This window comes from Phacochoerus africanus, chromosome 8 (genome assembly GCF_016906955.1).
Source record: "Phacochoerus africanus isolate WHEZ1 chromosome 8, ROS_Pafr_v1, whole genome shotgun sequence".
Lineage (NCBI taxonomy): Eukaryota > Metazoa > Chordata > Mammalia > Artiodactyla > Suidae > Phacochoerus > Phacochoerus africanus.
Genome location: NC_062551.1, coordinates 69841304 through 70120226, shown reverse-complemented (window position 1 = coordinate 70120226; position 278923 = coordinate 69841304). Strand labels below are relative to the sequence as shown.

General features: G+C 47.6%; 5 protein-coding genes across 15 annotated transcripts; 2 read left to right on the top strand and 3 right to left on the bottom strand.

The window, feature by feature from the left end:
* Positions 1-1983: 1983 nt before the first annotated feature.
* UBE4B (ubiquitination factor E4B) lies at positions 1984-116822 on the bottom strand. Of its 3 annotated transcripts, XM_047791707.1 has the most exons (29): positions 116087-116817; positions 79916-80102; positions 65641-65776; positions 59981-60068; positions 58648-58792; positions 55883-56111; positions 55024-55419; positions 54037-54189; positions 46927-47068; positions 45813-45913; positions 44718-44832; positions 41017-41100; positions 37991-38047; positions 36222-36338; positions 36025-36123; positions 35083-35196; positions 33564-33762; positions 31493-31631; positions 30394-30493; positions 29026-29153; positions 27657-27755; positions 26431-26666; positions 20126-20252; positions 17392-17536; positions 13726-13860; positions 10558-10749; positions 4437-4611; positions 3701-3847; positions 1984-3373 (listed from the first exon to the last, which is right to left on the bottom strand). In XM_047791707.1, the coding sequence occupies exons 1-29, from the start codon at positions 116108-116110 to the stop codon at positions 3312-3314; spliced, it is 4071 nt and encodes a 1356-aa protein (XP_047647663.1). In that variant the 5' UTR covers positions 116111-116817; the 3' UTR covers positions 1984-3311. The 3 variants fall into 3 exon arrangements, with proteins under 3 accessions (XP_047647663.1, XP_047647664.1, XP_047647665.1); XM_047791708.1 differs by lacking the exon at positions 54037-54189; XM_047791709.1 differs by lacking the exons at positions 54037-54189; positions 55024-55419 and having other exon boundaries at positions 116087-116822.
* A 19160-nt stretch (positions 116823-135982) lies between these two features.
* On the bottom strand, positions 135983-149713 carry RBP7 (retinol binding protein 7). The gene is made up of 4 exons (XM_047793399.1): positions 149451-149713; positions 140692-140870; positions 139525-139626; positions 135983-136258 (listed from the first exon to the last, which is right to left on the bottom strand). The coding sequence occupies exons 1-4, from the start codon at positions 149521-149523 to the stop codon at positions 136208-136210; spliced, it is 405 nt and encodes a 134-aa protein (XP_047649355.1). The 5' UTR covers positions 149524-149713; the 3' UTR covers positions 135983-136207.
* Positions 149714-155358: 5645 nt separating this feature from the next.
* NMNAT1 (nicotinamide nucleotide adenylyltransferase 1) lies at positions 155359-189627 on the bottom strand. Of its 6 annotated transcripts, none has more exons than XM_047791684.1 (8): positions 189546-189625; positions 189055-189212; positions 188659-188786; positions 164473-164643; positions 162346-162529; positions 158765-158910; positions 157261-157677; positions 155359-157035 (listed from the first exon to the last, which is right to left on the bottom strand). In XM_047791684.1, the coding sequence occupies exons 4-7, from the start codon at positions 164585-164587 to the stop codon at positions 157277-157279; spliced, it is 846 nt and encodes a 281-aa protein (XP_047647640.1). In that variant the 5' UTR covers positions 164588-164643; positions 188659-188786; positions 189055-189212; positions 189546-189625; the 3' UTR covers positions 155359-157035; positions 157261-157276. The 6 variants fall into 6 exon arrangements, with proteins under 6 accessions (XP_047647640.1, XP_047647638.1, XP_047647641.1 ...); XM_047791682.1 differs by having other exon boundaries at positions 157273-157677; XM_047791685.1 differs by lacking the exon at positions 189055-189212 and having other exon boundaries at positions 157273-157677; positions 189546-189627.
* Positions 189628-189641: 14 nt separating this feature from the next.
* Positions 189642-202687, top strand: LZIC (leucine zipper and CTNNBIP1 domain containing). 3 transcript variants are annotated; one of them, XM_047791687.1, is made up of 8 exons: positions 189642-189704; positions 190322-190479; positions 196172-196280; positions 197411-197546; positions 197876-197974; positions 200041-200136; positions 200303-200384; positions 201355-202687. In XM_047791687.1, the coding sequence occupies exons 3-8, from the start codon at positions 196180-196182 to the stop codon at positions 201411-201413; spliced, it is 573 nt and encodes a 190-aa protein (XP_047647643.1). In that variant the 5' UTR covers positions 189642-189704; positions 190322-190479; positions 196172-196179; the 3' UTR covers positions 201414-202687. The 3 variants fall into 3 exon arrangements, with proteins under 3 accessions (XP_047647643.1, XP_047647644.1, XP_047647645.1); XM_047791688.1 differs by lacking the exon at positions 200303-200384; XM_047791689.1 differs by lacking the exon at positions 189642-189704 and having other exon boundaries at positions 190323-190421.
* Positions 202688-222531: 19844 nt separating this feature from the next.
* Positions 222532-277663, top strand: CTNNBIP1 (catenin beta interacting protein 1). 2 transcript variants are annotated; one of them, XM_047791676.1, is made up of 6 exons: positions 222633-222748; positions 251884-251964; positions 255467-255630; positions 256256-256374; positions 257147-257237; positions 276990-277663. In XM_047791676.1, exons 4-6 carry the CDS (start codon positions 256279-256281, stop codon positions 277046-277048), a joined length of 246 nt encoding a protein of 81 aa, XP_047647632.1. In that variant the 5' UTR covers positions 222633-222748; positions 251884-251964; positions 255467-255630; positions 256256-256278; the 3' UTR covers positions 277049-277663. The 2 variants fall into 2 exon arrangements, with proteins under 2 accessions (XP_047647634.1, XP_047647632.1); XM_047791678.1 differs by lacking the exon at positions 255467-255630 and having other exon boundaries at positions 222532-222748.
* The last annotated feature ends 1260 nt before the right edge of the window (positions 277664-278923 follow it).

Here is a 278923-nt window from a genome sequence, read left to right as displayed (position 1 = left end):
TGGCCTTGCTCAGTGCATTATGGATCTGGCATTGCTGTGAGCTGTGGTATAGGTCACAGATGCAGCTTGATCCCGAGGTGCCATGGCTGTGGTATAGCCCAGCAGCTGCAGCTCTGATTTGACCCCTGGCCTGGGAACTTCCATATGCCGTGGGTGCAGCCCTAAAAAGCCAAAAAAAAAAAAAGCACAGAAGAGTGAGTCACAAGATGAGAAGCTATTTTAACCACCATTCTCTTCAGGACCATTTCTCTTCTGCTGATCTGATCCTCAAACCCTCCTCCCTATATGACCATCTTCCTTGTATCCAAGACCTGATTTTAAAATATTTTGGAATTTATTTTAGGATCCACAGTTAACCGAAAGAAAGCAAACATAAGTTTCTCTAAAACAACAAACTTTAGCCTCTAAAAACAGAAATCCATAGGAGTTCCTGTCATGGCTCAGTGGTTATGAACTCAACTAGTATCTACGAGGATGCAGCTTCCATCCCTGGGCTCACTCAGTGGGTTAAGGATCTGGTGTTGCCATGAGCTGTGGTATAAGTCTCAGATGTGGCTCGGATCTGGGGTTGTTGTAGCTGTGGTGTAGACCAGCAGCCGTAGCTACAATTTGATCCCTAGCCTGGGAACTTCTATATGGCACAAGTGCGGCCCCAAAAAGGCAATCAATCAATCAATCAATCAATAGAAATCCCAAACATATCCCCCCTAGAGGGAGTAGAGGCAGGCAACATGCCCTAACCTGCAGAAAGAATTCTGAATTTTCAAAACAATGACTACAGGAGTTCCTGTCGTGGCTGCAGTGGAAACAAATCTGACTAGGAACCATGAGGTTGTGGGTTCCATACCTGGCCTCGCTCAGTGGCTTAAGGCTCTGGCATTGCCATGAGCTATGGTGTAGGTTGAAGATGTGGCTTGGATTTGGTGTTGCTGTGGCTGTGGTGTAGGCCAGCAGCTGTAGCTCCGATTCAACCCCTAGCCTGGGAATCTCCATATGCCGCAGGTGCGGTCCTACAAGGCAAAAAAACCCCAAAACCAAAACCAAAACCAAAAAAAACCCCCAATGACTACATCTAAAGGGATAAAGCAGCATCCTATTATATTCATGGGGAATGAATAGGGCATGTAAATAATGACAGAACCTGTTCCTGTGAAGAGTTTATACTGTGGATGGAGAGGAGACCAACAATACACATTCATGAGACAGATGAGCAAAATTAGGCACAGAAGCAAATAAACATGAGAATTGTACATGCATAAATGTGTATCAACCTGGTAAAGAGTAAATTAACAGCAATTATCTGGGATTACAGGTGATTTGGGTTTTCTTTTATGTATATTGTCTAACACTTTGGTCAACAGGAATACACTATATTTTGGGGGGGGTGATTTAGTCCAAATGTGTTCAAGGGAAATAGCAGCTAAGGGCATGGACTCTGGAGTTTAGACACCTGCTCTTCCAATACCTGGCCAGGTGACCTTGGGCAAGTTACCTGACGTCACATCCCACTCCCTGACCTGTTGAAAAAAACCCAAAGATGGTGGTATTGACTTTTTAGAGAATGAAACCATACCTGCAAAGGTCTCTGCATAGCCCGGCACATGGCAAACGCCGTACAAGCGCTCGCTGGTATTACCAGAGCTGGTAGGTAAGGTTCCGTCAACTGTGGTGCCTAAGAGAGTGTTAACGAGACGAGGTGAACTTGAGTAAAAACTTTAAAGGTCAGGGAAAAGATATTTGTGATAGGGTAACAACTTGAGAAGCAGAGACTGAACAGGACAAAGCTCAACCCCCTCCAACAAGCAAATGGTGACACGAGAACCAAACAGAGCATCAACACTGACACAAATAGGAAAGGTGCGTGTTAAAAACAGCCACTCCTAAGTGGCTCCAGAAAAGATAAAGTACTGCATGCAAATGCATTTGGCTCTTGCTCTTTGCCCACTCCCCGGCTTTCCACAAAAAGAAGAGACTCAAAGAAGATTCCTTCTGAATGTGTATCACCATTTATTGTAGTTTGCGTTAGGAATTGAACAGAGGACATTGTCTGTGGAGGGGGGGAAAAAAGGAAAAGAAAAGGAAAGTATATTTTCGTTGACTTATTCTCTTCAAAACACTTCATGGTTTCAAATCCTTTTTTACCCCAAAGGGAATTCAAGAATTCAAGTATGTTAAGTAGGGAGCAGTAATACAAAAAGTCTTGTGTTGATGTGCGTGTGTGTGGGTGTCTGTGTGTCTTTACAAGCAGACGTGCTTCCACATTTCTTGCACCCTGTTTTTGCTTTGGTAAGGCCATGCCCCAAAGGACACAGCATACGAATGACCCCTGCCTCAAACTCACAGACTCAAGAGTTGAGGAATTTATTCACCCTCATAGGATAACTGTAAAGGTTTCAAACTGTCACATAGCATTAAAAAACAAAACAAAACAAAACAAAAAACCCACCCCCCCCGAAACTGTAAGTCATGAAATGCTGATGTACTTAAACCCTTCCCTTGCTGCAGCTGTTCCTTAGATTCCTAAGAGTGGGCTTATTACAAGGACCAGAGCAACAGGATTCTCCTCATTTCGTTTAGAATAAAAAAATTTTAAGGGACATTGCAAAAGAAAAAAAAATAACTGAAATTCAAATTCTGAAAATATCTTGCCTTTTTTATTAATCATGTCATCTAACACCAATTAAAAAAACAAATATGTGAATATGATATAAAAATACGATCCCAGGATTAACACTTTGTTGCAGGCACAGTTATCTCACAGAATATATGTTTGGAGGGCCAGGGAAAGGAATTTATTTTTGTTTTTGCTTCTCTTAAAAAAATCCACAGCAGTGCAAGTAGGACCAGGAAGGGGGCGGGGGGCCGGCGGGGGGGGGTAGATTCTTTAGCAGCAAAATGTCCAAGTTCTCTAATCACAATCAAAATCAACGGATACTGGATTTAGGGGGGGAAAAAAAAAAAATGAAGGGGATGCTGCCCAGACCCATTTGTCATCGATCACTAAGATACTTCCGTTGCAAAAGCCCCAAACTGTGACATACGAAGGACGTGCTCTATTACACAAGCAATCATAAATTGTGTCCCTCAAGCTTTTGACCACGTTTTTCACTTAAATATATGTACAGGAATTGGGTTCCTCTTCTCATTCATGTCCTCTCGGGTCTCCACTGTTTGGTCACTCTGGGTGGGCTCTTGATATATTTGACCACTTGTGGCCTCCAACATTTGAACAGCATTTGCAGCACCGATGCTGCTTCTGCTGCCCTGCCGGTCTTGGCTGTTTCTAGCAGAGGGTGGGCAAAGGGGATGGTTTAATGATCACTGTTCTGTTTCTCTCTCATCCAGGCGTGAATCTGTTCTTTCAGTTCTGGCACTGAGAAAAGAAAAGGAAAGGATTAATGCCCCAGATGAGAGGGCTCTTCCTGAGAGATGATGCAGTTCTGTATAAATGTAAAGAAAAGGCCATTCATTCCCTCATTGAGCTGAAGATTGAAGAAGAAATAGGACATGAAAAGTAAGGACTAGAATTCTTAGTGAAAAAGAACAAAGAATGTTTTGTGTCTTTTCCATTACATGTCATAAACTATGCAGTGTCTGGATTTGACACATTTCCCCCTTTTGATCACCCCCGATATGTGATTTTGGCTCCACTGCCTGGTACAGGTGTAGACACTGCAGTTTGAGCTATGCCCTCCTCTACCTGGTTCCAGCATGCTCTCTGTCAGTGTCTGTCGGTTGAAGGGGTCTGTGGGGGAGTTCAGCAAGTGCCGCAAAATGATGGATCGGTCCATGATAGTGCCAGAGGGCAGCCGCACAGGGTCGGTCATTAGGGTGTCCATCAGAGGGTCTAAAGAGACAAAACAAAGCAAACTCTAATTCCAGTAATAGAGCCTAAAACTGAAAAATAAAATAAAACAAAGCCCCTATCAGCGAAAAATATAACCATGGGAATCGTAACCAAACGGCCCTACCAAGTTTCCTTCTAAACGGCCCAAGTTTAGAAGGAAATCAGCATTAGATAGAGGCCTATACTTTGCCTTTTGTAGAGGGGAAAGTACCCTTTTGTCAGTTATTGCTAGGAGGAAAGAATAGTCAAAAAAAGACAGTGGGGCAGACACAGTGGCAGGCCCTCCCTGCCCCTGCCTGGCTGTGCAGTGAGGATGGCAGGCTAGCATCAATCCTTCCTCTTCGAGAATTCTTTAAAAACACAAATCCCTACCTGTAAAGGCAGGGCTGACCTTAGAATCTTCAGGGTTATTATCTAGTTTGAAATTGGGCTAAGGCCTTTTTTCCCCTGTAATTGATAGTATGAACTAAAAGTAGGCAAATGTAATTTCAACTTCAGACCAAGTGTTTCAAAAGACAACTTCTAATGTTACATGTTTTAAGTTAACTCAAAACAAAGAATTCAGCCTGAAAAAAGTGGGCCCACTCACCTCTGAACTCATCTGGGGCGTCACTGTAGTCGATCTCTGCGCGTGCGTTCTTGGCCACTATCTCTTCTACCTTCTCAGCCAGAAGTTTAAACTTCTCTATCGCTATGGTGGATTTGATCCCTGCCTTCCGCATCTTTGAAATAACTTCTTCGAACAATTCTTTGCTGTAGGATCTCTGCAAAAGAGGAAAGACAATGTGAGATGTAAATGTATTTTAAATGGAAAAAACTAAGCTGCCGAAAACACCCAAAGTATGATCTGTTTTCTAAAAAGGCCCTGAAAGCATTATACATATACACACGTGTAATTGTTGTTGTTGTTGCTGTCAGGGTCACATCTGCGGCACGTGGAGGTTCCCAGGCTAGGGGTCACATTGGAGCTACAGCTGCCGGCCTGCACCACAGCCATAGCAACACCAGATCCGAGCCGTGTCTGTGACCTACACCATAGCTCACGGCAACATCGGATCCATAACCCACTGAGTGGGGCCAGGGATCAAACCCGTATTCTCATGGATACTAGTGGAATTGTTACTGTTGCGCCACAACGGGGACGCCTACATGTATATATATAATTTTTGACACTGTTATAAATCTGTGAAGAGTGGGAAAAGACACACCAATCTGTACAATGTTATTCCCTCTGGGAAGGGCTTCAGGACTGAGGCAAATGAGGGACATTTTTAATTTTTGAATTACTTATGCAGCAAACATGCATTTCTCTTAAGAACTGGGACTTCAATTCTGGCTTTACCATCCACCTGCGGGATGGTCTCAGGCAAATCTTTAACCCTCCTGAGCCCCGGTTTCCTGGAGTGTAAAATGGGGTAGGAACACCTACGCCACCAGTGCCTATCTCATAGAAACCACTGCCACTTCAAAATATCAAAGTGTATTGCATTGTGCATTTAGGGCAGAAACCCCGACACTTGGCAATTTAGTGACAATGATGCAAACAGATGAGGGGAATGATTAAACCTCGGCTGATGAGAGGACCACACTCTGTGTGACCTGTTATCTCTAATTGAGGAGTCACACCAACACCCACGGGCTGATTTCCTCTCTCATGGTTCTCTTAGGACATGGGATTGAAAATCCTGCCTTTCTTCTGTCCCTTTTTAACTTCAGTTACTAAATAAGCTCACCTGCTCCCCCCCTCTCTCCACATACCCATGCCCCTTATTCCATCCATGCAACTCAGGGGGAAGAGAGGAAAGGACAAAGTGCCAGCAGGGCGCCCGGGCCCGGCAATGACTCTTGAAAATAATCTGAAACGTCCAGAGCCTTGGTTACAGTTGTCTGCAGCTAAAGTACTACATTAGCTCAACAAAATGCTTTCTTTGGTGTCTACTTATTATGAGCCAGGTAAGCCGCAGTCCCTGTCCCTTTGGGAAGAGGCGCGGGGACCACTGGCCGGAAGATGACAGGAGGATGTTGGAAGGGCAAAAACGCACAAGGAATTACTGAAAGCTTGGGGTGGGTGGTGCCAGTCACCCTCTGAGATGATTCCCCTTGAACTTCTCTTGGTCACAAGTGATCGTCCTTAGCCCACTGGCTTTTCTTGAAAACATCACCCACTCTATTTTTCAAAAGATGATTAAGTTTTTAACCAACTGACTTGTGCCTATTGTTAAGTCAACCTCTAAGAGCAGTGGAGGGAGCGCTTTCAGAAATCGAAGGTACTTATGATAAGGGGACATGGCCCTCAGTTTCAAAGAGCAGTGGCATCAGGGAATCACCCAAATAGATTCCTGAGCTGCTGCTTCAAGTTTCGTGTACATGGGGTCAGAAAGGAAGCAAAGATGTTGTTCTTGACCTAAAGATCGTACAGAATGGTTACAAAATTAAACAAAAAAATACCAGCAAATCTTATGTCTGATAAAAGTCTAGCATCCAGAATACAAAGAACTCAGACAAAAGAGAAAGAATCCAATTTTTAAAAAGGCATGAAGGACTTGAATAGACATTTATTCAAAAAAGATACACAAAGGGCCAATAAGAACACATTTGTCATCAGGGAAACACAAATCAAAACTACAGTGAAATACCACTTCACTCCCACTGGTGTGGCTATTTAAAAATTGAAAAAAAGAACAGAAAATCGGACGTGTTGACGAGGATGTGGAGAAATAAGAACCCTCGTACAGTGCTGGGGGGAATGTTAAACATGGAATTACCATCTGACTCAGAAACTCTACTCCAAGTACATCCTAAAGAACTGAAAACGGGTATTCAAACAAACGCTTTCACGTGACCGTTTACAGGGTACTGTTCACAACAGCCAAAGGCTGGAAACACTCCAGATGTCCATCAGTGGATGAAGAAACATCTCATGGTCTATCCATGGAGTGAAATATCCAGCCAGAAGAAGGAGTTAGGTACCAATACGTGTTGTAACACGGATGCACCTCGAAAACATGCTACGGAACGAAGCCAGACACAAAAGGTTATCTACATTGTATGATTCCATTGATATGAAATAGCCAGAAGAGGCAAACAGATAAAGGTAAGAATAGGTCAAATAAAGACGGAGAGCAGCTCCGTGGTTGCCGGGGCTGGGGTGAGGGGGCAGGACAGTGACGGCTGAACGGGGGCGGGATTCCCTTTCGGGGGTGATAATACAATGTTTTGGAAACAGAGGCGATGATCGTACAGCACTGTGAATGGACGAGATGCCACCGAATGGCATTCAGTCAACGTGGTCAATTTTATGCTACGTGAATTCACCTCAACTAAAAAAATAATAATAAAGGAAGACTGCATGGGAGAAGTAGTTTCCGTTGGGCTATGTATTTATTTATTTTTGGCTGTGCCTGTGGCAGATGGAAGTTCCTGGGCCAGGGATCAAACCTGAGTCACAGCAGCAACCTGAGCCACTACTGTGACAAAACCAGATACTTAACCCAATGCACAAGGGAACTCAGATTATTATTGTTTTTTAGTGCTCCACGCACGTCAGGTCTGCCGTCCATCAGCAGAGCTGGAGCCTGCCCTCCCTGCGAAAGCACAGACTTGGCCATCAACTGGGTCACTAGGTCACGCTAAGACCTCCCTCCTGGGACCTCAGCCCCAGGGACAACTATTCTGTTCCAGCCCTTCTCTGATGGGGGGCTCCCTCCTCAGTGTAAAGCTCAGGGCTCTTCGTGCCGGGGCCTCTGTTGTCCCCCCAGGTACTGGGTACCAGTCTTCGGCTCACTTTCGGTGCCCAGGAAGAGAAGGCTCTCAGCTTCTTCCTCCTCTGTCTTCCCAGGAAACCCACACACACCAGACCAAAGCTGACCAAGAGCACTGCTCCCAAAGGAGACAGTGAAATCCTTTTTTGCTTCTTTTAGGGCTGCACCTGCAGCATATGCACGTTCCCAGGCCAGGAGTCGAACTGGAGCTGCCGCTGCCAGCCTACACCACAGCCACAACAATTAGGGATCTGAGCCACGTCTGAGACCTACACCACAGCTCATGGCAACGCCGGACCCTTAACCCCCTGAGCGAGTCCAGGGATCAAACCCATGTCCTCATGGATCCCAGTCGGGTTTGTTACTGCAGATTCACAATGGGAACTCCGTGACAGTGAAATTCTACTACCACTCCTCTGGCGCTTTCTAGTCTCCCACCCTTCCTTCTGCCCCCAGCAGCCTCCCAGCAGCTTACAGCCCATATACATGGAAAATGTCCAGCAATCAAGACAACCACGCTGTAAAAGGAAGCAAAAAATCACTTCAAAAGTGTTTCTCCCTCCACTGTGTCTCTGGTACTTGTGTGTCTGCTTCAAGAGTCTGGAAGGACAGGGCTCTTGAGCCATTCGAGAAGACCCAGGTGTCACAGTGCTGAGCACAGGCAATGTGGACGTTTTGTTGGTCACCAAGGAAAAAGGCAGCTAGGAGCACTGGAGGCACTCTTTTGTCACCCACTTGGTGTGCTGCGCTCACTCAGGCTGCAAACCTCATGTTATGTTAACTGTGTCTGATGTGGCAGCCACAGCAAGACCCACCAGGAGAAGCGGGGGCGCTAAGCGACTCCTCCAAGTCTCTGACAGTCAAATGGAGGACTCCCTGGGGAATTTTCACACCTGACCTATGGCTGGGCTGGGCCTGCAACTCCAGGCAAGTGACCAGACCCTGCCCCTCCTAAGACGACCGCCCATCTCCCATTTCTCAATATGTGCAGTATTACACAGTCGTAGGCGAGAAAGACATCTTAGCATCTCCTCAAAATAACTGCAAACACCTAACCTGCTCTTTTACCATGACTTTTTTTTCCTTTTTATGGCTGCACCTGCGGCATATGGACATTCCTGGGCTATGGGTCGAATTGGAGCTGCAGCTGCAGCCTACAGCACAGCAACACTGGAGCTGAGCCACATACGCATTGGTGACCTACACTGCAGCTTGTGGCAACACCAGATGCATAATCCACTGAGTGAGGCCAGGGATCAAACTCACATCCTTGTGGACACTATGTTGGGTTCCTAACCTATTGAGCCCCAATGGGAACTCCTCACCACTACTTTTTATGGAAAAACTTGCTTTAGACGTGTTTTTTTTCCACTGCGGGCAATGTGTCAAGGCTACATCTCTTGCTTACAGCCAAAGCTACCTCCGAATGCGAATTATGTGTCAATAAGCTTTTACTGAAAAAAATAAAGTACACACAACTTTGAGCTTTGGATGAATTATAAGTAAAGAACTTTCTGGAATGTCTACTGATGGTTAACCTGAGATGTGAGTAATATTTGGATAAACAGTGTGAATGAAGACGGTGGAGATACTGAAGTGAACACGGAACTTTGGGGGCATTTGAGGTGGAGAGGAGAGAAGCTGAGAACATGGTAACACACACATCCTACTGTATAAAATAGATAATTAACAAGAACCTACTGTACCACACAGGGGAATCTACTCAGTATTTATAACCTATATGGGGAAAAAGAATGGATGTATGGATACGTGCAACGGCCTCACTGCACGGCACACTTGAAACGAATACAGCCCTGTACGCTGACATGCCAGTAACGTTTTAAAAATAAAATAAAACAAAACTTGGAGTTATGTTGGAGCCTGCTGTGGCTGTCTCTGGAGTTGCATCCCCGGCCCAGCACAGTGGAGTAAGGATCTGGCCTTGCCTAAACTGTGGCTCAGATCTGATCCCTGGCCCGGGCGCCCATGCACCACAGCGCAGCCTGAAAAACAGAGAGTGAGAATAAGGGCTCAGGGCCAGACTGTCCAGACAGGAATCCTGCCTCTCCCCCATGCTAACTCTGTGAGCTGTTTAACCTCTGCGTGCCTCATGCATTGTGAAGTGAGGAGTCTAACCGAACTCAAATCATGGGATTTTGTGGGGACTGTGGGTGAAAACATGGCAAGTGATTAAAACTTGATATGCAGTTAATTAAACACGAGCTATTAGGATGCTGAAGATGATGCAGGACAGAGAAATGTGGAGGGAGGGGAAGCCCTTTATGAGACACTGGAAAATATAAAGTCGAGGCCGGGCCCGGGTAGCTTGGACTAAGTGGGTAGTTGTGGAAATGAAAACCACAAAATGGATAGGATCACAGGGCACGCAAGGACTAAATGAAGAAGCAAGTACAGATAACATCCAAGGTTTGATTCCTGGACCCACAGAAAACACGGCAGCACTGAAGCCATGGGAAGAAGATTTGGATTCTTTGAGAAAACCGGGCTCTCTCCAGGAATGTAAATGGGTGAAGAACTCCCCCGGAGCTGGATCTGAGAGCCAAATGGGCTCCTTAAGCCCAAGGACAACACCCAATTCATCTTCATTTATGCCAGACAAGCTCTCCTTGCCACCGGGCTGTTATTTCTATTTACACACTGAAAACTTCTCAAATCACCCACGGCATGCCTTGGTTCCCAGGCCAGGGATCAATCCGAGCCACAGCAGTGACAACACTGGACCCTTAACCCACCAGGCCACCAGGGAAGTCCTCAAACCACATTTCAAAAAGTGTCACCTTCCTTGATTTCAAGTGTGAAAACCCAGGAAGAGATGGCTGTGCGATTGCATAGGGTCTGCCAGGAAATCCACAGAGAAGCAAACTCAGGTTGCCCAGTGGCGGAGCCTGGACCCCAATTCCCACTGAGCAGCAAGCTCCCTGGACTGACCTGGTCGTCGGCAATGGCCTTAGCGAACCGGGCACAGTCCAGCTGCAAGTAAATATCCGTCAGTTGGTCCAACAGCTTCTTTGGTTCAAAGCCGTATTTCTCAGGGTTTTCAACTTTCAGGTCACGGCACTTAGGGCCACAGAGTTGTTGAAGATTGAAGTTCAGCATCGCAGCCAATCGGGGTCCAAGTTCCTACAAAATCACAGGGGAAGAGGACAATTCATGCCATTGAGACACACAAGAAGGACCCCAAACTCCCATATCAGTGGAGGAAAAGGAGTGGGCAGGATGGATCTTCAGAGACTCCCTCATGTGCGTTGTACCACAAGTTGAAGAAGGACATTCCCTTCCACATTCTTTTTACTCTCTCATTTCTAATACGTCCTCGACTGCTGCAGGCTGATGGAATATTAACAAATGCCAAAAAGCAGCCTTTGCTTTAAATTCATGTGTTTCATTATAAACACAAGGATCACTTCACATTTGTTGAGAAACAAGTCGAAGAGGGAAATTATTCATAATCACATCATTAGAATACAAGGTATGGAGTTCCCGTCGTGGCGCAGCAGCAATGAATCCGACTAGGAACCATGAGGTTGCGGGTTCCATCCCTGGCCTCACTCAGTCGGTTGAGGATCCAGCATCACTGTGAGCTGTGGTATAGACTGCGGACGCGGCTTGGATTTGGCATTGCTGTGGCTGTGGCGTAGGCCGGCAGCAATAGTTCCGATTAGACCCCTAGGCCTGGGAACCTCCATATGCCACGGGTGTGACCCAAAAAAGCAAAAAAAGAACACAAGTCACAAAAGTTTTTGAGCATTAGCCATCATTTGACGCACTATTGTTCTATAAATTTCAAAAGTCCCTGACAGTTCGGGCAATATGCACCATTCTTATTTATCATCCACAAAGAATGGAGAAACACAAAAGAGGTAGAGAATAAAATTTATGTCTTGAATAGTCTTAAATCTAGCTAGTGAGACAAAACAAATGACACACCTAGAAAATTATGCAAGAATATAGCAAAACCCAACAAGATGCCATAGCACCTACTACAGGTGTACCGACACGGCTCTAAGCAAAACCTGAAATAGGAAAATCTGGCTTAGATTAGAGAATATTAGAGTAAACACTGGCCATTTCATGGGATGTATGACAGCTTCTCTTTAAGTAACAAGGTCTTCATGAAATTTAATGATTGGATTTATACAAATTCAACTCAAACTCAGCTTTTCAAGACCCTGCTTTTGCAATTAATATTCTGGTGTTTAATTGTTAGAAAACTGTGAAATGAAAGAGTCACAAGAATAAGACAGAATTTAGTTCCCTGGTGGCATAGCAGCTTAAGGATCAGTATTGTCGCTGCTGTGGCTCGGGATTGAGAAAAAAAATTAGTCGTTTTTCTTTCTTCTTTTTTTTTTGCAGTGGGAGAGTTTTGTGTTAACTGGCAAAGGGGGTAAAACCATGCAGCAAAGGAAAAGTTGGGATCAGAGCAGACACAGGCCAAGCCTGGGGGCTGAAGACTATGCACAAGGTGTCCCGAGGACTCAGATCAGGGAGTAGGTCTGGAAAAAGATTCACTTTTTTGGCTACGCCCAAGGCATGCAGAAGTTCCTGGGCCCGGGATCAAACTTGAGCCCAGAGTGATAACCCTGAATCCTTAACTGTTAAGCCACCAGGGAACCCCAGAAAAATTAATCGATATGAAAATATTAGACTTAGCTTTCAATAATCTCCTTGAAAAAAAAAAAAAAAGAAGAATTTAGAACTAAAAATAGGCTTTATGAGAATTCAGTCTTGAATAGTTTTTATAGTTTCCTACCTTCTAAAAACCAAAAAGCACTGCCCCAGCAGTAGCTGAACATGAAATAAAATGCAACTTGGGGCAGGGATTGGCAAATGACTAGCTGCAAAACAAATCCGGCCTGATGCCTCACTTCGTGGAGTCTTAGTAGAACACAGCAATGGCAAAATTAGCAGCTGCAGCAGAGACTGTGGGGCCCACAGCGCCTCAACTGTTCCCTGACCTACTGTCTGGCCTTTACAGAGAGTGTCAAGAAATTCCTCTGGCGAACCTTTAAGGGAAGCAAGTGTTTGAAATACCATCTCTAAATCAGTTGCGGTGTTTTTTGCCTTTTTTTTTTAGCCACGGCTGCGGCATGTGGGAGTTCCCAGGCCAGGGACTGAACCCTCGCCACGGCAGCGACCCAAGCCACAGCAGTGACAATGCTGGACCTTTATAACCTGCTCAGCCACCAGGGAACTCCAGCTGCAGAGTCCTTCTGCTTTCAGTGACGCACTGTTTTGTTTTGTGTTTTGCTGCTCTGGCCCTGAAATCCATCGGTGAGGAGACGTGAAATGGCAAAGGGACGGAGAATGGGACTCATTTCTTGAGCTGCACATAGGCCAGAGTGTGGTGACAACATTGGAGGTAAGAATAAGCAGGGAAATTGGAGCAAGTGTGTAGTAAAATTATATTCCACTGTAAACCTGTCTCTACATAGGCAATTATCGACCAAATCTCAGGCCCCTTCTTGCCCTCCTCCCTACCCTTGTCCTGGCCACACCATCAGGCTTCTAAACTGGGTGTGTGTTTTGGGGGGGGCGGGTGTTGAAGCAGAGCAGAGATCTTCATTTACGCTAGTCAGTTTCCATTTCAGAAACAGAATCCAGGTTTCACCAAGTCGAGGCCAAACACCGTGACTACCGCTGATCTATCAGAAACCCTAATTAGGATCCAGGGTAGCTCTGTTATACTCAGGAAACCAAAGGTTCTAAGTATAAAAAGCTACCCTGGAGAGAAGCAAAGATCTTACGTTCGATCAATTATTTCTACTCAGCATACTCTAATTTCCAATCGATATTACCTTATACTTTCCCTATAAATAAAACACAGGAGGTTAGGAATGATAAAAATATGTTACAGTTTCAATATTAATGTGCTGTCTCAGCAGAATGTGCATGAAATTATCTTGGAAGTGACCTTTTGCAGGCTTTGCTCTATCAACAGAGTGTTGTGTGAATCAATGAGAAATGGGAACAAAATCAGTAACAGAAATTCATCAGTGACTGTGATGCTGAAACACCCAGGATTTCAACAATTATATTTGGTTCCGAGTGATAGGATCTGAATGCGGAATCCAATGGGCAAAACAAACCCCTACTCACGGGTCTGAGGAACGGCTTCTGGACCTGCTTGGTGAGGATATGGAACATGTCCACCGTTTCCGTTGCCAGGGCGAGATAGGAGCGAGAGACGCGCTCATCCTGAGCAAGCTGGGACTGGCGGGCCTGCTGCTGATCCTGGGAAAGGGAACAGACGCCAGACATGTCTCAGTACCAGTCAGCAGCGCACCCAGGCCAAGTGTGAAGGAAAAACACAGTCAGCGCCTCACTGGGAAAGGGCATACAACACAGCCAGCACACTTAGGGAGCGAGAGGACACGGAGTTGGCCCACGTTCCCGGTGACCGAGGCTTAGGCCTTCTGGCATCAGATGGCTTAGGTTTGGATAAGGTGACCTTGACACAGGATTGAACTTACAGGAGACTTGTAAGTCTCCAATGATGGGACGCTGCCATAGACTTCTACACGGGATGAAATACAGTGCATGTTACGTTGTGCCTGGTGCCAACACAGGGCATACTTGTCATCCTGAACGACACCGTGCACGGAGTCACCATCGTTTTAAAACACGTCACGTGTCACGCGATCACCCTGAGGTCTACGGGTGCTGCCGCAACACCCGGTGCCCGCACAAGGTGAGGTTTTGTCTTTCCACACCAGTTAGGTGGTCAACCCGCGCCTCGGGCACCATCTTCCTCCCTCAGCTCTGCCCGAGGCTGAGACACAGGATCAGACAGTGAATTGGACTCAGGGGGAACATAAGGCGGCGCCCTGCAGGCTCTGAGATGATAAATCACAGGAGTATGAGCAAGGGCCTCACTTCTCACCTCTGCTCAGACGCCAGTTTACTTCACGCGGGGGAGGGAAAGTGCTGGAAGAGCGGGCGTTCTGCCAGTACCCCCCGGGTGGGTGCCCCCCGGGTGAGTGCCCGGGGGGTGGGGGAGCCTGCACCAGTGCTGGCAACCTGCCCACCACCCTTCAGTCGGGAACAAAAGACTGAACCAGGGAAGATGGAAGACGCGGGTTGAGAACCACCTCCGTGTGTGTCTGGGTGTCAGTTTATTCATCCATAAAGCTGATCCGGCTCCTTCCATGGGCCAGGCCTCCCTTAGGTCCTGGAGATGGAGCCCAGAGCATGACTGAGAAGGTTCCCTACCTCACGGAGCTTAGAGACCAGCTAGGGAGGCGATCAATGAACACACATCCACCCAGACAGAGACAAGACGAGCCTGATGAGGGCGAGGAAGGAACAAGCTGGGGGCGGGGAGTGCCGGGGTCAGGCGCTAAGTGGAGAGGCTGTCAGGGAAGGCCTCTCGGAGGAGCGGGGTGGACACCTGAGGCAGGGAAGGAAGCACGATAGCAAAAACTTGGGGCGGGGGAGGTGCTGCAGGGAGAGGGAACAGCAGGGGGCGAAGCCCTGGGGGCCAGTGGAAGAGCAAGGCTGGGCAGGGAGTGCGGGGAGGCCAGGGCCTGCTGTGCCGCCCTCCAGGTCACTCTCTGACTCGAGTGAGAACTGCACGGGTCTGAGCAGAGTGGTGCTGCCGGGCGAGGGGTTTTTTAACACTATCCTTCTAGAATGGTCAGGAGCAAGGGTGGAGGCTGAGAAAGCAAAGAGGGGGCTACTGCCATGATCCAGGTAAGAGGCGGTTGATATCTTAGGATAGAGCCTAAGGGCACTTGCTGAGAGGGAGGAATCACGGGAAGACCCCACACAGCGTGGTGCCAGCGCAAGGGGCAGAATGCAGCTGTCTTCTTCTGAGACGGGCAGACTCGGAGAGGAGACGTGGAGGACGGCATCAAGGCTCCTGGGCCAGACAGGTTCAGTCTGAGATCCCATCAGACCGCCCGGCAGAGGCAGGTCAACAGCTGGTTACATTCATCTGGAATTGGGAGAGGGCTGAGCTGGGGAGGCACACGGGGTGGAATCCTGAGACTTGAGCACGTGGATAGTTAAGGCTTTGGCAGAAGCGAGACCAGCTGGCAATGATTTTCCACTGGGGGCATCAGGCCCCCATGTGCGAGCATCTCCGGCTGCCTGAGGACTTGGGGGTAGCAAGAAAACCTCACTGGCATTAAATGGGCCTGAGCCAGAGACGCTGAGGGTCCTGCAGTGCCCGGGACTGTCTCTCGTAATACAGAATTATTCTTATATCAAAACTCCAAACAGCATGGTCACTGAGAAACAAATGACCTAGGGAGCAAGTGTGGGACGAGGAGAGACGCTGGGGGCTGAGCGCCCGGGAGGAGCAGGCAGGGGGTGGGAGGCAGCAGCCAGGAAGGGACTGCTTCAAAGTCAGGTAGAGTTGATTTCTGAAACAGCATCCGTTAGGGCTTAGTTCTGCCCTTTGAATCCATTAGCACAGAAAAATCAATGGCATCTGCTCAGTCTCCTCATAAACAAATGCTCTTATGAGCACGGACTCTGGGCGAGGGAACGCGCTACAGACTCAGACCCTGGCCCCCAACATCGACAATCTGAGCTGGTCCAACATCAATGTCACGACACTGAGTGGGCGTCACAGCAGTGGAGAGAAAGGCCAGACCTTGCAGCCACACCGATGAGGGAAGGTCAACCATGGGGGATGTTTGGACAGGACCTTATGCAAAGCATGGGTAAGATTTTAATACGTGAGAGTGGAGAGCAGAGCGTCCCAGACAGGACTGTCTCAAGGCCGATGAAATAGTAGGAGCCCCACATCCCGAAACCTTCCCGGCCCAGTCCTCAACTACCTCTCTGCCATTCACCGTCTCTCCTCATGGCTCTCCCCCAAGGCAAGGGTTATCTCTGAGTTGTGGGTGAGCAAACAGCGATGAAGGAACTTTGCATGCGTGGCAGTGCCAGTTCTCAAAGTCGGGGCCGCTGGACCCCATAGCTGGGGCTCTTTCAACCAGAGCTTATCTATTTTTCCAGCACATTCTGCAGGGCCTGGGGACTGGTCCAGACTGGAGCTGACAGCCTGAGACAAAGGGTACGCCTGGAAGGATGCCTGATAGCGACCCTGGGGTGGCGTGGAGCCTCAGGGGAAACGGAAAGCTGCGGGAGGAGAGGGTGCTGGAGGCGCAGCAGTGAAGCCGTGTCAGGGGTGCACATGAAAGCAGCTCCGATTCTAACAAAACCAGGAGCAGAACTGGCCAGGGGCTCTCAGAGGCCTAGAAACCAACCGCGGAACCATCCACGCGGCTGCAATAAGCTCAGGAGAGGGCGGTATGCTGTCCCTGGCCCAGCCTGAATTTCTCATGGAACCTGGCACAGCAGGCCTCCTTTCTATTAATAACTGAATATGAAAGCCACGTTCGACTGAAAGGAAAAAAAAACGCCATCAGCGTCCTCCTGAGTTATTCACACAGTTGTCTAAAGAAGATCACAGAACAAATCAAATTCTTGTCTAGCAGACAGAATTGTAGATACGTATCTCCTAGCTACCTTCCTAAATCTTAACCAACATACTCAAACAAAAAAAGCTCTTCACTAAAAAAGCCCTTTAAAATTAAAAAGGCAGGGCAAGTTTTCAGGACAGCTTCTCAAAGACGTCTCAACCCGTCTCTCAGCTTCAAGTCAAGTGTGTAAGGCTCCTCCTGCCCCAAACCTGCCCTCTAACTTCAGGGAAGCCCACAGGTGGGGGGTCTCGGGCACTGACAGGTCCGTCGGAGCTACAGACCCACAGGTGCAGCCCCACGAAGCCGTCCCCGCCCTGGGCCATGTCCTCACCCGGGGGAGCTGGTCCCACTGTTCTTTGTTCTTCATCTCTTCTTGCACTTCGTGGATCCGCTTCAGAGACTCCAGACTTTCATCCAGCAAAAACGTCGTGTCATTTATCAGCATGTTTATATAGCGGACGAACTGCTTCCCAGAACTAAAAAGGCAATTACACGTTACGTGGTCACACATTTCCCTGAGGCCAATGCGGCGGCAGATCCCAGAGCCAAAGGGCTGCCACCCCAAGCGCCTCCCGCCTGGCCCTTCAGGACTGCCTGCCTTGGCGCAATCAAGCACTGCGACCCTCGCGTCTCTCCTTAGATTCGGGGTTATTCTATTCACTGTAGGCACGGTCCAGCTTACACTGTGCTGGAGCCACCCTGCGCGGCTCAGGAGAGCCAACTGCTCACATTCTAGAATTCTGTGAGCAGATTCCCTTGGCAGCTTAAATCTGGCAACAGTGGGAAGTATTTATACCCTGGAAAACCAGCAAATGCTGATTTTTTTTTTTTTCTTCTCTAGAGTGGGTTTACCAGCACGCCCTTGGCTTGCTCCCTCCATGATTTTAAGTAGAGAAAACATTCTTCCAGAACAGAAAAGAAAACCTGCTTTAACTCGCCAAGATAAAAGGGAAGCACAAATACCCAGAGACAAGAGATAAGAGAACTACTGGTACGGTTATTATCCCTTATTGTAAAGAAAGACACACTGAAGAAAAATTGGAAGCTGTAATACTGATAAAGCAGGATATTAACATACTTTATGGAAACAGAATCTTCCAATCTCAAGGACTGTCCTGCATATCCTAGTCTCTAAGGGAACTGCTGGTGAGCTGAGATGCAATGGCCCACCTGTTACTCTGGACCTGCCAGATTATTAGAGAAAAGAGAAGCTGCTTTCAGGATCTGCTACTGGGTCATCCGAGGGCAGTGAGCCCTGGCCTGGGGAAGAGAAGGGGCAGTGAGCACAGGCCTTGTCCTCTGGACACGGAGGAGGCCTGGACTTCAGGCACATGGAAAGTTCAGGATGAGGATTCCTCATCAGCACCACGCAGATCAAGCTGTGAGTCTGTTGGGTGTCCTCAACTCAAGCCGAGCTTTTGTCGGAATGTAATTCTGAGGACAAGAGCAGTTCGTGGAAGTAAAGAATTAAAGAGTTTACTTTGCAGAAAGCTATCTAGCAAATGGCTATGCCACTGGTTAATACGTACACTGCTGACTAGTAACTCAGTTAACAAGTGACAACTGGGCTTGGTCAAAGACTGAATCCAGGCTGCGAGAGATCTACGTAGATGGGATAAGATGTCTTCAGAAAGAACTCTTTCTTCAAGAGTTCTACATCTTTCATCTGCCTTTTCTTTTCAACTTTCATTGGATTTTAGTGGATGGACAATGCTGTGTTAGTTTTGGGGGTAGAGCAAAGTGATTCAGTTATACATATACATGTTACCTATTCTTTTCCAGATTCTTTCCCCATATAGGTTATCACAGAATATTGAAGAGTTCCCTATGTTATACAGCGGGTCCTTGTTGGTTTACCTTTCTTTCTTAAGCACTCTTCTCTTTAAAGTAACAGATGGGGACTACCTGTCATGGCGCAGGGGAAATGAATCCGACTAGGTACCATGAGGTTGTGGGTTTGATCCCTGGCCTTGCTCAGTGGATTAAGGATCTGGCATTGCCGTGAGCTGTGGTGTAGGTCACAGACGTGGCTCAGATCTGGCGTTGCTGTGGCTGTGGTGTAGCTGGCAGCTGGAGCTCCAATGAGACCCGTAGCCTGGGAATCTCCATGTGCCGAGGGTGTGGCCCTAAAAATGAAAGACAAAAAAATAAATAAAGTAACTTAGATGGAACTACTAATGTCCAAGTTTAAATAGTCACTGAAATTTCTGGTTGGTACTGAAAAGCCCTTGATCAAGGTCTAGGGCCTCATTACAAAGACTGTCACTTCAAACGACAGCTTTCCCCTAACTGCTTCTGAATCTGAAGTCCTCCTCACACTTCTAACTCCAAAGCTTGCTATCATATTCAAGAGCACTTATAAGATAGGATTTCAGTCATTCTGCAAATTTATATAATACCGTAATCAAGAAACACTAAAAAACACAACATAGCATCTCAGAATATTTACAGATTCTGGCTTTTTGGGCCATGTGGAAATTCTTGGGCCAGGGATCAAATCCATGCCACTGCAGTACTGCAGTGACAACACTGGATCCTTAACCCACTGAGCCACAGGAGAACTCCTACAGATTCTTTCCTTTTTGGGGGGGATGGGGGCTGCACCCTTGGCATATGTCAGTTCCCAGGCTAGTGGTGGAATCAGAGATACAGCTGCCAGCCACGGCCACAGCAAAGCAGGATCTGAGCCTCGTTTGCCACCTACACCACAGCTCTCGGGAACGCCAGGCCCTTAAGCCACTGAGTGAGGCCAGGGATGGAACCTGCGTCCTCATGGATACTAGTCAGATGCGTTTCCCGCTGCACCACAATGGGAACTCCTAGATTCTTTCTTTATGTATATACCGTGCCCAACCTACCTTGATAAATCTAAAGTTCAGCAGGATCTGGCAAGCACAGAGATTGCGATAACGCTGTTCACGTCTAGCAGCACCGTCTGGGAAACTTAAAGGGAGGCCCGGACAGAGCAAACACTCAACAAGAACCCAGCTGTGCAAACTTTTCAGCAGACACTCTACCTGCAACTTGCAAGAAAGCAAGCTGGGACACAGGGGCCCAATACTCACTTGAACTCGTCCATAAAGGTGCCATGATGAGCTAGGTTTTGCCAAAGGCTTTTAAAAATGGTGCTAATATGATAGCGAATGGTGAACTTGTCATAGAACTCGCTGGTGGCTCCCGTATGCTCCACATCTGAGGAAGAAGGACAAGAGACTGTACTTTTCGGATCTTTCTAAGAGCAGTGACTGCGTGACGGTGTTACTGCGTGAAAAAGACAAATCTGCAAAATCAAAGGTGAATGTCTCTGGGCAGGGAAAAAAGTGGGTTAAAGTTTATTAGGGACCACATACCCATTAAGCATGACTATTATTTTAGCTACTTTTGTATAACTGGCTTTTTCAAACACATACCCAAGTAGAGAAAAGGACAGTAAATTTCCATGTATCCGTCACTCATTTACCAAGTACCAGTACCCAGGTATCTAGGGAAACGGGACAAGGACCACACGTGGTTATCCAAAAGACAAACATCGGAGGCATGAGAGATGCCTGGATTCACAAGAAGCGGGGAAACTGTCAGGTAAAGGCAGGAAGACATGGGCAGAGATAAAAGGGTCAACTAAAGTACGGTGCCATCCTTTCATCTGTCGACGTTGCAGACGTCATAACAATGACACCACCGAGTGTAGGACCGGGGGATCCGGCGCACTGGAAATGCTGGCAGGAATCAACAACGAGGCAACCTGACAAAAGGCATCACAAGCCATCAATAAGCCCGTCCCTCGGAACTACCAACTCCAGAAAACACGCGTCCAAGGGATACTCATTAAAGTACTATTTATGTTAAAGAAAAATATAAATCATCCAAATACCCAACAGAGAACACACAAAAAACGTGTGATATGTTAAGTGAAAACCACAGGCTAGCAAACAAAACATATAGTTTGGGTCTAATCACGTTTTTAAAAATTTTTTAAAAAATATGCACACATAGGAGTTCCTGTCGTGGCGCAGTGGTTAACGAATCCAACTAGGAACCATGAGGTTGCGGGTTCCATCCCTGGCCTTGTTGGGTGGGTTAACGATCCGGCGTTGCCGTGAGCTGTGGTGTAGGTTGCAGACGCAGCTCCTGCATTGCTGTGGCTCTGGCGTAGGCTGGCAGCTACAGCTCTGATTAGACCCCTATCCTGGAAACCTCCATATGCTGCGGGAGTGGCCCAAGAAAAGGCAAAAAGACAAAAACAAACAAACAAACAAACAAAAAAACGCACACATATACACAGGTGATTTACAAGTTGACTGGAAAGACACGGAGCAAAATGTCAACAGAGATTCTCTCTGAGTGCAGAGATTATCAATGATTTTTCCTTTCTTCTTGGTGTTTTTCTATATTTCCCAACGAACGCTTTTTTGGGGCGAAAAAGAAAATCGTTATTTAAAGATAAAAGGAATGAGCTAAGACTTATGGTACGAAGAGGCGAAAGCACTTACGTCTATTCATTAGGCCAACCTTTCTCTACGCTGAGCTGCGCGTCACTTTACCAGCTGTATACATGCGTGGAGCTGGCTTAGCAGAGTCTGCAGGAGGCACGGGGGCTGACACGGAGCCTCGTCCGTGCTCTCAACTGTGCATAAAACCTGTCCTGGATCCTGAACGAGGCAGAGGCCGAGTAATGACCGCTATGACGCATCCCAACACTACATAAAATAAAAAAATCCGTTTCTCAAGTTCCCTCAAAATTGCCCAAGTCCTGACCCCCCAAGACTGAGTTCTAAGGGGCCGGCCGTGAACTAGATTCCCGCTGGTCGCTTGCCCTTTGCTTCTCTGGCACAAGGCCTGATAAGCCGTGCGGGCCGCAGGGCCTTTAAACTCGCTGTCCTCGCTGCCTGCTGCTCTGGGGCCAGGATCTTCTTATGGTTCCTTCCTGTGGTCTCAGCTTCAGCCTTTCTCCAAGGCCAGCTCCTCAGAGACTTCCCTGGCCAGGCTTCTGAAATGCACACGGTGCCCCCTCCCAGACTCACTGTCTGGAACTATCTTATTCACCAGTTCAGTGTCTGCCTCCCAGCTAGGAGGCCTCAACCGACGACAGCAGGGAGTCTGACAGCAGCACCACGGCCCTGCAGGGGCACCAGCGCTGACACCCCGGAGGTGCTCCGTCCGTATTTGCTGAATTAGTGATCGAAGCTACGCTGGCTTGCTGACTCGGATCAGCTTGGGGAAGGGAACAGTCTGGAAGGAAGTCTTGGTTATCAGTGTTCTTCCAGGTTCCGAGAGGCCAAGTTTTGAGAGCTGGCCCTTACAGCACTCACCGCTGTGGTACAAATAAAATACTCGTATTTTGAAACTCAGTTTTATTTTTGGAGCAACAATTTGACCCGAAGCATTGTCCAAGCTAGAATACTCTCTCTGGGGTGTCAAGGACGAGCCTGTCACAGAGAGCAACCTCTGGGTCATGTCTGAGAGTACGACCCGCTTGGGAGCCAGGACCTAGGTCAGCAGACCTAGGTCAGCAGGACTTAGCATGGACTTGACAGACACGTGGGGCAGTGTCTGGGATGCCCGCTGCAGGGCTCTGCTGGCGCCAGCCCGCAGTGACACAGGAGGAACAGCGCAGCAGTCAGGAGCACCTGTGCCAAAGCCCAGCTGCTGGCTGCCGACCTTCAGCAAGCTTCTTGACCTTTCTAAGCTGCAGTTTCCTCATTTGTACCATGGAGATATTTATAGCGCCCCTCTTGAGGACTGCTGTGAGGATTAAGTGGAGGATTAGTAAATATTCAATACGCAGTGGCTATTATTAGCAGGGTATCATTTGTCCACGAGGGGAGAGGTGGTGCAGGGCCAGAGGGCACACAGCTTCATGGCAAGGGGGGGGCGGGGGAGGAGAAACACCCTCACCCACAAGCTCCTGGTATCTTCCTGGCAGCGCCCCCCAGGCCCAGCACTGGTCTCACAGGCAAGAGGCCCAGCCCCGTCCTTTATTCTGAAGCACAGTGATAGGCCCTGGGCACTGAGTTCAAAATGCTTTGCTTTTTTTTTTCTTTCTTTGCCAGGTCCACAGCATGAGGAAGTTTTCAGGCCAGGGATTAAACCCATGTCACAATGGCAACAACGCTGGATCCCTTCACCACCAGGCCACCAGGGAATTCCTCAGAATGCACTTAACTTAATTTTCTGTGCTTAACACTAACCATACATGTTTACTGTACAAGGAAGATGTTGCGATCATTTTTTTTTTTTTGTCTTTTGTCTTTTTAGGGCCGCACCTGCAGCAGATGGAAGTTCCCAGGCTAGGGGTTGAATCGGAACTGTTGCTGCTGGCCTGCACCAGAGCCACACCAGTGCCAGATCTGAGCTGTGATGGCGACCTACATACACCACAGCTCACGACGATGCCGGATCCTTAACCCACTGAGCGAGGCCAGGGATCGAACCTGCAACCTCATGGTTCCTCGTAGGATTCGTTTCCGCTGCACCACGATCAGAACTCCCAGATCACTTTTAGAAAAGAAAAAACCACCCACAATTCTACCAACTCAAAAATAACCAACGCGCTGTTAATATTTCGGTGTATATTCTCCCGTAGTTTTACACACTCATGTATGTCTGTACCAAACTGTGGTCACATGTTACGTGCTGTTTCATTACATGGCACTTTCTCCACTTTCTATTACTTAACCGCTTAAACGCTGAACTGTTTCTCATGGGCTCATACAGATCCACTGAATGGATAAACTATAATTCACTTAACTGATCCACAACCGGCATGAATTTAGGGCTTTTAAAATATCGTCACTCCACCACATGTTAAATGCAAACACAGTGAACGCTGTTATAAACATTTACAGTTATAATTACTTCCACAGAACAGAGTCCTAGAAATGACGTTTACATGTAAGAGTGTGTGCTGGCTACTTAGCTGCTGGCCGTTAGTCCCAATCCACCCTTTACACTCCGCTCTATGTGTGGGGCTGGGACCCACTCTTGGGCGTCCCTTTGCTGGCGGGCCTCTGCTGGGACTGCCGACAGGGGGCGCTGCAGGGGAACAGGAAAACCGAAGGAGCAGTTGGCTCCAGTTTCCAGCCTCGTTCCACACTCGCAGGACCCACAACCTTGGTCGCCCCGAGAGACACCAGCAGCACAAGTGTCCTCCCTCAGGCCTGGGTCCAAGTTCTGTCCGAACCCTCATTTGCGCTACCAGATTCCAGTAACCCCAGCTTTTTCCTTTGGTTCCCCGAGCCCTTGGGACAGATGAAGGCTGCTTTCTGCACCGACCATCTGGGTTACCCAATGTTCCTTATTTGCCTTTTCACCTGCTGTGGTGCAGGAACAAATGTGGCTAGAATCCATGAGGATGAGCTGGGGATCCGGCATTGCCGTGAGCTGTGCTGCAGGTTGCAGACGCAGCTTGGATCCCACCTTGCTGTGGTGTAGGCCAGCAGCTATAGCTGTGATTCGACCCCTAGTCTGGGAGCGTCCATGTGCCTCGGGTGCGACCTTAAAAAGAAAAACAAACAAAACGCCCCCCAAAACTCTCTTTTGTTTCTGGGAGTTCCCGTCGTGGCGCAGTGGTTAACGAATCTGACGAGGAACCATGAGGTTGTGGGTTCGATCCCTGCCTTGCTCGGTGGGTTAAGGATCTGGCATTGCCGTGAGCTGTGTGGTGTAGGTCGCAGATGCGGCTTGGATCCTGCATTGCTGTGGCTCTGGCGTAGGCCGGCGGTTACAGCTTCGATTCAACCCCTGGCCTGGGAATCTCCACATGCCGTGGGAGTGGCCCAAGAAATGGCAAAAAGACAAAAAAATAAAATAAAATAACTGGGTATGTTTCTGTTTTCCTGACTGGACCTTGACTGGTATGCAAGAGATAAACATATTTAAGGTTTCTGGGCGGGCTTTCCAGAAAGGCTTCACCAACTTCCATTCTCAGAGTCTGATAGCTCTAACTCTGCATACTAACCACGGAGGAGGTAAAATAGGCTTTTGAAGGTTACTTTATTTCCCTGGAACCGTCAGCACTAGGTATGCCCATCTTAAAGATAAATCTGATAGGTGAGTGAAAAGAGGTACCTCACTGTTATTTTAAGAACTACAGAACTGCCTCCCATTCAGCTAAACCTGACAGGTACATGGCACCACACAAGGTCCTGCCCCGTACACGGGTGATGTACCACTTACACCTGAGTGGCCTGTGGTCCCCTCCTACCAGGGCAAGGAGGTAAGAGGAGGATGGAGAGCCACGCAGGGCCTTTTTACCCAGCAGTGTTCGCTGCTGCTGCCCAGGTTGAGTATGTTCACAGCTGCTGCTGTGAACAGCAGGGGACTGTGCTCGGGAGGCCAGTGTTTCTTCCAAGAGCCTGGCGAACTCATTCCACTAGCTAAATGCCAAAGACTCTGCGTGCCCAGAAGGTGCTAGGTTAGATGGAAGAGAAGACAGGTGACACACTTCCTGAGAAATAGACAAACTGGACAGAGGAAAAATGTTCCACTGGTACAACCCTGTGCCTTTGGCAGAGGACAGGTGAACAGGTCTCATAGGTCGTCGGCTTTATGAGAACAGATACGCAGTTCAAAAGCCAAATTAAAAATGAAAATTTGGAATACGATTCGACTAGAAGAGGGAGACCTCTTTCCAGAGTGTCTCATGCTCAGTCTTGCTCACAGTGTCACCCGGCACCTAGAACAATGTCTGGCAAATACCAGGCATTTGACAAATATGTGGAATTAGTGAACAAGGGAAGACTCTCAGAGATCCTGATTCCATCAGGTTGGGGGGGGGGGCAAAAGGCTCTTTTTCCCCCTTACAAATAAATAATACTATTTATTGCTTGTAGGACAAATGAAAGGAGGGGAGTTGGCACAATGACTCAGCCTCAGGGTCTCCTAGTTCTGATCCCAGGGGAAACAGCAACATTATGTCTGTATAATATGCATGATACCAGCTGGGAGGTGATTTTCCATGACTATTTTCATGTTTCCACAAGGCCCGGGTTTCAGGAATAAGCATTCTTAACAGAATGGGCCAAATTCTGTGGTTAGAGCAGCTTTGAAACTCTAGGTTATAGGACAGTATTACAAACCTAATGCCGGAAGTTAAAAGTGAAAATGAACCAGGAAATCTCAGGTTAAAAACGCCAACTTATCTCTGGGTTCCCCATCTGACTTCCCATGGATCATGAGGGAGTAGTATATAAGCGGTCAGTGCAGTATTCCCACAACTCAAAGGAAAAAGACCAACAGTGTATGCGCCGCTGGCAGTGGATCGGTAGGTTAGACTCCTAAGTGGGGGTCAGGACATCGGGGAACGGGTTTAGAGTGACGCCATCCACCGCCATCAGAGGACCTCGCCCACCTATAGCGAGCAGGAACCCACCTGTGTAGAACTTCATCAGCGAGGGGACCAACAACTTGGTGGAGAGAGGATGGTTCTCAATCATTTCAAAAAACTTCTGGGTTCGTGGCTGAACAGCCGGGTTGGTCATAAACATGACTTCCACGAGTTTGGCCACGAGATACGGGTTCCGGATATAGTTCTGGTTGCACAGCATCACGACGAGGAACATCACAATGTCCTGAGTGCAGGGCTCGTAGAGCACCTGGGGAGAGTATCTGAGGACAGGTGGGAAGAGCTGGGGTGAGGCGCAAGGCGGGTGACGAAGGGGGCCGCCAGGAGCCAGGGCGCGGAATTCCCTTCAACGGGCTGAGGTGAGAGTGACGATTTACGCGATGATGAGATACATTTAAAACCCACTGCAGGAGCCCCCGTCATGGCTCAGTGGAAATGAATCTGACTAGCCTCCATGAGGTCGCAGGTTCGATTCCCGGCCTCGCTCAGTGGGGTAAGGATCCGGCGTTGCCCTGAGCTGTGGTGTAGGTCACAGACACGGCTCGGATCTGGTGTGGCTGTGGCTGTGGCGTAGACGGGCAGCTACAGCTCTGATTGGACCCCTAGCCTGGGAACCTCCATATGCTGTGGGTGCGGCCCTCAAAAAAATAAAATAAATAAATAAATAAATAAATGAATAAACCCCACTGCATCTACTGGCCACCGCATGATCTATTAACTGATTATGTTTTAGAAAATAAACCAAAGCTATGATTAAATCATAAGCTGTGAATTTCACAAAAGATGTTCACGACTAAAAAGACGTAAAAACATGTTTTGAGGGAACCGTTTTTCATTTTTAAAAATCTCAAACTACTGGTTAGAAACTCAACCTGTTTCTTCTGTGAGCTTCCTCAAATTTTACAACTGAGAAATCTCTTGGTACAAAATAGAGATGTGGCTATTTTTGGCTTTTGCACGTTCACTCGGATATTTATAAACTTTCTCCGTTTCTCAGAAACACATGCTCAATTATTAAAAATTCAACGCAGTCTTCACAGAGTACATTATTACCAGCATTGTTAATCCGCTTCTGTTTTGAGATATTATTGGAACTGGCGTGGTGCCATAGCTGAATTTACTTTTTCAGTCTCCAGGCAGCGTTCAGTTAAAACACTGGCATAAAATGGAGGTTCTCAATATGGCTCACGATACAATGTATGCGAGAAATAGAAAAACATATTAGAACCACGTAATAAATGAACGGGACTTACTGTACAATAAAAAATAAAAATTCAGCAACATCTTCTACATAAAACTCAGGCAATGCTGCAAATACCTTGGGGACATCGGAATTTAAAGGCAGTGTTACACTGTCGAAGAGAAGAAAAGCACAGGTTACAAAATGAAACAACACATCAAACGACAAAGGATATTATACTATCATTACAATTCAGTGTTTCATCTGGAACAAAGGTAAGTATACAGGCAAAGAAACCAACAAGCAGAAATAAACAGGGGATAATGAAGATGGGGATATGCGGGGGGTATATGTGTGTGTGTGTGTGTGTGTGAAGTATGCTTTCTTTTCTTGATTTCCTGTTAAGGTTAATGTGATAAATAAAATACGAAGAAACTAAAAGGTTCCTGTTTGGTTATTCTACGCAACTCAATCTGTGAGACACGGGGCCGTACACGTGTTCTAGCAAAGGGTCTTGGTCTGGGTCAACGTCACCAACATCAGTGATCCAAAGACTTTACCATAACCATAAAATAATCATAAATAAAATTAAAACGGCTGCCTGGAGGTGCTGTCCAGGGGATGATAAAGACATCAACACCATTCACAGCGCATTCTCTCAACTGTCTAGGGATCTGCCTAGACCCAGTGCTTAGAGGGACCTAATATCCCGTTAACGCCAGCTTTTAGCTTCCAATGTATAGACTTCCTTTTTCTATCAATCAAAGCTTTTATAGCCTGGGGTCCCCTTGCGGCACAATGTTAAAGGGTCTGGCTCTATTGTCACTGCAACGGCTTGGGTTGCTGCTGTGGTGTGGGTTCAGCAGTTCCTGGCCTGGGAACGTTCATGTGCTGCAGGCGTGGCCAAAAAAGCAAAAAAAAAAAAAAAGACTTCATACACAATTTTGAAAAAGCATTGTCCAAACTAATACATTAGGGAGTTCCCACCATGGCACAGTGGTTAACGAATCCGACCAGGAACCATAAGGTTGCGGGTCCGATCCCTGGCCTTGCTCAGTGGGTTAAGGACCTAGTGTTGCCGTGAGCTGTGGTGTAAGTCACAGACACGGCTCAGATCCTGTGTGGCTCTGGCTGTGGTGTAGGCCGGCGGCTACAGCTCCGATTCGACTCCTAGCCTGGCAACCTCCATATGCTGCAGGAGCAGCCCTAGAAATGGCAAAAAAACAAAAAACAAACAAACTAACACATGAGGTGTGGACAGTCCTTATTACTGTCACTAATTTTACAAGAGAAATAGTTATTATCATTCCCACTTCCACAGTCTACAGAAGTACAATCTGAAAGGGATTCTTGATAACATTTGGTTCTAGCTACTGGCTTCGAAGAACAATACAGACAACACGGCCGGGATGGCTGGGCGGGAAGGAGGGAGCCACACTCACTCGGGGTAGGCGGGGTCCAGGATGCGGAGCAGCAGCTGAATGAGAAGCCCGTAAAAATTCAGACATCTTCTCAGGAAGCTCTCGTCAAGTAAGCCGGCGTCGGCACAGGCCTTGCATCGTACCAGTTTCTGTGGAGGCAGGGGCGTCCCCGCCCAGAGGTTAGGTGGTGGCTCCGAAACTGCAGTGTGACGGGGCAGCGGGGCAGCGGCCAGGAGGTGGGAAATCTAGGCTTTGAGCGCTTCATCGCTCACTGGCGATAAGACGCCGGTCGTGTCTTAAGAGGTTTCTCTGTTCTAAGAAAGAGAACAGGGGTGCCCTGCGAACCAGGGGGCACAGAGCCCAGCACCAACTTTGTGCTGACAGGGGTAGGTCATCACTGTCATAGTGAAATCCCTTGACAGGGTGGCCCTTGGGAAGGCAGGGGTGGTGACTGGGCAGGAACGGGACGCATGGGCATCTAAACGTCAGCACGAAAGAGCTGCCCTTGGGCAAAATGCCTGTGCCCAAGTGTAACACCCCTCTCAGACGATGGCTGCGAGCTTAAACACACGCGTGTGCACACACCGACAGACGCGTGCTAACAGTCTGTAGACTTTCCGAAACGTATCACTGGAGTGCTGAAGGGGTCCATGTCCCCAGAAAAGAGCCCCTGGTTGCGTCTGCATCTCAAAGAGCTCTATTTATTAGTAAATAGAACTGAACGCTGGGACTCAGAGCGGAAGTCTAAGTCTCTAAAATTTCCACCTATCATCCTACTCAACAGAAAACATGACCAGCTACCATTCGGCTTTAAAATTTTGAACATAAACATAAGAAAGATGCAGGCATTTGCTAGCATCTGACAACTCTGGCTAGCGTGCGTTTTTAGCTCTGCCTCATAAGCAGACACCTTCCCATCTGCAGTTAGGTTCTCCGTGACGGATTATTCTCAATCACATAAGGAACGAGGAGCAAAGGAAAGCGATGTTTCTAGCACCCCACTTCCGCTCTGCCGAACATCATGGAAACACGTGGCAGGACACAGCAGAGTGGGCGTGTTTGGGGACGCGGGGTCCGGGGTTAGCAGATGGGGAGGCCCTCACACACTGCAAGGAAGGGGAGGTGACACTCGACTGAGGATGATAAAATCCAGCGACAATTCATAGTGTCATTGGCACAGCATGTGCATTTTCTGTTCTGAGATTTAAATATTATATAGAGACATAGAAAGCGTCGACATTTTTTAAAATGTACCATGTTGTCTTTGAGGGGGGAACAATAATGAAGGAAAAATAAGGACATTAATCTGCTCACTCAAGGCGCAATATTTTGGTGGGAAAATTACTATTATGAGGCTGGTCTGTAATGATCTCAATTCACTATACACACCTTAAGCTGAGTCTTGCAGCGTTTCAGCATTTCACGGTGTCTAGTTGCCAGTGGGGAATCTTTCCACTGGCTTTCATTATTTTTCAAATCTTCCACAGTTCTGAAATTAGATGCGAGCCATCAAATGAAAAAAGACACACGATCCATCATCCATTTTATTTATTTTCACCATTTCATTGACTCTCAGACACACATTTTCCTCCCCCTCCATGGTGGCATCCCACAAACCAATGGAAAGTTATGGTTAAACTGGCACCTGTTTCCTTTCCTATGGCTTCCTGACATAATGCTACCTTAAACTGGATGGTCTCTTAGATTTTTGTGAGAAAAAGAATGTATATATGTATGTGTGACTGGGTCACTTTGCTGTACAGTAGAAAATTGACAGAACACTGTAAACCAACTATAATGGAAAAAATAGAAATCATTTCCAAAAAAAAGTCATTGAATTGTACCCTTTAAGTGGTAAATTGTATGGGATGTGAATTATGTCTCAATAAAATATTTGCTTAAAAAAAAAGTGCCTCCTGGGAGTTCCCGTCATGGCTCAGTTGTTAACAAATCCGACTAGGAACCATGAGGTTGAGGGTTCGGTCCCTGCCCTTGCTCAGTGGGTTAAGGATCTGGCGTTGCCGTGAGCTGTGGTGTAGGTTGCAGATGCGGCTCGGATCCCGCGTTGCTGTGGCTCTGGCGTAGGCTGGTGGCTACAGCTCTGATTCGACCCCTAGCCTGGGAACCTCCATGTGCTGCAGGAGCGGCCCTAGGAAAGGCAGAAAGACAAAAAAAACCAAACAAACAAACAAAAAAAAACAGTGCCTCCTGATAATGTGGTGCGCCGTGGCAAAAGTTAATGGGAAGTTCATGAGAAGCCCATGCCAAGGACTGAGAATTCCAGGAGAGCAAAGTGTGGGCCACTTCCACACGTGAAGAACTCTGACCAACCAAGGAACATGGATGTGGCAGCAGAGGCAGATGGTGTAACATACAAGCCTCCCCCCCGCACCCGGCTCCATTTGAATCTACCGGTCATGGTGAACTGCTTGCTTGTGAGAACAAGCGCAGACTCAGGAAATCGCAGAACACAGCATCCTGCACGTACCTATTGAGCTCCCGGATGGCCCGGAGTCTGCGGATATAGCGACGGCAGCTCGGCAGAATAGAGAGGTGGTGGGCGTGCAGGGTGAGAAAGAAGCATTCTGTAGGGAATTTCGGCTCAGAATATGGAGGCTGATCTCCATCTAGGAAAAAGAACAAAACCCCTAACGAACATCTATTACATGACAAAATCAGAGAAAAAGCGCAATTAAGAAGACAAAATTACACTTGAATTTTCAAGAAGTTACATGACACTTTAGAAAAAAAACTAGACTTACGTAATATTATTAAGAAAAACAAAATTCCGGAGTTCCCGTCCTGGCACAGTGGAAACGAATCTGACTAGGAACCATGAGGTTGTGGGTTTGATCCCTGGCATCCCTCAGTGGGTTAAGGATCTGGCATTGCCATGAGCTGCGGTGTAGGCCAGCAGCTACAGCTTCGATTAGACCCCCAGCCTGGGAACCTCCATATGCTGTGGGTGTAGTCCTAAAAAGACACACACAGAAAAAAGACAAAAGAAAAACAAAATTCCTATGCGCTCCATTTAAAGACCAGGTATTCTGCTTAATTAAATGTTTACACAATGTAACCATCAATCTTGTGTGATGTGTCTTCCCAATATAGTTTACAGAAAAATTTCTATTATTCAAACATCACTGTTAAACCCCAAAAATGGTATTAGATACTGTAAATAAGATATAGGTTCCATAGCCACTTTCCTGCTGTTGGATGTTATTTGTTGTTCCTAATTTTCTCTATTAGAAATATTGCTGGGAGTTCCCGTCGTGGCGCAGTGGTTAACGAATCCGACTAGGAACCATAAGGTTGCGGGTTCGGTCCCTGCCCTTGCTCAGTGGGTTAACGATCCGGCGTTGCCGTGAGCTGTGGTGTAGGTTGCAGACTCGGCTCGGATCCTGCGTTGCTGTGGCTCTGGCGTAGGCCGGTGGCTACAGCTCTGATTCGACCCCTAGCCTGGGAACCTCCATATGCCACGGAAGCAGCCCAAAGAAATAGCAAAAAGACAAAAAAAAAAAAAAGAAAAGAAAAAAAGAAATATTGCTGAGAGGGGAGTTCTCATTTGGCTCAGTGGTAACGAACCTGACTAGTAACCATGAGGATGTGGGTTAGATCCCTGGCCTTGCTCAGTGGGTTAAGGATCCAGCCACAATAAAATCTTTAGGTTATGTTGCTGCGTATGTTTTGTTTAAAATGTACCATGGCTCAGAAACAGCTTTGTGCACTGGGAAGTAAAATCTAGCTGTAAAAATGTTAAGACTTGTAACTAGCAGTAATGCTGACTTCCTGAGCAAGACAAGCAATCACGTCCTTAGACACATGCCCTCCACCACCACACCCCTCGCAGGGGCTCTTCGTGATTAAAGAAACCCAAGTCTGACATGGCAGCTTGAGATGGAGAGGTGTCAGGGAACACTGGTGCTGATGACAGAGAACAAGAGCAAGGGGGCAGGGGGTCTGGGGGGTGCCGGACAGGGATGCTGCAGCTGGTGCCAACTCCAAACTGTGGGTGATGCTCTGAGTCCAGCTGGATCCTTCTGATGTAGGACGTCTGCCTATACTTCTTTTTAAATTAAAAATGGAGTACCCTGGTGGTACAGTGGGTTACGGGTGCAGTATTGTCACTACTGCGGATAGAGTTTGATCCCTGGCCAGGGAACTTCCATATGCCATGGGTGTGGCCCCCCTAAAGTTTAAAAATTAAAATAAAATAGAAGGGCAGCAGTTTAATGTTCTAATAAAATATCATTTGGGAGTTCCCACTGTGGCTCAGCAGTAAAGAATCTGACCAGTATCCACGAGGACATAGGTTCGATACCTGGCCTTGCTCAGTGGGTTAAGGATCTGGCGTTGCTGTGAGCTGTGCTGTAGGCTGCAGACGCAGCTTGGATCTGGCATTGCTGTGACGTGGGCTGGCAGCTGTAGCTCCGATTTCACCTCTAACCTGGGAATTTCCATATGCCTTAGGTATGGCCCTAAAAAGACACACACACACACACACACACACACACACACACACACACACACAAACCCAGCAAAAACCCCACATCACTCACAAAGTTCAGTCAGCCAGTCATTCACATCCTCCATCGTCGCGTTTACTCTCGTCTCATCGTTGGGAAGAGTAATCCGACACCTTGGGTGGAATATATAAGTGGGGTCGACTGTCTCTAGCTTGATCTTGGTACTTAGCTGCTGCAGCACCCAAAGGAAATTCAGCATAAATCCATCTGTAGATACCAGTCTATCATCTGTCTGTGAAACATAAAAGTTGTTAAAATCATGATTTGACAAGACATTTTGGTACAACTTTACAAGAAAGGACAGCACGCTGAAGTCAGTCACTGCCACCACTCTATTAGCAGGTGAGATGTGTTGGGTGCTAGCCGCGAGCGAAGCATTTCCCTCCATCTTCGCAAGAGCCCTGAGAAGGCAGGGATACTGTTAGGCACATTATACAGAGGAAACTAAGGCTCAGGGAATTCAAGGGATGGGCCTAAGATCCTCAAAAAACAGAAGGAGAAACACATTGCTTCCTGTCTCTTTATTTCCCCTGAAAAGCATCAGAACAACTAGTTTCAGCTGTTTTCCAACAGCTTCTCCAGCTGACAGTATGCCGTGAGAATATACCAACGACAGTGAAGACATTAACGTGGGCTGAGTTCACTACGACCTGGGCCCTGTTCCAGCAGCTTCCTATACGGCTGCTGGGTACCAGCATCACCCCAACTTAGCAATGAGGAGATGGAGGCACAGAGAAGCAAGGAGCTAAGCCCCCACCACTGGTGAACAGTGGGACCACGGCTGGAAACCTGGGCAGCCTAATCCCAGGTCCAGCGTCTTCGGTGAGGTTTCTCCTGAGCAGCGCTGTCACATCACTCGTTACCGCGTGGGTGGGGTGCCCTGTTAGCTTTTTCACTCTGGCAAAGCGGTCCAAGCCTGCCGCCTCCCTCATCAGGAACCTTGTAACTGGTCCCCTTGGGTGGGTTCCCGCACCCCTTCCCATTTCGGCCCATCCTCTGAACGGCAGATTCGGTGATTTCCTTCCTGAAAACTCTGCAGTGATGCCTGGCTACCCTTCTGACCATCTCGGGCCAACCTGATGGAGCTTCTGTCCCGCCCATGACACGCCAGTTTCTTTGCTGTTCACAGTCATAGCTCCAACCACAGAAGCCTGCACGTGGGGCTTGTCCCAAAGCCAGTTTAGCCCCACCTCCGTGCCTTACACGGATCTGGAAAGCTCTTTGCTCAGGCCTGCCGTGCTGGCTCCTTCCTATCAAGTCAGGACTCTGATGCAAAGTCTCTTCCTTGGGCAGCCCTATGCCGTCCCTCTGGGGCCTTCGCGGTTACTCTCCGGCCCTCTCCTTTCCCTTACTGGCTTCAGAGAGTCTATGACTGTCTGAAATAATATATTTACCTCTCTACTCATCTGCCCTATAGAACATAAGCGCCACAAAAGCAGGAGGAGGCTTGAGTGTATCTCTTTCCTAGAACAATGCCTGGCAGGGACTGAATAAACAGGAGTCAGATGAGAGCACTGAACAAATAACTAAAAGCAGTCTGTAGGAATCCTACCTGCATCTGTGCTTTCTTCATATTGGCATTGACGACAGCCGCCATGTAACCAAGAGCAGCCTCGCGGGTTTCACCATTTAACAAAATACTATGCAGAATCTTGAACAACTCTTGCTGAAATTGATTTTGTAAGGGAAGAAAAAATGTGAAACTGTGTTTAAAATATTATTTCTTGTGGGATGGACTGGGAGTTTGGGGTTAGCAGATGCAAACTATTACACTCAGAATGGAGAAACCGCAAGGTCCTAGACCGTCCAGTCTCCTGGGACAGAGCATGACGGAAAAGAATATAAAAAAACAAAGTGTGTGCCTGTATGACTGAGTCACTTTGCTGTACAGCTGAAACTGGCACAACACTGTGAATCAACTAGATTTTAATTTTAAATATTTATTTATTTATTTTTAGGGCCGCAGGTGCAACACATGGAAGTTCCCAGGCTGGGGTCAAATCATCAGAGCTACAGCTATGCCACAGCCACAACCACAACTGCAACCTACATACACGGCAGCTCACGGTCATGCCAGATCCTTAACCCACTGAGCGAGGCCATGGACTGAACCCGCGTCCTCGTGGACACTAGCCGGGTTCGTTTCCACTGAGCCACAATGGGAACTCTAATTAAAAAAAAAATTTTTTTTTAAATAAACAGTTGAAACAATAAAAAGAAATGGTTCCTTTTTGCTTCAAGAAAAGCTAAACTCCTTCCCCCTTTCTCTCCCTTCCCACGTCCACTCACTTTAGAAGAACCTGCCTATAAGAAGAGAAGTCCATATTCAACTGCGTCAAGATAATTAGCATGAGGAGGTAAATAGTCTTAGTTTCAATAATATAGTCAGGATAGGACCAAATGACCCTCACTGCCCTCTAATTAGCCTGGGCTGCTTTTAACGTTCCGAACTGCAGACAGATCCATCCCTTGCATCCGTTTTCTCAACACCTACCCTTCCCAGCTCCAAGTAATGCTGTAGCGACTGGCTCACCACACGCGTGTTTTCCAGGGTAATGGCAGGCCCTGAGAAATATTTTTCAACCACTTTAGCCTAGAAAGAGAAATCAAAAATTCAATCAACACAGAAGGCACACTGGGGAAGGAATCTGAACCTAAGAGCAACCAGGAGAAAAGGGCCTCTGTACTTACGTCATCTTCGGCAAAGACGGAGAAGCTAAAGAAAGCCCCCAAATAGGAGAGTCTCTGCAGCTCCCGCCCAGAGCCAGGGCTCAAGGATTTAGGCAACCACAGGGGAAGGGAAGCAACCTGGGCAAAAAGACACAAGAGGCAAATCAGCAAGCGAGGTAAAGATGAGAAGAGCCCTCAGCGGCCAGCACAATGGCTGACAGTTGACATCCAAAGCACGAGGGATCTAAATATATTAGGATCCCTGTCCATTTCTTTCTTTCTTCCTTCCTTTCTTTCTTTTGAATCTTTTTAGGGCCGCATCTGTGTGGCATATGGAAGTTCCCAGGCTAGGGGTAGAATCAGAGCTACACCTGGAGCCTACAACACAGCCACAGCAACGTGGGATCTGAGCTGCGCCTGCGACCTACACCACAGCTCATGGCAATGCTGGATCCTTAAGCCACTGAGCAGGGCCAGGGGTCGAACTCATATCCTCATGGATATGTGTTGGGTTCTTAACCCACTAAGCCTCAGTGGAAACTCCCATTTTTTTTCTCATTTCAAATGGAGGAAAACCCTCCAACTCCTCTACATTTTTCACAAGATACCCCCCCCCTTTTTTTTTTTTTTGTCCTTTGAGAGCTGCACCAGCAGCATATGGAGGTTCCCAGGCAGGGTATGGGTCTGATTGGAGCTGTGGAGCCATAGCAACGCCAGATCCGAGCCATGTCTGCGACCTACACCACAGCTCACAGCAACACCAGATCCTTAACCCACTGAGTGAGGCCAGGGATCGAACCTGCAACCTCATGGTTCCTAGTCAGATTCATTTCCGCTGCGCCACAACGGGAACTCCAAGATACCCTTGTTTTATTGGCAGTGCTGCGGCATGCACAAGTTCCTGGGCCAGGGATCAAACCCGCACCGCGGCAGGGACAATGTCAGATCCTAAACCTGCTGCGTCACCAGGGAATTCCACAAGAGAGCCTTTTAATGTTTAGTTTTCAGACACACTTTGACAGAATCCAAATGAACTATCCCTGTGCCACCAAAGGACTCAAGGAAATGTTGCGTGGAGGACCTGTTATTCTAGCCGCACAAAAACACTATCACGCTATATACATTATTTTATGAGCTGCTTTTTCTCCCTACTCATATAGACCATCATGACACCTGTCCTCATCAGTGCATATAAGTCTGCCTTAATTCTCAACGCAGGCTGCATAGCATTCTCTGCTTTGGATGTGCATACATATGCAATCAATCCCCCCCAGGTGGACACCAGTCATTTCCATTTCTTATTGCTCAGTCTCTGCCCACAAGCCCCCCTATCTCCTTGGGCTCATTCCTAGAGGTGAGGTGGCTGGCTCAAAGGGTCTGCATGTGTTTGAGGCTCCGCCTTCCAGAAAGGCAATACAGGCAGCTGGCCCTCCCCACGGCTGGGGTGGTGGGGAGAGTGAGCTGGGGGAGGTGCCCCAGTCAGGGCCTGGGCTGTACCCGGCTCTCATTCTCTGTCCTTCTCTTTCTCTCTAGAGCCGAGCCCATCAGAGCCACTGTTTCCAGTCCCCCTTGGGCTGGCCACCTGTCCAGAGTCCCAGAAGAACGTGAATAATAATGTCATCCCAGGAAACAACATATGTGACAACAACATACAATGAGAGCCCCTCACATGGATGACACCTGTATCTCGACATCCTCCCAGAGGTACTTCTGAGAGAACGTTACTTAAGGAACACCTTCTGCACTCTGGGTTCATGGAAAACGTGCAAACCCATCAGGACGTCACTTACCAAGTTGCACACAGGGTGTGTCTTTCCAAACTTGGTTTCACAGAGCTCACCTAAAGCCTACAGACGAGACCAGAAAGAGACGGGGTCAGTGTGCTGCATCCTAACCTGACCGCCACACAGAGTATCAAGACATGGCTTTCCCGCTGCTCTAAACATGTATCCATCCCCAGCAAGACGCGAATGGCTTCACTGCTTTTCTGATGAGTAAACCAACACATGTGCACTGTAAAAAACTTCAGATGGAACAGAAATAGGAAATGAAACTAAAAAATCACAGAAAATCACCTAACCTTTACCCTCAGAGATTACCGCTGCTGGTATTTTGGTTAACGGCTTTCTAGGCATGTTTTTTTGCGCATATTCACATAGCGGTAAATGAGTGTGTGCACTTTTACAATGATTGACTTTCTTCAATGAACATTCTTCTATATCAAATAGATACGCTTCATAAACTTTAGATGGCTAGTTTGGCCGGTATTAAGCAACACTACCTATAATTAAAATTTCATAAGCTACCAAATGCAGAATATATTTAAAAGTATAAACCTTGGCTTTTTTGAGAACTCCCACATTTTCCCTGGAGCTCCACTGGAGGATCAGGAAAAAAACAGTTCTCACATTAGAGGATCAGGAAAAACAGTTTTAGGCACATAAACACAGTTCAACACAGACGGAGTAATGCAATCAAACATTATTTTAGCAGCGAATTTCATGTTCTCTGTGATTCAGTAATAGCTATGAAAAGTGGCTCAACCAGCTGAAGGAAGCTTTTGAGTCAATGCTGTTAGACACTGACACACCTGTGAAAAGCTGCTGAGCCTCAGAGAACCACTGGGACTGAAGCTCCCCGTCTGGTGCTGGGGATCCCAAACCTGGCTGCACACTGGGAGCACCTGGGAAGCCTAGGAGAAGCCCAAGGCCGGGCCACGCCCTCCCCACACCCCAAAGAAAGAAATCGTGACATCTCAGAGCCCCCATAGGTATTTATTAAAGATCCCCAGGGGATCCCGAGGTACAGGGATCCGCTGATGTAGCTACAACTCCAAATTTAAATTTAAATCACAGCTCTGATTTTAGCTCCAGCGGTGTTCCTCTTCCTGCCTCAAATTTCTATTGTCCTTTCCCTCAGTGCACTCTCACTGCAGCACAAGCATCAATAGTGGTGCAAAACAGAACCATTGTCTATGACAACGCAGCTCTTTGTCTTCTGACAGAGGAACATTTTGTTGATATGTGACACTAAAAGCTCCTTACTGAAACATCAAGCTGATTCCAACCACAGGAGAAACACCAACGATTCTATGAGGGAATATTTATACGATACAGGGATAATTAATGCGCATGCAAAGATTTCATCGCTGAACTCAAATCATCAGATTATTCCACTTCCTTTTATGCGCAGACAGAACAATGCAGAAGGACGAACAGAACTTCATTAGTTCTGAATAATACTTGCCACAGGAAGAGCCCTGATATACATCCATCCCAACCTATTTTTAAAAATAAGACTTCCCGCTTCACCTTCTAGTTTCTCAGCACTGTCTTTAACCTTTAGCCTTTTAGCTGGCTTTTGATTTTTCTGAAATGGATAAATACACGTCTGTGTTCGTATCCATCCTGGTGTAATGATCTGATTGTGGCACCGTGGTCTTGATTCTTGCAGCAGTTTATCAGTGCCTTGCAGAAAGGCACCTTCTCATGAGCTCCCCCCCCCCCGCTCCATGGAGGCCCTCAGAAGGCAGTGACTTAATGGTAGGATGTTACCATTAAGTTGAGGTGGTACAAAGGGTAAAAGAAACAAGGGCAGCAAAATGTATCAATTTCACCAAGGTCTCCCCGGTGACTCATGGGTGTATTCAGACACAGTTAAAACTGAGTTCATGTTTTGATACTGTCCCCTTCATAGGTCTCCCAGAATTTTATTTATTTATTTTGCTTTTTAGGGCCACACACGTGGCACATGGAAGTTGTCAGGCTAGGAGTCAAATCAGAGCTGTGGCTGCCAGCCTGTGCCACAGCCACAGCAACATGGGCTCTGAGCTGTGTCTGTGACCTACACCACAGCTCACGGCAATGCCAGATCCTTAACCCACCGAGCGAGGCCAGGTTTGGAACCCATAACCTCATGGTTCTTAGTCGGATTTGTTTCCGCTGTGCCATGATGGGAACTCCACATCTCCCAAAAGTTTAAAGAAACAAATTCTGCCCACAGTTTCCGCTGGCTCTATGTGCAGGAAGTTGCTAAGGAGACTTGTGTTTCCCGAGTAAAGGCTGAAGTGTGAGTCTCAGGAAACTGGGAAGAGGCACAAGACAGCCGCTCTGTGATTTTCTGAAGAAAGTCACTATGTTAAGATAAAACTGCATTCCTCTTCTTACCATACCCCTGCCTTTTTATTTGCATTTGTAATAGTTTTGTTTGTTTTTTGTTTTTAGGGCAGCACCTATAGCATGTGAAGGTTCCCAGGCTAGGGGTCCAATTGGAGCTGCAGGTGCCGGCCTAGGCCACAGCCACAACAGATCAGAGCTGTGCCTGCAACCTTCACCACAGCTCACGGCAAGGCCGGATCCTTAACCCACTGAGCAAGGCCAGGGATCGAACCCGAGTCCTCATGGATACTAGTTGGGCTTGTTACCGCTGAGCCAATGCAGGAACGCCAATAGTTTTTTTTTTTTTTTAAATCACAAAATTTCATCCCAAATATGACATGCTTGTTGCTAGGAGAATCAGGAGGCTATCACCAATAATTATCACTTTCATAAGCTGCAGAGGAAGGCGAAGGGCATCTCAGTGCCTGCATCACTGACTCCTGTCCAGGACCTGGACGGTGGAGGAAGCCCCGGGCTGCTAACTGTCTTCGCTGATGCGTCTCACTGCGCACCGAACACCGGGCCCAGCCAGCACGGTGATTCATGCTCTAAATATGAAAACAAGGCTGATCATGGACCTGAAAGAAACGTGGATGTTCAAACCGTCTGTTAGAAAAACATCTACTGAATGGGTTACAAGAAAAAGAACAAAGTTTTACCATGAGGGGGTATTTAAAGTAGTCGCTATCGAGGGAGCACTCTTTGGCGGCAAGAGCCAGGCCTTGTAAAATGGGAATAAAGATCTGCAAGAAAAAAAAAATCAGAAATATAAGTTTCAGGAAATTTAAGAACGGGAGGCATGTCAAATAAAGTGTGGCATCTGCAAGCATTTCCACTCCTTCCTCAAGGAGAAGCTGTTGTGCCTACAACGGAGCCCAGAGTCCAGCCCCAGGGTTGTTTTGCCCCTTCAGAAGGCTAACGGTGAGGCAATGCAGCTGAATCCTCCAGAAGTTCTCCGGAAGTCCACAGGGCTTGGTGAACTCTAATGCTCTGACAGGACTCCCCGGGATCCAACAGAAACTCACAGAGCTGGAGCCTCTCCAGGGCTCCTTGTGCTATTCCCAATTCCGCACCTCTCAGCAACCAATACGTCTGATTACCAAGCATCTACAATCTGTAAGGAAATCGGACTCAATGTCCCCATTCTTCCTCAACTCCATCAACAGCTGAAGACATTTTCTGGTGCCAACCCCACACCTCCAAGAAAACAAAAACCAGTATGGATATTATTGTTATTATGACCTTAACGTGAATGACATAAAACAAGGAGATAGCTGTGAAATGTTGAAATGGAAAGAGAAAACGTTGTTTGAATGCCTTTACCTCCACAGATGGTGTGATTAATACAATAACTGGCTATAGGGGCACTCAAATTTACGTTTACAAGTCCACCGTTAATATCAGGGCACAGAAACACCCTGCAAAGTTGGCTCAGCACAGCTCATCTTTAAACTGCACAGCGCACTCACCGAGCAACACATTTACGGAGTTGGTTGGGATTCAAGACTAATAACATCAAGCTGAAGATGTTGTAAACAACAGCTGATGGTCTGAATGCCAACAAGCTGAGAAAGGGAGTGTTCTATAAAGGCACCAGAAAACCTGAAAAAGTCTCTTTCTTGATTATTTCACCCCATTGTATGGAGTACCTTTGTCATTGCACAGCATCAAAAGAGGTGCCCTGTTTAAACTATTATGTACAGGACGGATAAGCCCGGGGAACTCTACTGAATGCCCTGTGATGAACCATAATGGAAAAGGATATGAGGAATGTGGACACACGTGTAACTGAATCACAGTGATGTACAGCAGAAACTAGCACGATATCATACATCAACCGTGCTTTGACGACAATTTTAAAAAGGAGGGAATGTCCTGCATCACATGTCTTGTCTACCCAGCTCTGGAGGAGATCATTCTAGATCTCGCAACTCAGACAATCAGGGTGGAAGTAATGTGCTTTCGTAAGCTGGCTAAAAATGGAGAGAAGTGATGCTTAGGAGTGGGGGTAGCCACGCCAAAACCGCAGTCAAGGAAAAAAACAAACAGTAGTTCCAGAATCATCAAAACTAAATTTCACAACTGATCATCTAGAAAAACCTCTAAACATTTCTTTTTTTCAGGAATGCTATTAAGTTAAATTTCTTTATTCTTTCTATTAGAGTTATCCTCTTTTCCAAGTAGGGCTTAAGTTATAATTAAGCAGACAAAGTATTACTAAGCATAATACTTTTCAAACATCAAACATTATTTGTGTGACTTACATATTTTAAATAATTTTGTTTTCTTTTTTCTTGTTATGGCCGCACCTGCAGCACATGCAAGTTCCCGGGCTAGGGGTCCAGTTGGAGCTGCAGCTGCTGGCCGACCTGCGCCACAGCCACAGCCATGCGGGATCCGAGCCACGGCTGCAACCTACACCACAGCCCATGGCAACGGTGCATCCTTAACCCACTGAGCGAGGCCAGGGATCCAAGCTGCATCCTTACAGAGACAAGTTCGGGTTCTTAACCCAATGAGCCACAACGGGATCTCAATACTTTTGTTTTCAAATAAATGCCTCCCAGCACTGACAAAAGATGCTCCACGTGTTCAAAGCCAAGCCCAAATTCTAGCTGCTATTTATTTCTGTTTATCTGTGAACATTTCAAACAGTAAAGGGAGACTGAAATTTCAATCAAAAGATGCAATAATTCACATTGGCCACACTCTTCAGACAAAAGGGTAAAATCCTGTTTTTCAGTTCAGCAACTCTCCTGTACACATCGTTTCTCTCTGGGAAAAACACGTAGTGATACGTAAAAAAATACAAGGACAGCTCAAGAATGCAAGGCAGAGAAGGCACCTGGATTCTGTGATTAACAATACACAGGGCTGTGGGGGTTACCCAACATGGTGAATGTACGAAATACCACTGAACCGGATACTTTAAAGTGGTTAATTCTATATTATGTGAATTTCATCTCAATTTAAAACAGAGGTCATTTCATAGTATCTATTATATTAGTTTATGAATAATATAGGCATGACACACCTCTCTCTCAGCTCATCACTGGGCTTTTATACAGTTAAAGCTACTCATCCTTATGTGAGGTCTTTCTGAATAGAAATATTCTAAGTCATGCATACTACACACATAATAGAGTGTATCGCTTAAAACTTCCGAGACAGTTATTTATTTTCATCAGTGCTCACTTACCTTTCTAGAGAAGCAAAGCTCACTATAATACCTGGAATACTCCTCTAGGTCAATAAGACCATTATCTAATATGAGCGGTTTATACGGGGTACACGAAGAAACTAACTGGGGTTTTTACTCCTGCATTCTTCTTTCACTAATATCTTGAAAACATACTTCCTGAGAATTCAAAGGCCTTAATATGAATAGTTACAAATAATATCAAGTATAAAAACAGATTAAAAGGGATCATATTATTTATAGCCACTGCCTCTGTTAATGCTTTCTAGAAGCAGAAAAAGAAAAGCGTCATACGGCAAGTTGTAAGAAAACGTCGTAAAAACCCTTTCATCACGGGAAACAGCTGCGTGAGAGCTGCTGTGGCATTGTGCTTACTTTACAACACGGGCCACAAAATAGTAATCGAAATTAATGCCGAAGTCTCACCTTGGAAGAACCCTCAGGACTATGTTTATTAGTTATTTTTACTATTATTAAGCTGTATCTTCAAATGTTGCATAGCTGCATCTGCACTTGACTTGACACACTGGGCTATCAAAAATGTATGAATACTTAATGAACGAAGTAGCAGCTAAGATAGGAGACACTCCCAGGCTAGAGCTAAGAAGAACGCTTCCGCATGATGTGCAGACTGCTGCTGAGCTATGAGCTAACTTGGTCTTTGATTTATTAATCCCCTTTTTGTAAACTCAGAGAACTAATTTTCCACACTCCTTATCAGGCCTACATACATCTGTCTTACGTTGTCTCTTGGTCAACAGCTTCTTGAAATCAGAGACAGGGCCTTGTATTTCTAATCTTCCAAAGCACTTAGCACAGGTTAAAACACTTGATGCTTGACTGATGAGGTGAAATGGACACTTGATTTGAACAACGCAGATGTCAATCTGATTTCCTTAAGGCTGGAACTGAAGATATCTCTCTGAGCAAATAACACATGATGTCAAATTCAGTTTTCTTTTTCTTTTTTTGGGGGGGGGGGCTGCTGTGCCCACAGCATATGGAAGTTCCTGGAGCAGGGATCGAACCCGAGCCACAGCAGTGACAACACTGGATCCTTAACCCACTGAGCCACGAGGGAACTCCCCAAAGTTTGTGATAGATGGTGGCTTTAGAAATCTGCCTCAGTAGAGGCTCAGTAGCAAACTCACAAAACCTTACCTGCTTGAACACTTCTTCATCCTGGTGAGTGGTTCTCACCAGTTCTTGAATGAAGCCATATGGGAGGTTCCTACACAGCATGTAGGGTACCAGGAAGGACGGCTGCTGCATGGACCTGCAGACCCACGAAAGTCAAGGGCTGTGATGAATCCACTCATCCCCGTGGAAACCAGAACATACAGAACATCGTGTCAGCAGCAGGTGACACTCATAGGTCGAGCTTCAAATCTCGCAAACAGTTGACACAATAGTCAACAGTTTTAGGCAAAAGATCACCCTTCTTGTTGTTAAGACAATCACTTTTTAGGCTTTTCAATGGGCAACTATAGAAAGTTTCAAAAAATCCATCTTTTTCTCTATCCAGCCCTTTAAAAATAAAGCATTAGAAAAGCTGAAGTATTCTATGTCTCTCTTATTTATTTATGTCTCATCCGAGGGGGGGCGATTAGCAGGGGATGAGGACTTTTAAAAACCTCATTAATTTTAAACAAGGAAATTTTTAAATTTTAGTGCAGGTGCATCCTTTTCTTTTTTCTTCTGACAAGTTTTACAAGTGGTTACGGAACAGAAAAGAATATAAAATCATCCAGAATGAATATTATAACTTAGTCATTTTTCCTTCAGATATTTATCAGAGCAGAAATGAAATACAGAAATATGCTTTGCTTCAACTTGAAAGCTTCAGGGGGGCAGTACGCTGGGTGATGCCTTCGTAACCTACTCTCCTGCTATTCTGTATTACTGAGTAACAGAAATTATGTGATGCATGGAAAGTGATGGTCGGCACAGCTTGTCAAGTATCTCCACTGATTTCAAGCGGCTGCTTTTAAACAACGTTCCGAATTTCTTGCCCTGATGTCAACCTATTTCAGCAACAGCCTATCTCAATAAAGCACACAATGGGTATTTTATTTTCACAGCATTTTAGAGAAAGAAAGGAGCTTCAGAGACTACCTTCACCGACCAACCCCTCAATTCAAAGGCGAGGAAGCGAGTTCGTTATGCAATGTGGTGCAAAGAGGGTGGGAAGCCTGTGTCCACTGATGGAGAGGGTCCCCTCCCTGCTAACAGCAAGCAGGTGTTGGTTTTTCATACCTTGGTTGTGTGAGGGAACCTTGCAGTACTAACGCAGTATGGGAAATGCATTGGGAACGGATGTTGCTCAGAAGCTGGCTGACTGCTGGCTGGCTGCACATCTGAAAAGAAAGATGGAAGTTAGGACTACAAAGACAAAGAAAATAATCCCACAGAGTTGAAAACTGACAAGAGTCAGAAGAGATAGAGCTCTGGGAAATGGCATCCTTTTCCTTTATTGATAATGAAAAAACTAGAATAACTCTATCATCCAAGCATACAGCCTCCGCTAAAATCTACAGTTAGAGAAGAATGAAGCAGAAGCTTGAAGTGATCACTTGGGGATTTCAGAGATATGCCCACTGTCTTTGCTTTTGCTAAGGCTCAGGGCAACAAACCCTAAGAGGCCCTTCACAAATATAAAACTAACAGGGAGCAATCGGAATAGTTTCTAAGGGAAAACCAGATCAAGAAAATGAACCAGGAATGAGATGAGATAATCATGAAGAAACACAGCATGAAATCACAGAAAATATGCAGCTTCCTGATTTAAACCCAGCCTTGCAATTTTATGTGATTCTGGACAATTACAGGCATCCCCTGCTTTTTGAAAGTTCAGTTTGCGGACTTGGTTTTTAGGAAAGACCTACATTATAGTAGGTAACAATCTCTCTGAGGTTCATTTGCTTATTAATATAATGGGAAAAAAAATAATACTTACATCACACCAGATCACACTGGACTAATGAACAACTATGAGAATTTGAGCCAATGTGGACCTAGCACCGTGTTTAGTCTACAGGTACTCCATCAACGTTGGTTACTGTGATTATGACAGACTATGATAAACGGTCAGGGCCAATGTGAGTGGCCCTGTGGCAACGGCACTTGGCCCTGTCACTTCCCTCCACTAGGATATGAGTTCCATGAGGGCTGGGATCTTTGTCTGTTTTGTTCGCTGATATACCCCGAACTTCTAGTAGAGTACCTGGCTCATCAGAAATCCTCAATAACCACTTTACTGGTTGAGTTAATGAACAAATGCTCCTATGGAGTTAAAAAACGATTACTTATCAAATAAATAAATAAACGGGTTTTTTTGTGGGTCTTTAGAAACGCATCTGTTTCATTTTACCTTTGGTGCTTTTTTTTCCTCTATTCCAACGCGGTCAAAACACTCGATGAGGTAGTTCAACATATCTGTCTCCTTGCACGTCTCGATGGTGAAATGGTCACTGTAGGAATCCCAAGTGCTTGCCCCACCGGAGGCTCCCAAACTTTGGAGAAAAGAAAAGTGACGATGTTGAGCTCTTCTCAATAAACTAGGTTGGGCAGAGCTCACGTTTCTGCAGCAGAAAGCCCGTGAGGGTCCCCGCACCCAGAACAAAGCACAGACACCCATGCAGCCAAGCCTGGAACTGACTGCTTGTTTCACCTGCTCCCAGTCCAACAGTAAGAAGCTTTAGTAAACGACCCAAGAAGAAGGTCACCCAACATCTTCTCTCCTTGGAAGAGCACCTTACAACCAGGAAGGCTAAGAATGGCCACTGAGTGCCAAGCATCTGAAGGAAACTCAAACATGCTGGCCAGCTGTACTCAGGCAGGCTTGGAGGTGAATACCTGCCTGCACTAGGGCTATAATCAGATCCTTTGGGAGTAAAGTATAAGGGACGAAAAAACTGCCCCGCTTCCTAACGTCTAGTATAGATCTCAAAGACCTTCCCCTGCCTTTGACAAAAGGTCCAGAGCTTAAAAAACTGTCCAGTTAGGAGACATGAAAATATTATCAACACAAATGTTCCAAAATGTTTGCCACACAGAACGAAGTAGTACAGTAAAAACCAGACAAAATCGTTGCCCTCAGAAGCATCCCGACTGGTGTTCCATTCCCAGCCCTATCACTTACTTGTTACCTGAACCCAGAATTTCATCTTATCTGCAGTGAGGGTAAGACGAGGTCATGTGGCGAGGCTTTGTAAGAGATAAGCAGGAAACAACACGAGCTCTGTTATTATTAGTGAAAACTACTCTCTGAGACCAAAGCCAAACCTTACTGCAAGGGTTAGTGTGGAAGAAATTAAAGTTTAGATCAACCATCAAGAAGAGGTCCTGTACCAAATCTGATGCTTAACTCATGAATTGATTCACTTTACATAAAGATAGAAAAAGATTAACCATGGCATAGGAAGAGGTCAGGATCTTTGAAATGAAGAGGAATGAAAAAAACATAAACTTGGCCCCCCCTCCAAAAAAAAAATTACATGTGAAGGATGACAAATGGGAAGAAAATCAGGAGCTTGAGAGAGACCTTTCCCTCCTTCAGCCTGGGGCAGACAGAGGCTGGAAAGTCAAGGAACTGAGATGTCTGTGGCATGTCATGCACAGATGTGTGGGGTGCAGAAGTGGCTTGGGAATGCACACTGAACTGGCCTTAGAATTTTCCTTTTTTTTTTTTAATGGCCACACCTGCGGCACATGGAAGGTTCCCAGGCTAGGGATCGAATTAGAGTTGCAGCTGGAGGCCTACGCCATGGCCACGGCAACGCTAGATCCCTGACCCTCCCTGACCCACGGATGAGGGCCAGGGACCGAACCCACGTCCTCACAGATACTAGTCGGATTTGTTTGCACTGCACCACAATGGGAACTCCCTTCTCCCATTTTTATATTTCTGAAACAGAAATTGTATTCGATATCAACCGGCCCTCACCAGCTGCAAGGAGCCAGTCTGATGCGGCACCCTCAGCAGCGTGGGAATAATTGTGGGGAGTCGGGGTGCTTGGGGGGTGGCCACTGATCCACTGAAGGTGGGTTTCATTCTTAGCCAACATGTCCCATTCCGTTTCGACTTAGAGTGGAACACCTCAAAGTCAACGGAAATACCTTTACAAACATTGTGCAAAGATGTGGAAAGTGACAATGTGTGTAAAGAATGCCAGGCTGGACAATGAAAGACACTGAGAATACACTAGAGAATGTTCAAAACTTAAAGAGGTGGATGTATGCTGGTGATGAGCTGTCAGGCGCCAAAGGGCACTTCCAAGCGACTTCCAAGAGACGAGAAAGAAGAAGGAAAAAAAAGACAAAAGTTTAACTGGAATGGAAAATGTAGACTAAATCCCAGTATTCGTCAATAGATTCCCCCAAAAAAAGTAAGATCGGTCCTAAGGTTGATGAAGCAGATTGGGAACACAAGGACAAAAAGCAGCCAGTCTCACCAACGCTGTGCATCAATGTCAGTGATCAAAAAAGGACCTCTAGAGTTCTTTTTTTGTTTTGCCTTTTCTAGGGCTGCACCTGAGGCACATGGAGGTTCCCAGGCTAGGGGTCCAATTGGAGCCATAGCCACCAGCCTACACCAGAGCCATAGCAACGTGGGATCCGAGCTGCATCTGCTACTTACACGATAGCTCACAGCAACGCCGAATCCTTAACCCATTGAGCAAGGCCAGGGATCGAACCTGAAACCTCATGGTCCCTAGTTGGATTCGTTAATCACTGAGCCACGACAGGAACTCTTGAACTCAATTTTTGAATGTGACACCGAGGGGAAAGGGGTGTATGGTTTATACACATCACCTCTATACTATCAATAGACATTTTTTTTTGTCTTTTTGCCTTTTCTAGGGCCACTCCCGCGGCATATGGAGGTTCCCAGGCTAGGGGTTGAATCAGAGCTGTAGCTGCCGGCCTACGCCAGAGCCCCAGCAACTCGGGACCCAAGTCGTGTCGTGTCTGCGACCTACACCACAGCTCACGGCAACACCAGATCCTTAACCCACTGAGGCCAGGGATCAAACCCGCAACCTCATGGTTCCTAGTCAGATTTGTTAACCATTGCGCCATGACAGGAACTCCTATCAATAGACATTTTAAAATGTTTTAAAACAGTATTTCATTTTTTTCCTTAAGATGTTGTTACAAAATCCACGATGCCTTTACAACTATGACATCTGGAATATGACCCTGGAAATACGCCACATTTCAGTCCTTTTAAATAGTTTCTAAAAAATGATACCTCCCTGTGGGAGACTATGTGAGCCATCTTCTGACAACTACAGCAACACTCCAACTGAATAATGTAATTACTTCACATAATGGAAACAGAGCCGAATCCTGAAAATACCATGAAAATATCACTGGGGATTTATACATGCATGAGATCTGTGAAAAATGAGTTCCATTTTAAATGCATCAAGAAAACCTGTTTCTCAAAAGGATTTCATTGCAGTTTCTTTTCTTCTGCAATGGGAATAATCACCCTCCTATTTTCTTATTATTTTAGGTGCAGACATTGGAATGGTGTAGTTTCTCAGTGCAAGGCCAAGGCACACTGGGCAGGGCTAAGCAATGCAAATTCCCTGAACAAATAAATGTCCCCAGTGGGCTTTCTGGACTCCAGGCACTGCTGAAGGTTCTGGGGGCGGCGCAGTGAAGTGAAAAGAGCAAGGCCGTGTTCATACAGCAACTATATCACAGAGGGGAGACAATAAAACAATTAAAACAGAAGTGCTCTGAAGAAAAAGCAAAGCTGAGTATGGGTAACACAGAGGGGTGGGAAGTGTGTGTGTGTGTGTGTGTGTGTGTGTGTGTGTGTGTGTATGAGATGCAGGGACTTTGGGGCCGGGGTGAGGGCTTTGGGTCTTACTCTGTGGGAAAAGGGTAATCACTGCTGGGTTTGGGGATAGACAAGGCGGAAAGGTTTCTTTTCCACTTTTTCCACTGTTTCCTCCCTAATGAGCGATGGCCAGCAGAAATAAGGGTAGACGGCAACGCGCCTCACTGATTGCTAGTTCCCTCTCACGAGTCACACAGGCTCTTGACTTTCCAGATGTGATCTTCTTCACTGAAACATCTAGGAAGCTCCCTTGTGGTGCAACGGAATTTAGGATCTGGCGTTGCCACAGATCCTTGGCCTGGGAACTTCCACATGCCATGGGCATGTACCCTGCACCCCCCAAAAAAGATCACAAATGAAAACACCCCATAACCCAATAAACAAAAGAAAATTTTCTTTTTTAATTTTATGGCAGCACCTGGATCCTTAACCCACTGAGTGAGGCCAGGGATCAAACCCGCGTCCTTCATGGATACTACCGGGGTTCGTTAACGGCTGAGCCAGGACAGGAACTCCAGCGGCTGGATTCTTAACCCACCGCACCAAGGCAGGAATTCCAGAAAACCTTCTTTCCAGTCATCAACCAGAAATAGGTTCCTCAGAATAATTCCTTTGTTATCTTTATTACAAGATAACTCTCACTTCACTCATTTTCATCCCTACAGGAAGCAGTGCCTTATAATTCATACAGCTTTTCGTCATAGGGGACTATAAAACACTATGGAAAGAATGTTTTTATCTTTCTTAAATTAGTCCTTATCATCACCACTATAAATGACATAAGAAGAGTGTGTCCCAGCTACTGCCTGGAAGATGTACAACCCCAGCAACTGCACTGGGCCAGGAGAAGGAGAGGCTGAGACAAGCCCTGCTGCTTGCTTCTTCTATGATATGCATCTTACCAGGCAAGAAATGGGTGTTAAAATGCCTTCCTTCAAATGTGAATAAAACCCTGAGAAGATCAATTAGAAAAGGGAAAAGAAAGAACTCATTTGTTGATCACTCAAATTAAGAAGGATGTTTTTGCGCCTCCTTCCTGGTCGCTACTACGTGCATTCTCAGGTTCCTCTCTATTTGCTTCATCCGCGGTCTGCGTGTATCCCCAACCTTTGAGATTCTTTCTGACCTCTACTCAGAATTGATCATTTCTAAACTCTGGAAAGATCAGATTTCATTTCAACAGCCCACAAAGTCCTGTCGATTGACTGGAATGGAATTTTGTAAAGAAGGACTAAAATGCTGGCACTTTCTTGCTAAGGACCAGAGTAGAGGCATGGACTCTGGGCAGTGAAATCACTGGTGACGAATGACAGCAGCAAAGTCCTACTGGGCAGAAATGGAGAAGGCAGAGGCAGCACGGTGTGGTGGGAGGCAGGGGAGCTCTGGGCTCTGCCTCGTTCTAGTCACGAGCCAAACCTCCCTCTGACCCCCTCCTCGGCAGTTACGAGGGGTGGGGGCTGTGAGGATGGGGGGGTGTGGAGAATGTGTGCTGAGATCAGACAGCAGGCCTAGCACGTGATCCTCAGTATTTGCAGTTATGAGTACATAATCAGTAAGTTTTGTTTCTCCTTGTAGGTATGGAACCTAGTTCTGAGGCAAGGCTGGAATGTTAGAAGTCTAGAAAAGAGTTAGTAAGAGAAGCACGCAAAAAAAGGTGGGGGGAGAGCTCCCTGGTGGTCTAGTGGTTAGGATTCAGCACGTTCACTGCTGCGGCCCGGACTCAATCCCTAGTCTGGGAACTGAGATTCAACATCAAGCCACCACAGGAGTCCCCGTTGTGGCTCAATGGTTAACAAATCCGACTAGGAACCATGAGGTTGTGGGTTTGATCCCTGGCCTTGCTCAGAAGGTTAAGGATCTGGCATTGCTGTGAGCTGTGGTGTAGGTCGCAGACACGACACGACTCGGGTTGCTGGGGCTCTGGCATAGGCTGGCAGCTACAGCTCTGATTCAACCCCTAGCCTGGGAACCTCCATATGCTGCAGGAGTGGCCCAAGAAAATGGCAAAAAGACAAAAAACAAAAACAAAATCAAGCCACCACAGGCCATGGCCAAAAAAAAAAAAAAAAATTAAGCAGCAGGCCATCCGATATCTTTGTCAGAGAACATTGGAATTAAACAGGCCTGGGAGAGAGAGCATTTATCCTACAGATAATTTACAGTAAAACAGACGACAGAGAACTTTTATCATATACATAGAAGTCGACTGCTAACACGAATGCCTGCTCCATTTCTATGATCACGGAACAGGATTTTATCTACATGAAAAAACACTTCAACCTTTGGGAAATTCACCTGAGAAAGAGTGATACAACTTTCAACCTAATACAAATATCAACCTTACAGAGTCAATAGTCACCCTTGCACCCACATTCCCCTCTCGCTTTATGTACTCTCTAATGATTCTTCGGAACACTGTCAAATTTAATGAAGGGTACGTAACTCCTATTGCTGTCTATTTATAGCCTGGAGTTATTTTTGAATAGCGCTGGGCACAAACACCAACTGGTCCAGAAGAAACTTTGATTTAAGAGCAAAATTTTAAGACAATGAGTCAGAGGGTTAGCAAGAAGGTGCTATTATATTTTCTTGCTCAAAGTCACCTAGAAATCCCAAGCTGTCTTTTTAACTCTGTTTTCAGGGGTGAACTTTCAGCAACATCATGAACTATGTCTTGGCCTCTGCTGCTATTTCACACGCTGTCCAGACAAAAAGTGTGTGGCTTCACCAAGGCCAAGGAGGTGACTAGCAAAACTTAATATCAGAAGTAAAAGCAGATGGAGTTCCCACTGTGGCTCAGTGGTAATGAACCCAACTAGTATCCATGAGGATTCAGGTTTGACCCCTGGCCTCGCTCAGTGGGTTAAGGATCCAGTGTTGCCATGAACTGTGGTCACCAACGAGGCTCAGAGCCTATGTTGCTGTGGCTGTGGTGCAGGCCAGCAGCCACAGCTCCAATTTGACACCGAGCCTGGGAACTTCCATGGGCCACAGGTGCGGCCCTAAAAAGAAAAAAAAAAGTGAAAGTAGAAACACAGTTACACCAGACAGTATGAGTGACCCCATGTGCTCTTTGATGGACTGTCCAGACTGAGCCAGAGAGGGATGGACAGACAGACATTTGAGAATACACACACGCGCGCGCACACACACACACACACACACACACACACATCCCAGCCCCTCTTCCGTTCCTAAACAGGAGCCATCCATGCCACCAAACATAAGAAAACATGCCTCCTAGTTACCTATTGCCCACATCTGGCAGTGCGCAAGAACTCTCCTGCAACAGATAAAGGAACGGTCTCTCATTTTAGATCTGATGGTGAACGAACTTAATAGGCCCTTTCAACGGTTGTTCGTGTTTTTGACAAATGATCTGATGTACGTTTTCCTCCAAACTTGCCAGGCAACAAACAACGACGAAAATTTTCCTGTGCACCACCTCACCCCATGAAAAGGTCCTGAGGCTTCAGACACATGCACGTTTGGCACATCTCGGCGGTCCAGGCCACCTCGTTGGACCCTATCCTGTTTGGATGCAAGGCACACATCTAATGAGGGCTTATGAAAGTTAGTTCCTAAGCACCTACGCACATGCAGGGTAAGACTCCACTCCTGTGATACCTGGACCCAAATGGGACACAAGAAAACTCATCACCACCACCACCACCTTCATCAGCACCATCGGCACCATCACCATCATCTTCTTCTCCATCTTCGTCACTACTGTCCCCAGAAAGCGCGAGGAAGAGGAAGGAGAAAGGGGTGTCGTACATACTACCGTAACAAAAGCAAAAAAGGTCATCAGGGAACAAAGGCAGAATAAGAGGAGGAAAGCTTTACAATCGCTGGCCTATTCATTAAACCTTATGCGAAAGCTTCGCCTACTGACATGCAGAAAACGAATTCACCTACACGACAGACACGCACAGGAATGTGGCGGGGGAGGGGGTGGGATAATGGAATTCCCGTGCTGCTTCTTTCTAAGGGGCTGAAAACAAAGTGTGGAGGCATAAGCACTGGCCCAGCCCCAGTGACCAGAGGTGAGGGATTTGGTCCCACAAGCCCTTGGTCTGACTGTATTTCAACTATGATGGGCAAGAATACAAAAACAGAAAAGTGGGCCTGTGAGCCCCAAACTCTCAAACACAAACTGCCACGGTCTCCGAGACGCATGTGTTACGAGGAGTGACGTGTGACCTAGATTTCACAACTAAGTTACTTCTTTTATTTTGCACAGGAAGCAGGAAGAGTGAGGGAATGAAGGGAAGGGATGCAGAATGGAGCAACCCAAGCAGCTCCCCAGTGGCCTAAGGGCTAAGGACCTTGCTGGGGTCACTGCTGGGGGTGAGGGTTCGATCCCTAGCCCAGAACTTCCACATGCTGTGGGCACAGCCCCCCCCCCCAAAAAAAGCACAACCCATACTTCCTGATGTTATCAAAGCCTGGCAGGAGCACGGACTGGGGGCACAAGCCCCCCACACTAAGTTAGACACATAGCAGAAAACACATGGAACTGAGGTCAGTGTCACACGACAGTTCTTCCAAACCGTGTTAACCTCCTTTCCCTGCAGTGCACACACACACCCAGCTCTCCTGCTGCATAGATACCTAGGGGAGCTCCTGAGGGAGGCGGGCCGTCTGCTCACAGCACCGGGGGAGGCGGACAGCAAAGGCGGCCCCGCGCTGGAGGCTCTCGGTCCGGAGGAGCCGGTAGGCACTGCTTGAGGGCTACTAGCCAGGGTGGGGAGGCCTGGGGAGCCGGACAGAAGGCAGAGGCTCGAGGCGCGCGGGGCAGGAGAGGGAGAAGACCCCCAGGGGTGGGTGACCGTGTAGGGACGATATCGCGGAGACGGGGGCTGGCTTCCTGCCGGAGCCCCGGCACCCGCGCCGTGAGGACCGGGGGCTGCCTGGCTGGCTGCCCGGGAAGGGGAGGCCAAAGGCGGACTCGTCATGGGCCCAGAGCTCCAGAAACTCATGCGGGGGGCTGGACTAGTTTCATAGAGGCTACATGAGTTGAGAGAGGGAGGAAAGAAGACAAAATCGGAGAAAAACTTGAGAAAAATAACTAAAATAGAATATACTGTGTTTTTAAAGCATAGTATAATTATACCTCTTATCCCTAAGCATTCAGGTAAACAAATCTTCTAGTTACCCCTCTAAATAACTGTGTTCTAACTGCTGGGCGGATCTAGAACCTACACGTAAAATACGAGAGAGCTTTCTTTCCTGGGAATAATATTCTACGTACAACCATTTATCTCTAAATTTGATTTACCAACAGCCTAACCAAGGAAAGCGAAAGAGACCAATCTAGAAAAGACAACACCTCCTGCAAAAAGTCGACCCATCCCCGCAAAGACCACACACGCCACGGTCTCTAGGACTCGGGCCCGGAATGAACATTCCTGGCTATCACATGCTCCATGGCTATTTTCCCACCACTCGGGTGTGCGCGAGCCACACGGACCTTGACAAGGAGCTGGCGCCGAAGGAGCCCGCGCTGCAGAACATGGGGCTCGTTCCTGGATTGGAGCCGGCATTGAGCAGGAGATTTCTGTCTGGTGACCGAGCTGCCGCTGCGATTGGCTGGGATGTGGCTGTCAGACTGGCAAACGGGTTCTCATCTCTCGTCTGAGTGGACATCATTAGTACTTCCATTAAAATCTGGCCAATCAGGTCCTTAAAATCTGAGAACACTGTTGGAAACACAGAACGAGCGAGAGGTTACACGTGGTTCTCCGCGTACACACGGGCCTTAAATAAGCCAATGTGGACCAGGGAAGTTCAGGACGGTGTCTTGGATGGGATTCCGGAACCGGAGAAAGATGCTGGTAGAAAACCTAGTGAAATCCCATTAAGGTCTGGAGTTGAGTTAATTATCATATCTTAGGTCTGGGAGTTCCCATGTGGCTCAGTGGATTAAGGATCTGGCGTTGTCACCTCTGTGGCATGGGTTTGATCCCTGGCCTGGGAACTTACCCATGTTGTGGGTGTTGCTCCCCTACCCCCCCAGAAAAATCTTAGTTCTGACAAATACACTATGGTTACGTGTAAGATGGTAACATGAGGGGAAACCGAGTGAAGCATGTAAAGGAACTCCCTGCACTATCTTTAGGACTTTTCTGTAAATCTAAAATTATTGCAAAGTAGAAAGCTTATTAAAAAAAAAAATGCAGCCCAGTTGTTGATGAGTCACTGCGGATAGATATTAACTGTACTATCAACCACAGACAATAGTTTTTCACAATAAAATGCAACTGGGTTAGTGTTTCTTCACATATACATATATATACATATTTTAAATATATACAGTACAACTACTGAGTGCAAAGTTCAGAGTACTTTATGAAGGGTCTACTATTTAGTCACCACCTGACTTTCTGGAGCAGACTGTGTTTTCTAGCTTCCTTCTTATTCTTTGTAGCTCCCAGGTATTTTACTATAGGTCTTTATGTGTGTGTGTATGTCTGTGTATCTATATACTTTTTCTCTTTTTTTTTTTTCCTTTTTTGGCTGCCCTGTAGCATATGGAGTTCCTGAGCCACAGAACTGTGTTTGAGCCACAGCTTCAACCTACAAAATATATATATTTTTTCTTGGCTGCACCAGTGGCATGCAGCAGAAGTTCCTGGGCCAGGGATGGAAACCGTGCCGCAGCTCCCATGCCATAGCAGTGACAACACCAGATCTTTAACCTGCTGAGCCACCAGGGAATTCCAAGATAGATTTTAACTATTATTAAATAAATAAAATGTCTAACCCATGTAACTATCTCACCTGGATTGTTTTTAAAAAAATTATCACTTACATGTGGCGTTTTGATTCCTGGCCTGGGAACTTCCACATGCCATAGGCATAGCCAAAAAAAAAAAAATTACCACTTGGAGTTCCCGTTGTGGCACAGCAGAAACAAATCTGACTTTGAACCATGAGGTTAAGGGTTCGATCCCTGGCCTCGCTCAGTGGGTTAAGGATCTGGCATTGCCGTGAGCTGTGGTGTAGGCTGCAGACGTGGCTCAGATCTGGCGTTGCTATGGCTGTGGCAGAGGCCGGCAGCTATAGCTCCAATTAGATCCCTAACCTGGGAACCTCCATATGCCACAGGTGCCTTTAAAAAAAAAAAAAAAAATTACCACGTATATATGTACCAGATAGATTTGAGAATCTTAAGATTTACAGAGTTCCCGTTGTGGCTCAGCGGTTAAGAAATCTGACTAGCGTCCATGAGGATGCAGGTTCGATCTCTGGCCTTGCTCAGTGGGTAAGGATCCAGCATTGCCATGAACTGTGGTGTAGGTCACAGATGCGGCTTGGATCCCACATTGCTGTGGCTGTGGTGTAGGCCAGCAGCAACAGCTCCAATTGGACCACTAGCCTGGGAACCTCCATATGCCTCAGGTGCGGCCCTAAAAAGACAAAATAAAATAAAATAAATAAAATACATCTACTGGGGGATTGTTAAGGTGGGGGGGGGGGCAGGAGGGGAATATGTCCATGAGCAACCCAGAGAAAAACTGCTGCCATCAGGGAGGTTAGACCCTATTGATAGGCAAGAGAACACCCCGGGGGGCACCCCCCCTACCTCTGCTGTATTCCACCACATCTGCTGGAGAGAAAAGTGAGGGTTCCATAATGCTGGCCTCCTGCTAAGAGTTTTATTACTTTGTTACAAGTATGGTTTGGTATAGCTTCTTAAAACCGAATCCTGTAGGAGTTTCCATTGTGTCTCAACAGGTTAAGAACCCAACTAGGATCCATGAGGATGCAGGTTCGATCCCTGGCCTCACTCAGTGGGTTAAGGATCTGGCACTGCCATGAGGTGTGGCAGAGGTCGCAGACATGGCTCTAATCCTGCGTTGCTGTGGCTGTGGTGCAGGCTGGCAGCAGCAGCTCTGATTGGACCCCTAGCCTGGGAACTTCCATATGCTGCAGGTGCAGCTGTGAAAAACAAAACAAAAAATTAGTTCCCTGGTGGCCTAGTGCTTAAGGATTCAACGTTGTCACTGCTATGGCTCAGGTTTGATTCCTGGCCCAGAAACTTCCAGATGCTAAGAGGGTGGCCAAAAAAAAAAAAAACCCAAAAAAAGCCAAACCAAACCAAACACAACAACAACAACAAAAAACCCCCAAAGCAAGATAGAATAAATGTGGACAGAGGAGAAAGACAAAGGAGTTCCCACTCTGGCTTTCCATCAGGAACTCTAAAATCAGTGAGCTGGGCCTGCCACCTACCTTCTTTTGGGTTCTGCTTAAACTGTGCAGAAAGAGAGGAAAGGAAGATGACATCTCTGTCCCGGTCCTTCCAGGAGACACGCAAGATCTTACAGACCAGCTGTAAGGCCTGTTCTTCAGACACTTCAGAACCCGATGAAGGCTCCTTGTGAAGAAGAAGATTTGGGGGTTAATTCCACGTAGTAAGAGGTCTGAGTAGACTTTCACAGAAATACCTAATTCTGGTTTAATTCATTTACTAATGCGGATATTTTAGAAATCCATAAAACTATTCACTCATTCATTTGGGGTGAACAGTCACTTCTTACCCTTCTACTGGGCGGGTGTACAGAGCTGCAGGGTCACTATCAGGAGGTGCCACGGAAGACACATGGTAAGGGGTGTGCATATACTCCACAGGTTTACGTTTCTGAACGCTAGAAGACCAGGCTGGCAGTCTAGATATACAAGCATTTTTTCTCAAGAAAATTTTCCAGACTGTAGTGTTCCTCACTGCTTTTCCGTCACAGATACAATACCACGAATGAAAGAACCGCATAAACATTCAGAGACTATACAAAATAAAGCACGGCACCACCAGGAGGCACATATGCTGCTGAACGCTAACAACCTACTGAATACACAGTGATGCAATTACTCTCCCTGTATCAGTTCGACACACACATAAAACCCTTTTTCTTAATATAGGGAACTAAAGTTCAGATGGCAACAAAATATAAAAACCTCTTGTTTTCAAAGGGCTTCTACTTGCTGCAGGACCCCACCTCTCCTTGCTTCAATGCCCGGTCATCAATTAACCTCAGAACACTGCCAAAGATGTGGTGACCTACTTACTTAAGCAATCAAAGACCCACAGAAAAAACTCAGTTAGCTCTAAATTAAGTACTATCATTTACTGATAAAACATGGACCTGAAAGAATGAGAACTGAAGGATTTTTATCAGATAAAAGGACTGAGTTGAGAGAGGTCCTGCTACTCAATATCCTGTGCTAACCTTTATGGGAAAAGAATCTGAAAGTGAATGGACGTATGTACATGTATAATGGAATCACTCTGTTGCACAGCAGAAATTAACATACAATAAATCAACTATACTTTAATAACACTTTAAAAAATGAAAAAAAAAAAAAAAAGTAAGGACTGCGTTATCCTTCCCTTAATAAGGGCAATCAAGGCTTTCCCTCAAAAGAAAAAAAACCCCATCACCTCAATAGGACCTGCTGGTGTGGGCCAGCCCTTTCTGAACAGGTTCAGAGACGAAGGACATGGGGCAGTGCTCACGTACATTACCTGTAGCGACAGATGGAAGCAAGGGCTTCATCTCTTACCAACCTTATCGCTGAGGCTCCTCTTTTCTCTTCGATCATTTTCATCCACCTCCATGTTTTCAATTCCTGAATCCACATCCACCTGGGACAGGCTTTAATTATAAAAGACACATCAGTCTTTGACCTTTTCCATATCCACCCCATGCCACAGCTGCTGGCTGAGCAAGAGTTTTAAAATCTCGATCAAAATCAGGAAAAGCAAAATTCTACCACACTCGTTGAAAATATTTTCCCCCCGTTGTGTTCTAAGGCTCACTTGCAATAACAAAAATTAGGAGATGTGGCTATACATACTATTTTTTAAATGAGATATGATCAGTCAGAGCCTGATTACAAACTCTGGTTGAGTACATATATTATTTCCCCCACATTAAATAAGCATTAAATAATTCTTCCAGCACGATGTATTGAAAAGATCAGCCTTTTCCCACCAATATAAAATCACCTATGTCATATGTCCTATTGTCACATATGTCCGGGTCCCTCTGGATACTAATTTCTGTCCCATTAGATAACCTGCCTGGCCCGGTGCCAATACCCTCTTATCATACTTAGGAAAACTTGACAATAAGCCTTGGGATCTGCTAGGTCAATGCCGCTACCTTGTTCCTCTAGCTCAAGAGAATGGTGCCCATTTGTGGGTCTTTGCTCCCCCCACCCCCCCGACTCACTTAAGAATCAGCTTGACAAGTTCCTTAAAAATCCTGCTGGGATTGTGACTAGAATTTTACTGACTCGGAGATCAAATCGGGGAGAAATGACATCATTACAGTCTTGACCCATCCATGGACCACGTACCTCTCTCCAAGTAATTAAGAAGTTATAATGAACTTTTATAATTTTTTGCCATAAGTCATCTACCTCATTTGCTAAATGCATCCCTAGGTACCATGTATCTTTAAATAAAAGTCTGAAAGCCACCTTTGTAAGAATTAAGTTTTTGAATTTTTTGTTGCTAGTACATAGTCCTGGAACTGATCTCCGATACAGGCCTCTGACAAGCACCTTGTTTGTGTACATACGGGGCTTACTAGGTAGATAACCACTTCGTTTCCAAATAATAACTGCTCTGTTTCTTCCACTCCAACCCTAATTTGTTTCCCTGCACTGGGCAGGATCCCACGTTGAATAGAAGCAGAAACAGCAGTCAACTGTGTTCTTATTCCCGATTTTCAAGAGAACGTTTCTAATTTCTCACCACTGAGCACGAGAGGGGCTGCAGTTTTTTTGGCAGGTGTCCTCTATCAGTCAGAGTAAGAGGCTATATGCTGCAGGAACACATACAGCCTGCGATCTCAGAGGCTTAACACTATGAGGGTTTATTTCTCGCTTACGCCGTCTGATGAGCGTGAAGCATCCTTACTCCATCTTTAATCTATGCCATCTGCAACACACAGCCTCCAAGGTAACTGGAGCGAGAGAAGAGAGGGATGGAGGAGGAACATCGGCTCGACGGCCTTCACCTACAAGTGCCACATGTCACTTCCACTCACAAGGCTACTGGACAGAACTAGTTACGTGGCCCCAATCTAACTGCAAAGGACCTGGAAATGCAGGGGAGCATATGCAATATTTGGGGAGCTCTGTCTCTGCCCTACTGTCAGTTTGAGGATGAACCTTTCTGTCTCCTGCTTGCTCAGGTTGTTATCATGAATTGACATTGAATTTTATCAAAGTTTGGCAGCCGCCAGGATCATATGGCTTTTCTATTTTTAATATATAAGGTGGAGAATACTATTTCTAGGTTTTTTTATGTTAATGCACCCCTGTGTTCCTAAGATAAACCCAACATGGTCAAGTTACATTATTTTTTTAACTAAACTTTTAATGGAAACATACGGAAATGTGCATAGATGATATGGGTTTGGCTAAATAAAGTGTCACAGTGGAAACACAGTAATGTGATCAGTACCAGGATTAAGAAAGGACATTACTAGCGGCCCAAAGGTCCTCCCTTAACGACACTTTGAATCACTACTGTGCTGGCCCATGGGAAGCCCTATCCTGGCACCCACTGATGTTTGGTCTGCTTTTCATGTGCTGCAGTATTTGATCTGTCAATATCTTAAGGTTTTTGCAAATATGTTGACAGGTGTGATGACTGTGCCCTTAATTTTCTTCATTTACATTATTGTCTGCTTTTGTATATCAAGGTCATATTGTATACAAAAATTGAGTTGGTAAGTTTAACAGTTATCTGGAAAAATGTGTGTAAAGATGGAATGGTGGAATTAACAATAAAATCATGAGTAAAGTGCTTCCTTTGGAAAATTTCAAAATACTGGTTCCATTTATTTTACTTTTTTGTTTATTTTGTCTCTTTGTCTTTATAGGGCCGCACCCACGGCATATGGAGGTTCCCAGGCTAGGGGTCTAATTGGAGCTGTTGCTACTGGCCTACACCAGAGCCACAGCAATGCTAGATCTGAGCCACGTCTGCAACCTACACCACAGCTCATGGCAACACCCAATCCTCGACCCACTGAGCGAGGCCAGGGATTGAACCAGCAACCTAATGGTTCCTGGTCAGACTCATTAACCACTGAGCCAGGACGGAAACTCCTATTTTGCATTTTTTCGATTATTCAGGTTCTCTCTTCTTGAGTAAATTTTGGAAGAATTATGTTTTTCTAGGAATCTGATTTTCACCCAAATTTTCAAATGCATTTGCATTCTGCATATTTATATTTTTCAAAGAATCCTCTTTTTCAATAACAAGTACTACTGAGTGCCTGATCTCTGCAGGCATCACTCCAGGTGTCTGAGAAGCCACCAAACAAGAGAGACCAAAAAAAAAAAAAAAAAGAAAAAAAAATCTGAGTTGTGAAACTTCTGTTCCAGTTAGAGGAAGAAACATAATAAATCATAAACATAACACAAAAACATTTGTTTCTGGGGCACAGAGGAAACAAATCCGACTAGGAACCATAAGGTTGCAGGTTTGATCCCTGGCCTCGCCAGGGGGTTAAGGATCTGGCGTTGCCATGAGCTGTGGTGTAGGTTGCAAACGCGGCTCAGATCTGGCGTTGCTGTGGCTGTGGTGTAGGCCCCGCAGCTATAGCTCTGTTTGGACCCCTAACCTGGGAACCTCCATATGCTGCAGGTGTGGCCCTAAAAAGGAAAAAAAAAAAAATACATAAGTATACGATATAATGATAAATGCTATGGAAAAAGGAAAAAAGAGCAGAAAAAAGGCAATTGAGAGGGCAAGGCTCTCTCTTTTGAATGGGGTGAGACGCTCTCTGAAATGCTATCTGGGCAGAAATGCGAAGATAGCCACGCACACATCAGGTGAAAGGTATTCTAAGAAAAGGGGTTTTATTTCCAATAACTCTTTACATTCCATTTGTCCTTTTTTCATTTTTAATATATTCTATATAACACTATATTCTCTAAGGACCACTTAAGTGCCAACACACACGTGATGATATGAAATACATGTTATTGTTTAGTTCTAGATACTTCCAAATTCCGATCATGAATTCTTTGACCTATATTTGAGGCATGCTGTTTCTAAAATACCCAAATTTTGATTGGTTTTTAAATTTTTTTAATTTTTATTTTTGTCTCTCTTCTTTTTTGTCTCTTTAGGGCTGCATCCACAGCATATGGAGGTTCCCAGACTAGGGGTCAAATCAGAGCTGTAGCTGCCAGCCTATACCACAGCCACAGCAATGCCAGATCCAAGCCTTGACTGCGACCTACACCACAGCTCACAGCAACACTGGATCCTTAACCCCCTGAGTGAGGCCAGGGATCAAACCTGCAACCTCATGGTTCCTAGTCAGATTCTGCCATGTCACGATGGAAACTCCCTTTTCTTTTTTTTCAATCTCTCTCTAACCTAATGTTTCAGGTATGCCTTCTATAATCAGGAATACGTTGGGTTCTGTTTTGTTTTTAATCCAACCTATGCCTTCTCCCCGTGATTTACTGTGATTATGGACATATTTTCATTTCTTGTAACCATCTTATTTTGTACTATTTGTCCCTTTGTTAAAGTTTGTGTTTCTTTCTTCCCTTTCTTTGAACTGACTTCAATCCTATCACCTCCCCAACTTCATTCTTTATTTTTTTCCTGGAGTTCCCATCCTGGCTCAGCAGAATCTGACTAGTATCCATGAGGATGCAGGTTCGATCCCTGGCCTTGTTCAGTGGGTTAAGGATCCGGCCTTGCCGTGAGCTGTGTGTGGTGTAGGGTGCAGAGGTGGGTCGGATCCTGCATTGCTGTGGCTGTGGTGTAGGCCGGCAGCTACAGCTCCAATTTGACCCCCTAGCCTGGGAATCTCCATATGCTGCGGGTGTGGCCCTAAAAAGACAAAAAAAAAAAAGTGTATTTTTTTTCCCTTTAATGGTTTGAAAATACACTCCTGCTGGTCTTTCAGTGGTAACCCTAGAAGTTTTATCAAACATTTTTACATTTTTTATTTAATTTTATTTATTATTATTTTTTTGACTGCCCTCAGTATTTGCAAGTTCCGGGACCGGGGATAGAACCCGCACCACAGCATCAACAATGCTGGCTCCTTAACCTGCTGAGCCACCAGGGAAGTCCCTTACCAAGTAGTCTTAACTCAAAAGCTAAAGTTGGCCAGTGTCTTCTCCCTGCTCCCAAGGACGCAAGGGACCTGAGAGCTCGCTCTCGGCGCCTCCCATCCGGCCTACTTGCTGCTGCAGTTCAGCGTGTGAGAGCGCCCTGATCACCGACTTCTCTCCCCTCTGGGAGCTTACACACTGCTCTTACTGCCTTCTATCATCAGTGCTTAGATTTATCACATACTTATTTTCTTGACTCATCTGTCCTCCCTGCATCTCAGACATGAGTCTTGAGATCATTTTCCTCCTTCTTCTCAAACTGCATCTGTTAAAAGTTGGGATCTTCGGGTGGCAGACCATCAGGGAGCTTTTGTTCGTTTGTTTGTGTTTTTCAGGGCTGCCTTCCATGATATACGGAGGTTCCCAGGCTAGGAGTCAAATCAGGGCTGCAGTTGCCAAGCCTACACCATACCAACACGGGATCCAAGCCACATCTGTGAACCTACACCACAGCTCACGGCAACGCTGGATCCTTAACCCCCTGAGCAAGGCCAGGGATAGAACCCGAATCCTCATGGATACTAGTTGGATTCATTTCCACTGAGCCACGACGGGAAGGCCATTATTTGTTTTTTTAAATCTATAAATGTCTTTATTTCACCCTTGTTCTTCTTCCCTCCTTTTTAGCCCTACCCGAGGCACATAGAAGTTCTCAAGGCACACCTGCTATACAGGCACGCCCTGTTCTGGGACACCCCAATCAGCCTGAATTATCTGGCTTGCTGCCTGTATGCCTTTCCAAACTTTTAAAATTTCACCCATCAGTGATCGTTGAGGAAATTTTTTAGGGGCGGACATATGCGTGGCAACTTCATACGGACATTTTTAAAGACCATTTTTTAAATCACCTGTACCCATTATTTCATAAAAGACATTCCCACACCGAAAACATAAAAAGGTGCAAAGAACACTTCAGAATAATACAAAGACCTTTCCATTTTAATCAAGTGAGCTCTCATTTGCGAAGGACTGGCGTTCGAGACTATTGGACTAGAGGCTAAAGGGGACAGAATTTGCCTCTTCCATCAAATCAGCAAAGCAGCTTACTAGAAAAGTGGCTTACTTTACCTTTTCTCACAAGAGACACCATCGATATCCATGCTCTGGGAACGTGAGAGAGACTGAGATTGCGTTTCGAGGCTATTGGAGGGCGAGCTGCTGAGAGAACTGACTCCTTCACTGCTCTGGCTTCGATGGGCTACGCCTAACCAAAGAGACACGGAGTGAGTCTCACGCGAGGTCACACGGACGCTGCTGGCAACGGCCACAGTCGACACACACAACTGGCATTCACACCATCGTGACAGCTGGCAGCTGAGGCAGTCCTATCAGAAGGTTACACTGAAAGCTGAAGTCACATTAAAATCACTGGAACGTTAGCAAGAGGTCATCATTTATCAACGTACATCATGTGAGTCGGGAACAGAGCGACACCTGACACCTGAAACTGCCTCGTCTCCTTCTCGTGCACGAATTCAAACTGTGGTCCCTGAGTCCAAGTTGGTTTCCATGACAGTCTGGAAATCTTTGGGACGGTTTTTGAGATGTATCAAAAATAAGATACATTAATGAACGGGCAGAGAGACACAGAGATGGAGAGAGGCGTGATAAAGAAGTATAGTAAAATGTTAACGGCAGACTTTAGGGGATGGGTGTATAAGTGTTTGCTACAAAATTCCTACTTTGCTGTAGCTTCATAATAAAATGCTGAACACATGCAAATAGATCCGTCGAAACCATGTCCTTAAATACAGATCAATCCATTTATTGAGTGAACATCTTATCTTGTGATCATTTGGGGAAAATAAAAAACCTGAAAAAGACCGAAAAAAAAAATCCTTGGGAGTTCCCACTGTGGCTCAGCCATAACAAACCCAATTAGCATCCATGAGGATACGGGTTCGATCCCTGGCCTTGCTCGGTGGGTTAGGGATCTGGCGTTGCCATGAGCTGTGGTGTAGGTTGCAGATGCAGCTCGGATCCCGAGTTGCTGTGGCTGTGGCGTAGGCTTGCAGCTGTAGCCCTGAATCAGCCCCTAGCCCGGGAGCTTTCATATGTCACAGGTATGGTCCTAAAAAAAGGCCAAAGAAACCCCTTGATATCATCTTTGTTGTGACAGAGCTTACAGTGCAGTGAACCACAGCCAGGTGCATAGCACTGTCTTCCAAACCTTGGTTCTCACCGAATTTTAAAAATTACTTTATATCTTCCTTCACACACACCAGAGGCTATCCAGGCATTTTAAAGAACCTAAATATATATATATATATATATCTACGCTGCTGAAAGGAAAAGGACTCACATGTTTCAACAAAACACCTGGAATTATCACTTGTGGCTGAAACGAGTCCCTCGTGGCTGGAACTTGAGCCCTCCCAGCGCTGCCCCCTTTCAGGTCCCTCTTCACTGAAGACCACGAAAAACATTTACGCCTTCCTGACAGCAGGTTTTAACATGTACACGTTTATTAAAACTTTTGCAGGACTCATGAAGGCCAAGAAAAACTCAGTTTTTTCAGTACTCATGGTAGATTCAAGTAAAATACCAAAAGCAGCTGATAAAGGGAGAATTCTGAAACAAGCCTGTAGAGGACAGTAAAACTTCCAGCCACTAATTCAAGGATAATTCAAAATAAGTTCTCGGTAAGTATTTATTGAAGGAATAAATAACAGCATCAACATTGTCTTTAGGAGAACAGTATTTTAGCTATTACACTGAAAGATCTGACTGTTTTTTTAATAAAATAATAAGGGGTATCAATTAGGCAGCTTTAAATCTCTACCTTATAAAAATCAGTTCCACTGATAGCTACAATAAAGCTGTTTAAAAAACCATACTTCATTTGGAGTGGATAAGCAATGAGATCCTGCTGCAGAGCACAGGACGCTATATATAGTTACCTGTGATGGCACATGACGGAGGATAATGTGAGAAAAACAATGCGTACTGTATATGTACACACACACACACACACACACACACGCACACATATATATGTATAACCAGCTCATTTTGCTGTACAGCAAAAATTGACAGAACATTGTAAATCAATTATAATAAAAAAGAAAAAATAATAAAAATAACTATACTTACAGCATAGTGTACTATGCTATATAGAATACTACATGTATAATAATTCTATAGTAATAGAGTGCCAGAAGACAGCATACAGTACAATATACTATATCTGCAATATTCTTATAAGACATCAAGGATATCACCTGAATTATTTTTTTCCTGGAGTTCCCTGGTGGCCTAGTGGTTAAGGATCTGGCATTGTTGCTGCTGTGGCTCAGGTTCGGCCCCTGGCCTGGGAACTTCTGCATGCCGCAAGGGTAGACAAAAAACAAAAAACAGTGTTTTTTCCCTAAATCCTCCATAGGATCTTCACACGGATAAAGTGGGGTGGGTCTCCCCAGAATTTACTGTGTTACTAGAGTTCCTCAATCTCCATATAGATGGTGTGACCATTTAGAACCTGGAAGGGACCCTACAGCTTTCTTAGAGTTAAAAGACTGATGGTCACTTTGACTTCATTTTGAGTCAATATAAATTAAGTACGGTAACTAAACTCCAATCAAAACAACAGCACAAAGTATCACTTTGTTCCACACATCACAGGGGAGTCTTTCGTTACCTTCACCCTCTCCCACTCCTGTCTTGAGAAATCACCGTCAGGGAGACCAGTTTCAAGGAATACAGACTGATTGATGGATTGTCTTCATCTCCATAAAGCTAGAGATTAAAAAAATTTTTTTTGATAGGCAAGAAATAGACTTATTAGGATAGGACACTTGTGAGAGATGTGAGCGAGCAGGCAAGGAAGCTCTGCCCCAGGATCCGGTGGGCTAGTTTGATCCTCCAAGGGGCGTGGGGGTCAGAAAAGCCCGCCTCTTCCTTCTGCGAGTAGCAGCTCCTCCTTAGTCTCCCGTAAGGTGCGTACTCAAATTGGCAGAAGGGCGGTCCTCAAACTCCTGCCCTTGGTCCGAATCCGAATGCAGGCCTCATCCCACCACCCCCCCGCCCAACAACCGGAGGTAATTCTCGCACTTCCACCAGTGAAGCAAGCCTGCCTTATTCTGATGGCTTTTGTGAGCAATTTATTTACTTAAAGTGATCTCCCAATGTCCCCTAAGTGTCCCTCGTTATCCGTGGTCCTCTCTTGGGACTTCTAAAACTACCTGTGCCTCCTCCACCCCTATCATTCCCCCTCCAGGTGTTTTACTCCTTTGTGCTTAAAGGGGACACTGGGCGAGGACCGTTCAGGAACTACTTCCTGCTGAGACAGGGCGTAGGTCTGCCTAGGGATGGAGTGAAACACCTGCTAGCTGTCCCTTTTCCGTTGGGAGGGCTGTAAGCCAATGCCGCTCTGGTTAACGTCATTTTCCCAGCCACCTCAGAGATTAAACAGCGTGTGGTGAAACCAGGAGCACCAGGAGCACCAGCACTTCTACGAGCACCTTTGGGTCCAGGAGCACCGCTGGTACCCACGGGGCCAGGGGGACCAGCATCGCCTTTGACACCAGGTTGGCCATCAGCCCCAGGGGCGCCAGTGAAGACTGCTAGAGATTAAAGGATTAAAACATAGACATGAGGACTCTGATCCTTTTTTAAAGATGAGTAAATCTCTACAAATTAATTTAAAAACAAATCTTCATCCTACTGTACAACAAAGGGAACTATATCCAATCTCTTGTGATGAAACATGATGGAAGATAATATGAGAAAAAGAATGTGTGTGTGTGTGTGTGTGTGTGTGTGTGTGTGTGTGTATGACTGGGTCACTTTGCTGTACAGCAGAAAGCGACACAACATTGTAAATCAACTGTACTTCAAAAAATTTTTAGGAGTTCCCATCATGGCCCAGTGGAAATGAATCTGACTAGGAACCATGAGGTTGCGGGTTCCATCCCTGGCCTCGCTCAGTGGGTTAAGGATCTGGCATTGACGTGAGCTGAGGTGTACGTCACAGATGTGGCTCAGATCTGGTGTGGCTATGGCTCTGATTTGACCCCTAGCCTGGGAACTTCTATATACTGCAGGTGAGGCCCTAAAAAGGAAAAAAACAAAAAACAAAAAACAAAATTACATTAAATAAAATGAAAACAATAAATAAAAATAAGAGGGTGTATGTAACAAAGAATGGAGAAAACCATGTGTGCTTCATAAAATATGAATTACAAACTTTCAAGATAGCAGTTTTCTAAACTTTTATCTCTAAAGTTTGTTAAAGGTAAATTATGAATATCTTTTTACGAAAAGTAAATGAGAAGGATTTTATTTCTGTAAGATCTTCCTCCTAACACCGTAGTATTTCCTGAATGATACTCACTTTTGGATATAAACTAAACCAAATGACTGCCAACATGGGCCTCAAATTCTCAGTAAAGCTGGGGGGCGAGGTGCCTTTAAATCTCACTCAATCTTCTTTCGCAGATAAATAATATTGAGATCTATGAAGTCAAGAACTTCCCTAGGTCCTTCAGCAAGTTATAAACAGAACAAAGATTAAAACACAGGTCTCTTGACTACAAAGAAAATGCTGAGATTTCCTCTACCCCAAAATGCTGAATGGTTCTTCAATCACAGCTATTTCAAACCAAAGCTAAATGTTTTACACATTCTAAAATTGCAAAAATGAAAACCTTATTTATTTTGCTTTTTAGGGCCACCTCCACGGCACATGGAGGTTTCCAGGCTAGGGGTCAAATTGGAGCTACAGCCGCCGGCCTACACCACAGCCACAGCAATGGCAGATCCGAGCCGCGTCTGCGACCTTCATCGCAGCTCATGGCAACACTGGATCCTAAACCCACTGAGCAAGGCCAGGGATCGAACCTGCAACCTCATGGATACTAGTCAGATTCGTTTCCGCTGTGCCACAATGGGAACTCCACAAAAAGAAAAGGTATTAGTGGAAGTTCCCTTGTGGCGCACAGAGTTAAGGATCCACCATAGCTGCTGCAGCTGTAGTGCAAGCCAAAACTGTAGCTAAGGTTTGAACCCTGGCCTGAGAGCTTACACATGCCACAGGAGCAGGAAAATAAATAAATAAACAAATAAGTAAAAGATATAAGTGCTATAAAAGGAATCATTGATTCTCCCACCAATCAAAATTTTAAAGTGTTTTACATAGACCTTGACAATTAGCTTAGCTAAAGGGTTAACATTCATGAAAAATACAAAGTACACGTACATTTTATCTGGCCAATACAAACCTCATCCCATCACTAATTATATGAATATATTCTACTCAATAAAGCAGAATGACATACTTGGTCAGCAACTAGTTTCCTGCTGAAACTGTTTGTTGTTGTGAATAAACAAGAGAAATTTCAAACCTGTAAGAAAAACAGTACTATCTAAAATATTGGGAGTTCCCTGCCATCTGGTGGGTTAAGGATCGGCAGTGTTACTACTGTGGCTCTGGTTATAGCTGTGGTGCGGGTTTGATCTCTGGCCCAGGAAATTCCGCATGTAATGGGTGTGGCCAAAAATAAATAAAATAAAAATCAAATAAAACATTGGGACAAAAAAACCCCAACAAACTCAAATTTTAAAATTGCTCTGATCTTCATATTTATGAGCTAAAATATTCCTTTCTTTAGTACCAAAAGGGTGATTCATGCAAAGAATCATATACTGGCATCAAAAGACCATGACAGCTCGTAGGAGAAATAGCTGATTGTATGACTGGAGCTGAGAAAATACAAGATGACCCTGGAGCATTTTACAAGTGCCGGAAAGACAGTGCTGAAAAAAGTGAAAGGATGGGCGTATGTCAACAGAGGGGTCAACCTGAAAGAACTCCCACCGGTGGTCAAAACGGTTTATTTATTCGTTCATTCATTCATTCATTCATTCATTTATTTTGCCTTTTAGGGCTGCACCCAAGGCAAAGGCTAGGAGTAGAACTGGAGCTGTGGCCGCTGGCCTACACCACAGCCACAACAATGCAGGATCCAAGCTGCATCTGTGAACTACACCACCGCTCACGGCAATGCCAGATTCTTAACCCACTGAGCAAGGCCAGGGATTGAAACTGAATCCTCACGAAGACTAGTTGGATTCGTTTCTGCTGTGCCACAGCGGGAACTCCATGTATTCTTTAAACTTTTATTCATTTATTTTGGGGTTTCTTTTTGGCCATGCCTATTGCATGTAGAAGTTATAGGCCAGGGATTGAGCCCGAGCCACAGCAGTGACCCGAGCCACTCTGGTGACAATGCTGGATCCTTAACCTACTGAGCCACAAGAGAATTCCTATATTTTAAAAAAACTGTATAAATAAATGATACAGTAACATGGATTATAACTCAAAGTATAAAATAAATATACATGAGTTCATACTGACGTCAGAAAGGATTAAGTAAAAAAAAACTGGATGAATGCCCCTCATAAAAGAATTCAAAATATATGTGCTTACTGGTCCCTCCAGGAGGTATAGCTGAATTCCCACTGCTTGAGTGGGCTGGACTTGGAACTCAATTCCAAAGAAGTGAGCCTGGAAAAGGGAAACATCCTAACTTTATAGTGGAGAGACCCAGTGAACACCGGCTCAACCACAGGGTAAGAGTTACCATGACCAGGAATATTCTGTGAAGGGCAGGCCACCTGTGTGATAGTCTTGCCCTGAAACCCAAAACCCCAGTCTAACCATGAGAAAAACACTGGATAAAGCCAGGTTAAGGGACATGCCACAAAGTACTCATCAAAACTGTTAAGATCACGAAAAACACAGAAAAAACTGAAAAACTGTCACGGACCAAAGGAGACTAGGGAGACCTGTTTAGTTTGGTCAGCGGTACTGCCCCAAGGATTGTTTTGATAAATGTACCAGATGTTAACATTAGGGGAAAATGGGTACAGGATATAAGGTAATTGGCTATACCATCTGGGCAACTGTTCTTTCTTTTTTTTTCAGGGCCACACCCGAAGGATATGGGCATATGGAAGTTCCCAGACTAGGTAGGGGTCCAATCGGAGCTACAGCCGCTGGCCTGTGCCAGAGCCACAGCAAAGCAGGATCTGAGCTGTGTCTGGGACCTACACCACAGCTCACGGCAGCGCTGGATCCTTAACCCACTGAGCGAGGCCAGGGATCAAACCCGTGTCCTCATGGATGTGAGTTGGGTTCATTAACCGCTGAGCCACGACAGGAACTCCAGGAATCTGTGCTTTGAACCCAGACCCCAGAACTAGCCCAAAAGCCAAATATGTCACTTGGCTCCTAACTTGTCCCAAATAGACTGTGCTGTTCATTTCTGCTTCCAGAGCCTAAGTTCCCTTTTTTTGTTTTCTTTCTCTTTTTACGGCCTAACCTGTGGCATATGGAAGTTCCCAGGCTAAGGGTCAAATCGGAGCTACAGATAGATACAGCCTACATCATAGCCACAGCAATTCCAAGTCACTCCTGTAACCTACACTGCAGCTTATGACAATGCCAGATCCTTAACCCACTGAGCAAGGCCAGGGATGGAGCCCACATCCTCGTGTTGGGTCTTTTTTTTTTTTTTTGGCTTTTTAGGGCTGCATCACATGGAAATTCCAAGGCTAGGGGTGGAATCGGAGCTGCAGCTGCCGGCCTATGCCACAGCCACAGCAAGGCAGGATCCAAGCCAAGTTTGTGACCTACACCACAGCTCATGGCAATGCCGAATCCTGAACCCACTGAGCGAGGCCAGGGATCGAACCCGCACCCTCATGGATACTAGTCGGAATGTTTCCATTGCGCCACAATAGCAACTCCCTACCAAGTTGGGTTTTAAACCCACTGAGCCACATCAGGAACTCCAAGAGAGGTTCTTTACCACAGAACTCAGGGGGTCAAAATCACAGTAGCTATTTGGCTAGCTGCTAGATCTTTCAAAGTGTTTAATAAAAAAGCACATAAACTACTCTACCACAAGCTTTCAAAATATTTTGATAACTATATTTTAATATAATTGGTTTCCTTTGTAATGCTTTATGTTTTAATGCTAGGCATTTAAAAATATTTGAGAAGCCACTCAAAGGCATCCCCAGATTGCCAAAGGAAATGGAATGACAGCAGTGAAGAAGCCAGTTCTAGAGGCAGAAAAGGCGGCGAGAGAACGTGTTGCACTAGACCTAATAATTCTGTCCAGATGAAGCTGGCTGATAAAGGATTCACCGGGGCGCTCTTGAGCAAGAATGACCCCATCTTTGGAGAGGTCACGTCAGCCTTACAGGAAGGGTAAGGCTTTACTGGATACGTTCAAGATGTCCAACGGGCAGACATCAAAAGGAAGAGAGGGAAGATAAGCAAGAGTCCAAACAAGACCGTAAAACAAAAACCATCCAAGAAGGGCAAGAATTTCTCAGGACTGGGCCATCACGAAATGATCTAAAGATGAGGGAAAGAACGAAGAAAAGCCAGTCTGTGGTCCCAGGAGTTTAATAAGCACAGACTTTTAAAAGGAAGCAAAAGAACACTTTCTCTGCTGCTGGACTACAAGCTCTTCCAGGAGAGAAACAGCCTCACTCCCCTTTGTGCCTCCATGACCCAGCACTGTGTCTGAACTGCAGCAGCCCTAAGTAAACGCTGGCTGAACGGAAAGGCAAAAGCAACGTGATAAGGATGACTGTGCAAAAACGGCAATCACCTGTAGGAAAAATATTACCCATATTTATAAAGTTTTAAGACATGCAGGAGCTCCCGTCGTACATAAATGAGATTCCTCCTGGGGAGTAGGATCCTTGCAGATTTAATCAAATTAAGATGAGGTCTGGAGTTCCCGTCGTGGCGCAGTGGTTAACGAATCCGACTAGGAACCATGAGGTTGCGGGTTCAGTCCCTGCCCTTGCTCAGTGGGTTAACGATCCGGTGTTGCCGTGAGCCGTGGTGTAGGTTGCAGACGCGGCTTGGATCCCGTGTTGCTGTGGCTCTGGCGTAGGCCGGTGGCTGCAGCTCCGATTAGACCCCTAGCCTGGGAACCTCCGTATGCCGAGGGAGCGGCCCAAGAAATAGCAACAACAACAACAACAACAACAAAAAAAAAAGATGAGGTCATCCTGGATTAGGGTGGTCCCAAATCCAGGAACTGGTATCCTTATAAAAAGAGGGAAGCTTCGGAGTTCCTGTTGTGGCGAAGTGGAAATGAATCCAACTAGGAACCATGAGGTTGCAGGTTCGATCCCCGGCCTCGCTCAGTGGGTTATGGATCCGGTGTTGCCATGAGCTGTGATGTAGGTCACAGACGTGGCTCAGATCTGGCGTTGCTGAGGTTGTGGTGTAGCTCCACTTGGACCCCTAGCCTGGGAGCTTCCATATGCTGAGGATTCAGCCCTAAAAAGCTAAAAAACAAAAAACAAAAAGCAGAATGATCCTTTGTACAGTAGCTCCAGGAAAGTAATACAGAGGCAGATGGCACTGCAAGAAGCTGGGACGAGGTGAGAGAAGCAGCTTGGAGGCTCACTGCAGTGTCCCCACCCTTGCTTTAGTTCCTGGCAACTGAGCACCTCAACCAGAAGGCTGCAGGGTTGGTGATGGGCGACCCCCGGATGAGCAGCTCCTTACCCATGGCAGCCCAACCAGTGTCTGTCTCTGTTAGAAAGACTTCATTCTCGAACAGAAGCCCCGTTCACTGAAGTTCAGTAGATCGTAAATCTTCTCACTGGGCCTCTGTTTAGCGTCTAGGACCACAGGGAGCAGGCACAAGCCATCACCTGCCTCATGACAACTTTTTGCACGTTTTTAATGGAAAGCTATCACCTCCTCCTGAGATTTCTTTTGTTTAGACGATACATGCCTCCACTGTTCTGGTCATTTGCTCTTATGATTCATTTATTAATTTAATGGGCCTTTTATGTGGTGCCTACCACGTGCCAGGCACTGTCAAGGAACAAAACAGACACAGTCCCTGCCCCGTGGCGCTTACACTCTAGCAGAGGAAGCAGAGAACGCAGGGAACACAGTAATATACAGGCTACGTCAGCTGAGGCTAAGAGCTGGAAGGAGAGTTAGCTGCCTCTGACAGAGCTGCACTTTAGACAAAGTGCCCAAAGAAGGTCTTATTGAGAAAACACAAACATCTCAAGAGTTGAATGAAAAAGCCATGTGGATTTTAGGGTACAAACATTCCAGGCCAAGAAACAACAAATATAAAGGCTCCCAACAGGTATCGTGCCTGGAATGTTCCAGAAATAACAGGGAAGCCAGTACGGCTGGAGCAGAGGGAGCAAGAAAAGCCGTGAGAGGAGGGCAGGGCCAGGTCACAGGCAGCCCCAGGTCAAGACAGGCCTCTGTGCTGAGTGAGGCAGGGAGCCAACAGCAAATGATGTGACCTGTCTTTCGTTTTGTTTAAACCTACTTATTTAATAAAATTCATGAAAATCTATTTAGCCCACCTTCCAAGAGCCCGGCTAATAATATCGACCTCTTTGTGGTTTGAAGAACGATGACTCCACAAGAAACACAGTCACAGCGGAACAGCATAGCGTTGCACTGCCAAGACCGAAATACTGATTTTTTTTTCCTTTTTTTAGGCCACACCCACGGCATGCGGGAGTTCCCAGGCCAGGGATCAAACCTGTGCCACAGCAGTGACACCACCAGATCCTTCAGCACGAGGCCCCTGGGGAGCTCCGAGAACTAACCATTCAGAGCTGTCCAGGTGTTCTGTTAGTTTGTGACCGCTGCTGCCTTGCTGGATGAGATAACGCTGCTGTTAGACAAGGCTGGACTCATACTTCAGAGGGAGCCGGGCTGCATCTACGCTGAGAACAGGCTGAGGAGAAGAAGGGCAGGCGTGAAGAGACGAGGGTGGAGGCCACCCCAGTAATCCAGGCCTGACATGCCAGCGCCCCAGGCCTGAGCCGCAGCAGCAGAGGTGGTGAGATGAGAAGGAGTGAGAATCTGGCTGGTGGACCTCAAGGAAGGGTCAGCCAGCTAGGGTCCACAGGCCACATTTACCTACTTTTGTAAATAAGTAAATAAAGTTTTACTGGAACACAGCTCACATGTTGTTTATGGCTGCTTTCGTGACACAGGGGCAGAAAAGAATTTTTATCACAGACCCGGTACAGACTGCAGAGCCAAAAATACTTATTAGCTGGCCCTTTATAGGAAGAGTTTACTGACCCCCAGTCTAGAAAATGAAGTACAAAGACGAAGGAATCTTTTCGGCTTAAGTAAGCAGAAAAAAAAAAAAAAAGTTATCATGTACTGAGATGGGTCCTGGGAAAAGATACGATGTAAGGAAATATGAGGAGCTCAGCTGTCAGTTGTGTCACACACGGTGTGTGAGCCTGGTGTTCAAGGAAGAGATCTGAGCTGGAGACAAATTTAGCAATCGTCGGATTAGAGAGGGTAATGAAACCCAGGAAGCCGGATAAAACCAATCAGAGAATAAACACAGATGGAGAGGACAAGAGGTTAAATACTGAGGTCTGGAACCCCGACAATGAGAAGCCAGGGAAATGAAAAAGACTCATCCAAAGAACTAGGAAGGAACAGATGCAGCCGGGGCGGAAGTCAGAGCGCGCTGCGCTGGAGCCACAAGGAGAAAGTGCTTCGAGGAGAAGAAGGCTGGAGCCACGGCCAACGGAGCTAACAGGTTAGATCAGACGGTGACTCAGAGCCGCCCAAGGGAGGCCTCCCCTGACAGGGTTCAACTCGGCAGAGGGTCCAAGGCCAGAAGGAGGAGACTGACGCCAGAAGGGGTGCAGAGATGTGGGGCGGGAGCCGGCAGGGGAAATGGAATCAAGAGGGTTCCTTTTTATTTACTCCTGCGATGGGAGAAGGACAGCAGATTCGATGGCTGTTCCAAAAAAGAAAAGAGTTCCACCTGAGACGGAGGAGAACCAGATGAAGCTGGAGAGAAACGGGAAGGGCCGGAGCGATGGCTCTGGGTCGGGGACAGGAGACGGGACCCGGGGAACAGACTTCAGGAGGGGCAGTGCCACACACACAGGGAGGCAGGTGGACGCAGGACAAGAGCCTTGGGAGGTGAGTGGACTTCTACCTGTATCTGTTCCCTCCATGACATGGGAAGGCAGGCCCCCAGCTGAGAGCGCATGGGGAGAACGAGTGTCATAGGCTGGAGGAGACGGCATGAGACAGACAGACACAGACAGAGGGAGAGCCAACCGGGAAACACGGTACCATTACCTGCCGGCAGGAAGGGTCCACTTGAGTTTGTGATCATGAGTCTGAAATGAGACAGCTAGGATGGTTTTTCTCTAGCCTTATTCCACAGCAAGAGACCTAGAACAGGCGGGGAATGGGATTTAAAACGAGGGTCACAGTTTAACCAAGGGAGCAAGACTCGGTGAGGGCAAGGCAAGAGAGAGGGGCGAAAGGGACCGATTCTGGAATTTCGACAGGGCGAGGAGGGAGGCGAGGGCGCGAGGGGAAGGAAAAACGAGGAAAGCGAACAGGTGATGGGCCAGTGGCTGGCAGCCCTCAGGAAACCCACAGGATTTGGGCCCAGAGGGGTGAGCCAGAAAGCTGCCGGCTGAGGTTAGAAAGAGGAGGTCAGGACACGGGGAGGTCAGAGCGCTAGAGGGTCCCTGACGTGGCTACGGAAATCATCACGAATTAGGACAGAAATGGTGCTGGGGGGAGATGGTGGACGAGCGCGTGCTGTGGCTGAGCAGATCGCTGAGCAGGTCAGAGGACCGCCACAACAAGGGAGGGAGGGGGACACGGGCGGAGGACACCAGGTTCAAACCGAGGTGGTTTTAGGGTGGAGGAAGCATGATCTAGAAGAAGAAATGAGAAAGCAACAGAGGAAAAGCACAGATTCCCGGAGCAGGAGGATTTCAGAACGGGGGCGGGGGAGGGGGGAGGTTGAGGGGGAGGCGGGAAGGTGGGTGTACAAGCCATGTAACAGCCGGAGATGAGGGATGAGGACATAGGAGACTTGGTGGCTGACCTAAGTGGGGTGGGGGATGCTGAGATGCTCCTGGTGGCCCCAGACAATGTGCTGTGGCTCCGAGTAGTGAGGAGCTTGCCAGCAGCAAGCAAAGAGTTCCAGCTTCTCCTGCCCAAGCTCTGCGTTTACAGTGAGATTTTAGTCTCCTCCTGTCCCACGAGCTCTTCCCAGGACACTTTCCAGCATAGCAGGTGGGGTCTGGTCACAGCGAGACCAGCAGCACGGCTGGCAGCAGTTTCCAAGGAAAGGAGGAAACGCAACTGGAATCCTGAGCCCTCCCCTCTCCGCCGCCTCTCCAAGCAGGGGTACCGGGAAGAACTCCAGGCACAGGCGTTGTTTATGACTGGCTGATGCTCTGGCCTGAACCTCGCTCACTTTTATCATCAACACATTTATGCCGAAGCGTTTATATTTACTTGGAGAGGAGCCCGCAACAATGCCTAATGAGAGTTACGGTCACAGAAACTCTGCAAATACTTTACATCGACAAGTTATCCTGGATCAAGAAGAGAGATGCCTTGGAGGGGACTGAGGGAGGGTGTGCTAGGTGGCTGCGGAACTGACAATCATGTGTTTCATTATTAGATAACGTGACGGTCCACGCAGGGTGCTTAGCACCGGCGTTTTCCTGATTAGAATCTTAATTATTGTAATAATTAGAATGGTAATGATTATGTTGGATACAAACGTTCACTACAAGAAAAGACAGCTATTTTCAAAAACACTGTTCGAGTCAGCATCAGTGTTTCTGACACACACAGTCCTGGATATCAACCACAAGCTCATTAATTACAAGGAGATAAACCTTTACAAGAGTTAAACAACAGGTCAAGGAGATAATGAGCAAACACAACATCAGGTGAACTTTTTACACCATGAAAATTCAGAGAAAGCGTTTGTTCCATAGAAACATAGAGTGAAGACAAGGAAATCTGTCATCAGAGGCTTCTTATTCTGATAGTAATTTCAATCCTGCATTTTCAGATTAGTTTCCCTTAAAAGAGGAGCATCAACCAAACGAATAAAATCAGCAGAACCAAATCTGGTCTCCATCTCCTTGCCATCAGAGATAAAACCCGATCCTGTTTGAAAAAAAAAGGATGGACGTTATAGAAAGGAGAAGTTAGTTTTAACAGATCACTACTGAAATGAATAGACATTAACAAAGCATACTACAAGGATCTTAAGCTTTTTTTTTTTTTTTTTGGCCACACCCACAGCATGTGCAAGTTCCCAGGCCAGGGATTGCCGAGAGCCAACAATGCCAGATCTTTAACCTGCTGAGCCATGAGAGAAAGCCACGATCTTAAATCTTTAAACTACTGCTTGCAGGATTTTTGAAAGCTGTTGTTCATTTTATCCTATTGTGGAAAGGTCACATCTACAAGCTTAATCAAGAGCTGGGACTGGCACTGGAACTGTGTCCCAGGTCCAAAGGTAAGGCTTACCTGATGCACCTATGGGGGAGGTAGCTGGGGTCATGCTGTGCACGTTGAGACCGAGGCTCTGGGAGGGGCCTGGGGCGGACGCTGCTATAGGAGGCCCCGGAGGGTTCTCCCTCTGGGGCGAGGTGAGCGGGGTGGTTGGCTGGGAGGTCTGTCCACCAGCGAGTCGTGCAAGGCGCCTCCGGCGGATCTACAAGAGGAGGGGGCAAAGGGCATTCAACAGCAGAAACACAAGTCCACCCACAAATAACCACACACAAGTCCACCCACAAATAACCACATGATCAATAACCACTCGAGGGCTTCACAACTAATGGGCCTGGGGAAAAAGCACGCATTCAAGAGCACCGAATCCCAACCACTAGATCACCAGGGTAAAAGTACTCATTCGTGCCAAGTACTAACTCTTAGTGCCAGTATTTTGCAGGGGGGGGGGGAGGGCGGAGCACACCCACAGCATGCAGAAGTTCTGGGGCCAGGGACCAAACCCAGGCCACAGCAGCGACCCAAGTCACTGCAGTGACAACACTGGATCCTTAATCAGCTGTGCCACCAGGGGAACTTGTATGGACCAGTGTTTTCATAAGTTACCACCTCACTTTTTAAAAACTGCATCTTAATCATTTTACCACCTCTACTTATCAAAACTTCTTGAATGACACTGTGAATTTACAATCAGCATGCTACACTTTTTAAACACGCTAAAGAATGTCGTTATTGTACTAAAACTACATAAACTTGGTCCTTTTACCCAGGTGGGACTGAAAATAAATATTCAAGATAAATCACTAAAACAATTAGAGAAAATAAAAGTATACTAAGACACAAAATGTTACGGTCACTTTCAAGAACAAATTTATAGGTTTTTCTTAATTTCAATAAAAATATAATCTATAACTTCTTTATAATTACATCCCAGAGTTGTCAAGTCATCACAAAATCCCAGGGGACCCCAGAAATGCTTTCCCCGCATTTTGATAGTGACTAATTGACTGGCAGGCAATAAACTCTCACTGAGCACCTGTCTGCCCAGGCAGTGGGGTAACAACAAGCATAAGGCCTTTGGCTATTAAGTAGGCATCAAAGAAGCAAACCAACTCATGGGAAGCTGCGAACACTCTTTCCATGATGAATAAGGCAGAGGAAGATGCTAACTGGGCTGGACCTTGTCTGAACTAAGAATCTGTCTGTCATTCTACCATCGTTGGAAATCAGCTCTTTCTGCTGTTTAGACAAGAACATCCTGATTCTTTACCCCAAAGTTCAGAGGCCCTTCTGGTGCCCCTGTTATAAACACATCTACCAATGAATTTATACAAAATCCTGAAGTTGTTTGGTTGTTCATCCATCTCCTTAACCAGATTAAATTCCTTGAGGGAAAGAATTAGGTCTTAACCATTCATTCATTCACTCATTCTCTTTTTTGGCCAACCTGCAACATATGGAATTCCCGGGCCAAGGATTAAATCCAAGCCACCACTGTGACCTACGCAGCAGCTGTGGTAATGCTGGATCCTTTAAGCCCCTGTGCCAGGCTGGGGACGGAACCTGTGTTCTGGTGCTGCAGAGACGCTGCCAATCCCGTTGCGACACAGTAGGAACTCCGAATTTATTTAATAGGATGTAGGAATTCCCTGGTGGCTCAGTGGGTGAAGGACCCGGTGTTGCCACTGCAGAGGCTCAGGTTGCTGCTGTGGTTCAGGTTTGATCTCTGGCCCCGGAACTTCCACATGCCATGGCATGGCCCCCAAGATAAATAAACGCGGACGAAGCGCTTCTTCTAGCACTTTGCCCAGCACCGTTCTGAGCGCTTAACACTATCTTCTACCTTAGCGGATCCTCGTCGTCACCCATTGAGGCAGGCACTTACACGACATCCCTTTTATATAAGCACTAACTGAGGCACAGAGGCTCGTATCTCGCCTTCCGGGTGAGTGGCAGAGCTGGAAGGCGAACTCGGGCAGCCTGGCTCTGGTGTCTGTGCTCTTACCATAAACCACCGTTCAGGCATATCTGAGGGTCTCCAAGACCCCCTCAGAGGGGCTGTGAGGCCCAAACTATGTTTATAACAACACAAGGACATCTGCCTTCGTCCTGCTCATTCTCTCACAGATGTTCAGTGGCATTTTTCTGAGGCTCCGTGATAAGCGGTATTGCAGCAAATTAAATACAGAAGTTACTACGAGAATCCAGCTGTCTTCTATTACGTTAGACATTGAGAAGATTTACAAAAGCGAGAACCATGTCACTCCCTAAATTTGTTTGTGCTGGAAAATGTAGTTGTTTTCATTAAAAACACGTCAATATTAACATACAATGGCTTTTATTATTTTTTAAAGAATAACTATCTTCCTAAGCTTCCCAGTGTTCCTATCACGGTAACTATCAACGGACGGCACCCACCTAAAAACCAAAGCTCTCCGGGAGTCACGGCGTTTGCTGAGTGTGCAACGGAGGCCTGGGACCCACACCTTTGAGAACCACGGCCCCACGCTGCGTCTCCCTCCCTCGCCTTCAACTCCCTGAAGTCCAGCTCAGGGCCTGGTCTGCACAGGGGCGCGGGGCTCGCTGAGCCACCCCAACAGGGAAGGGACAAGTGACTGCCGTCGCCAACCCTCCCGGGAGATTGGTCCTGGGATGAAAATTCCCTCAGAGAAGCTACCGAAGCAGTTCTCTCAACTACACTTCACTGGGGTGGAGAGCAGGCGAGGCGTACTGGAAGCTCCCACGCCCAGTGGGTCCCCAGCCCCATGAGCAGGGCAGGGACCCGGGCTCTGTGTCACAGCTTTCCTGCTTTGTCTCCTCAAACACAGGCAATTCACCACCAAGCCCTGTTCCTTCCACCCGCGGCCACCTTCCCAACTCCTCTGCCCCCACCCTCCTGAGCCACCATCCTCTCGCCAGGACCTCCGCAAAAGCTTCCAAGTGGATCTCCCTGGGTCCACGCGGGCCCAGTGAGGGCAGGGGCCCCTATGCCTTTCTTTAAACATTTTCAAAGCTTTAGATTTCTGAAATGCACATCAAAACCACAATGAGGTAACACCTCACACCCAGAAGGATGGCTACCATTAAAGAAAAAGAAAATCCTCCCAAATTACACCTTTTAGCAAGGGTGTGGAGAAACTGCAGACTGATAGTGGGAATGTCAAATGGTGCAGCCACTATGGAAAACGGAGTGGCAGTTCCTCAAAAAACTAAAAATAGATTATCACACGATCCGGTCATTCGACTCCTAAGTACATTATACCCAAAAGAACTCAAAGCGGGGACGCGAATAGCTATTTTTTTTACCCATGTTCACAGGAGCATTATTTCCAAGAGCCAAAAGGTCTATCAATAGATAAATGTATAAATAAAATGGTCCTGGGAGTTCCCTTCATGGCTCAGCGGTTAACGAACCCAACTAGGAACCATGAGGACCTGGGTTCAATCCCCGGCCTCGCTCAGTGGGTTAAGGGTTAGCAGAGGTAAACTATTAGATACACGGTGGACAAACAACAAGGTCCTACCATACAGCACAGGGGACTGCATTCCACGTCCTGTGACAAACCACAACGGAAAAGAACATGAAAAAGAATACACACACAACTCACACACGAGTCACGTGGCTGTACAGCAGAAATTAACACAACGCTGTAAATCAACTATACTTTTTTTTTGGCTGTGCCCATGGCATGTGGAAGTTTCTAGACCAAGGATCAAACATGTGACACAGCACGGACCTGAGCCACTACAGTGACACCGGATTCTTAACCTGCTGAGGCACAGAAGAACTCCCATCAACAATACTTCAATAAACTTAAATAAATAAATACAGCATCATCACAGCTTCCTCTACGACCCGTTCTCAAAACAGCAATCACAGTAATTCTCTAAAAATATAAATCACTGTCCCGGGCTTCCATAAACCCATCAGTGGCTACCTACTGCACCTGGAAAAAAACTGGAACCCTTGCCAGGTTGTACAGAGCCATGGCTGCCTCTCCCGGGTCGAAGGGTCCCACGCCAGGTGGCAGCCACTCCGGCCCTCTGACAGTTCCTAGAACGTCTTAGCTCTGTCTTGCCTCTGGTCTCTTGCCATTCCTTTGGCCTTGGAGCCCTTGCCCTCATTCTTGGCACGGCTGGTTCTTGATCATCCTTCCATTCTCAGCTGGAATATCACTTCCTGAAGGACTCCCTTGACCGTCGGATCTACAGGGCCCTGCATAGCCCACGTGCTTGACATGAGAGCTCCAGCCACAGCCTTGCAGCGTGCATCACAGTCTATAAATAGCTGATCTACTGACTCGCTGTCTTCACGCTGTTTCCCTAGCGGAACAGAAGCCCCTAACCTGGTATCCCCAGCATCGGGCTCAGCACCTGCCACATAACTGCCCAGTACCTACAGAACGAGGGCGCAGTTCACAGACAGAGCTGAGGGAGCGCTGAGGCCACGATGAGCAAGTTTAATGGAACATTTGGAGCCCAGGCGGCGGGTCTGACTTCTGATAGGGACTCCTCTTCATTCATCAGCAGCAGTCATCAAGGGCCACCGTTAAGGACACACGGCCTGTGCTCCTGGGGCTCCGATCCTCGCAGTGGGATCCTCGCAGTGGCCGAGAGGATGAGGCCACGTGAACAAACGTGACGCCAGGGGGCCGGGAGCGAGGACAATAAAGTAGGGGAGTGGGGGAGGGCACGCGGGGGGAGAGGGCGCTGCTGTGTTTACTTGAGGTGGGTTGAAAAGCCCTCTGGTCAAGGGGGCATCTGAAAACTCCTGAGGCAAAAAAGACAGCAAGCTCCGCGGGTCTCGGGGGAGTGGGGCGGGACCGGCCTGCCGGCTCAAGGTCAGTGAGGACAGTGTGGCCGGAGCAGAGCGAGCAAGGGGGGAAACGGCAGGAGCGAGATCAGAGATAACAAGGGGCTTTGAGGGCCACTGTCAAAGGACTGGGAAGCCACCAGGGGGTTTGGATCAGAACAGTAACCGGATTTGACCTACACTGTAAATCATTATTTTGATGCTGTGGAGAATCAACGGTAGAGGAGAAAGAAAGGAGGCAGCGAGACAACTCTGGATGCTACTGCCACCACCTACAGGAAGGTGGGAGGTAACCAGGACGAGGCTGGGGGGTGGCCAGTGGTCAGTTTGGGCTACATTTTGAGAAGAGAGTTCAAGCTCACAGGATGTGCTGACAGATTATACACAAGGAAGGATGGGAGAAGCGGCGAGGTACGCACTGTTCAGAGTATTATTAAAGAGCGCACAAACCATTTCTGGAAAAAATATGAACCTATTTGAAATCTGGGTGATGGGCAGGATAAATCCAGAAGGGGCAAGGAGGACGCCAAAGCCCTGGGCCCAAGCAGTTTATCGGATGGGTGTCAGAGGTGAAGACAGTAAGAAGAAGGAGGCGAGCAGAGAGAAAACATTCTTGGAGACACAGGATTACTAAATACGCAGGTGGCGTGGGACAGCGGGCTGGTGAGGACGACAGTGTGAGAGCTGCCAGCTTCTGGAGGGCACAGGAAGACACGAGGCAGAGCAGGCACAGCCGACGAGATCAGACCCCTGGGATGAAGCCCGGCAACACGGCACCCAGCAAGGTTGGGGAAAGGAGCTCAGACCAATAAAGGAGACTGAGGAAGTGGTGGCGAGAGGCCTCCAGGGCGAGCTCTCGAGACTGGCTTCCTCGAAACCAATCAGCACTTCAAGGAAAAGGGATGGCTGCTCTGGCCCCGAGGTGTGGTTGAGGACCTGGTCAAGGGCTGTGCGGATCAATCGAACGTGGCAGGTGAAAATGTGACTAGAGTGGGTCCAAGAAAGGATAGGAAGGAAAGAAGCGGAGACAGGAAGCAGAGACTTCTGAGAATTTTACTATGAAAAGGAAAGTAGCTAACCCGGGGCAGGGGAGGGACACAGGGGAGGGAAAGTAGAGTGGAGAGAGGCTTCTGCCTGTTTGTGTTCGAAGACCCTACTCGCCCACGACAGCCTGCATCCTCTCAGTGCAAGGGGAGACAGGATGAAAGATCCGACAGGAGTGCGGAAGCGGAAGCAGGGCTTTCAAGAGAGAAGAGCAGATATAAAGCAGTCGTCTAGGAGAGAGAGAACCAAAGTATGAAGGACGGAGTTCCCGTCGTGGCCCAACGCAAACGAATCCGACTAGGAACCAGGAGGTTGTGGGTTCGATCCCTGGCCTCACTCAGTGGGTTAAGGATCTGGCATTGCTGCGAGCTGTGGTGTAGGTCGCAGATGCGGCTCGGATTCTGCGTTGCTGTGGTGTAGGCTGGCGGCTACAGCTCTGATTCGACCTCTGGCCTGGGAACATCCTTATGCTACAGCTGCGAGCCTAAAAGAGCAAAAAAAAAAAAAAAAAAGGCAAAGAACGTACTAAGGAAATAAGACTGGCTGGGCACCACTAAGCAAGCTCGTGAGGCAGAGGATCATGAATTCAAAACAAACCCAATGAGATCAGTCAATACAGTGGAATATCTGTCTTCAGCCACAGAGAGCTTCGCAGGTGCAGTGTGGGCAGGAAGCTGAGCAAGCAAGTTAGAGGGAGAGGAACAGGGCACGGAGGGAATGTGCAAATGAGTGACGACAACAAAGGTCCACTGCCTACCCCGGGAAAAGGAGTGAGCGCGCACATGGACAGACTCTACTACCGGGGGTGGGGGGTGGGGCTGCCGCCTTTAAGACACGGGAAGAAATGTGGTCTAGCGGAGTGAAATGAACCCAGGATCCATCAGGAAGCCTGCATGCTGGTGCCCCACGCACTGGCTGTAATGGTTGTGATGGGTCGCACAACTTTTTTCTCTTTTCTTTTATATAGATTTTTTCTTTTATTTTCCCTGGCTGCGCCCACCACACGCAGAAGCCCTCAGACTGAACCCATGCCACAGCACACTTAACTCACTTCCTCAGCTAAAAAACAGAGCTAATCAACGCAGCCCCTAATTGCTTTGCTAGGGAGTTGTTACAGTTAAGTGCAAGAGCCTCCATAAAAATGCTTTAACAACCACAGGTGAAGGTCGCGACTGGTGTTCCATTCCTACCCTGGAATAAACAGAGCAACCAAATGAACGAACCTGTGCTCTCTGCAACCACCTGGATGACTCTCACCAACAATGCTGACCAAAAAAAGCCAGATGTGAAAAAGCAAAGATTGCATGACTCCACTTAAAGTTTCAAAAACAAAAAGAGTAAACTACAGCATTAGTCGGATAGTGGTTACTATTGATGGGAGGTCTGGGGGTACAGGGGAGACGACGTGGGAGTGAGCTTTTGGGGTGCTGGATGACTCTCACCAACAATGCTGACCAAAAAAAGCCAGATGTGAAAAAGCAAAGATTGCATGACTCCACTTAAAGTTTCAAAAACAAAAAGAGTAAACTACAGCATTAGTCGGATAGTGGTTACTATTGATGGGAGGTCTGGGGGTACAGGGGAGACGACGTGGGAGTGAGCTTTTGGGGTGCCAGTAATGCTTTAAAAAGAAAAAAAAAACGCTAGTTTCACAGGTGTCTCCACTTAGAAAATTCACTGGGTTGTATACTTACAACTATGGGTAGTGAGTTTCGCCTATTAGTCTTCATAACTTTAAGTTATGAACATTCTTTTTCATGTTTCAGATAGAATTTTTAAAAATAAACCCTATTGAATCCTTCAAGACCCGCTGGAAATGCTTCATTCTTTATGAGGACTCTACAATTTCTAAAATTTGGTGTAAATTACAATACCTGATATAAACATTGTACTTAACTGATACTGAAATTAAGGCAGTATTCCAATGTTTACATGTGTTTGTGTATACACCCCAATACAACAGAACACCTGGTGAAGAGACTTTAAATTTTCACGGAAACCAGCATCTGGGAATTTGCTACAAGTTTTGCTATGTCAGAGGCAGCTGAACTTAAGAGCCCACGCTTGACCTGAACCTGAAGTTCAACCTCAGTGGCTCCGGAAAGTTCCCTGCATTTCCATCTTCACATGGGGATAAACAGTACCTTCCTCAGAGAGGTGTGCGAAACCACTCTGTCCTGTTCCCGACGTCATTTTATCTCTATGGCTCTTCCCTGACCTACCAACATGTGTGATGTTTCTTTGGGTACCGCATGCCCACTATCCCCCTACGCTACGCGATGTGTTTGTTTGTTTAGGGCCATATCACAGCATATTGGAGGTTTCCCAGACTAGGGGTCAAAAAATAGGAGCTGCAGCCACCAGCCTACACCACAGCCAGAGCAACACCAGATCCGAGCCTCGTCTTCGACCTACACCATAGCTCATGGCAACACCAGATCCTTAACCCACTGAGCGAGGCCAGGGATGGATTGAACTTGTGTCCTCGTGGATACTAATCGGGTTCGTTCCTGCTGTGCCAAGACGAGAACTCCTCTAAGAGCTTTAGGCAAGGGCTTTTCTCAGTTTTTTTCCTCTCATGTCTCATGATGCCTAGAAGAACGCCTGACACAGAGTAGGTGCTCTTTAATTATTTGCCAAATAAGTGAAAAATACTAGAAAATGCACTACACATAAAATTTACTGTTCATGGAATAATATTATGACCTTTGAGAAAGCACACGCACTGCTCTTGGAAAAAAACATGAAGCCACTTTAAAGCTGGGTGCCAAGTTCAGCCTGAGATGTTAAATTCAGATATTCTCCTCAGTGATACAAACCCAGAATAAATGTCCTGACTCACTGCAATACGTGCTTGAAGGAAGTTTTCCAAGAAGAAAGATTTCCACTGTGCTGGTGTTTCCCACCCCCCTCCCCAAACCTCTCCACAAACACAGGTTTAAAAAAAAAGAATAGAGACTTTGTGCGCTCTACTGTGGCCTACTAACAGAGCTGGAGGAGTGCAGTAAGGGACAGGGCAGGCCTACACAGGACCTGAGCTGGAGGTGATGAGCAGAACCTGGCCTGACACCCCCTCTCCCCATCTTAAAGACCTCCTGGGAAGGGACGCCTTAAACGGGGCGCTGCTCTAAGCAGCCACAGCAACTCTCAGCAGAAGACAAGGCCTTTTGGTGGACTGACCACATTCTACCATGGTGGTGGCTCTGATTTTTTTTTTTTTTTTTTTTTTTGCTTTTTATAGCTGCACCTGCAGCATATGGAAGTTCCCAGGCTAGGGGTCCAATCAGAGCTACAGCTGCCGACCTACACCACAGCCACAGCAACGCAGGATACAAGCCACATCTGTGACATACGCTAAAGCTCACGGCAATGCTGGATCCTTACCCCACTGAGCAAGGCCAGGGATCAAACCGGAAACCTCATGGTTCCTAGTCGGATTCGTTTCCCTTGAGCCACGACGGGAACTTCCATGGTGATGGCTTTAAACTGGTTTAGCAACCTTGAGAAACCTGGGAATATCTGGACTGGAGTCGCCCAAGAGAATGGCTTCGAGCAATTGCAGGTATGAAGGCCTAATTAATTTGACTATTAAGAGATATGACCTCACTTTTATCACAAGCAGAACATATGAGACACAAACTAAAAATAACCCCAACACACCAAAATATTATTACACTTTTTTTCTCTTTGCGCCCTCTACTTTATACACTCAGCACATAAGACTGGCATAATCTCCTTTAAGTTGAGCAAAAGTCTTTTTTATTCAAACAATTTTTATTTTATTTATTTATTTATTTATTTATTTATTTATTGTCTTTTTGCCATTTCTAGGGCCGCTCCCTCGGCATATGGAGGTTCCCAGACCAGGGACTGAATCGGAGCTGTAGCTGCCAGCCTACACCAGAGCCACAGCAACGCGGGATCCGAGCCGTGTCTGCGACCTACCGACCTACCCCACAGTTCTCGGCAACGCCAGATCCTTAACCCACTGAGCAAGGCCAGGGATCAAACCCACAACCTCATGGTTCCTAGTCAGACTTGTTAACCACTGAGCCACAACGAGAACTCCTAAACAATGGTTTATTTATTTATTTATTTATTTATTGGTCTTTTTGCTTTTTCTAGGGTCGCTCCCGAGGCATATGGAGGTTCCCAGGCTAGGGGTCCAATCGGAGCTGTAGGCGCCGGCCTACACCACAGCCACAGCAACACGGGATCCGAGCTGCGTCTGCGACTTATACCACAGCTCACAGCAACGCTGGATCCTTGACCCACTGAGCAAGGCCAGGAATTGAACCCACGACCTCATGGTTCATAGTCAGATTCGTTAACCACTGAACCCCGACGGGAACTCCCAACAATTTTTTAAATAAATAATTTTTGGCCACACCCCTGACATGTGGAAATCACTGGGCAGGGATCAAACCTGTGCCACAGCAGTGACAATGACAGACCCTTAACCCACTGTGTCACAAGGGAACTCCCAAAAGTCTTTTTAAAAGAACTCTGTTTCCTCAGATGTCATAGAGAGAAAACATCAAAAGCATAAAAAGGGAACTCCCAATTCCTCAGCTTATGTCCTAAACCACAACTCAAACCCAAACATACTGATCATGAAATTTCATTCCTAGAGTTTTTCTTGTCTTTCCTGTTTCAGTTCTTATTTCACAAATGACGTTAAAATAGGGGTTTCCGTGGAATTGTTCTATCCTGATGCAGTGCTTCCTACCCTCATGTTTCTGATTAACTAAAAGTAGATTCCAAACAGCTTCTGTTCAAAACAGCAAGGGCCGCTGTGGTGACATAAGGCAAAAGCTAACACGGGATGGGCCGAACTGTCCCTCCTATTTTTAGCAGTTTGTATGTGTGTGGGGGGCGAAATAAATCCAAAGAGCATTGGCTTTGTTTTGTTTCTTAGGGCCACACCCTTGGCATATGGAGGTTCCCAGGCTAGGGACCAAATCGGAGCTATAGCTGCCAGCCACAGCAACGCCAAATCTGAGCCGAGTCTGCGACCTACACCACAGCTCACAGCAACACTGGATCCTTAACCCACCGAGTGAGGCCAGGGATCGAACCCTCAACCTCATGGTCCCTAGTCAGATTTGTTTCTGCTGCGCCAGGACGGGAACTTCAAAAAGCATTGCTTTAAATTTACTAGTCATTCTATAAAAGCATCTTACTTTTCTACTCAAAAATATTAAATTCCAACATAAAGAGAAACACTTGCAAATATTTACTCTTTGGGCTGGTGTCCTTCTAGAAAAATCTTTTATTTTTGTAGGATTTATTTTCTTTTTTAATAGATGGTCATATCTAAAACTTATAAAATGCTGTGACAGTTTCACAATATGTCCATATCGAAGCCCAACAATATATCTTTAAAAAAAAAAAAATACGTTGGAATCTAAACACCAGACCTCTGGGGTCTAAAGTCCACCGAGTTTCCTTTCCAAAAGTCACAATTTTAAATTAATTTTCACTTAAAAGCGCCAAGAGTCTTGTCACTTAAATCCTTAAAGACTATATTAAACTCAGTCTAGGGAGTTCCCTGGCGGTCTAGTAGCTGCGATTTGACCCCTTTGCTGTGGCTGGCTTCAACTCCTTGCCTGGAAACTGAGATCCCAAGTCAAGCCTCACCCTGTGGCCAAAAATAAAATAAACTCAATCTACCATTGTCAGCTTATATATATATATATATATATATATATATATGAGGCCAAAAATTTGAAAAAAAAGCACTTTTCCCCTAAATCTTAAGATTATAGGAAATTGTGACTTAAATTCTCCTTCGAAGATTTCAACGGAACACAGGTAAAAATGTCTCCTTACTTCTCAAAACAACTCTGCCATCTCCTCTTGCAAAGAGGAAGTGAATACAGCGCTCAGAGAATAAAGTTTCTAGGTTAGTCACTGACGATTGCTTCAAAAGGCTGCTGCAGACTCTGAGACAAAAAAATAATTAACACTAATAAGATTAACAATTACCAAATGCTTATCAAGTGCCAGATGCTGGTTCTACGGGCTTCAGATACACAACTTTGGTTAATAATCCAAAGAGGGCGGTACCTTTATTTTCCCATTTTACAGATGAGAAAACTGAACTCAGAGAGGTTAAGTGACTTGCTCAAGGTCACACAGCTGGAAAGCAAAAGAGAAGATAGTCTAGCTCTGGAGGACCCAGTCTTACCCGTGCCCCCTTGATCTTTACAGAAGAAAATCCCTTCTGAAGTTGCGGTGACCTGTGGATGGAGGCAGCCTTACTCCCCTGATGACACAGTGCTTGTCCATTATTATGAATAAATGAATTCATGTATATAGGCTGTTGGTATTTCAGATACTATGTTTACAGTCTAACATCAGAATATTAGAAAACTTCCTCTTTGATGAATGTGTATTTTGAAATAAAGAATATTTCCAGAATTCCCATCATGGTGCAGCAGAAACAAATCCAACTAGGAACCATGAGGTTGCAGGTTCAATCCCTGGTCTTGCTCAGTGGGTTAAGGATCTGGCGTTGCCGTAAGCTGTGGTGTAGTTGCTATTGTGGCTTAGATCCTACATTGCTGTGGCTGTGGCGTAGGCCGGCAGCTGTAGCTCTGATTAGACCCCTAGCCTGGGAACCTCCATGCCCCAGGCGCAGCCCTAAAAAAAAAAAAAAAAAAAAAGAATATTTCCATTTTCTAGTTTAAACTATAGAGAGAGTATGGAGTTCTCTTGTGGTGCTGCAGATTAAGGATCTGGCGTCGCTGTAGCAGCTCAGGTTGCTGCTGTGGCTTGGGTTTAATCCCTGGCCCAGGAACTTCCACATGCCATGTTGTATATATCTATATTTACATAGAGTATCAATGAATAAACTAGGAAAAAATGATATCTTATGAACATAATCTCGCCCTCAAAATTCAATCCTTTGTTGGTTCAGTGAGTGTCTACTTTGCACCAGCCACTGGAGCAAGCTATAAAGATATGACAATACTGGAGTCACAAGCTCTACCTTCAAGCATTTCCAGATCCACTGGGGAAAAGACATAAGAAATCAACAATAATAATACAGCAAAATAAGATCTGCCCAAGAGGTAATGAGAGTAGAAATTACACAAAGAGGGAGACTGCAACTCAGCCTGGGACATCCATCAGCACTTAACAGGGAGGTTACACATACACACGTCGGTACCTAGGTGCGTACATATGTACGTACATACATACATATATGGCATCTTGGCTGTGCTCTATCTCTAAAAGGAAACAAGGTGTTTTCTAGTCACTTCTATCTCCTGCTCCTAAAAGAAGGTATATTTTTATGTTATATATATTTTACCACTATATATATTTTATATATATTTTTATATTTCTTTTGTTTTTTTTAGGGCCACACCTGCAGCATACGGAGGTTCCCAGGCTAGGGGTCGAATCAGAGCTGTAGCCGCTGGCCTACGCCAGAGCCACAGCAACGCGGGATCCGAGCCATGTCTGCGACCTACACCACAGCTCATGGCAACGCCGGATCCTTAACTCACTGAGCAAGGCCAGGGATCAAAGCCACAACCTCATGGTTCCTAGTCGGATTCGTTTCTGCTGCACCTTGACGGGAACTCCCACAATATTTTTTTAAAAGTTGAGTTGAAAAAGCGGGTGCTAAAGGGCACACACTGTGATTCTATTTGGGTATACTTACAAAAGATACTAGTACAAATTATATGTAAGTGAAAATGGCAATGATACACAATAAATTTCCATTTTTTTCTCATCTTCTCTTTTCATTTTCTTGGCTGCCCTGAGGCATATGGGGTTCCTGGGCCAGGGATGAGATCAGATCCTAGCCACAGCTGTGGCAACACTGGATCCTTAACCCTCTGTGCCAGACTGGGGATCGAACCTGAGTCCTGGAGCTACACAGACGCCACCAACCCCACTGCACCACAGCGGCAACTCTTCCTTTCTATGATTTTTAGCGAAGAGAATGAAACTGTCCACAGAGCTTATGCGCTGCCCACTCGCACCTCTCACAAGGGTCCTGTCATATTAATTCTACTTCTAAAAAAAAAAAAAATAGAGCATGAAACTATCATTTTTCCTACTATTTCTGTAAAAGCTGAAAACATTCCGATGAAAGTGCTGCTCTGCTCAAAACATCCTCACTCCAAAGACCCAGGATGACAAAGTAGCCTCTGCAGGGACTTGCCACATCGGGGCCAAGGGAGAGGGCGGGACCAGCTGTTTCTGCTCACACCGCACTGACCAGAGCAAGTCACTCGGCCACACCTGCAGCCACAGGGGCTGAGAACATAACCTCCTGCCAGGAAGCGGCAGTGGCTGTTTGGAGCATAGCATGGTCTGGGCGGTAGAGGCTCTTTCTCCAGCACAAACAGGGGTCACTTACTGTACCGCTGACTCTTTCTCCTCGACACCCTGCTCTCCAAGCCCAGTGACACGTGTGACCTTCTCAGCGAGGCTTCCTTTATCAGCTCCAGTGTCCCATCCCCACTTTACAGTTCCCATACATCAAACAGTTTAGTCATAACCAACGTGTATGTGGAGCTCCTGGTGTGGCTCAGTGGTAACGAACCCAACTAGGATCAATGAGGATGTGGGTTCGATCCCTGGCCTCAATCAGTGGGTTAAGGATCTGGAGTTGCCGTGAGCTGTGGTGTGGGTCTCCGATGCGGCTCAGATCCCACATTGCTGTGGCTCTGGCATAGGCCGGTAGCTACAGCTCCGATTCGACCCCTAGCCTGGGAACCTCCATATGCCACAGGAGCGGCCCTAGAAGACAAAAAGACCCAAAAAAAAAGATACAGCCTTGCCGTGAGCTGTGGTGTGGGTCACAGACATGGCTCAGATCTGCTGTGGCTGTGGCTGTGGCTGTGGCTGTGGTGTAGGCCGGAAGCTGCAGCTCTGATTCAACCCCTTGCCTGGGAACCTCCATATACCATGGATGTGGCCCTAAAAAGACAAAAAAGAAAACCCAACATGTATGTATGTTTATATGTACACATACTGTGGATATAGAAAAAGGCAACGCCAACAAATGATGAATCCAGGTGACTCCATCAACCTTTCAGCAGATTTGAGCGTTTTTTTTTTTTTTGGCTGCAGCATGCAGAAGTTCCTGGGCTGGGGAATGAACCCGTGCCACAGCAGTGACAACACTGGATCCTTAACTGCTAGACCACCAGGGAGCTCCCAGATTTGAATTTTATCAGAATAAAATGTCGGGAGAAGAATGAGACCTACAAGCCTGGCTTGGGTCTTCGCTAGCTGTGTTCTGCTGCACACAGGAGGCGTGAAGGGTGGTCCACAAGTAGGAGGAATCGAGAGAGGGGCAAAGTACTGCACAATGTGTACAGGGGAGACTAACGAAGCAGAAACCCAAGCCAGAGGAAGCCCTGGTGGCATCTGGATTCTGGGTTCCTGTCCCTTCCTGTGACCCAGCTACCTTTCTGTCCCTGGGTTCAGAAGGAGAATCCTATATCCTTCAAATCAATCCTCCTGTTTGCCTAAGCTGGATAAGCTGTTCTAGCACTTATCGTGTGCAAGTTTATAAATACTCAGTTCCCCGGAGACATGGTCAGTGGTCTGTGCAGAGCATCAGCCAGCTTTTTTCACTGTTAGGTTTTCAGAACTCAAGTTCACTTTCACTAACTACAGTAATGTCATCTCTGAATCATCCCAGAGAGTAACTCTGAAAATCGAGCAACATACAAATTCTCATGCTGTGATGCTGCCTCAGGAGTTTCTTCCTCAGGACAGGCAGGACTCAGCAGGCACAGGGACACAGGAGCACCAGCAAAGCTGGGGAGCTTTGGTGAGAAACACGGTGTTGGGGCAGTTCTGAGTTGTTTGATGAGTCTTCGCTGTTAGTCTAATGAGAATTTGACAGCTTGATGAACCCAGATCCCCACACTACAATGAGAGGACCAAGCCCTCCAAGCAGCTGAAAACTGCCACAGGACACACAAAGCACAAGTGGAAGAGATGAGAGAACAGCACTCACCTCTGCCATCTGTTTGCTAATCACACTCTGCGTCACTTCCCAGATTACCCACCCAACTCAAAAAACTGTTTACGCCACGTTTCAAGAGCTGGCTTTCGGAGTTCCTACTGTGGCGCAGCGGAAGGGAATCTGACTAGGAACTACGAGGATGCGGGTTCGGTCCCTGACCTTGTTCAGTGGGTTGAGGATCTGGCATTGCCGTGAGCTGTGGTGTAGGTCGCAGACGAAGCTCAGATCCCGCATTGCTGTGGCTGTGGTGCAGGCCAACAGCTGCAGCTCTGATTCGACCCTTAGCCTGGGAACCTCCATATGCCACAGGTGTGGCCCTAAAAAGAATAAGAAGCCGCTTTCCCCATCACGTTTCTCTTCCAAAAGATTTCGTGGTCATGTTCAGAACTGACTCCCAAATGAAAACCTCAAAGCTTCAGTGCTTTTACCCAGATGCTCCCCCCCAGCCCAAAGGTGTCACACACAGCAGGGGGACCATCCACCCCAGCCCCGGCCACGTACTCCGCGTGCTCCTAGTTCTTACAGAGCCCCTTTCAACCCCAGAAGAGTTCTGGTTTGGACACGACCAAACCATTTCCTGGCCACTCTCTGCCTGTGCGGCAGCCAGGCCTGTGTGGCAGCCAGGCCTGTGTGCAGGAGGCTCCCTACTCCAGCACCTTTCTTCACTACATCCTCTCAGCTGCCTGCGGGGCTTCTCTTCCCTTCCCCGCGAAAGGAATGCAGACAAGGCAAATTATCTTACAGTAAACCGTTTTTTTTCTCAGGGAGAAAAAAAGGTTTGACTCTTAGGAATTCTCCAACACCAGGCAGTGATTGCATGTTTTTTCATCACAAGATTTATTAAAAAAAAAAAAGTGCAACAAGGGAGTTCCTGCTGTGGCGCAGCAGGTTAAGTATCCAGCATTGTCCCTGTGGCGGTGTGGGTCTGACCCCCAGCCTGGTGCAGTGGGTTAAGGATCCAGCGTTGCCACACCTATGCCGTAAGCCACAGACATGGCTCAGATTCAATCTCTGGCCAGGGAAGATTGGCCATATGCCACAGGTGAGGTCAAAAATAATAATAATGATAAAAATAAATTTAAAAAATTTTTAAATAATGTGCAACAAAAATTAACATCAACACTGCCTGCATCTGATCAATAACAGCATGGAGAACACAGGGTATGCCGAACTCATACCCAGTTCTGCCAGCTGCCAAGGACTAAGAACCAAAGGCATAGCCTGCCAAACTATCAAAACCACTTTCTCAAGTCACCCTGTTACACTGAAAATATTATTATTTCAAATTAAAATAATAAATAGCTTATAATAACAAAGGTGTACTCTAGACTCTTTGTCGACACTTGCTATTAGAGCAATTTTTTTCCAAAAAAGCATCCTACTTGAAAGTGAAACAAGGGACCAGGGGCCGTGAGTGAGGGCACTGCTAAGCCAGGGCCTACCTCTGCAGTCCTCTCCCTCAGCTCTCATGCAGCCAACACCGAGTCAAAATGCCATCTTTACCCATTTCTCTCTGGGTCTTCGTTTCTCCATGTGGACGGGATAACTATCACTTACCTTGCAAGACAGTCATCACAAATAAAGGGAAAGTAACATACTTAACCTGACCGGGGACCGTCTCAAAGGCCTTAGGTCTGCCTCCCCCAGCACAACACAAAGAGCAGGGACTAGTCCTATTGCACACACGGCCATCGTGCCAGCTACTCTAACAGTGCCCATGGCAGAGAGCACTCAGTAAATATTTGCTTAACAAGTGAAGTGCCCACCTGACACATAGTAAAGGGTCATTATTATTATTTTTTCTTAACGTTAGCCATCCTCTTACTCTGTCCATCTTCCTTTTAGGCTCAAACCCTGTTCTCCTTTGGCTGAGGGCTCTGTTTTACCCAAACAACGTAAATAAATAATGCAGCTTACATGAGGCCTGTTAAAAGCACCAGATCTGTGGAGTTCCTGTCGTGGCGAAGCAGAAACGAATCCAACTAGGAACCATGAGGTTGCGGGTTCGATCCCTGGCCTCGCTCAGTGGGTTAAGGATCCAGCGTTGCCATGAGCCACGGTGTAGGTTGCAGATGTGGCTTGGGTCCTGTGTTGCTGTGGCTGTGGTGTAGGCCGGCAGTTGCAGCTCTGATTTGACCCCTAGCCTGGGAACCTCCATATGCCGAGGGTGTAGCCCTAAAAAAAAAAAGACATCAGATCTGCTAGTTGATTTTGAAATTTGCAGGAATTCACCACTAGAATCAAGATCTTAACGTTCTACAGCAGAGAAACATCCTGAAGGTAGGATCATTTTAATTGAATCTGATTTTTTTAAAAAATATTCCTGCAGCTGCAATTCTATGTCCTCACCAAAAACATCCCAAGTCATAGAGAATGCTGTGGTCCCATTCTCATCTTTGATCCCACCTGGTGAAACAGACAAGGTCAACTTAGAGACCAAGGGGCAGCTACTGCTTGATGCTATTCCACAGAACCAGATTCTGGTCACTTAAAAATGAAACCAACAATATTAAACATTTTACAGAAATTTTTGAAGCCCCATCTATCTATATGGAGAGAGTTTTTTAACTGACTCGCAAAATAATTATTGCTGAAACAAAAGTGTAAATTCTTCTAGGGCAGGGCTCCTTTTCTCTAATTGCTACCAAAAGTCCACATGCACAGCACCTCCGAATACTCCAAAGCCAATGTTCTAACAAGTCCATACAACAGGGTTAGAGAGAGTGGGCTCTTCCGGAGGGAGCAGATATGGACTTCCGGTCACTTTCTGTGCATCCAATCCTTGGCATGAACAAAGGTTTCCCTCCTAACATGCATCTGTACTGTATAAATCCTCCTACAGGTCATGCATCAACTCAGATGCAGCTCAGCCCTTTTTAAAGGCGGAAATGGAAATGTTTTCACATAGGCGTTGGTTCCAGTAAGGGGGGACTGCTCTGCTACCTGTCCACACGAACGTCAAAAAAGATGAAGAGGTGCCCGATGGGACACTTTCACAAGCATTTTTTCTACTCGGCATTCACTCAAAGTCTCCCACCCACAAGCCATCCTAATTATAACATCTCAAGGCAAAAGACTGGTTTTATGCACATTTCCCTAGACCAGAAAACACGAAACTATTTGAGGACATGTGTACAAAGGCAAAAGGAACAAACCAACAAAAGCCCTTGCAGAGAGTTCCCTGGTGGTCTAGTGGTTAGGATTTGGCACTTTTACTGCGGCAGCCCAGGTTCAATCCTGGCCTGGGAACTGAGATTCCACATCAAGCTGATGCATCCCATAGCCAAAGAGAAAAAAGAAAGTAGAAAAAAAGAAAAAGAAAGAAAACCTTGCAGATGACCAACCCATCTCCCCCCAAAAAACTGGGGTACTTTTTGATGAAATTCCATGGGACTGATGCCTGGGCTGTATTTATCATAACTGCAAGATTAACATAGAAGAGAAAGGCTAAGGAACGGTCACCAAAGAGAAACATGTACACGCGTATGGTGGCATCTAAAACAAAAATGCCGAAAACAACACTCTATAAACATCTACTCTGTATAACCCATGTTCTAAGCTCAAAGAGGCTACATGTTTTTTTCTCTGCCTAGATTTGAGTGTTAACACTTTTTAACTAGCCCACAAAACAATTATTGCTGAAACCAAAGTGTTAACTCCTCTGGAAGAGCTGTAATTAGAAAAGAAAAAGGATTTCATTGTTTTGTTTGTTTGTTTGTTTCAGGGCCACACCCTTGGCATATGGAAGTTCCCAAGCTAGGGGTTGAATCAGAGCTACAGCTGAGGTCTACGCCACAGCCACAGCCACAAAAATACCGGATCCAATAAGCCACATCTGGGACCTACACCGAAGCTCATGGCAACCCCGGAGCTAGGCCAGGGATCAAACCCGTGTCATCATGGATACTAGTCAGGTTCATGCCGCTGAATTACAACGGGAACACCCTCGTTTTTGTTTTTTAGAACTTTAAATTTTTCCTTCATCTTGCCTCAAAAAAATCTTGCTTGGTTTTTTCCTAGATGTTCATACCGCTCAATACCCTAAAGATGACAATTTTATGAGTAAATCAAATCACACATAAAAAGTTCTACTAAGAGAGCTCCTGTCCCGGCTCAGCAGAAACAATCTCACTAGCATCCATGAGGACAAGGGATCAATCCCTGGCTTAGCTCAGTAGGTTAAGGATCCGGCATTGCTGTGAGCCGTGGTGCAGGTCACAGATGCAGCTTGGATCCCGTATTGCTGCAGCTGTGGTGTAGGCCGGCGGCTACAGCTCCAATTCAACCCCTAGGCCTGGGAATCTCCAGATGCCGCTGGCGTGGCCCTAAAAAGATTTAAAAAGATTAAAAAAAAAAAAAAGTTACAGTTTTAAATACAATTCATAAATTCATGAAAACAAGTGTTCATACTATAAAAATATAACTAAAGTATTTGATAAAATACAAAATAAGTTTTATTGAGATTGAAGGAGTAAGATATACAACATGAAAAAGATAATATGGAAGTAAATGCCTCTATGTCAAAAATCTTGGTTTTTAAAAAAAGTTAATCTATTTGATGACGTTAAATGAGTTATCCAAACACTCAATACTGCGTAGAAGCAGAAACTTGTTAAAAATTTCAAGAAATTCTATTAATGTCATGGCACTAACATCTCTCTTTAGCGAGCTTTCATGTGGTTTTTCTATAAACTTGGGATCCAGCCAAACTCTCCTCAGACATATACCCACCCATAGAGAGAGAGTCAGTGACAAAGCGGGACCAGCTGCAGAAGTTGTGGGGGCCTGGTACCAAATGGAAATATTTTGCCTCTTGCTCAAATGCATTAAAAATTTCAAGGGCTGGAGTTCCTGTCGTGGTGCAGTGGTTAACGAATCCGACTAGGAACCATGAGGTTGCGGGTTCGATTCCTGTCCTTGCTCAGTGGGTTGACAATCCGGCGTTGCCGTGAGCTGTGGTGTAGGTTGCAGATGCGGCTCAGATCCTGCATTGCTGTGGCTCTGGCGTAGGCTGGCAGCTACGGCTCTGATTAGACCCCTAGCCTGGGAACCTCCGTATGCTGTGGGAGAGGCCCAAGAAATGGCAAAAAGACAAAAAAATAAAATAAAATAAAATAAAAAAATTTCAAGGGCGTTCCCATCGTGGCTCAGTGGTTAACAAACCCAACTAGCATTCACGAGGACGTGGGTTTGATCCCAGGCCTCCATCAGTGGGTTAAGGATCCAGCGTTGCCGTGAGCTGTGGTGTAGGTTGCAGACGCGGCTCAGGCCCTGTGTTGCTGTGGCTCTGGCGTAGGCCGGCGGCTACAGCTCCAATCCGACCCCTAGCCTGGGAACCTCCATATGCTGCGGGTGAGGCCCTAAAAGGCAAAAAAAAAACAAAAAAAAAAAACAGACAGCAACAGCAGAGCTTTCAACCAAGTGTGGGGCACGTCTGACTGCAGGTCACATGCCATGGAGCCAGCTCTGGTGACAAGTATAGAGAGATGTCTGACCAAAGACCCTGACCTGACACAATCCTAGAAGAGTGCTCGGCAGGTGACAGGTGCTCAATGAGGATTTGTTTAGAAATCCTAGGTGATCAGCTCCCAAAAAGACCTATAAGAGCAAAACGCTGCCTCATCCAGGCAGAAAATTTAACTGTTGCCATGACACTGTTACACATACATAGAGCATCTATACCAAACGGCCGCCAGGGAACAAAGAAACTATGTACACTGGACACATTTCATCATGATTAATTAGAAAGCTAATTAGGTCCAAGCTGGACATTCCCAGTGCCAGAACCCAAAGATACCTCTTTGCTTGGCCTGATGACCATCTTCAAATGATGCTAAGGATACAGATGGCAGCTGGCAAGCAGTCCACACAGCCACATCCCATTCAGATGCCCCTTCCCCAGCCCGGTGGGAGGGGACAGCCCCTTCCAAAGACAAATCGAGTCATCCAATTTGAGCAGCTTGAGTCACCTTGCGGTTTTGGGTTTTGGTCCTGATACACAGTGTGTTTCTCCTGCGACCCCTCAGGTCTCCGATCTGTGCACCTGACTTCCATTCAAACCCCCTCACTCCTTCCTCCTTCACCTTCTTAGTATACATTCAAGCCACCCGATAACTCTGGATCTTAGAAAAAGGAAGGAGGAAGGCTGAAAGGTGATAATGGGGTGGCTTCATACAAAAGATGCCCCCTGGGCGAGAAGAGAGGTCTGGAAGTTTAAGGGGTTGGGAGACAGAGTTCTCTGGTGGCTCAGTGGGTTAAGGATCCAACGTTGTCACTGTCATGGCTCTGGTTACAGCGGTGGCTCAGGTTCGATCCCTAGCCTGGGAACTACAGCATGCTGTGGACACAGCCAAAAAAATAAATAAATAAATAAGGGGTTGGGGGAAGAGGATTCCAACTCAATCTTTCACACAAGCCTCAGCCCATTTGTTACCTTACCCATTAAGAGACCTTCATTTACGCTCCTGGTATTATTACATGCAAAGGGCTCGTCAGAGGTCATAGGAGCACCAACTAAAATTCTAATTATGTACAATTCAGCCTTACTCTGGAAAGGAGAGCTAACATGTCCCACCAGGAATCTACAAACCCCGCCAGAGCCCTGCACTGGCACTTTATAGATCACTGCAACTGACACGCGGACACATATGCAGACCCATCGGCAAGGAAGGGAACAGGCTCAGAAAGTACTTTGCCCCAAGTCATCCAACTGGCTGGTCCACCTAAAACCCAGGTGAGTCTGACTTTGAATTACAACCCTGACACCGGAGTTCCTTCCAAATGCCTTTCTTAACCTAATTAAGGCCATGTAATGTAGCAACAGCAAAAAACACACAAATGAAGCGATTGCAACATAAGAACTAGGAGTCAGGAAAGACACCATGGATTCAATATCTGGACTCCGAAAACATTTATTGTGAGTCACTTCTGTGCCAAGGTGCTAAGAGATGGATAAAAAAACAGTGAACAAAACACGAGTCAGGAGCTTCCAGTTACAGTAGGAGATTCAACATACAATTCCAACAATTCCAAGATAGAGTGGTTAATAACTGGATAGGAGAAGTGATTTTCCTTTTTCCCTTTTTAGGAAAAAAGTTCATGGAAGTTCACAGGCTAAGGGTCAAATCGGGAGCTACAGCTACCAGCCTACACCACAGCCACAGCAACTCAGGATCTGAGCCTCATCTATGACCTACACCACAGCTCACAGCAATGGCTGGATCCCTGACCCACTGAGGGAGGCCAGGGACCGAACCCACATCCTCATGGAGCCTACTCAGGTTTGTTAACCACTGAGCCACAAAGGGGACTCCAATTTTCCTTGTCGTTATAGGGCTGCACCTGCAGCATACGGAAGTTGCCAGGCTAGCAGCTGAATCTGAGCTGCAGCTGCCAGCCTACGCCACAGCCACAGGAACAATGGATCCAAGGCGCATCTGAGAACCACACAGCAGCTTGCAGCAACACCAGATCCTCAACCCACTGAGCAAGGCCAGGGATTAAACCTGCATCCTCACAGATACCATGTCAGGTTTTTAACCCAGTGAGTCACAACAGGAACGCCAGGAGAAATAATTGTAATGAAACACCTTTTCTGTTCTTCCTATTTCTCAACTCCTTCTCCTTCGGCTTCTGCTGACTCTTCACGGTTTAGGGGTGTTTGGGATTACCCAGCTGGCTGCCTGACATCTGCATCACGAAACTTTTCAGATACACACCCACCAATATCAGACATTTTTTTCACCACCTCTAATTTTTCTTCAATGGTTCTAATATTTTTACAGTCAATTTCAAAAGACTGAATGTATGAGCGTTTGCCCAGAGTGAGAAATAACTGAAACATATATTCTCACCACAGATTTTTCTAAATGTCAAAAACGCTGATCATCTTTAAGGACGAACTCAAACCCTCCCAGAGCCCTTCCCAGATGTCCCCAGTCAGAATTAACAGCTCCATCAACCTAAATATCTATTTTAGCCCCGGAACTCTGTCTGGCTGTGCGCCTGTCTCCCCACTGGAATGCGAACTCATGGAAGGTAAAGACCAGACCTTACTCACATTTGAGGCATTATTTCCACGTGTACCTCTCAACGCCTAACAGAGAGTAAACATTACACATATATTTGTTGAGACTAAACAAGAAATATTTTATGAGGAGCCTATTTGCCACTCCTTTTTTTTTTTTGGCTTTTTAGGGCCACACCCACAGCATATGGAAGTTCCCAGGTTAGGAGTCAAATCAGAGCTGCAGCTGCCAGCCTATACCACAGCCACAGCAAAGCCAGATCCGAGCCACATAAGTGACCTACACCACAGCTCATGGCAACACTGGATTATTAACCCACTGAGCAAGACCAGGGATCGAACCTGCATCCTCATGGGTATTAGTTGGGTTTGTAACCCGCTGAGCCACAACGAGAACTCCTGCCATTCTCTCTTAAATGGTTTAAAAATTAACTGTAGGAGTTCCCTGGTGGCTCAGTGGGTTAAGGATCACTGCTATGGTGTGGGATTGATCCCTGGCCTGGGAATTTCTGCATGCCATAGGTACGGCCAAAAATAAATAAATAAAATAAAAACAAATTAAAAATAAAAATTAACTGTAATATGATTCAAAATTTATAGATGCAACTCTTCAGGCCCAAAACACCCAACTAGGAACGATCCACAAGCCTACCTCCACACCTTTATTTCCTATCTTGGGGAAGGAAAGGAACAGAGTGAATAAATATTTACTGAATGAATAAAGGAATTAGTGACCATAATGGTAAAAGATGAAATTTAAAAGGATATAGTCACCAAATATTGTTCTACCCATTTCTTTTTTTTTTTTTGGCTGCACCCAAGGCATGTGGAAGTTCCCAAGCCACCAGGGATCTAACCCAAGCCACAGCAGCGACCTAAGCCTCAGCAGTGACAAAGCCAGATCCTTAACCCGCTGAGCCACAGGGGAACTCTGCTTCCTGCTTCCTAAACCCGTGGCTTCCAGTCTATGGGAGGCTCCACAGTCCATCCCTGGAGCCGACGCCTCCTCCATCCCGAGCCTGTATCGTCTCCTCCCATTCTGTCCTGAACCAATTCCAGTCAGCAAGGAAACTGGTCTTGCCGGGGTCAGTAATGACCTCCACATGGCCAAATCCCATCATCAAGTTCAAGTCTTCTTTAATTGACATGACTGACATTCAACAGAGTTGAACACTCCCCTCCATTGTGAAAACACTTCTGGACGCAAGGGCATCATGCGCACCTGCCTCTCCTTCCGCCTCAGTGGCTGTCCCCTGTCAGCTCTTTTCTGGGCCCTCTCTATCTCCCCATCTCTGAAAGCTGGAGGGACTCAAGGCTCAGTCCTCTGACCTCTATTCTCTTTTTTTTTCGGCCGAGCACACAGCATATAGGAGTTCCCAGGCCAGGGATGGAATCCGAGCCTCAGCTGCAACCTATGCCACAACTGCGGCAACACTGGATCCTTAACCCACTGTGCCGGGCCAGGGATCAAACCGCGCCTCCACAGAGACAAGATGGATCATTAAGCGCTTGGTCACCGTGAAAACTCCTCTCTTCTTTAGGCTCACTCCCTAAGTCACCTGTCCGTTCTTGTGATTTTCAAATATACTGACAATTTCCGGATTGGTCTCCTCAACCCCAAGCTCCTTCCCGACCTGGAAGCCCAATTCATGCCCAACCTACTTAACATCTCTAAGCGGGCTCATACTAAGCAATATAATCACAATGGGATCAAGACAGATACGTGTTTCTCCCTCTCACCTTCTCTTTCCATTTTCTCCACCCTGGCATATAACAACGCCATTTTTCAAGCTGCCTAGGCTAAAATGCTTGGTATCACAGTGGAGGAGACAGCTAATTGCCTCCCAATATGCCTTCAGCTACCCCTGCATTTGATCGTGGCCATGTGATCAAGTGCCAATCAAAGAGATGTAAACAATGGTGTGTGACAGCGCCTGATCAGGCCCTTGACCAACAGGAACATGCCCTCCCTGAGGACTGGAATGCAGATGCTGAGCGCAGGCGCTGCAGCAGCCATCCCAGACCACAAGCTCGACAGCCCACACTGAGGATGACAGAGCACTCAACAGCATGCATCTGGCTCCCCGGCAATCACAGGATTACTAAACCAGCTCTCAACCACCTCTCCAGATTTTTACTTAAAAGAAAAGCAAGCGTCTGTCTTACTTAAGCCATTATGATTTTGGGTGTCTTTGCTGCAGCAGCCAAACCAATATCCTAACTATACAGAGATTTTGGAACCTGGAAGTGATCAACCCAAATAGAATACAAATATGTGGCAATGACTTAGGGGTCAGCATAGGCAGAAATATTGCAGGATGGAGGGCCGGTGACCCTTGTTGGGCCACAGTAAAATGTTTGAGAAAACCTGTGACACCTTAGAAAAATAGCCTGCATGCCTACACTGCCTGTAATTCTAGGGTAACTGGTAGAACAATTCAGAATTTGGGTGCTTCCTGGCTTCTTGCCACTTGGAGCAAGAAGTTCCACAAGAATGAGACAGACTCAAGCTACAGCTTGCCGACCTGCATGCGAAGATAAAAGGGAAGACAGGTCAGCCTGAGGCACGTGCACAGTCTAGTCTAAGGATACTCAGAGTCTGGTCATTTGGGAACCAAGAACTGCTGAAAAAGCCAACGCCTTCAGGCTCCTCAAGGAAACAAGCTGGAGACACCATTTGGCCCCAGGAAGCAGATTATTCTCCAATGACCTGGCCCCAAAAGAAAAGAGACACCAAAAAACTCCCACAAAGGGCAAGGGACAAGGGGAGGTCCTCCAAGAAAGCGGCCAAGGGCTGCTAAACAGACAGTGGCACGAACTCCCACCACTGCCAAGGCAGGGAGCCCCCAGGGCCGCAGCCTGCAGGGAGCGGGCAGTGGCCACGGACCAGGAGGGAGCTGTACTCCCCATTCTTCCCTTCGCCAAATGAGTTTTCATTTGCATGATTCTATCTTCCTCCACCACTGCCCCTAGCTGGGGGGGGGGCGGGAGGGAGCAGATTATTTTATTTTACTATGGCATGTGGAAGTTCCCAAGCTAGGGATGGAACCTGTGCCACAGCAGTGACCCGAGCCTCAGCAATGACAACATCAGATCCTTAACCCACCGAGCCACCCAGGGAACCCCCAACTTGATTTTAATCTAAAGGTTCCTGGATAGTATGTCACCCAGAGATTCTGGACTCTGAAGGGAATTCCTTAGGAAGGCACAGAGTGTGTTTTAGATTTCAGAAGGGTTCAGACAGAAAGGCCTTTTTTTGTGTGCAGAAGTTCCCAGAACAGGGACTGAACCCAAGCCACAGTAGTGACAATGCCTAAATGTTAAAGGCTAGGCCACTAGGGAACTCCAGACAGAAAGGCCTTCCTTGGAGTTCCCGTCGTGGCACAGTAGTTAACAAATCCAACTCGGAACCATGAGGTTGCGGGTTCTGATCCCTGCCCTTGCTCAGTGGGTTAACGATCCGGTGTTGCCGTGAGCTGTGGTGTAGGTCGCAGACGTGGCTCGGATCCCGAGTTGCTGTGGCTCTGGCGTAGGCCGGAGACTACAGCTCCGATTGGACCCCTAGCCTGGGAACCTCCATATGCCACGGGAGCGGCCCAAGAAATAGCAAAAAGACAAAAAAAAAAAAAAGAAAGAAAGGCCTTCCTTGACTTGTTCTCCTCTTCAAACATGAGAGAACCTGCAGCTGAGCAAATAGCTACTCAGTAAGAACCGCAGTTCTTAGCTTCCCAGCAAGGAGCTGTGGCCACGTGAAAGGAGCATAAGTAACCTGTGCAATTTCCAAACTGTACCATTAAAAAGGAGCCTGGGAGTTCCCACTGTGGCTCAGCAGGTTAAGGATCCAGCATAGGTCGCAGCTGCAGCTTGGATTCAATCCCTGGCCCAGGAACTTCTGTTTTAAAGAAAAAAAGAAAAGAAAAAAGAAAGAGGAGAGCATGACTCTGTTCCCCCCCTCCCCCCCGGGCTATAAGAGACATACATGGACCAAAAGATGGAAGCCCTATGTTAGAAGAGTTGATACACAATGGGACAGAAGGTGCCTGAGCCCCTGATGAGCACAGAGCAGCCATAGCAGCCCCAGCCTCCTACCTGCCTTCTCTTTAGAGAGAAATAAACATCTAACTGGTATTGCATGGCGCTCTGCTACAACAGTCCGCTCGATGACATCCCAACTCAGATGGCCATTCGTGACTCCAATCTTTCACACCCTATGTCCATCCCACCACCCAATCCTTACTGGCTCTGCTGACGAAACGCCTGGCCTTGTCTCACCTTCTCTACCACTAACCTGGGTCCTAGGATCCTGTACTGGCCTCCTAACCTTTCTCTCTCCCCCTTCATCTATCCTCTTTACAGAAGCCACAATGATCCTTTTATTTATCTACTTATTCATTCATTTTTCCCTTTTGGCCTCACCTGCAACATGCAGAAGTTCCCGGTCCAGGGATCCAACTCGTGCCAGAGCAGCAACCCGAGCCATGGCACTGACAACCCTGGGTCCTTAACCTGCTGCACCATCAAGGAGCTCCCTCACAACGACTCTTTTAAAACATAAGTCAGAATGTAAGCCCCATGAAGGCAGGTATTTCTGCCTTATTCATCAGTATATCCTCAGGGTCTAGAACAGTGCTAGGCACGCATCACATGTCGTCAGATACAAGGCGCCACTGACTTGGTATTTGACTTGGTGTATACGCTACACCATTAGTTTTTGCACATCAAGGGGAAAAAGAAAGACTGCTCATTAAACCCCAACCAAACTCCTTAACAACAACAGACCAGGACAGAGTAGGAATCAATTCTACCAGCTTCTCATTGCTTTGAAATTTCTTCCTGAGAATGTGGAGTGTCTCTGACCTTCAATTGCATTGCCTGGGTATAAAAGGCAATCCTTCTAACTGAAAGTTCAATTTCAAAACGTGACACAGCTTTACAGACCGCGGCTGTCTTCCTTTCTACAGCTGCCCAGTGCACTTGGTTGCTTTACAATGAAAAATGAAACTGTGGTCATTCCTTCAGCAAACATTTTCTTAGGAATATCAACTTGAGCCCCCACTGCTGCTTCCATTCCCCTCTTCGTACAAAGTAACATTTGATTCACTGCTGATCCAAGCATAGTTTCTGGAAAGCATTTAAAATGGCAACTGGAGTTCTCTTGTGCTACAGCCGGGATTGGGTTAAGGATGTTGTTACTACAGCAGCTTGGGTCACTGCTGTGTCACAGGTTCGATCCCTGGCCTGGGAATTTCCACATGCCACAGGCACCACCAAAATAAATAAATAATAATAAAACAAAATGGCAACCAAGGAGTTCCTTTGTGGCCTCACAGTTAAGAATTCACCACTGTCACTGCTGTGGCTGGGGTTCAATACCTGGCTCAAAGTGGGCCAAAAAAAAAAAAAAACCCAAAAAACAACTAAATTTAACATGCACAAAACTCAACTGGGAGTTCCTGTCGTGGCGCAGCAGAAATGAATCCAACTAGCAACCACAAGGACAAAGGCTCGATCCCTGGCCTCACTCAGTGGGTTAAGGATCCAGTGTTGCTGTGAGCTGTTGTGTAGGTCACAGACGCAGCTTGGATCCTGTGTTGCTGTAGCTGTGGTGTAGGCCAGCACCTGTAGCTCCAATTTAACCCCTAGCCTGGGAACCTGCACATGCCACTGGTGTGGCCCTAAAAAAAGAAGAAGAAAGAAGAAAGAAAAGAAGAAAGAACTCAACCAAAGATACGACAATATGAACAGGTATAAACAGGTTTGCACATAAACAGGAAATGACAATAGTGTCACACCCGCCATCTGGCCAACTATGATTATACCAAGAAGCATCTCAATTTCAAAGATGTTAAAATGTGAAGCAAAAAGGAGTTCCCTGGTGGCTCAGTGGGTTAAGGACCTGACATTGTCACTGCTGTGGCTCCAGTTCAATCCCTAGCCCAGAACTTCCGCATGGCACAGGCTCAGCCAAGGTGGGGAAAAAAGTGAAGGAAAAAAGGGCAGGCATCTCAGAACTGACTGAAACCCAGTTATGAGGACTCAGTGAATTCTTGCTGAGTAAATCTCCTGCCACTGTGCCCCTGCTCACCAGACTCCAACCATCTGGCCTCTTTGCTGTTCCTAGAGCAGCTCTGGGATCTACCCCTGGTCCCTGTGATTCCCTATTCCTGGGAACACTCTGTCCCCCAGATGGCACCTGGCATCCTTTAAATTCCTTTCCAAGAGCTCCCATTGTGGCTCAGCAGGTTAAGAACCTAACTAGTATCCGTGAGAACGTGGGTTCGATCCCTGGCCTCACTCAGTGGGTTACTGATCTGGCACTGCCATGAGCTCTGGTGTAGGCTGCAGACTCAGCTCGGATTCCGCATTGCTGTGGCTGTGGTGTAGGCCAGCAGCTGCAGCTCTGATCAGACCCCTAGCCTGGGAACCTCCATATGTCACGGGTGCAGCCCTATAAAGACCAAAAAAAAAAAAATTATACATACTCCTTGCACCTTCATGGCTCTCTGTCCCTTTATAGCCCATGTTGGTATTTTTCTTCGTGGTACTTATCACTACATGATATCTCAAGTTTACGTATTTATCATGTTTTCTCCCACGAGAATGGAGCTCATGCAAACAAGGCTCCCGTGGCAGCAAATAAATAGTAACTATCACAGAAGGAGCTGCGATAGGAAGCTGTCTCTACCTAGACACATGACAAGCACCTTGTGGGAAAAGACTCTGTACTGAGCAAAGGCCTGAAGACCCAAGGGCCCCGTGTCTGAAGTCTATCCTCCTCCCCTGAAAGAGCACAGGGCTATCTGATGAGCCCCCCCAGCAATACCTAGTCCGCGTCTCAAATAGGACAACAGAAACGCCGTAACCATTACACCTTGCTCAGTCTGGAATAATCTATAGTAAAGGAATTAAGAACTCTGAAATTAAACTCTGGATTCAATTCCAGGTCCTACCACTTCCTACTTCTGCACCTTTTGGCAAGCTACCTACTTTCTATTAGCCCCCATTTTCTTATCTGTAAAGAAAAGGTCGGATATTGATACCAACCTTGCTAAGCAAATTGAAGTGCTTCCTTAGCACATATTGAGAGCTTCACAAATACCAGCTAATATCATTACCCTTCTCTCTCTTGGCTAAAATAAACAAAAAGGAGTGGAGAAGGGGCCTGGGAGGCAATGTCCAACTTTCCTACCAGGCTTGAGGAAGAAGGATTATGGTTATAAATTGAGTGGCAGGGAGTTCCCGTTGTGGTGCAGCAGAAACGAATCTGACTAGGAACCATGAGGTTGCTGGTTCAATCCCTGGCCCTGCTCAGCAGGTTAAGGATCCGGTGTTGCCGTGAGCTGTGGTGTAGGTCGAAAACATGGCTCTGATCTGGCACTGCTGAGGCTGTGGCATAGGCCGGCAGCTGTAGATCCGATTCAACCCCTAGCCCGGGAACTTCCATGTGCCACGGTGTAGCCCTAAAAAGCTGAAAAATAAATTGAGTGGTAGCCTGGGAGTTCCCTGATGGCCTAGCAGGTTAAGGATCCAGCATTATCACTGCTGTGGCGCAGGTCTGACCCCTGGCCCAAGAACTTCCTTGTGGGCAACCAATCAATCAATCAATCAATCAATCAAGTGAGCAGTAGCAACAATCTATGAGGGTGGTGAGCTTGGGTCTTGAGGCCTGATGCAAAGGAAGACAAGGTCAGAAAAGGAGATGTTAGAATAAAAGGCCGGGGCCAGGGCCAGGGCATCTCTATGTTGGCACATCTTTCAGTGGTCCAAACTCATCTGCTTTCTCCAAAATCAACTCCTTTCTGGAATTCCCTTCCTCTCCTCCAATCCATCCTTCTCCCAAACTAGGAATCAAGGAGGCAGCTTTTTCTCTCCTCCTCCCTTGCCTCCACCTCCCTCACATTAAACTGATCATGTGCAGTGGGTTAACTTAGATTTAAATCCTCAATATTTCTGGTGTCTGCCCTCCTACACTCCCACCGCCAGCGCCTCAGTGCAGTCACCACCGCCTGGCTCCTCAACAGCAACAGCAGCCCCCTAACCTGCTGGCCTGCAGCCACCTTCTTCCAATCCACCTTCTTCCTACACCCCTGCCGGTCATCTTTCTGATGCCTAATCCCTCGGCCTTCTCAGTCTTAGTGAGGAAGTTCAAGCTCCTAAGCATTTCTGAAAACCCTCTGAGATCTGATGACTGCCTACCTGCAGCCCCCCTCCCAGGCAAATCCTGTCTCCAGCCCCGCTATTTCTCGAGGTTTCCTGAGCTCCCTAGTTCCAAAGAGCCCCTCACCTGACAAGTACTGCTCAGCGTAAGCATCACTTTTTCTGGAAAGTCTTCAGTAAGACACTACCCCACCAGGGTCCCTTCTTGTTTCTCTTGCTGTCTTGTGCACACGGCCACAATGCTCTTAGCACCCAGTACTGGAAGTGCTGGACTCCCAGCCATCTCCATCTCTACCCTCCCCCAACCCCAGTTAATTAATTTCCTTAGGAAAAAAGACGGTGTTTCTCCGAAACTAACACACTGCTGGGGATACACAGCATCTTGCTTTTTCCTAGGCCAGGCAAGGAACCTGTGCTACAGCAGCAACCCAAGCCACAGTAATGACAATGCCTGATCCTTAACCCACTGAGCTATCAAGAAACTCCATACACAGCATCTTTTTAAAAAATGTTTGTTGGGAGTTCCCGTCATGGTTCAGAGATAACAAACCCAACTAGGATCCATGAGGACTTGGGTTCCATCCCTGGCCTTGCTCAGGAGCTTAAGGATCCAGCACTGCCATGAGCTGAGGTACAGGTTGCAGATGTGGCTTGGATCTGGCGTGGCTGTGGCTGTGGCACAGGCCAGCAGCTGTAACTCTGATTTGACCCCTAGCCTGGGAACTTGCCTATGCCGCGGTACAGACCTAAAAAAAAAAATAGTAATAAAAAATAAACAAAGAGTTCCTGTTGTGGCACAGTGGAAACAAATCCGACTAGGAACCATGAGGTCTCGGGTTCGATCCCTGGCCTCACTCAGGGGGTTGAGGATCTGACGTTGCCCTGAGCTGTGGTGTAGGTCACAGACACGGCTCAGATCTGGCATTGCTGTGGCTCTGGAGCAGGCGGGTAGCTACAGCTCCGATTAGACCCCTAAGCTGAGAAACTCCATATGCCTCGGGTGCAGCCCTAAAAAGGACAAAAGACAAAAAATAGATAAATAAATAAAAATAAAAAATAAACAAAATTTAAAAATTAAAAAAATAAAAATTATTGTTGAGTGAATGATTTTGGAGGGATGGATGAGAGTCAGTACCAAAGACTATAATCACATCATGAATAAATTCATGAAAAACAGCACTTCTACAGAATAACTATGCAGATTAAGCGTGTTAGTAGGATATTTATACAGAAGCTGTGGTGAGTTTATTGCCAGTTGTTAAGCAGTAAAATGCACTAAAAAGAGCTTTTAGGTCAGAAACCCTGGGTGTGAATTCCAATTCTGCCTCTTCTAAGCCAGGTCACTATGAATAAGTTACTTAACCGAAATCTCAGCTGATTCACCTATAAAACAAGGAAAATTTAAGGACCTCCTAGACTGCCCTGTCCTATCAAATGAGACAACACTGTAAAGTGCCTGGCACAGAGCAGGCTTCGAGTGCTGTGAAGAAATATCGGCCTCTTTCCATTGAAAGAACACTAATAAGAAGTCCAAGGTCACATATTCTGCCTTTGGGAAAGAAGACAACATTCTTCTAAAACCTTGACCACACCCTGAATCCCAGACAGCTGTCTTAAAGATGAACTAGGTCACAAAGACTTTGGAAAAAAAAGAAAAAAGAAAAGAAAAAAAGAGAGAAGAAAAAAAAGATCATTTTAATGCAAACACCTTACCACCAAAGTGGAAAATCAGTTTGAAATACCTGCCCAGCCCACACATCATTTTGGCATATAAAAAATAACACAAGAGCAGGGTTGCGAATGTTACATAAATAATGATGCCTTGGAACACAGGTTTCGGGAGAGAATAAACTTAGTCTCGGAGCAAAGGACCCCCTGTAATGTGCTATGTAAACAACAGTGAAGTGAAAGAAATTCTCAAAAAGCACAAGAGAAGAAAAGTTTAAGAATTCAAGGTGATCGGTGAGAGGGACCAAAAAGTACCCATTACGTTAAATCTTCTAAAGCGACAAGCCTGGTTATAGGGGCCTCTTCTTTTCACAGGCTTTATTCTCATACATTTCCATTTTGCTAAAATCTGAAGCTCTGCCTTATCTAATTTCCTAATTTAGACTGAAAGTCACTGTCTTGACTGTTTTCACCTTGAAAGGTATGTCTGAATTTTTAATAATATAAATGGATTATTGTTCTAACCGCATATGAACACCACCTACCACATCTGTGCCACATTTCCACCAAAAGAGGAACAGTACGAAAGCCAAAAAAGTTTTGGAAATATCTGTGGAGAACTACTCATCTTATCCCAGAATTAAGAAAATGGATTAAAAAAAAAAAAAAAAAAAAAGCTTAAGGAAAACTTTCCCTAAAAAGATGAGTTGTAGATTCTGCTGAGAGTAAAATCACCAGTTATTGAACTGTCTCTTTGTGTTCAGACTAATTTGTGGAACATAATTTTATATTGATCTTATATTAGTGAAATTAATTCTTCACATTTATTTTACTATTCTGTTGACCTTGAAAAATGTCTGTCTCCGCCACAATGATTACATATGTTCCATATATGGTCCAAAAAAGAGTCAAGACCTTCCTCATGGACTGGGTAAAGGAAACAGGCAGTTCGGATTACACGCATCTTTAACTGGTCTGTATGCTTTAATGGTTTGAAAATAATTTCTTGGTGAAAACTCAAGTGTGAAAAAATTTCTAAACCAGAAACAATTTAGAGAACATCAACAAAAAAAGTTATCTCTGCACATAATGGACTACTAAAAAACTCTTTGCCTGAAGAGAAAAGAACTGTTAGGATTAATATTAAAGAAAAAATGGAGGTGTAGTTTTTAAAAGTACTACATAAAAGAACTTTTTAAAAGCACCACATAAAACAAAGTACCTCTAAGGGGAATCTCCTGATAGGTCCTCACTGAATGAAAGAAACCGTACAATATTTCCTAGTTTAAGATTACATTATTGATGTATTTAGAAAACAAAGTCAGTAACACCAAACGGGCGATCCTGACTTTCCAAACACAACCAGGTATCAAAACCAAAAAAATGATTTGCTACCCTTCCTATGTGACCCCTAACCCACCACTTGCCTGACTCATCCCTGGAGAATTTGTTCCCAGGTAAACACATCAATTACTCTGTAGCTAAAACTGAAGCATGGAAGTTTTATAGCACAACCAACCTGATGGATGACTACCTTCACGAAACTGTAGGGAAATTGTACATGAACCAGAGGAAGAAATGGTAGGCTGAAGAGAGTAAGGCCAGCAGGGTCCTGAAAGGCAAGATCCCAATGCGTAAAAATGAAGGGAAAAGTCAACAGAGTCACAGGAAATTCTTTATAGCCTAAATGCCACTGTTTTTAATGATTATTATTAAATTATCTTGAACACATCAAGAAGGGGATGCGAAGACTCCTTTCTGAAATAATAATGAGGGGGTCCACAAAGTCATGTGCTTCCTGTTTGGTGTCTGCAACAGCAAAACACAAGTTTGAAAGGGACAAAAACTAGAAGAAAGCAGAATGAAAGAGAAGCCAGAAGTCATTAGCGGTCTGTTAAAATGCTAGAATTTAACTGTAATTGACTAAGCTATTGAGAAGAAATGTATTGCGTTCAACATCAAAGAAATCTGTAGGTCACTCCCAAACACAAATGTAATGTTTAATTAACTTCTACGATGAAATGGCCATAAAAACTCGGGATTTCAAATCTTTTAAAAACATACACCCATGCATTGATTCCATCCAAAATTATTCTTTAAATCTCTGCAGTACGGCGCGCGCGCGCGCGCGAGGGCCAGGGCCAGCGCGAGCGCGCACAGACACACGCACAACTTGATGTAAATCTAGCCTTTCCTGCTTAAACACCCTGAGAGAGGAATGAAAGGCTCAATATGCTCTCCCCTTCTTTAGACCCTAAAAGACTCGAAAACAAGCTAAAGGAGTTCAGGATGAAAAAAGAAGGCAAAGGAATACAAGCGAATACAACCAGAGATCCTCTCAGGGATTCATTTTATTCCTGGAAAATGTCATCTCCATTCCTGCCCAAAGGCCAGGCACCACTGGCGCAATCTCCTGCCTATCCGAAACGCCAGAGAGTTGGCCAACCCATCTCTCAATGTGTCCCCCAACCTCCTCACCTCATCAGCGCTCAGCTCCTCCATCGCTTTCCTCTTAATGGTGAAAGGCGTTACGGAGAGATCCTTCTGTTCTTTGAGACCAGGGCGGGAGGAGAGTGGAAGGTGTCTTTCGGGCTGTCTGGTCCCCCGAATGGGGGAGGTTTCAGAATTGCATAGTCAGAGGTTAAAAAATAAGAACACGAGAGGCACTGAAATGCCTTGGCGTCAGTCACTCCAATCGCCCCAGAGACTCCTACAGCTGCTTATCCCCGAGCAGCCTCCTCTGACTGCCACTGCTGCTGCTACAGGGTTATCTTAAGGCGCCACTTATTACCCTCTGCTTCACAGGTTACCCAGACTAGCGAGCTCGGTCTCCAGCTCGTCTCGCGCTCGAAGCCTGCTGTGTCTTCGGGGTGGTGGCGCGGCAGCGGATCTTCCCACCGCAGATCTTGCTCTCCTTCCTACCCTTTGCCCCTGGCGGGAACAGTTCAACTGCAGAGTGGGTGCCCCGAGGTAAGGCGACCCCAGAGCCGCCCAGGCAGAGCCCAGCACTGACGAGGGAAGCTCCTCCCCTCCCAAAGCAGGCCGGCCACGCCCCGCCTCCACGCCAGAGCCCGGGCAGGGGGGAGGGGTGGACTGGACTCGCGATGCTCGGGCTGGAAGAGTAAAACCTCCTACCCCTCCACCCCTACTCTTACCCCCTCGCCCCACCAAGTATTATTCATCAAAACAACAGGGCGGCCATCTTTGAAAGGGATCACGTGATCCTGCCAGGCAGGCGGGGCTTCTGGCCCCAAGACGAGGCAGCCAATGGGCCGCGGGCGGCGCGCCGCCGATTTCCTCTCGCCTGCATCTCCTCCCGCCCCCGCCCCACCCTCTTCCCCGCCGCCGCGCAGGGCGGGGGAGGGGCGAGCGGGGCCGCGGGCTGGGGGCGGGCGGAGCGCGGGGGGGCGGGGCGGCGCGCTGCCATGGCGACGGCGCGGGCGGCGGGCGAGGCGGGCAGGGCCCCGGTAGGTCCCCTGGAGAACCGCGCGGGCTGGCGGCGACTGAGGCCGCGGGGAGCAAGCACACGCACCCACGCCGGGAGGGGTGGCCAGGAGGGGACGCCCGCTCGCGACTAGGTCCTGCAGCGCCTCCGTTGTTCCCAGACGCTCCTTTCTAGCGACTCAAAAAGGCCACTTCCCTCCACGATGCAGACGAAATGAAATAAAACAGAAAACGCCTCCTTTCTCAGAGGAGCGTTCTCTGCCAGACCGCTCACATTCTGAAAAACCTTTCTACGTACACTCTTCTACCTCCACAAACAAAGCCCATTTGGAAGAAAACTCTGACCCAAGTAGAACTTTCTTTCATAATTGTCCTTTTGTTTCTTTATATTTTATTTTTTCGACCGCCCCGCTGGCATGTGGAGTTCCTGGGCCAGGGTCAGAGCTCACCCATGGTTGAGGTGCAGGTTGGGGATCGAACCTGCGTCCCATTGCTCTCCAGACACCGCAGATCCTGTTGTGCCACAGGGGCAACTTATTATTGTCCTATCAGAGATAGTTTCTGATTTTTTTTTTTTAAGTGCGTCCCAAAATGCTGGCAAAATTTGGGAGTTCCCCGTCATGGCTCAGTGGAACCGAATCTGACTAGTATCCATGAGGACACAGGTTCGATCCCGGGCCTCGCTCAGTGGATTAAGGATCCGCGCGCGATGCCCTGAGCTGTGGAGTAGGTTAGAGACATACCTCGGATCCCGCCTTGCTGTGGCTGTGGTGTAGGCCGAAAGCTACAGCTCCGGTCTGACCCCTGGCCTGGGACCCTCCATATGCCACGGATGGGGCCTTAAAGAAAAAAAAAAAAGAAGATAAAAATTCGACATCACCAAGAATTATTCTATTAGCAACGTTCGAATGTACAATACAGTATTGTTAACTGTGGTCCCTGTGCTATAGATTACATCCCCAGGACTGACAAATGGAAGCTTGTACCTTTTGTCCACCCACTACCCTTCTCTGGCAGCCACCAATCTGTTCTCTGAAGAATGCAATCACGTTTAAAACATACAGATCTAAATAGAGCGATCAACATAACAATATCATGAAATTCCAGATTTTGCCACATATGAAGAAGAACATACTGAATGGGCTCATTGACTTACCCATAATCGTAAAGATTGCATTCCAGAATTAAAAGTCACAATTTTTTTCTCCTTACTTCAAATAGTAACATGACAGCTAGATATGTAAGGGATTTGTAAGTAAAATTAAAGCACTGCTGGCTTTCCGCTCTCCAGGAAGGGAATTCTGTGTAAGCCAGACTTTTTTTTTTTTTTTGTCGTTTTTGCCTTTTCTAGGGCTGCTCCTGCAGCATTTGGAGGTTCCCAGGCTAGTAGCCGATGGCCTATGTCAGAGCCATAGCAATGCCAGATCTGAGCCGTGTCAGCTCACGGCAATGCCAGATCCTTAACCCACTGAGCGAGGCCAGGAATCGAACCCACAACCTCATGGTTCCTCGTCAGATTCGTTAACCACTGCGCCACAAAGGGAACTCCTGTGTGAGCCAGACTTTAGACTCCTGGTAACACTGATGTTAATACATTTACTTCTTTTTAAAAATGTGATCATTGCTGTATTATTCACGTACCATACAATTTACCCGTTTAAAGTGTACAATGGTCTTAAGATATTCACAGTTATTCAACCATCACCACTAAATTCAAGAACATTTCTTACCCCACAAAGAAACCCTAAGCCTATTAACAGTCACTCCCCTTCCTCCCCTCCTCTCCCTGGGGGCAACCCCTGATCTTCTTCCTGTCTCTATGGATTTACCTACTCTGGACATGTCACGTCACTGGAATCCTCCCCTATGTGACTTTTTTTTTTTTTGTCTCTAGCTGCTTTGACTCAGCATATGTGTTCAAGATTTATCCACATTATAGTAAAATATCAGTACATCGTTTCTCTAATGCCAAGTAATATCCCATTGTATGGACATACCATGCGTTGTGCAGAGACATTTTGGTGGTTTCTGTCATTTGGCTATTAGGAAGAATGCTGCTGTAAACATTACTGTGTAACTTTCTGTGTGGACACGTGTTTTAATTTCTTTTGGGTACATACCTAGGAGGAGAATTTCTGGGTTATATGTTTCACTTTTCAAGTAACTGGCACTCTTTCCCAAAGCAGCTTCACAATTGTACATTCCACCAGCAAAGTATGAGGGCTCCAGTTTCTCCAGAGTCTTTACCAGCACTTGTTAGCGTTTCTTTTTTAACAGTCACGTAGATGTGAAGTGATATCTCATTTTAGGTTTGTAGTTTTGTTTCTCTGAGGGTTAACGATGTTCAGCATCTTTCCATGTGCTCATTAGCCATTTATACACCCTCTTTGGACAAAAATCTATTCAGATCCTTTGGTCATTTTTTTTAATGGGGTTGTCTTTTTATTGTTTGTTTATTTTGGTCTTTTGTCCTTTTAGGACGCCCACGGGCACATGGAGGTTCCCAGGCTAGGGGTCTAATCAGAGCTATAGCTGCTGGCCTACGCCAGAGCCACAGCAACTCGGGATCCGAGCTGCTTCTGCGACCTACACCACAGCTCACGGCAATGCCAGACCCTTAACCCACTGAGCAAGGCTGGGATCAAACCTGCAACCTCATGGTTCCTAGTCAGATTTGTTTCCACTGTGCCATGGCGGGAATTCCTTTAGTTTTTTTAAATGATTTTTTTCCATTACAGCTGGTTTATAGTGTTCTGTCAATTTTATACTGTACAGCAAGGTGACCCAGTCACACATACATGTAGACATTCCTTTTTCTCACATTATGTTCCATCATGCTCCATCATAAGTGACTAGATATAGTTCCCAGTGCTAAAGAGCAGGATCTCATTGCTTATCCATTCCAAATGCAATAGTTTGCACCTATTAACCCCAGATTTCCAGTCCACCCCACTCCCTCACCCTTCCCCTTGACAACCACAAGTCTATTCTCCAAGTCCATGAGTTTCTTTTCTGTGGAAAGGTTTATTTGTGCTATATATTAGATTCCAGATATAAGTGATATCATATGGGATTTGTCTTTTTCTGACTTACCTCACTTAGTATGAGAGTCTCTAGTTTCATGCATGTTGCTGCAAATGGCATTATTTTGTTCTTTTTTATGGCTGAGTAGTATTCCATTGTGTATATATACCATATCTTCTTAATCCAGTCATCTGTCAATGGACATCTAGGTTGTTTCCATGTCTTGGCTCTTTTGAATAGTGCTGCAATAAACAGAGGGGTGCATGTGTCTTTTTCAAGGAAAGTTTTGTCTGAATATATGACCAAGAGTGGAATTGCTGGGTCATATGGTAGTTCTATATTTAGTTTTCTGAGTCTTTTTATTATTGAGTTGTAAGAATCCTTTATATGCTCTTATACTAGCCCCTTATCAAATATTTAATTTACAAATATCCCATTCTGTGGGTTGTATTTCACTTTCTTGATAGTATCATTTGCAGTGCAAAATTCTTTATTTTGATATAGTCCAGTTTATCCATTTTTTGTCTTTTGTCACTTGTGCTTTTGATGTAATACATTCACTTTCACAAGGCATAGTAAATCACTTATTATTTGTCTTGAGTCAGTTTGGACTGCAATAATAGAACACCGTAGACTGAGTGATTGATAAACAATAGAAATTTCTCAGTTCTGGAGACTCAAAGTCTGAGATCAGGCCTTCCCGTCATGGCACAGCAGAAACGAGTCTGACTAAGAACCACGAGGTTTCAGGTTCAATCCCTGGCCTCCCTCAGTGGGGTAAGGATTTGGTGTTGCCGTGAGCTGTGATGTAGGTCACAGACATGGCTCAGATCCTGCGAGGCTGTGGCTGTGGTTGTGGCCGGCAGCTGTAGCTCTGATTGGATCCCTAGCCTGGGAACCTCCATGTGCCCTCAAAAGCAAAAAAAAAAAAAAGTCTGAGCTCAGGTTGCCAGCATGGTGAATGCCCTCTTCAGAGTGCACACTACCATTTCTTGTATTCTCATATGACTGCAAACAGAGAGGACAAGCACGCTCTCTAGAAACTCTTATAATGGCACTAATCTCATTCGAAAGTGTCCCCACCCTTATTACCTCATCTAATCCTAATTACCTCCCGGATGAAATACCATCACGTTAGGGAGGGTGTTTCAACATATGACCTCCAGGGGAGACACACAAAAATCCCCTCCATAAGAATATTCAAATAGGAGTTGCCGCCTAGGTTCAGCAGGAAAGGAATTCAACTAGTATCCATGAGGATGTAGGTTCCATCCCTGGCCTCACTCAGTGGAGTAAGGATCTGGCATTTCTGTGAGCTGCGGTGTAGGTCACAGACACAGCTCGGATCCTGTGTTGCTGAGGCTGTGGTGTAGGCTGGCAGCTGTAGCTCCGATTTGACCCCTAGCCTGGGAACTTTCATATGCTGTCGATGTGGCCCTAAAAAGCCAAAAAAAAAAAAAAGAATATTCAAATATTATAAGAAATATCCTTCCCATTTTGTGGTTCAGGACAGTGAAACTGTTAATATTAAATGGCCTCCCCAAGTCAAATGGGAAAATGGTTAAGAATCTTGCTTCCCTTGAATTCTTCCCTATCACACAAATATCTCTGTCTGTGTATCACAAGGACACAATATATAGCACAAAATAGGTATGCAAGAAATGTAAAATTGGGAGTTCCCATCGTGGCGCAGTGGTTAACGGATCCGACTAGTGTCCATGAGGTTGTGGGTTCGATCCCTGGCCTTGCTCAGTGGGTTAAGGATCCAGCGTTGCCATGAGCTGTGGTGTAGGTTGCAGACGCAGCTCAGATCCCACGTTGCTGTGGGTCTGGCATAGGCCAGTGGCTACAGCTCCGACTGGACCCCTAGCCTGGGAACCTCCATATGCCACTGGAGCAGCCCTAGAAAAGGCGAAAAGATTTAAAGGAAAAAAAAAAAAAGGTAAGATTGGTTGTTTGTTTGCTGAGTAGTGGTATTGTGAAAATTATACCAGAGTATTTGTTCACCCACGATAAATTCCGTGTCCTATCTAGCTTTCATCTTTTATGTTTTATGAAATTTGGATTTTTTAACATAGAATTCACTTTCTTTTTTTGGCTGCCCCACAGCATGTGGATTTCTCAGGCCAGGGATCAGATCTGAGCCCCATTTATGACCTGTGCCACAGCTGATGCATCGCTGAGACTTAACCAGCTGAGCAATGCCAGGGATAAAACCCACAACCTCATGGATATTAGTCAGGTTCTTAACCCACTGAGCCACAACAGGAACATAGCAAGGCCAGATCCTTAACCCACTGAGAGAGGCCAGGGATTGAACCCGAGTCCTCATGGATACTAGTCGGGTTCGTTACCGCTGAGCCACAATGGGGACTCCAAAACCAGTTCCATTTCTGTGTCCAGTATTTGTCGGCCTTCCCAGAAACATTCAGTACAGTGAGTACTTTTGAAACTCTCTACTCTGTGTTGCCATTCATGAGGACACACTCTCCTGGGTTTGCTCTTTTTTTTTTGTCTTTTTGTCTTTTTTTGGCTGCACCTGCAGCATATGGAGGTTGTTCCCAGGCTAGGGGTCGAATCGGAGCTACAGCAGCCGGCCTATGCCACAGCCACAGCAACGCCAGATCCTTAACCCACTGAGGGATCGAACCTGCAGCCTCATGGTTCCTAGTCGGATGCGTTTCCACTGCACCACGACAGGAACTCCTAGCGCTGGAGTTTAGAAGAGAGGTTGAGACTTAAAACATCAGTTGAGCATCTTTGGTGCATTGATGACATTTTAAGCCATGAGATTCGGAGTTCCCATTGTGGCTCAGTGGTAAGAAACCTGACTAGTATCCATGACGATGTGGGTTCAATCCCTAGCCTCACTCAGTGGGTTAAGGATCCGATATTGCCATGAGCTGCAGTGTAGGTCCCAGACGTGGCTGGAATCTGGGGTTGCTATGCCTATGGCATAGGCTGGCAGCTGTGGCTCTGATTCAACCCCTAGCCTGGGAGCTTCCATATGCCGTGGGTGTGGCCCTGAAAAAGAAAAAAATAAAGTCATGAGATGCAGAGATCCCTTGTGGTGAAGCAGGTTAAGGATCCAGCAGGTTAAGGGGCTCAGTTTGCTACTGGGGTGTGAGTTTAATGCCTGGCCTGAGAATTTCACGTCATGGGTGTGGGGGGCGGGGGGGGGGCAAAAAAAGAAGCCATGAGTGGGAAAGGGATCAGCGACAGAAGTGGACAGTGAATGGCCTGGAGTTGGAAGAAAACCAGGAGATGGTGGTATCTGTTAAGTTGAGTGAACGAAATATTTAAAGAAAGAGACAATGATCTCCTGTTTCTGATGCTGCTGATAGATGACGTAAGCGCACCGTCAGACACAGAGAGTCAAGGGACACAGGGATTGTCCATTGAATTTCGCAATCAGCACCTCTTTAGTCACTTTCAAGGCAGTTTTGGTGGATTAATGGGACAGGAACAAGATCAGGGTGTGTATAAGAAAAAAATGCAATGACAGATAACTCTGTCCAGACATTTTGTGACAAAAGAGAGCAGGGAAGGGACAGTAACTGGAGGGAGAAGTGGGTAGAGCGTTTGATTTTTCATATTGGGAGAAATAATAGTATATTTTGTATGTTGATGGGAATTATTGGTTAAGGGGGAAATTTTTGAATATATAGGAAAAAGTAGATTCTGCATACTTTTTTTTTTTTTTTAAAGGGCTGTACCTGAGGCATATGGAAGTTCCTATGCTAAGAGTCAAATCAGAGCCGAAGCGGAGTTCCCGTCGTGGCACAGTGGAAGCAAATTTGACTAGGAACCATGAGGTTTTGGGTTCAATCCCTGGCCTCACTCAGTGGGTTAAGGATACAGCATTGCTGTGGCTGTGGTGTAGGCTGGCAGCTGTAGCTCCGATCCGATCCCTAGCCTGGAAACTTCCATATGCCGCACATGTGGCCCTAAAAAGACAAAAGACAGAAAAAAAAAAAAAATCAGAGCCGGAGCTGCAGGCCTACACCACAGCCACAGCAACCTCAGATCCAAGCCGAGTCTTTGGTTCACACATGGCTCACAGCAACGCAATGCTGGATCCTTAACCACACTGATCAAGGCCAAGGGTTGAACCTGAGTCCTCATGGATACTAGTCAGGTGTGTTACCACTGAGCCACAATGATTCTTTATATTACTGATGTCTTCTTTGAAACCTTTACTTTCTAAGAAATTTTTGGGGTTGTTTTTGTTTGTTTGTTTTTTGGTTTTTGGTTTTTTTTTTTTTTGGCCATGTTGTGCAGTGGCTTAATATGAGATCTCGGTTCCCAGACTAGAAATTGAACCCAGAATTGCAGTGGTCAAAGTGCTGAATCCTAACCACTAGACCACCAGGGAACTCCCAAAGAAGTATATGCTTTTTCTTCTTTAGGGCCACGCCCACTGCATGTGGAGGTTCCCAGATAGGGGATGAATTGGAGCTGTAACTGCCGGCCTACGCTGCAATCACAGCAGTGCCAGATCCGAGCTGAGCCTGTGACCTACACTGCAGCTCACGGTTATGCCAGATCCTTAACCCACTGAATGAGGCCAGGGATTGAACCCTCGTCCTCATGGATGCTAGTTGGGTTTGTTACCACTGAGCCACAACAGGAACTCCCAAGAAGTATATTCTTATCTTTTAAATTAGAAAAGGGTTATTTCCTCTTGAAAGGAAAATAATAGCAATTTTTCCTTACATAAAGCCTCTAGAGGAGTTCCTGTTGTGGCTCATCAGTAATGAATCTGATTAGTATCCATGAGGTTGCGGGTTCAATCCCTGGCCTCACTCAGTGGGTTAAGGATCTGGCATTCCCATTGAGCTGGGGTGTAGGTCGTATACACTGCTCAGATCCTGCATTGCTGTGACTGTGGTCTAGGCTGGCAGCTATGACTCCGATTCAACCCCCAGCCTGGGAATTCCATGTGCCACATATGTGGCCCTAAAAAGCAAAACAAACAAACAAAAAAACCCTCTAAAGGCTAGATCTTGTTTGCTACTGCTGTTGATTTGATATAGCAGTTTTTTACATTTTTAAGTTTCTTCTTGCCTACAGTGATACAGAAGACCTGCCAAAGAATGCCTACTGCATTATGAGGCCCTGTTGAGCATGAGATGTCATTTCCAGCTCTAATCACAGGTAATGTCAGTGATTGACATAATGACTCTAAAAGTTAACTGTTTGAAATTTGTCTATTCGACTCTTGGGCTTAGGACTCAGAATTCCTCTTGTTTAGAGTAGGATTTTATTTTCACAGGATTACATGGTTATGCCTAATGTCTGGGGTTGTTTGACACAGTCAGCAGATGTGGTTGCCAAAACCAGGAAAGAAAACCAGTGCTGCTAAGGCTGTCATCTGTTCATGCATTTGGTAAGCACTTATTGAAAGCCTGTGATGGGCAAAGTGCTATCCAAGATGTAAAGATGAGCTGATGAGTAAGATGTGCTAGGGGAGTTCCCCTTGTGGCATAATGGGATCAGCAGTTTCTCTGGAGAGCCAGTATGCAAGTTCGATCCCTGGCCTGGCACAGTGGGTTAAGGATCCAGCAGTGTCACAGCTGCAGCACAGGTCGAAACTGCAGCTGGGATCTGATCCCTGGCCTGGGAACTCCATGTGCCACAGGGCAGCCAAAAACATACAAACAAACAAACAAACAAAAAACCTGGGGTTCCCATTGTGGCTCAGCAGGTTAAGAACCTGACTAGTACCCATGATGATATGTGGGTTTGATCCCTGGCCTAACTCAGTGGGTTCAGGATCCCACATTGCCACAAACTAGGGCGTGGTTTGAGGATGTGGCTTGATCTGGCGTTGCTGTGGCTGTGGCGTAGGCCTGCAGCTATGGTTCCAATTCAACCCCTAGCCCTGGAACTTTTAAGTGCCACAGGTACGGCCCTAAAAAGTTGGTGGGGGGGTGTGGGGGAGACATGCTATTATTCTCCTACCCATAAGCTACTTATAGCCAAGGAGAGAGAAAATACAAACACAACTCTCCCAGGCAACTATCCAGAAAAATCTATAATTCAAAAAGATACATGCACCCCAATGTTCATCCCATCACTATTTACAACAGCCAAGACATGGAAAGAACTTAAATGTCCATCGACAGAAGAGTAGATAAAGAAGATGTGGTGGAGGAGTTCCTGTCGTGGCTCAGCGGACATGAATCTGACTAGCATCCATGAGGACACAAGTTCGATCCCTGGCCTCGCTCAGTGGATTAAGGATCCGGTGTTGCCGTGAGCTGTGGTGTAGGTCACAGACTCAGCTCAGATCTCGAGTTGCTGTGGCTGTGGTATAGGTCAGCAGCTATAGCTCTGATTTGATCCAAAAAAAAAAAACCAAAGATATGGTATATATGTATATATACACAATGGAATATGACTCAGCCATAAAAAGAATGAAATAATGCCGGACCTAGAGATGATCATACTAAGCAAGCCAGACAAAGATAAATATCACATGACATCACATACATGTGGAATCTTAAGAAAAGGTTCTCATCATGGCCCAGCAATAACGAACCCAACTAGTATCCTTGAGCAATGGGTTAAGGATGCAGCACGTTGCTGTGAACTGTGGTGTCGGTCGCAAACTCTGCTCAGATCCCACGTTGCTGTGGCTCTGGCATCAGCCGGCAGCTGCAGCTCCGATTGGACCCCTAGCTTGGGAACCTCCATATGCTGTGGGTACGGCCCTAAAAAGACAAAGAAAAAAAAATTGGAAAAGAGTAGGGAGTTCCCGCTGCAGAGGGTTAATGAGCAGGCTTGTCCCTTTACAGGTGTCAGATTGCTCTTTGGCCCTGTGCAGTGGGTTAAAAAGATCTGGCATTGCTGCAACTGCAGCATAGGTCACCGCTGCAGCTTGGCTTCGATCTGTGGCCAGGGCATTTCCACATGCCACAGGGGTCACTGAAAAGGGAAAAAAAATGAGAAAAGGATAAAATGGATATGAGGGAGGCAGCTGCAGTGTTCACTCTACAAGAGCTCCAAGAATAATGAGCACAGGGCACAGTCCCTTGGCACTGACACTGATCCAGGGCTGCCAGTGCCATAATCTGTCAGGTCTATCATTCTCAGGGCTGAGATAAGCCCTTTTCAAAGCCAGGAGGTAAATCTACAACTCCTCATTAAAAGAAAAAGAGAAAACAAAAAGATTTATGGGAGTTCCCATTGTGGCACAGTGGAACCAAACCCGACTGGTATCCATGAGGACACAGGTTCAATCCCTGGCCTCACTTAGTGGGTTAAAGATCTAACGTTGCCAAGAGCCATGGCACAGGCTGGCAGCTGTGGCTCTGATTCGACCCCTAGCAAAAAAAAAAAAAAAAAAAAGAAAAAGAATTATCCTGTCATTTTTATGGCTGGTGATATTTTATTTTATTTATTTTTTATTTGGCTGTGTCCTAGGCATGTGGAAGTTCCCAGGCCAGGGATTGAACTTGAGCCACAGCAACGACAATGCCAAATCCTTTGCCCCTAGGCCACCAGTAAACTTCTAGCTGGTGATTTTTGTATTCACAGAAAATATTTTCATGGAGGCGAAATAGGTTAGGAATATACCTGGTATTTTCACTCTAAGCCAATGTTTGCTTACACTTACTGATTAGAAGACTCTTCTACAAAAGGCCCAAAATATTGCACCCAGAAGATATAACTAAACACTAACAAAAGCATTGAGTTTGTATCAAAAGCAAACCTATCTGTGGGGAACCCGAGACCTTTCAAAAGAAAGGAAATGGGGACAGTTAGGGAAAATTGTATCCTAACAAAAGATCTTGGGAAACATGGAGTTCCTGTCGTGGCGCAGTGGTTAACGAATCCGACTAGGAACCATGAGGTTGCGGGTTTGGTCCCTGCCCTTGCTCAGTGGGTTAATGATCTGGCGTTGCCGTGAGCTGTGGTGTAGGTTGCAGACTCGGCTTGGATCCCGTGTTGCTGTGGCTCTGGCATAGGCCGGTGGCTACAGCTCCGATTCAACCCCTAGCCTGGGAACCTCCATATGCCGAGGGAGCGGCCCAAGAAATAGCAACAACAACAACAAAAAAGACAAAAAGACAAAAAAAGACAAAAAAAAAGATCTTGGGAAATAAGGTAGAGTTTCTTGCCCTGGGCAGAAACAAAAATGAATATAAAAAGTGTTTATTATATGTATATCTACAGATGAGTTCCCTGGTGGCTCATCAGGTTAAGGATCCAGCATTGTCACTGCTGTGGCTCTGGCTACTGCTATGGGGTGAGTTTGATCCCTGGCCTGGGAACTTACACATGCCACAGGCACAGCCTAAATAAATAAATATCTACTGAGTTCACTGCCTGAGATGCCAAAGAGGTTACAAAATAGCAATAGTCAGCCAACAGGGTGGAGGGAACTTTCTGGAATGATGGATGTGCTCTGAAACTGGATTTTAAGGATGGTTACACAACTATAAATGTACTAAAAATTGTCAAACTCTACAGTTACAATAGGTGAACTTTATCGTATGTAATAGGTGGATTTTGGAGTTCCCGTTGTGGTTCAGTGGTTAATGAATCCGACTAGGAACCATGAGGTTGCGGGTTCGATCCCTGGCCTCGCTCAGTGGGTTAAGGATCTGGTGTTGTGGTGAGCTGTGGTGTAGGTCGCAGAGGCAGCTTGGATCCCATGTTGCAGTGGCTGTGGTGTAGGCTGGCAGCTATAGCTGTGGTTAGACCCCTAGTTTGGGAACCTCCATATGCCGTGGGTGTGGCCCTAGAAAAAGGAAAAAAAAAAAAAGGTGAATTTTATGGTAATTCAATCAAGCTATTGAAAATTAGCTATTTAATAAAGCTATTAAAATTAAGAAAGGAGTTGTTGCTGTGGCACAACATGACCAGTGGCATCTTGGGAACACTGGGACTCAGGTTCAATCCCCAGCCCGGCAAATCGGGTTAAAGATCTTGTGTTGTTGCAGCTGCGGCATTGGTTACGACTGTGGCTTGGATCTGATCCCTGGCCTGGAAGCTCCACAGGCCAAAAAAGAAAAAACAAAACACTAACAGGAATTGTAGTCTAAGAAATCACATTTTTAGTACAAGCCAAATTGCAATGATAGTTCTCTTCCTCCCCACGCTCTCATTCTTCCTTCTTTTTTTCTTTTTCTTTAAGTGCATCCAGAATGTGTAGATAACAGAAGTATTCCTCTGTAAGGATGACCCTTTCCAGCTGGTTTGTCTGAAGGACCAATATCTGGTAGTGATTTCATGGAAAGATCTTTGCTTAGTGCCTCTTTTTTTTTTTTTTTTTTTTTTTTTTTGCTTTTTAGGGCTGAACCCAAGGCATATGGAGGTTCCCAGGCTAGGGGTGGAATCAGAACTGTCACTGCCGGCCTACACCACAGCCACAGCAACACCAGATCCGAGCCAAGTCTGCCACCTACACTACAGCTCACAGCAACTCCAGACTCTTAACCCAATGGGCAAAGCCAGGGATCAAACCTGTTTCTTCATGGATACTAGTCGGATTCGTTTCTGCTGAGCCACAACAGGAATGCCTTTGCTCAGTGCTTCTTAGAAACAAAGCTTGAGATCCCCAACAGAGTCAAAATTTGTGAAGCTTCTTTATCAACACAGAAACACTGAGCTTGTTTGTTTGTTTTAATTTCAAAAAAAAAAAAAAAAGTAGTTACCTGTTGGCACAGTAGGTTAAGGGTCTGGTATTGTCACTGCTGGGGTTTGGGTCAATGCTGTGGCATAGGTTCAGTCCCTGGCCAAAATAAACAGATAGTTTTCAGATTTACTGAGGTATAATTGACATATAATAGTGGCCTTAATCAAGTTATTGATTTGACCCTAGCTGGTTGGCACATCTTGACCTGATCTATGACCTAATTTACCACCCAATCTATGAACTAATTAGGTTACACCTAATCCTGGGAGATGACACAGTGAAGCTGCCAGGTGTGCTTTGAGAAAGAAGGTAACTCCAAAGATGGAGAGTTGTGTTTCCGGCTTCCTTTTTCTCAAGTTCTTTCCTCACCTTGCTTCTATACTTAGAAGCCAACATATCTGAATTTGGGACAAGTGCCTTGGAATTGGGGACAAAACTGCTGTTTGTATGGAGCCTTGGCATATGCAGAGTTTAACTGAATAGCACCTTCAACGTCCCTGGGTTCTAAATAGACAGCACATACAAGGGCATAGTAAGCACACAGTGTGTATCGAAGGGATGAAGAAATGAGTAATTGGGAATTCCTGTCGTGGCTCAGTGGTTAACGAACCTGACTAGTATCCATGAGGATGCAGGTTCAATCCCTGGCCTCGCTCAGTGGGTTAAGGATCCAGCTTTGCTGTGGCTGTGGTGTAGGCCGGCAGCTGCAGCACCCGTTCAACCCCTAGCCTGGGAACCACCACATGCCACGGGTGCGGCCCTAAAAAGACAAAAAAGAAAAAAAGGAAATGAGTAATTGAATGTTTTCTTCATGGAAATAGTCTCCTCATGCTGTAGTGGCCAAGATAGCAGAAGTAAGGGCAGAAACATGCACGGGGAGCAAAGGAACAAAGGCGCAACATTTTACTTGTTTCTTTTAAGCGCCACATCTGCAGCAGAAGTTCCCAGGCCAGGGGTCCAATGGGAGCTGCAGCTGCCGGCCTACACCACAGCCAGGCAGGATCCAAGGCACGTCTTCGACCTATACCACAGCTCACGGCAATGCCAGATCCTTAACCCACTGAGCAAGACCAGGGGTTGAACCCGAGTCATGGATATTAGCTGGCCTTCATGACCGCTGAGCCACAATGGGAACTCCAAAGGTGCAATGTTTTAGAAAGCAGCAAGTTTGAGCCAAGCTGAAATGATGCACTACGGGAGTTCCTGTCGTGGCTCAGTGGTTAACAAATCCGACTAGGAACCATGAGGTTGCGGGTTCGATCCCTGGCCTTGCTCAGTGGGTTAAGGATCCAATGTTGCCGTGAGCTGTGGTGTAGGTCGCAGACGTGGCTCGGATCCCGCGTTGCTGTGGCTCTGGCATAGGCCGGTGGCCACAGCTCAGATTCGACCCCTTGCCTGGGAACCTCCATGTGCTGAGGGAGTGGCCCAAGAAATGGAAAAAAAAAAAAAATGATGCACTATATGGCCCACATTAAGTCTGATCTACAGCAGAGTCTAGGGTTACTAGTACAGACCCTGGAGCCAGACTCCCCAGTTTCGAATTCTGACTCCCCTATTTTACAAACTCTGTGACCTTGGGCAAGGTACTTAATATAAGACAATTTTTGTCTATGTCGCCTCATCTATAAAATGGCAATAAGGGAGTTCCCATTGTGGCTCGGCAGGTTAAAGACCCTACAGTTGTCTCTGTGAAGATGTGAGTTCGATCCCTGACCTCACTCAGGGGTTAAGGATCTGGCAAGCTGCAGCATAACTCACAGATGTGGCTCGGATCCATTGTTGCTATGGCTGTGGCCTCAGTTGCAGCCTTGATTTGACCCTTGGCCCGGCAACTTCCATATGCCATGGGTGTGGCCATAAATATGTTTTAAATGAGTAAGTAAAATAAAATGGCAATAAGAATAGTACCTGTTTCAAATGTTGTGATATTGTGATAATGACGTGATCTATGCAAAGTACTTAGAACATGGCTAGACCCATAGTAAATATTATATCATTTATATCATGTTTTGCTCTTTTTTTTTTTTTTTTTCCCTTTTCTAGGGCTGCTCCTGTGGCATATGGAGGTTCCCAGGCTAGGGGTCTAATCAGAGCTGGAGCCGCCGGCCTACGCCACAGCCACAGCAACACAGGATCTGAGCCAGGTCTGCGACCTACACCACAGCTCATGGCAACGCCAGATCCTTAACCCCCTGAGCAAGGCAGGGACCAAACCCGCAACCTCGTGGTTCCTAGTTGGATTTGTTAACCACTGAGCCACAACGGGAACTCCATAAATGTTTTATTCTTATTATCACTTTTTTTTTTCAATTTCCCTTTCAGTAAACTACCATTTTTTCCCATCTTTCTCTGTACCCTTCCCCACTAAGATTTAATCTTCACTACCGAAGACATATGTCCTGAGCTGAGACATTCACTTTTTTTCCTTTTCTTTTATGGCTGCACCTGCTGCATATGGAGGTTCCCAGGCTAGGGGTTGAATCCTCTGGGCTATACCACAGCCACAGCAACACCAAATCTGAGCCATGTCTGCAACCTACACAGCTCATGGCAACTCCGGATCCTTAGCCCACTGAGCAAGGCCAGGGATCGAACCCGAGTCCTCATGGATACTAGTCAGATTTGTTACCACTGAGCCATGATGGGAACTCCCACAATGTTGTTATTTTTTTTTGGGGGGGTGGGGTTTTTTTTGTTTTATTTTTGGTCTTTTTAGGGCTGCACTCCCAGCATATATAAGTTCCCTGGCTAGGGGTTGAATTGGAAGTGTAGCTGCCAGCCTATACCACAGCCACAGCAATGCCAGATCTGAGCCACATCTGTGACCTAAGCTGCAGCTTGAGGCAATACCGAATTTGTAACCCACTGAGCAAGGCCAGGGATGGAACCCGAATCCTCATGGATACTAGTCTGGTTCTTAACCCGCTGAGCCACAATAGGAACTCCACCACAATGTTTTAAATGTACCCATTAGCATGGTTAGTATCAAAACAAAACAAAACAAAACAGAAAACAGGTGTTGGTAACAGTGTGGAGAAATTGGAACTCTTGTGCACCTTTGGTGAGAATGTCAAATGCCAAAGCTGCTGTGGTTCACACTTGGTAGTTCCTCAAAAAGCTAAACGAAGAAGTTCCTGTCGTGGCTCAGTGGAAACGAATCTGACTAGCATCCATGAGGACACAGGTTCGACCCCTGGCCTTGCTCAGTGGGTTAAAGATCTGGCGTTGCCATGAGCTGTGGTGTAGATCACAGATTCGGCTTGGATCCTGCGTTGCTGTGGCTGTGGCATAGGTTGGCAGCTACACCTCTCATTTGACCCCAGCCTGGGAACTTCCATATGCTGTGGTGAGGTCCTAAAAAAAAAAAAGAAAAGAAAAAGGTAAACATAGAATTACCATATGACTCAGAAATTCCATTTCTGTATGTACTGGAAAGAGTAGAAAGCAGGGACTCGAACAAATATTTGTACACCTGTGTTCACAGCAGCATTTTTCACAACAGCCAAAAGGTGGACACAACCCAAATGTCCATTGAGAGATGAATGGATACAGAAAGTGTGGTCTATCTGTACAATGCAATGGAATATTATTCAGCCTTTAAAGGGAAGGAACTTCTCTCTCTCTCTCTTTTTTTTTTTTTTTTTGCTTTTTAGGGCCACACCCACCACACATGGAAATTCCCAGGCTAGGGGTTGAATCAGAGCTATAGCTGCCGACCTACACCACAGCCACAGCAACTCAGGATCCAAGTCTCCTCTGTGACTTACACCACAGCTCATGGCAACACTGGATCCTTAACCCGCTGAGCGAGGCCAGGGATCGAACCTGCATCCTCATAGATCCTAGTCGGGTTCTTTAACCACTGAGCCACAAAGGGAACTCCCAAAAGGAAGGACTTTTATCACAGGCTACAGCGTGAATGAACCTTGACTCATGCTGCATAAAATTTGCCTGACACAAAAGGACAAATATATGATCCCACACATATGCGTCATCAAATTCTTCACAGAAACAGAAAGTAGGATGGAGGTTGCCACAGGCTGGCGGGAGGAGGAATGGGGAGCTGTTTAATTGGGACAGAGTTTCAGTCTGGGAAGATGAAAAAGTTCTGGAGATGGACGGTGGTGGCAGCTGCACACAAAAAAAATGTGACTGTACTCAGTGCTACTGAACTGGAAAATAGTTAAAATGGTAATTTTATGTTATGTATAGTGTACCATAATTTTTTAAACCCATTAAAAACAAAAAGGGAGATGGAGTTCCCATCATGGCCCAGCGGTTAACAAACCCGACTAGCATCCATGAAGATGAGGGTTTGATCCCTGGCCTCGCTCAGTGGGTTAAGGATCCTGAGTTGCCCTGAGCTGTGGTGTAAGTAGAAGATGCAGCTTGGATCTGGCGTTGCTGTGGCTGCGGTGTAGACCCGCGACTGCAGCTCTGATTCAATCCCTAGCTTGGGAACCTCCATGTGGCTTCGGTGCGGCCCTTAAAAAAAAAAAGAAAAGGAAAGAAAGAGAAGGAAAGAAGAAAGAAAAAAACAAGGAAAAGACAAGACATCAAGGGCCCCCTCCTTCCCCAGAGGTTGGGGAAAAAAGGATGTGAGGCTCCTCCAGAAGGGGGCGCAGGGGGTTCCCCTGCTGCTCGGCAGTGTCTGCAGCATCAGGGGCTGTCCCCCCTCTTTTTTTTTTTTTTTTTTTTTTGCTATTTCTTGGGCCGCTCCTGCGGCATATGGAGGTTCCCAGGCTAGGGATCGAATTGAAGCTGTAGTCACCCGCCTACGCCAGAGCCACAGCAAAGCGGGATCCGTACCGCATCTGCGACCTACACCACAGCTCACGGCAACGCCGGATCCTTAAGCCACTGAGCAAGGGCGGGGACCGAACCCTCAACCTCATGGTTCCTAGTCGGATTCGTTACCCACTGCGCCACGACGGGAACTCCTGTCCCCCCTCTTAGGCGGTCATGCCCCCACCCCCCGCAACTGCTCATCCCTGGGGTGGGGCGGGGTTCCTCTCCTCCCTGGCTCTCCGGCCCTTTCCCCGTGCTTGGGCATCTCGGACGGCGCGGGCTCTGCAGCGCACACCATTCCCTAGAAAACTCCGGTCCCTCCAGAAGCCTTCCTCTGCTTCTCAGGCTGGCGGAGCCCGCGTCGGCAGGAATCCCCTCTATTCCTCTATTTCGTCTGTTTCACTGCTGCTCCCCCAGAGGGCCAGTTCCTCGAGGAGCCGGGCACACGAGGACCAGCAGCAACGGAGGGGAATGAGCAGCCTCAGCGCAGATCCCCTCCCACCGGTCAGGCTCCTGCGAAGCGTGCTGGGCGCTCTGCGTGGACCCTGACATCGGCCCCTCCCTCCTGGGGCGGGGCAGCCCCCGCTCCAAGAGCGGATCCGAAAAATCCGCGCAGCCCTCCCTGGTGGACCTCTCTTGACCGAAACAAAATCCCCCGTCCTGGAGGCTAGTTTCTGAGCCCTTTATAACTAGGGCCAAAATAAGCACCTTAAGAAGTTGTGCACTAGTCTTTTCTTCCTGGCAGGGCCCCTGACTGTCATGCCAGTTTGCCCTGCCGTGTCTCCGCACCGACCCCACCCAGCCCACCGACTGCTGCAACTAAAGCAATCTTTTCAGTTCCTCAAAGGTCCCTCCAACTTGCTCCTATCATTTTGTCTCAAATGCTTCGGGATGCTTCCTGCTTACCTGTGCTTCAGGTCTCAGCTTAAAGATCACCTCCAGGAATTCCAGTTGTGGCTCAGTGGTAATGAACCTGACTAGTATCCATGAGGACACAGGTTCGGCCCCTGGCCTCGCTCAGTGGGTTAAGGATCCAATGTTGCCGTGAGCTGTGGTGTCGGTCACAGATGCAGTTTGGATCTGGCATTACTGTGGCTGTGGCTGGCAGCTGCAGCTCCTATTCGACCTCCAGCCTGGAAACTTCATATGTCACACCTGCGGCCCTAAAAAGAAAAATAAATCAATACATATAAAAATAAAGATCACCTGCCCATCCCCAGATGTAAGGCTTGTCTCTCCTGAGCTCATGTAGATGCCTATTCTTCTCACCGTGGTTCAGACCACGTGCTTCATCCGTTTTCCTCACCAGACCTTGAAGGCAGGAATTGCAACTTGCCCCTTGGTGTGTCCGTGATACACCTAGAAAGCTTTCAAATATTTCTGAAAATAAGGAGACCGATATACTAAATTTAGAAAGAAAAAGTCAGACTCATTGGACTGGTTTGTTTATTTATTCGAACCTGGGCCACAGCACTGAAAGTGCCAAATCCTAACCACTAGGCCACCCGGGAACTCCCTGGACAGGTTTGTTGAAGCTAAGCTTTCTCACAATTCAAATGGCTTCCAGTGCAGCCTGTGTGACATCTCTCTGACCACAAAGCCCCATCAGCAAACCAGGACGAATCCGCATCTGTTCATTTGGAATATAACTCCAAATTAAACTGTAGCCACACGTGGACCCTGCGGTTGGCTATAGATCAAGCTCTCTGGAATGTCTGTTTGCACACTTGGCCTTCACAGAACATCTCCTAGAGACAGGGAGGAAGGAAAGAAGAAAGAAGACCAGTTGGCGTGTGGTTTATTATCATTATTACTCACAACTCTTCTGACACTGGAATCCCAGGTCCCCAACTCTCTGATGCCAAGCTGGATGGCCAAGAATTTAATTCAGTTCTGACACTAAGGACCCAGAGCTAAAGCAGACCTCCCCCAGGCTAAAGGCTTAGTGTCTCCAGACACCCATCGCAAGTCCCACACCACCTAGGCTTCTGACCCACCCACTGTAAATTGGGGGTTCCCACAACCCCCTCTTTGGGTTCAATAATCGGCTAGAATGGCTCACAGAAACAGTCTGTACTCACAGGTGTAGGTTTATCATAAAGGATACAATGGGAACAGCCAAACAGCAGAGATGCATAGGAGAAGGTATGGGGTGGGGGAGCAGAGCTTCCAGGACCCTCCACGGGGGCTACCCTCCCAGAACTTCAATATTTTCATGAACCAGGAAACTCTCGGAACCCCCTTATGTAGGGGTTTTTATGGAGGTTTCATTTCATAGGCATGATTGCTTAAATCACTGGCCACTGGTGATTAACTCAATCTCCAGCCCCTCTCCTCTCACAGGTCAGGGGCTGGGCTGAAAGCTCCAATTTTCTTTCTTTTTTTTAATTTATTTTTATTTTTGTCTTTTGTCCTTTTAGGGCCGCACTTGTGGCATGTGGAGGGTCCCAGGCTGGGTTTCAATCAGAACTGTAGCTGATGTCCTACGCCACAGCCACACCAGACCTGAGCTGTGTCTTCAACCTACACCACAGCTCGCAGCAACGCGAAGCCACTGAGCGAGGCCAGGGATCGAACCTGCAACCTCATGGTTCCTAGTCGGATTCATTTCCACTGCGCCACAACGGAGTCTCCCCAATTTCCCAATCATGTCTTGATCTTTCTTGGGGACAGCCCCCATCCTGAATCTATCTAGGGGCCCTAGCCACCAGTCATCTTATTAGCATACAGAAGACACTTCTTTTTCGGCCATCCCGTGGCATATATGGAGTTCCCAGACCAGGGATCAGATCTGAGCCATGGTTTCAACCTACACGGCAGCTGTGGCAAAGACAGATTCTTTAACCCTTAATTCTTTAGGCCAGGGATTGAACCTATGTCCCAGTGCTCCAGAGACACCACTGATCCCATTGCACCACAGTGGGAACTCCCAGAAGGCACTCTTATTATTCTAGAGATTTCGGGGGTTTACAAAGACCAAATGTTTTATTGTGCCATGTCATGTAAGAATCATTCCAAGTGCATCCTTAGAGCAAAGGTTCTTCTGGAGTTCCCTTGCGGCCTAGTAGTTAAGGACTAAGTCACCTGCTGTAGCTCTGGTTCCATCCCTGGCCCAGGAACTTCCACACGATACAGGTGCAGGCAAAAAGAAAAATAATAATAATAATAATAAATAAGTAAATAATAAATACAATAACAAAAAGCAAAGGTCTTTCTATCATCTGAGTTTTAGGATATGCTGAAGAAGGATGAATTCAACTTTTTTTTTTTCTTTTCAGCATATTTTTGCTTTGCGGCATATGGAAGTTCCCAGGCTAGGGGTCAAATCGGAGCTACAGCTGCTGGCATACACCATAGCCACAGCCACGGGAGATCGGAGCCTCATCTGTGACCTATATCACAGCTCAGGGCAATGCCACTGATTGAGGCCAGGGGTCAAACCCACATCGTCATGGATCCTAGTTGGGTTCCTTAACTGCTGAGCCATGAAGGGAACTCAAAAAAAAAAAAAAAAGAAAAAGGAAATTATCGATGAGGTTGATTGAGCTGGAACTTGTGTGGGCTGGAAGTGCTGGAAGCATATGCTGACACATGCTTTTGGAAGTGAGTAAGGCAACAAAGTAGGAAGAGGCAGTGAAGTCTCAGCACTGACAACACTGATACCGTCTGTGAATCCTTCCTAAGGGCATAAATCCATGCATGCAAAAAGCTCTATTTTTGTGAATTTAAGAAATAGCCAGAGCTCCCGCTGCGGCAGTGGTGGCTCAGGTTCGATCCCTATCCTGGTGCAGTGGGTTAAGGATCTGGCATTGCTGCAGCTGTGGCCTAGGTTGCAACTCCAGCTTGAATTCCATCCCTGGCCCTGACCCTGAGAACTTCCATATGCCGGCCAAGGGTATGGTCAAGACGGGAAAAAGAAAAGAAAAAAAAAATAGCAGAGGGTATCCTGAAACAATATTCCTGGACACTGAGACTAAGAAAGTGTTTCACGGAGTTCCCGTCGTGGTGCAGTGGTTGACGAATCCGACTAGGAACCATGAGGTTGCAGGTTCGGTCCCTGCCCTTGCTCAGTGGGTTGACGATCTGGCGTTGCAGTGAGCTGTGGTGCAGGTTGCAGACGCGGCTCGAATCCCGAGTTGCTGTGGCTCTGGTGTAGGCTGGTGGCTACGGCTCCGATTAGACCCCTAGCCTGGGAATCTCCATATGCTGCGGGAGCGGCCCAAGAAATAGCAAAAAGACCAAAAAAAAAAAAAAAGAAAGAAAGAAAGAAAGTGTTTTGCTAAAAGGAGAGTCCATGACCTTATGGAATATTACGCAGCTGGTTGGCTCCTTTATTATATACGTATTCAACAAACACATGATGAATTCAACAGGAAAATTATTTAGAAACTTGGAAAATATATACATATATTGTGGGTTTTTTTGTGTGTTTTTTGTTTTTTTTTAAGGCCATACCTGTAGCATATGGAAATTCCCAGGCTAGGGGTCAAATCAGAGCTGCAGCTGCCGGTCTACACTACAGCCATGGGAACACGTGATCCAAGCCACATCTTCCTCCACTGCAGCTTTCAGCAACACCAGATCCTTAACCCACTGAGTGAGGCCAGGAGTCAAACCCACATCCTCACCAAACCTACACTGGGTTCTTAACCCACTGAGCCACAATGGGAACTCCTGGAATATATTTTTCTATTAATGAAAAGTCTGGGAGTTCCCAACGTGGCACAGCAGAAGCAATCTGACTAGTAACCGTGAGGTTGTAGGTTCCATCCCTGGCCTCGATCAGTGGGTTAAGGATCCAGCATTGCCATGAGCTGTGATGTATGTCGAAGATGCTGCTTGGATCCTGCATTGCTCCGACTTGACCCCTAGCCTGGGAACTTCCATATGCCTCGGGTGCAGCCCCCACCCCCCCAAAAAAAGTGTTGGGATGGTAGGCTTGCTGGTCACCGTCTCCTGGTTAACATTTTCTTTAGTAATCTCATACAAAAAAAGGACAAAATGGGGCAAGTACCAGATGGAGTTCATCCCCTTCAATCCAGTGGGTCCAGCCTCTGTTCTTCTTTTCCCCCTTCTGCACACAGGTGAGTCTGTCGTTGTCCCAGGTGACCAAGCTCTGTGAGAGCGAGGGGAGAAAATATTGATTTGCTCTGGCAGCATCCTCAGGTTTTTTGTTTTTTTTGTTTGTTTGTTTTCTTTTTGGCTGCCCTGTGCCATATGGGGTTCCCAGGCCAGGGATCAGATCCAAGCTGCAGTTTTGACCTAAGCCACAGCTGCAGTAATGCCAGGTCCTTCACCCACTGTGCTGGGCCAGGGATCAAACCTGCATCCCAGCGGTCCCAAGAAGCAGCTGATCCCGTCACAGCACAGTGGGAACTCTTAGCATCCTCTGGTATTACCAGGGAGAGTGCCAGGTTAACCTTGCAAAAACTAAACACCTGTGTTGTTATTGTCATTATTATTCGTCTTTTTAGGGCTGCACCGGTGCCATATGGAAGTTGCGAGGCTAGGGGTAGACTTGGAGCAGCAGCCAATGGCCTGCGCCACAGCCACAGCAAGGTGGGATCTGAGTCACCTCTGCAACCTACACCACAGCTCACAACAACGCCAGATCTTTAACCCACTGAGTGAAGTCAGGGATCAAACCAGCGTCCTCATGGATGCTAGCTGGGTTCATTACTGCTGAGCCACAATGGGGGCTCCTGAAAGCCTCAAAGTCTGCTTTAATTTTTGTCTCTGTGCAGCACAGGGAACTATACTCAATATTTTGTAGTAACCTATGAGGGGAAAAAAGACTCTGAAAAAGTATATATATATATATATATATAAAACATCACTGTGTGGGAGTTCCTGTCCATGAGGTTGCAGGTTCAATCCCTGGCCTTGCTCAGTGGGTTAAGGATCTGGCGTTGCCGTGAGCTGTGGGGTGGGTCGCAGACATGGCTAACATCTGGTGTTGCTGTGGCTGTGGTGTAGGCCGGCAGCTACAGCTCCGATTAGACCCCTAGCCTGGGAACCTCCATATGTCACAGGTGTGGTCCTAAAAAGACAAAAAACAAAACAAAATAAAACAAAAAATCACTGTGCTATACACCTGAAACTAACAATGATGTGAATCAATTAGACATCAATTTAAAAAATAAGGTTTAAAGACAAAAAAGAATCTTTCCAGACTTTTTACCTTGCATTTTCTGTTATCCAGGCCTTTGTTATCCTCATCGAATTCTTCTCCAACTTTAAATTTAATGAGGTAGTTCCTTAGGCTGCTGTTGGTGTGGATGGTAAAAGAATCCCCATTTTGCTCAATCACTTTCTGTGGCTTCAGCAGCTTGGCTATCTTACGAGTGGCAAAGTCAATACCTTAAAAATAATTTTTTAGAAAGAATTTGGTGGCTGCCCTCAAAATCACTGCTTTTGATGGCTAGTGTTTCTCTTACCACCTCAGTGTCATTTCCGGCCAAAATTGGACCTACGCCGACACCTATCCTGGCAAATTGCGGTCCAGAGCCTGATTAAAAAGCTTGAATGGCTTTCAGGGAAGATTCATTTTAGCTGGCTGTGCCTTAGGTAATGGACTTGAAGCCAGGCACGGCAGAAGCACTTCTGGGAAGCCCCCTCCTCCCCCCAAAGGTTGACAAGAGGACAAGGAAGACAAGGGGACAGGACTCAGGTCCCAAATCAGCTTCAGTATCAACAATGCTTCCTCTTTCTCCTTTATGCAGTTACACTTCAAATGAAGGCAGCATTTAAACAGTTTCTGAACAATGATGAAAAAAAAAACCTCTAACAAAAAAGAAAAACAACAAAATAATGTTTTTGTTTTTGTTTTTTTTTTTTAGGGCTGTAGCTGAGGCATATGGAGGTTCCCAGGCTAGGAGTCGAATCAGAGCTGCAGCTGCCAACCTACACCACAGTCACAGCAACACCAGATCTGAGCCACATCTGCCACCTATGCCATAGCTCCCAGCAACACCAGATCTTTAACCCATTAAATGATGGCCTAGGATCGGCCAGGCTTTGAACCCGCATTCTCACAGAGACAATGCAGGGTCCTTAACCCATTGAGCCACAACAGGAACTCCAAGAAAAAGTTTTTTTAACATACAACTCAAGTTTTTAGCGTGAGATGCAAATGATCCAGTCTTGTTTTCAGCAATATTTAAGCCCTGAGGCTAAACCCTTAAAATATTTATTCTGTTATTAATAGGGCCAAGCCAAGTTTAAAATAGTTATCACTGGAGTTCCCATCATGGCTCAGTGGTTAATGAATCCTACTAGGATCCATGAGGACTCAGGTTCAATCCCTGACCTAGCTCAGTGGGTTAAGAATGTGGCATTGCCGTGAGCTGTGCTGTAAGTTGCAGACGTGGCTCTGATCCCGAATTGCTGTGGCCATGGTGTAGGCTGGCAGCTGTAGCTCCAATTTGACCCCTAGCCTGGGAACCTCTATATGCCATGGGTGTGGCCCTAAAAAGACAAAAAAACAAAACAAAAAACAACCAAAAAAAAGGTTTTCACTGACTTTTTTTACACTCAATTCTGGATGTGGAACAAAACCAAAAAACAAACAAGAAACCAAACTTTAGATTATTACTTTATGTCAGTTATGCCTTTACAATCTGTGATAATTTGTTGCTAGTAAATTTACAATTTATACTACCACATAGTATGATTGTCACTTAACAGATTTCTGGTTGCAAGGCTGGTGTCTTTTGCTTTTGTTTTTGTTTTTCTGGCTGTGCCCACAGCACGCAGACGTTCCCAGGCCAGGGATGAAACTGGTGCCACACAACATGTCTGCAGTGACAATGCCGGATCCTTAACCCGCAAGAGAACTCCCATACCATCAGCTTTTTAAGTAGGAAATAAGACATTCCAGCAAGGAAAAGAAGATCTGGGAGTTCCCGTCGTGGTGCAGTGGTTAACGAACCTGACTAGGAACCATGAGGTTGCCAGTTCGATCCCTGGCCTCGCTCAGTGGGTCAAGAGTGGGTCAAGGATCTGGTGTTGCTGTGAGCTGTGTAGGTCGCAGATGCGGCTCGGATCTGGCACTGCCATGGCTGTGGCATAAGTTGGCAGCTACAGCTCCAATTGGACCCCTAGCCTGGGAACCTCCATATGCCTCGGGTGTGGGAAAGACAATAAATAAATAAATAAATAAAAGATCTGAATAATGCACACACCGTTACTTACAAGTGTTGTGTTTGAAAATATATATTTTAGGGCAGGATCTCAAAGAGGCCAACACAAACATACTTTTCTAATCTTCAACTGGGAGTTTCTGTCCTGGATCAGTGGTTAACAAACCCGACCAGTATCCTTGAGGATGTGGATTTGATCCCTGGCCTTGCTCAGTAGGTTAAGGATCTGGTGTTGCCGTGAGTTGTAGTGTAGGCTGGCAGCTACAGCTCCGACTGGACCCCTAGCCTGGGAACCTCCATATGCCGCTGGTTCCGTCCTAAAGAGACAAAAAAATAAAATAAAACTGTTCACATTAACCCTTCATCCCAAAGCCACTTCTAATCTTGAGGCAATGTGGGTTTTGGACCCAAGAGACACAGGCTTTAAATCCCAGCTTACGTGGTGACCTTGGACAAGTTGGTAACATCCCTACTTTCTGAAGTTCATAATGAGATTAAAGCATCCTGGACCAGATGGTCAAGCCCTGCAGGCATCAGCAGAGGCTTCCTCCCCACCTAGAGCTTCACACTGGGGGGTCTTCCTTGGCCTCTATGTGGTCCACCAAGAACTCCCACCCCCCAGGCTAGCTCCTCCCGACTTGAGAACACAAGCAAAGTTCTTCAGTGCCCAGAGGATGAGGTACCTTTCTTCTCCGTGCAGTTTGGCAGAAACTAGAAAAGAGCAGTTATCAATCAGATCCATGCTGGGCAGCGCAAGATCAGCTTGAGTCACAAAGGAGTGATTCCCCCTCAAAAGAGATGCTGTGGGGCATGCTGAAATGGAGTAGAGCCCCGTGGGGCCCAGCCTGGCACAAATCCTTTCTGCATCCCGTTTTGTTTATTTTTATTTTTTTCTTTTTTGGCTGCTCTGTGGCATATGCAGTTCCCGGGCCAGGGATCAGATCCGAGCCGCTGTTGCGACCTACGCCAGATCCTTAACCCACTGTGCTGGGCTAGGGATGGAGCCTGCGTCCCAGTGCTCCAGAGACACCGCCAACCCCCACTGCGCCATAGCAGGAACTCCTGACCCCTGTTTCTTGTTGGCAGGAAATAGGCTTCATGGCCTCTTGGACTTTCCCTGAGTTCCAAAGAGCAGATTCTGGTTGCTTATCAGGGAAAGGAGGGACTGAAGAAACAAAAGAGGAACAATCAAGAAACAAGAGGGAAGGAGTTCCCCCTGTGGTGCAGTGGATTAAGAATTGGACTACAGCGGCTCAGGTCACTTTGGAGGCGCAGTTCCATCCCCGGCCTGGCACAGTGGGTTAAAGGATCTGGCATTGCGGCTGCTGTGTAGGTTGCAGCTGTGGCTCAGATTCAGTCGCTGCCCTGGGAATGTCCATATGCTGTGGGTGCCGCCCTAAAAATAAAAAAGGAATAGACAGAGCATTATCTTTGAGTTCTTCCGGAGGAACCAAGGCCCCCCCAAGGGTAACTTTAAGCTGAACACAAGATGCTGGGAGCCCTGCTCTGTTTCCCTCCCACCAGCCAATCTGAAGAAAGTCAAACACCCTGCCGTCCTCACCCCAAATGTTGCCTTTTAAGAACTTCTCCCCCCAAATCATCAGCAAGTTAGGGGTTTTTGAGCACAAGTCACTTGGCACTGCAATAAACTTTTCTCTGTTCCAAACTCTGATGTTTCAGTTTATAAGGCCTCACTGTGCGTTCAGTAACAATTTTGGCAAGCCAGCCTAGGAGTCTGTGCCCGTGGCAGGTCGACACTGCTCGAAAGCCAATATTCGAGAGCTAAGTGCTGGTAAGAATAACAAAGTTGGAGTTCCTGTTGTGGCACAGTGGTTAACGTATCCGACTAGGAACTATGAGGTTGTGGTTTCGATCCCTGGCCTTGCTCAGTGGGTTAAGGATCTGGCATTGCCATGAGCCGTGGTGTAGGTCACAGACACAGCTTGGATCCCGCATTGCTGTGGCTCTAGCATAGGCTGGCAGCTACAGCTCCAATTAGACCCCTAGCCTGGGAACCTCCATATGCCTCAGGTGCAGCCCTAGAAAAGACAAAAAGACAAAAAGAAAAAAAAAAGCTAAGGTTGTTTTATTCAGGAGGCTGGCAAACCTGGGGAGATGGTGGACAGGTGTCCAAAAATTAACTCGAGTCTGCTGGACCCTGAACAGTTTTAAAGGGAGAATCAGAGTTCCCTTGGTGGCTCAGCAGTTAACAATCCCAGCTGAGACCCATGAGGATTTGGGTTCGATCCCTGGCCTTGCTCAGTGGGTTAGGAATCCGGTGTTGCCATGAGCTGTGGTATAGGCACAGACGTAGCTCGGATCCCACGTTGCTGTGGCTTTGGTGTAGGCTGGCAGCTGCAGCTTCTATTTGACCCCTAGCCTGGGAACTTCCATATGCCTCAGGTACAGCCCTTAAAAAAAAAAAAGAAAATAGTATACAGAATCTACTTTTCCCTATATATTCAAAATTTTCCCTCTTAACCAATAATTCCCATCTACATGCATGATATACTATTGTTTCTCCCAGTATGAAAAACCATATATGAACTCCTGCACTTCAGTTTCCTGATGCTCCTTTGTTTCTTCATTCCCTCCCTTCCCTGATAAGCAATTGAAATCTGCTCTTTGAAACTCTGGGAAGGTCAAGGAAGGTGAATGTGGCCTATTTCCTACAAACAAGAAAGGAGGGATACCAGAGTTTCCTGGCAGTGCAGCAGGTTAAGGATCAGCATTGGGAGTTCCCATTGCGTGGCTCAGCAGAAATGAATCTGACTAGCAATCATGAAGATTCAGGTTGGATCCCTGGCCTCGCTCAGTGGGTTAAGGATCTGGCGTTGCTGTGAGCTGTGGTGTAGGTCGCAGACATGGCTCAGATCCCTATGTTGCTGTGGCTGTGGTATAGGCTGGCAGCTGCAGCTCTGATTTGACCCCTAGCCTGGGAACTTCTATATGCTGCAGGTGCAGCCCTAAAGAGACAAAAAGAAAAAAAAAAAAAGATCTAGTGTTGTCATTGCTGTGGCATGAGTTTGATCCCTGGCTTTGGAACTTCTGCATGCCTCAAACATGGCAAAAAAGGGGAGGGGGCGGCAGGGAGGGATGCAGAAAGGATGGTACCCAGGACCCTGTGGGGCTCTATTCAGCTTCAGAATCATCTAAGAATCTGGTTGAATGCAGAATGGGACTCCATAGATCTGGGATCTGGAATGAGGCCCAGGGGTCTGCATTCTAAGGAGATGCTGCTGGTCTGTGCGTAACAAGACTGCACTCATCTGGACCTGAGCCCCTATCGTGCCCAGAGAAAAATGCACTGACCCTGGAGTCTATGTTCCTTACCCACAGAAGGCAGAAGAGAGCGTTTGCCACATAACAGCAATGGGTGCAAATCATTTTCTTCCCAGCTTGTTGGCAACTGGCAATAGGTTTGAGGCTGATTTCAGCTATTGTAGAAAATGCTAATGTAAGTGGATAAGTTGGGGGGTCCCCAGAGAAAGAGAACCAGGCATGGCTTTCTTGACATAAGAGAAGCCATTTTTGTCCTAAGCCCTTTGATGACCTCAGCCTGGCCATGATGCCTGCCCTTGAACAGGTCTTAGTAATCAATGATCCTAAGGGAAGAAACAATAGTTCAGCAACAAAACAGAGTCCAGTCCTGTAAGCAGCTCTTTTGCCCCTTTCCTGTTTGCCTCTTTCTGTTCCCCTTAAACCTTAATTATCAAAGTGAGATCACTGGGTAACATTTAACCGCACTCTTCACTTGCTCTATTACATGCATGCAATACCTTGCCTAAGCTGTTGACCCTTTCCCTAAATTAAAAGACATCGGAATGAAGAATTAAGTAGTTAAAAAATGACTAGACCTCTACCACCAGCTGCCACCTTGGCAAATGTATAGGCAGACAACATCGGCAAAGGAATAGCATCCAGCAGAAGATCAGGAGAAGTCAGCAGGTCTGCAGAAAATGGAGACATGATGAAGAAACTGACCTTCTACCCACATGATTAACTGATACTGTTTCCCTTTTTTCCTTGTAAAAACTTTCATGACTGAGGAGAAACTTTGGAGTTGCTTTTGGGACATGAGTCCGCCTTCTCCCCAGATTGCTGGCTTTTTTGGGGGGGCTGCACCTGCAGCTTGTGGAAGTTCCTGGGCCAGGGATTAAGCCTGCACCACAGCAGTGACAATGCCAGATCCTTTTCCTGCTGCAGCACAAGACAACTCTTATGATGAGTTCATAAGTGGTTCACAGACAGGCGGATGGAGCAACTTGGCAAGGCACTGTTTAAAGATCTTTGACATCTGAGAAAGCCACAGAATCCAATCATCTTACTTTCAGAACTCTGGGGTGACCGCTGAGATCAGTCTTGTATCTAAACATCACATAAAAAGACCACACTGCATTACAGACCACTTGCTATTAAACACCACCCAAAGGAACAGTATCAGACAGTTTTGAAAAAGATAAATGGAGCTTAAACCAAAGGGCATTGAAAAGGTTGTCAAATTCTGGAAAATATTCTCCTGGATTAAAGCTGCACTTTCAAAATTGTTACTTTATTAACAAAAGTCAGTTTAGCTCCAACTTATCTTTTGGACAATTTCTTGATGGATTTGATGTTGGGAATAAACTAGAGCTTTGCTATTTCTCTTTGGGCACAGGCAAATCTGCTATGAATTCTTCCCTTGGTACCTGCAGTCACACCTGCACAAGGTGTTTCTGGGTGGGTTAATGAGTGTTGAAGTTATATTTTAGGAAATTCAGTGTTAACTTCTCTTTCCAATCCTTTGAAAATTCACAGGGCACCTTGCCATATTAAAGGCTCTGAGGAGTTCCCGTCGTGGCGCAGTGGTTAACGAATCCGACTAGGAACCATGAGGTTGCGGGTTCGATCCCTGGCCTTGCTCAGTGGGTTAATGATCTGGCGTTGCTGTGAGCTGTGATGTAGGTTGCAGACGTGGCTCGGATCCTGCGTTGCTGTGCCTCTGGCATAGGCTGGTGGCTACAGCTCCGATTAGACCCCTAGCCTGGGAACCTCCATATGCCGCAGGAGCGGCCCAAGAAATGCCAAAAAATAAAAATAAAAAAGTAAAAAAAATAAAAAATAAAGGCTTTGAGAAGTCCTGCAGTAAAGAAAGCTTGGAATGTATTCCACCAGCATTTTTCAAGCTTAATTAAGCACAGGGATATTTGCATGGATTTAGTGTTCCATAAAGTACAGGTTTAGAAATATTAACGATGATAAAAATACCAGGGAAATTAAAAGTGTCAAGCCAAGTAAAGTTTTCTTAAAGAAAAATGGAAAGCATCTCTCAATGCTATTATTTGGCAAGAAAGAAGAAGCTAGAGGAGCCCCTTTTAGTCTCAGCTAAAGGAAGCTCTCTACACATCTGGATCAAATGCTCTCTTTTCTGTGCTTGGGTCCTGTCTGCTAACAAATACCAGATACACCTGGTATTGAGGGGGCACATGCCAGAATGGGCACAGGTCTAGGTGGTCCCACCACCCCCGCTAGAAAATATAACTTCAGCACTTATTATTAACCCACCCAGAAACACCTTGTGCAGGTGTGACTGCAGGTACCAAGGGAAGAATTCATAGCAGATTTGCCTTTGCCCAAAGAGGAACAGCAGTTCTGGCCCAGCTGTCAGAAGTGCACCTGATGGGTGACGTTTAGGCAAAAGCGCTTGGCACAGAGTAGGTGCTCAGAACCACCAAGTCGGAAGAATTAGATTGAGGGCAGCACAAACGGAGAATCAGTACAGAAGGGAGGCGTTCTACTGGCACCGCAAGAAGTACCCTCTGGGAAGGAGGGGCATTGGTCAGAGCCTCCGTTGCCCACCACCCCGCCCCCCAACACACCCTGGAGACCCTCTGCCTTTCCCTCCTTCCTCACCTGGGGGGAGACCTGCTGGGCAGGGGGAGGTGGAAGCGACCCCTCCAGGCGTGGACCCACGGCCCTCCAGGCTGAATTGGCCCCTGGAGGAGGCAGGGGTAGTGGCCTCTAAAGCATCTGAGTTTCTTATCCCCGTCAAGCGCTCGAGGGACGAGGAAACCAGAAAGCTCATGATGTCTTAGGTGGCTTCTGAACTCAAGCGGGCACAGAGTCACCTGGAGACCCGACTCAGGATGGCCCAGCTCCAGGGATGCTGATGCTGCCGGGCGGGACCTCCCTGGGGCGGCACCTCCCTGGGGCGGCCACTGGACTCGGAAACCCACAGCCAGTCGCCCAGAGCCCCGCGATAAAGTGGTTGCCGGGCGAGGGTCTCCGGAAAAGGTCTTCGGGCCGGGGAGGGGGGGACCCCTTCACTCTGGCAGACCCCTACCGTGTAGGTGGTCCGCGCCACCTGAGCGCCCGCCTGCTTGCAAGTCCGCGGTGGAGAATGAACCTCGGCCGCGGGGTAGAGACGGACGGGGACACTGGCGGACAGACGGCAGGACAGGCAGAGAGACCGGCAGACAGGGAGAAGGAAGGACAAGGAGGGCGGATGGCAGACAGGGCAGGAGGGACCCGGAGATGGCCAGGCAGGAGGGTGGGGGAGAGCGGAGGATGGGGGAACAGGCGGATGGACTAGAGGACTGGTAAACTACCCGGGAGAGCGACGGGCAGACGGATAGACGACGGACGGGGGCTGGGGGTCGGGGGCACGGGCAGACCGGCAGGCCGACTCAGGGGACCGATGGACGGGGCGAGGGGAGAGGGGGAGACGGGGAGACGGAGACGCAGCACCGCCCGCCGCCGCCGCCCTGACACCGCGACGCGATGGGAGCCCGAGGTCCCTGCACGGCCCCTCCAGCCCTACCTAGGGCCAGCATGTAGCCCTCGAAGTTGTCGCTGCTGACCAGGTTCCAGGTGCCGCTGAGGTCGGCGGGCATGGCGGGGCTGGCGGCTGCACGGGCGCGTGGGCGGCGGGGACTTGGTGGCAAGTGCGGGGCCGGGGCGGGGTCGCGAGGGGACCGCGCGCGCAGGAGCTGAGCGGGGGACCAGGGGCCCAGGCACTCCTAGAAAGCCCCTCCTCGCCCAGCCTCTTTAGCCTCGCGCTCCTGGCCCTCTGCGCCCTCCCCTGGAAACACCTCCTTCTTCCTCCGGGCTCCCTCGCCTCTGCTTGAACTCCGAAGGGGACATTCCCAGAGCGCACATTTTTCTCTGCCTACGTGTTAGTGACCAAGGGATCGCTTTCAAAGGCATGGCCTTCATTACGGTGTCAGCTGCAAAATAATAGGCCAATAAATGCAACTCTACATGTTCCTTGGTGGCTCAGCTGGTTGAGAATCTGGGTTTGTCACTGCTGTGACTCCGGTGAGCGCAGTGATGCGGGTTTGATTCTGGCTGGGAACTTCTGCATGCTGCATAGGGGCAGGCCGTAAAGAAATAAATACATACATAAATACATTTTAAAAATCCAACTCTAGGAGTTCCCATCGTGGCTCAGTGGTTAACGAATCTGACTAGGAACCATGAGGTAATGGGTTCGATCCCTGGCCTCGCTCAGTGGGTTAAGGATCTGGCGTTGCCATGAGCTGGGGTGTGGGTTGCAGATGCGGCTGGGATGCCTTGTTGCTGTGGCTGTGGTGTAGGCCGCTGGCTACAGCTGCAATTAGACCCCTAGCCTGGAAACCTCCATATGCCACAGGTGCAGCCCTAGAAAAGACAAATAAATAAATAAATCCAACTCTAGTGGTCACAATAAATAGGGGCTTATTTTCCTCTTCTCCTTACCTATCAAGCAGTCCTGGGATAAGCAGTTGCTGGTCCTGATTTGGCAACTCCTTATGACGAGGGTGGCATCTCTGCCTTCTCCTGGCCTTCCATTCCTGCCAGTGACCTCTCTGTCAAGGGCTGGCTGCTGTGTTTCCACACTGGAGGTGAGAAGGACGGTGTACGGCACCACCTGCCACTATCTTTCCATCCCATTTCTTACACTCATTGGCCAAAACTGTGTCATACGCTCCGTCTAACTGTGAGGGAGCCTGGGGGAATCTAGCCTCTAGCCTCAACCTTGACAGTAGAGAAAGGCAAAAGAGTGGGTGGTCGGGGGTGTGGGCTAACCTATAACGTTAGCCAGGCTGGCTCCAAGACTTTTCTGATCTCTCCCTTGAGCTCCAGACTCAAATATATTAACAGTTAGCATTTATTGAGCGATTACTCTGTGTATGACCATTAATCACAAAATGCTACCTCTCCAGTAGTTCCTTTACCATCTCCGTTTGACAGAGGCAAAGCCCGAGATGAAGAGAGGTTAAGTAACTTGCCCAAGATCACACAGTTGGCCGAAGAGTCTGGATTCAAACTCAGCCAGCCTGGAGTTCCCTTTGTAGCTCAGCGGTTAACGAACCCGGCTAGGAAACATGAGGTTGCGGGTTTGTCCCCTGGCTTCACTCAGTGGGTTAAGGATCTGGCCTTGCCGTGAGCTATGGTGTAGGTCACAGATGCAGCTTGGATCTGATGTTGCTGTGGCTGTGGTGTAGGCCAGCATCTGCAGCTCTGATCCGACCCTTAGCCTGGGAACCTCCGTATGCCATGCGTGTGGCCCTAAAAAGCAAAACAAGCAAACTAGCAAACTCAGGCAGCCTGAGTCCTGAGCCCTGAGCTCACTGCCTACCTGATGTCTCCACTCGGATGTCTTAGCACATCCAAATGTAACATATCAAGATGGCATAAAACAAAGTTATTCCTCAGATTTCCTCATCTCCATCCATTGTACCACTAGCCACCTGGTTGTTCAAGCCCCAAACCCAGTAGACACTGGGGTTTCTCCCTTCTCTGCTCATCCACATCCACTTCCACCAGAGTCAAAAGTCCACCCAGATGCAAAAAGAGGGAACAGGGACTTCGTCTCCTGATGTCACATGTGAGATGGGAGATTTCATAATAGCCGTTTTGGAAAACACCATCTGTCGCGGTTACCAGTCCCTTTTTGACCCTCACACCTATAGCTACAACTTCTAGCCTGGATTTTATTAGTAATAAATGTGCTATTTTGGTGCTCTGCTTGTTTCTCTTATTTTTCCATTAGTTGAGAAGTTGGACAGAGAAATATTTGGATCTCTTTCAAAAACTTGAGTCACCTTTTCAGAACAGCACACTTTCTTTCTAGCTTTCTTTTCTTTTTGCTTTTTTTAGGGCTGCACCTGCTGCATACAGAGGTTCCCAGGCTAGGGTTCGAATCAGAGCTACAGCTGCCGGCCTACACCACAGCCACAGCAGTGCAGGATCCAAGCCATGTCTGCGATCTACACCACAGCTCACGGCAATGCCAGATCTTTAACCCACTGAGCAAGGTCAGGGATCAAACCTGCAACCTCATGGTTACTCGTTGGATTCATTTCCACTATACCACAATGGAAACTTCTTTCTTCCTTTCTTTCCCTGCTTTTTTTCTTTCTTTCCTCTTCCTTCTTTCCTTCCTTTTCTTTCCTTTCCTTCCTTCCTCCCTCTTTTTCTTTTTTTTCTTCCTTCCTTCTTTCTTTCTCTTCCTTCTTTCCTTCTTTTCTTTCTGCCATACCCAAGGCATGTGGAAGTCCCGAAGCCAGGGATCAAATCCATACCACAGCAGTGACCCAAGTCGCTGATCCTTGGCCTACTGTGCCATGGGAACACTCCCCAGAACAGGCTTCTGATATACATTTACACTGCATCACATCTCTGCTTACCTCCTTCATAATTATCATAATTACCTTTTTTGCTTTGCTTACCACCTTTTTAATTAACATTTCAAGGGGAGAGACCACATTCATCCCATTCACATCTGTAGCAGCCCCAGGGCCTAGCACAGTGCCTGGAAAGTGCTTAATAAGTGTTTGCTGAATGAATGGCTCTGACCTTTCCAAAGGAGAAATGCCATTTTAATGGAGAAACCATAGTGGCACTGCCTTGCCCAGAATGAGGCTATTGATTCTCTTAACTAGGAAGCATTGATTTCTTTGGTGGAATATGACAGGGGGATATCAAATCCTGTGATTAGACATATATTCCCATTTAAAGGGCCCTAAATTTGACCTCTGCCCAGGTTTCTGGAGCCTGGAAATCTGTTTGAACTCCAGATGACTAAGGGAACAGGACATGGAGAAATTATATTTCCTTCCTATCCTTAAAATCTTACTGTCCCAGATGTTGGCCTAAAAATGAAAGTCACAGAAGTAACTAATAATAATTTTAGCCATTGTACTGGTTGGTATGGCTTTTGGCCAGTTGGAGCAAGGGTCATCTATTAGGAATAGAGCTGCATTTCAGTTGAAGTGGACAGAGATTGAACTTGCCCGTGGGAGAAGGAGTAATTTTCTCCTCTACAATTCCGAGGTCTTTCTTCTAGACTAGGACCAAAGTTATCTCTGGAAAGACGAGAGAAAGTTATTTGGCCCCATCTGGGCCCTTTTTGTCCCCTTCTACCTGACACTGGTAAAGAAAATCATAAAATCAGGGCCAAAATGTGGGCCTGCTTCTCCTAAAAGTCATGGATGGGAATGACGGGTGCACCTGTAGTGGAAGCACTCTCCTGGCACATGAAGGTCTGACTCTGGTCCAGCAACGAGTGGCGTGGACGTTAGGGTAAACTTCACCCCCTCCATACCTCTCCTCCCTAACGCAAGGAAGCAATGCCATTAGGGAGCTTGGCCTAGTTGCAGGGGTGAGACCTGGATACAGAGGGGTCATTACACTTTTATCAATAATTTTGTGGATGGAGTTCCCATCACGGCTCAGTGGTTAATGAATCTGACTAGCATCCATGAGGACTCAGGTTCAATTCCTGGCCTTGCTCGGTGGGTTAAGGATCTGGCGTTTCTGTAAGATGTGGTGTAGGTCACAGACTCTGGCTTGGATCTGGCGTTGCTGTGGCTCTGGCGTAGGCTGGCAGCTGTAGCTCCGATTTGACCCCTAGCCTGGGAACCTCCATGGGACGTGGGTTCAGCCCTAAAAAGAAAAAAAAAAAAAAATCCAGCTAAGTGACAAATAATTTGTAGCATAAGAAGCTCCACCTGGAGCACCCTCTGTCCTGGTTTCCTCTCCTGTGGGACCTGAGTGCACTCATCTTTAGGAAGCCCTTGGGAGGGGCTCTGGAGAGTTCCCTGTCAATGCTCCAAAGGCAGCAACCCCGCCCCCAACTTCAAGTGGCCTGAACACAGAGGCTGCCTGCGACACGGGTGCTCCCTCTGGTGTCTCCCATAATGAGGGAGACACTGCTTCCCGGTCATGCAGAAGGGAAGGGACTGATGGCAGCTCAGTGGTGAGAAGCCAGTATGAGTGGCAACTCTCCATCAGGTCCACAGCATTTCAGAGCCAGAAGGGGCCTCAGAGATCGTCACTTTCTTTTACAAAAAGAGACGTGGAAACCTAAGCCCCCAGTCAGCCGACCTGACTGACATGCCTGGGGCTCCCAGGCAGATGCTTCTTCCGCTCTGTCTCAGAGGCAAGAGTGCTGCAGGGCGGCGCTATGGTACCAGCATGGGCACCTGGCACCCTTCTTTCTCCTTCCGCTGGTTAAGAGTGAGCTGGGGCTCATAACCAGATTAGGGATTGAAGCCAGGCTGCAGTGGTAAAAACACCAAATCCTAACCACTAGACCACCAGGGAACTCCCTGGGGTGAATATTTCTTAACCCACTGCACCAGGTTGGGGATCAAACCAGTGATGCCACAGAGACAAGCTGGATCATTAACTCATTGCACTGCAGCAGGAACTAACTCCTGAAAGTTCGTTTGCAGCTTTAAATTACACAATGTAAGGGGTAAAGGAGTGCAACACATTAAAAAGAACACTAGCATCAAACAGGACACATTTCTGAAACTCTAAATTCACATTCCAAGAGCCAAGTGTGGAAAAGGCATGGTAGGGAATAAACAATGGCATTTTTGTGTTCTTCCTCGACGGAAGATACAACAATTACTGATATTCACTCCCTTGTGAAATTCATTGTCCTAATTTCTATTATCCAGAGAGGAAGTTCCATCCTCCAGGAAATCCCTGAACTATGCTATTACGTGGCGGCATTAGCAGCATCTGTGGCCCTGGGACCAAAAGCCAAGTGTTGTTGATCTACAAATAGCACAATAGGGTCGTTTCATTGCCACCAGGTCTCCTGGGAGGGTCGCCACATGCCTTGCCCAGTGGGTCCTGAGGTCAGTATATTCATAGCTGAGCAGGGAATAGGCACGTCTAGGCAGCAAGTCATCACAGTATAACATAAGTTTCTAGCACTGGAAACTTCCTGAAGCTCACACACACCTTGGATAAACCTACTGTACTTTTCCAGAAGAAATCAAAGTTAAATTTCGATAACCTCGGAGTTCCCCCTGTGATGCAATGGGATTGGCAGTGTCTCTGCAGTGTCAGACACAGGTTCAGTCCCCTGCTTGGCACAGTGGCTTAAATAAAGGATCTGGCTTTGCCACAGCTGTGGTGTAAGCTGCCAACTGTGGCTCGGGGATCTGAGCCCTGGCCAGGGAACTCCATAGGCTGAGGGGGGGACCAAAAAAGAAAAAAAAAAATGTGATAGCCTCACCTGCTTCTAGATTGTTATTTTTCAGTACGGTTCCAACTCCTAAACTCCAACCAGCTGAGAAGCAGAAGGACAAACCTCATCTCTATGATCTGAGGTTACAACTCGTTCAGCAGATAAGCGACTGAGAACACTGGGTACTAGGCTTGGCGCCTCCCTATCTCCGAGAAGGGGGCCCGTTGGCTTGAGGAAGAGTAAGTCAGGAGCTGTAGAATTTACATTTGTCAACTTTATTTAACACTTTTTAAAACTGTGGTTTCAGATCTAACTATCCGATTGCACTGGTGTGTTTTTTTTTTCCCTTCTGCAGAGGTAGAAATCCTTCATCTAGAAGGGTATAGTTAGAAATGTGAAGTATTAGGTGTAGGTATGTAAAGGTAATTATTTAATTTTCTTTAGAAATTAAACTTTAGGAAGTTCCCATTGTGGCTCAGCGGTAATGAGCCTGACTAGTGTCCATGAGAATATGGGTTCGATCCCTGGCCTCGCTCAGTGGGTTAAGGATCTGGCATTGCCGTGAGTTGTGGTGTAGGCCAGCAGCTGTAGCTCTGATTTGACCCCTAGCCTGGGAACGTCCATATGCCACAAGAAAAAAAAAAAGAAAAAGAAATGTAACTTTAGCCCTGTTTCAATCTCAAAATAATGCTTGGGAACCATAAAACTATTCTAGAAAAAGCTCCTTTTGGTCATCTTGCTTTACTAATTGGTAAAACTTCCACAACGTTTTAATCAGTAGCAAACCATAGAATAAGTTTGTGCTTTTCACATAAAGCGATGCTTTGGATTATTATCTGAGTGGTCTACTTTGGTTAAAGTTCATGCAAAAGGACAAGAAGAGAAAAAGCAAACAGTTCTGCTGAAATTCACAGCAGCTGGAAGAGAAACAGCAGGACTCTTCAGAAGCTTGAGAGTTTGGATTGACATCATGGAGCTTTCTCGACCACAAGCCACTCATCAGGGCCCCAAATCTTGGGCTAAAGGAGCTCCCGGGCTGACCCAGGGTGGCATTGCTCAAGTCCATTCAGCTTTCAATTCAAGTTCTCAGGAAAGGCTAAAAGCATTCACATTTCATACAAGCCCTGAATGAGGTCTCATTCTCTGCCGCCTGTTTCGGGGAGCACAAGGTCCCCTCTGAAGCTGTTCCTGAAGATACAGGAAGATGGTGGAGAGCAGGGCTGGCATGTGAGCCACGTCAGGGCTGTGCTAAGAGAATGTGCACAACACGCAGAAGGCCCTCTACCTCTCATGGGCTCCGAAACACCTGGGCACCTTTCTAAACATTCCGGGGCCTGGACCCTCCCCTCCCTCCAAAGCTGGGGCTGCAGGCCAGTGTGCCTCAGCCAAGCTTCGCTGACCTTCTGAGGTGTGCCAGACACCAGGAACCGTTGGTGTAAAGTTTCTGCCAGGCCATTCGCAGCCTGCACTGCACACGGCTGGAGACGATGGGTCGGTTAGGCATTTTACAAGCTATTTTAAGAACTCTTTGGCCTGGCAATAGGTATGCATAAAATGCTCGTTCCTTTCATAACTAAAGGTCGGATCTTAAATGGACGCTTTTCGCACTTGACTTCGCTATGTGGTCAAGCCAGGAGGTCCTTTTTGGTTTGTTTCTTTCTGGCTACGCCCACAGCAAATAGAAGTTCCTGGGGCCAGGGATGGCCCATACTGCAGACGCTACCTGAGCCAAGGAAGGGACAATGCCAGATTTTTAACCCACTGTGCCACAAGGGAACTCCTAGAATGTCCTTTTTGAATTCTTTTTGCAGTTAGTTTGATTCTCTTCGGATTTTAGTGCTGCCAATCTCTTGTTTTAAAGACGAAGGCATCTGGGAGTTCCCGAAGCTTCAGCTTGGATTCAATCCCTGTCCTAGGAACGTCCATACCGGTGTGGCTGAAAAAGGAAAAAAAAAAGGGGGGATTTTTATGTTCTAAACAAATAAACAGACAAATAAAACATTGAAAACATTCATCTTGGCAACTTCTGATGAAAAGATAAACCTGATTTTAATTTAGTAACAAACTACTCTGAAGCTTTACTTTATTAGAGGATCCAATTCCTTCTCCCAGTTGCTAACACCTGGATTGCTTCCATTCCCAAAAGGCAAATCCAAACTACCCTGCTGGAGACCTGCTCATGCGTCAGTGCCCACGGTGTTCCTCTGTAAAGGAGCCAGGATGATGCCAACATTCCTCTCTTCGCTCTCGGAGCTGTAGAGACCGTGCTCTTCAATGTACTCCTGGACAAGATCCGGGACCAAGTAGCGGATGCTCTGGCCCCTGCGGAGGGCTCGCCGGATCTTCGTGGATGAGATGTCGTTGGTGATCCATTCGTTCACCAGGTGGATGTTGTTCTGGTGTTGCCACAGCACGTCGGATTCATAGATAAACTTCTGAGTGTCATTTCCAGCCCGGGTGATACATATGAGCCCATAGTCTCCCACGATTTTGGTGATGTCCTCGCTCTTCCACAGATTGGGGACCCCGAAGGACTCCAACAGATCTGCTCCACACAGCAACTTCACCTTTGGCACACCTGGGACGAAGAGGAAAACAGAGCATGGGGCCCTGCCTTTTCATTTAAAATTTTTTTCTCGGAGTTCCCATTGTGGCTCAGTGGGTTAAGAACCTGGCTAGTATCCATGACGATGTGGGTTTGATCCCTGACCTCACTCAGTGGGTTAAGGACCCAGCCGTGAGCTGGGTGGTGTAGGTCTCAGACGTGGCTTGGATCCTATAAGCCTGTAGCTGTAGCTCCAACTCGACCCCTAGCCTAGGAACTTTCATATGCTGCAGATGCGGCCCTAAAAAAACTTTTTTCTCTCTCTTTTTTTCTTTTTAGGGCTGAACCTGTGGCACACAGGGGCCCCCAGGCTAGGGGCTGAATTGGAGCTACATCTGTGGCCTACACCCCACACATGGCAGCACTGGATCCAAGTTGCACCTGTGAGCCGCAGCTTGTGGTAATGCCAGATCCTTAACTCACTGAGCGAGGGTGGGGATCAAACTTGCACCTTCATGAGACAATGTCAGGTCTTTAATCCACTGAGCCACAGCGGGAACACCCAGGCTTTGCCTTTTTAATAACTCCTTGCATCAAAATGAATGTGTATGTGTTTTTCTGGCTATCGGGTTCATAGTTTTTATCAGATTTAGATTCTCAGAAGTGAGCCAGAGGAGTTCCCTGATGGTCTATGGTTAGGAGTCAGCGCTTTCCCCGCTGCAGCCTGAGTTCTCTCTCTGATCTTGGAATTGAGATCCCACATCAAGCCAGGGTGCCTCCGACTCTCCCTTCCTCTCATCATGAAACTAAGAGGGGGCATGTTCCAGGCAGCCCCCCACTCAATATGAAAAGAAAATACAAAGTGGGTTTGCTCAGCCCCAGAGTCTTTTCAGGGCCATACCCGCAGCATATAGAAGTCCCCAGACTAGGGGTCCAATCGGGGCTGCAGCTGCCAGCCTACACCACAGCCACAGCAACACCAGATCCTTAGGGAGGCCAGAGATCAAACCCACATCCTCATGGATACTAGTTGGGTTCATAACCCACTGAGCCACAAGGGGAACTCCAGCCCTAGAGTCTTATCAGCTCTCGTTGGTAGGTCCTGGTAAAATACACAGACCTTTTGTTTTTGTTTGCTCTGCGGATTTCTTCTGACTAAAATCTTGTCTTTGTTCAGTCCACTTCCTCTTCCGTCCTGGCCTGTTCAGTACAGGTGAATCCTGCTGGTGATCACAGCTACTGGCCTCTAGCTTCTCTTGATGGTGCCTATAAAATAACAAAGGAATAGAATGTTTCTCTTTCTCCCAGTGCTCCACTGAGATGTCATCCCTCTGGAGACACCTAAGAGCCTCTCATACAATGTTAAAGGTTGGGAGATGAATTAACCCCCCTCCCGCCTTTTTTGGGGGGCAGGGGGCCGCACTCCTGGCGTGCAAGTTCCCAGGCTAGGGGTTGAATCTGAGCGATAGCTGCTGGCCTACACCACAGCCACACCTACGTGGGATCTGAGCACATCTGTGATCTACACCACAGCTCAGGGCAATGCTGGATCCTTAACCCACTGAGCAAGGCCAAGGATCGAACCTGCATCCCCATGGATACTAGCTGGATTCGTTACCACTGAGCTACAACAGGAACTCTGAATTAAACACATTTAACCACAGGTCCACACAATGCCTGTCGAGTCAGAATGATGTCTTCCTGTACTCAGTACTGCTAAGTCAGGATGGGTGCTAGCCAGTACACTATAGCCCTGGGCACTGGCTATGGCTGCCAGGAATGGAAAGCGAGGTTGGAGTTCCCTTGTGATGCAGTGGGTTAAGGATCCAGAATTGTCACTGCAGCAGCTTGGAGCACTGCTGTGGCTTGAATTCGATTCCTAGCCTGGGAATTTCCATGTGCTGCAGGCATGGCCAAAAAAAAAAAAAAAAAAAAGAATGGAAAGCAAAAAAAAAAATCCTGGGAGCACAGCAAATGGTAGCTATTCTTATTCTAAGCTGTATGTGCCTGAGTCATAATAACAAGAGTTAACACTGATTTATTTATTTATTTTTTTTGGCTGCACCCAAGGCAGGTGGAAGTTCCTGGGCAGGGATAGAACCATGCCACTGAGCCAATGCTATGACAACGTCAGATCCTAAACCCGCTGCACCACAAGAAAACACCAACCTTGAAATTTTTTTCTTTTTTGTCTTTTCTAGGGCCATACCTGCGGCATATGGAGGTTCCCAGGCTAGGGGTCTAATCAGAGCTACAGCTGCCAGCCTACACCATAGCCACAGCAACACCAGATTCGAGCCATGTCTGCGACCTACACAGCAGCTCACAGAAACGCCAGATCCTTAACCCACTGGGCGAGGCCAGGGATCAAACCCTCAACGTCTTGGTTCCTAGTCGGATTCGTTTATGCTGCGCCACGTCGGGAACTCCCAACCTTGATTATTTATTATGTGTTAACCACTACACTAAACCCTTTGCATGGATGATTTAATTAAATATTGTCGACATGCCGTAATCATATTATTATCATTCCCACAATGGAGAGGAAGTGAAGGCTTAGAGTTGGCAACTCCAGCTCCTGGCAGAGTCTCTGGGACACAGGAGGCATTCAGTAACAAAGTGGCTGAGTGAATGTTTTGGTTACTATGAAGCAACTATACTACTGCCAGCATTACATCAGAATTGCCACCCCTATTGATAGAGGAGGACACTGACCAATGCGCCCAAGGTCATTTAGCTTGTAAGTGGCCAAGCCAGGATGTGAACCACATCAGTCTGGTTCCAGCGCCCATTCCCTTGACCACTAAAGAGTGTGGCCTGGCCTAGTAATGAAGACCCCAATGCCAAGGATTAGGTCCTAGAGGGTGACAAGTGCCCAAAGCCTAAAAGGAAGAGACCACAGGGGCCACAGGCAGGGTTTGTACAGTGTCCTCTGGGCAGGCAGCAAGATGTCCATGGCTTTACAAGTATGCAGGTCCCCACGGAACATGAGCCACACCTGTAGGCGCCAACTCTAGGTCCTTAGTGCTTATAATCCCTTCACCCCCCCCCCTTTTTTTTTTGGCCAAATCCTGAGGCATGTGAAGTTCCTGGGCTGGGAATTTGAACCTGCACCACTGCAGTGACCTGAGCTACAGCAGTGACAGTGCCAGATCCTTAACCTGATGAGCCACACCCTCTCTCTTGAATCGCTGAGTTGAACATGTAATGGACAGTAAGGCTGCTATGGAGCCAGAGAAGGCGGGGCAAGGTGGGGGACCCTGGAGTCTGGTCTCTGATGGGAGAACTTCTGGGCGACAAACAGAGGACACTGTCTTCTCTCAAGTCGCCGTGCTAGGTGTTGGCTGCTGGCTGTGTTCAATCCTACCCTGAACACTTTTGCCAGAGGTCCTCAGAGGCAGGTTCCGGGCGTCACTGAGATTCCGCTGATGAGATTCACTTGTGAGAGCCGGAAGCAAGGCTGGGGACCTGACAAGTCGTCCCTTCTGTGTAAGCCTGGCGGCCAGACTCTACTCCATTGTCCAGGCACCAACATGGGAAGACTGGGACAGTGTAACAGCATCAGTGGAAGCAAAAGCAGGAACAGTTTTCTTAACTCCCGCTGTGGCCAAGGAGACGTGACCTTGACACAAACCACTGCTTCCACTCTTCCAGCCCTTTCAACATTTTCGGACGAGCACCGAAAATCCCTTTCTGCTTAGAATACTCATAATGGTTTCTGCTTCCTATTTGAACCCTGATGGATATGGCTAGAACCAGAAGGTTAAGAACTCTTAGACATTAGAGAGAAAGGTCTTTTTTGGAAGGTCCTGGTGTTTTATACTCAACACAACATTAAGTAATAATTAAATGTTACCCATTCTGGTTTCTTTTTTTCTTTTACTTTTATTTTTTTTTTGTCTTTTTGCCTTTTCTAGGGCCGCTTACCGTGGCATATGGAGGTTCCCAGGCTAGGGGTCGAATCAGAGCTGTAGCCACCAGCCTATGCCAGAGCCACAGCAACGCAGGCTCCGAGCCGCGTCTGCAACCTACACCATAGCTCACAGCAACACCCACTGAGCAAGGCCAGGGATTGAACCCGCAACCTCATGGTTCCTAGTCAGATTTGTTAACCACTGCACCATGACAGGAACTCCCATTCTGGTTTCTGAGTCCTTAACCCAGAACTGCTTCAGAGAGTTCTGAGCACAGCAGATTTGTGACCACCCCATAGGCTGTCACGGAAGCAGCACACAATCCCAGGTCTCTCTATGATCAACGCCAACAGTGGATCCTTAACCCACGGAATGAGGCCAGGGATCGAATCCACAACCTCATGGTTAAGGCTTCTCTTCCTTAAATGATCTGTTTATCGTTTATACTTAAGATCGACAATAACATGGGTACAAACTCGCCTTTCTCCCTTGGGGCAGAGGCGGGCCAGACATGCTTTCTCTACTCTTGAACAGGGACCCACACAGTTACCAAACAGGCAAACATCTCAAAACACAGTGAAAGACCTAAGGGCTAAGCAACCCCCACGCCCCATCCCTGTGTTGCAGTGATGTCATAGCCTCCCATAGGGAGGGCACAGCCTAAGCCTTCCCCAAACAGTCTTGCAGACGTGTGTCCTCACGGACACAGGAAGGACCAAGATGTGGCGAAAGCCACCAAAGCCCCCAACCCCTTTCCTCAGAACCGACAAGGCTTGAGCGTCAATACCTCAGCACCTTGGCAGTCTCCACCCACTCCTCCTGAAGACTTTCCCATGTATCAACTTCCACCCATTTTGAGTTCTTGGTGGCGAGTTTGGCCATGATAACTCGGTGATGGGCAGAGACGAGTCCTTTCTTCTTATATGCATCCCCGACGGGAGAAATTATGCCTCTGATAACTTTATATTTTCCTGGGTAAAGAATTGGATTTGATATGAGGTATAACAAATTAGGTTTTATGCACAGGAAATATTACCATCAGTATGGTTTTATCATTACAGATACCCCTGTTTTTTGTTTGTTTGTTTCTTTTTAGGGCCGTACCAGTAGCATATGGAGGTTCCCAGCTCACGGCAACACCAGATCCTTAACCCACTGAGCGAGGCCACGGAGCGAACCCACAACCTCATGGTTACTAGTCAGATTCATTTCCACTGTGCCACAATGGGAACTCCCACCCCCTCCTTTTTTAAAAGGGATTCGGATTCATTTACTTATTTGTTTTTCACCCCAAATTTTTTTCGCAGCAAATGGAAGTTCCCGGGCCTCATGGACACTATGTTGGGTATTTAACCCACTGAGCCACAATGAGAACTTCCAGGTTCATTTGTTTGTTTTGCGATTTTCAGGGTCGTGCTCGTGGCAAATGGAGATTTCCAGGCTAGGGATCCAATCGGAGCTGTAGCCGCCAGCCCACGCCACAGCCACAGCAATGCTAGATCCTTAACCCAGTGAGCAAGGCCAGGGATCGAACCCGAAACCTCATGGCTCCTGGTCGGATTTGTTTCCGCTGCGCCACAACGGGAACTCTGGTCTATTTGTTTTTAATTGTGGCAACATATACATAAAATAAAATTTACATTTATTTATTTATTTTGGCTGCACCTGCGGCAGACATAAGTTCCCAGGCCAGGGATCGAACCCGTACCACGGTAGTGACCTGCGCCGCATGGTGACAACATCTGATCCTCAACTGCTAGGCCACCAGGGAACTCCATAAAATTTACCACTGCAACCAGTCTGTGGTACGATACGCTGACCACCGTTACCACCTCCCACCCCCGGAACTTTCGACGTCTCCCAACGACATCTCAATACCCGCCAAACACCGACTCTCCGCTCCTCCGCAGTTTACGTTGTGCTTGATATCAGCACACTGCCTTGTAATAAGCCTTGATCCATGTGTATATACAAGAGCCCACTCCTTCCTCAACGTCTGATAGCTGACATTATCAAGTTTTAAAACTTGTGTCAAATGCGACGGGCAAAATATATCCATTTTTTGCTTTAGGTGCCTGCTTATTACTGCATCTGAGCACCCCTCCACCTACGTATCGGCATACAGCATGATCCTTTATGGAACGAAACAAAACAGATCTGTGTTTGTGTCAGGGAGAAAAAGTTTCCCTCCACCCTCTTAGGGGCCCTGGCTGGGTGTGAAACTGACAAAGACAAATAAATAGGAGAAAAGCATGCATATTTACTCAATATAAGATTTCTGTAACAAAACAAACAAAATTTCTGTGACACAGGAGCCTTCATAAAGAAATGACCCCAAGAAATGACCCCTAAACCTAAATATTTTTGTGCTGGCTTGGATGACCAGTGACAGTCGTGGGGAAACATGACAGGGTGTGAAGCAAGCATGGCAAACTCAGGGGAATTCGACAAGGCCTGGGCACTAGGCAGCCCTTCGTCTTCAGGGAGAAGGACGCTCCTTTCCCCTGCTTCAAGAGGGTGCCTCTCACAGGCATGTTTCACGACCCACTTCAGGGAAGGTGGGTGCAGAGAGGAGGAGGTCACAGTGACCATCCTGCTTCTGCTGTTTTATCAAAAACCTTCAGCTTAAAATATCCCATATGTGGAGCTCCTGCTGTGGCACAACAGGATCCGAAGGGTTTTGGGAGCACTGGGATGTGAGTTGGATCCCCGGCCCAACACTGCGGCTGTGGCTTGGGTCTCGACTGTGGCCTGGGTCTCGACTGTGGCCTGGATCTGACCCTTGGCCCGGGAGCTGCATATGCTGTGGGGTGGCCAAAAATGAAACACACAAACAAAATCCAATATGCCCAGGGGCCATGGTTTGGGGCCATGTATCCTGAACCCCACTATTGCTTTTGGTTACTCTTCCTACCTGTTCCATTCAGGTAGTCCTTGGCCAGCTCAAACAGCCGGAGGTGCATATTAGTGATAGGATTAAAGGAGCCACAAGCAAGGAGAACCACTTCCGTCCTCTCTGAGTTTTCCATGCTGAGAATTTGAAGTTGCTGATCTAAACGGAAACCTCCGACCCCTCTTTTAGTGTCTGCAAAGGAAAAAGAAAGCACGCTCAGTTACAGGTCTTTTGATGTCCTTCCATGGTCTCATTCCAAATTAGATGGAAAAAAAGCTGGCCCGCTGCTCTTCCCTTCCTTTTCAATGTGAAGTTGCAGCTCTCACCATAAAGGGGTGGAGTCTCCTTCCCACACTCTGTGACTTGCTTTGACCACAACAACATGGCAGGCGGGAAAATGCGCCAGTTCCGAGCCCAGGCCTTCGAGGCTCTCTTTTGGACTCCTGCCCCTGCCAGGAAAACAAGCCCAGGCCAGCCTGCTGGAGGATGACAGGACGAGCAAGAGGGAGCTGGTGTCAGCTACGTGGCTGAAGCCAACCTAGACTGGCCAAACCAGACAACCTGCGCAGATGAGCGTGCAAGTCCAGGTGAGGTCGGTTGAGCCTGGATGAGATCAGCAAACCCACAGCCTAGACTCGAAAGCAAAAGTGAATGTTCATTGTTTTGTGAATGCGCTGTTGTGGGCCTGGCTAACAGATACAGTGACACTGTCATCTGCCAAAAGGAACTCCCCAAAAAGTAGTATTTTGCCTCTTAGCATGATCATATTATCACTTTCAACTGAGTACTAACATTTTACAGACTTTTCACATCAATTATTCCATTTAATTTTTCCATAACCCTAATGAAGTAATGCAAGGCAATTAATTAAAAAATTTTAGGAGTTCCTGGTCGCTCGTTGGGTGAAGGATCCGGCATTGTCACTGCTGTGGCACAGGTTCGATTCCTCGCCCTGGAATTTCCACATGCCACGGGTATGGCGAAAAAAAAGAAAAAAAAATTACTATAAATTTTTATTAAATGCATTCACATATATAGATTTAGAAATCAAAGTGTGACCAAAGGCCCACAGGGGAACCAAGAGTCACTGACCATACCTCATCACCAATCCATCTATTCAAATCCCTAAGAGGCGACCACTTTTAAACTTTCACAGCTATTTCTGCTGGTCGACTCGACCATAATTCTGTCCTATGTGCTTATAATGCACATTTCTTAATTTATTCAATGTTATGATCTATGAAGATTAGCTCATACACCCGCACTACCCTCCGGCTACGTATCTGGGACGTTGGAGAGAATAGTGACGGTGTATGAAAGCTAATCTTCAGATCTGAGCCGCAGTTGAGACCCAAACCACAGGTGTAGCAACACTAGGTCCTTAACCCACTGACCCACTGAGCAGAGCCAGGGATCGAACCTGCATCCTCATGGATACTAGTCAGGTTCGTAACCACTGAGCGACAACGGGAATTCCTTCTCTTAGGGTTTGAAAGCACTGCTTCTAGACTGCAGTGCTCATAGTGAGAAACCCAAACTCATTTCCAGTAATTCTGGAATCCTCTTAAGGTGGCCTGTATTTTTTCTCCCTTGAAGCTGATGAGATCTTCTCTTTGTCCCCAGGACTCTGAAATTGTGCAGGGATGTCCTCCAGTGTGGCTCTATTTCCACTCACTGTGCTGGGCCCTGAGCAGGCCCTTTCAGCCTCAGAACTCATAACCTTCAGTTCTGTAAAATGTCCTTGAAGTATTTCACAGACAATCTTCTACCTTCCATTTTCTCTGTTCTCTTTGGAAATGCCTGTGATTCAGAAGCACCAGGACCAGTCTTCTAATTTTCATACACTTTCTCTTCTATTTCCACCTCTTGTCTTCATGCTCTAATTTCTAAATAGGCTCAAATTCATCCTCTAGAAGTTCCTGTGTGGCTCAGTGGTTAACGAACCTGACTAGTATCCTTGGCCAAGCTCAGTGGGTTAAGGATCCGGCATTGCCGTGAACTGGGGTGCAGGTCGCAGACATGGCTCGGATCCCTCGTTGCTGTGGCTGTGGCCGGCAGCTACAGCTGCTATTCGACCCCTAGCCTGGGAATCTCCATATGCGGTGGGTGCGGACCTAAAAAGACAATTAAAAAAAAAAAAATTCATCCTCTAACCCACCGAGCTTTGCAATTCTGCTCTCATAACCAATTTTTAAGACCTCTGTCCTCTGAATGTGCCTTTTTTATGGCATTCTGCTGTTTCACTAATGCATTAGCCTCTCATTTCTCTACCAGTATTAATGATATACTTTCAATTTCCTTCAAAGAGCTGACAGAAAGTTCAAAGTGGACAGGTAGGGCTTCCGTACGTATGGTAATCTGGCTGTTAGTAGCTCAGGCTTTTCCCCTGGGACTGGTCAGAGTCCACAAAAAAGCATCCTCCAACCTCCGGCCTGTAGAGCACAGCAGTTACAAACCTCTGCTCTGAAATCAGGCTGTCCGCGTTCAGATCACAGCTCCGGTACTAACAGGCGCTAGATGACCTTGGGCGATTTAACCCCAGCCTAACCTTCCTTTAGTTCTGGTTTTTTTCAATCTTAAAACAGAGAAAAATAATAGCACCTACCTCATGATTACTATGAGGATTAAATGAGGCAGAAAACACGTATTCCATGTAAAATGGCTTAAGGCAAGTGATGAACCCACTATGAATAGAGCTGATATTAATGCTGCATATCGTGCTGCTATAATTCAACTCTTCTTGATCTTCGAAAAATCAATTTCAAATGGTTATCACTATTTCAAATGGTTATTACCATTATTACTCTATTGAATCTATTTTTTTTTCCTGGAGGCTTTTTCTTCTGGAAATCTCTTTCTCTACCTGGACTAAAAATCTCTAATCCTTTGTGTATCTGTCATCCTGAAATCTTTTTCATCTCTCTCCTGATCCCCTCTTTCTTAGAACCATGTCACTGTCTCTTTTGTTCTACTTCCTCATTTTTCTAGTAGCTTCATAAAAAAGGGCACACAGAAAATAAATTTGTTCTTCCTTAACTGAGAGAATTCTAGGCTGGAATTATTTTCTTTTAAAATTATGAATGCATTCTTCATTGTTTTCTAGCATCTAATACTGCTATTAGTCTAATGCCGTTCTGATTCTTGTTTTCATGTAATCTGCTTTCTTCTTCTTCTTTTTTTTTTTTTTTTTGGCCACATCTGCAGCATGCACAAGCTCCCTGGCCAAGGACTGAACACATGCCACAGCAGTGCCCTGAGCCACAGCAGTGACAACACTAGATCCTTAACTGCTAGGCCCTAGGGAACTCCTTAGCCTGCTTTTTCTTTTTTGAAGATTTAAAGCACATTCTCTTCATCCCTATGGCTCTGAAATGCCGTAACAATGTATCACAGTGTGGTTTTTGTTGTTGCTGTTTTCCTTTTTAGGGCTGCACCCTTGGCATATGGAAGTTCTCAGGCCAGGGGTCAAATCTGAGCTACAGCTGCCAGCCTATACCACAGCCACAGCAATTTGGGGATCCGAGCTGTGTCTGTGGCCTATACCACAGCTCATGGCAAGGCGGGATCCCTGACCCACTAAGTGAGACCAGGGATTGAACCTGCATCCTCATGGATGACAGTCGGATCCATTTCCACTGTGCAGCAATGCGAACTCCCGGTGGGGGTCTTTTTCATTCTTTGTGCTGGGACTCGGTGAACCTTTCTATCTCCAACTCAGATCACTCAGTCCTAATTATCTCTTTAATAAGAACCCTCCATTAACTATCAATAAATAAAATACTCTTGCTATTGTTAAGTTTTTAAAAGTATTCTTATATATCCAAATTAATAACTGGGAGTACTTATAATTCAAGGAGTTCCCTTGTGGCATAGTGGGTTAAGGACATACGGTGTTGTCACCGCAGTGGCTTGAGTCGCTGCTGTGGCACAAGTATGATCCCTGGCCCAAGAATTTCCATATGCCGCAGGGGTAGCCAATAAAACAAAACAAACATAATTCCAATGATGCCAAACTGCTCAAAGCATTCGGGGAACTTTTGCACAATTACTTGTAGAGACTGAAATATTTTTACAATTAATGTAGAAATGTAATGAGTGGTAATAAACAACTGACATTTGTACACCTTCCAACTTACACACTACTTGAATGCACATTATCATTTAATTCTCACCATAAAAGGAAAAAAAATGGCCAAAGGCACTTAAGTCTGTTCCAAGTAATAAGCTACTGTTAGATATTTAGTTTTTCTAGTTAATCATCGATCATTGGTCATTTAGGTTTATCTAATTTTTCACTATTACAAATATCCCAAAGAAGAAATAATGAGAATGAACTGGAAATTAGTTATAAAACACCTCACTGTGTACTCCTAAGACTTGCCAACACTCGAAAGACCTGTGTCAGGCCATTAATCTATAACCCAATGGTGCTCAGACCCAACCTGCTAGGTTGATGAACCTACTTTTGCTCAAATTTTACTCTCTCATGGACAAAGTTAGTGAACGGCAGAACCAGGGCTTAGAATTAGTGTTAGGGAGAGTTGACGGAAACCACCCACCTTGGCCAGGCAGTCTAACAGCTGCTTGCCTGAGCTGTCCCATAGAAGGAGACCCTGAAAAGGAACGTGGGGCTGCCCTGAAGACTAACTGGGAGGACGTGGGAGGGGCCAACAGGAGGAGGAGATGACCACCCCCCCCAGAATCCTTGGTGTTGGAGTCTGTCTGGGCTGAGAGGGGTGTGCCCCTCCAGGAAAGACCCTGAACCAGACCAACTACGGGCCAGGCAAGATGACTGATGGGCCAGAAACAATCTGGCCCCATTCCCATAAAACCAGAGGCCACGAGCCGCGGGGTGGAGCAGCTCGCCTGGGTTCCCTCGCCCTGCTGCTCTCTGCCCCGGCGCCCCTCCCGATAAAGTCTTTTGCTTTGTCAGCATGTGTGTCTCCTCTCCAAGTGTTTTACAAGAGCTCACGCTCAGGGCCTGGAAAGGGTCCCCTTCCTGCAACATTAGGTGTCCTGACCTCTAGGCTCTCTCACCAACAAGAGAAAGGGGAGATTGGCTGGAGCCGGGTAGACTGGAAACAGGTCCTCCCGGGTGAGGAGCTGAGGAATATGAGCTTTAATCCCTTAAACAGAAGGCAACTTTGAAGGTTTCTGAGCAACTGAGGGACAAGAGGGTTCTAGAAAAACAATGTTCAAAAAAGAAAAAGGTCACATGAGTGTTTAAAAGCTCTTATATGGTTGTACGACCTTGACCTGGTCACTTAACTCTGTGTCTTAAGTTTCCTCACCTCTGAAACGGAGGCAATGACAGGATATGGCAAAAAGTGTATCCCATTGGCTGGCACAGGGCTCAAAGGAATGGTGATGACGGTGATGCTGCTAGATGGACTGGAAGGGACAAAACAAGACAGGAGGGCCTGTCGCAAAGTAAAGAGAGCTTTGATTTATGTATAAGTCAGTCGGACTGGAAATCAGGAGACAGTTACTCAGTAAATATTTGAGGCCTACTTCAGTGGCAGGGGTCACAAGGTCACTGGTAACCGTTAACAGGGAAGAGAAGAGTCAATAATGTTCCCCAAGGTTCCACTTGTTTTTTAAAAACGAGTTCATGGGTGAGAATGACTTAAGTGTCCTACTTTTCAAAGATCATCCCAAGGGGATACCAGGATTCCCAGTGGGGCCAGGGTACAGTGGGATGTTGCGTGTGCCATCCCCTAACCCCCATGCAAAGTACCTGTGGTTATTACGGGGTGATGTACCCTAGGCCCCCTGGGAAATCAGGATATCTGGGGCTACTGAGCAGGTTCTCAAGAACTGCGGTGGAGGGGCTGGGTTCAGCTGGAGTCTCGAGTCTGTTCCAGCCCCACCCATCTCAAGCTCCTGGTACCCTTCCCCAAGGGAGATTAAGCTGTGAGCAGGAAGAAAACGGTAAGGCTGCAAGGGGGAGGTACAGGTCCCCAAGGAAGCTGTGTAGAAAGATGGAACAAAGAGCCTGAAGCCCTTCCCTGACCTTGGGGATAAGCTCAGGTTTCCCCGGGGAAGGGCTGAGGAAGGGGCTGGAGGAAGCTGATCGCTCAGCTTAAAGGAAGCTTTCTCTCTTTCCACATTCATGACCTGTCTCGGGTATCCAGCTCCATTCCATTGACTCAATGTTAACACAGCCAACTTTAGACCCTGAAAGCCCTAGAAGAATTAAGTTACCATGAGCTCCTATCATAGCCTGGAGTGGCTTTGAAAGAACAAGGATCTGTCCCTCTTGGGGGAGAGTACTTGCTCTGTGCCCCTGTAGGCTTCCTGTGTAGGAAGGGGGCCTGGGCAGGCCAAGGCCTCGGCGCTAACACGACCGTTGCGGGTCCTCCTTGCCTTGCGCCAGGTGCTCCAGGATCAGGCTCAGCATGATTCACTTCTGTCTGGCTCACTCAGCATATCGCCTGCACTGCTGGCTGCCAAGATTGCATCAGCTCCGGCTGTAAGTGTCCCCCCCCCAGCCCCCTGGGACCAAAACGTTCCTTTCTTCCTGAGGCTGTCTTAAAGTAAAATTTACTTCCCATTTTAAAATCACTGAAGTTTTGGAGTTCCCATTGTGGCACAGCAGAAATGAATCCGACTAGGAACCATCAGGTTGTGGGTTCAGTCCCTGGCCTCACTCGGTGAGTTAAGGATCTGGCATTGCCATGAGCTGATGTCACAGATGCGGCTTGAATCCTGCATTGCTGGGGCTGTGACACAGGTCGGCAGTTGTAGCTCCGATTCAACCCCTAGCCTGAGAACCTCCATATGCCGCAGGTATGGCCCTGAAAAGCAAAAAAAAAAAAAAAAAAAGAAAAGAAAAGAAAAGAAAAAACCCACAAACATTAAGTTAGAAAAAAAAGTAAGGCTTTTCTTGTCACACTTCAGAATGCTCAACATAATTAAATATGCTGGCCAACTGTTAACATGACTGACTTTACAACCCCTCAGATTTAACCTCTAAATGGATGCTATTACTTTAAAAATAGTAACCTTAAATATTTAACTCTGTTCTAACAATTTGTCATTGCTTTAAATAGTCTGGGGGTATATCTTGAAGTTGCCTTTTTTTAGGGCCGCACCTGCAGCATATGAAGGTTCCCAGGCCAGGGGTTGGTTGAATCAGAGCTGTAGCCACTGGCCTACACCACAGCCACAGCCACAACAACACGGAATCTGAGCTCTATTTGTGACCTACACCACAGCTCATGGCAACGCCCGGTCCATAACCCACTGAGTGAGGCCAGGGATCAAACCCACATCCTTATGGATCCTAGTCGGGTTTGTTACCCACTGAGTCACGAAAGGAACTCCTGAAATTGCTTGTTTTTCTGAGTACCTTCCCTGGGGATAAATCTTTGTCTTTGGAGGGGTGATTTGATTTCTATGAATACCCTAGAATCGCTCTGTGCTAAATCCAATTGATAAAACAAATAATGAAGGTGAATAACAGTTTACAGTGAAAGGAACTGTTAGTTAAGGAGGAAGATTTTCCTGTATGCCTGGAAACCATGTACATGTAATTGCAAAAGAATTTCAAAAACGTCTGAGTGATAACCGCAGCCTTCCTCTAGCTGTGTAAGTTGTGGCAGGTAGGCTAATTCTCGGCTTATTACTTACTCAGCAGGAACCCTCTGGCTGAGGCAGAGCCAGCAGAGCACAGGGGCGTGGTGAGCCCTCAGATCTGGTTCAGACTGTAGCTCTACCACTTTCTACTTCCAGGTGTTTATCCTCGGACATTTAACCTTTCAGAACCCCCGCTTCCCGATTCATAAAATGGGAAACCATGGTCCCACCTCACAGGACTGGGTGCATATTCAGTGAGAAAGTGAAACAACGTGTGGCACATTCGTCTGCTAATTACAGACATGAATAACTTACTGTTACTTGTGGGTTGTCTTAAGGCATTAATCTACAGCCATGGTAAAGAAGTCAAGGTCCTCAGGGTTCCTCAGGGACCAACATCAACAGTGCCTGCTACACACGGGGAGCTCAAGAAATGGTAACTATTATTTCAGTGAGGTACTATGAGACATAATTTTGCTCTAATGCAGTGGATCTCAATTCCTCTTTGCCATGTTTAAACCTTTATTTCTGTGGTTTGATGTATCGTTATCATGAAACAGAACCTGAATTTGGTTTCCTTCTTTCCTTTTTTGGCCTCACCCACGGCACATGGAAGTTCCTGGCCGGGGATGAAACCTACACCATGGCAGCAACCAGAGCCACAGCAGTGACACCACGGGATCCTTACCCACTGAGCCCCCAGGGAAATCTTGACTTTGGTTTCTTAAAGCCATTTTATCACTGAAAAAGCAATATAAAATGAAACTCACTCTGTCCCATGCAGCCAAGTGACTGTGTTCCTGTCTGGGATCACCATTCTGATGCTCCAGTTCTACGTTCTGCTAAGGTGAGTGGTGAGTGCTCTCACCTGGTGGCCTGGCATGCCTGCTTACCTGCGGAGATGGGTCCGGTGCTCTCTGCCATTCCTGTGATGTGTTTAATTGCAGCCTGCCCCATTGTTTTGCCCCGCTTATCAATGGTAGTCACCTGCTCCACCACTGTGAAAGCCAGAAATCTCAGTACGGCAAGAGGATAGCTGGGATTTGGGCAGACTGAGTGTACGTCTTCACCAGCGGTTGTTTCTTCCAGTAGAATAAATCGTTAAATGGGAGACAATGAAGCCACCAATGGCGCAATTTATAAATTCCCTAGAGGAGTTCCCGTCGTGGCGCAGTGGTTAACAAATCCGACTAGGAACCATGAGGTTGAGGGTTCGGTCCCTGCCCTTGCTCAGTGGGTTAAGGATCTGGCGTTGCCGTGAGCTGTGGTGTAGGTTGCAGATGCGGCTCGGATCCCGCGTTGCTGTGGCTCTGGCGTAGGCCGGTGGCTACAGCTCCGATTCAACCCCTAGCCTGGGAACCTCCATATGCCGCGGGATCGGCCCAAGAAATAGCAACAACAACAACAACAACAACAAAAAAAGACAAAAAAAAAATTCCCTAGAGACCAGTCCCAACTGCCTGGCATCAGCTAATGTCTGCAAGGCTGAGGGCAGAAAAGGCACACACGACTAGATTATGGTTTGATCTGGTATTTTAGATTCTATGTCAGAAATGAGTCTTGGCCGGGAAAGACAGTTAATACCCTTTGCAATGGGCAAATGAAGCAAATGTAACTTTGATACATTCAAAATAAACAGTAGTTCTCAAAACGTGAAAATTCTAAAAAAAAAATCTGAAAACAGAATCCACTTGAGTGATGGGGAAGGAACGGAAATGGTGACACTTTGTAATCAGCCTGATTCAAACTGGCCAGCGTCAACTCTAAGAGGCTGTGTGGCATACTTCCTTACTCCAGAAGGTTAGACGTTCCATAAAATTTTTTTTTCACCAAAATATCAAATTAACATGAATTTTTTAAAATGTCCATCATCTAAGACTATCAAGAACGTGGGAGTTCCTGTTGTGGTGCAGTGGAAACGAATCCGACTAGTAAGCGTGAGGATGCGAGTTTGATCTCTGGCCTCACTCAGCGGGTTAAGGATCCAGCATTGCCGTGAGCTGTGGTATAGGTTGCAGACGCGACTTGGATCCTGCATTGCTGAGGCTGTGTGTAGGCTGGCAGCTGTACCTCTGATTTGACCCCTAGCCTGGGAACTTCCATATACTGCAGATATGGCCCTAAGAAGCGAAAAGCAAAAAAAAAAAAAAAAGAGTATTAAGAACAAGCTCTCTTGTGATACAGCATGTTAAGGATCTGGCATTGGAATTCACACATGGGCGTGGCCAAAAAAAACTACTAAGAACTCTTCACATTAAGGACTTTTAATATTAAGAATATTAAGAACTCAATAGTATTATTAATGCTAGTATTAATTTGTAGCCATGGTAAAGGAATCAAGGTTTTCAAGATAAAGGAGTTGCCTAGAGCCAAATGAACCCTCAAGTGTAGGCTTCTGGTGCTACACTTACAGCATGGGTTTGTTTCCTCTAATAAGTAATAAATTAATGTATGACCGGTGTATTGGTTTTTAGGCCCAGATCTTCTCAATACTGCAGTCAACCTCTTCTTAACAACCTGGTTGGTAATATCATCTTTACTTTCTTCGCAATTGGTAAGTGTGCGGTCATTCTGTCAAGCACTTCAATGTTTACTGTTTGCCAGACACAGCTGCTAGAACAAACACGAGTGAGACAGGACCTCCTACTCCTCAGGATCTTTTTTTTTTTTTTTTTTGCTTTTTTAGGGCCCACAGCCATGGCATATGGAAGTTCCCAGGCTAGGGGTCAAATCGGAACTGTAGCTGCCAGCCTACACCACAGCCACAGCAACACGAGATAGGAGCTGCGTCTGTGACCTACACCACAGCTCATGGCAACGCCAGATCCTGAAGCCACTGAGCGAGGACAGGGATCGAACCCGAAACCTCATGGTTCCTAGTCAGATTCATTGCCACTGCACCACAACGGAAACTCCAGGATTTTTTTTTTTTCATCTGTGCCTGAGGCATGTGGAAGTTCCCAGGCCAGGGACTGAACCCAAGCCACAGCAGCGACCTGTGCTGTTGCAGTGACAATGCAGGATCCTTAACCCACTCTTACCACTGGAATTCCAGTATCTTTTTTTTTTTTTTTTTTTTAAAGAGCTGCACCCGTGTCACATGGAGGTTCCCAGGCTAGGGGTCAAATCAGAGCTGTAGCTGCCAGCCTATGCCGCAGTCACAGCAACACAGGATCCAAGCTGCATCTTTGACCTACACCACAGCTGACAGGGAGTGGGGTGGACGGGGAGTTCGGGATTAGTAGATGCAAACGCTGACATTTAGCATATGGGTAAGCAGTGAGGTCCTGCTGCACAGCACAGGGAACTCTATCCAGTCTCTTGGGACAGACCGTGATGGAAGATAACATGAGAAAGGGAATGATATACTTGTGCGACTAGGTCACTCTGCTGTTCAGCAGAAACTGGCACAGCACTATAAATCAACTATCCTTTATTTATTTATTTATTTATTTATTTATTTTTGTCTTTTCCGGGGCTGCACCCATGGCATATGGAGGATCCCAGGTTGGGGGTCAAATCAGAGCTGTAGCTGCCAGCTTTACACCAGAGCCACAGCAGTGCTGGATCCGAGCCAGGTCTGCGACCTACACCACAGCTCATGGCAGCGTGGGATCCTTAACTCCCTGAGTAAGGCCAGGGATCGAACTTGCAACCTCATGGTTCCTAGTCGGATTCGTTAAACACTGAGCCACGACAGGAACTCCCTACTATACTTTAATTCTAAAAAATCAACTAAAAAATACCAGATTTAGTCACCCATTCAATAAACAGTTTCTGAGAAGATGATACGGGTAGAAAAACAGGAGCCTGGACTAATTGAGGTCAAAAAATGACATAGAAGAGTTGGACTCTGAAATATGAAGTTTTAGGAACACCTTAACTAAAATATTTTCATTATATTTTCCTTCGTATGTACTTAGAAGAGTGAGGTGTGGTGTAAATAAAGACATGTCTACATTTGCAGGAAATGAAAACAGTGCCTGGGTGCCTTAGGCGTGGTTTGAGAAGGAGCCTCGCTAAGTCCCAAGAGGCAACGTGTGCTGTGGAGAAGAGCGCGGGCTCTGGAGAGAGAGGGGGGCCGGTTCCAACGTTCACCACAATAGCAGGGGCTCCCTCATCTCCCCTCTCCCCAGTTCTCAGTGGGGATAAAAACACCTGCCTCACAGTTCCGATGCCAGGGTTCAAGGAGATAACGGGGGATCTTTATTCAAGAAACAGTATTGCCATAGTTCCTGTTGTGGCTCAGCGGTAACAAACCCAACAGGTATCCATGAGGATGTAGGTTCGATCCTTGGCCTTGTTCAGTGGGTTAAGGATCCAGCGTTGCGGTGGCTGTGGCTGGAGGCTGGAGCTCCGATTCGACCCTTAGCCTAGGAACCTCCATATGCTGCAGGTGGTGCTGCCACCCCCCAAAAAAGAAAGATTATTGCCAATAGTAAGAGCATCACCTCTAGCGCAGGAAGACCTCAGCCTGGCTAGATGATGAGCCTGTTTGTTTCATGGAAGGAACTCGAGGAAACACCTATTTAGGTTTGCATTCGAGAAAACATCTCTGAGATAATTCAACCCAGCAAGCTGATGCTGTCCTTCCGTCTGTCCTCCTAGGTTTCACTGTGCTGCTTACTCGGATGGAACCGGTCCCAAAGGCACTGAGGAGGATGTTTTCTGTATTTGGTGTGGGATCCTTCAGCGAAGGAGTGTTAACCATAGTGCTAACATTTTTGGCAACCGACTGTGTATGGGCTTTTTTAGATTTTTAAAAAAATTACAGTTGATCTATAATGTTCTATCAACTTCTGCTGTACATCAAAATGACCCAACGCATACACACTTTTTTTTTTTTTGGTCCTTCTAGGGCCACACCCATGGCATATGGAAGTTCCCAGGCTAAGGGTCAAATCAGGGCCTCTGCCAGCCACAGCCACAGCCACAGCCACACCAGACCCGAGCCACATCAGCAACCTAAACCACAGACCATGGCAACGCCGAACCATTAACCTGCTGAGCAAGGCCAGGGACTGAACCTGCGTCCTCATGGATGCTAGTCAGGCTCATTTCTGCTGAGCCATGACAGGAACGCTTAAACTCTAAACTTCTAAAGGCTCATCTTGATCTGAAAGTTTGGCTAAATACAGTGCACCATTAGTCTTTGATATTTCTTTCCTACTTACACTAAAATTAGAGATAAAAGATAGAATTCCTAATTAGACACACGTGACAGTTAAAACATTTCACTAGGGAAAGTTTAAAAATCCATGAGAGGAGTTCCCATCATGGCTCAGTGGTTAACAAATCCAACTAGGGACCATGAGGTTGCAGGTTCGATCCCTGGTCTCACTCAGTGGGTTAAGGATCCAGCATTGCCACGCGCTATAGTGTAGGTTGCAGACTCAGCTCAGATCCCGCGTTGCTGTGGCTCTGGCGTAGGCTGGTGGCTACAGCTCTGATTAGACCCCTAGCCTGGGAACGTCCGTCCATACGCCTCGGGTGTGGCCCTGGAAAAGACAAAAAGACAGAAAAAAAAAATTCCATGAGAGATTTTTCTTGTTGTGGGATGAATTCCACATTACTAGAATTAAAAGAAAAAAAAAAAAAAGGTTAAGAAACTAATCAACAGGGGAACCACTGGATTGGGCAGCTGAGCAGCAGGCCTTCCATCTCTTGCTAAGTTGGTGCCTTTGTTTAAATCCTTTTGGCAAGAACATTCTAAAAATGTATTTCAATGAAAAGACTGGTATTCCTCACAGTGCTTTTTTTCCTCCCAAATACAGGAAAAAACAACTCCGGAACTTTACTACTTGTCTGTGCTGCTGGCAGTGAGCAGCTTGGTTTCCACAGGTAACCAAAAACATGCGCCAAGGAACCTATGCCCGTCAAAGGCTCACCAGTCCCTCAAGGGTAGTAGTATATGCTCAGCTAGGGTTGCAAGGGGAAGCCCTGGTGCCTCGTAAATCAGGAGCTCCAAGAAGCTACAGAGTTTGAAGAGTAAAGGAAAAGCTGAAAGGGTTAGAATGGGATATAAAAAGCCATTCTTCTCACATTTCCACTCTATGTAATTAGATCCCATTCTTTTCTTTTTTTTTTTTGTTTGTTTGTTTGTTTTTGTCTTTTTGCCATTTCTTGGGCTGCTCCCGCGGCATATGGAGGTTCCCAGGCTAGGGGCTGAATTGGAGCTGTGGCCGCCGGCCTATGCCAGAGCCACAGCCAAGCAGGATCCAAGCCTCGTCTGCAACCTACACCACAGCTCACGGCAACACCGGATCCTTAACCCACTGAGCAAGGCCGGGGACCGAACCCACAACCTCACGGTTCCTAGTTGGATTCATTAACCACTGCGCCAGGACGGGAACTCCTAGATCCCATTCTTTACCCTACAGTGCTTTTCTCAAGCCTGGGGCTGACTTGGCTGGCCAGGCTGACCTGTCCAAGGCCAGATGCTAAAGCAACAGTCTGAAGCTGGCACATGAGCCCTACTGGTCTTCTGCCTCAGATCTACGTCTCTGGCCGGTTGAGCCTTTCCCAGCAGCCCTGTCACCTGAGCACCCCAGCAAGCACGTGACCATCTCCAACCTGCTACTCCTAGATGAAGTGGTCAGCTGGACATCAGAGCTACGATGACAGGAGGCACAGCAAACCCCGTCACTGGGAAGAAAGCTGTTAAATATGAATGAGCACTGACAGCGGATAAGAGGGAATAATAGTTCAACCAAAATCGCTGGTTTGACATCACAACCAAATTCATCCCCAATAAAGATCTCCTATTACACACTTTCAGGATCATCCTCTTGACTTTCCGAACCTCCCTTTCTCTTTCAAGGAAGTTATTAGCAGCATCGGCTAGATGGCTGCTATAAAAATAAGTACTGAGAAGGAAGAAAAAATTATAAGCCTTAGTAATGAACAAAGGTCTAGTTTCAAAAGCACACAGTGACCCAGAGTGTGTATTTGAGCAAGGTCAATTTTTCACTTCTTTAGAAGTGCAGTGGGAAACTTCAGAGTAAAAATCATCACGATTTCTCCCATCTGGGTTACACCAATTTTTTTGCATGACAGTCAACTGCTGTCTAGGGAAAATAGCCAACTGACCCGCCACGGTGCTTTGTCTTCTGACTTTCTCTGTGTGTATCACAGACTCTGAGGGATTTTAAGTAGGAGCTAGTTACAGATACTCGCAACGTTTTTAGGAAGCAGAGACAACACCATTTCTTTTTTTTAAGAGAAAAAGCAGATTTACTCAGGGAGACACACACTCCCCAGACGGCGAGAGCAACCGACGACTCTATTTCTTTCCTTTCCTTCTTCCTTCCTTTCCTTTCTCTCTTTCACTCTTTCTTTTTTGCTCATGCCTACGGCGGGGGAAAGTTCCCGGGTCAGAGTCAAACCTGCGCCACAGCAGTGACAACACCAGATGCTTAACCCATGGAGTGAGGTCAGGGATCGAACCCTCGTCCTCATGGATACCACTCAGATTCTTTAACTGCTGAGCCATGAGGGGAACGCCCACAACTCCATTTCTTGAGTTAAAGAACAGTATCCCTTGGCAGGAGGATAGACATCTTCTCTAGACAAGTTCAACAGACATCTCCCGACACATCCATGACAGGCACAGGGCTTCCCAAGTGGGAATGACTGTTTCCATCTGCTTCTCTGTCCAGGTGGTACCCGAAGCAGAGGACGTTACCTAGCAAACACACTCTGCATCCACCACACCGACATCTTCTGAACACCTTCCACATCTCAGACTGAGCTCTATGACTTAGGAATTAGAAACCCAAGTAACTCACATGTTGTTAACAGTGAAATCCCCTGAAGTAATGCCATTACCATGACTAACAGAAACTATTTAAAAATAACACAGCCTTTTACATTCTCTAAACCTCATTAACCAAATATTAACGTCAGGTAAATGCCAACTAATCTCAAGATCGGATTTCTATCAGAAGTTTCTTTTTTTTTTCCTAAACTTTGTATCCTACCCCTCAACCCCAAACCTCATCTATCTGAAGATCTCAGCTGACGACAACTCTGTCCTTCCAGGTGCTAAAGCCAAGTACCTCAAATAGGGAGTTCCTGTCATGACGCAGCAGAAACAAATCCAACTAGGAACCATGAGGTTGGGGGTTCGATCCCTGGCTTTGCTCAGTGGGTTAAGGAGCCAGCGTTGCCATGAGCTATGGTGTAGGTGGCAGGCGTGGCTCAGCTCTGGCGTGGTTGTGGCTGTGGTGAAGGCCCGCAGTTACAGCTCTGATTAGAACCCTAGCCTGGGAACTTCCATATGCTGCAGGGGTGGCCCTAAAAAGAAGAAGAAGAAAAAAAAAGTACCTCAAATAATCCTTAGTGCATTTCTTTTCTTCCCCTATACCTCACGAGGATATCCTAATGGCTTCACTTTCAAAATACATCCAGAATCCAACCATTTTTAACAAGCTGGAATTTTTTAACTGACTCTTTCTAAATCCAAGAAGCTGTTTCTTAAGACCAAGGCTGCTTGATACTTTGGCATCTTGAAATTATGTAACATTCTTAACATAACTCCAGAAAATGAAATTATGTGTCTCAATTGATAGGCATAACAGCATAATTTAACAAGCACTTTAATCCATTACCCATAAAACTGAATTTTCACTCGTGTTTATAGTTTTATCATTTCCTCCAAAACCAAATCTGGTTTCACCAGAGTTAATTTCATTAAGAAACATTTATTTAATCCTACCAATATCTTTTTTTTTTTTTTTTTGGCTTTTTAGGGCCGCCCCCCAAGGCCTATGGAGGTTCCCAGGCTAGGGGTCTAATTGGAGCTACAGCTGCCAGCCTATGCCACAGCCACAGCAACACCAGATCCAAGCCATGACCTACAATACAGCTCATGGCAACACCGGGTCCTTAACCCACTGAGCAAGGCCGGGGATCAAACCTGCAAACTCATGGTTACTAGTTGGATTCATTTCCGCTGCGCTACAATGGGAACGTCAATGCTACCAATATCTTATGAGATGTAAATTATACCCTTTCTGATTCAAGTGAAAATTATCAAATTCCAAAACTGCTATTTTTTTAGCTCCCTCATCATTTATTTACTATTTATTTTTAGGGCTGCACCAGCAGCACATGGAAGTTCCCAGGCTAAGGGTCAAATCAGAGCTGCAGCTGTCGGGCTACACCACAGCCACAGCAATGTGGGATCCAAGCCACATCTGCAATCTACACCACACGCCAGATCCCTAACCTACTGAGCGAGATCAGGGATCAAACCTGCATCCTCATGAATACGAGTCAGGTTCTTCGCCTGCTGAGCCACAACCAGAACTCCAAGTCTCCTCACAATTTAGATGGCCAGAGTCAGCAATACTCTCTCACAGACTGACAAAATTCCCTGTTACAGCCCATGTTTGCTCAGAGGGGAAAGCTTTTGTTAAGCAACTATTTTGTGGGGGATGCTTTGATTCGTGGGTTCTTAATCTAGGACCGTCAGAAGGATAAATGTCTGAAGACAGAAGCAAAATGTCAGCTGTGTGTACCTATGAGCAACCTTCTGGGAGGATGCAGGGAAGTCTGGGAAAATCAAAAACACTAAGCATTACACACATCAACTTTACCATAAGAAAAAAGACACTCGAAATTTGCCACCCATTACTTTGCATTAAAATTTTAAAGAGTTCCAAGGTGGCTTGGCAGTTAAGGATCTGGCATTGTCGCTGTTGTGGCTCTGGTTACTGCTGCGGCACAGGTTTGATCCCTGGCCCGGGAACTTCCAGATGTTGTAGGCATAACAAAAACAATGACAACTAAAATTTTTAAAAATTGAAATTTAAAATTAATCTTCACACTACTTTCTCCACAGTTGCTAAACTCTAGAAGTGAAAAACTTCTAATTACCAACTGAATTGAGTATTGAATTTCTAAGTGCTCATCTTAATCTGAAAGCTTGGCTATATACAGTATACCCTAAGTCTGCTGCATATATGTTCTACTCATATTAAAAATAAAGATATGTAGGAGCTTCTGCTGTGGTGCAGTGAGTTGAGGATCCTACTGCAGTGGCTCAGGGGGCTATGGAGGCAAGAGTCTGATTCCTGGCCCAGTGCAGTGATTTAAAGGATCCAGTGTTGACACAGCTGTGGCTCAGATTCAGTCTCTGGCCTGGGAACTTCCATATGCCATGAATGCAGCCATAAAAAATAAATAAATAAAATAAAGATATGTAATGGATATGTATACATGTATAACAGAATCACTTTGTTGCACAGCACAAATCATTACAACATTGTAAGTCAACTATACTTCAATAAAGCTTAAAAACAAACAAACAAACAAAAAGATATGTAGTAAAAACAGAATTTCTAAAATTTTATCTTTGGCCTCACCTATGACATGTGGAAGTTCCTGGGCCAGGGACCAAACCCACGCCACAGTTGCAGCCCAAGCCACAGCAGTGACAATGCCGAATCCTTAATCTGCTGCACCACCAGGGAAGTCCCTGGAATTCCTAATTAGTCACATGTCATAGTTAAACATTTCACTAAGGAAAGGTCCAAAAATTCCACAAAGAAGTTTTCTTTTTCTTTTCCCACGTTATTAGAATTTTTTTAAAAAGTTAATATAGAATGATTAGAAGACTGTTTCAGGGTGTTCCCACCTTCAGGCGCAATATTAGGGAGTCTGGATTTTATCCTATAGGGAATGGGGATGTTTTAGGGAGTTTAGGGAGGAATGTACTATTGCACTTTAGAAATAATTCTCATTTGTTCATCATGGTTAAGCAAATATTTCTTGAGCAATTACTAGCTGGAGATGGTGGGAATAAACCAGTACATAAAACAGTCAAAAAATTCCCTATTCACATAAAGCTTACATTCTAGGGTTGGGAGACAAACAATAATCAAAATACATAATATGTGTGGCATATTAAATAATGGGGCCATGAGTAAAAGAAAGCAAGGCAAGAGGATAGGAAGTGTTGGCACTTTAGACAGGGTGATCAGGAAAGGCCTCGCTGTGTTCCATTTGAGCAAAGAGTTAATGCGGACGAGGGAGGCAGGCAGACATCTGAAGGAGCAGTGTTCTAAGCAAAGGTGAACAATGCAAAAGCCCTGAGGCAGAGCATGCCTGCTGGGTTCCAGGATCTCCTAAGAGATCAGAAGGGCTGAGCCCAAGTTAATAGGGCTGAGCCCGAGTTAATAATGGAGGGAAGGGGTAGCTTGACCTAACTTCTATCTTCAAAGGATCTCTCTGGCTGCTGAAGTTGAGAACAGAATGTAAGGTGAAATAGCGGGGAAGCAAGGAAGCCAGAGAGAAAGCTACTCCTGTAACCCAGGTGAGAGCTGATGCTGACTTGAACCAGGGTGGTAGCAGTGAAAGTGATGAGAAGTCATTGGATTCTAGATGCATTATAAAGGTCAGGCCAGTGGGATTTGCTGATGGATGGAATGTGGCTGTGAGGAAAAAAAGAGGTCAAGCATGATTCCAAAAGTTGTGGGCCTGAGCATCTAAAAGACTAGAGTTATCTTTAATTAAGAAAAGAAAGAGGGGAGTTCCCTGGTGACTCAGTGTGTTAAGGATCCAGTGTTGTCACTGCTGTGGTGCAGGTTTGATCCTGGCTGGGGAACTTCCACACTTCTGCATGCTGTGGGTGTGGCAAAAAAAAAAAAAAAAAGAAAGAAAGAAAGAAAAAGAAAAGAAGGATGGCCATGCAGGAGATTTAGGGAAGATCAGTAGTTGAGTTTACAAGGAAGTTAAATTTGGGATGTCTCTTAGTGTTGTCATGTAGGCAATGGCGAACAGAACCAAGTTCAAAAGAAAGGTCCAGGCTAGAGATCTACTAGATTTGGGGTCATCTACACAGAGATGGTGGTTAAAGGTGTGAGACTGGGTGACATTTCTGAAAAAGTGAATGACACAGAAAGGACCAGCAGCATGGGCATCACTTGGCCAGAAATAAAGAAGCACAGGCCCTACCCCAAGTCTATGGAATCAAAACTTGCATCTTAACAAGATCCCCGGGTGATGTGTATGCATCTTAAAGTCTGCAAAGCACTGCTTTGGAGCATCTCACTGGTCCAGGTGAGAGACGATGAAGGGTAATAACAGGAGTGACAGTGTCGAGGTTTACAAGCAGATCTGCTGACTGAATGGAGGAGGGAAAGAGGTGAAGGGAAGGCATTTCTTTCTCTTACTTTTTTGTTTTTGTTTATGTATTTATTTATTTTTTTGGTTGTGCCCACCATATGCAAAAATTCCTGGGCTAGAATCGAACCTGAGCCACAGCAGTGACAATGCTGGATCTTAACCACTAGGCCAATGGGGAGCTCCAAGGAAGGAGACATCTGATGTAAGTGACAGGGTAGATGGTGTGCCACAAGTCAACAAAGAGAGTCCTGGAGGAAGCATAGGTTGGGAGGTGTGGAAGGAAGACACAGATGGACTACTGTTTCATGGGTGCTGGATTTGAGGCACACACGTAACATCCAGGTCGGATATCCAGCAGGCAACGGAAATAGACTAGAACCTGGAGGAAAAACCCAGAGACACTAAAGACTACCTTCAATGGGCTATCGTGGTTGAAAGGTTTTTTTTTTGTTTTTGTTTTTGTTTTTTTTAGGGCCACACTTGAAGCATATGGAAGTTCTCAGGCTAGGGGTCAAATTGGAGCTGCAGCCACAGCAATGCAGGATCTGAGCCCCAACTGTGACCTACACCACAGCTTATAGCAACGCTGGATCCTTAACCCACTGAGCAAGGCCAGGGATCAAACCCACATCCTCATGGATACCAGTTGGGTTCATAATCCGCTGAGCCATAATGACAACTCCAAAAGTTGTTGGTTTTTTTTTTGTTTCCTTTTTAGGGTCGCACCTGCGGCATATGGAGGTTCCCAGGTTAGGGGTCAAATAGGAGCTGTAGCCACTGGCCTACACCACAGCTACAGCAATGCCAGATCCAAGTTGAATCTGCGACCTACACTACAGCTCATGGCAACGCTGGATCCTTAACCCACTGAGTGAGGACAGGGATCGAACCCACAACCTCATGGTTCCTAGTCAGATTTGTTTCCACTTAGCCACGATGGGAACTTCAGTTTTTTGTTTTTGTCTTTTAACCTAATTCGATTTCTTTTGAAGAACAGAATTAAAATGTTGGGAGGTTGTAGGAAAAGCACTATTAGGAAGTCACAGAACCTGCAGGAAAGCAAATAACTGATGGAGAAAGCTCCTTAAGGAGGCCATAAAAAAGGATTTTAGATACCAATTAAGAGGGCAGCTTAAAAATAATGAGGAGAGGGGAGTTCCTGTCGTAGCTCAGTGGTTAACAAATCTGACTAGTAACCATGAGGACGAAGGTTCAATCCCTGGCCTCACTCAGTGGGCTAATGAGCTGTGGTGCAGGTCAGACACAGCTTAGATCCCACGTTGCTGTGGCTGTGGCACAGGCCAGTGACTACAGCTCCGATTCAATCCCTAGCCTGGGAACCTCCATATGCCACAGGTGTGGCCCTAAAAATAAAGTTAAAATAATAATAATAATAATGTGGAGACATGAAAACATATGTCCACACAACGAACTGTACAGTTTGGCTTCATATCTACTTGCCAAGAACTGGAAACAGCTCAAAGGTTAATCAAGAGGTGAATGAATAACAAATGAATGAATGAAGTTGGTATACTCATATAATGGAGCACTACTGAGCAATAAAAAGGAACAAACTACTGATCTAAACAACATGGATGAGTTTCAGAAACATTATTTTGAGTGAAAAAAGTCAATACAAAAAAGTACACACTGTACGATTTCAGTTATGTGAAATTCTAGAACAGACAGTTTAATCTATAATAACAGAAGGCAGAGGAGTTCCCATCATGGCCCAGCGGAAACGAATCTGACGAGGAACCACGAGGTTGCGGGTCTGATCCCTGGCCTCGCTCAGTGGGTTAAGGATCCGGTGTTGCCGTGAGCGGTGGTGTAGTTTGCAGACACGGCTAGGATCTGGCGTTGCTGTGGCTGTGGCGTAGGCTGGCGGCTACAACTCTGATTCCACCCCTAGCCTGGGAACCTCCATATGCCGTGGGTACAGCCCTAAAAAGACAAAAAGACTAAATAAATAAATAAATAAATAAATAAATAAATAAATAAATAACAGAAGGCAGATCGGTGGTCACCTGAGGCTGGGAAGTTGACAGCAGAAGGGCAGAAAGCTTCAGGGCTCCTGCTATGGAATCCGTGTGTGTGTGTGTGTGTGTGTGTGTGTGTGTGTCTGTGTGTGTGTGTGTGTCTGTGTGTGTGTGTGTGTGTGTCTGTGTGTGTGTGTGTTCCTCACTGAATGGCAATATACTTACTCATTCTCTTTGGATGGGCCTGTTATTTATAAATATCTGATTGTGCTTATTTAACCATAATGGTGATGATAACTTTAGCAACAGTAACACTGACTGAGTTCTTCCTGTCTGCCAAGCAATATACTAAGCACTCATGTGATCCTTACCACATGCCAATGAAGCAGGTACTATTAATATATCTTTTTTTTTTTTTTAACAGATGAGGAAACTGAAGCTAAAAGAGGTTGATTAACTTGCTTAAGACTTCACAGCTCATGTAACAAGCCTGACTCTAAACTCATGGTTTTTTTGGAGTGCCTGTCGTGGCTCGGCAGTTAACAAACCTGACTAGGATCCATGAGGATGTGGTTTCGACCCCTGGCCTGGCTCAGTGGGTTAAGGACCAGCGTTGCCATGAGCTGTGCTGTAGGTCACAGACACAACTCAGATCCAGCACTGCTGTGGCTGTTGCGTAGGCCGGCAGCTACAGCTCCAACTGGACCCCTAGCCTGGGAACCTCCATATGCCGAGGGTACGGCCCTAAAAATAAATAAATAAACTCATGTTTTTCAATTTGTGTTTTTGTTTTTGCTATGTCCAAGGCAGGTAGAAGTTCCCAGGCCAGGGATCGAACTGACTTGCACCACAGCAGAGACCAGAGCTGCTTCAGTGACAATGCTGGATCCTTAACCCACTGCGCCACAAAGGAATTCCTAAAAGCTCATGCTCTTTTCTTTTTTTTTCCTCTTTATTGCCACACCCGTCCCATATGGAAGTTCCTGGGCCAGGGATTGAATCTGAGTGATCCGAGCTGCAGCAATACTGGATTCTTTCCAGTTGGATTCTTAACCCACTGGGCCAAGGCGGGAACTCCAAAAAGCTCATGCGATTAACCATCACATAAGACTTACAACAGTACAAGTTACCTACTATAGACATTTACAAGAGGTCCACAGGTGCAGAGAGCCTTTGGCTCCTGGTACTTCTAGTCAGCTACTCCAGTTTCATCTGCCCCTGTATTTTCCCTATCTAGCTGGGGCAATTTGTTCCCTCTGGACTCCTACCCAAGTCCAAGTTAAAGTTTTCTAAATTCCTCCAGCTACCCAGCAGTATTGATCTGATTTTCCACCTATGACTCCCAGTTCTGAGGTTACTTTCCCCAACGCTCTCTCTGTGTCTACCTACCTAACATTCATTCCTCTTTTCCCAATTTCTTCTCTTCCCTCCCCATCCTCTTTTTAGGCTTAGATTCTATCTTTGTTTGAGAACTTGAACCAAAACCAATTTCTCTTGCCTATGCACTAGGAATGCTTTTTCATTATCCATTAGCTCTAAACAAGAACCCAAAGGTATGTAAGAATACTCTGGGCATTGAACTGTGGAATCAGATTAAGTTACCAAGAATGAAGAGCAGGTAAGCACGATGCTTGTACGGTGAGGCCTTTCCTCCACAGCTTCTAAGATTGCACGCACCCTCTAAAACCAACACAAATGCCTAAGTAGAACTCTGTATTATCACCATAAAAATTAGGGGAAGAACCCAGTGAGAAAATGTTTATTCAGCAAGTTCTTCAAATGGTGAAAGAAGGATATTTTCCAGCATTGTTGTGTGTGGCACTGACCCTATTTGTCATTGAGATTTTGATATTCTACAAAAACATTTCCACACATAGTCACATTATCACCGCATATTTATATATTCCACTGTATATACATTATATACTTTGTATGTAAATCCATTGTGCATATGTGTGTATAATATACACATATGCACACACTGGAATGCTATTCAGCTATAAAAAAGAACAAAATAATGTCATCTGCAGCAACATGGATGGAACTAGAGATTATCATACGAAGTGAAATCAGAAAGAAAAGACATACCATATACCACTTACACGTTGAATCTAAAATACGACACAAGTGAACCTATCTATGAATTAGAAACAGACTTAGAGAACAGACTTGCGGTTGCCAATGGGGAGGGGAATGGGAGAGGAATGGACTGGGAGTCTGGGGTTAGCAGATGCAAACTATTATACACAGAACGGATAAACAGCAAAGTCCTACTGCATAGCACAGGGAACTATATTCAATATCTGAAACAAACCAGAATGGAAAAGAATATAAAAAACAATGCATACATACATTATGTGCATATAAAACAGAATGACCTTGCTGTCCAGCAGAAATTAACACATTGTAAATCAACTATACTTCAATAAAAATTATCTAAACTTAAGAGGCTTGCTTGATAAACAATATATTTACCACTTGTTAATAATAACAACAAAAAAAATACGTAACAGCCACTTACTTTTACAAAGGAAATTCTATGAATCTGAATAGTTTTGCACAGTAGGCCATTGGAACCATTCCAACTTGTGTGTCAACTTCTCTTCTTTGTTGGACTTAGAACTGCGATTTCACAACCAAATTGTAACTCTGAAAAACAATTTATGGTGATAAATAAGAATTTCTATGATTGGACAGAAATGACAAATAATTCATTCTGGTGGAGTTCTGTAATGATCTAGGAAGTGTGTGCTGGGTGGCTGAGTTAAAATTAACTTTATTTTTATTTCTGGCCAGGCTCCTGGGCCTGTGGAAGTTCCTGGGCCAGGAATCAACCCCTGCCACAGCAGTGACTATGCCAGATCTTTAACCCACTGAGCCACCAGGGAATTCCTAGAATTAACTTTAAAGACAACACCTGTTTAACAATTTCGCTGTAAACCTGAGGTTGTCTTGTGGACTAATGGCTTCAAGGAGCTGGGCTGAGTAACTTTTAGAATGTTGCCCAACGGCTCGCAGTCTCCTTTCCAAGACGAATTGGTGTCAACTTGCTTCGTAATCCAGTCTTTCACAGACCTGGAAAAAAGGATCTGTGGGAAAAAAGAGAAGTGCCTCGCCCCCCTCACTTCTGCCTAGCCCAAGAAGGGAGTTTTTCCCCCAGGGTGAATTCACCTGTTCCAAAGGCCAGAGGCAACTTTACCGAGATTTTTGGTTCTACAGAGAAAAATCTAAAGGAAGGGACAAGACTCCCAGCCTCAAACTTGATTGTGACCTTGTTTCGGGGACGGCTGCATTTGACCCTCAAAAACCCCACCATCTTGGACTCCCCTGCACTTGCGATTTTAAAAAGGAGTCCTTGGCTGACTCCCCTAGAGCCCGGTTTGTCAGGGTCTCCGGGTAGGGGCTTACCACGCTACTGGCCCGAGTCCTCCGGGAGACGGTCCGCAACCCGGACGCCAGTGACGGTAACACTCGTAGCGGCGCCCTCATTGGCTCCAGGCGGCCGGAAGTGCGTGCGTTTGGCGGAAGTGCTTCACCTGCACGCGTCCGCGGGGCCCGGACCCTCAGGTAGGCGGGGCCCCTGGCTGTGAACTCTCGGACCAGGCGTGGTGGGCGGAGGCGGAGAGGAGACCCCGAGGGGGTGGTTCGGGTTCTGGTCTGGGAAGACCGAAGAGCTTTGGGGGCGCCGGGATCCCGGCGACGCCTGGGAGCAACCAGGCCTAGTCGACCCGGCCGCCGCCAGTCCCAAGTGCGGGAGCTTCAGGTTCCCTGGTGGGAGATGGAGTTTGGGGCGGTGGCCGGAGCTGCTCCCTGACCCCGTCTGGAAGGTCGAGGTTCAGAAGCTGCTCACTTCCAGCCAGGAAAACGTGTGCGCTCCACCTTTATCTTTTTCGTGCTTCTGGGTTTGACAGCTTCCCTCAAGGCAGTTTAGGGTGCGGCGTTTTCCTCAGTAACGCACTCGGTCTCACCAGGAAAAACCTCAAAGACTGCCCGCACAGTCAGAAAGAAAGCGGGTTTCACCCTCTCCTCCACACCTGCCCCCTGCTCCTACGATGTCTCCCTAGGAGCCGGAAAGAGAGGGTGCGTGCAATCGCAGGCCGCCCAAGTGGAAGTTTTCCGAACTGCTTTAGGCCACGTTTATATATAGTGAATAAAACTGCTTGTCAATGGTTCCCTTTTTCCAGCCAGCTCCACCCTCAGGTGGTTTGAACTTTGAGCTTCTTGCCCTGATGAACAGTTTCGCCTTCCTCAAGTTTATAACACTTGAAACTACAAGAACTGGCGGTTTTATGCAGTTTGAGACCAGTCAGCACTAAGCAGAGTTCGGAGTGCTAAGAGAAAGGTGAGCGTGAATGAGTACCTTCCACTCCAGAGTACAGTTTGGGGAGTAATTTGGCTGTTTGCATAAAAGGTGCACCACCTTTGTTGAATACTAGGTGGTGCCCGCGAGTTAATCTTTATAGGACGAATCTCAAATAATGTAGCACTAGGTTAAGATTCTTAAAAGGGTTTTGTGTATGTTTTTTTTTTTAAGGAGTTCCCTAGTGGCTCAGTGGGTTAAGGATCTGGCATTATCACTGCTGTGGCTCAGGTCACTGCTGTGGCAGCTGGTTCCATCCCTGGCCCCTGGAACTTCCTCCTGGTGTGGGTGCGACCAAAAAACCCCCAATACAAAACCAAAGTGTCTCTTTCTTCCCTGAAGTTCGTTTAGACAAGGTTAATCTTAAAATATGTTGTACCTTTATACATATCAAATACCTAGTCTGAACTAAATGCTGATTAGGCTAAGAAAGGAATGAGACTCATTTTCTGCTCTCATTTTACAGTCTGGAGAGGAAAACAGACAAACAATAAGCTATAATCAATCACATATAATTCAAGGCAGACATAGTGCTAAATAGAGAATAAGATGTAGGATGCAGGAGTTCCCATTGTGGCTCAGTGGTTAATGAATCCGACTAGGAACCATTAGGTTTCAGGTTCAATCCCTGGCTTTGCTTGGTGGGCTGGGGATCCAGCGTTGCTGTGGGCTGTGGTGTAGGTCGCAGATGCGGTTCAAATCCCACATTGCTGCTCCTGTGGTGTAGGCCAGCAGCTACAGCTCCCGTTAGACCCCTAGCCTGGGAACCTCTATATGCCACAGGTGTGACCCTGGAAAAAACAAAAAGACAAAAAAAAAAGAAAGATGTAGGATGCAGTGGAAGAAGCAAGCAATACTCATTATTCATTTACCAGTTATTTATTTAGTATACCTTCTATCTGTCCAGTATTGTGCTAGATGCTGACGTATAAAGAAAATGTAAAATCCCTACTCTAAAATAACTCACATAGTGATTTGGAGGGAACCAAGGAAGGCATTATGGAGGAGGTGAATCTTGACCTTGACCTTGAAGAATGAATGACTCCTAGTTCCCATTGTGTCCAAGCAGAAACAAATCTAACTAGTATCCATGAGAATGCGCTTTCAATCCCTGTCCTCATTCAGTGGGTTAAGGATCCAGCATTGCCGTGAGCTGTGGCGTAGGTCACAGACATGGCTAGGATCCCAAGTTGTGGCCTTGGCTGTGGCTGTGGTCGGCAGCAGTGGTGCCAATTTGACCCTAGTCTGGGAACTTCCATCTGCTATGGGTGAGGCCCTAAAAAGCCGAAAAAAAAAAAAAAAAAAGAAGGAATGGATGACTTGGCCTTGGTAGGTAGAAAAAAAATACAGGCAGGCAAAAGAGAAGGATGAAAGTGCATGGCACATTTTGACCAAAAAAAAAAAAATGGAGTTCCCATCATGGCGCAGTGGTTAACAAATCTGACTAGTAACCATGAGGTTGCAGGTTCGATCCCTGTCCTCACTCAGTGGGTTAAGGATCCAGGTTGCCGTGAGCTGTGGTATAGATTGCAGATGCGCCTTGGATCTGACATTGATGTGGCTGTGGTGTAGGCTAGCAGCTACAGCTCTGATTCAACCCCTAGCCTAGGAACCTCCATATACCAAGGGTGCAGCCCTAAAAAGCAAAAAATAAAAAAATGAAAATAAATAAAATAAAATTCAAATGTATATTTCCAGGAGAAATTTTAAATGAAGTGTAGCCATAGTAAATTATACTTCCGGCTAACTTTATTATACATGAACCTACTATACGTGAAATATAGCTGTAATAAGTATAATGTAGTTCATGTATATTTACATATTATTAATGATTGTAGATGATCTTAGCTAATTTTACTCTTTTTTAGGGTCACACCTGCGGCATATGGAGGTTCCCAGGCTAGGGGTCAGATCAGAGCTACAGCTTCTGGCCTACACCACAGCCACAGCCACAGCAATGCAGGTTCCGAGCCACATCTGCAACACATACCACAGCTCACGGCAATGCAATGCCAGATCCTTAACTCACTGAGCAAGGCTAGAGATGAAACCCGCAACCTTATGGTTCCTAGCTGGATTTGTTTTTGCTGCGCCGTGATGGGAACTCCCAATCTTAGCCAATTTTAAAAGGTACAGTAGTAAAAATACATTTTCACTGATTATTTCTTTTTTTTTTTTTCAGGGCCACACCCACAGCATATGGAAGTTCCCAAGCTAGGGGCCGAATCAGAGCTGCAGCTGCTGGCCTACGCCACAGCCATAGCCACATAGGATCTGAGCTGCATCTTCCACCTACACCACAGCTCACAACAGTGCTGGATTCTTAACCCAGTGAGCGAGGCCAGGGATTGAACCCACATCCTCATGGATCCTAGTCAAATTTGTTTCTGCTGCACCACAATGGAAACTCCTGATTATTTCTATTTTTAATATACTATGAGGAATCCTCTTCATTAAATTTCTATGTCAAATCAGTTGGCAACAACTGTGTACAGGAAAATTTTAAGTTAATAACCATAGGATTGAGCTTTTGATGAATGGTTGTACCTAATATTAAATGTGTTTCCTAAAAGGAATATAAGTTTAACTTTTATGAGTGGAAAGAATTAAATAATATCAATGTTAAGGTGAGTGCATACAATAACAATTCACCAAAATCAATAGCTTTCCACTGTACCAGCAGTAATCAGAAATTGTAAAAACAAAAACCCTATTTCCAATATTAACAAAACACACGAAGTATCTAAGGATAGCCAGCATTCAAGGCCTTTGTGAATAAAACAACCCTCCTCTTTTTTTTTTCTTTTTTCATTTTTGGCCACCCTGCAGCATATGGAGCTCCCAGGCCAGGGATCAGATCTGAGCCATAGTCAGGACCTAAGCCACAGCTGTGGCAATGCCAGATCCTTCACCAACTGTGCTGGCTGGTGATCGAACCCACGTCCCAGCGCTCCCAAGACACTGTCGATTCTATTGCACCACAGTGGGAGCTCCAGCAACACTTTTTTAAATTTAAGATCATAAAAGAAAGCCTAGATAAATGGAGAGATATGTTGCTTGATTGGAAAATTCAAATTTCATGGATACAGATTTTCCTCCATATTAATTTTAATGTAGTCCAAAATTTCAATTGATTTTTTGGGGAACTTGACAAACTTGATTTTTTTTTTTTTTTTTTTGGCTATGCCTGCACCATGTGAGAGTTTCCAGGCCAGGGACTGAACCCAAACCACAGCAGCAATTCGAGCTTCTGCAATGACAACGCTGAATCCTTCACCCACTGTATCACAAGAGAGCTCTGACAAACTAATTGTTAAATTCATCCAGAAGAGAAAATGTACAAGAATGGTCAAGAATCATTGGGGGAGTTCCTCTTGTGACTCAGCAATAACGAACCCAACCAGTATCCATGAGCATGTGGGTTTGAACTTCCATATGCCATAGGTGCAGCCCTCAAAAAGCCAAAAAAAAAAAAAAAAATCTGACTATAACAGCTTGGGTCACTGTGGAGGCTTGGGTTCAATCCCCAGTCAGTGCAGTAGGTTAAAGGATCCAATGCTGCTGTAGCTGCAATGTAAAATGCAGCTGTGGCTTGTATTCAGTCCCTGGGAATTTCCATATGCCTCAGGTGCAGCCATTAAAAAAATATATACACACACACACACACAAAATGCTAATAGTAATTTACTGCAACAAAATATACCGTAAATTTAAAATCAGGTGATGAGAGATAACATTTGCCACGTAATTACAAAGACTTTATATCCATGTTAAATGAATCAATAAGAAAGATAATCCAGAAAACTGGACCCGTTTCTAAAGAAGAAATCCATATCATAAGTTGTTCTTTGGGAGTTCCTGTTGTGGCACAGCAGAAACGAAGCCAACTTGGAACCATGACGTTGTGGGTTCGATCCCCAGCCTTGCTCAGTAGGTTAAGGATCTGGCATTGCCATGAGCTGTGGTGTAGGTTGCAGATGCAGCTTGGATCTGACATTGCTCAGACTGTGGTGTAGGCCGGCAGCTACAGCTGATTCAACCCCTAGCCTGGGAACCTCCATATGCGGAGGATGTAGCCCTAAAAAGCAAAAAAAAAAAAAAAAAAAAAAGTTGTTCATGGGAGTTCCCATTGTAGTTCAGTGGTAATGAATGTGATGAAGGATCCATGAGGATGAAGGTTCGATCCCTGGCCTCACTCAGTAGGTTAAGCATCCGGCGTTCCCCTGAGCTTCAGTGTATGTTTCCATGATGTAGCTCGGATCTAGTGTGGCTGTGGCTGTGATTTAGGCCCAGAGCTGCAGTTCCAGTTTGACCCCAGCCTGGAAACTTCCAAATGCATGGTTGCGGCCCTAAAAAAGCCAAAAAAAAAAAAAAAAAGGTTGTTCATTTGTTCATGCCCACAAGTCAGTAGGTAAATGGACATAAAGGCCAACAAGAGGAGTTCCCATTGTGGTGCAGCAGAAATGAATCCAACCAGTATCCATGAGGATGTGGGTTTGATCCCTGGCATTGCTCAGTGGGTTGGGGATCTAGCATTGTGCTGTAGGTCACAGCTGTAGCTCCAGTTTGACCCCTAGCCTGGAAACTTCCATATGCCTCAAGTATGGCCCTAAAAAGCAAAAAGGAAGGGTCAACAAGGTAATACTAAGTATTCTGAGTCCTGGAGTATGTGTACTTATTAATGAAAAAGCAGGAGTTCCCGTCGTGGCTCAGCAGTAACAAATCGGACTAGCATCCATGAGGATGCAAGTTCAATCCCTGGCCCAGCTCAGTGGGTTAAGGATCTGGCGTTGCACTGAGCTGTGGTATAGGTTGCAGACACGGATCAGATCTGGTATTGCTGTGTCTCTGGCTTAGGCCGGCAACTACTGCTCTGATTTGACCCCTAGCCTGGGAACTTCCACATACTTTGGGTACAGCCCAGAAAAGAAAAAAAAAAAAGGAAAAAAAATGCATCTTAAGTCACTCCCAACCCATTTCCTTTTAAACCTGCATTTTGATCTCTTGATGTCTTGGTTTTTTTTGTTGTTGTTGCCTGTGCCTGAGACATATGGAAGTTCCTGAGCCAGGGTAGAAACCCATGCCTCAGCTACAGCTTGCACCACAGCTGCAGCAATGCTGGATCCTTAACCTGCTGTATCATAAGGGAGCTCCATCTGTCAAATATGTTTAAGGTAGACCAATAGTGAAGACTTCTAATTAATTTATCAAGTTTAAGAAACCTGACAGGCATTCTTTTAGGGTGTTTTCACTAGATGAGAACTTTCATATCTAAATTGAGATTTTATTTGTGCAATTATCTTCCCCACACCTATAGCTCAGAAAGAGTATAGCCTACTTTAACTTGCACTGCTATATTGGGTCATTTTAAATAACCAATAGGGAGTTCCCATCGTGGCACAGTGGAAAAAAATCTGATTATCATCCATGAGGATGCAAGTTCAATCCCTGGCCTCACTCAGTGGTTAAGGATCTGAAGTTGCCATGAGCTGTGATGTAGGTTGCAGACATGGCTTGGATCTGGCATTGCTGTGGTTGTGGTATGGGCCAGCAGCTACAGCACAGATTCGACCCCTAGCTTGGGAACCTCCATATGCAGTGTGTGCGGCCCTAAAAAGCAAAAAACGAATAAATAACCAATATATACTATATGTGGGTTTATTGTTCTATATAGAGCTTAAAATGGCTTCCAGAGGAAAGACAGAGACAAGCAAATTAAAGCAGAATTTAGAAGAGCAGTTGGATAGACTAATGCAGCAGTTACAAGACCTGGAGGAATGCAGGTAATGGTATAATTGTATGCTGCTGTGCTGTAAAATGGCTTTTTTCTACATCTAGGTTATAAGCTCCATGTGTGCAGGTCCGTGTGTGATTTTGGCTCCTCTGTAGTGTTCACTATGCTTTGTCTACTGGAGAACTAAATTCAGTGCAGGCTTTGGAGGTATAAAGGCTAGAATATGAAAGCCTTCAGATTAATTACAAAGTAAGGTTGGACTTGGGCAAAATGCTTAACCACCTTAAGTTTCCATTTCCTCAAATGTGAAGTGGAAATAATAACACCTACCTGGTCTTCAGTGTTAGAAGTGGCCCTGCCTGGCCTCAAGCTGAGAAGGTACTACTTCTGCTATGCATTTTCAGCCTTAACTGCTCAGAGGACTGAGGCTGCTTTTGCCTTTTTAATAACCTTGAAAGATTGTTGTAAATATTACAGACAAAGGGACCAACACAATGCTTGGCCAAAGGAGGCACTGGATAAATGTTAGCTGTTTTTATAGTAAATGTTTAATAAATGGCTTGTTTGGTGAATAAAAATAGCGTCTTACTCAGATGGCAAGTACTGAATTGCTGTGGTATTTCATGGTGTATAACGCTTTACCTACCATTAATGATAATGATGATAATAACAATAGCTATTTTTTAAGTACCTATTACACGCCACGTACATTCCCTATTTCATTTAATGCTCGTGGCAACCCTATAAGGTGGGTACTATCATTATATGCAGCTTATAGATTAAAAAATTGAGACTTGGCTATTTTAAATATCTTGCCCAAGGTTATACCATTGTTTCAGAACTGCTTAAAAGGAAGTTATTATGTGGTTTATTAAATACCTTATTTTGGTTAAAAAAAATTTAATTGTTAAAGTAACCACATTTCAGGAAAACACTCAAACTGATAGCAAAACACATCCATCATTAGTATTTTGATATTTCCTTAAAATAGGGTTGTGATGATCGTTTTACAACTATAAATTAACAAAATTCAAAAAAGAGTATTTTGATATTTCCTTTCAGTCTTTTTTCCCCAGCATATGTGTGTGTGTGTATCTAGTATTAGTGTACACATACTAAGATTGCCTTTTTGTCACTTGGAACTCTTTATTTTTCTATATTATGTTCATTGTACTTCAGAGAAGAACTTGATACAGATGAATACGAAGAAACCAAAAAGGAAACTTTGGAGCAACTAAGTGAATTTAATGATTCACTGAAGAAAATTATGTCTGGAAATATGACTTTGGTAGATGAACTAAGTGGAATGCAGCTGGTAAGAATAATGCACTTAAATCAGTGACACAGGCCCCCCCCCCCCCGCCACCCTGTAAGTGTATTTAGGACAGAAAGTGTACCCTTTTGGGGGTTTAACTTCTAGAGGAATGTCTGCTTACGGATAAAACATCATCTGCTTTCATATCTTCATCTAGTTATGTATTTGGCTCTAGTGACAAGCATAGAAATAGCACATGGAAACTGAAGTTGTAACGGTGTTTGATGAACAAAGAAGATGTATTAACAATTCAAGACCCATCAGTCATATATTCTAATATCTGACTTGTTGGAATATTTCTGTTAGTTTTCACCTTTTTCGATTTCTAGGCTATCCAGGCAGCTATCAGCCAGGCCTTTAAAACTCCAGAGGTCATCAGATTGTTTGCAAAGAAACAACCAGGTCAGCTTCGGACAAGGTTAGCAGAGGTAAAGTTCTTTAAATTGATCCAATCACTGTGTGTATTTATTTTCTCAGCCCGAGAATTTTCTCATTATGTTATTCTGAAGTTTAAAAATTGATCAGTTGAAAATGTGCAAGAGTTCTCATTGTGGCTCAGCAGTAAAGAACCTGACTAATATATAGGAGGATGCAGGTTCAGTCCCTGGCCTCGCTCAGTGGGTTAAGGATCCAGTGTTGCTGCAAGCTGCAGTGTAGGTCATAGATGCAGTTCAGATCTGGCTGTGGTGTAGGCCAGCAGCTGCAGCTCTAATTCGGCCCCTAGCCTGGGAACCTACATATGCCATGGGTGTGACCCTAAAAAGACAAAAAAAAGAAAGAAAAAATCCGAAGAATGAACCTTAATGTAAAGCATGGGCTTTGGGTGATGATGATGTGTCAGTGCAGGTTCATCCGCTGGAATAAATGATATTTATAACGGGGAGACTATGCACAAGTTGGGGCAGAGGGCATATGGGAAATCTCCATCCCTTTCACTCGATTTACCTTGAACCTAAAACTGCTTCAAAAATAGTCTATTAAAAAAAAATTGGTCAGCTGATTTTAGAGCCACAACCCACAGTTTTCTGACAGAATTAGTTCTTTGAACAGTTATTGGTGGTAATAAATGTAGTGGTTTAAACAGCATATAGCTGGACCCATGCTAGTCCCACTTCCGCTAGGATGCTGCATTTAAGGTTTTACTCTTTTCTAATGGAGCCCTGAATTGAAATCCCATCTAGTTGTCACTAGCAGCAATGCTTTATATGCATGTGTGGACTTTCCCATCAAAGAATTTCAAACATCTTCATAAACCTGGTATTTCAGAAAGTCTGTGTATAGACATGAATATAATTAAGACATTAGTAAGTTGTCGGCAGCCACTCATAATTTAGTAGCATAGTGGTTAAGAGCATGGACTTGGGTCAAACTGGCTGGATTTGTACCACTGCTGTATTATGGATATGTATGTGACACTGGGAGAGTTATTTTCTTCAGCCTCTTTGTGCCTGTTTACATATCTATAAAAAGGCAGTAGTGATAGTCCCTGCTTCTTATGGTAGTTATGAGGTTTTAACAGAGTAATATGTGTAAAGCTCATGGAATAGTATTAAGGCATAGGACACACCATCAGTGTTTCTGGTGGTAGAGGTGACATTTAATCAGAGTTCCAGAATATCTGCTACCACTTATTCAAGCCTGTAGACCACACTTCAGTTTAATGAAATAGAGTTCTTAGAGGCTAGTTCCTATTTAAAGGACGGTCTTGACCTACTAATTTCTCGGTAGAATTTATAACTAAGACAGTGGTTTGATCAGCATCAAGATTATTAGAACTTTGTAGTAGCATTTCCCTCATGTTTGCCCTGAATTGTTCCTTTTTTTTTTTTTTTTGTCTTTTTAGAGCCACACCAGTGGTATACGGAGGATCCCAGCAGCTGAGGGGTGGAATCAGAGCTGTAGCTGCTGGCCTACGCCGCAGCCATAGCAATGCCAGGTCTGAGCCACATCTTCGACCTACACTGCAGCTCTCAGCAACCCTGGATCTTTAACCCACTGAGTGAGGCCAGGGATCGAACCTGTGTCCTCATGGATGCTAGTCAGATACCTTTCCACTGAGCCAGGAACGGAACTCCAAATTGTTCTTTTTTTATTTCTTCTTTTTTTTCTTCTTCTTTCTTTTTAGGGCCACACCCGCAGCATATGGAGGTTCCCAGGCTAGGGGTCTAATTGGAGCCGTAGCCACCAGCCTACACCAGAGCCACAGCAACACGGGATCCGAGCCGCGTCTGCAACCTGCACCACAGTTCACGGCAACGCCAGATCGTCAACCCACTGAGCAAGGACAGGGACCGAACCCGCAACCTCATGGTTCCTAGTCGGATTCGTTAACCACTGCGCCACGACGGGAACTCCCCATAATTCTTTATAATAATCAGCTAGAGAACCTTCTTTTTTTTTTTTTTTTTTCAAAGTAGTAGACCTGAAAAGCTGAATTTTATGCAAAGAATGTTTTTCATTTAAATTCCATATGCTTTGCATTCATCTATTATAGATGGATAGAGATCTCATGGTTGGGAAGCTGGAAAGAGACCTGTATACTCAACAGAAAGTGGAGATACTAACAGCTCTCAGGAAACTCGGAGAGAAGGTACCTGTATTTCATTTAATGTATTAGGTACAAAGAAAAAGTGTCAAGTATTTGGTATAAAACTTCTTGATCTGTGCTCTAGCTTGTGGTCTCAAGACATTCTTAACAGTGGTTGATAGAACCGTTTGTTAACCTTTGACCGCCGGGCTTTGTTCTGTTTGTCTAGCTGACTGCAGATGATGAGGCCTTCTTGGCAGCAAACGCAGGTGCTGTACTCAGCCAGTTTGAGAAGGTCTCTACAGACCTTGGTGAGTACCTCATAGTTCTGAAGGCCAGACCTGAATTACTGCTCCAGAGTGATAGGTGGCACAGGTGACAGGAAAGGATGGCCTTTTCCTTAAGTTTAGAAGTGAAGTCAAGAATTGTTTTCTTTATAAACCTCTTTTAATAGGTTTATTTCCCAATGCTTTTTAATTAAAAATAATCAAATTGTGAAGTCCCTGTTGTGGCCCCGTGGAAACAAATCCAGCTAGGAACCGTGAAGTAGTGGGTTCGATCCCTGGTCTTGAACAGTGGGTTAAGGATCAGGTGTTGCCCTGAGCTGCAGTGTGGGTCACAGACTCGGCTCGGATATGGCTTTGCTGTGGCTTTGGCATAGGTTAGCAGCTACAGCTCCAATTAGACCTCTAGCCTGGGAATCTCCATATTCCTCGAGTGCAGCCATAAAAAGACAAAAAAAAAAAAAGGAGTGTTCGTCATGGCGCAGCAAAAACAGATCCAGCTAGGAACAATGAGGTGGTGGATTTGGTCCCTGGCCTCTCTCAGTGGGTTAAGGATCCGGTGTTGCCATGAGCTCTGGTGTAGGTCGCAGACACAGCTCAGATCGGGCATTTCCGTGGTTATGGTGTAGGCCAGTGGCTGCTGCTCCGATTGGACCCCTAGCCTGGGACCCTCCATGTGCGGCAGGTATGGCCCCAAAAAGAAAAAAGACAAAAGAAAAAAAAAGATGAAAAAAAAAGTACACTAAAACTTTACCTGTTCTCTTTCACACCTAGTGGAGTAAGTGTTTGTAATCAGTAAATCACCCTGTGTGGCTGAATTGTTCGTGCAGGGAAGGAAATTGGGATGGCAGGGGCAAGGTTAGGGAAAGTGCACTGATAATGGAAGCTCATTTTATTTTCTGTTTTAACATCTATGTGATAGATTGTCCTCTCTTTACCCGGAACTGTAAATGCATTTGGAATGACATTTTTGTTTATTATGTGTCTCTCTCCTTAGGCTCTGGAGACAAAGTTCTTGCTTTGGCAAGTTTTGAGGTTGAAAAAACAAAAAAATGACATGGTGTGAAAGCTGGGGACGTTGATCTCGTTCTCGTTGTAAATGGCATTTTTCTTCTGGGGATTTTGAGTCATTGCAAAGAAGTCAAGAGATTCATGAAATGTATTAATCACCTAAACAAAGGTGTCAGAAAAAATACTTGTAGCTTCTGTTCCTGCCCTTCATCATCATGCTTTGTGCAGAGTTACCTGCCTCAGTGATCCTCGACCTGTTGAGATGGACTCATCGGACTGTGTTCGTTATGGTTTGTCTGTTCAAGAGAGAGAAGACGGGACACTTGCCCTGCCTGCTTTTTGTTGGGGTTCCTTGTTTGAAGCGCTGGTGGTAAATGAGAAGATGTGACCCGGCCATGCTTTTCTGCTGGTGATTTATCCCCACTCCTTGGAGTGAGTAAGGTGGCAACATCTGCAGACCTCGTAGGTGTTTGTAGCATCTTAGAGTTCTAAGTGATCTTAGAAATCGTTGTCATTTTACAAACGAGGAAAGTGAGGCTCAGAAAGAGCCAGGGACTTGTTTTGAGTCACATTAGAGACAGAGCCAGGAATAAGACCCGGCTGTCCTGACTCTCAGTTTAGTGTCCGCCGAGTTTTAGGTCTTTATCTTGTACTGCTTTAAAAAATAATTAACACATATTTGTGCAAGTCCGTGTTTCCGAAATGTCCACGTCCCAACAGAAAGTTGTCACCGAGGGACCATTCCCCAGCCTCCGTATGAATGGTGCCCATTGTATCTCGAGTTTTGAGCTTGGAACAATGGGAGCCCTGTTGAGAGTCCCCTGAAGTAACTCAGCCTCCAGCGTTGTTTCACCAGGGGAGCAATTGGAAATGGCAGCCGAGGCCCCCATGTGTGTGACCTCTTTGCTAAAAACCAGAGGGTGATGACTGTTAACTACTATTTTCTCTTCAGTTTTCTGAAAAACCCAGAGAAAGTTGTAAAGAAAAGCTAGTTTCTCTCCTGAGTGTTTACGGCTCTTTGCATGTTCAAATATATAGATTTCCCCGTGTGCGTGTATGTTGGCTTACTTCCTAGACTTTGGCCACTTTGTATTCGTTCATATTTTTCTCAGTATTCCTTTTCTTTGCGTTTTATACAAATTAAAAACATTTTTAAAGCTTCTTATATACTGTAAAATCTACTAGGTGCTCTGCAAACTGGACAGATTAGGGGACCTCAGCTACATCAATGCCTTATTTGGAACTTGTAACAGGTAATTTTTTTATACATTGGTTTGTGATGGTCGAAAGCTCATTAAATTGTGACAAACTAAGAAAAAGCAAATTGCCTGTTATTCAGCTAGGGCTTTGTGGTCAAATCATCATTATTGCATTATTCTGTGTGTTTTTAAAAATCAAAGTGAAATTCACATGATACAAAATTCACCTTTCTCTTTTTTCTTTCTTTTTTTTTTTTTTGGCTGTGCCCACGGCATGGGGAAGTTCCCTACCAGGGATTAAACCCCTACCACAGCTGCAGCCCAAGCCACCGCAGTGACACCACATCCTTAACTTAATGCACCACAAGGGAACTCGTAAAATTCACCATTTTTTTTTATTTTTTTATTTTTTGCTTTTTAGGGCCGCACCCATGGCATGTGGAGGTTCCCAGGCTAGGGGTCTAATCAGAGCTGTAGCCGCCGGCCTACACCACAGCCACAGCAACGCCAGATCCAAAGCCAAATCTGCAACCTACACCATGGTTCACGGCAACACCGGATCCTTCACCCACTGAGCAAGGCCAGGGATCAAACCTGCAACCTCATGGTTCCCAGTCGGATTCGTTTCCGCTGCCCCACGACGGGAACTCCCACATTCACCCTTTTAAAGTGTGCCCTTCAGTACCTTCACCTTGCCGTGCAGTGATCACCATTATCTAGTTCCAAGACATTTTCATCACAGCCAAAGGACACCCCGTATTTATTAAGCAGCCATTCCTTCTCCTCCCAGCCCTCCAGCAACCACGAATCTACTTTCTTTCTGTATTGACTTAGCTATCCTGGACATTTGCTATAAATGGAATCATATAGTTTATGACCTTTTGTGTCTGTCTCATTTCATTTAGCATAATATTTCTGAGGTAAATCCACACTGTAGCATGTATAGTACTTCATTCGTTTTAATGGCTGAAAACATTGCCTTTCGTGGGTACCACATTGTGTTTATCCATTTATCTCTTTTTTTTTTTTTTGTCTTTTTGCTATTTCTTTGGGCCGCTCCCGCGGCACATGGAGGTTCCCAGGCTAGGGGTCCAATCGGAGCTGTAGCCATTGGCCTACACCAGAGCCACAGCAACTCGGGATCCGAGCCGCATCTGCAACCTACACCACAGCTCACAGCAACGCCGGATCATTAACCCACTGAGCAAGGGCAGGGAGCGAACCCGCAACCTCATGGTTCCTAGTCGGATTCGTTAACCACTGCGCCATGACGGGAACTCCCCATTTATCTCTTGATGAGCATTTAGGCTTTTCTCACTTTTTGGCTATTGTGAATAGTGCTGCTATTATGAACATTTGTGCATAAGTATTTGTTTAAATACCTGTTTTCATTTCCTGGAGTGTATACCTATACCTAGAAATGGAATTGCTGGGGTTTTTTTAAAATCCATTCCAAGATTCCCTTTTCCTTTCCAGTAGTATCAGGACAGGAAAAATTAGGAATATTTTGTGTATTTGAAAAGAGCCTAGATAAATCTGTAGTCAATTTTGGTTTCCCTTAAATTTTCTAAAGCTAACCTCAGTGAAATATTTTATGATTAATCACATTAATGTATTCATTTTGTGAGTAACGACTAGTACTCAATTTAAAATTAATCCTCCTAGAGTTCCCATCTTGGCTCAGCTCAGCGGATTACAAACTCAACTAGTATCCATGAGGATGCGGGTTTGATCCCTGGCCTCGCTCAGTGGGCTAAGGATCCGGCATTGCCATGAGCTGCGGTGTAGGTCAAAGATGCTGCTTGGATCCTGCATTGCTGTAGCTGTGGTATAGGCCGGCAGCTACAGCTCTGATTTGACCCCTAGCCTGGGAACCTCCATATGCCACGGGTGTGACCCTAAAAAGCAAAAAATAAATAAAAACAAAATTGTGGGTTAAGCATCCAGCATTGCTGTGAGCTGTGGTGTAAGCCAGCAGCTGCAGCTCCAATTCGACCCCTAGCCTGGGAACTTCCATGTGCTGCAGGTGTGGCCCTGAAAAGCAAAAAAGTAATTAATTAATCTTCCTTGTAAAGCAACTGTACTTCAATAAAACTTTAAAAAATGAAAAAAATTCACGTTCCATTCAAAGCGGCCAAGTTTGCAGGGCCTCGAAGGACACTGTCAATCATGTGACCTCTGGCAGGTTGTTTGAGCTTTTGAGCCTCATTTTCCTCTTCTGTTCAATGGGCATAATAAGAGCTACCTATTAGGACAACTGTGCATCTCCCTTTCTTCCTTAATGTAGGAAGAGGTTTTGCATCAGAGCTCATCCACCATTTTTCAACAGTTCTTTCAAAGGCCACACGATGTCTTTCCCCCCCTCCACAAATTTGGTATTTAATTCAGAAAGATAATGTGAAAGTGAATAACTGAAAACATCTATACAAATAAATTGTTAAGTGACTTTATGTTTCCGTTCATATTTTGCTATATTTAACCTTCTGGTTCTTTAGACCTCTTGGGAGGTCTCAGACTGCAGGAACAAATGCTAAGGCAGCTAACTTTTTGACATCCTTGGGTCAAGCTAATATTTTAATGAAAAGAATTTCTTGCCTTTTTCAAAGCGCTGGGGTTGCAGCTGAAGAAAATCCCAATGCTCAAGTGTCCCACCTGGCTGCTTAATGAAGTCTAACAATTTAAGGCAACTTCTATGTTTCAGTATTTTGCTTTTTTCCTGTGAGTGGTTAGGTATTCTAGGTGGGTGGTAGAGGAAGAAATCAAGCACCGGCTGTTCCCTGGAATGAGTTAGAGTTGGAACAGATGGATTGTTAACTTTGGTTCTTAGGCTTTTTCTGAAGATACTCAGCCAAGGAATGGTCATCTTAGGCAAAATAAAAGACTGTGCAAATCCGCCGTTGGAATAGTATCTTATTACAGTGAATGATGGATAGTTTGAAATTATTACAGGAAAAATAAACCCTGTTTTGCCCAAAGTTTTTCAACCACTTTCCTGTCCATTTTTTTTTCTTATTCATACTAAGACCAAAGAACCCTCTTTTTTGCCTCTCAAAATGGTTTCCAGCATTAATATGTAAATTAAAACTGTCAGCCTTCCCACAGACCCCCAAGCTGTAATTGCTTCCAGTCTCTGTGGCCCTGGAATTACAAAGATTTAGCAACTGAGGAAACTAGTATTTAATATTTTCATTAAGTTGTGAAAAGCAGGTTAGAAATATGGCTGTACTAGATACTCCCCTAGAATATGGCCTTCTCACATCCTCAGTCTCTTTTTAAAAGCCCTCCCATCCTCACACTCAGAGCATATGCTGTAACACAAGGGGTCAGCAGTGTTTTTGAGAGTTCACAATGGCTAAGCCCATGCTTTTCCAAGCGGAGGACCAGGAAAGTTGAGAGGTTTGAGTCTGTCAGCTGGTAGTATACTTGGTGGGTTTCCTTTAAGATCCCATTGCTTACAGCCTCGGACAATGAACTACAATTAAAAATAAGTAGAAAAATATTTTCTTTAATGGAGATCAAGAGAGCCACCAATTTTCTGAGTTAGAAAACAGGATTATGCTAGTAAGAGTTCTTTCTAAGATGATGCATCAGTCTCAGGTCGTCTGCCCCCACCTTCTGGCATCTGTGACTGTGAACTTCTGAGGCCTTCCCACAAAAATCTTTGATTTTGTGTTTCAGTCATAGTTTCAATACGTGGCTCAAGAGTTTAAGTTATTTTAATTATGTCTGTTCATTCTAAAATATCCTAGTTGGTCATGAACTATCTTTTTCTTACTGCTAAATTGTCATATATACACGTGGGGCTTTTCTTTCCTACAGGAGGAGTACACTGATTTGGGGGTGGTGGGAGGGGTGAGGAGGCCTTGTGTGAAACCTTGGTTCCTTTAGGCCCGGCCTTATTCTCCTAATACTCATAAACTAGGCCAAGTTGAAAAGTGAGATAGTGATCCTTTTTTTTTTTTTTTGGTCTTTTTCCCTTTTCTAGGGCCGCTCCCGTGGCATATGAAGGTTCCCAGGCTAGGGGTCGAATCGGAGCTGTAGCCATCAGCCTACGCCAGAGCCACAGCAATGCAGGATCTGAGCCGCATCTGCGACCCACACCACAGCTCACGGCAATGCCAGATCCTTAACCCACTGAGCAAGGCCAGGGATCAAACCTGCAACCTCATGGTTCCTAGTCGGGTTTGTTAACCACTGAGCCATGACGGGAACTCCCAAGGTAGTGATCCTTGATGATAATCAAAGAGAGGTAATTTAGGTAAATACAAATATTTGGCCTGGATTAAATTATAACTGATTGCCTTAATCCTATGGTCGAACATGATCTTAGACAATGTGGTACTTTTTATTACTTCATCTTTAAACATTTTTTTTTTCTGTGTTAGCATCTCAAATTTTACATCAAGGAGTTTCCATCATGGCTCAGTGGTAATGAACCCAACTAGGAACCATGAGGATGCAGGTTCAATCTCTGGCCTCGCTCAGCGGGTTAAGGCTCTGGCATTGCTGTGAGCTGTGGTGTAGGTCACAGATGTGGCTCGGATCCCACGTTGTTGTGGCTGTGCCATAGGCTGGTGGCTGCAGCTCCAATTCAACCCCTAGCCTGAGAACTTCCATATGCCACATGTGCGGCCCTACACCAAAAACAAAAAAATTACATCAAGTATATTTGAGGTCTTGGTAAATTGTATGTTAGATTTGGTTTATAAAGCCCTGGGCTTATACTCATTTATTTGCATACTTTACTCAAGAAAGGAGCATTTGAAATTTTGGAGCAAACAGGCAAAATCTCAGTCGCTTAGCCTCAGTCTTGTGGCATGTTTTTCATCCTGAATTCCAGAAGTATGAGTGGTTTGTTCCTCTGCAGGAAAATGCCACGACCAAGACTCCATATAAAGGAGCACCTGTACCCATACTCAGTCTCCCTTCCATTCTCAGAAAAGAAAATGGGGGTTCTGCCTTTAACTCGTGAGCTGGGAGGAGAAATGAGGGCAGTGAGGTTGTGCTCACTCATGTGTGTGCCTCTCACTGGAGAGCCTGACTGCTCCCACCGGGCCTCATGACCTCCCACAGTGATGTTCTTGCCAGAGTGGGAGGCTGATTGTGCCCAGTTAGTTTTGTTTCAATCCAGGCACTGGACAGATTGTGAGGCCTGGGCGCTTTTGGTTTGAAAAAGTTTGGCAAGTTTGTATCTACGACCTCTTCTGATTATGATGTCTTATTCTTTCATCAGACACTTTTATTGAGTGCTGATACATACCAGACACATGATTTGGCTCTTTTTGTTAGCTTTTCTAAAATGGATATTGGATAGTCTTTTTTTGGGGGAGGGGACTGCACCCATGCATGTGGAAGTTCCCAGGCTAGGGGTCGAATCGGAGCCACAGCAATACAGGATCCGAGCCACGTCTGCGACCTACACCACAGTTCATGGCAATGCCAGATCCTCAACCCACTGAGCAAGGCCAGGGATTGAACCTGCATCCTCATGCATACCAGTCAGATTGTTTCCACAGCGCCGCAATGGGAACTTCTGGATAGAGACCTTTTAAAAAAAAAAATGAGACTTTTAAGTGTTTATATGATTAATACATGTTTAGATATCTGGCTGCATCACCAAGAAGTTTATTTTACAGTGATAAAATTGTGTTTTAGGGAGTTCCCATTGTGGCCCAGAGGAAGCGAATGCGACTAGGAACCATGAGGTTTCAGGTTCAATTCCTGGCTTCAATCAGTGGGTTAAGGATCTGGCATTGTGGTGAGCTGTGGTGTAGTGTGGGCTGCAGATGTGGCTTGGATCCTGTGTCACTGTGGCTCTGGTGTAGGCCAATAGCTGTAGCTCTGATTTGACCCCTAGCCTGGGAACCTCTATATGCTGTGGGTACAGCCCTAAAAAGACCAAAAAAAAAAAAAAAAAAAAAACCAGTCTTGGGGAGTTCCCATCATGATGTAGCAGAAACGAATCCGACTAGGAACCATGAGGTCATGGGTTTGATCCCTGGCCTCTCTCAGTGGGTTAAGGATCTGGTATTGCCGTGAGCTGTGGTGTAGGCCGCAGATGTGGCTGGGATCCCAAGTTGCTGTGGCTGTGGTGTAGGCCAGCAGCTGCAGCTCTGATTAGACCCTTAGCCTGGGAACCTCCATATGCTGCGGATGCAGCCCTACAAAGAATAAATAAATAAATAAATAAATAAATAAATAAAATCAGTCTTGGCAGTTCCCATCATGGCTCAGTGGAAACCGATCTGACTAGTAACCATAAGGACGCAGGTTTGATCCCTGCCTCACTCAGTGGGTTGAGGATCCAGTGTTGCTGTGAGCTGTAGCATTGGTCGCAGATGCAGCTTGGATCTGGTGTTGCTATGGCTGTGGTGTAGGCTGGCAGCTGCAGCTCCAATTCAACCCCTAGCCTGGGAACCACTATGTGCCACCAGGTGTGGCCCTAAAAAAAAAATAAAAATCAGTTTTAGGAGTTCCCGTCATGGCTCAGCAGTAATGAACCCAACTAGTATCCATGAAGACGTGGGTTCGATCCCTGGCCTCGGTCAGTGGGTTAAGGACCTGGCATTGCCGTGAGCTGAGGTATAGGTTGCAGATGCGGCTCGGATCCCAAGTTGCTGTAGCTGTGGCATAGGCTGGCAGCTGCAGCTCTGTTTCGACCCCTAGCCTGGGAACTTCCATATGCCACAGGTGCAGCCCTAAAAAGACAAAAAAGAAAAAAAAAAATCAGAATTGTAAAATGCGTACCTCCCTAAAATACACTCGACCCTTGAACAGCACAGGAGTTAGAGGTGGCCGTCCTCTGCATGGTTGAAACTCCATGTATAATTTGACAGTCTGCCCTTGGTGTCCAATGTTCCACACCCGTGGCTCCAACCTACCACAATAGGTATTCAGTGAAAGAAATCTGGGTATATGTTGACTCATGTTCAAAGATCATCTGTCTTCACGTTATTAAGTTGCTTTGGAAAATATTAAATGGAGGGGAAGTTGGAATAGTCCCATAGGGGAGGAGAAATTTCCTCCCCCTACCTTTTTTTTTTTGTCATTTTGCCATTTCTTGGGCCACTTCTGTGGCATATGGAGGCTAGGGGTCTAATCAGAGCTGTAGCTGCCAGCCTACACCACAGCCACAGCAACGTGGGATCCAAGCCATGTCTGCGACCTACGCCACAGATCACAGCAACGCCGGATCCTTAACCCCCTGAGCAAGGCCAGGGATTGAACCCGCAACCTCATGGTTCCTAGTTGGATTCATTAACCACTGAGTCACGACGGGAACTCCACTTCCCCTACCTTTTATATTCTTGATTAAGACTCCTACTACAAAAGGCAGATTAACAAGATAAAAGCATACATATTTATTTACTGTAAGTTTTATGTGACATGGGAGCCTTCATAAGGAAATGAGGTCTCAGAGAAACCATTAAACCTGAGTGCTTTTCTGCTAGGTTTAATGAAAAGTGGAAACTCAGGGGAAAATGCGATAGAGCAAAGGTGAGAGCTCAATGTAATAAACTGAGGGAAACTAAGCCAGATGTGTTTGTTCTGACTCCTTTGTCTCTTGTCTTCAGGGGTAACGATGCTCCTTTCCTCCAGGAGTTGGCGAGGGCACCTCTCACATAAGGGTTTTGTGACCTGCTTGCCACACATGTCATTAAAGTCCTTGCCACACATGTCATTTCTCAAATTCCTTCAGCTTAGAATATCCAGAGTGCCAAGTGCCATATTGTGGGGGTGGTGGGTCCCCTGGACTCTGTCACTCCATTTCAAGTCCTAATTCTACCATTCTTTCTTTTTTGGGAGGCCATGCCTGAAGCACAAGGAAGGAAGTTCCAGGGCCCAGGAATCACACCTGAGCCACAGCAGTGACAACGCCAAGTCCTTAATGCAGTGCACCACCTGGGAAGTCCTCTAACACTTTTTTTTTTTTCTTTTTACAGCTGCACCTGTGGCATATGGAAGTTCGTAGGCTTGGAGTCAAATCAGAGCTGTACCAGCCAGCCCATGCCACAGCCACAGCAATGCAGGATCCAAGCTATACCTGCAACCCACATTGCAGCTTGCAGCAATGCCGGATCCTTAACCCACTGAACCAGGCCAGGGATCAAACCCACATCCTCATAGATGCTGTGTCAGGATCTTAACCCACTGAGACACAACTCCCATTTTTTTTTTTTTTTTTTTGTCTTTTATGGCCACACCCGAGGCACATGGAGTTTCCCAGGCTAGAGGTCAAATCGGAACTGTAGCCGCCGGCCTACGCCACAGTCACAGCAACAGGGGATCAGAACTGTGTCTAAGACCTACACCACAGCTCATAGCAATGCCGGTTCCTTAACCCACTGAGCAAGGCCAAGGATCGAACCCCCAACCTCATGGTTCCTAGTTGGATTCGTTTCCGCTGCGCCACTAGGGAAACTCTCCCCATTCTTTTTTTTTTTTTTTTTGCTATTTCTTGGGCCGCTCCTGCGGCATATGGAGGTTCCCAGGCTAGGGGTCTAATCAGAGCTGTAGCTGCCGGCCTACGCCAGAGACACAGCAACGCAGGATCCGAGCCGTGTCTGCAACCTACACCACAGCTCACGGCAACGCCGGATCCTTAACCCACTGAGCAAGGGCAGGGACCGAACCCGCAACCTCATGGTTCCTAGTCGGATTCGTTAACCACTGCGCCACGACGGGAACTCCTCCCCATTCTTTTTATACTTAGTTTTTATCCCAATTTATCGTCACCTTCTAAATATTCATGTAGATACTTTGTGAACAATGGTTATTAAATGTTTAAATTAATTTAAATCTATAGTATAAGGAACTGTATACAAATAATATCACTTTCATTAAAATAAAATATTTAAAACCTTAAAATATACATTTAAAGAATACTAAATAAGATGGAGGCATTGTGTCTGGTTTGATTAAAGGAATCTTATGTTCATATCTAGATATTTGAAGAAATGGGAAACTAAGATCATAAAATTACCTAGGAGTAGGAGTTCCTATTGTGGCTCAGTGGGTTAACAACCCAACTAGTATCCATGAGGATGTGGGTTTGATCCCTGGCCTTGACCAGTGGGTTAAGGGATCCAGCATTGCCGTGAGCTGTGGTGTAGTTCACAGATGCAGCTTGGATCTGGCGTGGCTGTGGCTGTGGTGTAAGCCAGCAGCCACAGTTCCAATTTGACCCCTGGCCGGGGAAATTTCATATGCTACAGGTGCAGCACCCCACCCCCTGACAGAAAACCAAAAAAAAAAAAAAAAAAAATTAGGTGTATCTAATCTAAGGAAAAGCCTACAATTCTGTTATTCCTGTCTTTTCCTGAGTTTGAGATAAATTTTTTTTTTGTTAAATTTCCTTTAAGGACAATTTGTGCTAAATAGATCTTATATATGACCCAAGACATCCTGGTGAAAGAATGTTATTGGGTTTTTTGGAATTCATGTGTTAATATTTTAGTGGGTCTCAGCAGGGTGCCACTGACACCAGAAATGGAAGACAAATTAAAACTAGTCCCTTTATCTTTTCCAGACACTGCAGCCCCTTTAGCATGTTCTTTCTGTATGTCTTCTTCAAAAGGAAATTAAATGTAAATTGTCTGTTCAAAGTTGTTTTAAAAAGTCCCAAGTGTCACTTGTATGCTTGCTTGAGGACTGCCTGCCTCCTTTTTTCTGTGAGCACATCTTCTGCTCTTTCCCAAGATAGGTTTTCTACTTATTAGAAAAATAAGTGTCCCTTTCTATTCTGTCTGTACTTAGCCACCAGTTAGTAAGATGAGCAGAAATGCTCCATGCTGAGCACTGTGCTAGGGGCATGGAAGAAGCTGACACTCTTTCATGATGCAGCCTATACCAACACATTTTTATCTCCCAGGAGAGATTCTCCATGGGTTTGGTCTGCCCCCTGGAGCCTGTAGCTATTTCAGTCTAACTACTCATTAAAGTCAATCTAAGATATTGCTAAAGCCTTTAGATTGTTTAAGTGAATTGCCTCCACTTGAATTCAACTAAAAATAGTTCACTTTCACTCCCCGGGGCTGCTTCCAAGTTACATAAACTCTCCCCTCAACCTCACACCCCACCCCAAATATTGATGTCCACAGCAAGACTAGCTTCTTATTAAAGACCCAAAACTATCGCTGTGAATGCATGCCAAGCTGCAAGAATGGAAGAAAAGAATGAATCCCAGTTAAAGCTGAGCCCAGGAATGTGAGATAAATCAGGACTTTGGCGGGAGGGACAGATTTATTTTCCCCTTGAATAATAAATAATTTTTAAGAAAGAAAAAAAAATGTTAAAAAAAATCCCACCTATCCCCAAATAATAAGTGATATCTAAAAACTGATGAGCATACATAGTACTGTGGCAGACTCGTTCATCATAAATTGAGTACCTACTATACCCGTTGCCTTTCCGTTTGAAACCCATTGTAAAATTAGTAGCCTTGGCACAACTGGCAAAAGAATCAGAATTCCTGAGCAAGTTAGAGCCAGCTCTGACAGGAAGAAGCTCATCTCATCATAGCAGTGAGCGCCAAAAGGGATCAATTTGTTTCTGAAACCTCGTTAGGTCATTTATTGTTACAGCATGGTCTTCCAACCACCTGCAAATCATATCTACGCTGCATCCATAGACTCACTGAAAAAATGGGGGTCAAAGACCCTAAACCATTCTGTAAATGATCAAATATTCTAAAGGCTTTGGGAAAATTAAAGCAATTGTTTGCAGGCTAAGGCAAGGCGGATCAGGATGAGGAAAGCCATAGCCTCTAACTTTGGTTTGTGTTCCATCGGCATGGAAAATCCCTTGATCACAGCTGCTTTGCTATACTGGAGTATTATTACTCATCAAGTATTTACTCATACATTCCTCCCCTGAGATAGAATGTACTTCCCTATCCCACTGTTCTGGGCCTAGCCAAAAAAAAAAAAAAAAAAGAAAATTGTTTTTAGACTGAATTTGGCAGTTGGGGTGTGTGTGGATATGGCTTCTGGAGAGATCTTCAGTGTGCTTCCGTACTTAGGCTTAGTGCTTCTGCTTGTCTGCCATCCATCATAAGAGGCACATGCCCTGTGTGGCCTCAGGTCCAAGGAGAAGGAGGAGACATAGGAAGAGACTTAATCCCAATCTGTAGCTAAACCCTGTTGATCCCAGCCTAACCCAGCAGAGTCACAGCCAACCCCCGGCCTGAACCCACACCAGGCAGTGTGCAGACCTCTGAACAACAACAAAAAACAAATGCTTATTAAACCTCTGAGTTTGTTGTTGTTATCGTTTTTTATGGACTCACATGGAAGTTTCCAGGCTAGGGGTCCAATCGGAGCTACAGCGGCCGACCTTCACCAGAGCCACAGCAACTCCAGATCCGAGCCATGTCTGCGACTCACACCACAGCTCACGGCAATGCCAGGTCCTTAACCCACTGAGCAAGGGCAGGGATCGAACCCGAGTCCTCATGGATCCTAGCTGGGTTCGTTACTGCTGAGCCATGATGGGAACGCCGAGCCACTGAGTTTTGAGGTGGTTTTTTTATGTGGCACTTACTAATATGCCCTTCTTATTCCATTTCAGTCCATTTTCCTTGCAAAAGCCATAGCCATCTATTTAAATACAAGTCCAGCCATGTCACATCTTTATTTAAACCTCTTAAAAGTTCTCATCACTTTTGGAAAAATACTGAATGTTGACTGTGAACCATCGAGTCCTGTGTGATGGGGCCTGGCCTCCTTCGCCATCACTCTGCACTCTGGCCGCACAGCCTTCTCTCTCCCGGTTCCTTGATCTCACCAGGCTCTCTTTCTTCCCACTATGTGCTAACCTCTTCTCCCATCTCTTTGACTAGTTAACTCCTCCTTATACCTCAAGCGTAAGGCTAAATATTACTTTCCCCAAGGAAACTCTCCGTAACTCTAATGCAAGGTTGGGTTCCCGTTATATGGTCTCAGAGCCCATTGTATTTCAGCTTTTAGTACTTATGTATAATTGCAATAAATTATTCCGTTGGGTAAGTCATTGGTGTATGTCTCACCCATCATGAGGGCAAGGACCAAGTGTCTGATTTGCTGCTTTAACCCCTGCCCAGACCAGCACGGTGACATGCACCTGGCAAGCACTCAATACATAGTCCTTGAACAAATGATTGACTGAAGTCACTATGCTTGAATAAAAGTCAGGACACTAGGGAGTTCTAGTTGTGGCTCCGTGGGTTTAGAACCTGATAGATGCAGTGTCCATGAGGATACGGGTTCAATCCCTGGCCTCGCTCAGTAGGTTAAGGATCTAGCATTGCTGCAAGCTGGGGTGTCAGTCGCGGATGTGGCTCAGATCTGGTGTGGATGTGGCTGTGGCTGTGGCTGTGGTGTAGGCTGGCAGCTACAGCTCCAACTCGACCCCTACCCTGGGAACCTCCATATGCCATGGGTGCAGCCCTAAAAAGGGAAAAAAAAAAAAAGCTCAGGAGAATACATAATATCTCACATGTGACAATGATGAATTTCTGAATCAGCTCAAATGAAAGGTCCTTCAAGAACTTAGTGTAAGGTAGTGTGAATATTGGAACAAGGTCAGAAAATGACACCTGCAAAGAAAACGTAATCTTTATTAGTCACAGAGCCAGGTTAGTTATAGTAATAATAGGAGTTAGATCTCTAAATGTTACTGAATTAGAAATGAAAAGTGTAAGAGGACATGTCCTTAGCTGCCAGGGAATTGACAATTTGGAAAGCTTGCGCTGTGGAACTACTGAGTTTCAAACAAGTAGAGATTGTCCAAGAATTTAAAAATAAGATCAAATGGTGCCTTTTTGAGCTCTTTTTAAAATAGTGTCACAGCTTATGTAATAGGAAGGAACCATTCTAGGTACCATGATATATACAAAGAAAAAAAACCTACCAGAAATGACACCATGTTTGAAATTTGCAGTGAAAAATCTCATGAAGTTTTCAGTACAAAGAACAAAGAAAAGAAAATCAAGGTGGACGGAGCTTCAGCTTTAGATTTTCAGTGTCTTTAGTGTGTACAAGCAGGAAAGATGCATCTGGGGGTTCCCTGGTGGCTCAGCAGGTTAAGGTTCCAGGGTTGTTACGGCTGTGGCTTTGGTTGCTGCTGTAGCGTGGTTTTGATCCCGGACTCCAGAACTTCTGCATGCTGAGGGCATGGCCAAAAAAAAAAAAAAAAAAAAAAGATGCGTCTGGAGGAGAACCTTGAGACGTAGAGCCTCCAGATTCCCAGGAACCTATGAAGACCTGACTGAGCCCCCTGCTGTCACTCCTGACCCCCACATATCATCACAGAGGGCAGTCTGGGGAAGCCATTTAGTTTTCATATTTCAGCAATTTATACAGGTATAATCCAAGTTGTTTTTTTTTTTTTTTTGGCTTTTTAGGGCCATACCTACAGCATATGGAAGTTTCCAGGCTAGGGGCCAGAGGTCTAATCGGAGCTGCAGCTATTGGCCTTTGCCACAGCCACAGCAATGTGGGATTTGAGCTGTGTCTGTGACCACCGCAGCTCACAGCAATGCCGGTTCCTTAATCCACTGAGCAAGGAAGAGATGGAACCCACATCCTCTTGGATATGAGTCGGGTTCATTACTGTTGAGCCACAATGGGAACTCCATTCTTTTTTCTTTCTTTTTTTTAACAGAAAAAAATAGTCAGGATACCATGCTCTGGCTGTGGTACAACGGGATGGGCAGCATCTTGGGAGAGCTAGGACATGGGTTCGATCCCTAGCCTGGCACAGTGGGTTAAGGATCCAGTATTGCAACAGCTTTGGCTCAGGTTGAGGCTGCGGCTGGGATCTGATCCCTGGCCCAGGAGCTCCATATGCTGTGGGGTGGCCAAAGAAGAGAAAAAATGTAGGGGATTTAAAAAATTCTTTAGCTATTCAATATCTTGCTCTATTTCCCTTGGCTCATAGCCTGTGCTAATTAAAATGATTTCAACAGAGGATCCTAGAGTGCAGCTTCCTTTTTTTTTCCCCTTTTGCCGCCTGTGTTGGCTCTCATATTCTTGCTTAAATAATTAATAATCCTTACTATCTGTTAGGCAGTGTGTGGGGGAAGAGTGGATAATCTTGGATCCCAGGACACTTGCACTCTCTATGCCTGTCCCCGTAGCATAAGCTTTCATGTGAGGCTCCTCATTAGCTGGCACCAGGGTGTAGATTTGCTGCCCTCAGCCTTTAGCGTTTATTAACTATGAAAAAAGAGCCCCATCTGATTTGTCAGCTGGGGACAAATACTGCTGATGGGAAGTAATTTCCCGGAAGAACAGTAATGAAGAAAGTGAGGGGAGCCGTGTGCGAAGAAAACAAAGCCACGAAGTTCGTTTATATCAGCCTGTCTCTGCTGGGCCAGAAGGCAAAACCTAAACATCTGTCACCTCACTGCAAAGCCTGACCTCAGTCTTACAAATTGCAAAGGATTTAAGAAACCTTGTAGCTAAACATATGAATGTGGAACAGGAGAGTTTAGACGCTCAAGTAGGTTTGAACATTTCTACGCTTGGAACCGTAAAGGGCAGGAGCAAAGCTGCAACCATTTATTTACTTATTTATTCAGTCTTTTTAGGGCCTCACCCGCAGCATATGGAGGTTCCCAGGCTAGGGGTTGAATCGGAGCCGTAGCTGCAGCCAGCTTATGCCACAGCCACAGCAACGCCAGATCCGAGCCTCATCTGCAACCGACACCACAGCTTGCAGCAATGCCAGATCCTTCACCCAGTGAGCAAGGCCAGGGGATGGAACCTGCGTCCTCGTGGATCCTAGTCAGATTCATTTCCGCTGAGCCACAACGGGAACTCCCAAACGTTGAAGAATAAAAAGGCCCACAACTTGTTAGCAGCAGTTAACTAGTGGGCTGCCATCCCTCGTAGGATGGGGAAGGAATCGCTTGTTGGGAGTGGTCTTTTCAGTCACCGGACTGCACTGATAACACTGCAACATCTACAGATGTGAAATGCACTGATTTGCGCTGGGGTGTTGGGGAAGACAGCTCTTTTATCATTTACTCCCAGAGAGTAGAAGCTCTTTGCTTTTAGGGATGGTAAATTTTTTTTTTGGTCTTTTTTTTTTTTTTTTTTTTTTTTTGCTATTTCTTGGGCCGCTCCCTCGGCATATGGAGGTTCCCAGGCTAGGGGTCCAATCGGAGCTGTAGCCACCGGCCTACACCAGAACCACAGCAACGCAGGATCCGAGACGCGTCTGCAACCTACACCACAGCTCACGGCAACGCCGGATCGTTAACCCACTGAGCAAGGCCAGGGATCGAACCCGCAACCTCATGGTTCCTAGTCGGATTCGTTAACCACTGCACCACGACGGGAACTCCCGGGATGGTAATTTTTTATATTTAATTGGACAATAGCCAGAAGGGGAAAAAAAAAAAAAAGATGATAAACAGACTCCTGTGCCTAAAGGCTAAGAGGCTGAATATCTGGGTCCAAAGTGAAGCCTTATGTTGGCGTGTTTTTCCTAGGTGATTAGAAGGTTTGAGGCTGCATAGCTAAAATGCACTCATAAGACAGGTTGGTCTGTCAAAACACTCAGCCATAGAAATAAATAATTATTTCTTTAAATTGTCCCCAAGCCCAATACAAGCAAGGGTCTGCGATGTAGGGAGCAAGTACATATCCGATGCTGCCGGTACCAACACTCTGGGGACAGGTTGGCAGCAAGCCAGATGCTCATAGCTGCACATACCCTACTCATGACACAAAATGTGTATATTCATTAATCTACAAAATGCTTTCCTCATCGCGTTTAATAATTCCTTATTATTTCCAAAGTAAAGTTAGGTGACAAACTATTTGCCGAGGCGAAACAGGAGAATGGCCCTTGACCATGGCCCACATTGTCTGATGTGGATTTCACCTCCCCATCACCGTCTATCCTCAGAGAGTTAGAGTCATATCCCATTAAATAGGATGACAGACAATAGGGACCAATGCAAAAGGCATTTTTTTTAACTTTTTATATTATTGGAAATTATTAATTTTAAAGTTTGTTTTTCAAAACACAAAAGCATTGGTTCTTATTTTTTCTTTACTACCAAAAAAAAACACCTCTTCTTTATTTGGCACAAAGTTTTTTTTTGCCTCTCCAATTCTCACCTTGCACTTGCTCAACTTGTACCAGGAGGCTCTTTCTCTCTCTCTTTTTTTTTTTTTAACAGCCACACCTGTGGCATATGGAGGTTAAGGGTTGAATCAGAACTACAGCTGCTGGCCTACACCACAGCCACAGCAACACTGGAACCTTTAACCCACTGAATGAGGCCGAGTATGGAACCTGCATCCTCATGGATACTAGTCAGATTCTTAACCCGCTGAGCCACAATGGGAACTCCAGGAGGCTCTCTTATGGGGTAAAATTTAAGGACCACTGTTGCCATAACTACCTCAAAATAGCTCTCCTTTCCTGCAGCCTGCTGTGGCTCCACTGTTGTTTCACACTTGGCCTGAAAATTTTACTGTTAGAGTTATTCCTTTGGTATAGAGGATAGAAATTTTTTTTTCCTCTTCCAGAAAGCAACTATTTAAAGATACATATAAATCTGGGAGCACAGAGAGGCCCTCCCTAAAGCTGAGAGGATAAAATATAGAATCATAAATTTATTGAGTGAAGAGTGAGAAGAGGGTTGGTAAGCATTGGAGTTGCTGGTGAAGATGGGGAACTAGGAGTGGCTATCAATGGGAGGGGAAGGCCTGGGCACAGTATTTACACATTTATTTACTCATGCAATGGTATTTGTTGAGCATTTACACATGCCAGCTACAACTGTGCTAGGCAAGAGTGGTACACAGTGACCTCCTTGACCTCTTGGAGTTTAGGCCCATATTGGGATGAGGCCCGGCCAAGCAGAGGCCAATGAAAGTCTCCTTGAGTTTGGGATTAGCAGATACAAACAACTGTATAGAACATAGATAAACAACAAGGTTCTACTGTACAGCACAGGGAGCTGTAGTCAACATCTTGTAATAAACCATAATGGAAAAGAATATGAGGAGTTCCTGTCGTGGCGCAGTGGTTAACGAATCCGACTAGGAACCATGAGGTTGCGGGTTCAGTCCCTGCCCTTGCTCAGTGGGTTAACGATCCGGCGTTGCCGTGAGCTGTGGTGTAGGTTGCAGACGCGGCTCAGATCCCGCGTTGCTGTGGCTCTGGCGTAGGCCAATGGCTACAGCTCCGATTGGACCCCTAGCCTGGGAACCTCCATATGCCGAGGGAGCGGCCCAAGAAATAGCAAAAAGACAAAAAAAAAAAAAAGAAAAGAATATGAGCAAGAATGGATATTATATGTCAGTGGAATCACCTTGCTGTGCATCAGAAACTAATAGAAGATGGTAAATCAACTATCCCTCAATAAAAAGAAAAGAAAAACCTCCTTGAAGAAGACCAAATATTCAGTCAGGTGAAGGGGAGAGAAGCGCTTAAGAGCCACTGAGGCAAAGGGAACTGTACACTGAGACGGACCAAAGCACAAAGAAGTACCCCACGATCAAGGACTAGGGAGAAGGGCCAAAGCCCAGTCGGCAAAGGCTGTTCAAGATGGAGCTGGAGGCAGATCATGCAAGGCCTTGTCGCCATGCTAAATATTCCGAACCGCATCAGGAATCTCACTGAACAGCAGAGATGTGAGAAGATCAGGACATTTTTAAGACCCCTTTAGTTGCTGTGTGGGCAAAGGATTGAGAGTTTTAGGGAGAGCCTGAATGAAAACACACTTGCAAGTTAATTATTGCTGGAGCCAAGGTGAGAGCTGATGATGGGTTAAAATTAGGAGCGGAGAAGTGGAGATGGTAAGATGTCAGGAGAGTCAAGATTTGGTCTGGGAGTGGAAAAAACATGGACTGGACTGGAGGGATAACGGAGAGAGTGGTGTCAAAGATACCCTTAAGTTTTTGTTTGTTTTTTGGTTTGTTTTGTCTTTTTAGGGCTATACTGTGGCATATGGAGGTTCCCAGGCTAGGAGTTGAATCAGATCTACAGCTGCTGGCCTACACCACAGCCACAGCAATGCCAGATCTGAGTCTCATCTGTAACCTACACCACAGCAACTCTGGATCCTTTACCCACTGAGCGAGGCCAGGGATTGAACCTGCCGCTTCATGGATACATGTCAGATTCATTTCTGCTGAGCCACAACGGGAACTCCAAAGATACCTTTAAGTTTCTGGTGCAAGTAATTGGGTGGCATGGTGACAGAGAAAAGGCAATGTAGGGACCTATTAAGTGTAAATTGAGGCTGGATTAAAATGTAATTTGGTCAAGGGACTAGAGCTTCTTTATCCAATACCACAGCCACATGTGGCTCTTGAGCAGGTGAAAGATGGCTGGTCTGAATTGAGATGTACAATAAGTGTGAAGTACACATATTTCCTGACTGGATGAAAAGAATGTAATTTTTACACTGCTTACATGGCTAAGATGATAATATTTTGGATGTTTTGGGTTAAAAATATGATTTCGATTAAAAAAAAATGTGAGTGGGAGTTACACTGCTGCTCAGCAGTAAGGAACCTGACTAGCAGCCATGACGAAGCGTGTTTGATGCCAGGCCTCGCTCAGTGGGTTAAGGATCCTGCATTGCCATGAGCTGTCACTATAGGTCGCAGACTCGGCTCTGATCCTGTGCTGCTAAGGCTGTGGTATAGGTTAGCAGCTGTAGCTCAGATTGGACCCCTAGTCTGGGAACTTCCATATGCCCTGAGTGCAGTCCTTAAAAAAAAAAAAAAATAATAATAACAACATGGACGTTAGAGAATATAAATACAGTAAAAAAAAAAAAAAAAGTATCTCTTATTCTCATTGCATAGGGGAGGGGAAGGAAAGTCCGAAGAGTGGAAGAGCATGAACAGAGAAAGAGTGAAAAGGCTGGGGAAAATCCGGCAGTAAGGCCTCTAAACTGTGGATATTGTTACCCTATGCAATCCTTAAGTTAAATGTCGAAAGTGAGGCTACACTTAAAGATACGCGTCCCTTTAAAAGGGAAAGTGGGTGTTCAGAACAATTTGCATTTTGCCTAAAAAGGGGCGTCTTCTCATTTACTTTCTCAAGGACCAGATTAGATAAAGTCAGACTTTCTACAGAAACATTTTAATCAAGGACCCCCTTCTCCCCAGAAAAATGCACTTGCTACCATACACACGATATTCTAAGTTTAACGAACCCACAGAGGCCCATCCCTGGGCTCTCTGGGCTCGGTGGATTCCAGGTCAGACAGCACCTCCCCGCGTTCCCCGCCCCCGTTGGAGAGTGGGCCTGCTTCAAAGGTAGCGTCAATATTCCCAGCTCCACGACGCAGGAAGACCACGCTTCTAAATGTTTTGCAACCTCGTCCATTTCAGATTTTTCGAGGGTCCTGGGTAAACCGGTGTCCCCAAGGATTTCGTCCAGTCTAGCCGCTCCCATTTTTAAACACAGACTCGTGTGTGGGAGAGGCCATTATTTTTACCGGATCACTGTGCTTCTGGAGCAGCTAGGGACAGGCAGAGTTTTACCGCAGGGCCAGCTCCATCCTTAGCTGGGGCTCCGCCCCCAAGCCGCCTCCTCCTCAGAGCCACCGCCCCTCCTGCCCCGCCAGCCCTCGACCTGCTCTGGCCCTTTGCTCTGAGAGCCCCTCGGCCACTACCCGCGACCGGGTTCCACCCTCTTATCTCGTGGCTCCGCCCCAGGGGCACCGGCCCGCCCCTCCCGAGGAGCCCAATGAGGGTGCCCGAGAGGCCAGCAGCATCCGCCCCTCAGGTGGAAGCTCCGCCCTGCTAGCCGATTTAACCAACGAGCGCACAGGGCACGCCCACCATCTAGCCACGCCCCGGGCTCCGGCCCCCAGCCGCCCTCCACCTCCCGGGCGTTGCTGTGGCCGCGCCTCCGCCGCCCGCGCGGAGCCAGATGCCGCCCCCTCCGCCGGTCCCTCCCTCGGCTGCCTGGCGCCTCCCTCCCTCCCCGCCGCGGTGACTCACGGAGCGGGAGGCGGAGGCTGAGGCGGCCGCTCCCGCTGCTGCTGCTGCTGCTGCTGCTGCTGCTGCTGCTGCTGCTGCTGCTGCTGCTGTGCTGCTGGTGCTGCTGCTGCTGTACCGCTGCCGCCGCGGCTGCTCGGGCTGTGAGCGCCCAGGAACAGGCCGCCGCGCGCCGCTCTCGGACCCGCAGCCCCCGCCCGCCCTGCCGGGTCGGGCGGCCCAGGTAAGCTCCGAGGCCCGCTCGCACCCGGAGCACCCGGGCCCGCGCCGCGCCGGGGCTCGGGGGGAGCTGCCGGCCCTTTGTCTCCCGGGGAGGGGCCGCGGAGGGCGCCCCCAACCCTGCTCTGACCCACTGGTCGGGCCCCCGGTACTGCGCCCTGGCCTGGGCCTGGCCTCCTGCCCTGCCTGGACGCCGCTTCCTCCTCCAGATCGCCGTCCCTACTCCCGACCCTGGGGCAGAACGCCATCCAGCCGTCCTCACCCCCGCTCGGGGGTCGCCTCCACAGGTGTCCGAGCCATCCTCTCTGTTGCTCACCCCACTGCGTCGGCGCGGTTGTCATGTCTAACAGCACTCCGGGTCCCCTACCCTCTTGTCTCTTCCCTCACCTGCGCCCGGCTCGCAGCATCCTGACCCTCCGTATAGAGGCCCCCATATTTCCCCAAACTAAGTACTGCCAAGGCCGCCCTTCCTCTCTCTGGTCTTGGATTGAACTGCCGTCTCCATCCCACCTCTCCTAGTGGGTGTTCCTGGAAGGTACACATCTCGGCACATGTCTCACCGGTATGGCCGGCGTGTATATGAGAGCCTGCAAAACTACCCACCCAGAGCCCCAAATTGCACTTCTAGCCTCCTTTTCATCACCCCCACCCCAGCCACCTTCTTTTTCCTTGAACCTGGACACATAGGTCTGGATGCCCCACCTCTGTGGGGCCCCACATGCCTTCCTCTCCCTTGCGTGCTGAACTTGTCTGAGCAGTACCTGCTTTCAGGGTAGCCCCTGGGAAGGCCCAGGAGGCCTGTGTTGGCAGCAAATCAAGAGTTTTGTGAACAGTGAGATGTGTGGCTTGCAGCACCTCCTGTCCGAGGGTCTAAGTGTGCTCTCGCTGTTAATTGTTTTGTCTCCTGTCACTCATCAAACCCAGGGAAGTGTGCCCGGCCGACTGCTGGGTAAATAAAGGCACAGGATGTATGGGTAAAGGACCTGGAGACAGGTCAGCGTTTGCTCCCTAGTGTCTTGGCTCTTCGTTCCCTGCTGTGACTCCTGGGCTCTAGTTCCTGGCTTTAGACTCTTTTTTTTTTTTTTTGTCTTTTTTGCTATTTCTTGGGCCGCTGCCACGACATATGGAGGTTCCCAGGCTAGGAGTCCAATCGGAGGTGTAGCCACCGGCCTATGCCAGGGCCACAGCAACGCGGGATCCGAGCTGCGTCTGCAACCTACACCACAGCTCACAGCAATGCCGGATCATGAACCCACTGAGCAAGGGCAGGGACCGAACCCGCAACCTCTTGGTTCCTAGTCGGATTCGTTAACCACTGCACCACGACGGGAACTCCTGGCTTTAGACTCTTAAGTGATTACTGATCTCTTGAGCTGTTAAAGTGTCTAGAGATATCTCTTGAACTGTTAAAGTGTCTAGAGATATCAGGTTCCTCTGATTTAAAGCAGGACCTTGTGGAGTTCCCTGGTGGTCTAGGGGTTAGGACTTGGTGCTTTCACTGCTGTGGCCTGGGCTCCATCCCTGCTCTGGGAACTAAGATGCCCCATCAAGCTGCTGTAGCTATGGCAAAAATAAATAAAAATAAATAAATAAAGCAGGACTTTGAATTATAAATAAAGGCACCAGCTGTTAAATGCCAATGTGTCATTCATGGTTTCCTGGTGGAGTGAGTGGTCCTTGTAAATACAAGTCGCAGAGACTCACCCATTCAATAATGAGTGCTTACTCCAAGGCGAGGCAGGCAGCTTCATAGCACTGGGGCCGGTGAAGACACAGGCCCAGCCCTCCTGCAGCTGACATTCTAAAGAGGAGGGAGGTCCCTGGTGGCCTAGCAGTTGGGCATCCAGTGTGGTCACTGCTGTGGCGCAGGTTCGATCCCTGGCCCAGGAACATGCCTTGGGTGGGGCCAAAACCCCCCAAACCAAACCAAACAAAAAATAAAGAGAAGGGAGTAAACAATCAGACAAAATACTTCTCATAGTAGTCAGTGCTATGAAGATGGGAAGAGCCAGGTCAGGTTCTATTCTGAGTGCAGTTAAAACCAGCAGAGAGGTGGTAAGCTCTCAGTTTGCACAGATCACCTCTGGCTGCAGTGTGGAGATGGGTGCGTGAGGAGCAGGGGCAGAACCAGGGTTCCTAGTTGGAGGGCAGACTCTTGCAACTGCCGGGCAAGACATGGTGGTGGCTTGGCCCAGGCTTGTAGCCGCGGAAGTGAAGACATGGAACCCGTCTGCTCCCCCGGGGGGAGGCCGAGAGCTGGAAAGCAAGACGTCAGTGAGCACCGACTGACATCTGGATGTCCTATCCAGCGGAGAATTCTAGACCTGACCACCCTCGGGTTTAGCTGAGCACACCCTACCCAGCACTTGCTGTGAGCTAGGTACTGTGCCGGACCCTGGGGACACTGACGTGAACAGGGTGTATGGGGAGCTGGCGCCACGTTCTCACAAGGTGCTCCCGGAAAGGTCATCCCCTCCTCCAGGGAAGAGGGTTTGTGGGCTTCAAAACCAGTTAGAGGTGGAGGAGGGCAGAACACACTGGCCTTCATTCCCTCCTCCGGCCCCATTACTGAAATGAGAACATCATTGCCCTGCTTCTGCTGTGAATATGTTGCCCAGAGATGTTGGGACAGGAGTTCCTGTTATGGCTCAGCGGGTTAAGAAACCGACTAGTACCCACGAGGATGCAGGTTTCATCCTTGGCCTCCCTCCGTGGGTTCAGGATCCAGCATTGCTGCAAGTTGTGGTGAAGGTTGTAGATGTGGCTGGAATCCCACGTGGCTGCGGCTGTGGCGCAGGCCTGCAACTGTAGCTCCACTTCCATCCCTGGCCTGGGAACGTCCGTATGCCACAGGTGTGGCCCTAAAAGAAAAAAAAAAAAAGAAATTGGGACGGTTCTCATGGTGAGTGGGAGAACAGCTCTGTGGTCATGGACTTGAGCCGTTAATCAGAATAAAACCATCCCTGTGCCTCTCCAAATCTGTGCTGTCAGGACACGTCGGCCCTGGAGGACCTCGGGGTGAGGTGCGTCAGCCCCCTCTCACGGTTGGGCACGTGTGGTTGCTAGAGACTGAGTCATTCTTTTGAAATCCCGTGGGAGCTTGTACATTTTCTTATGGCGTCCGTCACTTTCCACCTCCCCCTCAGCTTCTTGTGCATGTGCGTGACCCTGAGCTTCCTGAGGCCAGGTCTCTATCAGATGCAGCTTCCCACCCCTTGCATCCTGCACAAAAAGCGGATTTATCAAGATAGCAGTTGACCTGCTTGGGTGTCTCACCCCAGCTAAAACTAGGGCCCAGGAACCCTGGCCCAATCATGTCTTTTCATCAGATTCGTCCTCGTCCAGCACACAACACAGGGGTCAGCCCAGCAGTCCCGTGTCACTGGGCTCGCAGAATAGGGCAGCCCTTCCTTGATGGATCTGTTTTCTCTCTGGCCCTGCCTGCGAGGAATAGCTGCTGCGGGTGCTGACCAAGTAGTTATTTGGCACTCAAAAAATATGAAGTGTAGCTTTTTTTTTTTTTTTTTTTGGGCAGTGCCCAAGGCATGTGGAGGTTCCTGGGCCAGGGATTGAACCTGCGCCACAGCAGTAGTGAAAGCTCCAGCAATGACAGTGCCAGATCCCTAACCCACTGAGCTACCAGGGAACTCTTGAACTGTAGCTCTTAATCAGAGCATGGACTTCCTACCAAGACTGTCTGGGTTTGCATAGATGGTTCTGCCCTCATGAGCTGCGTGACCTTCAGCAAGTAACTTAACCTCTCTCTGCCTGTTTCCCCATCTATAAAATATTAATACTTACATCATTGGAGTTGTTGGGAGGATTAAATTAAGTAATAGCCATTAGATGCTTGGAACAGCACTGAGCCCCTTGCTGCAGGCTTGGTTGAAGTTGCAGCTATTTTTTCACGCTGATTTATTTATCTGCATCTTCCCTCCCATTAGAATTTAAGCTCTTTTAGAGCACAGATGTCTTTTTAAAAATTTTATCTTTTTGGTCTACAGCTAACCTTTGTAGGCACTCAATAAATATTTGTTAAATTGAATGGCTTATTGAGGACCTACTCTGTGCCAGGCACTGTCGTGAGTGCTGGGATATAGCTGAGAACAAGATCATCCAGACGCGTGATCTAATGAGGTTTATATTCTAGTGGGAGAGGCAGACAGTGAACAGATACACAAGTGAGTGAAACGACATCTGATGGTGAGAAGAGGTGGCGAGAGTAAGCGGGGCAGTGAGATGGAGAGCACCTGGGAGGAGGGTCCGGGGCAGACCTTTAGCGAGCACCGAGCAAGGGGGTTGGAATGGAGACTGGGATGCCGGGCAGAGAGGACAGCGGGGGCAACAAGCCCTTTAGGGCTGGAGCATGGTGGGTGAGGCGTTGGCAAGAGCTGGATCTGGGGCCACAGTGAGGAGTTTGGGTTTAATTCTCAACAGTGGGAAGTCACTGCCTGGGAACTTTTCCTGGGGGAGGGGGCCATCCTAGGAGAAAGAGCAGTGAGAGGGCTCCCTGTGTTCTGGGAAGGCTTTTGGAGGCCAGCAGGGTTGCGTTTACCCTATCTCTGGCCTAGGTACCCAGCAGGTGTGGAAACAATCGGCTAGGTTAACAGAGGTCCAGGTGTGTGTGTCTGCGTCCTGCGGTTTCCATCAGCCCCCCCCGCCCCCCCCGCCCCCACACCTCCGCCCCCCTCAAGTGTGTAGGTCATGAGCCAGTGTGTCTTGAATGGAATAAAGGAGCATTGCCAGCCCTTAGCATCTTGCCCTGTACAGTGGCGTCACCTGTGTGCTCTGCTTCTCTCTGCATAAAGTAAATCTTCCTATCATGGGAGTTACCCTGGCATAACCTTGGGATTTTGCTATTCTTCTTATGTGCATCAAGGACCAGCACCCCCACCCCCCCACCCCAGGTGTATGTCTTGGGGTCTTTGTTGGAGGGGTGTCAAGATTGACCAGGCAGCTGGCCCCCACCCCCATCCCTGCTTCTCTCCCAGCCCCCTGCTGAGTATCACCTGGGCCACATGGTCACCTCTGAACACCTCCTGTCTGATTATTTGATCTGCACTCCTGTATATCACTTGATCTAGGCCCAGTGGTACCTAGAAAGCGCTGGCTGTCTCAGTCTGGACTGAGCAGAGTTGGGAAGCTCAGCAGAGCCCCGAGCGTTTCAGACGCAGGAGTTCAGCTCACCAGGAATCCACAGTCAGCCCCTTGAGACTGGGCAAAGTTGGCCAGCCTTTCAGCTTCTCACTCAGCATTCCCTTGTCTGTCAGTGCCCATGATGCCACCTGCTCTGCTGACCTTGAGAGGCCAAGGCCAGTCAGTGTGAATCAAATAGGATTTTTGTCTTTCAGATCACTCTCGGGGTCCTGGCGCATGTCAGTGGCAGAATTTGAAATGCCTGTTAGTCATACATCATCTGTAGCCTTTTTTTTTTTTTTTTTTTGGCTGTACCTGCGGCACACACCACTTCCAGGGCCAGGGATGGAACCCAAGCCACAGCAGTGACAAGGCCAGATCCTTAATTGCTAGGCCACTAGGGAACTTTCCATCAGTAGCCTTGTAAAAGCTAAACCCGGAGTGGGTGCAACCTTTTTTTCGTGTAGCTGTTTTTTTTGTTTTGTTTTGTTTTTTAATTACGAGAGTGCTAATGTACTCATTTGGAAAATGAGAAAATGACTGAGAATGACATTTCATGTACATTTTCTCACTTAATCGTCCTGGTAGTTTCTGAGATAAGTAGCATTCTTACTGTTTTCCATATTCAGAAGCGGAGGCCTGGGATGGTTCAGGAACTTGTTTGAGGTCAGGCTGGTTGGGAACAGAGATAAGATTCAAACCCAGGCAGTGTGGCTCCTGTGTGCCAGCTCTGGGCACCTTAGTAGATGCTGCTTTTTTTTTTTTTTTTTTAAGCTATTTCTTGGCCGCTCCCGTGGCATATAGAGGTTCCCAGGCTATGGGTCGAATCGGAGCTGTAGCCACCGGCCTACGCCAGAGCCACAGCAACTCGGGATCCGAGCCGCATCTGCAACCTACACCACAGCTCACGGCAACGCCGGATTGTTAACCCACTGAGCAAGGGCAGGGACCGAACCTGCAACCTCATGGTTCCTAGTCGGATTCGTTAACCACTGCGCCACGACGGGAACTCCTGCTTTTTTAGGAGAAACAGTAGCAAAGGAAAAAACATCTCCCTCAAGCCCAGCGTGCGTGACATTGTGACGATGGCTGGCCAGAGCTGGCTCACTGGCTGCTGCGGAGATTTTGAATTCTGTACCTTTTCCCTGTCTCATCTGACCTTGGGCAAGCGAATCAACTCCCCTTTGCCTTACTTTCCCCAATTGGAAATGGGGATAATGATACTTGGGCTTCGTGGCTCCCAGGGGCATTGCAATGTTTGAGCCAAAGTGCTTTTGAACTTGGTTTATAAAAGGGCACCGAGCCCCCACTGCCGTTATCCTCAGTTATTACAGACCTATTATTCCCTGATGCGCTACAAAGCCTTGTTCAAGGGGAAGACACAGTCCCCAGAGGGAAAGGTGTCCTTCCGTGGGGGGCATAGCTGGCCCCAAACATCATTTTCCTCCTTCTGAGCATCCTTGAGGCTTGAGGGTCATTAACGTTTCTCCATTTTTCATGTTGCTGTGTGCTCTAGAAGCTTCTGTGAACAGGCATGTAAACGGCATCATAACAGGTTGGAGGGGAAAGAAATAACAGGTTGGAGGACTACTGAGAGCAGGGCAGAGGAGGGGTCATGGGGCTTGGTGTCCGATCCTGGCTGTGATGTCTTTGCAACATAAACCAGGAACAGAGATACTAAGAAGTGATGGCTCTCTTCTCTTCGTCCTTCCTTCTAATGGTTCCTCGATCCAGTTAATAAATATTTGCTGAGTGTTTATTACCATCTGGGCCCCATGGTAGGTACTGGGAATACTGTGGTAAGCAGGGTAAACATAGTTCTTCCTCAGGAGTTCCCTGGTGGCTCCGTGGGTTAAGGATCCAGCATTGCCACCGCAGCAGCTCAGGGTACTACTATGGTGTAGGTTGGATCCCTGGCCCAGGAATGTCCGCATGCTTTAGGCACAGCCAAAAAAAGTTCTTCTCCATACCAAACTTACAGTCTAGGGCCAAGAGGCTTATCATCCGGTTGGAGTGGTGTGAATACAGAAAGAACATGTTGGAGAGTGTTTTGAACTCTTGGGGGAGAGTCAGGATATAATTTCCAGATGCACACATTGGCCTCTGGGACACCTGCCCTGGGTGGGCGTTAAGGTGGCGGCTGTGTTTGGTGTCTTAGAAGAGCAAGGCAAGAATTAGTAGACTAGAGCCCTTGTGTATCCCATTAACAGCGGCCGCACTCGGTGTGGGCACCTGCAGAAGCAGTTAGCACCTTGGCAGTCGTGGTTAGTCCAAACTACAGTTCCACTTAAAGCCTTGTTCCTTTGTCACTTGAGTTCAAGTCTGGGAGGAATGGTCATGGCGGCAAGCTCTTTCCAAAGTTGTTTTTTGTTTGGGTCTGCACCTGCAGCATATGGAGGTTCCCAGGCTAAGAGTCAGATCGGAGCTTTAGCCACTGGCCACAGCAACGTGGGATCCAAGCCGTGTTGGGGAACTACACCACAGCTCACGGCAACACCAGATCCTTAACCCACTGAGCAAGGCCGGGGATCGAACTTGCGTCCTCATGGATACCAGGCAGATTCTTTTCCTCTGAGCCATGATGGGAACTCCCCCAAAGTTTTTTGAAGCTGTGCCATCAGTCCGGTGCCTTTTGTATGAAATGACCCTCAGACCTTGTCTCTCCAGAATTATCTCCCCGCCTGGCAGGTTCCCTCTGTCAGCTTTGGAAAGCAGGCCTCTGGTGGCAGGAGGGCTGTGCTGTGTCTATGCTTTCTGGCATGATGCCAGGGACACCTGTGACTCTAAGCCCCATTTGGGGTCAGTATATGCAGCCTGGAGAGGAGGGATGTTCTTTCTTCCCCAGATCTGCCAGCTCCAGGCCTCCAGATCCCTTCAAAGAATACCATCAGGGAGCTCCCGCTGTGGCACAACTGGATTGGCAGCGTCTTGGGAGTGCTGGGATGGGGCTTCGATCCCCGGCCAGGCACAGTGGGTTAAGTACCTGGCATTGCCACAGATGCACTTGGGTCGAGACTGTATCTCAGATGTAATTCCTGGCCTGGGAGCTCCATGTGCTGCGGGGCAGCCAAACATTTGAAAAAAAAAAAAAAATCACTATTGGGGAGGCCCAGCAGTTCCCGCAAAAGCACACAGCCCTCTTCCGTTTTCCCTCCAGACAGGGCTGGGCTGGAAAGGGCACAGGCCTGGCAGCAGCGCCTGCCCTTGTCAAGTGACAGGATGGTGCTGTGCTCCAGGGCAATGCCACTTTCAGCAGCCCTTGCCCTCCTGGGGCTCCTCACTGGTCCTTCGGTCTGGAGGGCCTCAGAATCACCCAGCCTCTATCAGGAGGAGATGGCCAGCCAGGCGAGGAGACCAGGTCATTCGGTGCCCCCGGCCTTCCTCAAGTGCGGTGGGGGCCCAGGGTGACGCCGGTTCCGCTGGGAGAATGTGACCCACTTCCAGCTGGCTCCCACGTGGGTTGCGGGTGGGAGGCTTTTGGAGACCAGTTCCGACGAAGGTTTTTTCAGGCCTGAGTATCTCCTGAGCATCCAGCCCACACGCTTCCTGCTGCTGGAATCCTGCGGGGCCATGTCCCTGAACTGAGGATCAGGCCTCCCCACAGATGAAGTTAGCGCCTTGCCCTCTGAGTCCCTGCTTCCGCAGGCGGGGCTGCCTTCAGGGTCAGACACCTTTCGCAGCGTGGGCCCCGCCCTTGTTCTTCCTGCTGAATCACCTGCAAAGCAGAGGCCCATTTTCCAAGGACAGGGGTTAGCCTCAGAGCCTTCTGCCCCAGGCAGCCCTGGCTTCCAAGAGGTCCTTCCTGACCCTCCTTCTCACAGGATGTTCTGCTGCCGCAGGGATGGGATCTAAGATGTGCTCTGAACCCTCTAAGTTTTTTCCATTCTCTCCAGGTAGAGGGCCTTTGAATGACTTTCATTTAGGGCCACACTCGCAGCATATGGAGGTTCTCAGGCTGGAGGTCGAATCGGAGCTGCAGCTGCCAGCATACACCAGAGCCACAGCAACACAGGATCTGAGATGCGTCTGCTACCTACACCACAGCTCACGGCAACACTGGATCCTTAACCTGCTGAGCGAGGCCAGGGATCGAACCTGCAACCTCATGGTACAAGTCAGATTCATTTCCGCTGAGCCACCAGGGGATCTCCTAAACAGTGTTTTTTTTTTTTTTGTCTTTTTGCTATTTCTTAGGCCGCTCCCGTGGCATATGGAGGTTCCCAGGCTAGGGGTCTAATCGGAGCCGTAGCCACCGGCCTACGCCAGAGCCACAGCAACTCGGGATCCGAGCCGCGTCTGCAACCTACACCACAGCTCACGGCAACGCCGGATCGTCAACCCACTGAGCAAGGGCAGGGACCAAACCCGCAGCCTCATGGTTCCCAGTCGGATTCGTTAACCACTGCGCCACGACGGGAACTCCACAGACAGTGTTTTAAATACATGACGCTGTGAGTGCTGCAAAGATGATTCGGAGGCGTTCCCGTTGTGGCACAGCACAGCAGAAATGAATCCGACTAGTATCCATGAGGAGACGGGTTCAATCCCTGGCCTCCCTCAGTGGATCAAGGCTCTGGCATTGCTGTAAGCTGTGGTGTTGGTCACAGTCGAGGCTCAGATCCCTAATTGGTGGCTGCGGTGTAGGCTGGCAGCTGTAGCTCCAATTCGAGCCCTAGCCTGGGAACTTCCATGTGCCACAGGTGCAGCCCTTTAAAGCAAAAAGCAAAATAAATAAATTAATTAATCAATTAAAATAAATGATGATTTGGAGATTTCAAATGGTGAGGTGATCGTCTGAGCCCCTGGATGATCCCGTTTTACTAACAAAGGATGGAGCAGTTGGAGTTCCCTGGTGGCTCAGTGGGTTAAGGATCTGACATTGTCACTGCTGTGGCCCCGGTTGCTGCTGTGGTGCAGGCTCCGTCTCTGGCACCTGCGGGGGCTTGGGGGGTGAAGGACAGAGCAGAAGGGGTGGTAGAGAAACCGCCATGGTCAGGTCCCCTGGGCTGTGGTCTCAGTCCTGTGTGAGGGCCATTCCTGACCACCTGCTCCACAGCCGATCTCTGGCATTGCAGGAAGACGGGGTGCTGGTGATTTTTAGAATATGGTGGGACTTACAGGCTGGTGAGCTGGTCTGGGGATATCCCTCCAGGGCCCTGGCTCTGCTTTCCTGACTGACAGCCTGTGGAGCTTATTTTATGGGTCATAGTGGAACAGAGATGGCCATCACAGTGCAGAGTCTTCCCTCCTCTGGGGGACGCTGCTGCTGCCACCACCTGTGAGGTGGCCTGTGCCCATCAGTTCACATCTGCTCAAGGTGCTGTCTGTCCACCCTCACCTCCTGTCTCCCAGGAAGAGAAGAGCTCTTGTAGGCCTGTGAGCAATGGTGGCAGAGCTTGGCGTGGCACTGGACTGGCTGGACCACCCAGAGGAAAATCTTCCTTTCATTCTCTTCCTCTGGCCCCATTTCACTTCCTTAAAAAAAAAAAAAAATTTCCGTTTGTGAGTTCCCTGGTGGCTCAGGGGGTGAAGGATCTGGTATTGTCACTGCTGTGGCTCAGGTCGCTGCCGAGGCGTGGGTTTCATTTCTGGCCTGGGAACTTCATTCCATTCCACCACCATCATCATCTTCTTGAGCACTTCTTGTGTGCTGGGTATCGTTAAAAGTGCTTTGCTATAAAAAAAAAAAAAAAGTGCTTTGCTTCTGTTAACGTAGTTACCCCTCACCCCGACCCACGAACTAAGTATTGGTTTTGTCCACAGGTTGCAGATGAGTAAACCGAGGCGCGGAGAGGTCAAGTTACTGTCTAAGGTCGTTTAGAACTACATCGTTCATTTAATGGTTCTGTGGCATGCTGTGTGTGTCTTTTATCTTTTTAGAGCCGCACCCGAGGCATATGGAGGTTCCCAGGCTGGGGGTCCAAATGGAGCTGTAGCCACTGGCCAACGCCACAGCCACAGCAACGTGGGATCTGAGCCACGTCTGCGACCTACCCCACAGCTCAAGGCAATGCCAGATCCTTAACCCCCTGAGCGAGGCCAGGGATCAAACCCACAACCTCATGGTTCCTCGTCAGATTCGTTCCTGCTGCACCATGACAGGAGCTCCTCTGTAGCATGCTTTTGATTGGTTATATTTAATTTTTTTTAAACCAGTCCCCTGTTGCTGAGCATTTAAATTTTCTGTCTTTTATTACTATTAACGAGAAATATTCTACATATATCTTTGGGCATTTGTGTAAGTATATCTATAGGATAAATTCCTACAGTTTAAATTGCTAGAGCAGGAGTTCCCGTCATGGCGCAGTGGTTAACGAATCCGACTAGGAACCATGAGGTTGCGGGTTCGCTCCCTGCCCTTGCTCAATGGGTTAACGATCCGGCGTTGCCGTGAGCTGTGGTGTAGGTTGCAGACGTGGCTCAGATCCCGCGTTGCTGTGGCTCTGGCGTAGGCTGGTGGCTACAGCTCCGATTGGACCCCTAGCCTGGGAACCTCCATATGCCGTGGGAGCGGCCTAAGAAATAGCAAAAAAAAAAAAAAAAAAGACAAAATAAATAAATAAATAAATAAATTGCTAGAGCAAAGGGGACATCTCTTTAAATTTTTAGTTGTGCCAAATTGCCTTCCATGGAGATGGTAACTTTTTTTTTAGTAAATCATTTTTATTTTTATTTAAAAAATTTTTTTAAATTGTAATTGATTTACAATATTCTGTCAGTTTCTGCTCTACGGAAAAGTGACTCAGTTTATATATATATATGTATACATACATATATATATTCTTTTTCTCATTATCTTCCACCATGTTCCATCACAAGTGATTAGATATAGTTCCCTGTTCTGTACAGCAGGACCTCATTGTTTATCCACCCCAAATGCAATAGTTTGCATCTATTGACCCCAAACTCCCTGGCCATCCCACTCCCCTCCCTATCCCCCTTGGCAACCACACGTCTGTTCTCCAAGTCCACGAGTTTGTTTCTTTTCTGTTTTCTTGTTTCATTTGTGCCATATATTAGATTCCACATTTACATGATATCATATGGTATTTGTCTTTCTCTTTTTGACTTCACTTAGTATAAGAATCTCTAGTTTCATCTGTGCTGCTGCAAATGGCATTATTTTGTTCTTTTTATGGCTGCGTAGTATTCCATTGTGTATATGCACCACATCTTCTTAATCCATTCGAGATAGTAACTTTTTATATGCCCATTAAAAATTGTACAAGAGGAGTTCCTGTCGTGGCTCAGTGGTTAACAAATCTGACTAGGGACCATGAGGGTTTGGGTTCAATCCCCGGCCTTGCTCAGTGGGTTAAGAATCTGGTGTTGCCGTGAGCTGTGGTGTAGGTTGCAGATGCAGCTCGGATCCCGCGTGGCTGTGGCTGTGGCTGTGGCGTAGGCCGGCGGCTACAGCTCTGATTCGACCCCAACCTGGGAACCTCCATGTGCCGAAGGATTGGCCCAAGAAATGGCAAAGAGACAAAAAAAAAAAAAAAATTGTACAAGAATGCCTATTTCCTCCATATCATGGCAGGGGTTGTCCAACTTTTTGATTTGTTGCTAATCTGATAGGTGAGAAGTGGTATATCATTATAATTTTAATTTGCATTTCCTTATGAGGAAATACAGCATCATCTCATATCTTTAAGGGCAATCTGTTAGGTGTTTGCCCATTTCTTTCTTGGGTTGGCAGTCTTTTATTGATCTATAAGGTGTTCTTTATATATTAAGGAAGCTTGTCTTATGACCATGACTATGTCCTATGACTATTTCCACAATTTGTAATTGTTCTTTTGATTGTATTATTTTTCCAGTGCAAAGCAGCAGTGCAAACTACACTGCAACAGCGGCAATGCTGGACCCTTTAAGCCACTGCCGGGGATCAAACCTGTGCCTCTGCGGCCACCTGAGCCTCTACAGTCAGGGCCTTAACCCACTGCACCACAATGGGAACTCCCTGAGGGTTTTGATTTTTATGTAATCAGATTTTTAAATCTTTTGATTTCTAATTTCCAGGTTTTGTTTTGTATTATTATCCACCCCCCCCCCCCCCCGTTTTCTTTTAATACACTTACTCTCTATTTTGTTCATTTGAAACTTGGCTCCATACATAACCGAGTGGTTCCAAAGTCCGGCATTACCAGAAGCAGGGAAGGCTGGCATTGGGCGCCTCCAGTGGGATGTGGACGGTGTCACCTGTGGTAGTTTCTTGCCCAAATGTTTACCCTTATTCCAGTTCTCTTTTTTTTGTTTGTTTTTGTTTGTTTTGTTTTTTTTAGGGCTGCACCTGTGGCATATGGAAGTTCCCAGGCTAGGAGTTGAATCAGAGCTCCAGCTGCCAGTCTATACACCACAGCCACAATGCCTGATCCTTAACCCAATGAGCGAGACCAGGGTTTGAGCCTATGTCTCCTCATAGATACTAGTTGGGCTCATTACTGCCGAGCCACAGCGGGAACTTCCTGCCCTTTCTGCAGTTCTAAGGAAAACAGGACACATAGGCAATAGTCCTAGACTCTAAAAACAATGCTAATGTAGCGAGAGACAAAGAAATGCTGGTGAACGTTCCAGGCTAAGGGGGAGGAAAGAGTGTGGGAACCAAATGAAGTTAGACCCTTCATTGGATCTTGGATTAAAACCGGTACAGGCTATGGAGTTCCCTGGTGGCCTAGTGGGTTAAGGATCCTGCATTGTCACTGCTGGGGCCTGGGAACTTCTGCAGGCCCTGGGCGCTTGCAATAAAACACTGGTACAGGGCAAAGTGAGGGGCATGGGTGGGGAAAGTTGGAGATGGGCCTTACATGAGAGAGTGCTGCTAGGCCAATAGAAAATTCTTTGGGGGTGAAGGTAGTACTGTGATAACACAGGAGCGTGACCTTAGGAGATCCGTGATGAGAGCGAAGCATCCGATATCTGCAGCTCTGCTTCCAAACAGCTCAGGGCGAGAAGCATACATACCTCCCTCTGCTCACAGTGCGGGGAAACATGAGACAAATGTGGCAAAATGGTGACAGTCAGAACACAAGGGCCAGGGTACAGGGATGTTCCTTGCACTATTCGTTCAGTTTTTCTGTGGCTTTGAAATTTTTCAAAATAAAAAGGTGAGGAGAAAAAAAGCAGCAATAACTTTGTTCCATCTGGAATTTATTTGCATTGCCGTCCACTTGGCTTTGCCTACTTATGGGTTATTGTCTTGAATTTCTGCTTTCCTTCCCCTTCTCTGACAGCATATGCAGAGTCCTGCATTTCCCTTTCTTGTAGGAACTTCTGTTTTGGGTGAGTTTTGTTTTTTGTTTTTTTTCCTTAAGAATGTGTATACAACAACTTTATTTTTTAAACTTTATTGGCGTATAGTTGACTGACGAGGCTGGGTTGGTTCCAGGTGTACAGCGAAGTGAATCAGTTCTGCGTATATGTATATCTATTCCTTTTCTTTCTTTCTTTTTCTTTTCTTTTTGTCTTTTTAGGGCTACAACCACAGCATATGGAGGTTCCCAGGCTAGGGGTCGAATCGGAGCTGTAGCCACCGTCCTACACCAGAGCCACAGCAACATGGGATCCGAGCCTCGTCTGCAACCTACACCACAGCTTACGGCAACGCCGGATCCTCAACCCACTGAGCAAGGCCAGGGATCGAACCCACAACCTCATGGTTCCTAGTCGGATTCATTAACCACTGCGCCATGACGGGAACTCTCTTCCTTGTCTGTTTTATGTATAGTCGTGTGTACGTGTTCATCCCGACCCCCTATTTATTCCTCCCCCCGACATTTCCCCTTTGGTAGCCAAGCTTGGTTTCGAAATTTGAGTCTGTTTCCGTTTTGCGAGTAAGTTCTTTGGGATCCTCTGTTATTAGATTCCACATGTTGGTGACGTCATGCGATACTTGTCTGACCTCACTTAGCATGATCATTTCTAGGTCCATCTGTGTGGCATTATTCTGAGTTATCCTTTTTTGGACTTGGAAGTTTTATGACTTCCAGGACAGACGTGCATGACTTTTCTAGAAGCAGGTAAGAACTGGTGTGCATCGGTGCCTATATTTTTTGTTGCTTTTTGTTTTAACATGGTGCTGTGTGCTCCAGGTACATTTTCAAGGCAGTTTAACACTCTGAGATGTAAAGTCTTAATCCTCAGGAACATTCCCAAACTAGTGTGTGGTTTAAGCACTTTCTCAGGGAATCTCGATTGAAACTTTTCCCTCTTGGCTGAGAGTTTTTGCAAGAGGTCGGGTTCTGCGTGCAGCCTGTGGATATGGGCTTGTAAAAGACGGCTGGGTTTCACTGGATGAACTGTGACAGTCCTGGGTGAGTAGCTGGCCTGGGAAACCATGAGTCCCTTTGCCAGGGGAGTGCTCCAGGCCAGCTTTGCTGGGAGCTCCTGTTCCCTCTCTGTGACTTGGTGACTAATGGTTTCGTGGCTCTGGGAAGGGAGGATGTGATTACACGTGGATGATGGGGCTCTGGCTTCTGAACGGGTTTATCTGGGCGTGCCTCGTGAGGGGGAGCGGAGTATGCTGTCCCCAAATCTACGACTTCGGCATATTGATTATGTTGAATTAAAGTGACTTGAGAAATAGCCAGTGTGAGAGGGACACTCTGATCCTCCTCTGTTCCCTGAAAGCAAGAAAGAAATCTCCCTTGGGAAAGGTACCTTCCCTGTACCAGCAGGTTAGAAAGCATCCTTGTCATCAGAGACAGGGAACCCAAGGCTGGAAAGGCTGTATAATCTAACCTTGGCATTCCCATCATAGAAACGAATACAGTTAGTATCCATGAGGATGCGGGTTCAATCTGTAGCCTCCCTCAGTGGGTTATGGATCCAGCATTGCCATGAGCTGTGGTGTAGGCTGCAGATGCGGCTCAGATCCTGTGTTGCTGTGGCTGTGGCTGTGGCTGGTAACTGTAGCTGCGATTCAACCCCTAGCCTGGAAACTTCCATATGCCACTGGTGCAGCCCTAAAAAGTAGCAAAACAAAACACAACAAAAACCCTTGTTACTGCCTCGCTGCTTTCCCGCCCTGAGCCCCAAATCCTTTGTCTTGTCAGTTCTTCACAAATGTATTGTTTCTTTGTCTAAAACGTACAAAAGCTGCCTGCTTTGGTCACATCTTCCAGCCTCCTATCTTCGGAACTCCTGAACGTATGAAGTTGGTTTTTCTCCTATTAGTGTCTTATGTCAGTTGAATTATTAAACCAGCCAAAGACCCTGGAAGCGAAGGAGGGAGACGTTTTCCTCCCCTACACTGGTCTGGGTGCTTGTGCCTATAACCCCTCGGGAACTGGGGCAGCTTCTTTCTTCACAAGGATTGCGAAGGTCTCCAGTCCATTTCTGTCCACTCTCCTGTCCACTCAGGTGGCCCTGGCCCTGAGCAGGTGACTATGGGTGGCTTCCTGCCATGTGGGGTGTGGAGTTTTCCCACCTCCTCAGAGCTTGCAGGTTTCCCCTGATCGTCTCCCCCCTGCCCCGCCTCCAGCATCTTTTGCCTCCGGACTGGAGCCTTGTGACCCATCAGAAATTCTCATCTTCATGCTCCTTCCCCAGGGAGTTAATGGAATAAATGCATATAGGTTCTGGAGTTCCCTTTGTTTAAAAAAATGTTTTTTGGCTGCCCCTGCAGCTTACAGAAGTTCCTGGGCCAGGGATCAAACCCTCACCCACAGCAGTGATAACACCATGTCCTTAACCCCTAGGCCACCAGGGAGCTCCAGGACTAGCCTTTGTTTAAAATGTTTTTTATTTTGATTATCAGCTTGTTAAACATTTAGGGAGGAAGGCCACTGAGGCTTCAGCGACCTCTCGGGAGGTTTCCTCCTCCTCGGGTTATTTTTTCTTCTAAGGTAGCTGGAGGGAAAGGAGAGGGGGTCACAGCCTGTGTAATAGAGCAGAGGCAGCTCTCCAAACACAGTGTGGCGTATGTGATGGGCCCGTGTAATGAATGCCTGCAACTTATTGCAGTACTTTGGCTGTGTTTTCAGGGTAAACAAACATAGCTAGATTTTTTATGCAAATTAGCACATACCTGTATGCTGAAAGCCTATGAAAAAGAGGAACCTTAAAACACATCCTCTTAGGAGTTTATAGGAGAGTTCCTGTTGTGGCTCAGGGAGTTAAGAACCCGACTAGCATCCATGAGGATGTGGATTCAGTCCCTGACCTTGCTCAGTGGGTTAAGGATCCGGTGTTGCCATGAGCTGTGGTGTAGGTCGAAGATGCGGCTCAGATCCTGCTTTGCTGTGGCTGTGGTGTAGGCTGGCAGCTGTAGCTCCGATTTGGCCCCTAGCCTGGGAACTTCCATATGCTGCAGGTGTGACCCTAAAAAGAAAAGGAAAAAAAAAAAGAGTTTATGGGAAGAAGTTGCACCCAGAAGGTCAGGCCTGGAGCCTCTCAGCTGGGTCCCCAGGACAGCCATCCCCAGAATCAGGCAGCTCGGAGGAAGCTGGCTCCGGAGGCACGATTCGGGGACTGAGCCCTCACCCTCCAAGCAACCCAATTCGTTTAATGACCTAATTCTCACAACAGGAAGCTGGAGGCCTTCCTGGCCGCATTCTCAAGGGATGCCGTGAACCTGGTCCAGGAAGCTTACTTATTTGAACCAATTATAGGAGCCTTCAGTGGGGGGAGGGATGGAGGGAGAGGGGGCCAAAGGCAGAAGAGCCGGAGAGGGCGGAGGTCCTTGAGCAAGTCAGGCACTGGGAAGGCTGGGCTGGCATGGGCCTGCCGCTGAGAGCAAGGCTGGTCCCCTCCCGCAGGAGGGTGGTGTGAACAAGCCCATGTGGCCCCGAGTGAAGGAGTCTTATGCAGTTCCTGATAAATAAATAGCGCTGTGTCAGTGTTTCCCCTCTTAAATTTTTTTTAAAATTTCCCAATGTAATTAACTTTTTTTTTGTCTTTTTTTTTTGCCATTTTCTTGGGCTGCTCTCGCGGCATATGGAGGTTCCCAGGCTAGGAGTCTAATCGGAGCTGTAGCTGCCAGCCTATGCCAGAGCCACAGCAACGCAGGATCCGAGCCGCGTCTGCAACCTACACCACAGCTCACGGCAACGCCAGATCCTTAACCCACTGAGCAAGGCCAGGGATCGAACCCGCAACCTCAAGGTTCCTAGTCGGGTTCATTAACCACTGCGCCACGACGGGAACTCCTGTAATTAACATTTTAAATGGTGACCCTTTAAAAAAAATTTTTTTAAATCATAGAGTTCCCTGGTGGCTCAGTGGGTTAAGGGTCTGGCATTGTCACTGCTGTGGGTCGGGTTCGATCCCTGGCCTGCGAATTTCCACATGCCGAGGGTGTGGCCAAAAAAAAAAATTAAATGGGGACCCTTAAGAGTTGACATAGCTATGGGCAGTGGGGTTGATGGAGTGTCTGTGGATTAAAATGTCCATTCTGGCGTCTTTCTCTGGAGGTGACCCAAGGTCTGTGAAACCTGGCCAGGCTCCTTCCTTCCCTGGGATTGTCAGGCTTGGAAGTGGTCCTTCCAGCCCAAAGCTGACTTCAGCTGGATCCCTGAGAAGACTGACCAGCAACACAAATTGAATGTTCCCTTATGGGTGTGGGGGTGGGGTGGGGGCTATCAGCCCCCTGGGGGCATCTCAGATGTTGGTCTGGGTCACAGGAGAGAAGGTCCTTCTGCCACCAGCTTGTGCAGGTGGGCTTTCAACTCTGCCAGGTGCTCAGGCCAAGGTGAAGGGGGTCAGGCCTGAGAGCTCCTGGCCAGGAATAGCAGAAGGCTGAGAGCTGAGGGTTCAAGCCCTGACTTCTACTCAGAGGCCAGGACTCGCAGTCCACATTCCCCGCCTGCTGGGAACCTGCCGGAGGCCGAAGGTCAGACTGAATCAGAGGAAGATCCGGAGCCGGATTTTGTAGGCGAGCTGGTTCCTGACTTGAGGTCTCAGGCTCTGGCCTGGCCGGGTCCCAGGGCTCCAGCTGTTCTCTGGGAAGGAAAAAAGAGCCTCTTGAAATTAGGTCAGAAGATGTCCCTCTTTCCTTCTGTCCTTCTCCCGCTGCTGTGCAGGAATAAAACCCCTGCCTGCGTGTCCCTGGGTCAGAACGGCAGAGTCTGACGACTTGGCGGGGATGCCAAGTGTCCTGGTGCAGCCGGGAAACTTCCTCCAGCTCAGCTCCCGGTCCTTCCTGTTTGTGTTGTTCTGGCTAAAACACAACAGCTCTGAGCAGGCCTGCCAGGTACTGCTGCTTAGCTGCGAAAGGTGGTTTACCTGATTCAGGACTTGAAGAGAGACAGTGAGATCTGGGTAACTTTTTCTACCATTCAGGCCCAAATCACCAGACAAGGTTTTGTTATTTTTTTAACAGGAAGTTTTTTTTTTCCCCCATTCAATGAATTTTATTTTATTTTTTTTATTTTTTGTCTTTTTAGGGCCCCACCCGTGGCATATGAAGTTCCCAGGCTAGGGGTCGAATCTGAGCCACAGCTGCTGGCCTCCACCACAGCCACAGCAACTGCAGGTCCTTAACCCCCTAAGCGAGACCCACGTCTTCATGGGTGCTAGTCAGGTTCCTTACTGCTGAGCCACATTGGGAACTCTGAATTTTATTATACTTATAGTTGTACTACCATCATCACAACCTAATTTTAGAATATTTCCATCCGAAATCACCAGTCCTCCCCCCCCAAACCAGAAGTTTTAAACAGATGCCTTTTACCAGGCCAGTTGCCTCAATATTACATAAACTGTACATGTAGGCAGCTTCTGTTCCTAGATGGCATAGATTCTCTGGGGTTCTGAGGCTGGGGCTCCCAAGTGAGTGAGAAATCTGTTCATTTGCTGCACCTCACTTGCAGCCCCAGACGTAACTGGCAGCAGCCAGGATCCGCAGCACAGAGCCTGCGGTCTCCAGGCTTTTCAAGTGTCCACAAAAATATTGGAGACCTGAAAAAAAAAAGCGTCAGCTCCCTTTCCTCTTCGGAGTCTTACAAGAATTCTATTTATTTATTTATTTGCTTTTTAGGGCCACACCTGCAGCATATGGAGGTTCCCAAGCTAGGGGTCAAATCAGAGCTCTAGCTGCCAGCCTACACCACAGCCACAGCAGCGCCAGATCTGAGCCTCGTCTGTGACCTACACCACAGCTCAGGGCAATGCTGGATCCTTAACCCAAGGAGCAAAGCCAGGGCTCGAACCTACGTCCTCATGGATGCTAGTCAGATTTCTTAACCACTGAGCCACGACAGGAACTCCGAGAATTCTACTTAATGAGAAGAGTGGGTCCATTTTGGAGTTCCCATCGTGGTGCAGTGGTTAACGAATCCGACTAGGAACCATGAGGTTTCGGGTTCAGTCCCTGCCCTTGCTCAGTGGATTAATGATCCAGCGTTGCCGTGAGCTGTGGTGTAGGTTGCAGACGCGGCTCAGATCACGCGTTGCTGTGGCTCTGGCGTAGGCCGGTGGCTACAGCTCCGATTCGACCCCTAGCCTGGGAACCGCCACATGCCACGGCAGCAGCCCAAGAAATGGCAAAAAGACCAAAAAAAAAAAAAAAAAGAGTGGGTCCATTTTAACATGTTTCTGAGAGTAAGGCTGCCTGGGGCCTATGAAGGCCGGAAAATCCCCGTGCAGCCTGCCTTCAGAGAGTTTCCAGTTTGGAGGTGGGAACAGAGACTCAGACACCAGGTGTCAGGGCAGTGCTGGGAGTGCTGGAGATGTGGGTGCGTGTGCAAAAACAGGCTTCAGACAGCTAACGATTAGAGTTCCCTGGTGGCTCAGCAGGTTTAGGGTCCGGCATTGTCACTGCTGGGGTGCCCATTCTGTGCTTCGTAGGTTGTTTAGCAGCATCTGTGGCCCCTGCCCAGCATCTGTCCATCCGTAGACCATTGGAAATCCTCCTTTTTCTAGACATTTGCTGAAGGCCCCCCACCGAGAACCAGCGCCAAAGCAGGGAGTGTGGTGGATGACCTGGGTCTGCCAGCCCGGCGTGCACGTCCAGGCTCCTGGCTGGTTTGTGCCTGTCGGGGAGCCCTCTTCAAGAGTGGCCTGCAGGGAGAGTTCCCGCCGTGGCTCAGCAGTAACAAACCCAACTAGCATCCATAACGATGCCAGTTCGATTCCCTGGCCTCACTCAGTGGGTTAAGGATCTGGCATTGCCATGAGCTGTGGCGTAGGTCGCAGATCTGGCGTGGCTGTGGCTGTGGTGTAGGCCGGCGGCTATAGCTCCTATTTGACCTCTAGCCTGGGAATTGCCACAGGCCTCAAGTGCGGCCCTAAAAAGGAGAAAAAAAAAAAAAAAAGTAGCCTGCCCGGTCTGTGAAGGTGAAACCGAAACACGTGTGATGTGAACCCAGCCTAAACCCAGATGGGGACCTGAACCCATGTGCCGGGACTGGAACTGAGCCTAAACCCAGATCACGCACCTGGCGTCTGGACTTACGGAGGCTCAGGTTTTGTGTCTCATCGCAGAAGGAATTCAGCGAAAGACTAAGTGATGGGCAATAAATAGATTTATTAGGATAGGACGCTTGAGAGAGATGCGGGCAGGTGGGCGAGTGAGAAGGCGCTGCCCCAGGATCAGGTGGGCTGCAGTTTTATCAGCCAGGAAAGTGGGGAGGGGGAGAGGCCCCCTTCTTCCTCGTTCTTCGACTCAATGTCACACTAACATCACTAGCTCCCCCTTTGTATTGGGTAAGAGAGTATTTGACTCTGTGAGGTCAAACTAGGTCTGTCCTGTGCTCATTCAAATCAGCAGAAAGGCGGTGACATCTGCTAAATATGTTGACTCCTCTCAGCTTTAATCAGGATCCCCCACTGTGGAAGGTCCTCTTTCCCTTAAATTCCTGTCCTGGGTCCCAAGGATCCTTGTCTCGCTGAACTTGAATGCAGCCCTCGTTTTATCTTTCTCTTAAAGACCTGAGGCCTGTATCCTGCTTTTTTTGTGTGGTTTCATCATTAAGCAAAGCCTACTCGTTCCATGAAGTTCGGGTGGCTTTGTTGAGCGCTCATTAACTTACAGTGGTCTCCTGAAGTCCCCTAGGGGTCCCTCTCTATCTGTGGTCCCCGACTGGGACTTCTACAACCGCCTGTGTAACTATGCTGCTCGTCTCTGTCAGGGGGAGTCAGGTCACAGAAAGGAGGGGGGGGGGGGGCGCGGCCCTGAAGCCCCCTTCCCCTGTGGATTTCTGATGCCTTTCCCACTGTCACCTGGATGACTGGGCAGGGCAGCCACGCTCCGGATACGGGATACCGTTGGGCTGTGTTGAATGACTTAACCTTTCAAGAAGCGTCCTGTCCCAGAAGGGCCTTCCTCAGAGCAGCTCACCCCTGCAGGAGAAAGTGGCCGGGCAGGGGGCAGCTCTGAGGTAGGAAGTGTTTGGAGGGTGAGTTCCAGAATCTCTCGTGTGCGGCAGGCCTGAGGCCGGGGAGGGGGGCCCGTTGGTGCCTGGGCTTCACATCTGTTCCCTCCAGAGGAGGGCCGCCCTGGGGCCTCCAGAACAACTGGAGCCTCTTGTGCTGCACCCCCTACTTCCCTGGGGCTTTTTAATGTTGTGCTGACCTTTTTTTTTTTTCTATCCACACCCACATCACATGGAAGTTCCCTGGCCAGGGTCAACCCAGTGCCTCCCCAGTGACCTGAGCTGCTGTAGTCGGATTCTTAACCTACTGCACCACAGCGGGAACTCCCGTGTTTTCTTGACTTTTCATTTTGATCTCGCATCAACAGAAAAGTCACTGGAGTGCAGTGACCAGCTCCACGCCCTTTCCCTGGATTCACCCAGGACACTCTCCGTGTTTGCTCCTGCATCTTTGTCTCTGTGCATGCATTCAGACACACGCTCACACACGCACACCCACACACTTACACGTACACCAACATGTACACGCTCACATATAAACACACACGAACACACACATGTGTACACATGCAGACATAGACACATTCACTCACACGTAGACACACTCACAGACAGACACACAACATACACACACACACATTAGACACATTCACACATAGACATGCTCACATACATAGACACACACTTACACAGACACACAACATATAACACACACATAGACACACTCCCATACACAGACACACTTACACATAGATGCACACAGACACTCACACATATACATACACTCACATAAAAACACACTCATAGACACTCACATAGACACACACACAGACACACTCATGCATAGACACACTCACACACAGGCACACTCACACATAGATACACTTACACAGACACACACAGATACACATTCACACACATAGACACACAACATACACATACACTCACGTGTACACAGACACACACATATATACACTCACATATAGACACATACACACAGACACTCTCACACACATAGACACACCCACACACTTGCACATACCTTTTTTACAGAACCATTTGAGAGTAAGTTGCAAGCATTGAGACATTTCATCTTTATATACTTCAGCCCGGATCACTTAAGAACCAGGATATTTTTTCTTTTTTTTAGGGTTGCACCCGAGGCATATGGGAGTTCCTAGGCTAGGGGTCAAATTGGGGCTACAACTGCCAGCCTACACCTCAGCTGCAGCAGCACGGGATCTGAGCTGTCTGCAACCTACACCACAGCTCACGGCAACACCAGATTCTTAGCCCACTGAGCAAGGCCAGGGATCAAACCTGCATCCTCATGGATCCTAGTCAAGTTTGTTAACTGCTGAGCCACGAAGGGAACTCCCAAGAACTGGGATGTTTTCCAACGTAACCACAATATATTCATCACACTCAACACATATGACCTTGCTATAATACTAATGTCTAATACATACTCCTATTAAATTTTCTCCAGTTGCCCAATAATGGCCTTTATGACTCCCTGCCCCCTCTCTTCCCTGAATCCCAGCAGGAGCCATTCACCGTATTTAGTTCTCATACTGCCTCGCTTCATTTTCTGATTGGCAGCAGGTTGGGGCCCGGGCTTGCCTTTTCCCTGTAAAGTGGCTTTTCATTTAAGTTCAGTTCAAATGGCTAATGCTTTCCGCAGCTTCTGAACTCGAAGACGCAGACAGGATGGAGGGAAAGCATGGATTTTCAAAACCAGGCTTGTCGCGTCTTAGCTCCGTGGCCTTGAGCAGGTCACTTACCTTCTCCGAGCCTTAGGTCATCTCATCTATAAAATGGGAATAATTCCCACCTTGCAGGCTTGTCCTGAGGACTCCGCATGCTCAACTTGCCTGATATCAGGCCTGGCCCTGAGGTCTCCTCCAGCAACCACAATAATTATCACTGCTGTTCTGCACCTTCTCCTGGCTTCACCGAGCAGGAAGGGAGCTTTGGCACAGGGTGGAATTTGGGTTGGCGACCCTGAGACAAATGTCTCATCCAGGCTCATCACTTAAGCTCGGGGCCGCGTCCTGCAGACCCCCTGACTTGCAGAGCTGCCATCCCACCTGTTTTGCTCCTGCTGATGCAGTGTGGTTCGAGAATGCTGGGCCTGGCTCTGGGCTGAGGAGGCTGAATTTTTTAATTAAGGTGGTGGCTCACGAGGCCCTAGATTCTGGGAGGCTGCAGTTTAATTACTGAGCATGGAGCTTGTGGAAGTCTCTCTGGTGCCCTAGTTTTGGTGTGGCTGCTGGACCTGAGGTGCCTCCCTGAGTGGGACCTACAGCCCAGCCTGCAGATCAGGCCCAGGGCTGCCTCCCTCTCCCAGGCTCCGAGCGCCTTTCTATCCACTTTTCTTGTTTACTTGAGAGCAGTGTAGCCCAGGAGTAAGAGCCCGAATGGTCTGGGCTCTCATCCTGCCCCAGAAAGACTAGGACAGAGTAGCTGGATGAGCACAGACTCCGGGGCTCTGCATTCCCGTTTGTAAAACCTTATAGGCGTGTTTGTTGCAAAGACTGAATGGTTCATATACTCGAACAGTGCCCGGCCAACAGCAAGCCAGAACGTGTGTCAGCTGGTTCTTCAAAGCCGTGTTCTCACCTGGAGGGGATTTTGTCCCCCAGGGAGCACCTGGAGACATTCCTGGTTGTCACAATCAAGGGGGAAGTGCTCTTGGCAGGTGGAGCCCTCTGCCTGGCTTCCTCACTGCTCTCCCCGCTTCTACTCTCCTTGGCCCCCCAGCCTCTTCTTGTTTCCGAGTGGGGGTGGCCCTGCTAAAAACCGGGTCAGACCAGGTCACCTTGCTGCTCCAGCCTCTCAGAGGCCTCCCCAGCCTGGTGATCCCCTCCCCTCACTCAGTTCCCTCCCGCTGTGTCCAGGGCCCCTGTCCATCTCCCCTGAGCTCCCCTGAGCTTCCCCTGCTCTCCCCTCACCTGAGCACGCCACACTGCTGTCTGCTCACCCCTCTTGGGTATGTGCATAGCGCCTGTCCCCTTCCTCCCGCTGGGTTATCTGCCCATGGATTACTTTTTGTGGATTTTGTTTTATCTCTCCCTATAATGCATGTAGGAACTTTTGACTCTTTTTGCACCACATATCCCAGTAGCCAGTGAGTCCTCAATATGTTTGTTGATTGAATGAGTGAACACATTCCTCAAGTCCACACGGCTGGTAAGTGGCATCGCCAGGCTGTCAGTGGTTTACCATGGCTCCTTTTTCCCAAAGTGGCTCCCTTGCCCCACCGCCCCCTCTGGCACAGCATCTCCCGGAAGTGCCCCAGGTATTTCTCGGATCTGGTCCCTCACCGCCTTCTGACTCCAAGCACGTGTTGGATATTCACAGTGGTGTCGACTTCATCTGAAGGACGAACCTGCTCTGTTTCCGGCTGTGGGCATCTCCGTGGCCCGTGGGGTCCCATCCTGGCTGTTCTGCCTGTCCTCAGGGCCTTTGCCGGCACCCCGGGCTGTGACACTGCTCCCATCCCGAAGTTCCACCTGCCAAAGTGTCCCAAGCCCTCACGCCCTCACCATCCCTTCTCCCACCCTCCCAGCCTGAGCCCGGCTCCCCCGGCCCAGCAGGTCTGCCCGCAGGGGTCTCGGAAAGCTCAGATTTTCCTCAACTCCCCCCTGCTTGAACCTCTCCTCACCCTGCTCGGAGACCCATGTGGTCCGGCACCTCGAGCCCCTCGCCCGCCTTCTTCCTCCAGTTTTCCCAAAGGCCCGGTCTCTTCCTGCTTCAGGATTTTTATGGGTGTGGCCCCAGCCCAGCTCCTCCTCACCCTCAGGTAATGGCTCAGAAGTCACCTCCTGCCCCTGGGCAAGGTCAGATTCCCAGCTGTGTGTCATCAGGGCCCCCCCAGCCCATCGTTTTTTATCGCAGTGTCTGAGGCCATGTTTACCGGGTTATGACTTGATTTGTGTCTTGTCTCCCCTGCTCACTGGGAGCCCTCGTCACGGACCATCACACGCTCACTGTGTATCCTCAATGCCCAGCCCAGGGCCTGGCATATACTAAACAGATGCTCAGTAACTGTTTGTTCAGAGAATGTCTGTTCCCTGTGCCTGCAGTGCCCTCCCCACCTTCCCTACTAGCAAACTCCTATTCATCCTTCAAGACCCAGCTCCAGTGGCTTCTGCTGTGAGCTGGTCCCTCCCCTTCTTCTGTGTTGCCACAGAGCTTTGCACATCCGCTTACTCTGCCACTTACTGTACTGGGTGGAGGCTCTGGGTCTTTTTCTCCTGCCTCTGAGCTGCTCAGGGGGAGGTGCTGGGCACAGCATGTTTCATGTGCTTGGCACCCTTGGAAGTGTTTGTGTCTTAACCTGGCATATCTTTCTGGCTCGTTGTTATGAATTATTGTCTTATTTTCCATTTGCCTTGTGCAGTGTGCTTTCCTCAGCCATTCAGTTACCTCCTGGAAGACAGACTCAGTGTCATGCCCCACTGTTGTATCTCCTGCTCCCTGAGCCTGGTACAGGGCTCTGGACACCTCGGAAGGTTTTATTTTAGTAGATCCTTCTGGAGGCCATGTCACGTCTGCTTAAGGTTACAGGGCCCTTGGCAGTTTGAGATCCGTTGGCATCCTTTCCCTCATTCTGGACCAGCTAGATAGTTTGTGGGGCCCCCTGCAGGGCCCCATGTTCAAAAGTTATTAAGAACTGGGGTTCCCATTGTGGCTCAGCAGGCCAAAGACCTGATGTTGTCCCTGTGAGGATGGCGGTTTGAACCCTGGCCTCGCTTAGTGGGTTAAGGATCTGGCATTGCCATTAGCTGCGGCGTAGGTTACAAATGTGGCTCAGATCCGGTGTTGCTGTGGCTGTGACACAGACCCCAGCCGCAGCTCCGATTTGACCCTGTGCCCAGGAACTTCCATAGGCCGCAGGTACAGCCATTAAAAGAAAACGAAAAATTAAATACTTTAAGACAAGAGTTCCCTGGTCGCCTAGCAGGTTAAGGACTCAGCATTGTCACTGTTACGGCTCTGGTTATTGCCGTGGCTCAGGTTGGATCCCCTGTCCTGGAACTTCTGCATGCTGTGGTCACGGCCCAAACACACAAACAAACAAAAACTGGGAACACTGACCCGATCATAAGGTGCAAATGGAAGAGCTGGTGTGAGTCTCAGGACGGCCCCATCAGTGGGCACCGTGTCCCTCAGGTGTCCTCTCCTTCAAGTCCTGAGTCCAAGGTTCTCTCTGCTTCTTGGACGTCTGAGCCCTGTAGATGGTAGGAGGCTAATTGGCTGTTATGATCGTTGGAGAAATGAAAGCCCTCAGAAGTGGAGAAGCTTGTTTCTTTTCATCTCTTTTTGAAGGAATGTGGGGACTTGGGTGCAAAGTTCCCCAGGGATCCTTGGCATTTCGGCGCTTTGATGTCTAGAGGAATAAAAGAGCAATTAATTGCTATAAATGTCTTTCCCATAGGGTACTCTGCGGGTAGAGGGGATGGCAGTGGCGGTGACCGCTTCTCCATCCCAGGGCCGTCGCAGGTTGAAGGGCCAGGCAGACCAGAGACCCAGGGGCTGGAGTAGCATTTGCCTGGAGGGGGGCCTTTTGAAATCTCATTGTCTGGGAGTTCCCGTCCTGGCTCAGCAGACACGAATCTGACTAGTATCCATGAGGATGCAGGTTTGATCTCTGGCCCCGCTCAATGGGTTAAGGATCCAGCGTTGCCATGAGCTGTGGTGTACGTCGCAGATGCCGCTTGGATCTGGTGTTTCTGTGGCTGTGGTGTAGGCTAGCAGCTATAGCTCTGATTCAACCCCTAGCCCGGGAACTTCTTCCATATGCTTTTTATGGTCCTAAAAAGACCGAAAAAAAAAAAGAAGTCTCACTTTCTGGGCCCCTCGGGTGAGTGAGTAGCTTCCTTGGCAGAAATTGCCGAGGACCGAGGGGCCTCTTGGTCCCTCACAGTAAGTTTCCCATTTATCCCAAGGCGTCTGTCCTCACTGCGGGGCTGAGAGCCAGAGGTGCACGTCTAAACCAGATGCTCCGCGGTCCCCGTGCCGCCGTGGAGGGGTGGCCGGTCTGCCGCCTGCTCTCCCTGTGCCTCCGCCCAGCGTCAGCAGCCCACCCCTCCCGGTTACCCCGCAGAGGGCCCAGAATGAGGCTGTGTGTGGGAGACAGAAGACGAGACTGTTCCCTGATGCCTGCAAGAGGTGCGTGTGGGGCCCGCAGACACGTGGCCAGGCTCGTAGGTTGTAAATCACCTGCAGTTGGCAGGTGTGCGTGTGCTTCCGCCTGTAACTACAGATGTTCCCACATCTGCCCAAAGTGGCTGGAGCGCCCAGGTGCCCACGCCTGGCTCATCGTGATGCTTGGTGGGCAGGGGCCTTCTCATGCGGGTGCAGGACGTGACCATCAGCAGCCCAGCCGTGACTCACTCTGGTCCTGGACGTCTCCTGGCATAGCTCTCCATCGCCCTTGGTGACTCACCCGAGGGGAGGAGGGTGTGTGGTGACCTGCTTTGGCTGGAAATGAAGGCGAGCATAGCTGCAGTCAGCACCTTATCCCCGAGGTGTTGGTGCAAGTTCCTGGGCCGGCCAGACACACAGGTATTTCTGGACCGCACAGAGCCTATCGCCGGGAGCTTCCCGCCAGCCGGCCCGCATCCCTCGGCGCTGGGCGTGTGCTCCTCCTGCCTCCTCCCATGACCCATGTTCTGTGTTTCCACAGGGCTGCACCCTTCTATTCCTCCCTGGCCACAACCCGTCACAGTTGAGCGCCTGTTTGCCTGAAGGTGATTTCCAGAAGCAGGTAAGGACCCCAGGGTTCGGTCGTCCGGAGCACGGCCACACAGAACGGCATCGGGAGGGGGCCTCAGGTACCTGCTCAAGGGCTGACCGTGAAGTTAGCTCATCTCCTGTCCTTTCTCCACTGTCCCTGGTAAGCCTCATTGCTTCAGCTGGGTCTTTAGGGAGAACGTTGTGCTACTGCTGAGGTCTTTGAGGCTAAGTTGTGTGCAGGCTGAATTAATATTTTATGGAGTTCCCGTTGTGGCTCAGAGGTAATGAACCTGACTAGGACCCATGAGGATGTCAGTTCGATCCCTGGCCTCTCTCAATGGGTTAAGGATCCAGCGTTAATGTGGCTGTGGTGTAGGCTGGTAGCGGCAGCTCCCATTTGACCCCTAGCCTGGGAAATTCCATAGGCCAAGGGCATGGCTCTAAAAAGACAAAAAATATATGTGTATATGTTTTATATAAACTCTGTGAATCACACAGTTATACGGCACTGTATTTCCATGCAGCCTAAACACTGCACCAGGGTAAATGCACATTTAAAAACATGAGCAGTTAAATATATATATCACTGTTTGTTTGTTTTTTTAATGGACAAAACAGGAGGCAAGTGCTGGGACCCTTGGGACAGGTGGCTTGTGTGTCCAAAGGCCGCCTGCTGCCCAGCCCAGCGGAGGTTACTCAGCCTTTTCCAGGCAGGTGCTACACTACCATGGCTATAAACTTATATTCCAATTTGCATAAATGTGGGTGTTCCACAGGCTAGCTTCAAGTTTATAAATAAAGATGAGTGCGGGTGGCTGTGTTTGCATTTGGGGCCCCTGGTGCCTGTGAAGGGAGGCTGGCTTTCAAGGCTGTGGATCAGAACGGGTGTGACGGCAGCACATCCTGCTCCCGGGTCCCTCTGCCCCAGCTCCCCATCTTTCCATGTGAGATCAGCTGCTTCCAGGCTGGAGCTCATCTGCCTGCAGATCAGGTCCCTCTACCTCTGGGCAGGAGCGTGGTCTCTCAGGGACGACCTGGATGCCTCCCAGAGTCTGCAGTGTGACTTCGCAGGCCACGGGCCACATTTGTCACTTCGGATGGATCCCTCCCAGTGGTTGGGAACCCCCTTCTCTCTGTCCTTTACTGGCCAATCTTCCTTCAACAGAGCTGCGGCCTCATAAGGGTGTGTGAATGGCGGCGCGTGGATGTCTCTGTGCCTGCAGCAAACATATGTCCCGCAGCGTCTCAGCACTGCGTTTGTCCCAGTCACATGTCATTTTCTGGACTCACGCGCCCTGTTCATATCACACGTGGAGGTCTGTGGCGTAACATCCGCGTGGCCACAAGCCTCGCCATCGCCAGAAGAGTTGATAGTTGCCTGTTTCTTCCCATTTTCCATGTTTTGGCTCCTTTATGCTGTTCCCTGGTTTGCTTCCAGAACGTTTTGTCTTCAGAGAGGGAGCAGGTCTGTCTCTGACGTGGGCAGCTGACACGGAGGGGTTTTCTTAGGGTTTAGAATGGAAGCGCCACCAGCCAAGGTGGTGGGGTGTTTCTGGGGTCGCTGGGAGAGCATAATGGAGAGGCATCATTACGTTGGCTCTTAGGGCTGAGGACTGAATGGGTAATTAGTGTGTCTAAATGAATGACATTTTAATGGAGACCATTCCTGATCCCTACAGGGGAGAATAAGGATTCTCCAGTGAAGTTAATCCGATGTGGGTCAAAATTGTGATGACAACTTAATAGCATGTTTGCTCAGTTATACACCAAACCCAAACACACTGTAATATACTCGCAGCATCCCCGCCACTGAAAAGTCTGCCTTGTTTGGGTCACTTATGATTGATTCTCTTCAGCTGTTTGCTTCACATCGGCACCCTGGATGCAGGTTCTGCTTAGGACAGAATTACGTGGACCAGGCACGACCAGAGCCTCGTCCAGCAGGACTGGAGTGTGGAGGGTGGGGGCGTGTGTTGCTGGAACAGCACTGATCTGTACAGGGCGCCGAGGGCAGGATTAGTGGGGAGGGTGAAATTCTGTGAACAGACCCTGTGTAAAATGAGTCACACATGTACACGCACACTCGTGCACACATGCACACGCACACTCTCTCTCCTCCTGGTCCTGAGCCCCCATGTCTCTGTTGGAGGAAGCTTGGCTGGTCCGGAAAGGGCAGAGAGGAAGGGGCTCTGTCCTCTGAGGCCAAGATCCCAGGTCCCGCGATGCACAGCAAAACCAGACATGATCCTTGCCTGGGTAGGGCTGGCCCCTAAGTGGGGGACGAGAACTTGCTCTGGGACCTGGGACTGGGGTGTGGTTTGTGACAGGATCACAGTGAAGGCTTGAACCAGAAGGGCTGGGGGGCTGGCGGGGGGTGGGGGGCAGCACTGGAGCTCTGGTTCTTGTGTGTGTGTGGCGACACCTAGTGGCCAGTCCCTTGTCTTCCACAAGGAGAGAGCCGACCCTTGGACACAGGACAGATTTTACCCCTGGAAGCCCTAACTCCCAGTTTGAGGGCTTCATGGAGGCTTCAGATGTCCTTTGAGAACATGACAGCTCAAGGCACACAAATCGCTCAGGAATGAGAGTCTTCAGAAAAGCTAAATTTGGCTATGGCAACTGGATTAGGGGTTTGCATTGGACCCTAAGAGATGTGGCTATTGCGAGGGAATCCTAGACGCCACAGCGCCTGGACTCTCCATTCAGCCAGCCCGGCAGGGGGGCTGCATGCCCAGGGGGTGGGGAAGCCCTGGGCAGGGGTGCAGAAGCCACTCCAGTCAGGCAGTCAGGGAAGGGAAGGCTGTTCCAGATTCGGGGCCACCCAGGGCAGAGGCTGCTGGGGGAGGAGCTTCCCGGCAGGTTCTGGGGCAGCAAGACAGAGGGGAGGGAACCGTGCTGGGGTGGGCTGCAGTGGGGAGAGACGTCATCTGTTCTGGCTACTCATTGGGGTGGTGGAGAGGAAGGAGGTGGGAAGGGGTCAGCAGAAGTGAGAGCCCAGAAGCCAGCCTCCCGCTCAGCTGTGCTCAGAAGCTGGGGCTGTGGCTGAGCCCGCCGTGCACCTGGCCCTGGGGGGTGGCTGGCTGCCTCTCATCAGAGGTCGTTCTGGAGGCGGCTCTGCCGTCCTTCCCAGTTAGCAGTTGTTAATGAGGCCCCCTTCTGAGCCGGGGAAGTGGCGGGAGAGCAGACCAAGAGCCTGGCATTGGTGGCGGAAAGGAAAGCCCTATAAGGAGACAGCCCCACACAGCTGCTCCGTGAGCCTTTCGCCCTATAGTGTGGGCTTTGGGGGCCAGGGCCCCGTCAGCTCCTTCTGCCCGGGAAGCTGCTGCCCGGGACTCTGGCGTATTTCTGAGTCGGCCCTTTGCCCGGGAGAGCCTGCTGGTCCAGGGCTGGCCGGCCCCCGAGGGATGGACGGTGTGAGGAGTGTCCTTGGCCCGCAAGCCCTGCTCCCTTGCTCCTCCAAGCGCAGCTCCTTGGCACCCAGGCTGCGGAGGCTCCACCCCCACCAGCTGCTGTGTTATTTCTGACTCATCCAGGAGTTACAAGTGTGTAACCCTAACCCCTCCACACCCGGCTTCCTCCCCACCGGCTCCTCCTGGAGGGAGGAAACCCTGGGACTGCTCTCCCGGGACCTTTCTGCAGGTCGGGTCCCTGCAGCACCTGGACACGGCTGCTGCCTGCAGGAGCCATCCTGTGACAGGTGGGTGGACCTCTGGGGGCGGTGGGGGTGGTGGCGAGCCTGGGCGGGTGTCTGCGCCCATGGCCCCGGGCTCGCTGTCCCCATCGAGGGACTCCTTGGAGCCCAGCCCAGGAGTTGGCCTCTTGAACTCGGCAGGGACTTCTGCAGAGGGAGCTGTCTTGGTGTTTGGGGGCTGGGTACTGATCCCAAGGTCTCTCCCGCTACAGGCCCAGGCTGGCGGCCTCCGATCACGTCCCTTTGCTCCTTGTAGGAGCTGCTCGCTTTGAAAGCCGGGGACGATTTGGGCTTCCTGTACCACCTCTCCTGGGCTCGTGGCAGGAGCCTTGCTGAGGGGGTGGCTGGAAGGTGGAGCTGGCCAGAAATCCGGGTCACCCCGGCCCCCGGCCCGACATCGCAGGCACAGAGGGGGCCTGGCCACCAGGACTGCGCCTGCTCCAGGGGTAGCTGCTCAGTCCTGCTGTCTGGGGCCAGTGGGAGCTCAGAAGGAACCAGCAACCCGCCACCCTTTCTGGGCTCTTGGAAACCAGCCCCCGCAGCATCGTGGGCTGCCTGACGACTCCTGCCTGTGGGGGGCTGGGTCTCGTCCTCACACTGCCCCCCCCCCATGCTTCTCCTCCCTCCACAGGAGTCCCCAGAGCTGGCCAGGGGATGAACCGTGAGGGGGCCCCCGGGAAGAGTCCGGAGGAGATGTACATTCAGCAGAAGGTCCGAGTGCTGCTCATGCTGAGGAAGATGGGCTCCAACGTGAGTGCCTGCGGGGCGGGAACAGTGGACACCCAGGCGGGCAGGGCAGAGGGGCTGAGGCCCCCTTCCGCAGCAGTCGTGGTTCCGGGGAGGGATGTGCCGGGACCTCTGGTTTGGCTTTGAGGCTCATTCAGTCTCTCAGCCCAGAGACGAGCATGTCCAGGTCCGCAGGCACTGCCGGGGCCATCTTCCCAGCCCTGTGCCAGGTCTGGCCCAGGTGGGCATGCGTTCTAAAGCCCCCACCTTCCTCCCTCCCTCTCAGCCCCGAGAATCTTCTCTCCCAGGGGTGTCCAAGGGCAGGACAGGCACCAAGGGGGCAGCAGGTATGCAGGGACCCTTCTCACAAGGAGAGGGTCTGCCTCGGAATCCCGTCTCAGAGCTGATCCCGGTGGCAGGCCCGCGGGGCCCTGGGGAGCAAGTTTCAGGGGTGGGAGGAGGGGTGCTTGCCCTGGAACTGAAAGGCCACATCTCAGGAGCAGAGGCCTGGAGTTCCTGATGTGGCGCAACAGGATTGGCAGCATCTCTACAGCTCCAGGATACAGGTTCAATCCCCGGCCCAGCACAGTGGGTCCAGGGTCTGGCGCTGCAGCTGCAGTGTAGGTCAAGACTGCAGCTCAGATCTGACCCTTGGCCTGGGATGCCGTGGGGTGGCCAAAAAAGAACAGAGGCCCAAGGAGCAAAGGAGGAGGCGCCCTCGGGGATCAAGCCTGGCCGGGCAGGTGCCTTCAGGGAGTGGCTGCCTGGAGCCCCTCACCCGCTCTCGCCCTTGCAGCTGACGGCCAGCGAGGAGGAGTTCCTGCGCACCTACGCGGGGGTGGTGAACAGCCAGCTCAGCCAGCTGCCCCAGCACTCCATCGACCAGGGTGAGTCGAGGGCCACAGCGCCAGCCCCACGCTTCTCGGGGACAGCAAGCTGTGGGTCCTTCAGGGCATAGCTCGAGCCCTTTTGCCTGGGTGACCCACGAGGGAGAGATTCGGGGCAGACGAGGCAGAGCTGAGCCCCCACCCCCGGCAGCGGCAGCATTGAGATGTGGAGCCCAGGAAACCTCTGGAGCCTCCAGGCTGGTCCCTTCTCCTTCCCCAGGTGGGAGCCCGGGCCCCAGTTGGATAATGGTGGCGGTTACAGGGACTCTGATTCTTGCATTGCTTTAGCCTTTAGCCAGACCCCGGCCTGCCTGGTGCCCAGTTCAGGAGCAAGGAAACCGCCCTTGTGTGCTGGGGTCTGGCCTGAGTGCAGGCTACACGGTGGCTGTTGTATTCCTGGCTGCGCCCAGGGAGGTGTCCCCAGTAGCCCTGGAGGTCTCTGTGCACCTGCAGAAGTTCTTTCTTTTTTGAGCGCCCTCAGCCAGCCATAGCTGGTGGTGGGTAACACTGAGGATTCATCATGTAGCAGGCTTGGGCTTGACACACATTGTTTCCTTTAACCATAGAGCGCTCCCAGCTCTATCGCTTCTACCGAGCAGGCGAGAAAACGGGTAAGAAGCAGTAAGTCTCGGCAGCCAGTTCATGCCGCCGATTGTTAGAGGGCCCAGGATGCAAAGCTACAGCCTGACTCCAGAACTGGGTTTGTCACCGTCTGTCCTGGAGCCACAGGGCACATAATGGGCTCTCCGCTTTTGGAAGGCTGAGCCTGACCCTATAGCCCGGGATCCTGACCACCAGCTTCATCTCGTCCTTTCCTTGGGTTCTTATCACACTTGGTTGGAATTATTGGCCTTTGAATGGTGCAGCCAAGTGGGCTGTTCGGTGGGAGCGGGCTCTCAGGAGCAGCGTGCAGGTGGGTGTGTGTGCTGAGGAGGAGAGCAGATCTGGCACAGGGGCTGCTTTTCTTGAAGCTGCTCTTGGTCTCCTGGATATCTCAGGGCTTGGCCCTGGCACAGGGCCTGGGTCCCGAGCTCTGACGCTGGGTGTGACCTGGCCTCTGCACCCAACTCAGCAGAAATGTATAGGGTGTTCCGGTGGCTCCCGCAGCTCTCTGGGGCAGCGCCTGCCTGGGCCACGCTCCTGCCACAGCCTGTTCTGCCCCAACTGCACTGTCAGCCCCCGCCGGGCAGGAGATAGGAGTGTGGAGTTGGCCCTCCTCCTGGGATGTTTCTTCTGGGAGAAGTCTTCTCTCTTCCAGGGCTGATCTGGGTTTTAGCATGGGTGCCTCTCCCCTGCTCCTGAACCATAGCCGCCTGAAATCCTCTGGCCTTGGCGTTCCTGGGGCATCACCTTTCCTCCCATCCTGGTCGAGGGTCACTGAGTTAACCTGAACTTGAGGTGGTAAGAATACCTCTAGTAGGAGTTCCCCGGTGGCTTAGTGGGTTACTGCTTTGGCTTGGGTCACTGCTGTGGTGTGGGTTCAGTCCCTGGCCTGGAAACTTCCACATTCCGTGGTCACGGCCAATAAATTAATATATAAATAAGTAAAAATTTTTAAAAAACTGAAAAGAAGGTCCCTAGTAGAATGCTCTTAATGGAAAAAATCCAAATAAACCATAGAACTATATGCTGGTATAGAAGACATCACCGCATACGCCCCCTCACACACAAATTCGTGCATGTACGTGTATAGAACCAAAAATCCCCAAAGAATGTGTACCAGGTTGTCCATAGGAAATTTTTTTTTTTTTTTTTGTCTTCTTAGGGCTGCACCTGCAGCATACGAAGGTTCCCAGGCTAGGGGTCCAATCAGAGCTACAGCGGCCAGCCTATGCCACAGCCCACAGCAATGCAGGATCCACAGTTCAAGGCAACGCCAGATCCTTAACTCACTGAGCGAAGCCAGGGATTGAACCTGCATCCTCATGGATACTAATCAGGTTCATTAACCACGGAGCCACGATGGGAATTCCTATAGGAAATTTCCATAGAGAGTAGAACTGTATATGGGACTTTTCCAAGCCACCCAAGTCACACTTTTTTTTTTTTGGCCACACCTGGGGCTTGTGGACATTCCCCAGCCAGGGACTGAACCTGTGCCACAGCAGCAACCCAAACCACTGCAGTGAAAACGCCAGATCCCTAACCCGCTGTGCCACAAGAGAACTCCAAATCACACCTTTTTGTAAAAACCAATTTTTAAACATTGCACACACATTTCTTTTATAATAAGAGGAGATTTTTGGGGGGGAGTCTTTTTGCCTTTTCTAGGGCCGCTCCTGCGGCATATGGAGGTTCCCAGGTTAGGGGTCTAATTGGAGCTGTAGCCACCGGCCTACACCAGAGCCATAGCAACGCAGGATCCGAGCCGCGTCTGCAACCTACACCACCCCTCACAGCAACCCAGATCCTTAACCCACTAAGCAAGGCCAGGAATCGAACCTGCAACCTCATAGTTCCTAGTTGGATTCGTTAACCACTGAGCCACGCCGGGAACTCCATAAGGGGAAATTTTTATAAATATTTTTAAGAGAACTCTATCTTGTTTATCTAAATCAACAATTGAAAATAAAAATGAGCTCAATCGAGTTAAGGCTGTCACAGTGACTTCACCTGGCTCGAAACTGCTGAGCAGTCAGCAGTGAGTCGTGGATGTGTGGGTGTGGTTTCTGGGCCCTGGAATCTGGCCCTCGTGGGCGTGGGGCCTCCAGACAGCTAGGCTGGCCAGGTACCTCTCCCCGTGGGGAGCAGGTTCCTGGAACTGAACCTGGACCTAAGGAGGGCTCTCTGGGGAGGTGGTCTCTGCTGCTGGGGTGCCCTTCAGTCTGCCCTGGCCCCAGGGTCCCCTCTGCCAGAACCATGCAGGAGGACCAGGGCTGCAGAAAGGCCTGAGGGAGAATTCCCCTGGAGCGGTCGGAGGGGGAGGGGGCAGTGCCTGGACAAGCTTCCTGGCAATACTGTATTTTCTTTGTGCCAGTGAAACAGCAGTCAGTCTGGCCTCTCCCACTGTGGAGGTTCGAGCCTGAGAGCAGGAGCCCACGTTTCTGCCCACGCTGTGGGGCCACATGGCTCTCAGCTAAAATTCTAGTCCACCCACCTTCTCTGTTGGCAGAGCCGACCTCAGCTGATGCCACAGGGTGTGGTGTCGTCAGGGGCTCCAGTGCTGCCCAACTGGCTAAAGCCCTGGATCATTGCTTCCAGTGCGCTGGACCCCAGCTTGAAAGGCCCAGAAAGACCTAGGAGAGGTCAGGTGATAGGCTAGAAGGTCCAGCAGAAGCCTGGTGTGAGTGCCTCCTGCCACTAGGTGGCACTGTCTCTCAGCAAATGCCTGCGCTCGCCTCCTATAGGCCAGCAACTCCTACCTAGGCTGGTTTAGCTGCCCTCAGAAAGGGGCCTGAGGCTGCCCCACCAATGGATCAGTGTGTGGCATCCGTCCTGGGGTCCTTGCCCATCATCTTAGACCTACACACGCTTCCCCTCTGGGGCTGGGAGGGTCCAATACCAGAAGCACTGCTTGCCCTCCCCAGGCCTGGGCAAGAGAACAGGCTGGACAGCTCTCGCCCACTGTGGTCCTGCCTCACGCCCAGGCCTCCTGGCCTCCTCCCATCCCATTCTTCCCACATGGCCATGTCTTCAGTATCTGCTGGGTCCATGCAGGTGCTAGAACCCCTGGGGCACAGGCCTGCACCTTAGGGACTCACTGGATGCTCCCAGCAGAGGGGCCAGTGCCCCCCATCACCGAACCTAACTGTGGATGGACCCGCCTGGCCTCTGCTGCTCCGAGACCACCCTCGAGAGCCTCCTTCTAGAAGCCTTCCTTTCCTGGCTTTGTCTTCCTCCCTCTCCCCCTCCCCCCTCCACGCCTCCCCCACTTATTGCCTCTCTCGCTCACCCCCTTCCTCTCATCATGCTGGTGTCCCCATGCTCTGTCCTGTCCTGTCGGCCTCACATGCTCCGCCTGGGATCACACACGTGCCCGGGACGCCCGCAGAGCTCTGGGCATGTCTTCCAGACACACACCCTCCACCCGACCCCTCCCCTGACTCCAGACCTCGAAGTGCCCGCTCTGCCACACCCCCACACTCAACAGATCCAGGGTCATGACCTCTACCAGCCCTGGATCTGTGCTTCTGCCTGTATTCTCTGTCCTGAGGAAGCACCCCCCTCGGACCCAGCATCCGGGGACCATCGCAGACTCTTCCCCAGGCATCTAGGAGGTTACCAAGGCCCTTGATTCTTCTGCCTAGATGCTCCTCAAATCTGCCTTGTCTTCGCCATCCTGGTTTGAACCCCCATTTTGGTCTGAGCCCACGTTAATTCTTCACAGAGAGCTGCTCCTGCCTGGCGTCTCAATTTCTCCTCCGGCACCCCCAGTGCACTTTCTGCCTGTAGCCAGAGTGGCTTTCCAAGACTGTTCCATGGGCCTCTTCCCAACTTAAGATCTTTCAGGGAGTTCCCATCATGGCTCAGTGGTAACGAACCAGACTAGGATCCATGAGGATGCGGATTTGATCCCTGGCCTCACTCAGTGGGTTAAGGATCTGGCATTGCTGTGAGCTGTGGTGCAGGGCACAGACACGGCTCGGATCTTGTGTTTCTGTGGATGTCACATGGGCTGGCAGCTGTAGCTCTGATTCAACTCCTAGCTTGGGAACTAACATATGCTGCAAGTGCGGCCCTAAAAAAAAAAAAAGACAAAAAAATCTTTCAGTGGTTCCCTACTGCCTTAAGGATAAAACCCAGCCTCCTTTGAGAGTTCCCATCATGGCACAGTGGAAATGAAGGAAATGAATTCGACTAGGAACCATAAGACTACAGGTTCCATCTCTGGCCCTGCTCAGTGAGTTAAGGATCCGGTGTGGCTGTGAGCTGTGGTGTAGGTCACAGACTCAGCTTGGATCTGGTGTTGCTGTGGCTGTGGTGGAGGCCGGCAGCTGTAGTTCTGATTCAGCCCCTAACTTGGGAACCTCGGGCGGCCCTAAAAACCAAAAAGCAAAAAAAAAAAAAAAATAATAATCCAGCCCCCTTAGCATGAAGAGCAGGACCCCCTGCCTTCCCCCACACTGTGACCTCATGCTCCATAAATAGCCACAGTGAGTGCCTTTCAGCTCCTATTGCAGGCCGTGTGTGACCATGCCTGTCTGCCCCTGCATTTGCCTCTCGGCTGCCCAGCCCTGACTGCCCCCCCCCCCCCCCCCCGCCAACACCTCTCCCATAGGCATGGCCAGACCCTCCCGTGATCTCTTCCACACACGTGTGCCTCGGCTGTGCTGCTCCTCACACCATCTCCTGGCCCATCTCCCGACCCACCCTGAGCTGCTTGAGCTTAAGACTGTGGCTTCCCTCTCTGTATTTGTGGGGCTGGGCCCCGGGCCCTGGTGTGGCCTTGGGTAAATGAATGGACATGGCTCTGGGTCTGGGGGGCCACAGTCCTCCGGAAAGGCGGGAACGTGGAGCCAGTTCTCTGAGTGCTGTCTCCTGGTCCCCAGGGTGGCCAAGCCGACCTGACAGCCTGGCAGGACTGACTTTGAACCAGAGGAAGTCAATACTTCTCTGGAAAGGTCGCCTCACTGAGAAGGCCCAGCTGTAGGCTCCAGGGAGGAGAGCAGGCTGAACAGAATGCTGAGCTCATCCCTTTCTTGTCCTCAGTGCTCTTCTGTCCATGACATATATCGATCATTTTTCCTGGCTACAAAAGGATGCATAGTCATTGTGGAAAGTCGCTGGGGAGGATTAGCTGTTCCTGCTGTGGCGCAGTGGGTTAAAGGATCCAGTGTTGCTGCAGCTGTGGTGCAGGTCGAGGCTCAGATTCAATCCCTGGCCCAGGAATTCCATATGCTGTGGATGCAGCCAAAAAACAAGAAAAAGAAAAAAAAAAAGAAGAAAGTCATTGGGAAAGATTAGAAACAGCAGAAGAGCTTAGAGATTCCTATCTCATAGTTGGAGTAACTGTTACCTTGTGTTAATTTCTTTTCTTTCTTTCTTTTTTTTTTTTTTGTCTTTTTAGGGCCACACCCACAGCATATGAAGGTTCCCAGGCTAGGGGTCCAATCGGAGCTGTAGCCGCTGGCCTACACCATAGTCACAGCAACACGGTATCTGAGCCGCGTCTGCAACCTACACCTCACACAGCTCGTGGCAATGCCAGATCCTTAAGCCACTGAGCGAGGCCAGGGATCAAACCTGTGTCCTCATGGATGGTAGTCAGTTTCGTTAACCAATGAGCCACAACAGAAACTCCTATCTTCTGTTAATTTCCCAGCAGCCCTTGAATACTCACGTATTTCTATTATAAAGTTGAGACCATACAGTGTAACATTTTAATATCCTTTAAAAAAAAAAATGCTATGGCTGCTCCTGTGACATATGAGGGCAGAGATTGAATCTGGGCCTGAGCCGCTGCAGTGCCAGTGCCAAATCCCCAGCCCTCTGTGCCACAAGAGAACTCCAGTGTGCCCTCATTTTTTTTTTTTTTATCCGCTTTTTACTGTTGGACATTGGTTTCTCATGTTTGCTGTTAATTATAACAGCAAACATTGACTGAGTTTCTTCCAGGTTCCATGTCAAGTGGCACATAACATTAGCCCAGGGAATCAGGCAGGAGCTGTCCCAGGCCCACTTTCACGAGTAGAAAACTGGCCCCGGCAGTGACAGGTTCGAGGCCATGGAACAGGTCATGCAGGTCCAGGGTGTGGCCAGCAGAGAACGTCCAGGAGAGGCTTACGGGCCATGTGCATTTCTAAGCAGAACAGCGTTCTAGCTGAGGAGCAGGCGTCACACAGGCAATCGGCACAGCGTGCCAGGAGGGCACGAAACACTGGAAGGTTTTTCTGCTGCCTTGTTATTCTGGGTCTTCACCTCCAGGCGCCTTTGAACGTGCTGGTCACCTTTGAGCTCCGGTCTCTCCCTGCCCCAGCTCCGCACAGAGGACAGACGCCCTGCAAGGGCCAGTTCCAGGCCCCCAGTGCCCTTGGCAAAGGCCTCTGTGTGGCCGGTCTCCCGTGGAAATGCCACCCTCATGCCGTGACTGGTATAGACCCTGGACCAGCCGTCCGGGGCGCAAGGGACCCCATCTAGACGTGGCCCATTTCATTAAGGAAGCCCTCGTCTTTTCTCTTCCCTGCTTCTTGGCCCTGGAGCGGCGGTACTGGCACAGGGGCTCCTCAGGCCTGTTCCAGCCTCTGATCACACTCTTGCTTGGCGAGACTTTCCAGGGAAGGTCCCCGGCCTGAGCCAGCTGGGCGGTCCCAGGGCTCTGCCGGCTTTCCCCCTCGGAAGCCAAGGCTGCCGGCTCAGGCTCTGCTGCTGCCAGAGAGCCTAAAATAGGTCATTTGGTCTCAGGGTTACACCACAGGCCTTGTTAAAATAGCTGTGGTCTTGGGCAACCCAGCATGGAGCCAGCGGCCAAGGGGAAGGCCACCCGTTGCAGGCACTTCCAGAGACCCAGCAGGCTCCCTCCTCTGCTCATCACCCTGCTTGACCCTCTCAGCAGCCTGTGGGTCGGGGTGCTGGCACGATCCGCATTTTAGAGCCGGCCTTCTTCCTGGAATGCTCGCCCATGCCTCTGGCCCCTGCCCTTTCACTGCCTCCATGCCACCCTCTGTGCCCATCCGGGTCGGCCCAGCTTCCCCCTCTCATTCTAGAACTGCCTGCGGATCTGTCCACATCATGTCAGGAGCCCCACGAAGCTGGGCTCTGCTGTGCGCGCCGTCTCGCATTTGGCCGCGGTCCAGCTGTGGCACAGAGCAGGGTTCTGTTGGGTCCTTTGGAGACCTCCGAGGCTCCCTCTGTGTGGGCACCGGCTGCCAGGGGTTCCGAGAGCCCCTCTGCCCACGTGCGGCTCCGAGGCTTCTCACAGAGGTGCCAGGTGATCACCAGCTCTGGACTGAAATTACAGTCAGGCCCTGGGAGAATTCACCCGGTGGGATGGGAAGCTAATCATTTTTAACATTAATCAACACTTCCATGAGAATTCCCTGGAACCTAGTGATAGTAACATTGGACCAAAAAAAATCTCATATACGTTGAATCAACTGAAAACTCAACCAGAAGGACTTGGTATATGAGAACCTGCATCACAGAAAAAGAAAAAAGCATCCAGGAGCTCCCCCAGTGGCTCAGTGGGTTAAGGACCTGGCGTCGCGGCTGTAGTTCAGTTCAGTGCTGTGGTGTAGTTTTAGTCCCTAGCCTGGGAACCTCCGCATCCCTAGGGCATGGCCAAAAAAGAAACAAACAAGCAAACAAAAAAAAAAACCCCAAGAAAAGGTGAGGGTGGGGCTGAAGAGCAGAGCTGGCCGCTCCATACAGCATCTGGTTCTGGCCTGCGCCTGGCTGCCTTCACCCACCTCGGCGTGATGGGTCCTGTCCTGTTGAGCTGAGAGCAGGGGCCTCCAAGCCCTTGCGCGCCTCTGCGCCCACCTCCCGACACCCTGGCAGAGGCAGACCACTCTCCCAGAGAAGAGCATCAGGGGCCACTCAGGCCGGCGATGGCACAGTCCTGCTCACACCAGGCCGTTGATCTGACAGCCCCCAGCCTCGAGCTGCTGGCCCAGCAGGACGGACACGGGAACAGACATGTAAAGAACTTTAGGTGCGTCGTGGCTCAGTGGTAACAAACCCAACTAGTATCCATGAGGACGCGGGTTCTATCCCTGGTCTCGCTCAGTGGGTTAAGGATCTGGAGTTGGCGTGAGCTGTGGTGTAGGTCACAGATGCAGCTTGGATGCTGCGTTGCCATGACTGTGGGGTAGGCCGATTCAGCCCCTAGCCTAGGAACTTCCATGTGCCATGGGTGTGGCCCTAAAAAAGACAAATAATAATAATAATAAAGTCAGTGGTGACTTTTCCCTGTCGGTGTCTGTGGATCCTGGCTGGAGGCAGATAGCTGGGGGCCAGGGATTAAATGGGCAGTGAGGACTCAGGGGCAGGAATGATGCTGCTTTCAGAATGCTGGCTGAGAAGGGACAGCAGCTCAGGGGTGGGGACCATGTGTAGCATCGAGTTCTTGGAGTGCAGGCCACAGACCACACCTAAATCACAGAGAGCACGTGCCAAAATGCAGGCACCTGGGCACATCATCCATCCCACCCCTGATGATTAGAGAGGCTGCTGGGAGAGCCTGGGAACCTGCATTTGAAAGAAGTCCCTGGAGGAGTTCCCGTTGTGGCTCAGTCGGTTAAGAATCCAACTAGTTTTCATGAGGATGCAGCTTCAATCCCTGGTCCTGCTCATTGGGTTAAGGATCCGGCATTGCCATGAGCTGCAGTGTAGGTCATAGATGTGGCTCAGATCCCATGTCGCTGTGGCTGTGGCATAGGCCTCAGCTGCAGCTCCAATGTAGCCCCTAGCCCCATAACCCCATAGGTTCTATGTGCTGCAGTTGCAGCCATAAAAAGAAAAGAAAAGAAAGGAAGAAAGAAAGAAATGAGCCCCCAGGGTGGTTGTGACACCCACCAGAATTTGCGACTATGCCAGGACTACGCAAAGACTCCTGGAGGGACCCACCCGTCCCCGGATTCCGTCCCTTCTCTGCTCAGGCGAGCTCTGTGGTCCAGGAGGGGGGTGGAGGCAGGAAACCTGAGTGAGGATAACGGGTACCTCACATGGGAAAAACCCCCCCGAGGTAGGATATGCATGTTGCCTCAGTGGGTATCAGGGGTGAGGTGACCCGGGGAGGGTGGGATGGAGCAGAGCAGGTGTGATGCTTGATGCTCCTGGGCAGTCCCATGGGCGGGGTTGGTGTGTTCTGCCGACGAGGAAATGGAGGCCCAGGTAGGCAGGGTCAGACCCAGGCCCAGGTACCAGAGTCCACCAAAGGAGCCCAAGCCTGGGGAGGCCCTGGCTGGTCTGTCGGAAGGCCCAGGGCCTCTATTAGGAGCTGCCTCTGCACCTCAGGCCATGTGCTCCACCTTCTGGCAGCCAGTGCCTGGCGATGTGGTTGTCAGCCTGGAGCCCTGTCAGCGCCACCAAGCCTGGAGCCTACTTTGGCTGCTGAGACCTTGGTGGATCCGAGATGCTGTCCCCATGGCAACCAGTGTCGTGCTGTCTCTGGGCACAAGCCATCCTCTGGGAACTTTGGGCATCAGAGCTGAGGTGTACAGACACTCAGGCTTCTAGGCTGCAGCTGCAAAAAATAGTGTATGCCACCCAGCGGGCCTGGGTGTGTCCAGGGGGAGGCCTGGTCCAGGCGGGTGCTGAGGCTCTTCCCCGTGGAAACTGCTGCCCTTGGAGGAGTGTCTGGGACCTGTTTACCTGGGAGCCTTGCCTCCTGGCTCATCTCCCCAGAGCTGATACTGGAGCCGTGTGGTTTCAGGGAGCTGGGGAGCCAGGTAGCAGGAGTGAGTTCTTATGGGCAGCACAATAATGAGTCCTTGGGGCGAGGAGGAAGAACCAAATCCAGAAATCTCGTGGTCGGGAAGGGGCAGACCCGGAATGGAGCCACCTGGATGCTCTGGAGCATGTGGCTGTGTCTCCTCTCCCGCTGGACGGTTTTGGAGAACTTCTGCCAAAGGTCACTCCTAATGTTAACCTCCAGCAGGAATTCGGAGACTCTGGGTAGCAGGAGTGAATTTCTAAGTTTTTCAGGCCCTGGTCATTTGCCCTCTTTAGGAAGGAGGTCAGGAGGTCATGTGATCCCTGAGCCCACACAGAGTGATCCTGGGGAGCTCTGGCCAGCGAGGGGCGCAAGGGTTTCAGAGGCTGGGGGGAGGGGGGTTGACCTTGGAGGAGCCCGTGACTCTGAATCGGGTGATGGGGTGTCCCCACCGTGGCTGATGCTGGTGCCCGAAGTCCCGCCTTTTCCCTGGTGACATCAGTACAGGGCTGGGTCCTGAACTGTGGGGCCGTGGGGCTGGCAGCCTTTGGAAGCGGCCCAGCCATTTGGACCTGGTGTCAGTTTCTTGGGGAGGGCTGACCCCCAGGGCTGTGTTCTCTCCCGCCACCTTTGAGCGCCGGCTCCTCCAAGCTGGACTTTGCAGGCGCTGGAAGAGCTCTGGCTTGTTTCCTGCTGCCAGGCCCTTTGCTGGCATGGATGCAGGAGCCTCAGGGTCCGCACATCCCAGGCGAGGGGGCCTGGTCCCCTTCTCCTGCTGCCTGGCCTCCCGGAGAGGGAGGGAGGCGGGTGTCTGGAGCCGGCCTCGTCCGCCCTGGAAGCGGGCCCAGCTCCGTGGAGCTCCAGGGTCTGTGCCTTTCCTGGAAAAGGGCAAGGGGCCAGATCTGAGAAACAGGCCGTGTGTACCCTTCTTCCACCCATTGGCCTCAGGCCTGCAGCCATCTCCCTGTTCCTCTTCCCTGTTCTTTTTCATTTCTGGGACCTTTTTCCAAATCACCCCAGCACCCTTTGGTGAGCGGGCTTCCTGATGGCAACAGGCCGATGCCCTCCGTGAGCCAGGACGTGGGCCAAGGGTGCTGCTGGTGTGTGGAGCCTGTGCTGGGCTTTTGATTCTGCTGGTGTGAATTCATCCTGAGCTTGCAAATGGACCAGCAACCCCATTGTCTATCTCCCGCCCCCGGCTAGGGGCCAGTTCCCTTTTCTAAGCTCCTGAATGTTTGTCATTTTTCTCTGCCCAGTCATTTGACCAGACTCCGTTAAAGTGGCAGAGCTGGCGTGGGGTGTGAAATGACCCGCTGGGTGCCCTGCCCTAGTTGAGAGCCGTGCCCTCAGCAGTGCCTTGGCCCTGCTGTCTGTAGCAGGTGAGCCATGGGACTGGGGGGGCACCTGGCAGAGCAGTGGGCAAAGGCGGGGGCTGGGGCTGGGCTCCTCCCAGGTCAGCCCTCTGGGTTTCATGCTGAATTTTCTCCATGGCATCCCAGGGTTGCTGTGGTGTTTTATAAATCCCAGGTCTTGGCTCCTTTCTAATGGGGGTGGATGGCTTGGTGCGGTCTCTGCCAACAGATCTGAGCAGCCTCAGTGCTCAGGGTGATGGGGGCAGGACCAATATTTCCTGCTTCTAACAGGAAAAAGCAAAGCGAGTGGTGCAGAGTGGTCCTCGGAGTCTGTGTTGGGTCCTCCCTCTGCCTCTGATTCACCAAGTTGCTTTGTTTCTTGGAGCTTCAGATTCCTCCCCTATAACAGTTCATTCTGAATCACTTTTTTTTTTCTTTGGGGGGGCATGCCCATGGCATATGAAAATTTCCAGGCCAGGGATCGAACCCAAGCCACAGCACTGACAATGCTGTCTTTAACGACTAGGCCACCAGGGAACTCCCTGGATCACTATTTTAGAAGCTGCCTGTGGTCAGGAAGGGCCTGGGGATGTGATTTTGCACAGAGACTGTCATGATGTGTGAGAGCTGTGAGCTGGCCTTGGGGAAAACATTGAGACAAAGGAAACAGCAGGTGCAAAGGTCCTGAGGTGCAAGTCCCTTTGCCTGAAAGCCAGCCAGGAGGCCTCTGCGGCTGAGGCAGAGTGAGAGGTGGGAGGAGGCACAGAAAATGAGGCGGAGAGGCAGCCAGAGACTAGATCATGTTTGGGTCTTGCAGGCACAGTGTGGAGTTTGGAGTTTACTTTGAGTATGATGAGAAATAATAAACTGCCTTTGGAGAGTTTTGAGCAAAGGAATGGTAGGATCTGACTTATGTTCTTTTTTTTTTTTTTTTTTTTTTTTTGAGGGCTGCACGTGCAGCATGTGGAAGTTCCCAGGCTAGGGGTCAGATTGGAGCTGCACCTGCTGGCCTACGCCACAGCCACGGCAACATGGATTCCTTAACCCACTGAGCGAGGCCAAGGATTGAACCTGCGTCCTCATGGATCCTAGCTGGGTTCGTTACCACTGAGCCACAATGGGAACTCCCTGACTTATGTTCTTAAGAACATCCTTCTGACTGCTGTGTGGAGAATGGAGCGTTAGGGGCCAGAGTGGAGAGATCCAGAAAATGGGGTACAGGAGGCTAGTGAGGGGTAGTGGTGGCCTGGACAAAGGTTCTGGTAGGAAAAATGGTATCATATCAGGATACATTTTATTTTTTAAACAGGGACAGTTTTTACTTTTATTTATTAATTAATTTTTTTTCTTTTTTTGGCTGCCCCTTGCCACATGGAGTTCCTCAGGCTAGGGGTCAGATCTGAGCCACAGTGTCAACCTATGCTGCAGCTGCAGCAACATCAGGTCCTTTAACCCCACTGTGGCAGGCCAGTGCTCCAGAGATACAATCGATCCCATCACACCACAGCAGGAATTCCTCAGGACACATTTTAAATTAGAGTTGGGGAATTCCTGTTGTGATATAGCAGAAACTAATCTGACCAGGAACCATGAGGTTGCGGGTTCGATCCCTGGCCTCGCTCAGTGGCTTAAGGATTCTGTGTTGCCATGGGCTGTGGTGTAGGTCGCAGATGTCGCTCCAATCCTGCGTTGCTGTAGCTGTGGTGTGGGCCAGCAGCTGTAGCTCCAATTCAACCCCTAGCCTGGAAATCTCCATATGCCACAGGTGCGGCCCTAAAAAGCAAAAAAAATAAAAGTAGAGTCGGCGGGATTTGCTATCCTGTATGTGGCATGTGTGTGAGGGGGCACTCAGAAGATCCCAGTGATTTTGACCTGAGCGATAAGGGGCAGAGGTGCCTCTGGCTCCGATGGGGAAAGGCAGCAGGTGGAGCGGGCTGAGAGGCTGCCCCGTTTGCCATCCCGCCAGCAGGGTCTGAGAGTCCTGCTCTCTCCACGTCCTTGCTATAACCCTGATGTCTGTCTTTTTGATTCCAGCCGACTTGTGGGTGTGAAGTGGTATCTCATTGTGGTTTTGACTTGCATTTCCATGATGACTAATGCAGATGAGTGTCTCTTCATGTGCTTTTTGACCATTCATATATCTTCCCTGGAGAAATGTCTACTCAAGTTCTTTGCCCGTTTTATTTTATTTTTATTCTGTGGGCACACCCATGGCATATGGAAGTTCCCAGGCCAGGGGTTGAATACAGGCCACAACTTCGACCTATGCTGCACCTGTGGCGATGTGGGATCCTTTGAACCCACAGCACCAAGCCAGGGATTGAACTCACACCTCCACAGCGACCTGAGCCACTGCAGTCAGATTCTTTTTTTTTTTTTGTCTTTTTGTCTTTTGTTGTTGTAGTTGTTGTTGTTGTTGCTGTTGCTATTTCTTGGGCCGCTCCCGTGGCATATGGAGGTTCCCAGGCTAGGGGTCGAATCAGAGCTGTAGCCACCGGCCTACGCCAGAGCCACAGCAACGCGGGATCCGAGCCGCGTCTGCAACCTACACCACAGCTCACGGCAACGCCGGATCGTTAACCCACTGAGCAAGGGCAGGGACCGAACCCGCCACCTCATGGTTCCTAGTCGGATTCGTTAACCACTGCGCCACGACGGGAACTCCTGCAGTCAGATTCTTAACCCACTGCACCATGGCAGGAATTCCCTTTACCGGTTTAAAAGATTGGATTGCTTGACATTTTATTATTGCGTTGTCTTGTTTATGTATTCTAGGTACAAGTCCCTTACCAGATAGATCATTTGCAGCTATTTTCTCTCATTTTATGGGTTGTCTTTTCACTTCGCTGGTCATATTTTTTGAAGCATAAAAGCTTTTAACTTCGATAAAGCCCAAGTTATCTATTCTTTTCTTTTTTTTTTGCTTGTGCTTCGGGTGTCATATCTAAGAAACCATTTCCTAACCCAAGACTATGAAGATTTACTCCTGCGTTTTCTTCTAAGAAGAGTTCTTTTTTCTCACAGGAGTTTTATCATGTCAGCTCTTATATTTAGGTCATTGCTCCCTTTCGAGTTAATTTTTGCACGTGGTGGTGGCGGCGAAAGTCAACCTCATCCTTCACATGTGACTGTTTCGTTTTCCCAGCACCCTTGGTACCGTTCTTCCCACTGGTCGGACCCTCAGCACCTTTGTCAAAGCTTAATTGATGGGAGGGCTTATTTCTGGATTCTCAATTCTCGTCCATTGCTCGACCCCTTATTCCACCCAGATGTGTCGACTGTAGCTTTGTAGTAAGTTTTGAAATTCAAAAGTATGAGTCCAACTTTGTTCTTTTTTCTCAAGATGATTTTGGCTATTCTGGGTCCTTCCCATGTGCATTTTAGAAGCAGTTTATCGATTTCTGCAAGAAAGGCAGCTGGGATTTTGGTAGAAATTGTGTTGAATTTCGTTCAGTGATGTTTTGAACACTAATGTCTTGCACTTTCCCGAGTACAAATTTTGAATGTTGTTATATTTGTTCCTAAGTATTATTATTTTTGATGTCGTTGTAAATGAAGGCTTTTTTTTTTTTTTTTTTGGTCTTTTTGCCATTTCTTGGGCCGCTCCTGCGGCATATGGAAGTTCCCAGGCTAGGGGTCGAATCGGAGCCGTAGCCGCCGGCCTACACCAGAGCCACAGCAACGCGGGATCCAAGCCGAGTCTGCGACCTACAGCACAGCTCATGGCAACACCAGATCCTTAACCCACTGAGCAAGGCCAGGGATTCATTAACCACTGAGCCACAACGGGAACTCCAATGAAGGTATTCCTAATTTCATTTCCAAGTTATTCATTTCTAGTGTATAGAAATACAAAGGATTTTTGTCTAGTGAACTTATACCCTGCAACTTTAACTTATTTATTAGTTCTAATAGTTTTTTAGTGGACTCCTTAGGATTTTCTCTAAGACCCATGTCATCCATGAATAGAATTTGACGTCTTTCTTTCCAATTTGGATGGCTTTTATTTCTTTTTCTTACCAAATTGCCCTGGATAGAACCTTCAACACAATATTGAACAGAAATGGTGAGAGTAGACCCTGTTTTTCTCTTCCTGATCTTGAAGGGAGGGAACTTTTCAATCTTTCATCCTGAAGTCTGATAATAGCTGTGAGTTTTTAGTAAATGCCCTTTATGAGATCAAGGAAGTTCCCTTTTATCCTTTTTATTATTTTAGTGCGTTGGGTGTTTTTATCATGAAAGGATATTGAATTTCGTCAGACATCTGTTCTGTGTCTCTTCAGATGATGGTATGTTTTTGTCCTTTTTTTCTACTGATAGGATATGTTACATTAATTGATTATTGGAATGTAAACCAACCTTGCATTCCTGGGATACGTATCATTTGGTCAGGTGCTTTTTGGTCCTGTCATCCTTTTTATAAGTTGCTGTGTTCAGCCTGCTCATGTTTTGTGTGTATTTTTGCATATCATACGTATTATGAATATCTGTATCCATAAGAGATCCTGGTCTGTACTTTTCTTTTCTTGTGAGGTTTCGGCTTTCTTCCTCTTTCAATGGGTCAGAGAGCGCGGAACAGGCGACATAGCCCCTCCCCTCCTGCACTCAGCCCCATCTGAGGGGAACGGAGGAACTGAGCCAGGTCCAGACAGTGTCCGCGGAGGTACCCATGGCGTGGGCCGGCCTCTTCTGTAAAATGGGGGAGTCAACCCGGCTGACAGCCTGGGGACAGTGAGCTGAGCCTGCAGCTTCTCTAACATCCCCCTATTGTGAGCCCACGTTTCCAGGATGGTGAGACCATCCAAAGGAGCCACCACATACTGGCCTTTAGAGGAGAAGGAGGGACCATGAGGGTCAACCTCGGGGATCCCTCCTGGCTCCAAAGCTCTAAGAGCTTGAATTTTTTAGCTTTTTAGTGCTGCAGTGGAGGCATTCAGAGGTTCCCAGGCTAGGGGTCGAATTGGAGCTCCAGCTGCCTACGCCACAGCCAGATCCAAGCCACATCTGCAACCTACACCACAGCTCATGGCAACGCCAGATCCTTACCCCACTGAGCGAGGCCGGGGATTGAACTGGCAACCTCATAGTTCCTAGTCGGATTTGTTTCCATTGTGCCACAATGGGAACTCCAGGAGCTTTGATCATAATGACTGATGGAGCGGCTCGCCCTCCCTATTAGGTACCTGGTCCAAATTCCACAGAGAAGAGGAAAGGGAAGGGCCGCATCCTCAACTCAAGGCCTGCGGGCTTATGATCAGGCCCCTGTTGAATGGCGACCAGTGATAAGGACAGGTCAGAGAATGCTCTGGAAGAGCCTGCCCACTCTCGGGCCCTAAAGGAAAGCAGGTCCCTGATGGTGAGGCCTGGAAAACAGAGCAGAGCGCAGATGGGCAGCAGCTCTGTAGGCCCTTCCCGCACCTGGCTCCAGCAGCAGAGTGGGAGGCTCTGTAAATGTGAGTCGCAGACTCCCAGCCTTCCTGCCTCCCCAGCCAGGGATCGGGCGACCGGCTGGCCAATGTGACGCTGCCTCAAGTGTCTTGTTGAACGGTTATTGGCGTCCCTGCATGACCTTGAGGAGGTCACTTCTTCCTCCACCTCTCAGAGTGTAGGCCAGGTACACACACCTGGCAGCCCCTGTGTCTGGGCTCCTCCAGGGAGCCAGTGGCCATTCCCTCTGCAGACTCCCTGTTCCCTCCTGGGGCAGCCAGTGCTATTTTGGTGCCTGCAGCTCAGTGCAGAGGCCCAAGGTCCCTGCGAGAAAGCCCACGAGACAGGCAAGGCAGGACGTGAGTAGGCTGCAACTGCTCATTGCCTCTCTTGCTGACAAGTCCCCTCTCACGTCTCCCTCCAGCCCCCTCCTGATCAGCGAACTGGAGAGGCGGCACTCAGGAAAAGCCAGCATCTGTTAGGTAACTAGCTCAGCTGCCATGCAGGGTATGATGTAATCTTTGATTCCGTGGTTGCTAGGAAAATTCTGCCTGCAGGGATATTGCGTGGTCCGAGGACTGAGGCGAGAACAGAATGTTCCCGAGAAGACCAGGGAAGGATGTGTAGGGCTTCCCAAGTGAAGGAGCCCCGTCCCAAGAACTCAGACGATTTGAGCTTTCTAGAAGCGTGTTCCCCTTTGCAGGAATAGAGGTCGTGCTGGGAACAGCAGAACCGCATCCGGGCAGGTGGGGCGCACTTGGCTGGGTAACTCCCTTTGGCAGCACCTTGGCGCTCTGGTCAGGCCCTCCTTCTGCAGCACCCACAGCTGGGCACCTCCTCCACTCCTCCGCGTGGCAAGGCAGTTAGGAAGGAGGTTGGCAGGAGGCTGCCAGTGGGAAGGGGTGACTGCCTGTGGGGTGGATGGAAATGGCCATGTGGAGTTGGGGGTGTGTGGGGGGAATCCTGCCCCCCTCCCCGACTCCATGTCACGTGCCAGCCCCACCCACCCACCGCCCACCCCGCAGTGGCCTTTCCTGTGTCTGCTGTCCCGACCTCCCCCCCCAAGCCCCTGGGGAGAATTCCTCCAGCACAGCAGAAAAGAATTACCTCTGAAAGGCCGCGGGCGTTAGTTAGGGCACCATCCGGGATTGTGCTTTAGCAAAAAGGCAAGCAGTGGCAGGGCCCAGGTCCCTGAGTCTGGGTGGGACCTGCCAGTCCCCTCACCTGCCCTGTTCAGTCCTTCTTCCCCAGCAGCTTCGGGTGGGGGAGCAGGTCAGCACTGCAGGCTCTTTCCTGCCTTTCCTGGCTGCCTGTTAGAGCCAGTCTTACAGAAAACAAGACAAAGGAAGTGATTTCATGAGTGCCTGGACTAGAATCCTCCAATCCACCATTAAAAATGACAATAAAAAGATTATGGCCGTTATCTACAGAAGCCGGGCCAGGCACAGACTGGAAACAAGCCTGGCCGTGCTCCTTTGAGCAGGTGCTGGATTTGGGCAAAGAGGAATGGCTATTAAAAAGCATAACGGGGTAATGGGGAGCTCCCCAGTGCCCTAGTGATTAAAGGATCTGGTGTTGTCACTGCTTTGGCGTGGGTTCGATCCCTGTCCCAGGAACTTCCATATGCCGCTTCCACATGCCAAAAAGAAAAATCATAACGAGCAAGGGAGTTCCCTGGTGGTCTAGTGGTTAGGACTAGATGCTTTCACTGCTGCAGCCTGGGTGCAATCCCTGGTCTGGGAACAGAGATCTCACATCAAGCCACTGCACACAATGGGCCAAAAAAATAAAAAAACAAAAAAACAAGCTCCTATTATGGCTCAGTGGTACTGAAGCCAACTAGTATCCATGAGGACACAGGTTCGATCCCTGGCCCCACTCAGTGAGTTAAGAATCTGCTGTTGCCGTGAGCTGTGGTATAGGTTGCAGACATGGCTCGGATCCTATGTTGCTGTGGCTGTGGTGTAGGCTGGCAGCTGCAGCTCCAATTAGACCCCTAGCCTGGGAACTTCCATACACCTCGAGTGTGCCCCCCCCCCCAAAAAAAATTATAACACGCAAGATCCTTCAAAGGGATCTTAGAAAGAGGAAGGTTCTGAGGACCCCCAGCTTTGGTGACTTTGGAACAAGGGACATGAGCAGAGCCCTGTTCCATCACAGCAGCCTGCATTCTGTCATGCTCACCTCTTCGCTGTGTAGCCTTGAGCAGGCCCCTGAGCCTCACCCCTCCAGCAGGGTTGCGGCCATACCCTGGCCGAGCAGTAGGGGAGGTGGGCTTCCCCAGAAGCACTTTTTTTTTTTTTTTTTGTCTTTTTAAGGCTGCACCTGCAGCATGTGGAGTTTCTCAGGCTGGGAGTTGATTCGGAGCTGCAGCCTACGCCACAGCCACAGCAACACCAGATCCCAGCCTCACCCAGATCCAAGCCTCATCTGTGACCTTCACCACAGCTCGTGGCAATGCTGGATCCTTAACCCACCGATCGAGGCCAGGGATCAAACCCACATCCGAAGATTCTTAGCCGGCTGAGCCACGACGGGAACTCCCCCCAGAAGCGCTTTGTTCTCTGAAAGCCCCAGCGCTAGGGTGGCTGACACCGCACTGACGGATCACAGCCCGGTGCCAGGGCCCTTCCAGCAGCACTTCTTTACCCTGGTCTGCAGGTGCAGAGGATGTGGTGATGGCGTTTTCCAGGTCGGAGACAGAGGACCGGAGGCAGTAGCTGCGAACCCCTTGGAACACCCTGGAAGCTGGCAAGGCCCAGGAGATCTGTGTGGACCTCACCAGCTGAGTGGCAGAGGGTCACCTTCTCTACCCCCTGTCCCCCACCCCACCCCTTCCTGTCCTGCCACTCAGGGTCATCGAGGGGGACACCGGTGGTGCAGTTATGATTGGCTTAAAGGGACGGACTCAGATTGGCTGCGGGAAGAAATGTTTTTATTTTTTAAATCTTGACCAACAGAAACCTTTTTATTTTTATTTCTGACTCTTTATTTTTTAAACAAAAATTGCGCCTCGGTGTATGGCTTCCCAGGAAGCTCGCCGAGCTCTGGTGCTTTATTTAGGTCACTTTTTAGGAATGTGAAGAGGTCCGATTGGCTGCTTAAACTGGAAGAGGATTTTGATTGGCTGGCTAATGGGAAAGGGTTTTGTTTTTTTGTTTTTTTTCTTTGATTGGCTGCAGGTGTTCTGCGGATCGCACCAGCTTCTCTCTTTTGAATGCTGAAAACAGGGTTTGGGACGTTGGTTGTTACATTTGACTTGAAAAAAAGAAAGAAAGAAACCAAGTGCGCTTTGCAATATTTATTACACAAAAAGCTTGCCGCTGCTTTCCCTGCGTTTTGTGTTTGCATTTGATTGGCTTTCCATGTCTGTGTGTTTGGTGTCCCATTGGCTGACCTATGGTTCCCATTGCCGTGGGCGGACCCCTCTCTGCCAGCTTGATGACCACACCTGGCTCTGCCAGCAAGGGGACCCCGAGGACCCCCAAGCAGGATCCACAGCTGGAAAGCAGGGCCCCCAAGGAGGTTTGTGTGGTCCTGAAGGAGCAGCCCAGAGCTTAGAGGTGACCATTAGCCAGGATTTATGTGCATCGCTTCCATGGGTTAGCAGCCCACCAGCTTCCCTTGGTGAGAATGGAATCGCTCACACGCTACCTGACCGGACCTCTCCAGCCCGCCCTTGCTGAGCAGAGGAGCGCGGTCTGGGCAGCCCTGTCCTTTCTGCCATTCCATCCATATCCTAATTCCTGAGGCCTCATCTGGGAGCTCCTCCTATAAGGGTGAGGGGCTGCTCCCAGCTCTGAGACCCCAAAATGTAGCAGAGGTCTCTGCTTGGGAGCCCAGAATCCACACAGCCGCCCCAGCTTGGCTCACAAGGTCCAGGAGGCCTTTGGCTCCAAACGCACCTCCACCTCTCCCAGCCTCTTCTGGAGGTGACTGCCGCTGGGGCCGTGGGCTTGACCAGCACTCGGAGCTCTGCCATCCGAGGCCCGGGCCCTTCATTGCCCTGCCTTCGGAAGGGTCTCTCTCCATGGCCACCTGGAAGGGACACTGTCGTTGTGTACCTGTGAGGTGCCCACTGGGACCGCTGGCAGGGCCTTCACTGGGCAAGTCCCACCAGGATGGCCCTCGGCCCTGGCCCACGGGGGCGCATTGCAGAGCAGTGGTTTTTAACGGGCTTCCGGAACCCGGGGTCTCCCCGCCTGCCCTCCTCCTTCCCCCAGAGGCGGCCTCCTCTGCTCCCTGCAGCCCTCACAGGACTGGGATCTGAGTGCTGAGTTGGAGGAAGATGCAGGCCCGGGCAGAGGATGCTTCCAGCCTGCCCCTCAGGGGGCAGAGGGCCAAGGCCTCCTTCTTGCCCTGGTACCCACAGCCAGGGGAAGCCTCTCAGAGCCAAATCTGTCCCTTCTCAGTGCTTGGGGCTGTCGTGGAGCACAGGAGCTGAATGCCAGCGTGTCCTGGGCCTGAGCCCTGGAGAACCTGTGGCCAGTGGGCCATTCAACCTGTGCTCTGAGCTCCCCCGAGCCCTGCCCCAGAAAGAGCTGAGTGTCACAACCTAGACACCCAGGTCCTCCTGAACCCCCGGGCCCCTGGCA

Excerpts from the sequence above, each read along its gene's own strand:
- LZIC (XM_047791689.1), top strand. The coding sequence starts at position 190,367 with ATGAACAGTTTCGCCTTCCTCAAGTTTATAACACTTGAAACTACAAGA. Across the intron at positions 190,422-196,171 it reads TGAAACTACAAGAACTGGCG|AGCTTAAAATGGCTTCCAGA; the intron begins GTTTTATGCAGT and ends TGTTCTATATAG. Across the intron at positions 197,547-197,875 it reads AACTAAGTGGAATGCAGCTG|GCTATCCAGGCAGCTATCAG; the intron begins GTAAGAATAATG and ends TTCGATTTCTAG.
- NMNAT1 (XM_047791685.1), bottom strand. The coding sequence starts at position 164,587 with ATGGAAAACTCAGAGAGGACGGAAGTGGTTCTCCTTGCTTGTGGCTCC. Across the intron at positions 158,911-162,345 it reads GAGACTGCCAAGGTGCTGAG|GCACCATCAAGAGAAGCTAG; the intron begins GTATTGACGCTC and ends GTTATTTTATAG. Across the intron at positions 157,678-158,764 it reads AGAGCAAACAAAAACAAAAG|GTGTGCCAAAGGTGAAGTTG; the intron begins GTCTGTGTATTT and ends TCTTCGTCCCAG.
- UBE4B (XM_047791707.1), bottom strand. The coding sequence starts at position 116,110 with ATGGAGGAGCTGAGCGCTGATGAG. Across the intron at positions 55,420-55,882 it reads GGCGCCAGCTCCTTGTCAAG|CCTCTATGAAACTAGTCCAG; the intron begins GTCCGTGTGGCT and ends CAACTCATGTAG. Across the intron at positions 36,339-37,990 it reads CACACCCTGTGTGCAACTTG|GTTGCTTCCCTTCCCCTGTG; the intron begins GTAAGTGACGTC and ends CTTTTTGCCCAG.
- RBP7 (XM_047793399.1), bottom strand. The coding sequence starts at position 149,523 with ATGCCCGCCGACCTCAGCGGCACCTGGAACCTGGTCAGCAGCGACAAC. Across the intron at positions 140,871-149,450 it reads GGGCTACATGCTGGCCCTAG|GTATTGACTTTGCCACTCGT; the intron begins GTAGGGCTGGAG and ends ATTATTTTTAAG. Across the intron at positions 136,259-139,524 it reads AAGGGGATGAACTCCATCTG|GAGATGTTCTGTGAAGGCCA; the intron begins GTACTTGCCCCA and ends CCCTGTCTCTAG.
- CTNNBIP1 (XM_047791678.1), top strand. The coding sequence starts at position 256,279 with ATGAACCGTGAGGGGGCCCCCGGGAAGAGTCCGGAGGAGATGTACATT. Across the intron at positions 256,375-257,146 it reads TGAGGAAGATGGGCTCCAAC|CTGACGGCCAGCGAGGAGGA; the intron begins GTGAGTGCCTGC and ends TCGCCCTTGCAG. Across the intron at positions 257,238-276,989 it reads CCAGCACTCCATCGACCAGG|GTGCAGAGGATGTGGTGATG; the intron begins GTGAGTCGAGGG and ends CCTGGTCTGCAG.